The sequence below is a fragment of the Pongo abelii genome, chromosome 14, assembly GCF_028885655.2.
Source record: "Pongo abelii isolate AG06213 chromosome 14, NHGRI_mPonAbe1-v2.0_pri, whole genome shotgun sequence".
In the NCBI taxonomy this organism is placed as follows: domain Eukaryota; kingdom Metazoa; phylum Chordata; class Mammalia; order Primates; family Hominidae; genus Pongo; species Pongo abelii.
Genome location: NC_071999.2, coordinates 44,645,329 through 44,933,686, shown reverse-complemented (window position 1 = coordinate 44,933,686; position 288,358 = coordinate 44,645,329). Strand labels below are relative to the sequence as shown.

General features: G+C 37.2%; 1 protein-coding gene and 1 non-coding gene across 5 annotated transcripts; one reads left to right on the top strand and one right to left on the bottom strand.

The window, feature by feature from the left end:
- Window positions 1–70,076: 70,076 nt before the first annotated feature.
- Window positions 70,077–70,169, top strand: LOC112128640 (small nucleolar RNA SNORD116). Its single transcript, XR_002911130.2, has one exon. It is a non-coding gene; the product is annotated as a small nucleolar RNA SNORD116 (small nucleolar RNA).
- A 75,470-nt stretch (window positions 70,170–145,639) lies between these two features.
- On the bottom strand, window positions 145,640–285,958 carry COG6 (component of oligomeric golgi complex 6). Of its 4 annotated transcripts, none has more exons than XM_009248592.3 (19): window positions 285,712–285,930; window positions 282,056–282,199; window positions 280,681–280,752; window positions 276,388–276,446; window positions 262,518–262,629; window positions 260,477–260,559; window positions 260,052–260,122; window positions 257,843–257,936; window positions 252,835–252,963; window positions 252,667–252,758; window positions 250,647–250,711; window positions 245,636–245,727; window positions 240,742–240,859; window positions 221,000–221,131; window positions 220,540–220,707; window positions 216,982–217,089; window positions 215,875–215,928; window positions 212,884–212,963; window positions 145,640–148,942 (listed from the first exon to the last, which is right to left on the bottom strand). In XM_009248592.3, the coding sequence occupies exons 1-19, from the start codon at window positions 285,862–285,864 to the stop codon at window positions 148,780–148,782; spliced, it is 1,989 nt and encodes a 662-aa protein (XP_009246867.2). In that variant the 5' UTR covers window positions 285,865–285,930; the 3' UTR covers window positions 145,640–148,779. The 4 variants fall into 4 exon arrangements, with proteins under 4 accessions (XP_009246867.2, XP_009246868.2, XP_002824243.3 ...); XM_009248593.3 differs by lacking the exon at window positions 145,640–148,942 and adding an exon at window positions 153,800–157,773 and having other exon boundaries at window positions 285,712–285,921; XM_002824197.4 differs by lacking the exon at window positions 145,640–148,942 and adding an exon at window positions 186,764–188,446 and having other exon boundaries at window positions 285,712–285,958.
- Window positions 285,959–288,358: the final 2,400 nt, after the last annotated feature.

The window sequence follows — 288,358 nt, the reverse complement described above, 5'->3', positions numbered from 1 at the left end:
ATCCAGGAATCCCACTATTGAAATATATCCAAAGGGAAGGAAACCACTATGTTGAAGAGATATCTGCACTCTTATGTTTATTGCAGCACTAGTAGCAATAGCTAAGATGTGGAATCAACTCATGTGTCCATCAACAGATGAGTGGATAAAGAAAATGTGATATATACATGAGGGAATACTACTCAGCCATAACAGAGAATGAAATTCTGCCATTTGTGGCAACATGGATGAGCCTGGAGGACATTATGTTAAATGAAATAAACCATGCACATAATTATAAATACCACATGGTTTCACTCATATGGGGAAGCTAAAAATTTTGGTCTCATAGAAGTAGAGAGTAGAATAGCGGTTACCAGAGGTGGTGACAGTTAGGAGGGTGGGGGAGATGGCCAGAGGATGGTTAATTCATGTTAATATAAATGTGCAGCTAGACAGGAGGAATAAATTCTAATGTTTTATAGCACTTTAGGATGGCTATAATTAATTTATTGTATATTTTTAAATAGCTAGAAGAGATGATTTTGAATATTCTCAACACAAAAAACGATAAATGTTTGAGGTGATGGATATGATAATTATTCTGACTTGATTATTACACAATTGTATATGCATATCAAAATATCACACTGTATTCCATAAATGCATACAATTACTATGTGTCAATTAAAGATAATAATAAGTAATAAAAATGATGAGATACAAACAAATGTAAATAATGGGCTGGCACTCACATTTTATTCCCCTTGTCTAATAATATATTGTGTATCAGATTTTGCTAAGGGAGGATCCAAGGTGTACAGTTAAGCAGGCATACTATAGTACTACAGATTTCCAGACATTTTTTTAGAATCAGTTTAAAAATAGGAACCTTCATCTCAGAAAAATGCAGAGGAGGTTATGCTTAAAGTTCAGGGGTTTATGTTTTCCCATGTGTCTATTTTTGCATTTGTTACCTGTGCTTTCAGTGTCATAACCATAAAATCACTGCCAGGACCAATGTCATGGAGAATTTTCCCTATGCTTTCTTCTGGGAGTTTCATAGCTTTAGGTCTTACATTAAGTGTAATCCATTTTGAGTTGATTTTTGCTTATGGTGTAAGATAAGGGTCCACTATAATTCTTTTGCATGAGGATATCTGGCTTTTCTAATACCATTTGTTGAAGAGACTCTCCTTTCTCCATTGCGTATTTTTGACACCCTTGTCAAAGATCAGTAGTTCATATACATGTGAGTTGATTTCTGGGCTCTTTCCTCTGTTGGATTGGTGTATATGTCTGCCTTTATGCCCATACCACACTACTTTCATTGCCACCATTTGGAATATATTTTAAAATTAGAAAGTGTGATGCTTCCAGCTTTGTTCTTCTTTCAAAGATTGATTTGGTTGTTTGGGGTCCTTTGTCACTCCATATAAAATTTGGGATTATTTTTTCTATTTCTGTGAAAAAAAAAGTCAGAGAGAGTTTGATAGGAATCCACTGAATCTGTAGATCACTTTGGGTAGTATAGACATTTTAATAATATTATATCTTCCAATCCATGGCCATAGATGTCTTTCCATTTATTTGTGTCTAATTTCTTTCATTAATGTTTTGTAGTCTTCAGTGTACAATCATGATTCTACTTACAGGAGGTATCTAAAATAGTCAAACTCACAATCAGGGAGTAGAATGGGTGGTTGCCAGGGGGTAGAGGGGAAGAGAAATAGGAAGCTGCTAATCCATGGACATACAATCTCAATTATGCAAGAAGAATAAGTTCTAGAGATCTTCATTGTTCCTTTGGATAATAAGACATTATTGTACACTTTAAAATTTGTTAAGAGGGTGATCGTATGTTAGGTGTTCTTATCACAATAAAATGAAAGTTTAAAAAATTCTTCAGGGGTTTATGGACTCCCCAAAAGCCATTCATGGCCCTGTAATCATCAGATACACATTTTTTTTATTTTCAAAATAAAGAGTGGGCAACTTTGAATTGTTGCTAACGTAATTCTCAAGCCCATATAAGACTTGAAGAAATTTTTAGTGGCTAGCTACTATCTGCTCCTGGGTACGTTCTGGTCAAGGAGGAGCATGACATTTGCAATGGGGCCTCAAGATTTCCTTGTAGCAGCCATTGCTCAATACCGAGACCTGACTCATTTACTCAGAAAATCCCTACGCCTCAAAGGGTTGCTTCAGAAGATTGTAAAATCAGGACAATGGGCAAAGAAAAGCTGTTCCAAAAAAATAGGGAGGAAGTCCATTAAATAGAAGAGTGTGGCTGTCACCTAATTTACAATTTACAGCTGTTTGTGACAACAAACAGGATGTCAGGTTGTGTCCCTCTCAGAGGGTGTATAAATCAAGGGAAGTGTGCTATTGTTCCACTAAACAACACCAGAGAGGCCAGCTTCCAACACAATTCGCTGGACTAGATGGCTACTATCCATGAGGCCTAGAACTGGCAAGATGATGTTCACCAAGGCCCAGAGGATTTGAATTCTTTATCCAGGGACCAACATCAGGCAGTAATGGATGGTGGTCCTGGATGAGTTGTGACAGTTGACCATTTTTCCCAAACTTTCTCACTCTTTGATATATCCCTTGGCTTAGTTCTATGTGCAATACAATTTGACCTGAGCATTTCCCATGCTTTTAGAATTCAAATTATTTGTCTCCTCTTAATGTTATCATTATTTGATTGGGATTCCTGCAGCTCCATTCTCTGGTATGTGATGGTCTTGAATCCAATTTTATAAGCACTTTTAGTCTAGGAGGTAAGATGACAGTCCCAGATAGCTGATGTTTATTAAGGAAGCCAGGATACCTCAGTGTCACTACTTTTGTGCTGATTTGGAAGAGTATATTTAAAAAGGCAAAAAGGCCTTTTCTAAACCAAGGACATCATCTGATAATAAGTTTAAGAAATGAGTAATTAGCATTAAATGTTTTATGCATCATACCACAAGAGAATAATCCCAGAAAAGGGCAGGCATTATCAGCTTTACACTTGTGCAGAAATCTGGTCTTCTGTGTCTTAGAAGAAAATTGTTTCTAAAAATCATATCAGGCAAATTCAACCTTCATTATTAGTTAGCCAGAGGCAATACATTTGAAATATAAAGTCTCTGTCTTCTAATGACTGTCTGGCAAGTTGTTTGTGCTATGACTTTAGGCAAGTCATTTGACCTCTTAATTGTTCACATTTTCTCATCTGCAAAATGTGTGCATTAGTGCTAGAAATCATGAAAAGAAGCACTTGCAAAGTATTGATGTAAAGTAATGCTGTCTTTATTTTCTAAGACATGATTACTGATCTGAAGTTTGGCACATACTAAGCAACTTCATAAATGCTTATTATACTTATGAGTGAATGAATGGGTGAACAGATTATTCAAATGTGCTTTGCCATATTTTTCATGCAGGCAGCCCTGGAATTTCATATTTTCATATACAAAAAACAGTTTAATTTAAAGAATTTATATACATACACACAATTTATACAATATAAACAATTTACGTGTGTATATATACATATGCGTATATATACACATATGTGTGTGTGTGTGTGTGTGTGTGTGTATGTGTCTAAACAATATATATGTTTATACACACACACCCAGGGGCTTAAACCTCAGGGCACACACACATACAGATATGTATATATATACACACACTCTTACAATACTATGCTATCATCCCAGCCCAATAGCCATTGGATTAATCTTCCCTCTTGACTCCTTCGAATTTCCTTCTACTCTTCTCTTTCATTCCCATTTCTTTCTCCAAGACACCTATTTCTTTTTCCTTAAACTAGCCTTACCTACCAGTCTTCACTAATTTCAGTACAAATCCAAACTACTTCAGGGCTGGTCTAAAATGGCAAGACAGATAACAATGGATGCTCATGTATCCAAAGGGAACAAAGAAAGAATATCAGATTAAAGCAGTGATTTTCCAACTGTCTACCTGTCTTAATAATACCTCAGTTACCAACAACTGAGTCAGTGAAAAAGAGGGGATAACATACATGTTCAAAACATACAGCATTCATGACCTTGGGGATGCTTCTGGAGTAGATGATCACATGGACAATATAAAAAAGTTCTCCTGGCTCCAGGGGACCAGTAATTTGCTACATCATAAAGCTTAGCAATATCCTGTCCATTCACAGTGCAGACTAGTCTATGGCAGTGTGTGGGCTCAGCCTCTGATTTTACATAGGTTATGTAAGGTTTCCTTGAACCTCAAGTTTCCAAATCAAAATAATAGAATTACTGTTATCTTAAAATAATCAAAAATGTATTCTTTTTTAGACTAACTGGTTAATTCGTAACTGCAAGTTCAAATATTCTCTGAGCCTCCTGGATGCAGTTACAGCTTCTAATCATTTTAGCTTAAATTTCAAACTTCTACAAACTTGGAAGAAAGGATAAAAATACTAGGACAACAAAGGCCAAACAGAGGTGGCTTTATTGACAATATAATGTAACTAAGTTTTTAAAGCAACCATCAGACAGTTAAGCTTAAAAGCTACAGAGGCCCAAGCACTTTGCTCTATGACTCCAATTCAAAGTCATGACTCAAATATCTCACAGCTTCATAACCTTACCATTGCAAAAGTTTCAACAGGGTGAGTAGATGATGGAGTCAGGAAGCTTGAAGAAAATCTTCTGTATGATGAAACCAAGGCCTTGAGAAGTCAATTGACCAAGATCAAGTGCTTTGCCAACGAGCAACAGCTCCCAGATCCGGAAAGTGAAGTTTTGATGCTTGGTATTCAGGTAATAGGTACATGGCTTGATAGGTCATTTAATTGTTGTCACCATTAAACAGATTTGATTAGTTCTTTTAATTCTTTGAATTTAAGACCACGGGAGTCCTCTGAGTCCAGCCAACACGAGGGCAAGGAAGGGTTGAGAAGGCACATTCATTCCTTCAGCTTTAAAGGGACTTCATTCCCACAATTATTTCATTTGCAAAAGCAAACCACATGTCTCCATATAGATGCCATATAGGCTGGGAAATCTAGTCTCTATTGAACAATCACTGCCGCCCAGTGACAACTCTACACCAGGGAAGGGGAGCATTAATTTTGAAGAGCATCTAGCCATCTCTGTGGCGTTCCACTCTTTCACATTACCCTGATTCTTTCACAGTTTGAATCATGATCTAAGGATAGGGATAGCTCAAGATCAGGTTGAGGTACAGTCATTCCTGGATCCAGGGGATTAAACAACATCAGCAAGATATTTTTTATCTCTCCCCATTTCCTGGCTTGTTTTTTTCTTTGTTGGCTTCCTTCTTAGGCTGCTCTCCCCAAATGCTGGCCATGATGGCCAAAAGCAGTTTAGATTGCGTCATCTTTAGAGAAAGTAATCTCAGAAGAAAAAGAAAATAATAAAAGCACCTCTCTCTCATGATACCCATAGGAATCTCTGAAAATAAATCTGATTGATCTTACTTGAAACATGTGCTCACCATTGAACAAATTATGTTCAGGAGCAAAGGTGCTCTGTTCAGCCTCCCCTGTGGCTGAAGAGGTAGAGTCACAGGATTGATTGCTCAACAGGTCTTTTGGGAGGAGAAGTTTCTGAAGGGAAAGATGCTGGACATAAAATAAAGGACCAAGTAATGATAGTGAGTAAGAACGGGATGTAAAAGGGCTGCAATTTGTGAATTTGCTTATTATTATTCCTATGATTGTTAGTTCTCCTCTAGTTTTGAACAGCACATATCTGCTCATATATTTCTGATTGTACATTTATAAGAAAAGAAAAACTACTGTTCTCATTTTCTCTCATTATACTGTAAACTTTTCTAGGTGAAAGACCATGTCACTCCTGTTTAACAACTTTGAACAATAAGATGTTTCATAAAAAATAAATGCCGACAAATGTTCTGATAAGAAGACCAGTTAGAATACATGTAAAACTAGATGACACTGTATTTCTTTTCACTTTGGAGGGTGGTGTTGATTTGGTGGGTGGGGGGCAGCTTTTCACATATCTTCCTGTATATGTTCATTCTGTCTGCTATGAAGACTGCAAGTTTCTTAAAGACACTAGGAAGGTCAGAACTATGGACTCTCCACAGGTGCCAGACCTCTGATTCTTTTTTCATATCTGCACCATTTGGATAGTACCTAAACTGAAACATTGATTGAATAATTAATTAGTTAACTTAGTTATTCAAGAAAAATTATCATCACCATTGTTAATATTAAATATTAGCACCTACAATGTGCCATAGGCACTGGGTTAATCCTTGTGGATGCAGCCAGGAACAAGGCATGTCCTGCCTTCCCAGCACTCATAGCTGCTGGGTCAGACCAAATCCCAAACAACAGAGAGTGATGACTCTTAGGAAAGAGGACTCATAGGGGCCTATGGACACATACAACCAGAGACTACACCTGGTATAAGAACACAAGCTCTGCAGTTTCCTAGGGCTGCCATAACAAATTACTACCAGTTTGGTGGCTTAACCAACAGAAATTTATTCTCTCATGGTTCTGGAGGCTTGAAATCAAGGAATTGGTAAGATTCTACTGTCTCCCGAGGCTCTGGGGAGAATCTGGATTCCTTATCTCTTCTAGCCTCTGGTGGTTGCTGGTTTCTTTGGCTGTGACCACATCGCTCCAATCTCTTCCTCTGTCTTCATGTGGCCTTCTCCTCTGTAGGCCTTCTCCTTTATGTACCTCTTATGAGGACATTTATCATTGGATTTAAGGTCCATTTGGATAATCCAGGAGAATTTCTTCATTTAAGATCCTTAGCTTAATTACATTTGCAGAGACCTTTTTTCCCAAATAAGGTAACATTTACAAGTTCCAGAGGTAAAGATGTGGACATATCTTTTTGGGGGGTACCAGTCAGTCCATTGTAGAGGGCTGGCCTTCCAGAAGCTAGTCAACATGAAAGTTGAGACCTAAAATATGAGTAAGCGTCTGGGGAATCAAGTTTGGAGGAGTGTTCCAGACTGAGAACAGCATGTTCAAAGCCTAGAGGCAACAGCATGGTGTAATCAAGGAACTGAAAGAAGTTCCTGTTTGGCCTTAGCTCAGAGCTCTAGAGAAATAAAATAGAGACAAGACTGGAGAGGGGGGCAGGAACCAAATTGTGTGTAAGCCACATAAAGGAGTTTTGTGTTTATCCTTAGGCAATGGGAAGTCATTGAATTTTGTAAGAAGAGGAGAGATATAATCAAATATGCACTTTTGGAAGATCTCTGGCTTGCATATGGAAAATGGATTAAGAGAAATCTAAAGTAGAGGCAGGGGACCAGTGAGGAAGTTACTACCTTAGTTCGGGAGAAAGAATGAAAATGGTCAGGGGAAGAATAGCGAGAAATACCAAGATCCAACGTGTATTTAAGGTAAAGCTGGCAGAATATGCTGATCGATTAGGTGTGGAGAGGAGAGAAAGATGGGGAAGTATCAGGAATGATACTCAACTTTCTGAGTGTCACAGGTTGACTTGTGTCTCCTCCAACAAAATGCATATGTTGAAATCCTAACCCATGGTGCCTCAGAAGTGACCTTATTTAAAGACAGGGTTTTTACAGAGGTAATCAAGTTAAAATGAGGTCATTGTGGTGGGCTGTATTGCAATATGACTGTGTCCTTATAGAAAGGGAAAATCTGGAGACAGACATGCACACAAGGAGAACACCATGTGAAGATGTGGGCAGATGTCAGGGTGATACTCAACATGCCAGGTAGCCCCAAAGATTCTAGCAAACCACCTGAAGCTATGGCAGAGGCACGAAACAGGCCCTCCCTTCCATTCCTCAGAAGGAATCAACCCCACTGAACCCTTCATCTCTGGCTTCTAGTCTCCGGGACTGTGAGACAATACATTTCTATCATTCAAGCCAGTTAGTTTGTGGTACTTAGTTATGGCAGCCCTAGCAAAGTAAGAACCCGGGGACACTGGGTGATGCCATCTGTGGAGTTAGGGAGCACTGGAGAAACAGCCACCTGGGGAGGACTGATGCCATCACTTACCAACTGAGTAATTTTCCAGCTGCACATTTAAAAATTGTTTTTCTTCATCTGAAATTGAGGTAATATATAACTTAAAGCAAAATCAGTTCCCAAATGATCAAGCAGCTAGATCATTTGAACTAAATCAAGGTTATGTTGTTACTTGAATACAAATTAGAGGCAAAGTTTTAAAGAGAAAAACCGTAATGTTTTCGTTACTTTTTACCCCAAAGCAAAGAAGACATTCTTGTCCCCCAGGTCATTATTTGGAGAAGTAGGCTGAAGGAATATTCTGATGTCTGCTCTTCAAGTAGGATACTAATTAGTCTGAATCACTTGAATTTATTTAATCTATGTAGTGCTTCAAAGAAGTGAGATATGTGATTACAATAAAATATCTGTCAATACAAAGCAGCATTTTTATTAAATCTGTTTATACCAAGTAAAAGAACATCAGTGCCTAGCCCAGTACTTGCCATAGAGTAGAAGAAACTCAATAACTATTTGTTGAATGAATAAGTAAATTATATAGTCATCAAACATTAGCATTGGACATGTAAGTGAAAGATTATCTTCACTAGTAGTTTTCAGATAATTTTTAGCTTCAGAACTTCTTGTTCAAAGACATCTTGCATGAGGCTCATTACAAGAAACTGATGAAACAAAACTATGCTGGTTAAAACATTGTTAGAGATTCATTGTACTGAAACTCCACAATCTCCCTCCTCATCAATCTTCTATTGAAGTAGAAATTTTAGGGACCTAATAGAGAACATTTTTGAAAAGTACTGACTAGACTTCCAGCTATACATGGCAGACTGTCTCTTACTTTCGAAATCCCTCCTGAACCCCACTAACAGGATAACAAAGAACTTTGATTTTTTAAAGTTATATTTCACAAGGGCCAAGAGAAAGGTAGAGTGCATGAAAGATTTCAGCAATTTTTTGGAACACAGAAAGTCAGTGAAGGAGCAGAAGGGAAGAAACTACCAGCTAAGTACTGGCAAAAGATGCACCAATTTGCTGGCAGAGCCCTGAAAGGCTCAGGACTGGAGGCCCCTGGTGCCACAGAAGGTGGGAGTGAAGTACAGGGCTGGAAATAGCATTAGTCAAAATCAGTGAACAGAGCCATAGAACTTCCAGAATGTGCTTGTATACCTGCACCCAGGTGACCATAACTCTTCAGGATACCAGAGGAGTTTCCCCAGAAAATGTTAATAAGGCTCTGAGATGGAGACTCAAGGGCTCCAGGTACCGCTACAGAGAAAAAAAGAGAATGAGAAGGAGGTAAATGAAAATCTGTAATCTGAATAATGAAGCCCTTAATCTTTTTCTTTCCCTTCCCTGGTCTCAGAATATCAGCAGACAGCCTGAACACTGAAGCCTTCCAGGTAAGAGATTAAAGAATTTGTCTCTTGAGAAACTGCATAACCCAGAACAAAGACCTCCACTGCATGCTGATATTTCGGAGCCCCTCAAATAAAGAGCAAGATCCATATCCTCTCACCATATCTTAAGGTGAATTTCATTAAAAATTATGCAAGAAAATAATTATACAAGAAAATTTCTCAAACTTAAAAATTCAAGTCTCCAGTTTGAAAAGCCTCTTCAAATGCTTAGCAAAAAAAAAAAACCAAAAAAAAACTTTTTAATTTTTTTGAATAAAGACCCACATCAAGACTCACCAATTAGAAATTTCAGAGCACTAAAGATAAAGAAAAATATCTAAAAGCTTCTAGCAATGTTTTTTAAACATGTACAAATTTAAACAAATACAACCAAGGGATATAGAAGCCAATGGAAAATGCCTTCAAAATTGGGTGAAAAAAAAATGATTTTTAGTTTAAATTCTAATACCAAGCCAAATAATAAGACAAGTATAAAGGTAGAACACAAATGGTCTCAAAAGACTAAGGAGATCTTTTTAAATTTAATAATGAGATTAGCCTTTAAAACAATAGTGTAGGCATCCCGGCTTCCCCTCCGGCCCTGCTTTTCTCCTCAGCTCTGGGCTTGGCCACATCCTTTCTCCTTCCTGGGCTGTGCTGTTTCTTCCCTTCAACACCACAGGCCAAATGGCTGCACAAAACTTGATTGCCCCAGAGGACCCCCACTGGAGGCCAAAAGCCAGCAGGATAATAAAAGTTGGCAAGAAGAAAAGAGGGAGATCTTGAAAAGATACTTTTAATTAGGTGATTCAAAACAGCTAGATCATTTATTGACTCAATTCCAGGGTGTTGTGGTTTCCAGTTATGACTTTCAGATAGGCATGGTTTTACTGTATTTGGTTAGGAAACTTAAAATAATTCAATATCAAACTTCATGAGACAATGATGGTAATTTACAGATTTTAAAAAGAAGGAAAGTAAATGAAAAGCAATGCTTATACAATAGTAAGTTCAGATCTTCCAGAGCAGCTGATGAAAATACCAAGTAACTTGTCATTAGACTATGATTGATGCTTAGGTTGTTTTACACACACAGACACACACACACACACACGCACACAGAGTTTTTAGTAAGACCTTCAAAAAAAGGACATAACTCCTTTGGACAAATGTCTGTTCACAACAAAAGCATAAATTAGGAATCCTATGCAATAATCAGAAGCACTGAGTCTATTTCTCTTCAAATCAAAGTTACCCTCTCCTAGAATATGTAAACCTTGTGCAAAGACAAAACCGTGGTAGAAATGTCAAAATTAAAATTGTATTCCTTCAATGTGAGACTGTGATCCTTGGTAAAATGCAGTTACACCAAGAAATAGGAGTGCATTAAACTGTGAGAGGAGCCATCAAAGGTTTGCTGTGACCAAGTTTGAGAACCTTTGAGAAAGCAGGTTTGTACATAGGGGGAAACATGGGCACAGACCAGGAAATGAGCACAGCAATGAAGCATATCAGAGACAAACGTCTCAAGGTCTCAGGTGTCACAGCTGGCCTCACAGTTATCTGCATGGTGTTTGCTTATTCACTTAAGAGATATTAATTCCACGCTTAAAATATGCCAGGTATTGTTTGAGGTTCTTAGGACATCAGTGAATCAAACAGATAAAGACCTCAGCCTTCATAGGGCTTACTTTTTAGCAGGAAGAGACAGAAAATGAACAATAAACAAAACATAAAATTAAATCCTATGGTATTTTAGAAGGTGATAAATTGCTATAGGAAAAAAGGAAGAAGAAAAGCAGAGCACAGTCTGGAGATTAGGGATACCAGGGCAGTAGGAGCGGTTTCTAATTTTAAATAAGGTGGGTGGTTGGGATTTTCAAATAGGTAATTCAGTTAAGAGTCCGCTGAGTGTGTAATCAGATGCCAAGTTTAAAAACCATAAAGTGCATCTGTGACAACTGCCAGACACTGAAAATTCACATAACACATGGGCTAAGAGGTAGTGAAGGCGTTTATTATCCTCTCTGGATATTTATAGATGTTCAAATAACATCACATTATCTCCTTTATTGTTTCGTGAATGCAAGGGACATGCTGAGTTTCACAATCAAAAGCAAAGGAAAATGTGTCTGTTTGAGCAATGACACACCTTCACCTCCTCTTCATCTGTAGACCTGCATATGCACAAATCACGCTTAGTTTATTGGGTGTTTCCTTCATCAACATACGAGGATGTTTAAATATTTGAATTAAATATTCTTTTTAAAGATGATGATTATTATAAGTGTTGAGAGTGTTGTGATCTGCCTCACACTGAAAGAATAAAGGACCAGAGAAAGCATTGTTTCAGTATGTTCTTCCTTTCTAATAGAAGGTAGGCCCTTAATCACCAGGTTCTGCTCTCTGTCATTAGCATTCAGGGAGTTGAAACGGCATTACTTGGTAATTGAAGCTCATTGAAAATTACAAGGGAGAAATAGTCATGAAAATCACACGTAAGAGCAAGAATTCAAGTCAAGATTATTTTATCCTGGATTGATCAAACTATATCTTGAGATTAGCTTTGTGTTGACTTTAACCTTCAACTCACACATTCATTAATCATGTCTGAACAAAACCTATGTGCTAGGACTGGAAAAGAAGAGAAAGAAGTCATCAAAACGTTAATTATCTGTCCAATGTAATTACTGAATAAATTGAACAACTACTGCTAAAGTAAAACCTTGTTAAGCAAGATTATGTATCCTGAGTACATGCGGCAGATGTTTTAGACACAAGTTTCCTGAGTAACAGATGGCATTTTGCTTTAAATGTCTTGAGTTTGAGGTAGCTTTGAGACACCTGCAGTAAACATTTCTTATTGGGAGGGAGGATTTGCTATGCAACAGTCAATTCCCATCCCATCAGTGGAAATCCCTTTGTATGTTGGGGTCAGCTAGATCCTCTCTCTGCCGGCTTGTAGGGCACAGGCACATGATCCAGGATCAGCCATTTGGATAGTCCAACTGGAGACTCTGAATATTGCATGTGATGCTAGGATGGTGGCCAGGGGGAGTCCGTTCCTGACACCCAAGACACAGTCGTAGTGCTGGAGGCAGCAGTGGTGGCAGCAGAACCCGTGGTTGTGGCAGTAGTGACTGCAGGTGCAGTATGTCCGCAGAGCCTAACTTTCCCTTTATGAGAGTTGTCTGTGATTCTAGCTTTGTAAACTCCTGGGGATGTCCTGTTCCCATCCTTCAATCCATCTCCCCTGTCTCACTCACAATCCTAAAACTGCCAGATATCTTATGACAGATTCACTTTCTGTTAAGCTACCCAGGGTTGTTTCCATCTTCAACCAAAAACCTTGACTGATGATATTGATGTGAAATCTGAATGAGTATCTAACCCCTTCATCTCACGAAAGAGGAGAGGGGCTCTCAGAGAGGTTGTGATTTTCCCTGGGTTACTCAATAACAGGTGTTATCAACACCATGAACACCAGGACTCAAATACCAAAGAGATTATTGAAAATGTATACATAGAACTCGGGAATTAAGATAAAGATAAATTTGTTGCTTAAGCCTTGAGAAAGAATAACATCACCATTTGAGACTGTACAAATGGGACCAAAAGGGAAAGCTGAGAACTGAACCTTAGGAATAATTCACTTTTAAGAACTGAATTTAACAAAAGAGCACGCAAACTAAGGCAAACTAGGAAGAGGTTGGTAAAATATCAAGAAAAGGAATAGGAAGGTAGGGCCATTGAAACCAAAGGATAAGGGAATGATTCAAAGAGAATAATTGATTAGCAGGTGATGACATAGACAGTAAACTAAGAATTGAGAAGAGAATTAATTATGTGATTATGAATTCACGTGTAAGTTAAGATATATTTAAGATAGAAGTCCTTAGAGAGGCACTGAAGCCAAAGCCAGTTTGCAAAGTGTGCAGAGTCAGTTAGGATATGAGGACAGGGAACGTTAACTTTTGTTTTAGAAAGTTTAGTGTAAGAAGAAAAGAAGAAATGAGATTGTGTGTCAAGCAATGCAGGAGTGAGGGAGAGACTTTTGTATAGGATGGCTGATTTAAACACCAAAAAGAAGGAACTAATGAAAAAGGACATAAGCAGTAAGGATAAGGACTGAGACGCTTTCTGTTAAATATTTGGGTTCACACCTGCTTTCTCTTCAGTCAGTTGATGGCTGGCTGAATATTGTTCTTGCTTGGTTTCATGTAGTTCTGGTCATAGCCGGTTGTGTGGTTAATCACATTTTCTATATTTGGCTCAATTGCTGTCTTTTTTTATTTTGTACTACCGCACAATAAGAACTAGATGTTATTCATCTAATAGGCACAGACATATTCATCAACAGCAGGCCTGCACTACCCTCAGAAGGCAATTATCTCAATAAGTCAAGGCAGGAACAGTTAGTTGCCTGGAATATCTAACTGTTCCATGACCACGTATAGAGTTGGAATGGATTTTGAGGGAGTAGCACTATTGGTTTCACACTGCATCTGTTATATAGGAGTCTCCCACGGTGAAAACCTAGCAGCCTCACCTGCCGTTCCCAGATAACATCACTGGAGGAACTGTGGTGTCACTGACTGTCTGGAAGGAAAGATCATTTTGAGAAACTCACAGATCTCAGAAAAGACATTCTTGCTGCTGCCATCTGCTTGAATGGAGATGAAGCCTCCAATTCCAAGTTACTCTATCATAACTGTTGTGGTAGAGGTATTGGGTGATAGTGGGTACAGGTATTGATAAAACTCCTCTCCTATCTACACTCTAGCTGTATCTTGCATAAAACAGACTTTGGAGACTGATGAGGTTGAATTCTCAACCAGTCTCCAGATTATTAGCTCAAAGTATTTGTCTCAAAAAGATTCACCATCTGTTAGCTCTGGGATCTTGGACAAGTTACTTAACCTCTCAGAGGCCCAGTCTCCCCCTCTTTAAAATGATTGTTTAGACTTCTGGGGCTCCTGAGGTGATAAGACATGCAAAGCACCGAGCCAAAGGCCTCAATAAATGGTGGTGCTTTTGTTCACTATCCTTGAACTTTGAGATGTATTTTTTTTCATAATTAACAATTCCAGAACATTTGTGTGCATGGTGGGTAACGGGAAATAGCAGCCGTGCTAGTGAACCTCGGGTTGATTCATAACCTTAGCATTCTTATACTAGAACATGATGTGGGCCTGTTAGTATTAAAATGAAAGTTTTTAATATAAAATAAACATTTGGATATTAGCTCTAATATATTGGTTAAAAAATAAATCAAACTAATGTGAGACTCGTAGGCATTCAAACCATGTTAGGTTATGATTGTTTAGGGTGTGTTATATTTGCACATGACATTTATCTCTTGCTTCTTGTAAGATCTCATAAAGCCTCAATGATCTCCACTATGTATGTATGTGTGTACACACACACACACACACACACACACACACGTATATCACCAAGCATAAACTTGTGGGAGCCATGTCGATGCAAAGACTGCCTTATATCCTCTAGTGAATCTGTCATGCAAATGTAGTATGTTACTGAAATATGCAGAAATATATAATATTTACACATTTGGAAGCTTTAGAAACTTTTATGGGCCAATCTTCTTTTATTTCCATGTGGCAAATAAAGAACACTTTTAGTATAATAGAAAAAGAATCTTGGACTCATCCTTGACTCCTCTCTTTCTTTCACTCTCAACAACCTATCTGCCAGCAAACATTGTGGGCTTCTCCTTCAAACTATATTCAGGATTCAATAATAAATATCTTCTTACTAGGTCTCCTCCATTCACCCTTGTCTCTTTACAGCCTGTTATCCTCGCAGCAGCCAGAGTAATACAGTACAAACTTAAGTCATCTGTCTGTTCAAAAATCTCAAATGACTTCAACTCTGGGTATACACTCAAAAAATGTGAAAGCAGGGACTCAGGCAGGTATTTGTATACTAGTGATCATACCATCATTATGGGCAATAGCCAGAAGATGGAAATAACCTAAGCATCCATGGATGAATGAATAGATAAACAAACTATATATATATATATATATATAAAAATATATATTCCATTGTGTGTATACATATACATATATATACACACACAATGGAATATTATACAGCAATAAAAAGTAATCAAATTCTGATATACACTACAACATGGATGAATCTAGAAGACATTATGCTAAGTGAAATAAGCCAATCACAAAAGTAAAAATATTGTGTGATTCCACTTATATCAGGTACCTGAAATAGGCAGACAGATAGAGGCAGAAAGTAGAATAGTAGTTGCCAGAGTCTGGGGGTAGTGGACAATGGGGAGTTATTGTTTACAGGGTACAGAGTTTTAATTGGAGAAGATAAAAAAGTTCTGGAGATGGATGGTGGTGATGGTTGCCCAACAATGTGAGTTTACTTAATGGCAATGACCTGTACATTTAAAAACAGTTAAAATGGTAAATTTTATGTCATGTCTATGTTACCACATTGTGATGGTTAACAATGAGTGTCAACTTGATTGGATTGAAGGACACAAAGTATTGTATCTGCGTATGTCTTAAGGGTGTTGCCAGAGGGGATTAACATTTGAGTCAGTGGACTGGAAGAGGCAGCCCCACCCTCAATCTGGTGAGCACCACCTAATCAGCTGCCAGAGCATCTAGAGTAAAGCAGGCAGAAGAAGGTGGAAAGAGCACACTTTTCTGAGTCTTCTGGCCTTCATCTTTCTTCCACGTTCCCCTCGAACATCAGACTCCAAGTTCTTCAGCTTTTGGACTCTTGGACTTACACCAGTGGTTTGCCAGGGGCTCTCGGGCCTTCAGCCTCAGACTGAAGCCTGCCCTGTCGGCTTCCCTACTTTTGAGGTTTTGGTACTTGGACTGGCTTCCTTGATCCTCAGCTTACAGATGCCCTATCGTGGGACTTTACCTTGTGATCGTGTGAGTCAATTCTCCTTAATAAACTCCCCTTCATATATACAAATATCCTATTAGTTCTGTCCCGTTAGAGAACCCTGACTAATACACACACACACACACACACACACACACACACACACACACAAATACCTACAAAACTGGAATGGCCACCCATTTCAGATTAAAAGCTCAAATTCTGATATTGACCTAAAGATCCCATGCAATTGGATTCCGTATTATCCTCTGCTCTAAGTTCTTTTGCCCTCACCCTTGTTCACTCCACTCCAGCCCATGGCAACTTCTTTGTAATCCTCAAACACCCAGAGCATGGAGCCTCTGCAGGTGCTGCTGTTCACTCTACCTGGAATGCTGGGGTGCGAGACCCCCATATACTCCAAGGGCTTACATTCCTCCCTGCCCCCACCCTTCATCTCCATGGAATGTGTTAATTCATTACTTGCAGTAGAATTTTAATAGAGTGAATATTAAATTTAGGCATCAAATTTCAAAGCAACAAAAATAGGAGAGAAAATAGAGTTGATTTGTGATTGCTCTGAAATAAATTAACAAAAAGACAAATGGCAAAGTCAAGACATCGGTCTGTTAGTAACAGTTACTACTCAGATGTGTCTTCTCAGGGAGGCTTCCCTGACCACTGTTTCTAATGAAAACACATTCCCCTTTCCCTGTTTTACCTTTCTGTAATATAACTTATTAGCATTTGACAGTCTATATAACATGTATATGTTTACTTGTTTCCACCACTCTAACATAAGTTCCACGAGGATAGAATTTTACTTCTGTTTTGTTCACTTCTGCTTCCTTGATGCTTAGAATAGTGCCTGACACCTAGTAGTCACTCGATAAATATTTGCTGATAAATATCTAATATGTATGAACTAATAACACAAGCCAAAAGGCAAGAAAATACATTCAAAACATCATTTTAAAATCCAAAATGTTAGCCTGGGCAACATAGCGAATTCTCGTTTCTACAAGAAATACAAAAATTAGCTGGGTATGATGGTGCACACCTGTAGTTCCAGCTACTCGGGAGGCTGAGGTGGGAGCATGGCTCGACCCCAGGAGGTGGAGGTTGCAGTGAGCTGAGATTATACCACTGCACTCCAGCCTGGGCGACAAAGTCAGACTCTGTCTCAAATAAATACATAAATAAAATCCAAAGTCTTTATATTAATTAATTGAATATTTCTCAGAAAATCTAATGAGATGAATCATTGATTAGGAATCTAATCATGTAAGATTTAGGTTTTTAGTTTTTCCTGAATAATACTAGGTTCTTATATTTTTGATATCTAATATTTCATGGTTTTTTATTTCCAAAATACCTTGCAATCATTCATATTCAGATTTAATTCAACAAACATTTACCAAGGGCCTTCTATGTACTGGATAATATTTGTCCAATTTGATTTGGCTTCATTATTGTCACAGCTCTGTAATCATCCAGTAAATGTTTTTGGTTTTTAAAAATATGTAACCTTTCAAATTTGAATAGGAGCAAATTTTTATCAGCTGGGATGATAAATTGGAGATTGAGATTGTTTTTTCCCCCATAACCATGATTCCTTCTCTTTATGCCCCTCAATGCCACTCAAAACTAGTGACATTACCAGATCCCGGGCAATCATAGACTTACAAAATCATAGAGATGCGTGCACCAGGAGAATCTATCTCACTCACTGCCTGCTCCAGGCCGGAAGTGATTTTATCCCATTTTACTAAGTAGGAATATATCTTCTTTGGAGGTTATTCTTTCAGAAACACTTACTTCTACCATAATTATATATAAAAATTAATTGTGTTATACGATGATCCTCATTTTATAGATGAAGAAATTAAGGTAGATAATTTAAGTTTCCTACCTTATCAAATCAAGTTTGTGATAGGATTAAAATTCACACAAACCTCAAATGATCAACTTCTGACTGGCTTTCTGAAGCTTATTTTTTTTTTGTTTTTTTTGTTTTTTTTGAGATGGAGTCTCACTCTGTCTCCCAGGCTGGAGTGCAGTGGCGCAATCTTGGCTCACTGCAACCTCCACCTCTCCGGTTCCAGTGATTCTCCCACCTCAGCCTCCTGAGTAGCTGGGATTACAGGCACGTGCCACCATGCCCAGCTAATTGTTTGTATCTTTAGTAGAGACAGGGTTTCACCATGTTTGCCAGTCTGGTCTCGAACTCCTGACCTCAAGTGATCCGCCTGCCTCGGCCTCCCAAAGTGCTGGGATTACAGGCATGAGCCACTGCACCCAGCCTTGAAGCTTATTGATTTTTATTGGCACACAATATCCTTTCTTCGACAAGTAACATCTTCCACAAACCACTGTCTTTGGAGTAAAAGCATACAATTTTTGACTCTATAAATGACTCAATTTTGAAACTCTCTCAAATCAGGTTTTTAACTTATAAATGGCAACATATAATTTTCAGGGATGCAGTTAAAATTCTATTATATCCAACTCCATGGGATGTGTCAATTACTTGTAGTAGAATTTTGGTAGAGTGAATATTAAATTCAGCCATTAAATTCCAAAGCAGCAAAAACGGGAGAGAAAATAGAGCTGATATGTGAGTGCTCTGAAATAAATCGACAGACAAATGACAAAGTCAAGATGTTGATCTGTTAGTAACAGTTACCACTTACTGATGACAAAGATTCTCTCCTTGACCAAAGTTTAGTCAGGCCTCTCCAAGCCCTCTCTGGACTGGACTTCAGCCTCAGCTCCTGTTCTTGCCAAATCTGCAGAGGTCAGTCTTAGCAAGAATCCTGCTAAGTCACTTTAGAGAAAATTTCTTACCCTTGATGTCTGATTACCCTCGATATCTGATCAAGTTCCTCTTCCCCTACTTTTGATATACAAGCCCTTGACCTGCCTTCAGCAAGAATCCTGTTAAGTCAGTGTAGCAAGAATCCCTCCTACCCTTGATGTCTCCCCTTAGTAGTGTTCCATCCACTGAAGCCCTCACTCTGCTCATTGACTACAAAGCCCCAGCTGTCTCTGCTCTATCTGGAATTGAGCTCAGTCTCTCTCCTCTGTTGCAATAGTCTTGACACCTATTGCAAGAGTCCTGAAAAAAGTCTTCCAGTCTTTCTTACCATTTTAACAAGTGTCAGAATAACTTTTTCTTTACCACTGAGCGTCTTTCCATTTATTCTGTCTGTATTCTCTTTCAAGGTCTTGCAATTTATTTATTAACTGATGGGAAATTCACACTTCGGGGTGGTTTGGATGAATAATAAGGGTATTAAACTGGATTGATGCATTGTTTTGAAGTTAGTGATGAGAACAAAGAAGAGAAGGAAAAGATGGTAAGTTTCAGTTTATCACCTGGAAAATTGATTAAAAGCTCCTATTCTGCCGTCTGGTTCCTAGATATCTCTAAACACATTTTTAATAGTTTTGGTAAATTGAGACACTATCTTCAGAGGCTGCTGCTCACGATTTAACGAGATTATAAGTTGAGAGGGACAAATAGTCCTTACCTGGACATTTGAATATTGGAAGTGAGCCAGCTCACTCTCCGGGGAGTGTTTTTCCGCAATTCTGTAGCTAGTATAGGAAAGGATCATGTAAAAGGGAGAGTAACCTGGGCTAAGAACTAATCTCTCCAAACCTTACTGATGGAATCTTATTTTATTTCATAAGATGGAAATGCTTGTTAAGTTTTTGTGTAAGGTTTTTGTGAAGCAATGCAATTCATTTTTGTTATGGTGCATTTTACTTCGTATTTTCATATTTTTGTTTCAATTTCCAATTGAACTGCAAGACCACTTGTACCTATTTTATGATAAATAACTTATGTGGCCTTGCAAACAAATTTTTAAAAACTCACTAACCCACAGAGACACTCATAGTCTTATCCCATCAAAAGCAATTTTGTTGGCTTTTTAACCTAAAAGGCTGCATTCGTGATTCAAAGCCTTAATAGGCTAGCATCACAACCAGAAAGAATAATCACACCAACTGTGAATTAAATCTAAGACAGTGATAAGGAGAAAATGGTCACAGTAATCATGTATTAAGAGATTAAAAATAACTCCCCTAAATAGGCTGCTGAAATTCACATCACAGAATACGATGTTGAGCATTTTAAAGCTCTCACTACCTAGTACTCAACAAACAAAGGCACGGAAACTCAGCTGAATGAGAGGAAAATTCTCTTATCTTGCATGGAATGATAATGAGAAACTTGATCTGTTATGCTGCCAACTCCAAGGTTGCTGTAAGTCAGTTATTTCATGGGGTCTTTCCAATAGTATGTTTACATTTAAGTGCAAATCAAGCTATGTCAAGGTTACAATGTTTAGTTGGAAAGAACATTTCAAACACCAAAGAACTAAATATTTTTAACCACAGGATCAAAAAGAGATGCCTTTTGCTCCTTATTGTGTACAAATCAGGACCTGAAACACTTGGAGCAGGAGAACCTGACAGGGAGAAAAATTCCTTTTAAAGGACAACACTGTTCTCCAGGCCAAGTGTAAAGTTAGAGCATTTCAGAATAGGAAAGAACCCCAGGAGTCATCAGATTCAGGCCTCTCGTGTTCCAAAGGAGGAAACAGCAGCGAGGGAGAATAAGTTGGACTGGAATCCAGGTCTCCTGACTTACTACTGTTTCTTTCTGCCAGAAAGATGCCTTCCTTTGTGTCGGAGGGGACAGGATTCCCTTCCTCAGGTGGAACACAAGGCTAGCCCAATGCCATACCACGTACAAATCGTGTGCAAATGGTGTAGACCACCTCTGTCTATGTGGGGTATCATCCTTGTGTGGCACTACAAATCCCACAGCCCACTAAGGAATAGCAGCTGAATAAAGCCTACTTCTTTATTTCCATCTCTTTATTCTGTCTGTATTCTCTTTCAATGGAATAAAGGCTTTGTAGGCTTTGTTTCTGCATCAATTCATTAATAACTCAAGTACTTACTGTTTCCATATTTAATTGTTTCTCTTTTTAGTGCCATTCCAACTAAAGATTTGAATTCAAAAATTAGTACATACAGGTCAGATATGGTGGCTCCTGCCTGTAATCCGAGCACTTTTAGAGGCTGAGGTGGGCAGATCACTAAGGCCCAGAAGTTCAAGATCTGCCTGGGCAACATTGCGAGACCCCGTCTCTATACAGGGAAAAAAAAAGTATATATAGAGCCCTTCATATTTAAGCAATAACCCTTTTCTTTTACTGTATTAGCTCTTTTCATTCTACTGAAGTTTCCAGAAGGATTGGAAAGTGTCTTCTTACACCAATATTTTCATAACTATGCAATGTATGGGACTCTTCCCTAAGGCTCTGCCTATAGTTAGTCAAGTTTTATAAAGAAAGTCACAAAAACATGGAACCAGTTATTTAGATTTAAGATAACTAAAATATGTATTTCAAATATTATTTGAAACTTTTTTCAACAACACTGCCATTTTCTGTCACCATTTCTCAATACCCAAAGCATTAATTTTTCTCCTCCAATCTAGGCTCAGAAGTAAGCTTCTGGGCAGGTAAACACAATACTTTTTATAAGTGAATTTTAAAATCTTGTAGATATTGACTGATGAAATTCACCCCAGCTCCCCCATTCACTCAGTGTCAAAGGAGATATAAAAAAGAGCTTTCTTCTTCCCGTCCCTCTTTGTCCTTCTTTCCTGTCTTTTCTTGAAAAATAAGTCTCAGTCACCTACTATCAAGTAGGCAGTCGATTAGTGGCTGTGGAACCAAAATAATTCATGGTTTCTGTCCTCTAGAGGGGGAAAACATGTTAATAGATAAACTCTTTTTTTTTTTTTAAGTATTCTTTTAACATTTTTGTTGCTGCGGTGAGGAGGGGAACAAATCACATACCAAAAAAGACATTTGAGTCAAAGGATCCCCATGGAAATACCCTAAGATCCTTAAGTGTTGATATTTTAATCTACAATTTTCCAAATGTAAGAATTCTCTTAAGTCATGCGATCAATTTCTTTTTTTCCTGGAGTTTGAGTATCAGTCCCCATGCATTCTGGAGTCAGGCCATGAATACTGATAGACAAGAATTTCAGGAAACCTAACCAGTGAATGGGTTTTTGTAACAATCCAAAAAGCTGATAATACCAAAGACTCCATCCTGGATTTAATTAAACTCCAAGTGTAGAGACTCTAAAGCCATAAATAAAGCAGAAAAAATACAGAAAAATTACCTAAGAAATCCTCTGAAAGAAGCCATTGCTTAGCTGTGAACTAACTACCTGTCACTCTGCCAAAGCACTGCACTAATTAAATACCCTGCATGAGAAATATCCTAGGGAAAACCAAGCCTAATTCAATTGATCATCTTACTCAATGTATTAGTTTCCTAATGTTGCTGTAACAAATTACCACAAACTTAGCAGCTTAAAACAACACAAAGTTATTCCCTCTGAGTTCAGAAGTTCAGAAGCCTAAAATCAGATTCACTGGGCTGAAGTCAAGTTGTTCTCAGAGCTGGTTCCTTCTGGAGGATCTAGGAGAGAGTCTATTCCTTTACCTTTTCTAGCTTCTGGAGGCAGTGTACTTTCCCTGGTTCCTGATCTATTCCCCAGATCACTCTAAGTTCTGTGATTGCCACATCTCCTACTTCCTCCTTTGACCTTCTTGCCCCACTGTTACAAGGACCACTGTGATTACACCGGGCCCCCTGAACCTTTCCATCTCAAAAGCCTTAGCTTAATTACATCTGCAAAGTCTCTTTTGCCTTATAGGATCGTACGCACAGGTTTTGAGGCTTACAATGTAGATATTTTTGTGGGGCCATTATTCAACCTATCACAGTCAGTCGGAAGTCAACTGGACTGAGGGAAAACTTCTAATTCACTCACCAATGTGGGTTAGAAACAAGGCTGAAATGTGGATGTTTAGATGACCTATTGCTCATCCTTCTGCACTATTTCTTTTCACGTTCAGTGTGGGAGTTTTTGTTACTGGCTAGACAGAGACACAGATTCTGGTTATTTTTTTACCATTGCTTGCTAAGTCATGTTCCCATCTCTAACGTAATTTGCTTTACACTCTAACCCCAACATTGCTTTTGGCACTTGGTCCTGACCAATTCCCTCCCACTCATGGTGTTTGTAATTGACTCCCAGTGATACTGACGTTCAACTTGAGAGATTTCCCCTATTTCCTCCCGTCTCCCGTTTTTAAACTTTCTAGGGTTTTCACAAAATGTTGTGTTTTTGAGCCAAATGCAAATTTAATGGTTGTACATTAGTTCTTTGAAAATTTAATGAATCTGTTTAAGAAGATGACATCTAATTTTGATCTCCATCCAATGATTTCTATAAAATAGAGGACCCTTGGTTTATAATCTATACAAATTTCAGTCAATACAATAATTTTTCAACATTTTAATATATGTTTAGGGGAAGAGAGAAGCAAAATCGTACTCTAAGACACCATAAGGTCATACTATTTCACTCCTACTGTCACTTATATAGAGAGAGAATTGAACAATGTAGTGTCATGTGCTATTTATATTTGTTAGTCTTCTCAGTTAGATTAGTTGTTCTTAATAGAAAAAAAAACCCTTTGCTTCTTTTATATGCTCAATGATAAATAGTATTGAATTGGCCACACAATTAGCAATCAAATTATGTTTGGCTGATTGAATAGTCTTTTCTTATAAGTCACATATGGCTATATGATTTTATTCCTTTCTATGTATATGGAAACATTTCAATTTAAACATTTCAAAATTATATCTTTGAAAACTTGGGTTGTAAAAAAGAAAAATTATAATATGATGATTTACTTTCAGTTAGGATATAAATTCCTATCCATGAGAAATATCCACTGGAAAAAATATATATATAATTTGTACAAGAATATATTAATTGACAAGGTAGGATATGGTTGTACCCTGATTTATTGCTTTGTTTTTGATCTTCAGCTTTCTAGCAATTTTTTTAAATCTAGCAATTTTTAAAATATCTGTGTGCTGCTTTATAATTCCATTATTCTATTCTTTTTAGAGAGAGAAAAACAGAGTGTTGCTCTGTCACCCAGGCTGGAGTGCAGTGGCACAATCATAGCTCACTGCAGCCTCAAACTCCTGGGCTCAAGTGATCCTCCCACCTCAGCCCCCCAGATCACTGGGATTACAGATGTGAGCCACTCACCATATTATTACTTATTCTTAATACCCCACCTTTGATTCTGGTTTATATATCATGATAGTTTCCATATTTACCATTTTTAAAACTTTCATTGTATTTTGTTTTGATTTTTACTTTTTACTAATGTGTAGCACATCTAAGAAAGCATATGGGTCACAGTATCCAGCCCAAAGTATCTTCATAAAGTACCACCCCTCTCATAACCCCACAAGGGTGTGGAAACAACATTGCCAGTGTCCCAGAAGTCCCGGTCCCTCCTCCCCAAGCTAACCTTCCCTCAACTTCTAATACCATAGATAAATTTTGCTTGCTTTGGAACTCATTTTATTGTAAAATTTGCTTGTTTACTTGTGTCCAATTGTAAAAAGGTTCAGATTCTGCTCCCTCCAACCCCCCAAAAAAGAAAAGATTCCAGGGGATTCTGAGGATATATTTTCTTTCTTCTTTTTAATAGAGAAATTTAGTGATGCAGTTAATTATCTCAATAATATTATTTTCATCATTAAATCCATCTTTCTTCTTACTTACTAACGGACCTCCTGTTTCTTTTCTCTCCATTCCTTTTACAAAAGCCTTGGAAGTCCCTCTGATCCTTACGCCTTCACATTCCTTCCGGGGACTGCTGTCCTTTCTTGTCACTTGTAGTTCTCAGGGGTCCTCTGGTCAGAGCCCACCTTCTTTCTCACTCTCAGAGGGAGATGCATTTTATATCTTTCAAGGTGAACTCTCCCTATTTTCCTTTGTGTGTTCTCAGTACAATTGTACTTTTCTTGTCTTAAAAGAAAAAAAAATCCCATATGTATTAATTATAGAGTGTGGTTTAAATTTCTGAAGATTCCTGGGGGCCTTATAAGCATTTAATAATTATCATTTCACTTGTCTGGGTTATTTTATTCTTAAAATTTTGAACCTAGGAATCGTGCCTTATACTGCTTTGGGCTATATGTTCATCAGTTTTTATCACGCCAAATTCAAATGGCCACTGTGTCTTCTTTTCTGTGACTCTCATCCTCATTGACTTCCCTCTCCTGTGTTCAGAGGCAGATTGAAGCTTTGGCTGAGGCTCTATCCTCTGCTTCTAATATCAATGCTTCTCTCTCTGACTAATGAACCATTTGGATGATGGATATACTATGTGCTTGTTTTCCAGAAGATGCTTTGAATAATTCTTTCCAAGGAAATATTTTGAGCGCTCTAAAGAATTTGAAGAATTGAGAACTCTAATTACATCTCACATTCTTGATACACTTGAACTGTAGGGACACAGACTATTACAGACGATAAAGCTCTTGACTGGAAGACAGGAAGCATGTGTTCTTATCTTGGGCAGCCAGCTAACCAGCTATAGGATTTGAGGCAGGCCATCTGTAGGCATTTTTCTTCATCTGCTACAGGGATTGTGCTACAGAGATTTCCATGGATGTGGAGAGGAAAAGTACCTTGTACCTCTAGGGACACAGAAGAACCCATAAGGGTGCATATTTTTATGTTCCAAACTATAAGAAGTGAAATTACTGAAAATTATCTCGGGTTGTAGAGATGCATAGAAGCTTCATTGAAAAAGTGTTGTGTGAGAAAATCAGTTTTAAAATGTTGAAAATACTGAGCAAGAATATCTTTAGGATCTTTGATTTCTGATATTTATGAAGATCGTTAGGTTCCTTTCATTTCTTGAATTTTTGATCCCATCAGTCATTCTCTTTTCCCGTGCCCTGCCCTCCGTGGAGTTTGTTACAAATTTTACAATCCCTACCAAGGGTTTCTAAGCCTTTTACTCCTCCAGATTTCCTAATGAAAATAAATAATTCTTTCTACTCGGTAAGAAATATAATCAAAAACCAAAGGACCAAGTCCTCCGAGCAGGAAGCTCACCCAGCCCAACTCTCCCGTTTGTGTTCCCTGCCGCTCAGCGTTGCCAGAACCGGGATGCTGGAAAGAACAGTGGGTTGAATTTCAGATCTGAATCTTTTTGGTCCTGTGTTTCCCACTGTTGATGGGGTTCAGGACACACTACCCTAAAATAGTTTAAGCTGAAAGAATTTTAGAAAACTGCGGAAGCAGGAAGTTCACTCTGATCTTCCCCCCACCTTTCTCACCTGCAGCAGGTGATAAAACCTAAAAAGCATTTTCTGACTTTCCCCGGATGCAGGGCACGAGACCCTCATTCATGAGGTGCCCTCCCTATACCCAGAGAAAAGGCATAGCCTTATCTCTGAAGACACAGGGTCACAGAGAAGAATCTAAACAAACGAGTCTTGCTAAGTTCCTCCCAGTTATTAGATCCAAGCATATTCTTCCACAACTGTCTACTCTTCATCAAACTTAGCATAAAAATACACAAATTTACTATTTCTTTGTGTCTCTATTTCCTTATGAAGGCTCTCGTGCCACATAAAACTTATACTAAATACATTTGTATGCTTTTCTCTCATTATCAGCCTTTTGTTATAGAGGCCTCAGCCACAAACCTATCTTTGGTGAGAAAATGGTGCTTTTCTTCTCCTATACTAACTATGCAGATGACAGGAGCACTCTTTCACCTCCTGGGGCTCAATCCCTGAATGAGAAATTTCCATTTTTCTTCCTATACTCTTAGAATTGGCCTAGAATCAGCTCTGGGGAGAGCTCCCTTATTGCAAGGAGACCAAAAGACTCTGAGGGTACTCAGTCTGCCAAAAGAGCCTTCCAACTAGAGCTCTGTTTTTCACAAGAGTCTATTTGGGCTGCGGTAAAGGACAGGAGCCCTCAGAGAAAATCCTTCAAGAAAAGCCCCAGCAGAATGGCAGCTCCAGGGACAGGGATTTTAAATCAGTGGAGCCAGCTGCTCCTTCTCCCCATTCCCATCTCAGACCTGCAGAGACACCAAGAGGAAGATGGGTGACAGAAATCCTTATCAGCTGTTTGGTGATGGTGGCACCTAGGAAACAAACTATGGGATATAGAACCAACAGCATAGGGACGACCAGGGTGAGAGGGATGCAGGAGAAGTAAGGACTCCTGCGAAAACATCTGGAGATGATCATAAACTAAACCTTTTTAAATACTATTTTAGAGTAAATTAAATGACACCATATTATTTATCTGTCTTTGCCACTTGGCCTCAGGAGAAGCTGGTCTCGGAATGAAACTCCAAAGAGTGGATCTCAATGGGCAGCCTCCCATTGATTTTTTCCTCTCCTAGGATGATATATTGGAAAAAAAAACACTGTGAGTCTCTGCATCCCAGAATGCAAGGTAGAGCCCCTCTGAAGAGGGACTCTGGTAGCAGTGAAGAGGTGGGGTGAAAGTTGGTTCCAGTGGGTAGAAGACCTTTTCCTGCACCTGAAGACATACATTGTCGTGGGACAAGGGAACAGATCATTACAACTGTAAAGAATTAACTTGCATGAATATTGAGGCACTGGAGTGCAGTGAGCCCAAAAAAGGTTAAGCTTTCTTATGCATGCACACACACACACACACACACACACACGCACACACGAGTGGGGAAAGATACCTGAGAAATGGACACTATTTTCCTAATGACTGCCAAGAGCTGACTGTGGACTCCTTCCATCAAATAGCCAGATAAGCAATGAGGCCCTTCCTAGCTAGGACTTGGAAGCATTTTGGTCAAAGGAATGGAAGGGCTGAGCCTGTTTTGCTGACTCCCACAGGAAGTGGTGGGCCGAGAGCACAGCTACAGGCTTTCCTGTGCAGCGTAAATTGGCCCGATGTGCGCAAAACATTCTTATCTGATAAAGAATGGAAGTGCGAGCGTGTGCTAAAATGTTGGAAATAATATGGGGTCTCTGCTTCACTCTTCCCTCATTTTTCTTTCTCTGTTGTCTCTTCTTCATCTTTGGCAGTCCATACTGGGCTCTGGGTTCTTTTCTAGCTTCTCATATGGTTTTGATTAGGAAAGACAAATATAACAGAGAACAGAGCTGATCTGAGTTCTTCCCTCTTCTTCTGGATGAATATGCTTAATTGTTAATCTTCTTGTATATTTACATCAGAAATACACACACATACACACAGACACACACACACACACACACACACACACACACATACATATTCAACTTAAAAGCATCCCTTTTTAGCCTATCCCTTTTTAAAAGATGCCAAGGAAAAAAAAGGTATTAGTATAAAACCAACTACACTTTGCTAAAAACCATTTCTTTTCTAGGAGGAATAAACTAAACCTGTAATCAGACATTTGATTTCCAGTCCTGGCTCAGCATCTAGCTGTGTGCCTTTAGACAATTTTCTTGAAGCTTCTGGTGTTAATTTTCTCATCTCTAAAGATGACAAATTTGGATTAGGTAAACTCCCAAGTACCTCCCAGGAGGTGTTATGATTATCTTTGTAATGTATATTGGTACCACATTTATGATAAAAGCTAAAATGGGTCTATACACGCATAGGAAAATGAAGGCAAAAATAGCAAAACAAAAGAGGCATTTGTATTTATTTCTCTAATGAAATTTTTTAAATGGCCAAAAAGTAAAGTGTTTTGCAGTTTATTAGCACCATTTTACTAAGCACATAGGCGCAGCAGGAACACAGATTTCAGAGCCATGTACAATATCTGACACTTAGAATGCACATAGTAAATGTCTGCTGGAGGGTGTACTGCTCTAGCTGCAGACAGGGTAGCATAGCCTAGTGACAAGAGCACAGAATTTGTAATAGTAAGACTCAAGTCTCAGCCCACTACTTACAGCTCTGTAATTAAGAACTAGCCTTTCTGAGCCTCAGTTTCCTCAACTGCACAATGGGATGAATACCTGCACTTCAAATCTTGGGGTAAAATCAAATGACAAAATATGTATGAAAATGTTTCAGAAAATGTTGAGTACTTGCAAATGTTCAATTTGTTCTGTCACAGTCCTAAAGATACATGTCTGTTTCCTTAAATTCAGTATTCATTGGGCACCTTTGCACGCTGTGATAAACCAATAATTTTACCCCAAATTATAGCTGACTGATTCAACTTTAAACTGCAGGAAGTATACCTGGCCACTAAGATGAACGAACGAGAGAAATGAACACACCCATATAATTTTTTAAAATTACCCAGTAAATCCATCTCACCAGATGAGTTGAGAAGTATTTGCTTTCCAAATTCTACAGCCTCTAGTAGGATGCTAGAAGCCTTTCCATCCTAAACACGGCCAACTCAAGGCAGAGGCCTGAAGGAGTTTGCCTCTTTTATCATCCTAAAATAGCTTTTGTGTGTGTGGCAAATTTTAAAAACTTTTTATTTGGAAATAATTTGAAACTTATAGACAGCTTGCTTAAAAATAAAATGTATAAACACAATTGAAGTCCTCTACCCTGATTTGCCTAACATTTTACCCATCTGCTTTATCTTTTGCTGTTCCATCTATCTATCTACCTATCATTTATTATCAAATTGCTTTTCTGAGCCATTTGAAGTAAGTTATACATGTCATGATCTTTTACCCTTAAATATTTCAGGGTTTATTTCCTAAGAATAGGGGCATTTTTATACATTACCAGAATACAGTTCTCAACTTCTATAAATTTAGTATTGGTACATCTTAAGATATCTTTTTCAGGAACTATGGCTTCCATGAAAGACAGTGGGATAGCTGGATGTCAGAATTCTGTTTCCGTTCTTGTCCTTGCTCTCCCACTCAAGAGTACTAAACATTGAACATTCAAGCCTTAGAATGTACATCAAGGAAGTTGGCCTCTGCGACCTATAAAGTGACTTCTGGCTTTGAGCATTAATTGGTCTAAGACCAGGCTGCAGTTCTGTCCCTAGGCAAGTTCCCAGTTCCAGGCAACTTGGAGCAATACTTATTGGGTCTGGAGGTTTGGAGAGAGTGGCTAGGAGATTCATATAACCTCACTGTTGGGCCTACATTGCATCATGTGGGCCCTTCTGCAAAGACATTTATGGGCATAGTGAATTCATTTTGTTCACAGTTATCTGCTAAGACATTCCACCCCAGGGCTCAGTGTGCTGTTATCAAAAACACTGTAGTCCTGGCCAGGCAAGGTGGCTCCCACCTGTAATCCCAGTACTTTGGGAGGCTGAGGCTGGTGGATCACCTGAGGTCGGGAGTTTGAGACCAGCCTGACCAACATGGAGAGACCCCCTCTCTACTAAATATAAAAAAATTAGCCGGGTGTGGTGGTGCATGCCTGTAATCCCAGCTACTCGGTAGACTGAGGCAGGAGAATCGCTTAAACCTGGGAGGCAGAGGTTGCAGTGAGCCAAGATCGTGCCATCGCACTGCAGCCTGGGCAACAAGAGTGAAACTCTGCCTCAAACAAAACAAAACAAAACAAAACAACAACAAAAAACCACTGTGGTCCCAAAATATAAGACATTTTTTTCTAATATCAGTGTGTATGCATGCAATCTAGTGGAGAAGGGGGAAGAACATTTGGTAGTAAGTAGCAAAAGATTTCAAGTCATGTATCTTGTGTTTCACTCCAGTTGAGCGTCTCTTACTTTTATTTTACCTTTTATTGAAAATAAGCAAATTGCTGGTAAAGTATCCTAAACTCGCAACGGAAAAATGACTGGTTACAGAGTCACCTGCCAATCTATATTACACAACGTGAAAGTTGGTTTATTATTGGAAAGTGTGGGGGAAGTGTCTTTACCTAAAGGATGTAGGGTCACAACTGTTCTATCTTCTGATGTCTCGAATGTACCAATGCACATCGTCCCCGGCCAGCCTGGCAGTCAGACCTCTCAAAGAGAATGCAGGGAGTGTGAGTGCCCCTGACATGGGGGAGGTGCCCTGTCCGCAATCTGGTAAATAAAATGTTGTGAATGAGGGCAACTGCTTTGGCTTATTAAAATAAAAAAATTAAAAGGGCAGAGGAATTGAGCAAGGAACAAAAACTCCAGCCTACAATGAAAACATCTTTTGAAATTTGTGATATTCATTTTTGTAATTTGGGATCAGTTTTTACCCATTGTTCTCTATTGCTTACCCCCAAAATGACTGTCAATATGATTATTCATCCCCCATGAGTCTGTGTGTCACCAGTACAGTAAGGGGTGTCTCTGCTATTTTTAGACACAAAGATTATCCAAGCAAAAGGGCACATTCCACTTCCATTCTGCTGAGGGCAGGCTACACCCTGGCACAGTTTTACTCCTAACCACACAAAGGCTTGTTTTGAGAGGGGAGTGAGCAGTGGGTTGAGGAAGGTTTCAGAGAATAAGAAGAAAAATATTTCTAGATTTAAACTTGAACAAAGTTAACGCTGATAGCAGAGTTAAATGACCTGCAAAATTCAGAAGTGCAGACAGGGCATTGCAATCCACACCCAGTGTTCCCTGCAGGCAAAGACTATGTCTCCCATGACCCACAAGGGTGAGATTGATTTGGAAAAACCCCAGAGGGCAGAATTGATCTTTGAGGATTAGCCAGTCTTTTGTTTAAGGGTTTAGTCAATATTTTAGTAGGGAAGTGGATGGTATCACAGGCTCTGATTAGCCTGAGTGGCATGTTTCCTTCCTGATCAGGGATACCTGACCTCCAGGTAGACCATACCTGCTAACTGGCTGTCCCCACTCCTGTCGCCACTCCCCAGGTTTTCTTAAAAACCAAAACTACCTCCACCTGGAAAGGCAGGGCTATAAACAGGCCATCAATGCCTTTGCCTGAGACCTACCTGTACCCTCCACCGTCAGAGATGAAAGGCTGAAATGCCACCCACACCCAGTGGCATGAAATTCACAAGTCTGTCATTTGGGCTGCAAGGTAGGACATCTTCTGGCAAATTTAATAAGCAGATTCTCTCAGTGATAGGAAATTATTGCTTAATGCAACTCTATTTCCCGTGGTTAAAGCATTTTGATAGCAGTAGTCACCTGACCTGGTGTGAAGTACAAGTAGAAGTTTTGTTTCCTTTTTTCAATCTTTTCTCTTTTAAACTTCCATTTTTTTTAGGGGGGATAGGGAGGTTAGGCTTTGTCTTTAATAGGCCTGGTTCATATAAAACAACTTGGGTTTGAATTGTGAAGCTGGTATCATATTAAATCTGATTTACAGAGTGGCCAGCACTTGCTTAACATTAAGTGCTCCTCCTGTCATTGGCAGGTCTATGATCCCTATGCATGTGGCTAGTGATGGAGAGAGGCTGTTGCAAAGCTATGAAAGGGCAGAGGATGACCAGGCATGGTGGCTCACGCCTGTAATCCCAGCACTTTGGGAGGCTAAGGTGGGTAGATCATGAGGTCAGGAGTTCAAGACCATCCTGGCCAACATGGTGAAACCCCGTCTCTACTAAAAACACAAAACATTAGCCAGGCGTGGTGGCACGCACCTGTAGTCCCAGCTACTCGGGAGGCTGAGGCAGGAGAATTGCTTGAACCTGGGAGGCGGAGGCTGCAGTGAGCCGAGATCGCGCCACTGCACTCCAGTCCAGCCCGGGCAACAGGGCAACTCTGTCTCAAAGCAAAGAAGAAAGAAAGAAAGAGAGAAAGAGAGAGAGAGAGAGCAAGAGCAAGCAGAGGGCAATAAATGGAATCTAAACCGAAGTGTGCAGTTACTTATTGTAGATAATGCAGGTTAAAAGCCAGTTCACATGCCAGGTACTTCTCAGAAATCGCAAGTCTCTACAGCTGATAGAAACCCAGACTGAACTAATGTCCCTTCACCTCAGGCTGCATCACAAAAATTGAATCCTCATCTGCTCTTCCACTTCCTAGCCTGAAAAGATCACCTATAAAGTGGGAACACCTGGCCCAACAGGTAAACCACCTCCCCAGCTGCTGTGCTAAGGCACAGTAATAGATTTGAGAGTGGTTTTAAAAGTTTAACATGTACAAATTCAGAAGTCTGCAGAAGCACATTTTTGAGTTTCACTACAAAAAGGGTATAACCTCAAAAGATCTCTTTTATTCTAATAGTCCAAGTAAACAAATGCCACAGGCATTTATGTGACTTAGCAGGTCTGCATTTCATCAGTTTGTCAGGAAGCTAAACAATGTACCTATTAAAAACCCATAAAAAAATTGGACACTGTAATTCTGATTTTTATTTATAACTTAATTCCGGTGAGCTGGCACCAACCTTTTAGAGAGGTTTTTTTTTTCTTTTTTCAAAACAGAGTATGACTTTGAGTCAAAACCAAATTGATTCCAGCTTCTCAGTTTATTCATTTCCTTTTGATTTTCTGCATCTTTTAGTGGCCCTGCTGTTGCTGCTCCATTATTATGCTGCTGATTCCCTATACACCCTTTTTTCCCCGAAGAGATTGTAAAAAGTGAAGCGACAACATCCAGCAGTTCAAAGTCAGTACTGGAGTGAGATGGACACAGGACCCACATTTCAGCAAAAGAAGTTAATATATAATCAAAATAACAATACTCTATTACCAGTGGGGAGGGGAGGGGGATAAAGATACCAAAGACTGTTTTATGAAGCCAGTCAGCTTTTATAAAATTTCTCAAATTTATGAAAATTGGCTTTCTCAAATTAGGGACCTTCCTTTTGACTCTCATTGGATGCCAGAGCAAGACACTACATAGGAGAAACAGCCTAGGCTTTGTAATCTCAAACCTGAAATATATGTACTGACTTTACTCCTACATGTATGATTTTGATAAATTACTTCAATACTCTGAACATCAGTTTCTTTATATGTAAGAGGAAGACATTAGTATAATATATGTTTTAGGGTATTGTCCTAAAACGTATAATAGAATTCAAAAGATTCTACATTAAACACCTATTGTAGTGCTTGGCACATAGGACATTCCAAATAAAGATGAGTCAAAATTGTTACTTTGTCAAATGCTTTTTTTTTGCACCAACTGAGATGATTATGTTTTGGGTTTGTTTTCCATCACTCTGTTAATGTGGTATATTTCTTTGATTTTCATTTATCAAACCATCTCTGCATTCTGATAGTAAGTCCCACTTGGTCATGATATATAAACCTTTTAATAACCAAATTTGGGTGCCAGTACTTTGTGGAGAATTTTTGTATCAATATTCATAAGGGATATTTATCTCTAGTGGTTTTTTGTTTGTTGTAGTATCTGCTGGTTTTGCTGTCAGGATAATGCTGGCTTCATAAAATGAGTTGGGAAATGTTCCCTCCTCTGCAATTTTTTGGAAACATTGAGGATTGTTGTTAATTCCTTAAATGTTTGTAATTTACCAGTGAAGCCATCTGGCTTAGGACTTTTCTTTATTGGAAGATTTTTGATTACTCATTTAATCTACTTACTAGCTATAGGTCTATTCATATTTTCTAATTCTTCATAATTTAATTTTGGTAGCTGTGTATTTCTAGAAATTTGTGTATTTTATTTAGGTTAGACAATTTTTTGGCTTACTAATGTTCATAGCATTGTCTTTATTTTTTATTTCCACCACATCAACAGTAATATCTCACTTTGCTTCCTGATTTTTGAGTCACTTTTTTAATTAGTTTATTAGTCAGTCTGGTTACAGGTTTGTCAATTTTGTTAATCTTTTCAAAGAACCAACTTTTAGTTTCACTGGTTTTTCTCTATTGTTTTTCTATTCCCTATTTTGTTTATCTCTCCACTGATCTATTATTTCCTTCATTCTGCAAACTTTAGGTTTAGTTTGTTTTTCTTTTTCTAGTTCCATAAGAGGAACTTAAAGTTATTTTTTTTTTAATCTTTCTTCTTTTTTTAATATAAGCATTTATGGTTAGAAATTTCCCTCTTAATACTGCTTTTGCTGCATCCCATTTCTCTAGTTAATTTCTAATTTCCCTTGTGATTTCTTCTTTGATCCATTGATTGTTTAAGAGTATGTTATTTAATTTCCAAATATTTGTGTATTTTTCTGGTATTCTGTTATTGAGTACTAGCTTTATTCTATTGTAATCAGAAAAGTGCTTTATATAATTTCAGTCTTTGAAATTTATGAAGATTTGTTTTGTGGCCTACTATATTGTCTATTCCGGATAATGTTCCATGTGCAATTGAGAAAAATGTATTCTGCTGTTGTTAGGTGGAGTGTTATCCACATGTCTGTCAGGTGTATTCAGTCTATAATGTTCTTCAAGCCCACCATTTCCTTATTGATCTTCTCTCTTGTTGTTCTATCCATTATTGAAATTGGAGCATTGAAGTCTCTTAGTGTTATCTTAGAGTTGTCTATTTAATCCCTCTAATTTTATCAATGTTTGCCTGAAATATTTTGGATCATTGATGTTTGGTGCATACACGTTTATAATTTTTACATCTTATTCATAAATTGACCCTTTAATCAACACATAGTATCCTTCTTTGCCTTTATAACAGCTTTTTACTTAAAGTCTATTTTGACTGATATTATTACCTCAGTTCTCTTTCGGTGGGTTACTTTTAGCTGGAATATCTTTTCATATCCTTTTACTTTCAATCTAATTCTATCTTTATATCTGAAGTGAATCTCTTGTCAACAGCATATAGTTCTGTTATTTTAAAATTCATTCTGCCAATCTATGCCTTTTTATTGGAGAGTTTAATCCATTAATATCTAACATAATTACTGATAAGAATGGACTTGCTTTTGCATTTTATTGTGTTTTCTACATGTCTTGAAGCTTTTTTGTTCCTTATTTCCTCTATTACTGTGTCTACTGTGTTGAGTTTTTGTAGTGACACCCTTCTCATTTATTTTTGTATATACTTACGTATATTTTCTTTGTTGTTACTATTGAAATTACATATAACATCCTAAAGTTATAACCATATAATTTAAATAGATATGAACTTAACTTCAATCATATTCAAAAAATAAAGCTCCAACCCATCTCATGTTATTAATATTACAATATTAATCTTTATACATTGTATATCCACTAAGAGATTTATGATTATGTATTATGCATTCATCTTATAAACCAGGTAAAAACTAAAGAATGGAGTTAAAACCAAAATTACAACACTAGTGGCATTTATATTTGCTCACATATTTACCTTTAACAGAGATCTTTATATCTTCATCTGACATTGAGTTACTGTCTAGCATCATTTCCTTTTCATTTGAACAACTCCCTTTAGCATTTCTTATAAGACAAGTCTAGTGGTAGTGAGCTCCCTCAGTTTTCATTTGTCCAGGAATATCTTAATTTCTCCCTCATTTTTAAAGGACAGTTTTGCTGGGTTGAGAATTCTCAGTAGACAGTTTTGTGTGTGTTTTGGGCTGGGGGTGTCATTCAGTACATTAAATGTATCATCTCACAGCCTTGTGACCTCCATGGCTTCTGTTGAAAAATTGGGAAATAATCTTATTAAGGGTCCCCTATATGTGATAAGTTGCTTCTCTCTTAATGCTTTTAAGATTGTCTCCAGCTTTGGCTTTCAACAGTTTGACTATAATGTGTCTTGTTGTAAGTCTCTTTTGGTTTATCCTACTTGGAATTCATTGATCTTGGATTTTTAGGTTCGCATATTTTATAAAATTAGGGACGTTTTGGTCATTATTTTAACAAATAAAGTCTTTGCCATTTTCTTTCTCTTTCTGTGACGTCCATAATGCACATATTGATCCTCTTGATGGCATCCCGTAAGTCCTTTAGTCTCTATTCACTTTTCTTCCTTTTTCTTTCTGCTCTTCAGAGTCAATAACTTCAAATAACCTATCTTCAAATTCTCTGATTCTTTTTTGGGCTAGCTCAGGTTTGCTTTTGTGCCCCATTAGTGAATTTTTCATTTCAGTTATTGTATTTTTTAGCTCCAGAATTTCTGTTTGGTTCTGTTTTATAATTCTAATCTCTTTGTTGATATTCTCATTTTTCTATACATCATTTTCAAGATTTTCTTTACTTCTTTTTTCATGTTTTCTCTTGGCATTTTGAGCATATATAAGGGAATTGTTTTAAAGTAAGTCCAATATCCGAGCTTTCTCAGGGATAGTTTTTGTCATTTCATTTTATCCATTTAAATGAGTCATATTTTTCTGTATGGATTTTTTTTGTAAACTTAGTGATTTTTTGTTGTTGAATATTGGGCATTTTATAATAATAATGTGGTCATTCTGGAAATCAGATTATCCCCCTCCCCAGAGTTTGCTGTTTTGATTTTGATTGCTGAAGGCTATAGTAGTCCATTTGTTCTGAGATTTTTTTTTTCAAACATTTTTTGCAAAGGCTATTTCTTGTCATGTGTGCTCACTGAAGCATGTGTTCCTCTAGCTTATGTTCAGCTATGTTTTATAGATTTCCTTGAGTCCCAGGAGCTAAAACAAAATTTTAAAAGTACCAGAGAGACAGGGTGGGGGTGGGGAGGAGAAACCACCTCTCAGTCTTTTCAGACCCAGCTGTATGCTTGGGGAATCCTTTAGCACTCAGGCTTGTTCTGAGCCTAGATATCAGTCTTGGGTGAACATCTAAGTTCTCCTTAGAATTTTTTTAAGCATGTATCTTACCTGGCCATGTACATGGCTTCCTAGATTCCCCCATATAAACAGTTGCTTTTGAATGTCCTCATTTCCCAAAGAGTCTCACCCCAGCTTCTCCTTCAAGCCTTAGTTGGACTATCATATGTCTTCAGCAAGACTCTCTTGACTCAGCCAATCAGTGGGTTTGTAGCCCCCTTGTACCTTTTCTGAACAGTACTCATTGCTTCTCTTGCATGTTTTCTGAGTTATGTAAGACAGAGAAGAGCAAGTCATTTTTTCAGGTATCCCCAGGCAGGTTGGAACAGACACACATAATAATCTGCAAAGGAGGTCTACTCTGTCCTTCTGGTTCAGAGAAAGGAACTGGGAACTGGGTTGCTGCTGCTCAAGACCAAGACTGTTTCCACCAGGGGAAAGGAGTGGGGCAAAGAAGGGTAAAACACCACACAACTTCACTGACATTTAAAAGATGACCTTTTTTGATTGGCTGTTTGCTTGGTTGCTGTAAACTTTTGATTGTTTTCCAAAACTTCTACAAATTTGGTTCACACAGCCTCTGGTTGATTTGGGGTTTGTTTGTTTTAAATACATTTTTGAGAGAACACAAGTTTGGAGCTTCCTAGTCCACAGTTTTGCTAATGTCCCATCATTATTATTTTAAGTGGATTTACCACATACCAAAAACTGTATGGAGCTTAGTATTTCCCCTTTGCCCTGCAGACCCACTCTCACCCTCTATGTCCTACTGTGTCCCTTGTAGGCTGATCTGTACAGGCTGTACCAGTGGGCTCCCTGCTCCAGTGAAAGGAAAGGGCATCTGTGCATTCCCTTCCTGCAGTGTGCACAGATTGGCTATGTTTTCCATCAAATGCCACAGCTTCTCTCCAGTAACATTCTACCTATGGTTACCCTCTCTGAGATCTGGAACTGGCACACTACTCTTCAGATTCAAGAGCAATAAAGAGCTCATGCATCATTATCAGTTTCTGCCATTTTAGCCCAGGGTCCTTCAACATCCCTTGTACATGCCCTTACATCTTCCCACACTGTTTTAAATCGCTCTTTTATTAACATTCATCCCTGAGTAACAGTTTGAGAATGCCAGCTGTTTCCTGCTGGAACTCTGATGGACACACTGCACCATTGGCTGCTATTGCTCTTTCAGAGAAATGCACCTGATTCTGAAGAAATGTGCTTGGATACTAGCAGATTCTGGAGACTACTTTGTGTCAAGAGATAGGAATTCATTTCCCTGAATGAATTTACAGCATTCATCAGGGTTGGTAGTCAGCTTGGGGCTCAGAAAATGTCTCTTATTGAACACATAGCCTTGGTCATATCCTGTAATCTGAAATATGAACCAATTTATGGCTTAAATACTACAGGGCAAGATTACTCTCCCTTCATGGGTGGACAGTGCAGAGCAGCAATTTCTCATCACAGTGGCCTGTCCCAGCAGTGGCCTGTCCTGCCTTCCCCCAAATTGAGAAAGCTAATGCGTCCTGTGTCCAGATGAGCTGTCCATAAGGTAAGATCAAACACTAATTTGTTCTCTCTTGAATTCATCCTTCTCACTATTGACATCCTTTTTTAAGCACAAATGAAGCCACTCCTTTGCCAGAAAGCACCAGTGGCTGACTTTGACAAGACCAGGATGACAAATACTCAACATGTGAGCGGTCACTCCTGCTCTCGCCTTCCATGGCATGCTCACCCCCTAAAGCTGCTTTCAGTCTTGGACACCTTCGCATTCCAGCTCTCCAGATAGCCACTATTTATAGTGTTCTCCACTCAATACAAATGTCTTTTACCACCTTGTTCTTCAAAATACAATGTGCTTCAAATTCAAAAGCATAGCGTTATACAGTGTGGTCCCAAATCATCTAGGCAAGCATCTTAGCACTTCTCTCCTATTCTTTTGTGCCATATCTTTAACACTTTGCACTAGTCATAGCACATATTGGGTATTCTAAATATATGTTAGACCAACATTTATACAATCCTATGAATTAAAGTTCTCTGTATTACACACATGAACATGCAACATTTAAATCTGGAGCTAACCATAGTTTGAGTCAAATATGTTTGATGTATTGCAATAACACCAGATAATATTTGTAAATTCGCTTAGAACTTTTGTTCAACATTTATTTGTACAATTTAAAGAGTAGAAAAGTTCTATTAGGTGAAAGTTCAGAAATATTTTCCTTACAGAGTAAAAGCTACGAATTCAGCTTGATGTGCCTTCAGCTGGTCTTTTCAAGCAAAGGGCCTGATGACATTGGTTTTCTCACAAGTGAGGGGACATAACTTTCACATGTGAGATTGACTGTTGTTTTCACTGTAGCTCAACTATCTGGACTGTAGCTTATTGTGTCTGAGACAAGGCCCAAAGCAAATCACAAATTATTGTCATTCTCCCAATTTTACCTCTCCTTGGAAAAACCAATTGCATCATTTATCTGCTGACTCTTTTTAGGTGTAAGCTTATTAACACTCATTTACTGAATTCGCATTAGAATTTCAAATTTAGTTGCTTTAACAGAAGAGTAAAACAAAACCACTATTTTTTAAAATAGCACTAAAATTTTTAAGTGTGTTTCAAGAAAAGAAATTGAATACCAAATATAGACAACTCCTGCTTATCAATGCCAACAGGGAGCATGGCAAGTTGATAGTCACATGAATTTCTGTCCAGCAATATTTACTGAGACACTGCTGCGTCAGGAGAGGCTGAAGACTGGAGAAGGTTGAAGGTCAAGGGAGGCCACTGGCCATCCTCCCACAGCATGCGGGCTCCTGGGGATAGAAGATGTACACAAATTGTTGTAAATGTCATAACTCAATTATTAATTTTAAACTGAACTCTTTAGATAATATTTTCAAGCACTGTTTATGGAGCACTTATTGTGTGATGAGCAATCATTATTTTGCATGTCTTATGTCATTTAGCTCTTATGATAATTTTATGAAGTAGATTTTATTACTTATTCCACTTTAAAGATGGGGAAACTGAAGTTCAGAAAGTATGGATAATGCAAAATTTAATTCACTAATAAGCCAATGCTCACAAAGAGCCAGAATTTTGGAGCTATATTTTTAGACGGACACACTTTGAAAACATTAAAACTTCAGAGTACAAATCATTCAAACATTTAACTACCAGTTCCTGGATAACTCAAGATATTCCAAATACATAGTAGTTGGTAGCTGACAACCTAAAAGCTAGTTTTGTTCTGAGTAATTTATTTACCAAAATCTTTTTTACACAAATAAACTCACTGGAAAATATTTTCAAAATCATTTCTAAAGCCTCAAAAACAAATTTAGACCTAGAAAAAATAGATTGTAGATTTTGATCTCAGCACAGGATTTATCTTTATAAATAACCCAGGGTGGTATGTGGATGTGTGGCTGAAAGTGATAAGATTATAGAATATCAACTAGAAACACAGTCACAATAGTGGAGTCTGGGGGAATTTGGCATAATTGAAATAGCTTTATTATTGTTGTTGTTTTAACATATTTTGAAAGTGGAAACAGTGGGCTAAGACAGAAAAATACTTTTGCTATGAGAGGCTTTGATTTCTCTGTAACTTCCAAAATAGGAAACAAACTGTGGAATCCAATTACTTCCACTAAGAAATTACAATTGCTAAAATTTGAGGAAACATACCTCTCTTTCAGTGCAGTGTTTCTAGGTACCATAGAATGTGACCCTGAAAGCAGCTTTCACAATTTGAGACTCTGAGTTTAGCTACAGAAGGGTTCCAGGACTTGAGTCTTGTATCTACTCTTATTTGCAGAGAGTCCAGAAATGTGTCAACAAACACAGCTGAACAAAATCTGAATGTCCTTCCAAGAGCTCCCTGCACAAATGTCCTGCACAAATACAAAAAAGCAAAGGGAACTTCTCTAAGAAGATGGCTCAAGAATCCCACAACCACAATTTCCTCAGTCAGGGAAACTGCTCTTTGGTTGGAAGCAGTGGGCCAGAAGGTATTTCAGAATCTTTGGAAAGAAAGAAAATCGAGGAACTTGAGTTGCGTATATAAAGTCTTGGGTTTTTAGTCCAGGGTTCTAGAACATCCAGGCAGTGTTTGTGCTTGTGCTTTGTGTATTAGGGGGAGAAATGAGACAGTCAGAGATTGCTTTAGTTTGGCAGGTGTCATAGCTTGGTGTTTAAGCAAACCCACTTCAGAACTGGGCAATGCAAGTTCAAGTAGTGAAAACTCTTAAATCTAGAAAAAAAGCAATTGTGAATTTTAACCTTGGAACAAGATTTATTTAATAGGATTTACTCAGTTTGTGTACATGTGTGTGTGTGTGTCCCAGAGTACAAAGATAATAGAATACTAACCAGAAACACAAATTCAAAAGTTCAAGTTCTGCCATTTACCAGCTGCATAGCCTTGAAATTTTACTTCATTTTTGTCAGCCTTAGTTTCTTCATCTGTAAATCCAAGATGATGAAAGTACTTACTTCACAGGCTTCTTGTGAGGAGTGAGGTTAGTGTTTAACACTGTGCCTGGCACTTAGTAAGCATTTCATCTCATTAGATATTACCATTATCGGCTGGGCATGGTGGCTCATGCCTGTAATCCCAGCACTTTGAGAGGCCAAGGTGGGTGGATCACCTGAGGTCGGGAGTTCAAAACTAGCCTAGGCAACATGGTGAAACCCTGTCTCTAACTAAAATACAAAAATTAGCCAGGCGTGATAGCTAGCGCATGCTTGTAATCCCAGCTGCTCGTGGCTAAGGCAGGAAAATCGCTGGAACCCAGGAGGGTTGCAGTGAGCCAATATCACACCACTGCACTCCAGCCTAGGCAACAGAGCGAGACTCCATCTGAAAAAAAAAAAAAAAGAAAGAAAGAAAGAAAGAAGAAAAAAAAAGGTATTGCTATTATCAGCACAGAGCTGCTGCGAATATTCATATAAATCTAACTTTTAACCAACCATGATTTGCCAAGTCTTTAAAGAATTAGTCCATCTTTCCCTCCTTCTCCTCCCTAGCTATTTCTTTTCTTTTCTTTTCTTTTTTTTCTTTTGAGATGGAGTTTTGCTCTTGTCACCCAGGCTGGAATGCAATGGCATGATCTTGGCTCACTGCAACCTCTGCCTCCCAGGTTCAAGTGATTTCCCCTGCCTCAGCCTCCCGAGTAGTTGGGATTACAGGCACGTGCCACCACACCTAGCTAATTTTTGTATTTTTAGTACAGACGGGGTTTCACCATGTTGGCCAGGCTGGTCTTGAACTCCTGGCCTCAAGCTATCCACCCACCTCGGCCTCCCAAAATGCTGGGATTATGGGCATGAGCCGCCGCACCCAGCCCCTAGCTATTTTCTAACATTGAAGAGCTCACCTGGGAGGTCAATAAAGTCTCATTTCAGAGAACAAAAATAAGCGTGTCCCCTCTACTAGGTTCCTTCTCGTGCATTCTCAGTAGACCCTCTCCTACAATCCCACTAGACTTCAGGGATGACCCAAACCCAGCTTGTCAGTTGGTACTACAGGTTCCAATCAAAGAAAAATATTGTAAAACCTCCTGGGGCAGTTTCCAGAGGCCAGGCAAATCTCTTTGTGCGATTCCCAGCTTTTGTGGTGAGGGTCAGTGAAGACAGCCATCGGGCATGGCAAAGAGGGGAAGGTGGGGAGAAACTTCTCCAAAAGCAGGGTCAGAGACTGGCTCGATGCTGGGCCTGGAACAATGTAATCCGTTCCCGATGTGAGAGAGGCAGGCTGGGTAAGCAAGAGAAAGTGTAAGGTACCATCTGATCTATGCTTCTGAAGGTTTTCATTCCATTCAGATCAACTTGATAAGACACCCTAATCTACACCAGCATTTTTCAAACAGGGTTTTCAAGAGCTTTCTGAGGACTGCAGAAAGCAGAGCTGTGGAACTTGGCAGGAGCTTTAGCACGACTTCCTGCTGGAGCCAGGTCAGCATCTTCAGCGCCGTTCCCCTGGCGCCTCAGCCCTATACACTATCTGACCTTTCTGCCCTCTCCTTCCTCCACGCCCTTCTGTCATCTTATCTCCACTGCACCTCCTTATTGGAAGAGGATTCTTACCTAGGTTGTTACAGGGGCCTACCCTTTAATCAGGATGTTCACAAGGGGTTTCAAAATCACCCTGATGGAACTGAACTATGCACCAGGGTGGTTCCTCCCTCCCTTCTTTCTTCCTCCCTCTTTCCTTTCTTCCTTCTTTTCTTCCTTTTTTCTCCCTCCTCCCCTTCCTCTTTCCTTCTTTTCCTCCCTCCCTCCTTCCCTCGCTCCATCCCTTCCTTCCCTCCTTGTATATTTACTGACTGTCTGCTATATCCCTGGCACTAAGACTCTGTTAATTACATACACTTAGGCCAGGCTCTTGAATTTGCAGACAACAGCAAATCCTGTTATGTTGCCAACACCTTGAAAGAGAAGAACATTTATAGATGTGTTGAATAAATGCACTCAAACTAATGAGAAAGCTTATAAAATTATTTGGACTCATGTAAGTTTAGACTTAAGGTAGCACAAGAGCAAACAGCAAACCACTGGGAGAGGTGAAATGAGATTGATAGGGTAAAATAGATCAGCAAATCAAATCAAATATATTTGTTAAGTACCTTCCATTCATCCTGACCTGTGCCAGGGACTATGGGAGATGGGAGGAAAGTAGAAAAGATGCTTTGAGAAAGTGTCTTGAGACAGATGTCATTAGGAACCACTGACCTATAACACTATGCGTGGATTCCCCAGGGATTTCCAGACCTGTGGCTATGAAACGGCCACAACCACAGCAGAAGTTTAGCAGTTGCTTAGGAAGATGTAAATTCCCAGCTGTGAGTCACTGTGTCAAGGAGGATTTTTCTGACATCAGTTTCCAAGGGACTCACCCAGACTTTCTTACCCAAGAGGGTACCAGACCATGATGCCACCAGAGTTGCATTTTATTTATTTACTTATTTATTTTATTTTCCAAAGGGCCATTTGAACCAGCAGTGACCTGTGGCCCCTGGAAACTCTAAGCAGTGGTTTGGCATCTTGAGAATCTGTCATGCTTTGTGGAAGGGTCTAGTCCTGTCTGGAAAACAAAACTGGTGGTATTTAATGTGAAAGTGTAATCCTACTTTCTCTCTCCTAATAAATGCTCAAAACTCAAGTATAAAAGCAATGAATTCCCCTTGGATATCTAAATGTAGCACTTAAAATCAATTTGATTTTATCTGAATTCTGTGAACACTGGATTATAGATGCACGGTTGCAGGCTTTGAGTATTTTCAAGTTCTCAATATTTTAATTTTTTCCATACCCACACTGTTTTAGATGTGAGGCCTAATGTCTTCCAGCCCTAGGCTTGCAAATCCATGTTCATCTCTGTGACTGACCCCATAATATTTACTTATAACATTCATGAAAATACCCTGCATGCCAAAAGCTGTTAGCTGCAGGAAGATGATAAAATATAAAAATATTTAATCAGCCAGTGGGAATTCCCTTACATGTTAAATCAAAGGCTCTCTCAGAGGGCCCATGGTGACCTCAGAAGGCCAGAGGGTTCAGCTGCACTGTGCGGCAGCAGGAGGGAATGCCTGCAGAAAACTCACCCTGTTCAGGGCCCCTTCATGTCCTCCAGAAAACACAGCCCTAAGGAGATGCTTGGCTTCACTGCCAAGGGACTCAGGGGCAGGCATGTGCAGGCTCTGTACGGCTTTTCCACTGAGGTTTGTGTAGCTTGTCCCATCTCTCTCAGGGCTATCTCACCATGTAACACCTGCTCTGTTCCTCTTCCTCCCAACTCCCAGGACTCAGTGTTTCTCAAAAAGGAGCACCACAGAGGCTTTCTAAGGAAGAAGTGCTAAAGAAATCATACAGGGAGTGACGGGGAGGGAAAAATATCCCAGGGAAAGGAGTGCTGGATCCAGCCCTGTCTTTGCTGCCACATATGTTGAGCGAGTCATTGCACATCTCTGGAAGTTGGATGGATCTGTGGTTTTCAGCCCTAATGGTTCCAAGAGGTATCCCTAGGTTACAGAGGGGATGATAAGGGGCCGCTGGGTTTTTATACTCCTTCTCCCTCACCCCACTCCTTATGTCAGTCGGCTCTGCAGTAATCAATTTTTTGTTCTGGGTTATGCATAATATTTAACTCGCAAGAAGTGTCTTGCTGTTAAAAAGAAAAGTTTAAAAACTACTGGAACAACGAAAAAGTCCTATTTAGTGTAAACATAATTTGAGGCTCAATAATATCCCAGACTCCAATTTCCTGCTCATTGACAGTCCCTACTAAAAGCTAGTTGAAACTAGTTCTTTACATCCCAGTGCCCACTAAGGAACCATCAGAGCATAAGCTAGGCCTAGCTGGGGGGTGGGGTTGAGTGGCATAGTTCAAGGATGCTACTCTGCTTTTGCAGAAGAGTATAAAATTACAAAGGCTGCAACTTGAGCCAATTGGCAGTATGCTTTTCACCCCTTTTGCATTACTTTCTACTTGAATGGCACCAAAGCAGTGTGCTTGTGTTCCTACTTTCTGGTAACATTTTTAAAAACTAAATCCGGTCTTTGAATTTTGATATAACCATTTCCTTTCCCAGGACTCAGGAAATTCAGCAGCATTGTATTGGGACACATGTGAGTGACAAACACGATGATAACTCAGAACCACTGAGCCTCTCACTGTGGTGCTTTGCTCTTAGGCCAAGTTTGTCCTGAGATGATCCTTCCCAGATGGCTGCTCAGAACTTTATGCAAACCGACTCTTGAAATGTCCACCAAATGAACTCATCCAAACCCCAGTACTGGATGCCACCAGCCCAGCTACATTAATCATACCTTCCTCTTTTGTGCCAAAGTCCTTATTTTAAGCCAGATGATTTAAAATCATTCCATCACCCCCAAATCATTTTGTCATTCAATTTCCATCTATCATGCTAGATGTCCTAAGTTTTGTCCTTGATTCAATTTTGTGTCAACTCAGTAATATTGAATCAAAATTCTATTACTAATTCAAACCAAAAGTGACAAAAACAGAAAGATTTACAGCGTAAAGCATAAGAACTTTTCCATTCGGCTGCTTAATATTACCTATACGCCTAACATCAAAAGATAGTTTTCACTAGCATTTTGTTGTATATTCTTTCATATCTTCTTGATATATACACAATATTTTTAATAGCAATAAGATCACCAATATATGCAGTTTTGCGCTCTGCTGTTTTGACTTTAAACAAGAACCTAAATTTATCCAATGTTAACTAATATTCTTCTACAATATAATTTTCAAAGAATAAAAATTAATTCTACAATATAATTCACTATAAAATTAAAACTTTCAATGACTATGTAAGATGCATAATTTATTTAACTCAGTTCTCTACTGTTGGAATGCTTGCTTTTTCAATTTTTTAATATTAAAAATCCCGAGATGAATATACTTATACCATCATTGTAATTTTTATAGTTGAAATTCCAGTATCAAAACGAATGCTTTTAATAAACATTAAGGAATTTTAATAAATATTGACAAGTTTTCCTGTGGAAAGATGAATACTTCTGCCATCATTTTTGGCTTGTTACTTAGCCAACACTAGGTATTATCATTTTTAACCTTTATATAACTGACAGAAGAGAAATGGTATCTTATTATTGCTTTTAATTTGAACTTCTTTGCATGATATTAAGAATGCATATTGGCCAGGCATGGTGGCTTACGCCTGTAATTCCAGCACTATGGGAGGCCGAGGCAGGTGGATCACCTGAGGTCAGGAGTTTGAGACCAGCCTGGCCAACCTGGTGAAACCCCGTTTCTACTAAAAATACAAAAATTAGCTGGGCGTGGTGGTGGGCACCTGTAATCCCAGCTACTCAGGAGGCTGAGGCAGGAGAATCACTTGAACCTGGGAGGCAGAGTTTGCAGTGAGCCGAGATCATGCCATTGCACTCCAGCCTGGACGACAGAGCGAGACTATGTCTCAAAAAAAAAAAAAAAAGGAATGAATGTGATGTCAAATGTGTATTGGCCATCCATATTTCTTTTCTGAGCAGAGCCTATTCATGTCCTTTGCCATTTTCCTTTTGGTATATTCATCTATCATTGATTTCCAAGAGCTCATTATATATTAAACATCTTAACCTTTTATCTGATATGTATACAACAAATATTTTTTCGAATGTTTTAAACCTAAAATATTGTTTAGGTTATTTATGTTCAAAATGATAAAAACAATTGATCTTTTCCTTAGTTGTATTTGGTTTTAGTGTCATGATTAGAAAATGCTTCCTTATTCCTAGGATCATATAAATATTGCTTTTCCCCCCTTTGTTTCCATTCCACATTGAAATTATTAATTAATTTGGAATTGATATTGTAATAAGGTATGAGATAGGCTTCTGTCCTCTAATCCAAATATACAGTCTATTGGCAAAACTTTTTGGTTCCTCTTTCACACCTCCTGCTGTATCTAGTTTTCTCTGCATAAAGTGACTTTAGTACAGATATTGGTCTGCTCTCTAAAAGTGGGCTCTGCATAAAGTGACTTTAGTACAGATATTGGTCTGCTCTCTAAAAGTGGGCTCAACGGTAATCTGGCAAAACTGTTCAGAAACTCAGGGCAATTAGAAAAGTTGAGCCTTCTTATGCTCTTGCAATTAAAAAGTAAATAATTTTTTATTTATTTGACCCATTGTAACATAATAATAGTTCATAGTGTCTAAACTAAATTTTGATTCACTAAGTCCAAAATGCTGGTTCATGGTTGGTTATTAGGAGACAGCAATCCTTTGTGAGCGCTCTCTTTTTAGGTCTATAAGTCATTTCTTCATAAACTCTGCAGAGCCTCCACTGTCCAGGCACCTCACTGCTACCTGTGAGCCTCCCTGTGGTTCATACCATGTGGCTACAACTTCCTTCCTAACCAACCATGTCAGTTCCATCATTCAAACTGCTATGAAATCCTGCTTTTCACCAGAAAGTGTTAAAAGATTGCTTATCTGAAAGCCCAAGGGCATTTCTGACTTCTTCATGAAGTTCTGTATTATTCACCATTGCCACCTCCACCAAATTTCAATCACCTCCAACATACATGGAACCTAAAGGTTTTATTTAAAAAAAAACTTATTTTTTATAAAAGTTTTGGGTTAACAGAAAAATTAAGAAGATAGTCCAGAGAACTTCCATTAAAACTTTGTTAAGTGAGAATTTCCATAACCCTCTATGTGTTTTACTTTACCATTTTACTAAAGTAGATATCAGTATGGTTTTCACTTGTGTAGACATTTCAGGGTGGCCTTCTTTTACAATATTAGCTCCTAGAAAAGTATAAAATTATCTTTTTATTGTGCCACATTTTTATTAACATACAAACTCTTAATGGTTTTGATGATGATGAGGATGAGGATGAGGATGACAGCTACAATATTTGTGGTCCTGAAAATACTTTTTATGTAATGATATGAAATTGTATTTACTCCTTATTTTGATGTCTTTTTTTCTGTAATTCTATTCTTCCTTTAATATTAAGATACACTTGGCCCATTTATTTTTCTGTAAAATACCGATTTTTTAGATATTGTGTTTAAAAATGATTTCCTGGTGCTGAAACTGCACATATATTATCAATTTCCATAGTGGCATATTTTTCTAAGTAATTCTCTCTTCTTAACATAAGCTGGCATTTCATTTGAAAAACAAATGATTTATGAGTACCCTTTGCGTGGAAACATTCATTTACATGTCCACCACAATGCCTACATATGTTCCCAAGTTTGAAAGGAATTCAGAAACAATCAGCATGTTTGGGTAGCCTAAATTGTTTATTCAAAGAAGCGTAATTTGAAAATTCTGAGATGTATATTGAATTTAATTTTGCACCAGAATGTCTAACTTCCTTTATTTTGTTAGTTTTTTCCCTAGAATCTTTATTTTCCCTTCCAGGTTACATTTTATTATTCTTTTTAATTTTGTTTTTAGAGACAGAGTTTTACTTTGTCACCCAGGCTGGAGTGCCGTAGTGCTATCACAGCTCACTGCAGCCTTGAACTCCTGGGCTTAAGCAATTCTCCCACCTCACCCTCCGGGACTGCAGGTGTATGCCATTTCACCTGGCTAATTTTTTATTTTTATTTTTGTAAAGATAGGGTCTTGCTATGATGCCCATGTTGGTCTCAAACTCCTAGTTTCAAGGGATCCTTCTGCCTCAGTCTGCCAAAGTGCTGGGATTACAGACATGAGCCATCATACCCAGACCCAGGTTACATGTTAAAGAAAAATACATAGAAGCTGTTTCACCACTTCTCTAGCCTCATGGCTTTTTGGATTAGTTAGAAAACGAATGATTTTAATAGTGATGCCAAAATAGCAGAACATGATAAAGAAGTAGCTCTCTTTTACTTTGGTGAATTTTTGTTAGTTATTGTTATTGCAGAAGTATGATTAAAAAAAAAAAAACTCTACTAGCACTACAGCTGAAGCACTTGAGCAGCATAATTCCTTCCTTTCAGAATAAGATGTGACCAAAGGGATCACAAGTCATTCAAGAACCGAGGGAAGCAAGGAAGGAAATAACCTGGATTGAGGAGCATTTGATTTCTCATTAAGATCAAGAGCTTCTCATCGCCCTCATTCTGAAAGGTTGTGAGAACTGGAGGGACACTTCTGACAGGAAATAGTAATTTTGTGCATCCCAAAATGTATTCACTTACTTGGAAATGTGAAGCTATGATGAATCTGTGGCTGGTCATTGGATGAATTGATGTAATGTGGCCAGGTTCCAAAGAACAACAGCACTTGTCATCAAAGCCATATGGCTAGACACTGACTATTATAAGTAAAAGAATCCAGCTTTGCCTGCCAGCAGTAAGTACCATTAAATTAAAGTTCCATGAGCTCAGGGATCAAGTTCATGTCCATGACTGCTTGTTCACTGCCATGTTATTCATTCATCCAATCAATCAATATTCATTAAGTATCTGCTGTGTGCCAGGGACTGTTCTAGGCACTGGACTGTGATAGTGAACATAATAGAAAAAGCCCCTGCTTCATGAAGCATAGATTCTAGTGACATGATAGACAATATACCTGGCAGATAAGTGCTCAGTAAAATACAGAATGGTTTAATTGATTAGATAATGAGCCTTACTCAGACAGAAAATATTTACAAGAAAACTAAACAAGATGGAATAAAAGACCGGGAAAGAGCTTTGAGGGTCACAGAGTCACATGGCAGGTAAAAGAATACATCTGTAAGGGTCATCCATAAAGACAATTATCTAAAGCTGGTTGCAGTTGCTCATGTCTGTTATCCCAGCACTTTGGGCAGCTGAGGCAGGAAGCTCACTTAAGCCTAGGAGTTCAAGACCAGCTTGGGCAAGATAGTAAGACCCCATGTCTACAAAAAATTAAAAATTAAAAAAACTAGCCAGGTGTGCTGGCACACCCCTGTAGACGCAGCTACTTGGAAGGCTGAGGTGGAAATATCGCGCTTGAGCCTGGGAAGTCAAAGCTGCAATGAGTTGTGATCACACCACTGCACTCCAGCTGGGTGACACAGCAAGATTCTGATTCAAAAAAAAAAGGAAAAAAAAGACAATTATCTGAGGTAAGTGGGAAGTATATTGTTACTCTAGGAAGCCAGGAACTCTCTCTCTCTCTCTCTCTCTCTCTCTCTCTTTCTCAGTATATACACATTTTGGTAGGCTGAATAATGCCTCCTCAAAAGATATTTACATCCTAATCCCTAGAACTTCTTAATGTAACCTGGTATGACAAAAGACAAGACTTTGCAGGTATGATTAAGGATTTTGAAATGGAGCAATTTGACTCGGTGGACCCTAAATGCAATCACAAGTTTCCTTATAGGAAGGAGGTGGAGGAAGATGATACCACAGAAGAGGAGAAGGCAATGTGACCACAGATGCAGAGATTGATGTGTTTTCCACAGAGTAGTCAGTGGGAACTTTAAAAATATATAAATCAGATTAAATAACTCCCTGCTTAAACCTTGCAATGGCTTCCCACAGCCCTGTTGTTAAATCATTATTTTCCCATGGTCACAGGCCATCATGATCTACCCCTGTATACCTTGTTGGTCCTTCCCTCACTATATCCAAGCCCTACTGGCTTTCTTTCTGCCACTCCAACAAGCCCAGCTCATTATGACTTCAGAACCCCTGCACTGCTTTCTCTGCCTGCATCAGCCTTCCCTGGCTTTGCATAGATGGCTCCTTCTCATCCTTTATATGTGAGCTCCAAAGTCCTCTTAGAAAACCCTGATGTGACCACTCTACCTAAAGTAGCCCCTCACTCCTTCCACATCGTCTTTTGCCGTGCCACCTTGTTTATTTCCTTCAGAAATTACCTTGGTTGTTTGTTTCCTTTTATTGTTTGTAACCCTACCCCACACTCTTCCTGCTAGAACGTACACTCCTTGAAAGCAGGGGCACCTTCTGTCATGTTCAACACTGTTTCCTTCTTAACTAGAACAAAGGCTTGCTTGTAGGTGCTCAACAAATATTTATTGAATAAGTGAGCAAATAAATGACTCAAGAACACAAGGTTGTTTTAAAAGAAAAACTTATTCTGATGAAGGCTGAAAGAGACGAAAGATTGATTCACTATGTTGGAGTGTCACAGTCAAAAGCTGTCCTTGGTTGGAAGTTGTTTAGCATCTCTTTTCCATTCCACAGAGAGCGTTAGTAAGGAAAACACACTGAAATAAGTGCCCAAAATCTGTACCAGTCTCATGTGTGCTCTTAAATTAACAATGACGATGAAAGAAAAAGAATAAGGAGAAGTAGGAGAAAGAGAAGGACAGGAAGGAAGATAAGGAGGAGGAGGAAAAGAAGGAGGAGGAGGGAGAGGAAGAGTAGGAGGGGAGAAGGAAGAGGAAAATTCATATTTTTTTAGCATTCTTATTCTATAAAATTTCTTTGGAAAAATTCCTATCTTGTCTTTCAGCTGAATGGAGAAAGAGGATGTTCAATACAATGGGCATTCAACTGGGGAAATCAGCAGGTAATCTGTCAATTGTTCAGTGGCAGCTGAGATAAAAAGAACAGGTGAGCAGAACAAAAAATGAGTAGAGAATCTGTGACCTTGACTACTCCAGTTAAACCTGAATAAGTATATTCAGATTTACCTCCCTGAAAACTTCCACACTATTGTTAGTTTTAATGGTTAAACTTCAAGTAACAAAAACGTCCTAACTCAACTGGATTAAACAATAAGGCAAATTTGTATCCTCAGAACAGGAAGTTTAGCTGTAGAGCAGCTCCTGAGTTAGCTATTTCAAAGGCTCCTGATATCACCAGGCACTTGTTCTCTTCCTATCACTCCTCTTGGCTGTCCTCAGCATGGGGCTTGTCCTCAGGCTAGCACTCACTGCATTGCTGGCTGGCTGTAATAGCTCCAGGCATCTCATCCAGAGCCCTCAACGTCCATCAAAAGAAAGTTGTCCATCTTTTTCTGTGCATCTCTTTTTGTCAATGAGGAAGCCTTTCTCAGAATCCTTCTATCAGATTTTTCTTCAATTCTTATTAGACAGAAATGACGTCTCCTATAACAAACGATTAGCATAAGTACCACTTCATTGCTTAAGATTATACAAGATTTACCCTTGAGGCAGGTGATATACTTTGGGTATTCGTCCCCTACAAATCTCATCTTGAAATTTGATCCCCAGTGTTGAATGTGGGGCCTGATGGTAGGTGCTTGTGTCATGGGGGTAGATCCCTCATGAATGGCTTGGTGGCATCCTCATGTTCCCTCTCTTGCCATGTGAAACGTCTACTCCCCTTTGCCTTCCACCGTGATTGGAAGCTTCCTGAGTTACTTACCAAAAGTGGATGATGGCACCATGCTTCTTGTACGGCCTGCAGAACCATGAGCCAAATAAACCTCTTTTCATTATAAATTATGCAACCTCAGGTATTCCTTTATACAACACAAATGGACTAAGATAGTAGGTATGTGATTTCTCTCCTGAAATATGGATATGTGAACAAAATCAGAGTACTTCTTCCAAGAAACAGGTTGGTGAATGAATTTTGAGTTGGCAACTAACAGGGTCTGACACGCATCCTTCCTGTGCTCTTTTTCAATTCTTACCTTTCCTCATTTTTGCCTAACACAGATGAAGCTGATATTCCTGTTCGTTGAATAGGTACTTGATATATGAGTCTAATTCAGAAGAGTAGTAGGGGTTGGACCCATAGATCTTGGAGCTATCTGTATAAAGATGGAATTTAAAGTGAAGAGACTGAATTAGATGACCTGTAAGTGTGAAAGAGAAGTGGTCCAAGGATTGAGCCTTAAGACATTCCAATGTTTAGAGATCAGATGTTTAAATGAAACATCAAAGGAGACTGAGAAAGAGAAACCAAAGAGATAGGAAACTAAGAGTGTGGTATCTTAGAAGTGAAATGAAGAAATAGTTTCCAGGAGGCAAGAGCAGTCAATTATGTCAATTATAGTTTAAATAGTATGACTAAATTTCAACTATTGGATTTAGCAATATTGAGGTCATTAAGTGGAGAGACAAAAACAAAAGCATGACAAGAGTGAGCTTGAGAGAGAATAGACAGAGAGAATTAGGGGACATCAAGTGTAACCAACTGTATTAAAGAGTTTTGCTGTAAACGGTAGGAGAGAAATGGCACAGTATATGGGACAAATAACACCTGACGGGAATCATTCAAAAGGCGGAGTTGGGGAGCTGACTCTTCAGGAAAGACAAGAGAGAATTTCTGGGCAATATCTTTAAGTAGAATCCAGGGAATGGAATTCCATTTTCATGTGCAAATACAGGGGTTGACATTGTTGAGAAGACAGGATAGTACATCCACATTTAAAAGGAAAGAAAGTAGAATGTACAGTCTCATATGCAGTCAGTCACACATAACAGGAGCACTTATGGAACCCTCCTTCTGATTGCTTTAATTTTCTCAATTAAATAGTAAGCAAGTTATTAGGTGAGAGGAAGGATGGAAGGGATAATGAACATTTGAGGAAAGTAACAAAATACAAAATAATTTTCAAGAAATGTAGAAAGTAGAATGGGCTAAGGAAATATATAGTATGGTTAACTCGTTTACTTGGATGTTGCTATATATAGAATTCCAAGCTACAGATAAAGAGTCTAAAATAAGCTCATCTGGGCTTATAATGTACAATGGTAATTAACCTGAGTTTATGAGTTTCCAGAAAAACAAGTTATACTATATCAGAAGTAGTTGGAAAACCCTCTATGTAAGAGAGAGAAACTGCTGCAACCTTCATCCAACGTAGCTTTCCAGCCCCAGCATTTATTTTAGCCTTAGACAATTGAAGATTTATGCTAACCAGATAGGTCATGTTAGCATGATCTATTCCAAACTCACTTCCTAGGGAGCTCTGGGCATTAACATTGTCAGACACATGTCAGACCTCTCTGGTGAAGAGAGAGCTCTGACCACAGCTCTGTATGAATTGGTTACCTGGATGCATATCAGAATGATTAAAACCATGGGCTCCAATGCCACCTACACTAGAATCCTGACTCCCCTTCTTTCACTGTGTGGCTTGAGTTAGCCACCTAACTTCACTGTGCCTCTTTCTTCATCTATAAGTAGGGATAAAAATAAGGTCGTTGTGAGTGTTGTTGAATGAAGTAATCAAGTAAAGCATTCAGAACAGTGCCAGCACACAATAAGCGCTCATAAATATTAACTGCTTTCATGATTGTCAGCATTGTTCAAAACTAAGAGGTACCTGGAATTGGGAACCTGGGAGAATAAATCAAGGACTGACCCTGCCTAGCTATGAAGATCGTGACTGGGGTGGAGGTCACATGGGCTCTGGTTCTTAAAGTCTGAAAGAAATTATTTTGCATGGGGCTTTCGACACAAAGCTGTTAATTTAAAAATAACAATAGCACTGGGTTAATTATACATAAGTATACGTAATAGTTTTATGTAGCTATATTTATACATGTTGATGTTATTTAATCTTCACGTGAGAGAATTTCCCTGGATAGGAACTGGCATAATCTTGCTACTCCAGATGAGAAGCAACATCTCATCCTGGGGAGCTCTGTGTCCCTTGTTCCTTGGTTTCTCCAAGGTGCTAGCTGGACTGGCTAACTTCCCTTACTTGTCACACTGTCTCCAGAAGCTTGCTGGCTGCAGGGACTGCTAAGACTTCCTCTCCACTTCTCATATTCAAGGCATTTTGTCTTTATTGCTTCTAGTCTGCAACTATTTGTCTTTTATCTTTCATGTATCTCTCTCTCTTTTTGCATTTCTGTAGATGTCCAGTGCATTTTGTCTTTTTCTAAGTGGAAAAGACCTCTCCTCTCTGTCTAGGTTCAGTCAGGAAAACACAATTCTCATTTAAACTCTTACTCCTATTTCTGCAACTTCAAGAGTAAAAGGCAATGTGACTGGGGCACCTGGAGCCTCAGTATCTTCTTGCTCTGTATTTAAGGTGCATCAATTTTATCAAAGGTATATGTTCTAAACTATTTTATCCTAAAATAAACAGATATATTATGCTAAATGCTCATAATATTTTGAATATGAAACCCAAGATACCAAGAAATTCCACTTCATAAAGTTAACTATGTCAAACAATGTTCCAGGTATCTGTTCACTAGCTTCTGCCATTAAGCATACCTAGGTGAAAATCTGGGGGAAGGACTTTGTTATATTTAGTACCTGGAGTACTTCCCTGTCCAAAATTATTAAATGGCTACCATTGCCTTAAGATAAGGTGCAAACCTCTTGACACAGCCCGGAGAGCCCTCCATCACCTGGCCTCGTCTACTTCTCTAATCCCATTTCTTCCCGTTTGCCAATCTCCTTTTCACACACTACTCTCCAGCTCTATTGAATTCCTCCTTCCAAGTGCCCTATAAAATTCCTGTGTCCTGGATCATGACTTCCTCACATTTCATGTGGTTAATTTCTTCTGGCCTTTAACTTACTCATCTCCTTCTCAGGAAGTGTGACTAGTTTTGTTCCCCTGCCTAGATGTTCTCCGAGAAACTTGCCCCTTCCTCTGCCATACAACCTCCCATACTTTATTTGGTTTCATATACATTTATCTGTCTTCCACTCAACAGTCTTGTCTTCTGCTTGTTCAATACTGTATCTCTAGCTTACTACTATATCCTTAGCTTCTTACACAATGCTTGATACAGAAAACTAAATACCTGTGTATGGGTGAGCTCCTTTTTGCTGGACTCATTTTCCTTCTTGTCACACTATCTGCTTGCTTTTCTTTCTTATGGAATTTCTCTCAGCATTCACTTCACAAGTCAAATTTTTTTTAGGATCACCTAACTCTAAGAAGAATTCCATCCATTTCAGTTTTCTGAAGGACTCCTCCTTAATTACTGGTTGTATGGTCAGGTGATTACCATCTCTATTAATTCTTTGCATTCTGTCATGACTGTCTCTGGAATTCAACTCTCTCTGCAGTCTCTTAGGAGTCTACAGGTCAAAAGGAACTCTCAGGCCTCTTGTATCAACGCACTGGGAGAGGTTATTCTCTCTGGAGTTGTTCAGATGGGAAGAGGCCACTTGAAAAGTTCTGCTCATAGGAAATAAGGAGCCCTTTTTCATTTTAATTTTTATGAACTTAGCTGTAAGGAATCCTGAGCTAACTTTTCAAAATGTCCTGCCTTCACTCTTCTAAGCTCAGGTTCTGAAGCAAATACTGGCTGATTCAGACCTGGTTGGTTGTTCTCACTCTAATCAAATCCTTTAGGATCCTCATTTTTAAGAGCAGAGACGGTCTAAAGTTAGTTTTGATCTCCCTGAGCAGAGTGTTCCTGGGACACACATACTGACATATGTTAATGGTGGGTCATGGGGAGTAGCAAAGTGTGTATAACAAAGAGGAATTGAACAATGGTAACACTGTAATACAGGTGGTCCATAGACAATTTAGAGTGGTGAAGGAGAGTAGTGAACTTGGATCCAGTCTGGACTGACAATGAATTCAATAAAAAAAATCTGGTGAACGCAAACTTAGAAACAGAATATTCTGGGAAGCGATGAGCCTCAAAGTCAAATGGATAGCAAGCAGTTTATTTTTCCAGAATGGAATGACATAGGTTGAAACAAGACCCCAACCAATTACTTAGGTGTAGGAAAATGGCCCATCTTTTCCAGAGTGTGGGATAGCTAGAATTAGATAGACTATTAAAGAACTAGCAAGTCAGACTGGGATTCAGGGAAGACCTCTCATCCCAGTAATACATTGTAATATGAGCCAGGATGTATTATTCAGAGCCTAGTTAGAACCTTCAGGAAATTGGTTCCACTGATATGAAAATGCTGAAAAAGTGAAAAGCAACCAGTAGGTACTGGGGGTGGGGGTGAGGGTTGATGGGGACAGTAAGAAGCAATTTCCATCCCTTGAGGAACGAAGGGGGAAGGAGAAGTAGCCAGAACTAGGATCTCCTAGAATGGACCCCCAGGAGCTATTCCCAGGGTTTCTGGTCACAAGATTGGACAGATATGGTAGAAAATGGTGTGAATGCATTTGGTAAGTATACCCTAGACATAATAGGAATGGTTAAGCACAGATTAAAAGTAAATCTAGGCTTCACTTGCTCTTGAAATGAGGATCTCAAGAGATTTTGTCAGTATTAGAACCAATGTACAGTCCTGAACCAGTGGAAGATGAAGCACCTTCAGAACCTCATCTTAGAAGAGTTGAGGCAGGGAATATCTTGAAAATTTGGCATTGGATGATGAAGAACATTATATGTTCATCTAAGATACAGGAGATGACAAAAAGGCAGAATATAGAAAAGGGGCTAGGCAAGGTACCTGAAAAATGCTTTTATGTAGGCATTTAGAGCAAACAGAAAAAGAGAGAAAATATGGTCAGAAAGGTAACAATTGGTTCAAAAAACACAGGTTCTAGGAAGGCAAAGGAGAAAAGAATTTAAGCAGTGGGGCAAGGTTAATAAGTTCCCTAGAAAAGTTAGAGGAGAATTGAGAAAATGCCATTGCATTTGGTATCCTTGTTTTGATTGTCAACCTTTGGAAAGAAAGTTTCCATGGAGTAACAAGGACAAAATCTATTGCCCTGGTTTGACAACAGATTATGGTGTAGAAAATGTAAGCAGTTTATGTCGACTTTGCTTCTGAGGAACTAGCTGTGATAGAAAGGAGAGAAGAGGGTAAGAATTTGAAAATAAGCAGTGTCAATGAAAGCCATGAGAAAGATTGATCACATGTGTAATCTGAGGAAAAGGATATATTGGAAATATAGAATAGAAGCATTCAAAAAAAAAAAAAGGAAAGGAAGGAATTAAGTATAGGATAGAAAGATGCCAAGAAACAACAATCCATCAATGGCTCAAACCTAAATTTATTCTCCTAAGAAAACTGTGGAGCTGTGCCTTTGGTGGAGGTAGTTAGGGATCCTTATTAAATATCCCAGCAAATCACTCTCTTTTTACCTGGAAAGAGCAGAAAGTCGACCTACCTTCAAGGGAGATCCCCAGGTGTTATCAAGGAGGGAACCTGTTTCTCCCCACCTGGTAGAAAAATTAAAATACATGCAGAGAGAATAAATATAATCATCTCATTCTTAAGCAACTTTTGTTAGCCGTTTTCTTCTCAAGTCATTCAAATCTAGCAACTGTCCTGACCAGCCCGGTGAAACTACTCTTGCAAAGTCATCAGTGATTTTCATGTTACTAAAGTCAATAGAGGGTTTTCTGTCTTCAGCTCATCAGAAGTATTGGCTTACCATTCTCTCCTACCTTCCAAGACAACACTCTTCTGGTTCTCCTTCTACCTAGAGCTTTCCCTCCCCTCCCTTCCCCTTCCCGCCTCTCTACTACCTGGTCTCATTCTTTGTCTTTTTAATAACTCATCACTTTCTACCCAAATCTTAAATGTTGGAATTCCTTGGTACATTGTCCTAGGCTCCTTGGTACATTGTCCTAGGCTTTATTCTAAGACATGGCTTTGAACACCTTTATAAACCAATAAAGATTATAAATATCTTTAGATGCCATTTATATATAACAACTCCAACCCAGGTCTTTCCTCTGAGTTCCAGCTATAAGACTTACTTAACATCTCCAGCTAGGTGTTCATATTAGCACCCTAACTTCCCATCTCCTCAAAACTGTTTCTCTCCAGCTTTTCCTGTCTCAGTAAAGGGCATCATTATTCACCAGGTTGTTTAAGCCAGACACCTAGACATCATGCTGGATTCTTCCTTAACAACTCCCAGATCCAACTCAACAGCAAATATTCATTTCTCCTCCAAAATGTAGTCAAATAAAAATGTTTGACTTTCATTCTTTTTCTTTCCACTGCCATCACCATCTCACACTGTGACTATCACAATGATGATCTAACTAGTCTAACTATGTCAGGTGGATTTTGGCTTCAACTTATAGGACACTCAATTCAAAAGGTTTAAATAATGAGGATATTTATTATCTTGCATTACAAAATATTCATAGATTGAGCATTCCCTAGGTTTTCAAATTAGTAGCTCAAATATGCCATTAAAGAGTGAATCTCCTTCTCTTTTACTACTTTGTTCCCATGGGGCTTAGGGAATCAAGGGGAACCAATGCAAACCTGAAATTCCTGCTGCTTGCTGTGTCATAAGAAAGTACTTTGTCTCTGACCTGGGATTCTTATGTCTTATGCCAGCCTCCATGAAACTGTGGCAGTCCAACTTGTGAGCTTGCAAGAAGGGCAAGATCTCAGATCCCTTCACAGGTTATGACCCCTAGAGTCCCTGTTACCACACACTTGTAGTTATACTTCTGTTATTCCTTGTGGAATTATTCTCTGATGCTGGCAACTTGCTTGAACTACCTCTGCAACCATGCCCTGTCCACACCTATTAACAGGACTTTCTCCAGGTCCTGAATCTCATGACCAACTTCCAACACCTGCCCAAAATTTTCAGGCAGGCAAAATTCCAGACAAGTCCTGCCCGATCTTCTCTACAATATCATTTTATTAACCAAATTACATCATAACTAAGTTATTAACATATTACTAATGAGGATACCCTGGCATCCAAATATAATCATTAAGTGGTCCAATGTCCACATTTGAAACTTCATTGCTGTGGGTGGTCTTGTTAAAGAAAAACAGAAATCCAGTTACCTTCTCTGACCCACAGTCCTCTGGTTTTGTTAAATATTCATGAATTGTGATTGGACTACAAGATGGATGTAACGCCAGGGCCAGCCTCTGAGGCCACACAGAAAGCTTGGAAAACACAACACAACCATGTTAATTGAATTAAGAGGAGGGAATGTTGCCATCACCACTTTGTCATACATATTCCAGACACAGCACAGAGCTTCCCAGATGTCCAGAACAGATGTCACACAAGCAATGGTGTCATAATCATGTGAAATCATTTGTGTGCAAACTGCTTAACAATTAACAGTAGGGCAGTGATAGCTTCTGTAGTCATTAAAATTACAAGCCTAAATGAAATTGTCATCTTCTTAGAGTTTGCTTCATATCTAACAGCAATACTCATCAAAGAGATGAGCATATTAATAACAATTAGAAAAACGGCACCTCACCCTTACCTTACTTTATAAGTTACAAAGCCCTTTTCACATTAGCTGTTATATGTTATCCTCACAACAACTCTTTGAGACGAGTACCCTTAACTCCATTCTATAACAAAAAAAAGGAGGAGGCTCAACCCTAGAACTTAGCAATTTGACAAAACTCAGCAAAAGCACACTTAAGATCTATGCATTTTAAATATGCACATTTTCCATCAAAATAAAAAATGGTAAGCAAATATTCAACTCTAGTTAATGCTATATATGCTGAAGTATTTAGGGGAAGTATACTAACATCTGCAAATTTACTTTGAAATCCATCAAAAACGTGAGTGGATCAGTGGATGGATAGAGTGATGGATACATGAATAGATATGTGATAAAGAAAATGTTAATGATTAAGTTTAAATGGTGGGATTATGGGTGTTCACTGTAAAAGTCTTTAATCTTTGCTGTTTGTTTGAACATTTTCATAAAATGCTATGGAGAAAACTGGAAGCTTAAAGAAATTAAATGACTGTCTTCATGTTACAACCTGAGGCTGGACTGAGACCCAAATCCAGTTCATCTGATCCTAATTCCCATGCCTAACATGAGCATTTTAGAAAAGTATTATTGTTCAGTGTTTAAGGGAAAGCAGCAGTGCAGGTAAGCACTAAATTCTGGTTAACTAAGAGCTCTGCAAAACCAGGGTGATCTACCATAAAAGGGATGATATGTGAGTAAGGAGAATGCATTTTTTTTTTTTTTTTTTTTTTTTTTTTTTTTTTTTTTTTTTTATTGCAGATATTATAATGTTTTTTTTTTGTTTGTTTTTTTTTTTTTGTTTTGTTTTTTTTTTTGTTTGTTTTTTTTTTTTTTTCTTTTATTATTATTATTATTATACTTTAGGTTTTATGGTACATGTGCACAATGTGCAGGTAAGTTACATATGTATACATGTGCCATGCTGGTGCGCTGCACCCACCAACTCGTCATCTAGCATTAGGTATATCTCCCAGTGCTATCCCTCCCCCCTCCCCCCACCCCACAACAGTCCCCAGAGTGTGATGTTCCCCTTCCTGTGTCCATGTGTTCTCATTGTTTAATTCCCACCTATGAGTGAGAATATGCGGTGTTTGGTTTTTTGTTCTTGCGATAGTTTACTGAGAATGATGATTTCCAATTTCATCCATGTCCCTACAAAGGACGTGAACTCATCATTTTTTATGGCTGCATAGTATTCCATGGTGTATATGTGCCACATTTTCTTAATCCAGTCTATCATTGTTGGACATTTGGGTTGGTTCCAAGTCTTTGCTATTGTGAATAATGCCGCAATAAACATACGTGTGCATGTGTCTTTATAGCAGCATGATTTATAGTCCTTTGGGTATATACCCAGTAATGGGATGGCTGGGTCGAATGGAATTTCTAGTTCTAGATCCCTGAGGAATCGCCACACTGACTTCCACAAGGGTTGAACTAGTTTACAGTCCCACCAACAGTGTAAAAGTGTTCCTATTTCTCCACATCCTCTCCAGCACCTGTTGTTTCCTGACTTTTTAATGATTGCCATTCTAACTGGTGTGAGATGGTATCTCATTGTGGTTTTGATTTGCATTTCTCTGATGGCCAGTGATGGTGAGCATTTTTTCATGTGTTTTTTGGCTGCATAAATGTCTTCTTTTGAGAAGTGTCTGTTCATGTCCTTCGCCCACTTTTTGATGGGGTTGTTTGTTTTTTTCTTGTAAATTTGTTGGAGTTCATTGTAGATTCTGGATATTAGCCCTTTGTCAGATGAGTAGGTTGCGAAAATTTTCTCCCATTTTGTAGGTTGCCTGTTCACTCTGATGGTAGTTTCTTTTGCTGTGCAGAAGCTCTTTAGTTTAATTAGATCCCATTTGTCAATTTTGGCTTTTGTTGCCATTGCTTTTGGTGTTTTAGACATGAAGTCCTTGCCCATGCCTATGTCCTGAATGGTAATGCCTAGGTTTTCTTCTAGGGTTTTTATGGTTTTAGGTCTAACATTTAAGTCTTTAATCCATCTTGAATTGATTTTTGTATAAGGTGTAAGGAAGGGATCCAGTTTCAGCTTTCTACATATGGCTAGCCAGTTTTCCCAGCACCATTTATTAAATAGGGAATCCTTTCCCCATTTCTTGTTTTTGTCAGGTTTGTCAAAGATCAGATACTTGTAGATATGTGGCATTATTTCTGACGGCTCTGTTCTGTTCCATTGATCTATATCTCTGTTTTGGTACCAGTACCATGCTGTTTTGGTTACTGTAGCCTTGTAGTATAGTTTGAAGTCAGGTAGTGTGATGCCTCCAGCTTTGTTCTTTTGGCTTAGGATTGACTTGGCGATGCGGGCTCTTTTTTGGTTCCATATGAACTTTAAAGTAGTTTTTTCCAATTCTGTGAAGAAAGTCATTGGTAGCTTGATGGGGATGGCATTGAATCTGTAAATTACCTTGGGAAGGATGGCCATTTTCATGATATTGATTCTTCCTACCCATGAGCATGGAATGTTCTTCCATTTGTTTGTATCCTCTTTTATTTCCCTGAGCAGTGGTTTGTAGTTCTCCTTGAAGAGGTCTTTCACATCCCTTGTAAGTTGGATTCCTAGGTATTTTATTCTCTTTGAAGCAATTGTGAATGGGAGTTCACTCATGATTTGGCTCTCTGTTTGTCTGTTATTGATGTATAAGAATGCTTGTGATTTTTGCACATTGATTTTGTATCCTGAGACTTTGCTGAAGTTGCTTATCAGCTTAAGGAGATTTTGGGCTGAGACAATGGGGTTTTCTAGATATACTATCATGTCATCGGCAAACAGGGACAATTTGACTTCCTCTTTTCCTAATTGAATACCCTTGATTTCCTTCTCCTGCCTAATTGCCCTGGCCAGAACTTCCAACACTATGTTGAATAGAAGTGGTGAGAGAGGGCATCCCTGTCTTGTGCCAGTTTTCAAAGGGAATGCTTCCAGTTTTTGCCCATTCAGTATGATATTGGCTGTGGGTTTGTCATAAATAGCTCTTATTATTTTGAGATACGTCCCATCAATTCCTAATTTATTGAGAGTTTTTAGCATGAAGGGTTGTTGAATTTTGTCAAAGGCCTTTTCTGCATCTATTGAGATAATCATGTGGTTTTTGTCTTTGGTTCTGTTTATATGCTGGATTACATTTATTGATTTGCGTATATTGAACCAGCCTTGCATCCCAGGGATGAAGCCCACTTGATCATGGTGGATAAGCTTTTTGATGTGCTGCTGGATTCTGTTTGCCAGTATTTTATTGAGGATTTTTGCATCAATGTTCATCAAGGATATTGGTCTAAAATTCTCTTTTTTTGTTGTGTCTCTGCCAGGCTTTGGTATCAGGATGATGCTGGCCTCATAAAATGAGTTAGGGAGGATTCCCTCTTTTTCTATTGATTGGAATAGTTTCAGAAGGAATGGTACCAGCTCCTCCTTGTACCTCTGGTAGAATTCGGCTGTGAATCCATCTGGTCCTGGACTTTTTTTGGTTGGTAAGCTATTGATTATTGCCACAATTTCAGCTCCTGTTATTGGTCTATTCAGAGATTCAACTTCTTCCTGGTTTAGTCTTGGGAGGGTGTATGTGTTGAGGAATTTATCCATTTCTTCTAGATTTTCTAGTTTATTTGCATAGAGGTGTTTGTAATATTCTCTGATGGTAGTTTGTATTTCTGTGGGATCGGTGGTGATATCCCCTTTATCATTTTTTATTGCATCTATTTGATTCTTCTCTCTTTTTTTCTTTATTAATCTTGCTAGCGGTCTATCAATTTTGTTGATCCTTTCAAAAAACCAGCTCCTGGATTCATTTATTTTTTGAAGGGTTTTTTGTGTCTCTATTTCCTTCAGTTCTGCTCTGATTTTAGTTATTTCTTGCCTTCTGCTAGCTTTTGAATGTGTTTGCTCTTGCTTTTCTAGTTCTTTTAATTGTGATGTTAGGGTGTCAATTTTGGATCTTTCCTGCTTTCTCTTGTGGGCATTTAGTGCTATAAATTTCCCTCTACACACTGCTTTGAATGCATCCCAGAGATTCTGGTATGTTGTGTCTTTGTTCTCATTGGTTTCAAAGAACATCTTTATTTCTGCCTTCATTTCGTTATGTACCCAGTAGTCATTCAGGAGCAGGTTGTTCAGTTTCCACGTAGTTGAGCGGTTTTGAGTGAGATTCTTAATCCTGAGTTCTAGCTTGATTGCACTGTGATCTGAGAGACAGTTTGTTACAATTTCTGTTCTTTTACATTTATTGAGGAGAGCTTTACTTCCAAGTATATGGTCAATTTTGGAATAGGTGTGGTGTGGTGCTGAAAAAAATGTGTATTCTGTTGATTTGGGGTGGAGAGTTCTGTAGATGTCTATTAGGTCCGCTTGGTGCAGAGCTGAGTTCAATTCCTGGGTATCCTTGTTGATTTTCTGTCTCGTTGACCTGTCTAATGTTGACAGTGGGGTGTTAAAGTCTCCCATTATTAATGTGTGGGAGTCTAAGTCTCTTTGTAGGTCACTCAGGACTTGCTTTATGAATCTGGGTGCTCCTGTATTGGGTGCATATATATTTAGGATAGTTAGCTCTTCTTGTTGAATTAATCCCTTTACCATTATGTAATGGCCTTCTTTGTCTCTTTTGATCTTTGTTGGTTTAAAGTCTGTTTTATCAGAGACTAGGATTGCAACCCCTGCCTTTTTTTGTTTTCCATTTGCTTGGTAGATCTTCCTCCATCCTTTTATTTTGAGCCTATGTGTGTCTCTGCATGTGAGATGGGTTTCCTGAATACAGCACACTGATGGGTCTTGAGTCTTTATCCAGTTTGCCAGTCTGTGTCTTTTAATTGGAGCATTTAGTCCATTTACATTTAAAGTTAATATTGTTATGTGTGAATTTGATCCTGTCATTATGATGTTAGCTGGATATTTTGCTCGTTAGTTGATGCAGTCTCTTCCTAGTCTCGATGTTCTTTACATTTCGGTATGATTTTGCAGTGGCTGGTACCGGTTGTGCCTTTCCATGTTTAGCGCTTCCTTCAGGAGCTCTTTTAGGGCAGGCCTGGTGGTGACAAAATCTCTCAGCATTTGCTTGTCTGTAAAGTATTTTATTTCTCCTTCACTTATGAAGCTTAGTTTGGCAGGATATGAAATTCTGGGTTGAAAATTCTTTTCTTTAAGAATGTTGAATATTGGCCCCCACTCTCTTCTGGCTTGTAGGGTTTCTGCCGAGAGATCCGCTGTTAGTCTGATGGGCTTCCCTTTGATGGTAACCCGACCTTTCTCTCTGGCTGCCCTTAATATTTTTTCCTTCATTTCAACTTTGGTGAATCTGACAGTTATGTGTCTTGGAGTTGCTCTTCTCGAGGAGTATCTTTGTGGCGTTCTCTGTATTTCCTGAATCTGAATGTTGGCCTGCCTTGCTAGATTGGGGAAGTTCTCCTGGATAATATCCTGCAGAGTGTTTTCCAACTTGGTTCCATTCTCCCCGTCACTTTCAGGTACACCAATCAGACGTAGATTTGGTCTTTTCACATAGTCCCACATTTCTTGGAGGCTTTGCTCGTTTCTTTTTATTCTTTTTTCTCTAAACTTCCCTTCTCGCTTCATTTCATTCATTTCATCTTCCAGGGCTGATACCCTTTCTTCCATTTGATCGCATCGGCTCCTGAGGCTTCTGCATTCTTCACGTAGTTCTCGAGCCTTGGTTTTCAGCTCCATCAGCTCCTTTAAGCACTTCTCTGTATTGGTTATTCTAGTTATACATTCTTCTAAATTTTTTTCAAAGTTTTCAACTTCTTTGCCTTTGGTTTGAATATCCTCCCGTAGCTCGGAGTAATTTGATCGTCTGAAGCCTTCTTCTCTCAGCTCGTCAAAGTCATTCTCCGTCCAGCTTTGTTCCGTTGCTGGTGAGAAACTGCGTTCCTTTGGAGGAGGAGAGGTACTCTGGTTTTTAGAGTTTCCAGTTTTTCTGCTCTGTTTTTTCCCCATCTTTGTGGTTTTATCTACTTTTGGTCTTTGATGATGGTGATGTACAGATGGGTTTTTGGTGTGGATGTCCTTTCTGTTAGTTTTCCTTCTAACAGACAGAACCCTCAGCTGCAGGTCTGTTGGAGTACCTGGCCGGCCGTGTGAGGTGTCAGTCTGCCCCTGCTGGGGGGTGCCTCCCAGTTAGGCTGCTCGGGGGTCAGGGGTCAGGGACCCACTTGAGGAGGCAGTCAGCCCGTTCTCAGATCTCCAGCTGCGTGCTGGGAGAACCACTGCTCTCCTCACAGCTGTCAGACAGGGACATTTAAGTCTGCAGAGGTTACTGCTGTCTTTTTGTTTGTCTGTGTCCTGCCCCCAGAGGTGGAGCCTACAGAGGCAGGCAGGCCTCCTTGAGCTGTGGTGGGCTCCACCCAGTTCAAGCTTCCAGGCTGCTTTGTTTACCTAAGCGAGCCTGGGCAATGGCGGGCGCCCCTCCCCCAGCCTCGCTGCTGACTTGCTGTTTGATCTCAGACTGCTGTGCTAGCAATCAGCGAGACTCCGTGGGCGTAGGACCCTCTGAGCCAGGTGCAGGCTATACTCTCCTGGGGCACCGTTTCCTAAGCCCGTCGGAAAAGCACAGTATTCGGGTGGGAGTGGCCCGATTTTCCAGGTGCCGTCTGTCACCCCTGGAAGGGGAACTCCCTGACCCCTTGCGCTTCCCGAGTGAGGCAATGCCTCGCCCCTGCTTCGGCTGGCGCACGGTGCACTCACCCACTGACCTGCGCCCACTGTCTGGCACTCCCTAGTGAGATGAACACGGTACCTCAGATGGAAATGCAGAAATCACCCGTCTTCTGCGTCGCTCGCGCTGGGAGCTGTAGACCGGAGCTGTTCCTATTCGGCCATCTTGGCTCCTCCCCCAGAAAGACCGAGAATGCATTTTTAAATCCTGTACTGATTCATCTCAGAGAGTTTTGTCCCCTTTATAGTAGTCCCTTTGGGGTGTTTGACGTTTATGGTAATGATGCTGTCTTGCTCAGAGCATTGTTGCCCCTCTTAAGGGAGCACTTTCATAACTTAAAATACCTCATGTATTCTCAGTGATGACAAACCTTTGTCCAAAGGTTTAAAAAGGTTAAAGGTTTAAAGATTAAAACATCCAAATGTCAGCAGAAGCCCAGTCAGGTGAATGAAACTCAAGGTTTACAATGTCATTTCTGTGCAAAGCTAACAAGTAACTACAGGGCATTGGATACTTTTTTGGTTGGTTGGTTGGTTAATTTTGTATTTTAAAATGAGGTAGCCCTCTAAACTAACAAAACTATTTTTCTTGTATGACACAAAAATTATCTCTGAAACCTACTCTGCTCCAGGACAGGTCAATGGCAGAGTCGTTCCTGTGCACTTACCAGCCCTCATGTCAGCCACATGTTTAACAGCTGGCCCCTCCAATAGACTGGACATTTCAAAAGCATGGAGACCCTAGAAGCTGTCTCACCATACCCCCCAACGCAGTGCCTTTGTTTTTATTTATAAACAATTATTAAAGAGTGAGTCAATGAATGAGTAAGTCAACCGATGGACTGAACATGTCGACTGATTTGAAAACTAACCTGACCATATCTTGAGTATATCTGGCCTAATATTTCCACTGCAGTTTAATTTGTTTGGTACGATGTCCCATACATGGAATTCTGTGTAGCAACTGAAAAGTAGCAACTCCATATGCAGAGGTAACAGGTTTTCTGTGGATTTTTTTTTCTGCCTTTTAATTACCATTAATACTTCTTGGCTACCATTCTTGAGTTCTCTAAGTAGACAGTTTCATCTATCATAAAAAGAAATCTTACTTTTCTATATTTGCCTCTTTTATTTTTTCCTTTCTCTACACTTTCTCTATTTCTGGTATATATCCCACTAAGATAAGTAACATGGTAGCCTGGACCCCTCAGTCTTGTCACTTTCAACTTTTCTACTAAATATAATGGTAACTCTTGGGCTAAGTATATAGTGTTTATTGTGGCCATGAATAAATTTGTCTTTAATACACTTTTAGAGTTTTACTGATGAATGGCTTCTGAGTGTTATTGGATTTCTTCTCACTATCTTTTAAGTTAGTGATATGCATTGTTTTATGTTACTGGCTACTGTGAGGAAGTAGCCAAGATCCATACTATGTATTTTGTTGCAATGAAAATAATAATATGTACTCTCCAGATTACTGTGAAGCTGGGAGAAGACTGACAAGCAGATCACCTGAAAGTGCTGGTTACGTGGTAGATGCCGGTAAAAGATTCCCATTGCCTTTCTTGGATTTCGCTCAGCTCTAGAGAACTGTGTCAGCTCCTCCCCATGCGTCTGGGCACATTCTGTCCCCAGGTACTGCCCCTGCTTAGGTATTGTCTTTGCATTTCCATTTCCTGGTTTGGCATATCTCTGGGTCCTGGGATTCCTCATCTTCCTTCATCCCTGGCTCAGAGTTGGCTTCTTTTCAGACTGTGGCTCTGGCTCTGGCTCTGGCTCTGGCCGTGCTGGGACTTAGCTCCTCCTCTACTTACATACAGGCCCTTCCCCAAACCCCACTCCCACACTACCCTCCCGCCCCCAACCATGGATCTCCCTAGAGCTCTCCACCCCCACACCTCTGTGCTGCTGCCACTTGACATCAGACACCAAGAGTGGCTTCTTGCCACACATGCCAACTGGGTTTAAACCCTTGGGTTTAACAATAAAAAAGAGAAAGAAATTGTTTACAACATGAAGTTAGGCCAAAAAATGAATTTTAGAAATTAATTTGAGATTGATGATGGCACCCCCATAAAACCATTCCTTAGGAAATCCGAACAAAATGAGTGAAAACTCACTAGTTGTTCTCATCGAGGCTGGGCCCCAGGATTCTGATCTTGATTCGGGATCAGGGGATCCTGATCTTGATTCAGGATTAGGAAATTCACTTCTGTGGGGGTGCCCTGGTCTGTCCTGGCTTCCAGCTGACTGTGGCCAGCTGCTTCCACAGCAGGAGGAATTTCTTCCGTGGTGCTGGGGGCCCACGACCTGAGGTGGGGGAAGAGATTCCAGCAGACGTGTTCCATACGGACCATCCGTGAGAATGGCTGACTCCCACCTGAATGACTTGCTGCTGCAGCTGGACTGTGAGGCTGACCTCCCCAGCGGTGTGGTGCTGGGGTCGCTGCACCTGCAGAATGCCACAGTGGGAGCCAGCACCAGCTGCCAGGTGGCTGGTAGGGTGACCCAACAGAGAGGGAGGCATCCCTCATGCTTCCCAGGGGTTGTCAATGTGATGGTGACCCCTGAGGTGGAAAAATTCATTAAAAATGAATGATTTCTCAAAACCACTACGGCCAACTCCCAGGTACAAAGCCTAATTGAATGCCACTTTTTAAGAACCAGTTTAGTCCTGAGTTAGAGGTGGTGGAAATCTTCATCCTACTTGCAAATCAGCTGCAGTGCTTTAGCCAACTTCTGCAGTGTTCTACGTTCTATTTTTTTTTTCTTTTTTTTTATTATTATTATTATTATTATACTTTAGGTTTTATGGTACATGTGTGCAATGTGCAGGTAAGTTACATATGTATACATGTGCCATGCTGGTGCGCTGCACCCACCAACTCGTCATCTAGCATTAGGTATATCTCCCAATGCTATCCTTCCCCCCTCCCCCCACCCCACAACAGTCCCCGAAGTGTGATGTTCCCCTTCCTGTGTCCATGTGTTCTCATTGTTCAATTCCCACCTATGAGTGAGAATATGCGGTGTTTGGTTTTTTGTTCTTGCGATAGTTTACTGAGAATGATGATTTCCAATTTCATCCATGTCCCTACAAAGGACATGAACTCATCATTTTTTATGGCTGCATAGTATTCCATGGTGTATATGTGCCACATTTTCTTAATCCAGTCTATCATTGTTGGACATTTGGGTTGGTTCCAAGTCTTTGCTATTGTGAATAATGCGGCAATAAACATACGTGTGCATGTGTCTTTATAGCAGCATGATTTATAGTCCTTTGGGTATATACCCAGTAATGGGATGGCTAGGTCAAATGGAATTTCTAGTTCTAGATCCCTGAGGAATCGCCACACTGACTTCCACAAGGGTTGAACAAGTTTACAGTCCCACCAACAGTGTAAAAGTGTTCCTATTTCTCCACATCCTCTCCAGCACCTGTTGTTTCCTGACTTTTGAATGATTGCCATTCTAACTGGTGTGAGATGGTATCTCATTGTGGTTTTGATTTGCATTTCTCTGATGGCCAGTGATGGTGAGCATTTTTTCATGTGTTTTTTGGCTGCATAAATGTCTTCTTTTGAGAAGTGTCTGTTCATGTCCTTCGCCCACTTTTTGATGGGGTTGTTTGTTTTTTTCTTGTAAATTTGTTGGAGTTCATTGTAGATTCTGGATATTAGCCCTTTGTCAGATGAGTATGTTGCGAAAATTTTCTCCCATTTTGTAGGTTGCCTGTTCGCTCTGATGGTAGTTTCCTTTGCTGTGCAGAAGCTCTTGAGTTTAATTAGATCCCATTTGTCAATTTTGGCTTTTGTTGCCATTGCTTTTGGTGTTTTAGACATGAAGTCCTTGCCCATGCCTATGTCCTGAATGGTAATGCCTAGGTTTTCTTAAACCACATGATTATCTCAATAGATGCAGAAAAGGCCTTTGACAAAATTCAACAACACTTCATGCTAAAAACTCTCAATAAATTAGGAATTGATGGGACGTATCTCAAAATAATAAGAGCTATTTATAACAAACCCACAGCCAATATCATACTGAATGGGCAAAAACTGGAAGCATTCCCTTTGAAAACTGGCACAAGACAGGGATGCCCTCTCTCACCACTTCTATTCAACATAGTGTTGGAAGTTCTGGCCAGGGCAATTAGGCAGGAGAAGGAAATCAAGGGTATTCAATTAGGAAAAGAGGAAGTCAAATTGTCCCTGTTTGCAGATGACATGATAGTATATCTAGAAAACCCCATTGTCTCAGCCCAAAATCTCCTTAAGCTGATAAGCAACTTCAGCAAAGTCTCAGGATACAAAATCAATGTGCAAAAATCACAAGCATTCTTATACATCAATAACAGACAAACAGAGAGCCAAATCATGAGTGAACTCCCATTCACAATTGCTTCAAAGAGAATAAAATACCTAGGAATCCAACTTACAAGGGATGTGAAAGACCTCTTCAAGGAGAACTACAAACCACTGCTCAAGGAAATAAAAGAGGATACAAACAAATGGAAGAACATTCCATGCTCATGGGTAGGAAGAATCAATATCATGAAAATGGCCATCCTTCCCAAGGTAATTTACAGATTCAATGCCATCCCCATCAAGCTACCAATGACTTTCTTCACAGAATTGGAAAAAACTACTTTAAAGTTCATATGGAACCAAAAAAGAGCCCGCATTGCCAAGTCAATCCTAAGCCAAAAGAACAAAGCTGGAGGCATCACACTACCTGACTTCAAACTATACTACAAGGCTACAGTAACCAAAACGGCATGGTACTGGTACCAAAACAGAGATATAGATCAATGGAACAGAACAGAGCCGTCAGAAATAATGCCACATATCTACAACTATCTGATCTTTGACAAACCTGAGAAAAACAAGAAATGGGGAAAGGATTCCCTATTTAATAAATGGTGCTGGGAAAACTGGCTAGCCATATGTAGAAAGCTGAAACTGGATCCCTTCCTTACACCTTATACAAAAATCAATTCAAGATGGATTAAAGACTTAAACGTTAGACCTAAAACCATAAAAACCCTAGAAGAAATCTACGTTCTATTAAAGCTTACACTGAAAATGCTTAGTTAACAAATGCACTTTATCAATACAATACAGATAAGTGTTCACCTACTATTTTTAGGCAACCCACTGTGATTCCTTCATCATTTTAGCTACTGAGCTGTTAGAAGTCTGTATTATAGTAAAAAACAAAACAAAACAAAACAAAAAAACTTATTTTTTTACTCAGGTTTCTGATATAACCATTTTATATCCCTCCTTCCTTTACCTTCTTGGTCTTGTCATTTTATTCTTGCATTATTACGTAAAAACAAACAATGACTTGGGGTCTTCATTGTGTTGCTTTTGTAGATACAATTTTTAAAAAGAAGGAAAAAAAGTAATTTTCCCTGTTTCTTTCCTTATAGAAAGGCTAGCAAGGCCTTAGGGTTTGAGTTCCAAAGTTTACTGTCTTTAGGGGAGTTTGCAATTATTTTTGTATTTCAAGGACTAAAGCTCTAAATAATCCACCCACCCCACTGCCGTGCCACCCCAAAGCTATGTTTGGAAATGCTCAGCACTTTTGCAAAAGGCAAAAAAGTAGATGAGCATCTTGACTGGAGACTTGTGATTTGACCAATAAGGAGAAAAGACAGACTAAATGGTATTGCTTTTCCAAACCCTCAGAACTGGGAGACAAGAGAGGGGACTATGGGTAGTAGACACCTGTAAACACCTGTGGACTCCAGTAACCCCTCCTGCATAGCACCCCAAAGGTGGTAGGTCCTTAGATAAAGGTGACTGTATGCATACCAAGTGCCTTGGTCCTGTCAACTGAAGAATGACCAGGCTCATACATTTGGAAAGGAGAGCTTTATTACTCATAAAGGGTTGCAGCCTGCAAGGTGGCCATTCTAACAGGCTGGGAAAGCATAGCTTCTGGCAGAAGCCAGAAACAGACACCTGGAAGGCAGGGGCAAAGGGAACAAGAACAGAGTGGCTAAAACATGCACATGTGCAATTGAGCTTCACGCCCCTTCATGAGTCACATGTGCAAAAATGGCAGCATTAGCATGATCTAAGGGTGGAGTTTCTGGCCATTTGACATTAAAAAGTGAAGCAGATAACACGATAATCATCACTGTGCCTCCTCCATAGACTAGACAGAACAAATCTGGGGCTGGAGATCACTTATCAGGAAGGAATGCTGGCTGGTTGTTGTGTTGTCAAAACCACAAAGTGGAGGGGCAGCATTAGGCAGTTGGTGGGTATCAGCTTGAGTCTTCCCAAAGGGCTGGTTTCTGCTAAACCCTTAGGGAAGGAAGTCTAAGGGTGATTAGCCAACGAGGGAGTTTAAGGAGGCATGTTCAACCTCCCATACCACCATGGCTGGGAACTCAGCTTCCAAGGTTTCCCTGGGGTCTTCTTGGCCAAGAGGGGGTCTGTTCTGTCTGTAGGGGGACTGAGAATTTTATTTTTATTCTCATCCTGAAAAATAGCAGAGTGTCTACATGGTAGAGCCTTGCATGAAAGAAGAAGCTGCTGTAGGGGTATCTCTGCAATCCTCATTAAACATCAGAGCCCACAAGACAGGTTGGATTATTTCTGAAGCTAATCATAGAGTAACACAGTCCATCAACTGGGAACCAGACTCCTTCCTGTGTTGCTGGAACAGAGTTCTATAAGCTAACAGAGGTAAGGAAAATACACAAATTAATATTTGATTTTGTATGTCTTACAAAATCTTGCTGAAAGACAGATTTTGTTTGCTATTTGGAAAAAGAAAAACTAAGATTTCTTTCATTCAAGTGGTTCAGCAACTCACACTTATATAACTGGATTTATCTTTTATTTTATGCACACTATATGATATTGTAAATTACCATACAATCCTTTTAGGACATACATAAACTGTAAATAAGTAGAAGATAAGCACGTTTGAATGCTTTGCTTGTATCTCCCCAGAATTTCTAAGGCATTCAGTTTATGAGGCTTTGACTTGCAAATATAATGCATAGTTCAACTTTTTGATCTGAGGGACAAAACTTCACTCAGGCAGAGGGATAACAAAGCTTCAGCTTTCCATTTCTATCATTGCCTCTTTACTCAATATTTTCTCACAAAGGGGAGGTCCCAAGATGGCTGAATAAGAACAGCTCCAGTCTACAGCTCCCAGCGTGAGCAACGCAGAAGACAGGTGATTTCTGCATTTCCAACTGAGGTACTGGCTTCATCTCACTGGGGCTTCTCGGACAGTGGGTGCCGCCCACGGAGTGTGAGCCGAAGCAGAGCGGGGCACTGCCTCACCCAGGAAGTGCAAGGGGTCGGGGAATTCCCTTTCCTAGCCAAGGGAAGCCGTGACAGATGGTATCCAGAAAATTGGGACACTCCCACCCTAATACTGCATTTTTCCAATGGTCTCAGCAAACAGCACACCAGGAGATTATATCCCATGCCTGGCTCAGAGGGTCCCATGCCCACAGAGCCTCACTCACTGCTAGCACAGCAGTCTGAGATTGAACTGCAAGGCAGCAGTGAGGCTGGGGGAGGGGGGTCCACAATTGCTGAGTCTTGAGTAGATAAACAAAGTGGCTGGGAAGCTTGAACAGGGTGGAGCCCACCCCAGCTCAAGGAGGCCTGCCTGCCTCTGTAGACTCCACCTCTGGGGACAGGGCATAGCTGAACAAAAGGCAGCAGAAACTTCTGCAGACTTAAACATCCCTGTCTGACAGCTTTGAAGAGAGTAGTGGTGCTCCCAGTACGGAGTTTGAGTTCTGAGAATGGACAGACTGCCTCCTAAAGTGAGTCCCTGACTCCCGAGTAGACTAACTGGGAGACACCTCCCTACTGGATACCTCATACAGCCAGGTGCCCCTCAGAGACAAAGCTTCCAAAGGAAGGATCAGACAGCAACATTTGCCATTCTGCAATATTTGCTGTTCTGCAGACTCGGCTGGTGATACCCAGGCAAACAGGGTCTGGAGTGGACTCCAGCAAACTCCAACAGACCTGCAGCTGAGGGTCCTGACTGTTAGAAGGAAAACTAACAAACAGAAAGGACATCCACACCAAAACCCCCTCTGTACGTCACCATCATCAAAGACCAAAGGTAGATAAAACCACAAAGATGGGGAGAAACCAGAGCAGAAAATCTGAAAATTCTAAAAATCAGAGCGCCTCTTCTCCTCCAAAGGAACGCAGCTCCTCACCAGCAACGGAACAAAGCTGGACGGAGAATGACTTTGATGAGTTGAGAGAAGACGGCTTTACACGATCGGTAATAACAATCTTCTCCGAGCTAAAGGAGGATGTTCAAACCCATTGCAAGGAAGCTAAAAACCTTGAAAAAAGATTAGACCAATGGCTAACTAGAATAAACAGCGTAGAGAAGACCTTAAATGACCTGATGGAGCTGAAAACCATGGCACAAGAACCACGTGATGCATGCACAAGCTTCAGTAGCCAATTCAATCAAGTGGCAGAAAGGGTATCAGTGATTGAAGATCAAATGAATGAAATGAAGCCAGAAGAGAAGTTTAGACAAAAAAGAGTAAAAAGAAATGAACAAAGCCTCCAAGAAATATGGGACTATGTGAAAAGACCAAATCTATGTCTGATTAGTGTACCTGAAAGTGATGGAGAGAATGGAACCACGTTGGAAAACATTCTTCAGGATATTTTCCAGGAGAATTTCCACAACCTAGCAAGGCAGGCCAACATTCAAATTCAGGAAATACAGAGAACGCCCCAAAGATACTCTTTGAGAAGAGCAACTCCAAGACACGTAATTGTCAGATTCACCAAAGTTGAAATGAAGGAAAAACTGTTAAGGGCAACCAGAGAGAAAGGTCTGGTTACCCACAAAAGGAACCCCATCAGACTAACAGCGGATCTCTTGGGAGAAACTCTACAAGCCAGAAGAGAGTGGGAGCCAATATTCAACATTCTTAAAGAAAAGAATTTTCAACCCAGAATTTCATACCCAGCCAAACTAAGCTTCATAAGTGAAGGAGAAATAAAATCCTTTACAGACAAACAAATGCTGAGAGATTTTGTCACCAGCAGGCCTGCCTTACAAGAGCTCCTGAAGGAAGCACTAAACATGGAAAGGAACAACTGGTACCAGCCACTGCAAAAACATGCCAAATTGTAAAGAACATCAATGCTAGGAAGAAACTGCATGAACTAACGAGGAAAATAAACAGCTAACATCATAATGACAGGATCAAATTCACACATAACAATATTAACCTTAAATGTAAATGGGCTAAATGCTCCAATTAAAAGACACAGACTGGCAAATTGAATAAAGAGTCAAGACCCATCAGTGTGCTGTATTCAGGAAACCCATCTCACGTGCAGAGACACACATAGGCTCAAAATAAAGGGATGGAGGGAAGATCTACCAAGCAAATGGAAAACTAAAAAAGGCAACGGTTGCAATCCTAGGCTCTGATAAAACAGACTTTAAAACCAACAAAGATCAAAAGAGACAAAGAAGGCCATTACATAATGCTAAACGGATCAATTCAACAAGAAGAGCTAACTATCCTAAATATATATGCACCCAATACAGCAGCACCCAGATTCATAAAGCAAGCAAGTCCTTAGAGACCTACAAAGAGACTTAGACTCCCACACAATAATAATGGGAGACTTTAACATCCCACTGTCAACATTAGACAGATCAACGAGACAGAAAGTTCACAAGGATATCCAGCTCTGCACCAAGCAGACCTAATAGACATCTACAGAACTCTCCACCCCAAATCAACATAATATACATTCTTCTCAGGACCACATTGCATTTATTCCAAAATTGACCACATAGTTGGAAGTAAAGTACTCCTCAGCAAATGTAAAAGAACAGAAATCACAACAAACTGTCTCTCAGACCACAGTGCAATCAAACTAGAACTCAGGATTAAGAAACTCACTCAAAACCTCTCAACTACATGGAGACTAAACAACCTGCTCATGATTGACTACTGGGTACATAACAAAATGAAGGCAGAAATAAAGATGTTCTTTGAAACCAATGAGAACAAAGACACAAATATACTAGAATCTCTGGGACACATTTAAAGCAGTGTGTAGAGGGAAATTTATAGCACTAAATGCCCACAAGAGAAAGCAGGAAAGATCCAAAATTGACACCCTAACATCACAATTGAAAGAACTAGAGAAGCAAGAACAAATACATTCAAAAACTAGCAGAAGGCAAGAAATAACTAAGATCAGAGCAGAACTGAAGGAGATAGAGACACAAAAAACCCTTCAAAAAATCAATGAATCCAGGAGTTGGTTTTTTGAAAAGATCAGCAAAATTTATAGACTGCTAGCAAGACTAATAAAGAAGAAAAGAGAGAAGAATCAAATAGACACAATAAAAAATGATAATGGGGATATCACCACTGATCCCACAGAAATACAAACTACCATCAGAGAATACTATAAAAACCTCTATGCAAATAAACTAGAAAATCTAGAAGAAATGGATAAATTCCTTGACACATACACCCTCCCAAGACTAAACCAGGAAGAAGTTGAATCCCTGAATAGACCAATAACAGGCTCTGAAATTGAGGCAATCATTAATAGCCTACCAACAAAAAAAAAGTCCGGGACCAGATGGATTCACAGCTGAATTCTACCAGAGGTACAAAGAGGAGCTGGTACCATTCCTTCTGAAAGTATTCCAATCAATAGAAAAAGACGGAATCCTCCCTAACTCATTTTATGAGGCCAGCATCATCCTGATACCAAAGCCTGGCAGAGACACAACAAAAAAACAGAATTATAGACCAATATCCCTGATGAACATCGATGCAAAAATCCTCAATAAAATACTGCCAAACCGAATCCAGCAGCACATCAAAAACTTATCCACCATGATCAAGTTGGCTTCATCCCTGGGATGCAAGGCTAGTTCAACATACACAAATAAATAAATGTAATCCATGATATAAACAGAACCAAAGACAAAAACCACATGGTTATCTTAATAGATGCAGAAAAGGCCTTTGACAAAATTCAACAGCCCTTCATGCTAAAAACTCTCAATAAATTAGGTATTGATGGGACATATCTCAAAATAATAAGAGCTATCTATGACAAACCCACCGCCAATATCATACTGAATGGGCAAAAAACTGGAAGCATTCCCTTCTAAAACTGGCACAAGACAAGGATGTCCTCTGTCACCACTCCTATTTAACATAGTGTTGGAAGTTCTGGCCAGGGCAATCAGGCAGGAGAAAGAAATAAAGGGTATTCAATTAGGAAAAGAGGAAGTCAAATTGTCCCTGTTTTTAGATGACATGACTGTATATTTAGAAAACCCCATTGTCTCAGCCTAAAATCTGCTTAAGCTGATAAGCAACTTCAGCAAATTCTCAGGATACAAAATCAATGTGCAAAAATCACAAGCATTCCTATACACCAATAACAGACCGAGAGCCAAATCATGAGTGAACTCCCATTCACAATTGCTTCAAAGAGAATAAAATACCTAGGAATCCAACTTACAAGGGACATGAAGGACCTCTTCAAGTAGAACTACAAACCACTACTCAACGAAATAAAAGAACACAAACAAATGGAAGAACATTCTATGCTCATGGATAGGAAAAATCAATATTGTGAAAATGGCCTTATTGCCCAAGGTAATTTATAGATTCAATGCCATCCCCATCAAGCTACCAATGACTTTCTTCACAGAATTGGAAAAAAACTACTTGAAAGTTCACATGGAACCAAAAAAGAGTCCACATTGCCAAGACAATCCTAAGCCAGAAGAACAAAGCTGGAGGCATCACACTACCTGACTTCAAACTTTACTACAAGCCTACAGTCACCAAAACATCTTGGTACTGGTACCAAAACAGAGATATAGACCAATGGAACAGAATAGAGCCCTCAGAAATAATACCAACCATCTGATCTTTGACAAACCTGACAAAAACAAGAAATGGGGAAAGAATTCCCTATTTAATAAATGGTGCTGGGAAAACTGGCTAGCCATATGTAGAAAGCTGAAACTGGATTCCTTCCTTACACCTTATACAAAAATTAATTCAAGATGGATTAAAGACTTAAATGGTAGACCTAAAACCATAAAAACCCTAGAAGAAAACCTAGGCAATACCATTCAGGAAATAGGCATGGGCAAGGACTTCATGTCCAAAACACCAAAAGCAATGGCAACAAACGCCAAAATAGGAAAATGGGATCTAATTAAACTAAAGAGCTTCTGCATAGCAAAAGAAACTACCATCAGAGTGAACAGGCAACCTACAGAATGGGAAAAAATTTTTGCAATCTATCCATCTGACAAAGGGCTAATATCCAGAATCTACAAAGAACTTAAACACATTTACAAGAAAAAAAAAACCATCAAAAAGTGGGCAAAGGATATGAACAGACTCTTCTCAAAAGAAGACATTTATGCAGCCAACAGACACATGAAAAAATGCTGATCATCACTGGCCATCAGAGAAATGCAAATCAAATCCACAATGAGATACCATCTCACACCAGTTAAAATGGCAATCATTAAAAAGTCAGGAAACAACAGGTGCTGGAGAGGATGTAGAGAAATAGGAACACTTTTACACTGTTGGTGGAACTGTAAACTAGTTCAACCATTGTGGAAGACGGTGCGGCAAGTCCTCAAGGATCTAGAACTAGAAATACCATTTGACCCAGCGATCCCATTACTGGGTATATACCCAAAGGATTATAAATCCTGCTGCTATAAAGACACATGCACATGTATGTTTATTGCGGCACTATTCACAATAGCAAAGACTCGGAACCAACCCAAATGTCCATCAATGATCGACTGGATTAAGCAAATGTGGCACCTACACAACATGGAATACTATGCAGCCATAAAAAATGATGAGTTCATGTCCTTTGTAGGGACATGGATAAAGATGGAAACCATCATTCTGAGCAAACTATCGCAAGGACAGAAAACCAAACACCGCATGTTCTCACTCATAGGTAGGAAATGAACAATGGGAACACTTGGACACAGGGTGGGGAACATCACACACTGGGGCCTGTTGTGGGGTGGGGAGAGGGGGGAGGGATAGCATTAGGAGATATACCTAATGTAAATGATGAGTTAATGGGTGCAACACACCAACATGGCACATGTATACATATGTAACAAACCTGCACATTGTGCACATGCACCTTAGAACTTAAAGTATAATTTTTAAAAAACTGGGAATATATATATATATATATATATATATATATATATATATATATATATATTCTCATTATCCTAGTGTTTTCCAGAATTCACTCTTCTACTTTTACTTTTATATTTGAGTTAAGACATATGTAATTTCTTATAGTATCAATTTTGCCCAAAAAGAAAACAGAAGGGAAGACTTTATCCTTTTCAAATTTGGTCCTTGTTCTTTCAGTTAATTGATTTGTAAGAAAGTTTTATGATGGGCAATATCTGAAACAGGACAGTTTCCAGAATTTATGGTGGATCAAGACACAGGTAAGTAAGTCAGTTTAATTGTACCAAGTATATCAATAATGTACCCAAAAGATTATTGTGTGTAAAAGTTAGTCTTATCAGACTTCCTGTTAACGCTTTGAAAGAAAAACCAAACGTAGCAAAGAATACCAAGTGATGTCCCCTATGAACTCATCACTATTCGAGATCTAGTCCAGAGCCCTGCAACCCAATCAATCAGAACATGAGGAGCAGACGCTTCCCTCCTGGGGAAACTCATGTTAATTGGACCCTCAGTTACTGATGCATAATAACCAGGATGGCAATGTATTTGTTTACAATGAAAGATGTAGAAAACACCAGACTGAATCCTCTTGTTTGTTCATTTGCTACCCTGTAGACAAATCTACAAGGAAAGCCAAATTATTATCACAAAGAAGTTTGAGGAGATGAAAGTCAAGCAAGGAGAGCAAGTTGGGCAATCTTAACAGCTGCTGCCATCAAGCCAGTCTTGGGAACTCCAGTTGAGACCCCAGGGCTGTGCTGGAAACATTAGCCAGTGTTTATTTAAGTGGCATTCTTTGCTATGCACTCACAGATCCTAATGAGTACATCATACTTCCTAATGTATGACGTGAAAGTGTTATTTCACTTATTTTATTTTACATTATTTTATTGTTTATTTTACATTACAATAAGTATTTCAATTATTTTATATTAGAAAGTAAAACAAATTTTAGTTCTGAGATATGATTGAAAGCATTGTGAATACCTAACAATTTTTTTTTTAATATGCCACAACATATATTAGGGCATCCTGCTGCCACAGGATCCCAGTACCACGATGGGGCCAGAAGTCCTCTCACCTACTAGAGCCCACATGAGACAAAATTAGCATTACAACTTTGATAACTGGCTGGCCATCCGCTGTGTGGCATGTCCTTCTGACCCTGCTCTGGCTTCTGGGAATCTATGCCTTCCAATGTACTCATTGTCAGCTTGGACAAAATTTATTCTAATCTTTGTTTCCCATGGGCACAAAAAGACTTTTTCTTGTCCGGCTTCCCAATGGCCCTGCTTACTGTGGATATCCATTTGACTTCTGTCCCTTCTCTATTCGTTTGACCAGCCATGTTCTTGAGCTATCTTTTACATTCAGGTTTCATCTTCATATCACATGCCCTCTGAATGCCAACACCTTTTTTCTGCTTTGTCCATCTGAAGTTGTAGAATTTTACATAAACCTAATGACAGCAATATTTTTTGTTGAGCATCTTTATGTTTTACTGTTACTAAAGTAGTAAAATTTATAGTTGACCATACAATGAAATTTTTAATTAAATTACTGAAAGAATAGTTTTGGCTTGTTTTAACCTTAGCAATTTCTACTACAATGTTTCACAGGCTTAACACTTACAGTAAATGATAAACATAATAACAGAATATTTATGAAATATGACCTTTTCTGAAAGTGTATGGTTTTACATTTCTTATTTGTTAAAACCTACAGGATATAAGTTTTAATTACAATATAATTATTATATGGTAATTAATAATTACTACATGGGATATAATTACTAGTGAAACATGAGATAAAAGAGGCTGATAATTACTGTCCAAGGGCATACAAATGTAGAACAATATATCTTTAATTACTTTATCAATAATTTTACTATAGAGGCAAAATAAAGGCAGAATCTATATCATCCCCTCTGAAAAATATTAAATGTTAGCCATGTTCATTTGTATGATATACTTAAAATAATTGTTATTAAGTAACCAAATATCCATTAGATTGTTTATATTCTTGAATGAACTATATTTTTCAAAATGATATGTGACCATAATAATATTATCATAAAATGACTAAAAATCCCTTAATTCTTAAGTGAAACTAAGTATACTCTAATCCACCAGCGTTGGTATTTGGAATGGGTCATTTGTCTGATACTTGTTGTGATTCAAAGCTAAGTAAGAATGGAGATTCAAGGGGAATTTGGAAAGAAAATCATTAATTTAATTAGAATGTAGTAGCTTCAACAGCTTCTTTCTGACCCACATCCTAGTTCTTTGGGTATATGAATATCTTAAATAATGCTGCCTTCAGAGTAACTTTCACCTGACAGGCATCTATCTCTGAAAAGTATCATGTTAAATGGGATCCCTGCTTATATAATTTAAACTTTTTAAGAGCAATCCTATTTCTCTATGCCAGTTTTATGGGATAAGAAGAAGGGGAGAGGGCCAGGTGCAGTGACTCACGCCTGTAATCCCAGCACTTTTGGGAGGCCAAGGCGGGTGGATCACTTGAGGTCAGGAGTTTGAGACCATCCTGGCCAACATGGTGAAACCCTGTCTCTACTAAAAATACACAAATTAGCTGGGCGTGGTGGTGCACACCTGTAGTCCCAGCTACTCGGCAGGCTGAGGCAGGAGAATCGTGTGAACCTGGGAGGCAGAAGTTGCAGTGAGCCAAGATCACGCCATTGCACTCCAGCCTGGGCGACAGAGCGAGACTCCGTCTCAAAAAAAAAAAGAAAGAAAGGGAGAAAAGGTATACTTTTATCAGTAGTCACATGTTTACTGCTGGTAACCTGTACTAGTTTCTGTTTTTATTTTGTTCTCCCCCTACACTCCTCCCCAACCATTTTCCCTACAGATCCACACACCACCCTTTTTCATGTGCAATCAACACTGGAAAGTTGGACAGGAAGTGAAAGACACCAACAGGCCCCATGTCCCCTGGCTTCTGGTTGGGTTCTGCCAGGGACAGTAAGGTTCTGGTGGTTATTCCCCCAGCTCCCTCCCTACAGGGTCACCACAGGCAGGCTGCCCTTCAATGCTGTGAGGCAGCGCTCTCTGCAGACCCTCTCTGTCTCCAGGATCATAACTGCTCGCTCCCTTCAAGTGTGTGTGGTAAAAGCTCAGGATGGTGCTAGCTCCGGGGTACCATTGGTAGACTACTTCCTGGCACCTTTGTCTGTACTGTGGTCCCAGTATGTCTGCTCAAATTACCCAGTAGGAGTGTCCCATCCATTTCTTCCTGGGACCCTGCCGCAAAGATTATCTTCATCATCAGACAAACTATCTTCATCGGACCCCTTCCAAAGCAATGAAACGAGGATTCCATTATGAGACTCTGCTGAACCTGTGTGTGCTACAATAGTGAGGTTAACACTTCAGTTTTTAAAGTGTAGGAATTTAGAAAGAAATTCCAATTGCCAAAAGACAATCACTCAACTTCTTCATCCAAACTGTAATTAAACTTTGAAATAATTCTCCTCTTTGACATATATAATCATACCTTTCTAACAGAAAAGTCAGATTAAGTGTTTTAGACCTAATATCCTAACTAGAAGTGAAAAAGTTTCTAAATTAAGACATGAAGGCTTTAAAATAGACAAGAACACCCTGAATTGCCTTTCTCTTATCAATGTTTTGCATTACCACTCCTAATAATAATAATATTAAAAATAATAATAGGTAACAATTATTGAATGCTTAGTATGTGTGAGGACTGTTTCAGGTACTTTTTGCATATTATGTCATTCAATGTCCTCAATAAATCTATGATGTAAGGACTGGTATTACCCTTGTTTTACAAATGAAGAAATAAAGTATGAAAGATTAAATAACTTGCCCATAGTAGTTTTCTTTATGCTGCTGCCTTCATGGGTTTTAGAATATAATAAACAGTTATTTCTGCCCAGAAAAATCACATGTACAAATACTTATCTTTAATTAAAGACCATTTTTATTACCACCTCCACATTGCTAACAGATTTCATCCATAGACCTAGATGATATAATCATTGAGTTTTCTATTTTTTCAACTTGAAAATTTGTTCTGAATCATAAATTTGTAATTCTGAGAACTTTGGCAAAGATGTTTATAATCCTGAACATTTCTTTCAAGAAATGTCCACATGTATTTGCATGTTGGAGCTGTTGCTGGCAAAATAGGAAAATCATTGTGTTTAAGTATCATGTTCCTAAATATCATTTCAAAGTTAAACTAATGAAAAGATTAGTATTATCTTAACTGATGTAAAAAATCATCTTGCTTAAAACTAATTTGGGCAACCAATGTACAAAAAGGCTTGACAGTGGCATCTTGTCAAGTATGTCACAGGAGTACCAAAAAGGAATATATTGAGGGTGTGAATCTTTAAAAAACTGAACTGTGAATACATGTCTCTTTAATACATTTCTGTATTTTAATCTAGTCTGTCATATTGCAGTCAGAGGTCCAAGGAGCATTTCTACTCCTATGTAACTGTAGAAACACAGTAAACCTGCTTTTCAGGCCCATTTCAGGCAAGCTATGAGCCACAGATTGCAACTTGGAAGCCAGATCATGACCAATAGCTCAGCTGCCTGGTGATGAGATTAAAGGTGTACAATCATATTTTATGTTTCTATGTCATGTCTGTCACTGAAACAAAATCTTTCTGCCAAAAAGTTCTTGCTACTAAAAGAAAAAGAGTTAACTCTATATTCTAAGTTACAATTAAGTCTCAAATAGTATAAATAATTGTTTTTTAAATCTCTGCTATGTCATCAAAATATTAAATAAAGGCAACAAATTTGTTTTCAATCCAACATTTTGGTCACAATGTAAGTCTGAAGACACTGTTTTGAACAAATACATTTATCAAGACTATAGATGCAAAGGAATAACTTGTTCAGAAAGAAGAAAGCTAGAGTACCAGAAAGGATCTTAAGGATTATCTACTTTAGAAGGTGAGGTCAATAAAGATGAAATAATTTGAACATTCATTAATGGAGTGATGTTGTTTCTTACATTGATAACTACAATCACTTCTTGTTTTCATTCAGCCTTCAAAATCTTCTGGCTCTTAGGGCATTTCACTAAACTGAGACACTAAAACCCCAGTGCTTAAAAACCCAAACCTACATTAGCATGCATATGTGGCCTTTTCAGTCTCTCTCAATATTTTACCTAATATATATTGGTTACAATTAATATGGAAAGCCTCATTTAAACTAATAAATGATTATCCTTCCCAATTTTCAACACACAAGTTCTCCAATTAATAGTATGTTCTTTGTTCGTCTCTATTTAACAACAATAGTCTCTATTCCATCTTTAGCCTGGAATATAATGAGCTTTTATTCAGAGGTTTCAAGGACATGAACTTATTTATACTAATAATGCCTCTGTGTGAAGAAAATGTTTTATTGCCTCCATATTTCACCAATGATAGCTGTAGAGCCAGTGCTGCTGACTTCTTCGAGGTCATGCCAAGGATCATCAGCCAAATCTAGGGAGCCAGAATTCTCAGTCCCAGTTCTCAATTAATCTATGATTTGGATAATAATATCAAAACCATGTTAGTATTAGATGAATCAGAGTTGCTCAACCCATCACCCGTTCTTTACCACTCATTATTGAAAAACTGTGAACTAGCACTTTATGAGTATTTGGTAAATCTGTTGAATGTACAATTAATTAATCTCTTAGTCACTAATCTCGTTTCTGTGCTTTTGTTCTGTTCCTTAAATACCTTTCACATTTGTATCCAAAATAGATAGATGAACAGTAGGCGTTTAATCCGTTTTTGCAGTGAAAAAAAAAGAATGCTTGATACAACTTAATGAAATGCCACCATAGAAAAAAAGTCTATGAAGCCACAAAGTGAATTCAACAAGTTAGCAGCTACATCTAAAGTAGGAAGAAGAGAGAAAGGAAGCCTGCAGAGTGGCTTTAATTACATACACAAGTTTTGTATTCCATTAAAAAATTGGAGATCAGAAACAATAGAGTAAATCCTCCCAGTTTGATTGATGGGCTCTCTTGATATCTGTTGCATTATTTTCTGAGATTTGAAATATTTCATATTTTAAGATTTTAGTAAAGCAATGTTTCTAAATGTGAGTAATTGGAGGCCAACTTTTAAAGAAAAAAAATCACAAAGCTTCAAAGTATATCTGCAGACCCAGTTTGAGAAAAACTGAAATAAAGCGTTTACTGGAGGAAGAAAATTAAAAACAGAATTTTTTCTTCTCTATGTTTTGCTAATTTTGCCATGTTCTTGGAGTTCAGAAGAACAGAAAGTATGTCCCCATTGAATATCTGTACTTTGAGGGCTTGACTAGTACCTTATTTTCACTTACTCTGTCCTTTCACTTACTTTTTTTAGGTCTTCTAGTCCTTTTGTGAGCTCATTACTAATCTGAATTTGTTCGATGTCTTTAAAAAATTATAAGTATAAACAAGAATAGGTCGGGCATGATGACTCACACCTGTAATCCCAGCACTTTGGGAGGCGGAGTCGGACGGATCACGAGGTCAGGAGATCAAGACCATCCTGGCTAACATGGTGAAACCCTGTCTCCACTAAAAATAAAAAAAAAATAAAAAAAATTAGCCAGGCGTGGTGGCAGGCGCCTGTAGTCCCAGCTACTTGGGAGGCTGAGGCAGGAGAATGGCGTGAACCGGGAGGTGGAGCTTGCAGTGAGCCGAGACCACACCACTGCGCTCCAGCCTGGGCAACAGAGCGAGACTCCGTCTCAAAAAAAAAAAAAAAAACAAGAACAAGAATAGGACATGCAGGAACAATGAACCTAAGGTTTTATTGTGTTTAACATTTTAGTTGTGGTATTTTGGGATTTCTAATATGTACCCAAAAGGAAAAGAAAGAGAAAAACATACAGTGAGTGAGTTATGGTGAATTATATTGAAGGTTGAATGCTTTGATTTAATTGAATGCTGAAAATGGTTTTATAAACAAGTGAACTCAGTGTACTCACAATAACCCTCAAACAATACTCTCACTGGTTAGACCTTAGGTTTAGAATAATTCACATAGCTGTAGTTGGCATCATTCTCAAGATGAGGAAAATAAAGCCTAAGGAGGTTAAGTTCTGTACCTAGGAGGACAGGAAATGGCATGAATGCTACCATTCGTCTTTCTGATCCTGGGGCAGACATCAGTAATCAATCATCAGATTCTTTGACATATGAAATAAACCTAGTTAGTGGCTGGGTGCAGTGGCTCACACCTATAATCCCAGCACTTTGGGAGACTCAGGTGGGCAGATCACTCGAGGTCAGGAGTTCGAGACCAGCCTAGCCAACATGTTGAAACCCTGTCTCTACTAAAAATACAAAAACTAGCTAGGCGTGGTGGCCAGTGCCTGTAATCCCAGCTACTCATGAGCTGAGGCAGGGGAATTGCTTGAACCTGGGAGGTGGAGGGTGCAGTGAGCCGAGATCATGTCACTGCACTCCAGCCTGGGCAACAGAGCAAGACTCCAGCCTGGGTGACAGAGTGAGACTCCATCTCAAAAAAAAAATTAATTGAATTTAATTTAATTTAAAAAAGAAATAAACAAACCTAGTTAGTAAGCCAGTTCTAGACCAAGAACACATAATGGTCAGGAGATAACAAGGAAGCCAGATTACCAGCCCATTACCACTTGCACCCAGCCAGATCTATCACTACTGCTTCTTATTTTGACACCCTTTTCCACATGACTTCATTCTCATAAATGCTCTTCTTCAAGAAAAATAAGCTATTTATCCAGTGGATGACTAAAGCCACTCTCTTTTCCTAGTGACACTTTGCGGTTGATGATGACTGAGAATCCTGTCTTCATACTTGATTCTCCCCATGACCTCACATGGTTGATGCAAACGTCTCTGCTTACTCTCCTGGGGCCTGGTGCTCCAGGCAGGCTCTTGCTTTCTCTGGCTAGCCCCACTGCCTAAAGCCATCTGTCTAAACATGGAATCCCTCAGCCCACATTCCCTCATTGCTCATGTTCTACCCCTCTCATCTGTCTGCGGCTTTGGGCTTGGCAAACAACAGGGAAACTCCTTGTGGCTTTACCTGTATTCTGAATAGCATTTAACCATGGAAAACTAGAAGTTTCATAACAAATGGTGTTTTAATCTTCTTTGGGGAGGCTTCTCTTTCATCACCTGCTCTTAGAGCAACAGGCAAAAAAGACACAGAGAAAGAAATAGGTTATTTTGAAAGGGAGAACTAATGAAATAATAATGACGGATGTGTAAGTTTGTCTTTTAGCTTAAAAAATGCTTTTGAAAAGCACTTGGTATTGCAACATGGTGGATGGGGAGTGGAGATTCATCTTTCTCCAGCCTTCTTGAAGGTTTCTACAGCACAGAGCCAAGAGTTCGCCACCAGTGGGCTAGCTGGGGACACTTTCTGGAATGCTGTAAGCTTTTCTTTACACCTGTCAGCAATAATTTTGAGAAATACATTTTCCCCCATTTTAGTGGATTTAGGCTTAACATACAAAACAGTGGTTTCTAACTAACTCAATTGACTAATTAACCAACTCAAAAGTAGGCACTGAATGGTCAAAAGCCACTGCCATTTCATTCCATTCCACCTGCCCACATGCTAACACTATATAAGCACTGGAAAGTATTAGGAATTTGAGTGAGGAATGCTGGCTGGGGGAGAAAGAAGAAAATATCTTCCGAGAAAACTCCTTCAAAGCAAAACCTGACGACTCCTTCTTCTCCCTCTATTCATCAGTTTATTCATTCAACATACATTTATTACACTCCTTACTTAGGGCAGATAGAGACTTAAGCATAAAAGATAAATAACACTAAAAATTAGGTGTAAACATTCTCATTTCCAGAGCACCTAACATATAGCAGGTAAGTTCATGTCCATTCCATATTCAATCCTGTGATATAGGGAGGTATTATTAATCTATCTTTTTCTAAGCAAGTGATAAAATGGAGATTTGGGGAGGTTATATAGCTTAACCTCAATCTCAAAACTAAACCATGGCCTAGATTGGATTTAAACCCAACCCTGACATTCTACCATATTGCCCCCAACCCTCACAATTAAGTGAAAGAAACAAACATATAAGAATGCACTTCCTAGACCAAAGTCTTGGAGTGTTTCCCCACTGCTTTGTTCATATAGTTTCATAGTTTCAGGTCTTAGGTTTAAGTCTTTAATCTATTTTGATTTGATTTACGAGTATGATGAGAGATAGGGGTTTAGTTTCATTCTTCTGCATATGGATATCCAGTTTTCCCAGCACCATTTATTGAGGACTATCTTTTCAGCATTGTATGTTCTTGGCAACTTTGTTGAAGATGAGTTGGCTGTAAATACCTGTTTTCATATCTGGATTCTCTATTCTGTTCCATTGGTCTGATGTCTGTTTTTATGCCAGTACCATACTATTTTGGTTACTATGGCTTTATAATGAATTTTGAACTCAGGTAGTGTGATGCTTCCAACTTTGTTCTTTTTGCTCAGGAGTGCTTTGGCTGTTTATGCAAATAAATTCCATATAAATTTTTGGATTTTTTCTATTTCTTTGAGGAAAGTCAGTGGTATTTTGATAAAGATTGCATTGAATCTGTAAATTACTTTGGATAGTATTGTCTTAACAATATTAATTTTTCTAGTCCATAAGCATGAACTATATTTCCACTTATTGTGTCCTCTTCAATATTCCTCTCAGAAGGATTGTTTTACAGTTTTTCTTGTCTAGATCTTTCACTTCTTTGATTAGACTGATTCCTAGGTATTTTATATTTTTGTAGCTATAATAAGTGGAATTGCTTTATTGGTTTCTTTTTCAGATTGTTTGCTGTTGGTGTAAACTCCAGGCAATCAAAGCAAAAATAGACAATTAAGATTACATCAAGCCAAAAAACTCCTGCACAACAAAGGAAACAATCAACAAAGTAAAGAGACCACCCACCCAGTGGGAGAAAATATTTACAAACCATCCATTTGGCAAGGGATTAATAATGAGAATATATAAGGAGCTCAAGCAACTGAATGGGAAAAAATCAAATACTGATTTAAAAATGGACAAAAGATTTGAACAGACATTTCTCAAAAGAATACATACAAATGGCCAACAGGTATATGAAAAAATGCTCAACATTACTAATCATCAGAGAAATGCAAACCGAAACCACAATGAGATATCATCTCACCCTGTTAAAATGGCTTATATCAAAAAGACAGACAATAACAGATGCTGACAAGGATATGGAGAAAGAGAACCCTCATACATCGCTGGTTGGAATGTAAATTTGTACAATCACTATGGAGAACAGTTTGGAGGTTCCTCAGAAAACTAAAAATAAAACTACTATATGATCCAGCAATCCCATTACTGGACATATATCCAAAAGAAAGGAAATCACTATATCAAAGAGGTATCTACACTCTCATGTTTATTACAGCGCTATTCACAATAACCAAGGTATGGAATCAACCTAAATACCCATCAACAGATGAATGGATTAAGAAATTGGGGTACATATATACAATGGAATATAATTCAGCCATAAAAATAAATGAAATCCTGTTATTTGCAGCAACATGGATGGAACTGGAGGCCATTATGTTAAGTGAAATAAACCAGGCACAGAAAGACAAATATCATACGTTCACCCTCATATGTGGGAGCTACAAAAAGTGGATCTCATGAAGGTAGAGAGGAGAATGGTGGCTACCAAAGGCCAGGAAGTGAGGGGGGAGGGGAGAAGGCAAGTGGGGGAAAAAGAACATAAATATATTTATTGCTATTGAACTGTACATTTAAACATGGTAAAGAGTAAATTTTATACGCATATTTTACCTCACTAAAATCTATTTTGTAGAGAATGCGTTTCCCTTGAAAGGGATTAATGCTGTCGTGAAGATGTGTCCATGATGCTATAGGAGCACGTGGTGGAGAGCAACATTCTTTTCAGGGACTTCCAACCCTCACTGTTATGAGGGCTAACATGTGAGAGACCCCAACATGGGAAGAGGCAGTGCAAGCATTACTTTTATTCATTTTAAATTTTCAATCAATTTTATAAATATATTTTTAGGAGAAATGCATGTGTGGCATAATTTGTAAGTCCTTACATATATAAAATGTCTTGTTGCTAATAGAAGTTAACTGAAACATATGATTTAGGAAGAAAAGAAGCAAATTAATACAATTTCCATAGAGAACACTGCAGATTCGCTTTTGTTGTGGAGTCTGAAACCACAATTTAGGAGGCTATGTTCCCTAAAAAACATATAGATATTGCTTCATGATCTATTCCTGACCTGTAAAGAATGTATACATGCAGGCCAGGCGCCGTGGCTCACGCCTATAATCCCAGCACTTTGGGAGGCCGAGGCAGGCGGATCATGAGGTCAGGAGATCAAGACCATCCTAACACCGTGAAACCGTCTCTACTAAAAACACAAAAAATTAGTCAGGCGTGGTGGTGGGTGCCTGTAGTCCCAGCTACTCGGAGAGGCTGAGGCAGGAGAATGGCGTGAACCCAGGAGGCAGAGCTTGCAGTGAGCGGAGATCGCGCCACTGCACTCCAGCCTGGGCGACAGAGTGAGACTCCATCTCAAAAAAAAAAAAAAGAAAAAGAAAAAGAATGTATGCATGTAGATAGAAGTCTTCATTATGTGGCAGGTACCACAAATAACGAATATAACTTGCCCTTGTGATGTTATCAAAATTATAGTTCAAAGAAACAACTGAGAGTAATCTAGACAGATAAAATCCAATATATCTAAAGAGAAAACGTCAGATTGGCTTAACTTCCACCTCCACATTAAATACCCTAATATCATGGAATAGCATTTTTAAGCTATTAAAAAGAAGCATTGTTTTCTTATTTTATAAAGGCGCACAATTTCCAAAGCAGCCATACCTGCCCAGGCTATAAGTTTTCAGTCTTGCACAACTTCTGACCAAATACCACCTTGATTCCATGACTTTTGTGAGAAACGTGAAAGGAACGTCAATTTGGGAAACTCACCTGGGCAGGAGAGTAACAGTTACTCAAACAGAAGCCCAGTCTAAGTCATCATCACACTCTCACCTTATGCAGAGGCCCTGGGGGAAGGCAAAAACACTTTCTTTTGAAACTTAAAATATATAGGTGATCAACATTTGGTTGTTTCGTCAGGACAAACATAATTTTTTAAAGCCTTTAAATTGAATAAAAAACTGATTATAGTGATACATTTTGTTGGTAGTGTTGGCTTTAAAATAATTGCATCAACACTATAAGGAAAGGAACTCCACAAATAAATTGGTAAAAAAAATTTTTTACTATTGTAATTGAGTGTTATTGTTATAAAACTCCTAACTCAGTAGGGTCTTCCTGAACACTTTGTTTTCTGTCCAAAATGGGAAGGGAAATAGCCAATGTGCATGTCACTAGGGATGAGGTTTGACCTGTAGGCTGAGCACAGAACTGAATAAAGTGGTGTATTTCTGGGAGAAGGGGAGCAGGATTAACTAGTATCATTGAAAAATGAAAGCACCTAGATCCAAAATTTTGTTTTTCCAGGCTGTCATCGCTAGGCAATGATTCCTTGTTTGTTCCCCATTCCACATTCTCAATTGATACCTTTCGTCGGGCAATATTTATTTTCACTTTAGTATTTGAAAAGTGAAGGAGAGTATGCCTGTCCTGTGGGTGACCTGAACAAGGGCAGCACAGCACCGTCACTGTCAATGGTTAAGCATTCGCCACTGCTGGATGAGTGGCAGAGACGACACTATGTCTCAACTGTGTGGCTTACTCAAAGAGCTATGCCACAGCTAATTGGGTTCACAAAATTTTTTAGTCCGTTGATTCAGCTGCAGTGGTTTAGACACAGTCTCTCCTCACAGCAGGAGCCAGGCTGGAGCGCTTTCTAAATGGCTGAAATGACCAGCAGTAAAGCCTATCATTCAGATCACTCCTTCGGTGCAGACACAACCTGTGAGCACAGGCTGAAATTATGGGTTGAATTGATGCAGTGTTTCTTTTTTCCAACGTGGAAAAACTGAGCAACCTGTGTTTCTTGTTTTGCTATTTTAGGTACAGCAGAATGTTTAACTACTAAGTTAATTTCACAACTTTTTGGACAATTGTATAATAGGAGCATTTATATAAAGACTGTCTTTTTCTTAATAAAAGATTTTCCCCCTGAATGTTGATGAGTGGCTTTCTTACATCTCTCCGGGTAAGTGTCTCATCTCAACTCCATCACCATGTTAGATGTGGTTCTTCTGAACCTTTCTGCTCAAACATCTCCAGAGCCAGGACTCAACTCTGTGTTACCTAACTCAGAACACGCCCTAGCTGAGCCATTTACAAGTCCACCTATCATCTTTGGGCTCTCAGACCTCCATTATTGGTTAAGAAACCCATGAGTGTACATCTGGGGTTTACATTCAGCTAAGTGATCTAAACCCCAGATTTTTAGAGAACAAGCTTCCTCAGCTTCCTCCTTTAGCAGCTTACCTATTCCTTCTTTACCCTTCAACATTCAATAAGCAAGCTCAGATTCTTTTGTTTCTCTCACTGGCTGTGCAAATGAGCCTGACTGAAAACATTTGATCTGCTTAGGGTCCTCCTGCCAATTTGGCCATTCACTCTAGACACCCAACCCCAGCTTAGCCTCAGCATTTCCCACCAATGCAAATCTGTCATTTACCCTCATGTCCACAATCATGAGTAAGGATCGTGCCTGACGTCTGCCTTGAACCTTTGGAAATGCACCCAACATTAATATTACCCTAGACTATGAGCACATAACTAATCAGGAATAGAATATTAGATGAAATTAAAATTGTAAAGAGGAATTCTAATTGCTGCTTTGTTTGTGCCATTATGATCTAACTATCACAGAAAGAAACTATTGTCCTCAAAAAGCTATGTGGGCTGTTTCTTACAATGGCAAATTGTATACTTTTAGTGTTTGTTGGTGATACACTCCAGTATCTTTAATTTGAAAAACAGTGGAAGATGTGTCACATGATAGAATGTGAGTTACCACCAAACAAGTGTTATATGGAATGCACGGCTAAGTCTTCAAAGAAAACAGAAAAGGAACAGACATGTTTTAATCTCTTATTGGGTGCCTTGCATGAGGTTGGGAAGAGGCAAGTAGAGGCTTTCAATTGGCTGGGAAGGCTTCATCCCCAACTTTCAAGACTGAAACCTGGGAATGATCCATCCTTGGCCCCTCCCTGTCCCTCACCCTTTATGTCCAATCCAACATCATCACTTCCGTTGATTTTCACTGCCACCATTCTCATCCATCCATCAATTCCCTCTGGACTACTTCCACAGCCCCCTGGTGGTGTCCACACCTCAATTCCTGTCTTCCTCCCATATGCACTCACCACATGCAGCCAGACCAAGTTTTTAAAGCTTGCGTTAAATCACATCACATGCTGTCCCTTCTGCCAGGTGCCCTGTCTCTATTCTTACTTGCAAAGAACACCTGACTTCTTATTTTTCAGGACTTAGCTTAAATCTCACCACTCTCTCTAAGTACATTCTCCCTATTATTCTCTCTTTGCTTATTCTTTCTTACTTACTTGTTTGCTCCCAGCTTATTTTCTGCCTCCCTCAATAGACTGTAAATCTCCACAAAGCAGAGAGCATGGTTGCTTATTCACCAATGGGTACCCTGAACCTAGCATGTCAATTAGTAAGTACTAGGTACTCAATAAATGTTTGTTGGATGAATGAGGAAGAACAACTTGACTCTGGTGTTAATGTTGAAGAAGCTGGCATTCAGAGGCTAAAGCATGGTAACTCACATTGCTAAATGGGCAAAGGGAAAGATGAAATAATATAAGAGAAAGAGAAGTGGGAAAGTGCTGGGTGTATGAGGGTGTTGGGAGCAGAAGAGTTTGGGTGGATGTACAGAGATGTGGGCAAAGAGCAGTGTGAGGTAGTCTGGGAAAAGTGGGCCAGGTTTGATGGGACCTCATGCTGCCCAGGTGCCCACTCTCTGGTCTGGTACTGCACATCTTACATGGCTGACATCAACTTAGACCTCAGCATGCAAACAAGAGTGAAAAGTCCCAGAGAAAATGCCATAATCAGTTTTGAAAAGCATGAGTCCCCAGGTGCATAATATTACACACGTTGAGACATTTCACCACCGTAGGATGATATTCCATACATTACAAGGGGGTGTTCCTTATACCCCTCACAGGACTGTTCCGTATCAAATAAGGCATTTACAAAGAAAAGCTGAAAGAAACATTGGGAAAGCTCTTAATGTAAGAGTGTACCTACGATCAGGAAACAACATGAAAAGAATAGCTACTGGCAATGGTGGTGGTATATAACCCAGCCATCTACTAGAAGTATGACATTGGAGATGAGAACTAGCTAAGGACTTGAGGTGTCACTGAGCACACATTTAATTCTCTACCTCCACTATTGACAAGGAATTAAGCACCAGAGCAACAGAATACCCAGTCTATTAAAAATTTCCATAATAAATATAGTGTTTATAGGAAATCTGATCTGTGTCACAGGGTCTTCAGTCATTTCAACACATTAATCCTATAGTGAAAAGGCCAGGTGGATGGGGCATGATTCTTGCATTGACTAGTGTTTCAAGTCACAGCCAAGTTTCTACTACTGATTTGATTAAACCTTATCTCACACCCAAAGGACACGGTGCAGATGTTGTTCAGGAAAGTGAGACTGGGGTGATGGTATTGAGTTGAGCTTCTTATGCCCAAAGAAAGCTCTTTACCTAGGAAAAGAAAAGGTAACAATAAACTGCGGAGGAGCAATCTTGGCCTTTATCCCTTTGATATGAAAGGGCAGGTATGGGAGAATAATGTTGGCTTAGTTCCTAAAATATTTAGTAAGCTCCTGAGAAGAATGGCATTGGAATTTTAAGTACAGTATTATATGGATTGCTCACCTGCAGGAAACTGTAGGCATATCCAGCAATATCTAAATTCTTTACCTTTTTCAGCTAGCTGATTAATGGTTCACCATTCCACTCTAGTATGTTCTGACATGGGTGTGCCAAGGTGCCGTACACAATAAGGTTTATGCCCCCAAGATCTGGAGGATCTGATCAGAGAGTTATCTGAAGAGACACTAAAAAGCTGACATCCATTAAGGATTGAACTTCAGAGTTTGAGAAGCTGAGTGCTTGTAGTCTTTTAGGACCAGACTAATGATTTGGTTTAAATGAGGTTGTTAAGGGAAGGGCTTGGAATAGTATGAGGGCAGAGAATGAGATGTTCCTGGGCTGAATCAGCCCCATCTCTGTTCCTGCAGTTTGGATTCACTAACAGGGACTAGAACCAGGAGCTATCGTACTATTCTCCAGACCATTGCTCTCTACAATGTCCAGTTTCCAAGCCCAGTATCCTCTAAGAGAAGCCCATTTTCCTCTGGGGAAAGTGACTTCTCCCTGACCTCTGAGGGCCAGGAAACAGAACTGAGACACTTCTCAGTCATCTGTGACCATTAAGTGAAATAGGATCTCCTCATAGGCTCTTGGTTGCTCACCTCCATCTACAAAACTCCTATTCCCTTAGATATGCACAACTGGCTTAAGGTTAGCTTTCCAAAAGCATGCACTTCTACTGGCTCCTCCAGATATCTTCATAATTTTCCTCCCTGATAGCCCAATAAACTAGCAACAGCTCCCTTCTCAAGAACTCTGGCTACAACATTTTAAAAGCAAATTTTATTAATATAAAGAACACTAATAAGTATTAGATACCCTGAGGATGCACATTATGGTAGATAAAGGACCCATTAATTTCCACAATGAGTATTATCTAGTATCACTTAATTGCCTGGGAGAAGTCTTCATTCCTCTGTCTATATGGCCAGTGATTGCACCTCTATTCCGGAGGCCACAGCTGTAAGAAAATGGTCCCAGTCCTGGGGGTGCCTTCACTACATGATGAGCATTGGACAGGCAGAGGAGAGCATCTCTTCTCTGCTCATGGAGGATTTGGGCAGGGATAGGTTGCTGTAGCAAGACTTATTCCTTCCACCCTGGGAAAACATTAGCAAATGCTACCCAAAATGAGTAACAGGATTATAACCTCACCACATAGATTTTTCTGATGAAGTTTCAAATATTGGCTGTCTTACCTTCAACGTTAAACCTTTCTGTTGCTAAGAGGAATGGGAAAACAAACAGCAACCAGGAAAGCAGCGATTGGTGTATGGGCTGGTTCTTAGTGAATACGCAGGCTTTTTGCATAGGAACCTGTTGCACTGTTTCTTTCCATGACATATAATTTTACCTGCCTGTATATCTTAAATTATCCCAGTCAGGTTTTTTTCTTAATTAACTTTGCAGGATGGGACATAGGCTCTGCTTTTTGGGAACAGCTTCCAAATTAAAATTGTCCAATTAATTAAATTGAGCTAGTGTCAGCCCAGAGATTGTGAGTTTCTTACCTTTATTCATCCAACACCTATTTATGTCAGAGATGCATGATAGACATAGGTTATCTTTTAAGAGACATATGTTTCTACTGCCTCCCAAGTGTCTTCATATAAAACTCCACTCAGGAGAGTTTTTAAGTTACCTTCGCCCTTTGCATCACCATTTAATCTATTCTCCAGTCTCTGTGTCTAGACATTTTGGTTTTCCCACCTACTTGGCAACTTAAAATGAAAGCTCTCGTCACACCAACTCTCAAAGCTATAATCAAAGCCTTTAAACCATCATGTACTATGGCAGAAGGGTTATCAATTTTTAAAGTAAATTTCACTTCCAAAGCAGCACATTGAGCATCTTCAATCTGTGTGGCCCCTCTTCATGTCCACACCTGTCAGCCTTCCCTGCTAGGATCTCCTCCAAACAACAGCCTCCTCTCCTATTAGGGGGAACCTCAAAACAACAGTCTTCTCTGTAGGTTAATTCAGACATGAATTGTCAACCCAATGTATTGTTTTAACTCAGTGTCCCAAGTTTCTCCTATAATTACTCAAATTTTCTTAATCAGAATTCCACCTAAAGAGTATACATGGAGGAATTATCTATTATGATCAGCTTGGTAAGATGGAGCCATGTGCTTCTTGACATTTTATGTAAACAGAAAGTACTACGTGCAAAGCTGTTTGCAGAAAAATGGTGCATAATAGAATATTGTGATTTTCAAACCTAACTGATAATAAGTAACTTGGGAAGTTTTTAAAGATGGAGATCCCTGGTCTCTATCTCATACAATTTTAATCAAATAGGTCTAAGATGGAGTCAGGAGTCTGTATTCTTAGAATCATTACCCCAAATAATTCTGACTACCAGCTGGAGTTGGACTCCAACAATGCAACGTATTATTATATCCCTATAATAATAACTATGGCTTTCTATTTTGTTTGATTTTTAAACATTCTATTTTGAGATAACTGTAGATTAACTTGCAGTTTTGAGAAATAATACAAAGAGATCCCATGCACCCTTTACATAGTTTTCCCTCTATAATAACATCTATGGCTATACTCCATCTTGCAAAACCATACAGTATTACAATCAGGATATTAACATGGACTCAATGCACCCATCTTCTTCAAATTTCTCACATTATATTTATACTAATTTGTGTTTGTGCAACTGTGTGTATTTAGTTTTATGCAATTTTATCTACTTGTAGGTTCATATATGTGCCACCACAATCAAGACACAGAACAGTTTCAACATCACCAGGATTCTTTCTGTCGCCCTTCCATAACCACACCTACCCTCCTTCTCCCCGCACCCTGGCAACTTCTCATCTGTTCCCCATTTCTGGGATTTTTTCATTATAATAATGCTACATCAGCGGAATCCAGCAGGATCACGATAGCTGAATAATGGCCTGTCCATGTCTTAATCCCCAGAACCTGTGAATTCATTATTCTATATGGTAAAAGAGACTCTGTAGATGTGATTAAGTGAAGGACGTTAAGAGGGGGAGAGTATCCTGGGTTATCTTGGTGGATCCAATATAATCACAAATGTCCTGACAAAAAGGAGGCAGGAAGCTCAGAAATATAATAGTAGGAGATGTGGTGATGAAAGCAGAGGCTGGAGGCATACTAGGAAGGGGCCACAAGCCAAGGAATGTAGGCATCCTCTAGAACCTCAGCAGGCAAGGAAATGGATTCTCCCCTAGACCCTCCATAAAGAACCATCCCTACCAACATCTTGACTTTTCAAGACTTCAGAGACTGATTTTGGATTCCCGATTTTCAGAACCATAAGATAATAAATTTGTATTAGTTCAGCCATTAAGTTTGTGGTAATTTGGTACAGCAGCAACAAGAAACAAATTTAGTATGTAATCTTTTGGAATACTGGTTTTTTTTCTCTCCATATAATTCTCTTGAGATTCATCCATGTCGTGTGCATCAATAGTTCATTTCTTTTTATTGTTGAATAGTATTCCAAGGCATTGATTTACCACACTTTGTTTAAATATTCACCTGTCAAAGAACACCTGGGTTGTTTCCATTTTGGGGCTATTATGAATAAAGATGCTATAAACATCCATATATGGGGTTTGGTGTGAGCATAAATTTCCATTTCTCTGGGATAAATGTCAAGGACTGAAATTGCTGGATCACATGATAATTGAATACTTCATTTTATAAGAAACTGCCACAATGTTTTCCAGGGTGACTGTACATTCCCACTAGCAATGTATAAGTGATCCAATCTCACCTCCTTCATTTTGCATTGTCTCTATTTTTTTTAAACATTCTGGTAAGTGTGTAGTAATATCTCATTTGGGTTTTAATTTTCACTTCCCTAGCTAATCATGCTGAGCATCTTTTTATATTTACCTATAAACCCTCTTTAGTGAAATGTCTGTTTATGTCTTTTGCCTATTCTATAATTGGGATATCTGGTTTTGTTGTTGTTGTTGTTGTTGTTGTTGTTGTTTGAGACAGAGTCTCACTCTGTCACCCAGGCTAAAGTGCAGTGTCATGATCATAGCTCACTGCGGTCTCCACTGCCTGGGCTCAAGCAATCCTCCTACCTCAGACTCCCAAGTGGCTGGGACGACAGGCATGCACCAACACACCCAGCTAATTTTTGTACTTTTTGTAGAGACAGGGTTTCACTATGTTGCCCAGCCTGGTCTTGAGCTCCTGGGTTCAAGCTATCTGCCTGCCTCGGCCTCCAAAAGTGCTAGGATTACAGGTGTGAGCCACCATACCCGGCCATGTTTTTTTCACTTTAGAGTTTGGAGAGTATTCTATCTAGTCTAGATACAAGTCATTTGTCAAATATCCAGTTTGCAAATATTTGTTTCCTAGCCTGTAGCTTGTCTTTTTCTCCTGTTAATAAGGTATCTTGCAGAGCAAAAGGTTTTTTTTTATTTTCATGAAGTCTGATTTATCAGTTTTCCTTTTATGGATCATACTTTTGGCATCAAGTCTAAGAACTCTTTGCCTAATTTTAGATTCTGAAGATTTCTCCAAAGTTTTTTTTCTAAAAGTTTTGTAATTTTACATTCTATTTTTAAGTCAGTGTTTCCCTTGAGTTAATTTTTATATAAGGTGTTAGGTTTAGGTTGAGGTCCACTTTTATAACTATAGCTATTCAGTTGCTCCAGCATCATTTGTTGAAAAGCTATCTTTCATCAAATTGCTTTTGCAGGCTGGGCACAGTGGCTCACTCCTATAATCCCAGCACTTTGGGAGGCCAAGGTGGGCAGATCACTTGAAGTCAGGAGTTCGAGCTCAGCCTGGTCAACATGGCAAAACCCCGTCTCCACCAACAATATAAAAATTAACCTGGCATGGTGGCAGGTGCCTGTAGTCCCAGATACTCGGGAGGCTGAGGTAGGAGAATCACTTGAACCTGGGAGGTGGAGGTTGCAGTGAGCCAAGATTCGGCCACTGCCCTCCAGCCTGGGTGACAGAGTGAGAATTCATCTCAAAAAGAAACAAACAAACAAACAAAAAAGTTGCTTTTGCAATTTTCTCAAAAATCATAGGAGGATATTTGTGTGGATATATTTCTGGGTTCTCTATCTGTGCCACTGATATATATGTCCATCCCTATGCCATTATCACACTATTTTAACTACTACAGCTCCATAGTTAGCCTTAATATTGGGTAGAGTGATTCTTCCTCTTTATTCTTCTTTGTCAGGATTATTTTGGCTATTTCAGGGTTTGTATCTTTAAATACAACTTTTAGAATAAGGTTGTGTATGCCTACAAAAAAACACTTTGCTAGAATTCTGATAGGAATTGCATTAAACCTGATGATCAATTTAGGGAGAATTAACATCTTTACTATATTAAATTTCTGATCTATGAACAGAATATGTCTCTCCATTTATTTAGATATTCTTTGATTTCATTTATCAGCATTTTATAACTTTCATCAAAAAGATCCTCTACATGTTTTGTTAATTTTTATCTGAATGTTTCATTTCTGGGGGGCTTTTCTACGTGATCATGTCATCTGTAAATAAGAGCTTCCCTGATTTTTTTTAACCAATAAGAAAATCCTAAAGTTTTCCTAAATAGAGGAGTCTGGACTACAGAGCACTGCCACATCATAGTTGCAGAAGACGAGGGATTGTTCTATAAAAGCAGAAGGAAAGAATTCAAAAGAAGGGTGCTAATCTCCATTCAAATACACACAAAAAAATGTCAGCCCCACAATATTTTTCCTCTGCGTTGCTTTCCTCCATGTTGAGTTTTCTGGTAACTTTTCTCTGTGTTGAGCTGGTAACTACGTCCCAAGATAAAAGGTAGGTTGATTTTTATTTTCGTAATTGAAATTGGCCCCAAAAAGCATGACTTCTGCACTGTCCTCTGTTTTGCAGACAGGGAAGTATGGGCCAACTGTGAAATTCGCTTTGGCTCTGCATGGGATTATGAGTTTTCCATTTTAAGGACATTCAGTACCGTCAGAGGGGTCCCAGGGTATCAAAAGTGATGCTCCTTTGAGTAGGAGACAGATCTAGTCTCTTGAGCTCTAGAAATGGCAGCAGAGAGCCAAGGAGCAAGTGAGTCCCCAGAGTCAGCGGCCATGTCAAAAACAGAAACAGAACTCCTGACATTGAGTCTGCCAATCTAACCACCAGACCGCATTTCCTCCTTTTAATTTTCACTCTGCCCTCCACATAATTATATCAATGCTTCACTGTGTTTATGACACACGGCATGGATTAAAGAGCTGAATGTAAAATTCTATGCCTGAGAAGGCAATTACTTTGAACAATTGTTTCAGTTGGATAGAAAGGTAACTGTAAGCACATTGAATCTATGATCCTACATTAATTAGTAAGACTTCAAGCTGTGTCCTGGAACCCAAGGGCAAAGATACCCCAAGTCCCCAGGAGGGCACTGGAGCCAGGATTCGGAAATCTGTAGGATTCCTGCTCGTTCTTCTCCCAAAGCTCTACTTCAGAACTTCAGATCTCTTTCTCTCTCTCTCTCTCCCCCTCTGGTTACAGTCTTATTTCTATAGTTTCTATGCTTTACAATCGGAATTTTTTTTTTACCTACTTGCCTCAGAAAGTACAAATTGTGTGATCTGATATAACTAGCACCTAAGAGAAATGAAAGACTATTGACGATTATCATAAATCACAGATTTTAAAGCCCTCTCTCGGGATTGCACGACGTAAAATAAATCCTATAACCATTTTTGGTCCTTCCTTTCATTATTTATGAAAAAAAAAATCTACCTGGTTTATTTTCTAGAAATTTTGTAAATATTAAGTGTGTCAACATATGCAAAAAAATGCTGTATAAACCCTAGGACACTACAAAAATAGAAAATACTGCAACCATGCTTGTCTTGGGATTCATGTTATTGGAAATAAAAATAATCCTATATAGGAACTTGTATTTATTTTCACACAAGATAAGACACTTTTGAGGTTATTTGGGGCAAAAAAATTTTTTTATAAGACTCTTTTGAGGTTATAAGACTCCTTTGAGGTTATTTGGGGCAAAAAATATTGTCATCACTTTGTTGGAGGCAAAAATGAGGACCAAATAAAATAACTTACCAAATGTCACATAAACAGTCATGGAATAAGATCTTTTGGCTAGGATGTGATATTAAAGAAACAAGTTTCAAAATCTGAGCCCAGATCGTCTTCCTATTTACACCGAAAAAGGAAGGTGTTTCTTAGTATATAAAATTCCCAGGAAATGACCGCCAAGCCAGCACTTCTGGAAGACGGAAACATGAAGTTCAAGACTAGCTCCCTAAATTTCATTGATGACCATGTCCTGTTTTCTCCTCATAAATGGAAAACACCACTATACCTAAAAATTTGAGCCCTCCCTTTACAGATTCCAAGACCACCTACTGCTCTCCAGCCCCCTGGGAACTATGCATAAGATTCTGCAGCTCCTGGGACGCAAGCAAGTACTCCTAAGTCAACAGATTCTCTTTGGTGCATTCTATGTTCCTCCCAGTTGGCTCAGATATTCCTAAGAGACAGAAAGCAACAATGCCTAAACTTTATGGAGTGAGGAATTTTATTTCTGAGAGGACAAGAAGCCATTAAGTAAGAACATGTTTTTGCCCTTATTCACTTTAAAAAAATTAGCAGAATCATACAACAATTTTGCAAATATTCTCAAGGGGAATCAGAATTCTGCTATTCTAACACACCTAAAAAGTGAGAGTAGCTTCAACTCCATGCTCTGGAAGCACAGCTAAAACTGAAGGATTTTCTGAAGGTTAGCTCCTTCATATTTGTCCTCAGTCATAGTGAGCAGCCCTTGTTTTTTCTTCTCCTTAATGAGTGAAATAGCTCTGAGAAGGTCTGAAACTGGAAAAAGCAAGCCATGTGATGGCAATGTCATCATTAAAAGCATCTGTTGTTATTTGTTTATTAGGTCACATCCTACAGTGAAAATGCTCAAAGAATCAGCCTATGTCCATTTATTATCAACACAGGTATCCCGGATTTATTCTGCTGTATTAGTTTAATGGGAACATTATTGAGAAATACAGGTTTCCAATGAAAAAGGAATAAAAGTCTAGATAAATTACGCAAATAACAATGGCCTTTTCCTATGACGATCATAAGCAATTTGTATGCCATTTGTTTTCCAAGGGCAAGGTTTTTTGTGTGTTAAATTGAAATCTAAAGTAAGGTACATTGATTTACAGGAAATTGTACCTTTACCCACAAATTCATCATTTACAAATACTATTTTGGGGGCTAGATTGAAAGAAGGCTTATTTTTTGAGCCAAGAATGTCATCAACTGTGTCCATATCTGTTTATAAGCAGTTTTTTCCTAATTCAAAGATTGAAGGCTCACAAAAATATTTTTTTAAATCATTTGAAATAAGCAGCACAAAATTTAGTCTTAGGATTCACTTCCAGGGAAAACTGTATTCACTCATATTTCATAGAAAAAGAGTAGGGCAAGTGTGGGAGGGGCACCTGGGGAATAAAGGGTGTAGCCAATTGAAAGGTTAGTGCCATTTTTCTAGGAAATGGCATTGGTTCTTTTTCAAACTAAAAAAGAATGATTGTGTGGCCCCATATCCTTTAATATGAGGATTTTTTTAAATCCCCCAGGGTTTTCCATTTGTCACTCTGAGCTTACAGGCAGTCTTTTTATTGCCCAGCATATTTATTTGCAGATCTTAAAATGTCCATATGTCATGGAAGATATGAGGCTTTGGTGACAGGTACTAAGATGTGTCCAAAAACCACTTTTCCAGGGCCCAGTGCCTGAGTCCTTTATTTAAGGGTGTGCATCCTGTAAGAAGAATTAAACAGTGAGCATTACCGTAGGTTTAGACAGGGTTCCCTCCTCCTCCACCTACCCGGCTTCCTCCACTTTATTTCAGTTTCAGCTGTGATCACATTGCAATCAAGCCAGAATATTTTTCCATTTCTAATGCTTCTAATCCAAGGTCTTATTGCTAGGAAAATTTTCTTTTTCTGGAAAAGGGCTCAAAGAAGAAAAATGTGTTGAGAATACAAAGATGTGGGCGTATTTGCCCATCTGCACAGGATGTGCCTACCTGCTGTGCTCACATAGTAATGTAGAATTATCAGTGGTGAAACGGCAAAGTGGCAGGAAGTGGGGGTAAACCTATTTGACCCTCTGCTGTGTCTTACCTCTTGAGTTTCAAATAAAAATATTCAATAACCAATGTGTGTGTAGTTTAAACACGCCTGATGCTTTCATGGAGGCCATACATTATTCAAATGTGACCAAGAAGCACCACAGTTTTGAAATCCCATGGACGATAATTGTGGCGGGAAAGGCATTTTCTGATATATTACCTGGATGCTGGTGACTTAGGTATCATTTGCTTTTGCCTTGACTACATAATCATTTGCTAAAACGAAAAGAATGAAAGCATCAATCATTGGCCTCAATTCTGAAAGCTTATTTTTCATTCATATTGCCTTGAAAATAAGGTTTGATCTTGGTTGGTTTCCAAATCAGTAATTTATTACGTTTTGCTCCCCCGTGCCATCTCTTGGCATTGAGGAATTAACGTACTATCACAGGCAGAGGAAGGCAGTACTGGTCCCTCTGCTTTGTTTAGAATACGAAGAACACTGGCAACTTTACCATAGAGAGGCAAGAACAAGGAAGGCATCTGCCACCCACCCACTCTGCTTACTTTCCCAAATACAACCATCGTGACATTATACCAGTGGTTTCAAGCAACTGACAGAAAATATTTGCTTTATCCTGCTTTCCACTGGACAAGTTGCATGGTTCTGACCTATGACTCATTTTGTTTTACTTGATCCTCCCCAGAATCTCATCCTATGTATTCGAAGATCAAGTTAAAAATGGCTAATTAAGATTGTGTGTGCAAGAAGCAACCAGATAACCATTTTGGCTTAACTGTCTGTGTGATTTAAACAATCTATTTGCTTAGGAAAGAAAGGGAGAAGTTCTTTTTGTTTGTTTTAGGTTAACTTTCATTTTCTTACTCTAACTGGGTGGGGTTTTTTAAATGCATTTGCATATATTCCATAAATTCCACTTTTTTTGTTCCTTATTTGCGTCCCCTTTCCTTTTCTGTTTGTGTTGCCTTCAGTTACAAACCTACTGCCACCCCTTAACGTCTCAGTGCGTGCCTGATATTGACCTACAGAGATATTTTCAGATGCCTCTCCTTGACCATTCCATGCTCCTGAGGCATATCATGCCCCTTGGACTCTTCTTTCAGTTTCCAGTTTTCTTTCTTTCATTTTCATTTCTTCTTTTGGGGTGGGGTATATAGGTTTGGGATTTTGCATTCTTTCATTTCAAGCCTCATGTACTTTAATTCTCCACTGAACTGGCCTTAACTCTGGCCCAGAACATCCTCACATTTCTCCATTTGCTCCTTCCAAGCCCGCTTTTATACATTATGCCCTGAAGACACCCTAGGAGGTAAATTAGTTTCTATCTCTTTCATTTCACAGATAGGGAATCTGAAAGCAGAAAGGGACTGTAGAGCACCAAGCTAGAGGTGAGCTGTGATTCAAACTCCCAGTCCTCGCTTCTAGCTGTGTCCCAGCGCAGGCAGTCCACTGTTCAGCTGTTCCAAGATCTCCCTTCAGCCTCCACAAATAACAATTGAATAATGCTGTTAATGAGGTCTGACTTGTATTCCTGAAGGGAACATTCTCTTCATATACCAGATTCTTATAATTTCCTCACCTGAAGATTTCCATATTCCAAAGCCCTGGGCACCCACAGCCTCTCCTTCAATGCACATTGTTATTCGGGGACCCCATTTGGCTGAGATAAACCTGTTAATTAATTGGTCTTAGGTGGTTACTATTTCATAATCCCTAGCCTCCTTCTTTCCATCCCAGATCCCCAAGAGTCAAGAAAGAACACGATCACTTCTGTATGATATTTCTTTATTTAATCTTCCTGCCAATCAAACACATAGAATCCATTTCAGGTAATGACAGAGAATTTTAACTGTGGCGATTAGCCACAGCTCATCAACAGCACAAGAACCTGCTGAAATTTCTCTCAGAAATCATTGCACTCAACTGTGATGTGCTGATTGAGATAATGAGCTGCAAGATGAAAATTAAGGAATAAGAGAATGAATATCTTTTTTCTTTTCCTCTCACTAAGAAGAGGACGAAAAGCAAAAGAAAAAAAAGGGAGAGGAAGCTAGGAGCTAAAGTTTATTTTCTAACACATTCCTTACTTAATTTTTCCCACCTAAATCTGATTAAGTCTACCACTTTCCAAGGCTTTTGTAGGTTTCCACCAGTTGTGGCTTTCAGGCTGAAGAATGTCTCTGCAAGAATGTAAGTTGGATTTGTCCTTGGTTATTTGAGTCTTGAAAGCCACGGTGCCAATAGCTTTTCTCTGAATCCCTTTTCCTTTCACCCCTCCTCTTCCAAAGGATGGATTTTAATATTGACTTTTTTTTTTTTTTTTTTTTTTAAGATCCAAGCATGTATTTAATTTCAGATCCGTGAGTTTTCTTTTTTTTTTTTATTTTCTTTTATTATTATTATTATTATTATTATTATTATACTTTAGGTTTTATGGTACATGTGCGCAATGTGCAGGTAAGTTACATATGTATACATGTGCCATGCTGGTGCGCTGCACCCACCAACTCGTCATCTAGCATTAGGTATATCTCCCAATGCTATCCCTCCCCCCTCCCCCCACCCCACAACAGTCCCCAGAGTGTAATGTTCCCCTTCCTGTGTCCATGTGTTCTCATTGTTCAATTCCCACCTATGAGCGAGAATATGCGGTGTTTGGTTTTTTGTTCTTGTGATAGTTTACTGAGAATGATGATTTCCAATTTCATCCATGTCCCTACAAAGGACGTGAACTCATCATTTTTTATGGCTGCATAGTATTCCATGGTGTATATGTGCCACATTTTCTTAATCCAGTCTATCATTGTTGGACATTTGGGTTGGTTCCAAGTCTTTGCTATTGTGAATAATGCCGCAATAAACATACGTGTGCATGTGTCTTTATAGCAGCATGATTTATAGTCCTTTGGGTATATACCCAGTAATGGGATGGCTGGGTCAAATGGAATTTCTAGTTCTAGATCCCTGAGGAATCGCCACACTGACTTCCACAAGGGTTGAACTAGTTTACAGTCCCACCAACAGTGTCAAAGTGTTCCTATTTCTCCACATCCTCTCCAGCACCTGTTGTTTCCTGACTTTTTAATGATTGCCATTCTAACTGGTGTGAGATGGTATCTCATTGTGGTTTTGATTTGCATTTCTCTGATGGCCAGTGATGGTGAGCATTTTTTCATGTGTTTTTTGGCTGCATAAATGTCTTCTTTTGAGAAGTGTCTGTTCATGTCCTTCGCCCACTTTTTGATGGGGTTGTTTGTTTTTTTCTTGTAAATTTGTTGGAGTTCATTGTAGATTCTGGATATTAGCCCTTTGTCAGATGAGTAGGTTGCGAAAATTTTCTCCCATTTTGTAGGTTGCCTGTTCACTCTGATGGTAGTTTCTTTTGCTGTGCAGAAGCTCTTGAGTTTAATTAGATCCCATTTGTCAATTTTGACTTTTGTTGCCATTGCTTTTGGTGTTTTAGACATGAAGTCCTTGCCCATGCCTATGTCCTGAATGGTAATGCCTAGGTTTTCTTCTAGGGTTTTTATGGTTTTAGGTCTAACATTTAAGTCTTTAATCCATCTTGAATTGATTTTTGTATAAGGTGTAAGGAAGGGATCCAGTTTCAGCTTTCTACATATGGCTAGCCAGTTTTCCCAGCACCATTTATTAAATAGGGAATCCTATCCCCATTGCTTGTTTTTGTCAGGTTTGTCAAAAATCAGATACTTGTAGATATGTGGCATTATTTCTGACGGCTCTGTTCTGTTCCATTGATCTATATCTCTGTTTTGGTACCAGTACCATGCTGTTTTGGTTACTGTAGCCTTGTAGTATAGTTTGAAGTCAGGTAGTGTGATGTTAATATTGACTTTTGTTTATCACCAGTGCCTTGTATTGGGTGTCTGAGTTTTAGTCGTTGGCAGGCAGACGCAAACCACAGTGTGCCTTTGCCATTGTTCCCCCTGGAATTCCAGAGGCATCTAGGCCACTTGGCTCTGCTGCCTTCATCAGGGGCAGTCCCTCTCTCCATACAGGGCATCCAGTGGATGGAAGCAAATTCCCACAGCTCTGAATCCCAGCCCGGCCCTCCCCTCCTCCTCCCAGAGCAGGATGGAGATGGCATGGAGAGATAAAGACTGCCCTGGAGGTTTCATTCTCTGAAGTAACAGCCCATTAGGGAGAGCAACATAAGTGCAAATCTTAATCTTTTTACTTTTCCGGTCACACAATTAACTTCAATTATGAGATTATAAGATTGAAAAGGAGGCTTAGGAAGGTGGTGTGTGTGCACAGTGTGTGTGTTGTGCATCGTGTGTGTGTGTTGGTGAGGTGGATGAAATATTTTCTGGTATATATCCCAAAAAAGTTCTTTTGCAATTCCAGCTTGCAAACTTACCTACTCTAACAGTTACCAACACTTACCTACTTTTAATTGACCCCGTGGCTTATTCACTGACTCGGCTTTCATCTTCATAGGCAACTTTATGTATAAGTCTGTGTTAAACTTTTATGGTGTTTATTGCACAGAAATAACTATATCACTCACCCCCAAAATATAAAATGCATGTATATATGCACACATAAATCTACAGTAAATATACATGAGATATATGTATTATCAACAGCTTGACACTAATGAGGTATACATTGGTTAAATTTCACATGAAAGATATTGCTTCCCAAGTGTCATTTAAAATACACATACATGCTCTCAATGTACATATACTTAGATACATACACACATATATATCTGTGTGTATATATACATATACACTGAGTGAGAGACAAACAGTAAAGGAAAACATTAACATTTGTGTGTGCGTTTTCCTTTTTCTCATCGAGTGTTCATTTTCTCCTTTCTTTACAATGGATCTTCTCTTTCCCAGTGAAAGACCCTGATAAACGGACAAGCTGCTTTGTAAGAGAAAAGAACCAGGCTCAGCACCAGGGGTCCTGGGTTCAAATCCCACCACTCTACCTCCAACAGGACATGAGATCTTAGCGCATTTCTCTAACCCTCTCTGCCTCATTTCTATTAACAAAATAGCCTCTATAAAATTGTGTGGGAAGGAAATCATGGTGGCTAGCTCACAGTATTGTAAGACCTCTTGATTGAAATCCACAACAACATCAATTCTAAGATCTTTAACATTTCTCACATTTTAATGTCTCTGAATTTGTATCTCATCTTACGATGGATGATGCATTATATTTAATGGGCATATTTTCTTTCTTAATAGCACATGAAGCAATGATATTTCTTACAACTGATGAGATATACATTTAATAAAACACTATTTGAGTTAAAAATTGTCTTGCCAGTTTATGGTATTATTCAAAAGTCATGTTGTCTTGTTACTAAACAATGAACCAAGAAATCGATCTCCCTGGCCTGTTCTGAACAACCAAAGACATTCACTGAGTTACAAAGTACCCGGCTGAAGCAGAAGATGAATTAGGTAAGAAGGAAAAAATGTCTGTGTTGAAAAACATTACACATAAGAGCCGCTCACTTGGTTTAATGATCTGGTATTATTGTCCTGAAATTCTTTATAATTTTTGCACAAGAGGCCTTGAATGTTTATTTTACACTGGTCTGAAAAAATGATGTAGCACATCCTGAGGAGAAACTTACTTCGTTAAAAAATTAAAGTCTGTTGACTCTTCTTGGGTTCACCTTCTGGCCCCTGGCATGCAAGACTGTGAGTGTCTCAAAAAGAGTCATGAACTTTGTGAGTACTCAAATCAGCATTTTCAAACACGCTTTGTTCTGTTTTCAGCCTTCGTATCCTCAGCCCACATAGGACAGCAGTTACAAACAGACCTTGGAATTCTGAAGGTTAGAAATAGATAACATATTTCAAAACCTTTAGCTTTTAAAATAAAGGCCCTTAAGGAAAGCACATGTACTTTTTTTTTTTTACAATTTGAGGGAGAAACCCCTGAAACTTCAAGGCATCTTTTCATACTTTTATACAACTCGTATTTTACATAACTCATGTTCTATAAAGCAGATCATAAAGTTATTTTTTAAAAGAATATTACTACAATAAAGTTACAATAAGCATCTTTTCTGGTTATATTTTCTATCACCACCTTATATCTCCACTTTCTGTTTTATTGGGGATGAATATGGTGTAAGCAATTTTCTCTGGTAAAACCAAAGTATGCAAGGAAATTAAAACCTCTCCTTTGAAATGTATCACCTAGAGTCAGATTCTATCCAGAAATAAATTGTGAACATGATTCTATAAAACACATACTCTAGACTCAGAATTTCTGAGAGACTTAAGTGAAGAAAGTGAGGATGTTGATGGGATGAAATGAATAGGCTCACTTAAAATGACACATTGAGCTCGTGAAATTTTCTTAAGCAGATTTTGCCCAAGTAGAAGACTAGAAGTCGTCTCTTTTCAAACATGCTTCAAAATCTAACATTTCTAAAGGCTTCACAGTTGTGATTGGCCTGTCTACAAGCTTTAGGAAGTCTTTGCTGCTACCTAAGCCATAAAGATTCAACAAGACGAAGACAACAGTGTTGAAAGGAAAAATAATAGGTGAAATTTAAAAGGGATCACTGCAGAGGACCAAGAACACCCAAACCTAGACACTCGTTTTTCTCCTGGCCTTAGGGAAATATATGCATGGAGGATAACATCCAAAGGACATTCACTGTTACTATTAACTTTGGGGCCCAAACCACAATGTAAGACTGGAATGACCTGTCCTTGAAGGCAGTGAGCGCGGGCACCATGGTGGATGGCAAGGAGGCTGCTGCCGGGGAGGTGCTTGTTTCAGGAATACACAGGCAGCCAACTTCGCAGAGCAGCCTAGCCCCTAAGGTCTTCTTGGAGTTCATCCTGCATCACCTACCCATTGACCACAACCAGCTGCCTGAATGAGCTGCTGTCCCTCTCTGTGGTCTGTGCCCACCACCTCCTCCTGGGCTTCAGTTACAATAAAGGCCTTTCAGACAAAGTGATGGAACTGGCTGGTGGGGTTGAAGTGGAAGGTCTGCCACAGTTTACTACCAGAGGTGATTTAATGAATGAGTAGAGCTAAGGCAGAAGACCAATCACACTGTCTTCATCAGCTACAGGGGCTTAGAAAGGAGGCTGGGATGAATGGGATGCCAACCACAGCAGCTCTCTTAAAAACTTCTGCCACCACCAACAAAGAAAGAGGCAGGTGGAATGAAAAGGAATCTGTCTAAATTGGCTTTTTTTTTTAAGTTCTCATTCTTCCAGTAGCTATCACTGTAAAAATCTGCATGAATATTTATGTATTCATAAATCATGCACTCTAAGATGAGTTCATCAGCATTGTAAAAGCTCTTCTTTTTTTATTTTAGTTTTTAAATATCAAACTTTGTGTTTAAAATGCCCTTTTTTGTTGATGTAATAATAGCAAGTAATGAAATTTATTGTTTGGATTTTTTAGCAGTGGAGGGAAAAAAAGTGTGGGGGAAAAAACTGAAATGACTTAGGCTGGAGTACTCCTTTTGAAGATTTCTGAAAACAGATTCAATAACATCTATCTAATCCCCCAAAACCTGGGCACAGTCTGTATTATATCAAGAGCTTAAATACAGTGTTTTCGATGAATCATATAAACAGCACAAAAGGTTAAGGATTATGTTGTCTGTTAAAGAGGAATTTAAAATCAGAGTTCTTGGGTTCCCATTCTTCGCAATTTCACACTCATTCTTTGGATGCCTCCTCTCTTATTCCTCACTGGGAGTCATCTCATGATGATGTAGATGTACTTGAATACCTGGAGAGAGGGAACTCTCTCCAAACCCACATTTCTTATGGGGGCCATGCTCTATAACTACATATATCTCTAAAATTGTAGATGACTGCTTAAGTAGTCCAAAGTCCAGGGTATATATCTAAGTTCTTGATGTGGTTTGGCTGTGTCCCCACCCAAATCTTACCTTGAATTGTAATAATCCCCACATGTCAAAGGTAAGGCCAGGTGAAGATAATTGAATCATGGGGGCAGTTTCCCCCACACTGTTCTCATGGTTGTGAATAAGTCTCATGAGATCTGATGGTTTTATAAATGGGAGTTCCCCTGCACAAGCTCTCTTGCCTGCTGCCATGCAAGACATGCCTTTGTTCCTCATCTGCCTTCCATCATGATTGCAAGGCCTCCCCAGCCATGTGGAACTGTGAGTCAATTAAACCTCTTTCCTTTATAAATTATCTAATCTCAGATATGTCTTTATTAGCAGCATGAGAACAGACTGTTCTATAATGCATTCTTCTCCAAAACAAATATAAAGAGGACGTGGCCACCTTCTTCTAAAATGTCTAATATTACTACATCACCAGTTCCTTTTTCTCAGTTAGAATTTAGTCTAGCATCATAACTTCTCATATTGCTTTCTCTACTTTCTCTTATATCTGGCAAACCCACCAAAATGCAGTATCACATTTTTGACCCTACAGAGGCAATAGCCACTTCCATTCTTTTTACTTTTTATGTAGGTTCTAGATAATTTGGGGGTCAAAGAGGAAGGAACGTCAAGAGAAAAATAATGGCACAAGAATACAGCAATAATTGGCAAACAGTTCTTTTAAAATGAATTATCTTTATAATGTGGGCACTATTGTTATATAAAAACAATTCAACAGTTTTAAAATGTGTGATAAATATTAGGAACATATAATTGTAAAACTTTATCACTTCCCTTTTAAAGATAAGAGGAAAAACAGTGGTTGGGAGAAGTAATTTAGAAAAATTTGTCTTAGTGAATAAGCGTATCTAACATTTTCTTTCAGTGGTTCTCTGCCAAGAGTGATCTTGCCCTCCACCCCTACACCAGTGGATATTTGGCTATGTCTGGAGATATTTTTGATTTTCACAACTCCAGGGGGTGGGAGGGCATTTCTACTGACGTCAAGTGGGTAGAGGCCAGGGATGCGAAACACCCTCTAATGCACAGGGCCGGCCCTGCTGCAGAGAATGTTTTGGCCCCAAATATCTATAGTATCATAGCTGAGAAACCCTGCTCTATTTTATTAATGGAAGAACAACAAAAAGAGGGTGGACTGAGTTCTTCAGGAAATACTTTCACAATCCCTAAATGGGTCACCTCAACTCCAGGGCACTCATCTGCTCAGGTGTTAGTCTTATGGAGACAGATACCAAGAGTCCAGTGTTCCCAATCAATCCTCTCTTCATCCATTCTTTATATTTTTAACTCCACCAGCTCCAAATCGTTCAGTCTCCTCTAGTAATTGGACCAACTCTGCCCCCTGCCTATGATTTAAACAGCTGGAAGCTTGACTTTCACATGCAGGAATCAGAAGTCTTGAAGCTCGAGGAAGCAAAAAATCTGTGCAGATGCTTAAAAATAGCCTGGCTCAAAGAGTGTCAAGAGGTAGACACTCTAATCATAAACATTAGGCAGCGTGTTCTAAAAACGTTCAGAGTAGAATCTGAAAATCTAGCAGAAAGTCCTTTGTCAGTTTGATTTTACATGAAAATCAGGCTTCGAAGCATTCAAGGTTATACTCCTAATTTGTAGGAACTCTCAGAGAACACTATCTTATGCAGCTAACTTTCAGCTCCCACCCTCATGGTGTTTTGCTTCTTATACCGATTTACTATTATCATACTTCTGTTTCTTTTTTTTTTTTTCTTCAGTATAATGTGGGAAAATGACTTTTGTGGACATTCCTACTGTGAATATTTGCATTTTTGAACATTATCTGAATGGCATCAGGAATTCACACCATCTGAAATCACAGAGCCTTGCAGGTAGCAATCAGAATAATTTTACACAGACAGAAATTTTATGCTGAGCAGAAAACCATGGCAGTCACACTCTGAAACACAAAAGAAAGCAGCCATAGAAGTGCAGTAAAAAGTAAACATTTGCCTAAAACAGTAAAAATTAAAAAGCTTCAGTTGAGAATCATATCATTCTATTGGAGTCATTTGTATTTTTTGCATGCAAATGTATGTTTTAAAATAAATGCATGAATATATGTATACACAGGTATAAATATACATCTACACACATGTGTATGTATTTCTCTAGAAAATTTTTATTTATTAGTTGATATTTATATTCTCATCATAAACAATAATTTTAAAATGTATGTGTAATAGTGGTCATTATAGAAATGAGTGCCAAATGCCTAGTTTGAGGGAGTGTCGAACTGAACAATCAACTCCAGATATGTGCTCACGTCAATCTGAAAAGGAACAAGCCCCTTTTCAGTGTATATTATATTTCCACACTAAAGCCTTCTTCTTTAAGGAACACATTTTTTTCTGTCATCCCAACATCAAAAAAAGATAATAAAAGTAATTGATTCTTAAATTACTGCTAAGTCTTCCATAATCAACATCAATACAAAATGAGGGAACTCTGCCCAAAAGAAAGAGAAAATATGTAAGGTGAAAAGAAAAGAAATAGCTGTTAAGGGAGTAATGTCTAATGGGACCTGATATTAAAGAGAAGGCCACAATGTCATAGAGGATAGTTTTTAATATAGAGTTGAAACTATCTGCATTCTACTTCAGCCCCATTGTTTTGAGGGGGGAAGAGTGGAGTTACTTCTTTAAGCCACAATTTCATCACCTGTAAAACAGGATAAGCAAATATATGCAAAAGTACAATGAAAATGTCAAAGAGCTGCACACATATAATTTAAGATTTAATAGTACAGTTGCTGAAAGGAAATTCTTCCAGCAGTGACACCCACATGTTTAAAGGACGACAGAACATACCTGTGATGAAGAGTGGCCACTTGACTCCATTACTAAAACTATGGTCAGGTCCCCAAGACTTTGTGGCATGGAATGGGTTCCCCTCCTCTTCCCTCATGATTCTGAATCAATCAATCATCAGCTAAGAAAAAAGAAAGCCACCCAAGCCAATGAGTTCTACCATCTGAGCAGCTGCTCCAGCTTGTATAAAGTACCATGCACACTGCCATGAACTGTGGAATGGGAACTGTTGACATTATCTCATCTATGGACAAATAAAATGATGAGGATGGCAATTCACAATATTTCTAATACACTAACAATAGCTAATACTTATTGGCTGTTTGCCAAGTCAATAAATATTATTTATCAAGAATGAGGTGCTGGGCACGGTGGCTCACGCCTGTAATCCAGCATTTTGGGAGGCCGAGAGGTGTGGATCACTTGAGGTCAGGAGTTTGAGACCAGCCTGACCAACATGGTGAAACCCCGTCTCTACTAAAAACATGAAAATTAGCTGGGCATGGTGGCGGGCGCCTGTAATCCCAGCTACTTGGAATGCTGAGGCAGGAGAATCACTTGAACCTGGGAGGCACAGGTTGCAGTGAGCCAAGATCACGCCATTGCACTCCAGCCTGGGCAACAAGAGCAAAATTCCATCTCAAAAAAAAAAAAAAAAAAAAAAGAGGCTAAGTTCTTCACATTGATTTTTGAATTTATAAGAAAATATCCATTCCTTCCATCTTACATATGAAAAACTGACATGACAAAATTAAGTAACTTGCTAAAGGTCATACAGTGCATAAGCTCCAGATTATGCAGTGGCATGTTAATGTTAGATCTAGATTCAGGATAAGAAAGTCAAGAGACAGAAGAACAAAAAAGGAGAGACTTTTGCAGTGACTACTACATTTAAGGTGTTAAAGACTTGTCAGTAAGAGATAGAAAGTATTAAGCATCGGTTTTTCTAACACTGTTGTTAGTTCTTTTTAATCCCCATGTTTTCTTAGATGAGCCAGATTGCAAAGTCTCTGACATTGGGGAACATATCTGATACTTTGAATCTACTATGGGACCAGGCACACAAATAAATGTACCTGTCTGTGAATTAAGCAAGCTTTTTGCAAAGTTAAAATGGGATCTGGTGGTGAATGGGGTGTATTTACAGCTTGAGTCCCACTTACTTTGTGCAGTGGAGGAGTTTTACCCAAGAACATTCAGGGTGTTTTGGCAGCCCCAGGAGAGGCGGGCATGTCTCTTGAGAAAACAAAATTTAATTTTCTTTTTTTCAAGTGGTTCTACACAGATATTAGAGCCTGGGTGAAAAGTTAGTACAAACAACAACAAAGAAACCCTAAGAAAGGAGATGCATCACCCAGGATGCTGCAGGCCTTGATGAGCAGGTTTAAAGCAATGGTGACAATTGGAGCTAAAAATTGACACAAGAATCTGTTGGAAAAGCCCAGGGTTCAAGAGTCACATGATATAAGCTGAGCCTCCCCACAAAGCAGCAGAGAAGAGACCCCTACGACAAACAGAAGTTCCACAAGATGCCCAGATGTGGGGCTGGAACAGGCAGTTGTGCAGTGTGGCTGCTCAGCAAAGCCCTAGGAGGCACAGAAAGCAAACAGCAAGGGGATGGGAAATGTGCAATTGTTGTATAACGTTTTTGGTGACTTGAGCTAGTATTTGCCAACGGGAAAGCATCAGCACATCCAAAAGGATAAGTTTCACACGTGTCTGAATGGCTCAAACTCAAATACTCAGATTGGAATCAGATCCCCAGGATGTTACCTGGACCCTTTCTGCCACAAACACAGACTCATACAAGTAACAGGAATAATTTCTTATTTCTCCCAGTTAAATGATGGTGGAGATAAATTAGGTCAACACTTCTTTCTTACAGCTATAAACCATGTTTTTCAGAGATTCAAAGTGGCGTCATATTAATATTAATATCATCTTGATTTTGATGCTTTATGTTAACCCCTGTGTGGTTGTAGGAACCTCCCCATCTCCTTTAATTATAAATGGGAATCCCTGGGGTTCTCTCATTCTCACTGACATTCCTTTTGGCTCCCCTGTGTGACTCCCCACAGTTACATTTTGTCTCCCATCCGAGCCTCCATTAGGACCATCTATATCCAGGCGTCAGTTCCCTAAAACTGCGTGAAGCTCTCCACCTCCATCTCTGGTACCCACTGTTGCGCCGTTTCCCACTGTGCCTCTAGGGCCACTGCTGTCACCAGTACCACTCATCACTGCCTTGGCCAGGTCCTGCAGGAGCCCTCCAATGCCACTCCACCTGCTGTGTACTGAACCTTTGTGCTCCCCCAAATTCATATATTGAAACCCTAATTCCCAATGTGATATTTTTATATGCAAATGTATATATTTGGAGGTAGGACCTTTGGGAATACATTACATTATGGGAGTGGAGCCCTCATGATGGGATTAGTGCCCTTATAAGAGACATAAGAGAGCTTGCTAGTTTGCTTCCTCTCTCTCTCTCATTCTCTCTCTCTCTCTCTCTCTCACTGCCTTGTGAGGACATACCAAAGAAGAGAGCCCTCACCAGGAACCAAATTGGCTGGCACCTTGATCTTAGACTTCCCAGACTCCAGAATGGTGAGAAACAAAATCTGCCACTTAAGCTACCCAGTCTATGGTATTTCTCTTATAGCAGCTGCAGCTGACTGACACATCATCTTTCCTGCCTCTGTCCTGATGAGTTCAGCTGGCACACTGGGGCCACATTCTCTGCAGTACTCAAAGGCTAAGGCCACCACACAGCCTTGTGGTGTCATTGCTGAAATGGCGAACTGCCTCTCTCCTGAGTGTGAACACAGAAGTCAGGATACAGGCACTTCCCTCTACCCCTGAAGTGTTGTGACATAATTCTTTCCACTTTCACTCACGCGCTCAAGCAAATTCACGGCAGGGTGCTGGGCAGGGGGCTTCTCTGGCAGCCCACCAGACTCATCGGACTCAGACTGGTTTAGAGCGGCGCCTCACGATGGCATAATGAGTTCTGCCCTACAAACATTACCAGATTCCAGCATGAGTTCTGCCCTACAAACATTACCAGGTTACAACCAGCACTTGAAGATTATTGGAAGGATATGAATACATGCCTCCTGAGGCTTCATAGCTATTGTGAAAACGTTCTTTGCCAGTCAAGCTTCATTTCGCAAAATTAGCATTTCCATTTCAACAAAAATGGCATGTCCAATCCAATTTTGAGTGCTCTTACTCAACGACTTGACAAGCCCCAAAGTCATCTGCTACTGGGGTTTGGTGTGGGGGAGGGAGGTGGGAGGTGGGAGTAGCACGGGAGACACACACCCAAGTGTGGTGGAAGGAAAATGCTGTCCACTCTCTCCTGGCACCAGCCAGGACTGGAGAGGCCATGGGTGCTCCCTAGAGGATGTTGTCTGCAACTTCTCTAGGAACAAGAGACATACATGCCCTTCCTCAGTGGTAGCCTTGGGGCAGCAGAGGCGTGCTGTGTAAGAGAGGAAATCAAAGTGCAGGTGATAGAGGACTCAGAGGGCTTCCAGTTGGGAGCCAGAAACTGCTAACCTTAGAACTTTGTTAGGCTCTGTAATTTGGGCCAGAGGGATATGGTGTGGTAAGAAGAATGTGGGCATTGAGGTGACATGGGGATAATTCCCTAACCTCACCGAGAGATAGTAATGCCCCAGATAGTAATGGACAGTCACTCAGAAGGATACGGTGTGACAGTGAACAGCCCTGGTGTTGTGCTTACTGGATGGAAGGCACCCCACCACAGGCTGTGATTCTTTACGTGCCTCTGCCCTTTATGTGCTCAGCCCATTTTAACAGGACCTGTCTTCAAGAACAGCAAATAACAGGGCAGCTGACATATTGGGTCCACTCTCCTTTCCACTAAGGCTTGAAGAGGGAGAAGGAGGAGGGTGTGAATATCCTGGGATAGAGAGAGTGGTGGAGGCAGCAACAAACAGGTGAATCTGCTGAGGGGGCTGCAAGGAAGGGAGAAAAGGCTGAGAATGAGGAGTCGCCTGTTGCTGAGAAAGGCCCTGAGTTTGGAAGTGCATCCACCTAGAGAAAATCCAGCCTGTGTGGACACCATGCCTCTGACTCTGTTTATGTGCTATCTAGTACTTTGGGTCATTTCCTATTCTTCCTCTGCCTTACCATGTAGCCTTTCAGTATTTATCAAAGGATAAATTAGAAAAAAAATAAAGTGCTGTCAACTTCATATTAACCTATTGGTCTCACGGCTATCTGCATTGCTGGAAAGGTTTATTCAGTCAGGAAAGCTGAGTATTGGCCAGTTTTGAAAAGTTATTTATAGATTTTCTTTATCAGTGTTTTCTAAAAACTCCATATTTACATGAAAAAAAAAAACCCCACAACAGCTAGTTTTATTTCTTTTCAAACAAACCATCTGTAACCAAGCAGAAGTAGGGTTTTATTTATTTATTTTTTGAGACAGAGTCTCGCTCTGTCACCCAGACTGAGTGCAGTGGGGCGATTTTGGCTCACTGCAACCTGTGCCTCCCAGGTTCAAGCAATTCTCCTGCCTCAGCCTCCTGAGTAGCTGGGATTACAGGCGTGTACCACCACACCTGGCTAATTTTTTTTTTTTTTTTGCATTTTTAGTAGAGATGGGGTTTCGTCATGTTTGCCAGGCTGGTCTCGAACTCCTGACCTCAAGTAATCCACCCATCTTGGCCTCCCAAAGTGCTGGGATTACAGGCATGAGCCACTGCACCCAGCTAGAAGTAGGATTTTAAATGATAGATTTACCCTGGGGATTTCTCCAGAATGTTTGGACAAAACCCACTGAAGGTGAAGCACATGAGTTAGATATATAAAAACTCTCAGCATCAAGAGAAGGCTCAGGTTCATATTATCTTGCTTATTTGTGGTATTATATAATTTATTGTACATTTTATAAATATGCCAGCCTTGTGAACTGTCTTCATTTCACTACGGAAGCTGCACTGAGTCATTTGCTATCTTGATGCAGGATTTTCTTTTCTGTTTTCATATTTATGAATTTGTCCTCTTGGGAAATATCAAGGTCAGTTTCTGCCATTTGTTGCAAAATGTGGAAGGTTTAACTGAAGGTGATGTTGATTATGCATGCATCCAAATATAGATATGGGTCTTAAATATTTATTTAAAAACTGAAAACACTTGGGAACACAAAGCCACAAAATAAAACAAAACAGAAAACAAAGAAAAGTGAAATGAAATATGAAATATGTTTTCTTAACCCTCAGTGTTACACCTTAGGAGATGGCAGGATCTAGTCTCTGCAATGACTGGTTTTCAGGTGATAAAAACAATCTAAAATGAAAATATGAAGGTGGGCCAGGCACAGTGGCTCACACCTGTATCCCAGCACTTTGGGAGGACAAGGTGGGAGGATCACTTGAGCCCAGGAGTTCGAGACCAGCCTGGGCAACATGGTAAAACCCCATCACTACAAAACACACAAAAATTAGCTGAGCATGGTGGCATGTGCCTGTAGTCTCAGGTACGTGGGAGGCTGAGGCAGGATTACCCGAGCCCAGGTAATCCTGGGATCACACCACTGCACTTCCAGTCTAGGTGATAAAGACTCTGGAAAGAGGGAAGGGAAGGGAAGGGAAAAGGGGAAGGAAAGGAAAGGGGAAGGAAAGGAAAGAGGAAGGAAAGGAAAGAGGAAGGAAGGAAGGAAAGCAAGAAAGGAAAGAAAAGAAAAGATGAAGGTAACACATAATAGTTTACAAATTAAGTTTTTAAACAAATTGGAGTTTTTACTAAGTTGATGTTTTCTCCACCTGGGGATGCACTTTTTTTATTTTTAAAGAAAATAAATAGCATTTCCAACCCCAAAACTATTTTGGAATGAAACACAAAATCAGGGAAGATGTATGACTATGGACAATTTATGAAGTCCCTTTTTATACAGTCAGCTTACATAGCTCTGAAATTCTAACAACTTCCTGGGCACAGCAAGGAACAAAATAGCAAACACAATAGGTAAACATGGAGAGAAAATATCAGTGACTGATACTCACCAATTGTTTTCCTAACTTTACAAACACATGTACAGAAAGACAGTCTTCAAATTAGAAATCAGAGTAAATAAATCTTAAAAGATAGGAATCTTCTGTAGGGGTGGAAGTACACTAACAAAAGCATGATAAAAAGGTGGAAAACATTCACTTGGGTGCTAGAAGTCAATGGAGAAATGCCTTAAGTGTTCTGAGGAAAACTGAACTGCAATTTGACTAAGGGCAAAATAAAGACATTGTGGACAAGCAGGGACTCATTTAATACTCACATGCCCTTTCTTTTTTTTTAATTTTTTATTTCCACAGATTTTTGAGGAACAGGTGGTATTTGGTTACATGAGTAAGTTCTTTAGTGGTGATTTGTGAGATTTTGCTGCACCTGAGCAGTATACAGTGAACCCAGTTAATATTCTTTTATCCCTCACCCTCTTCCAACCCTTTCCTCCTGAGTCCCCAAAGTCCATTGTGTCATTTTTATGCCTTTGCATCCTCATAGCTTAGCTCCCACTTATGAGTGAGAAAATACAATGTTTGGTTTTCCATTGCTGAGTTACTTAGAATAATAGTCTCCAGTCCCATCCAGGTTGCTGTGAATGCCATTAATTCATTCCTTTTTATGGTTGAGTAGTATTCCATGATACACACACACACACACACACACACACACACACACACACACACACCACAGTTTCTTTATCCACTCGGTCATTGATGGGCATTTGGGTTAGTTCCATAAATGCACAAAAGTGCAGTGGCATTTTTGCAATTGCAATTTGTGCTGCTATAAACATGTCACACACCCTTTCATAGAGAGTATTATCCACCAAAACCAGGGAATAAATCAAGCAATAAATTAAGGAAGCTGTGGCTCCAACAATGGAGCTGGGAAGGGAGGGTCCTGGATGGCCACTGGGTTGCTGGAGATGAGTGCATCCAGATTAGAGAGAGAGAAGATGGGCCCCAGGCAGAGATTTCCGGGAAAAAAAGAAAATTAGTGGGTCATCTGACTTTTTAATGTGATTTTTTCTGGTATTAGTTTTTTAATTGTGGTTAAGTGTATAGCATAAAATGTACCATTTTAACTATTTTAAAGTGTACAGTTTAGTGGCATTAAGCACTTTCATATTGTTAGGCAACCATTAATGCCATTGCCAGAACTTTTCCATCTCCTCCAACTGAAACTTTCTGTCTCTTAAAGACTAACTTTTCATTCCACCTCCTCCCAGCCCAGGACAACCACTATTCTACTTTCTGTCTTGATAATTTTGAATACTCTAGGTACCAGTTATCAGAGGTATAATCATATGATATTTGTCTTTTTATGACTGGCTTATTTCACTTAGCATAATGTCCTTGAAGTTCATCCATGTTTCTTTTTTTAGGCTAATATTTCATTGTATGTAGATACCACATTTTGCTTATCCATTCATCCATTGATGGACATTTGGGTTGTTTCCAGCTTTTAGCTATTGTGAATAACGCTGCAATGAACATCGGTGTAGAATTATCTGTTCCAGACCCCAATTTCAATTCTTTTGGGTATACACTAGAAGTAGAATTGCTGGGTCATATGGTAATTCCATGTTTAATTTTTTGAGAAATCAGCATGCTATTATCTACAACAGCTCCACCATTTTACATTCCCACCAGCAATGTACAAGGGTTCCAATTTCTCCACATGCTTGCCAACACTTCTTATTTTCTGTTTTCTTGATAACAACCAACCTAATGGGTGTGAAGTGGTATCTTATTGTACTTTTCATTTGCATTTCCCTAATGATTCATGATATTGAGCATTTTTTTTTTCATATGCTTATTGGCCATTTGTATATCTTATTTGGAGAGATGTCTATCCAGGTCAGGTCCTATGCCCATTTTTCACTTGGGTTGTTTTGTTGTTGTTGAGTTGTATGAATTTCTTACATATACTGGATAATAATCCCTTATCAGATATAAAATTTGCTAATATTTTCTCCCATTCTGTGGGTTACTTTTTCACTCTGTTGATAATGTCCTTTTTTCAGAGGCATGTGAACCAGAGCAACTCCATGATGAATAGGAGCTGGGCAAAATGAGGCTGGGACATACTGGGCTGCATTTCCAGATGGTTAAGGCATTCTAACTAACAGGATGAGATAAAAGGTCAGCACAAGATACAGGTCATAGAGACCTTGCTGATATAACAGGTTGCAGTAAAGGAGCCAGCCAAAACCCACCAAAACAAAGATGGCAATGAGAGTGACCTGTGATTGTCCTCACTATTACACTCCCACCAGAGCCACGACGGTTTACAAATGCCATGGCAACATCAGGAAGTTACTCTATGTGGTCTAGAAAGGGGAGGCATGAATAATCCACCCCCTTGTTTAGCATATAATCAAGAAATAACCATAAAAATGGGCTGCTCTGTCTATGGAGTAGCCATTTTTTAAATTCCTTTACTTTCTTAATAACCTTGTTTTCACTTTACTCTATGGACTCGCCCTGAATTCTTTCTTTTGTGAGATCCAAGAACCTTCTCTTGGGCTCTGGATTAGGACCCTTTTCCTGCGACACCAGTCTTTCACCTCTGCGGTTAAGTTTATTCCAGCATTTTATTCTTTTGATGCTATAATAAATAGAATTGTTTTTAAATTTCCTATTTGGATTATTCATTGTTAGTGCATAAAAATGCAACTTATTTTTGTGTGTTGATTTTGTATCCTACAACTTCGCTGAATGTATAAGTTATAATCATTGTGTGTGTGTGTGTTTGTGTGACATGTGAGATCATATCTTCTGTGAACAGAGCTACATTTACTTCTTCCTTCCAAAGTGAAAATGAATTTTTAATTTCCTTTTATTGCCTAATTGTTCTGGCTAGGACATTCAGGACTATATTGAAAGTGATGAAAGTGGTGAACGCAGGCATGCTTGCCTTGTTCCTGATCTTGGAGGAAAAGCTTTCAGTCTTTCACAATTGAGTATGATGTTAGCTGTGAGTTTTTCACATATAGCCTTTATTATGTTGAGGTAGTTTTCTTCTGTTCTTCACTTCTTGAGTGTTTTTATCATGAAAGAATATTGAATTTTGTCACATGCTTCTTATGCATCGAGAGGATCATATGGTGTTGTTTTTCATTCTATTAATATGGTGTGTTACATTGACTGATTTTCATGTGCTGAATGAAAGGTCACAATTGATAGACCTTTAGCTAGAATGACTAAGAAAAAAGGAGAGAAGTCTCAAATAACTAAAATCAGAAATGAAAGAGGGGACATTATGACTGATTTTACAAAAATAAAAAAAAATTATAAGGAAGTAAAAATTATATGTCAGCAAATTAGATAACCTAGTGAAATGAACAAATTCCTAGAAACACAGAACCTACCAAGACTGAATCATAAAGAAATGAAAAATCTGAATAGACCTAAACTAAAAGGTGATTGCATCAGTAATCAAAAACCTCTAAACAATGAAAACTCAGGAGCAGATGGCTTCACTGGCAAATTCTACCAAACATTTAGAGAATAATTTATACCAGTTCTTCTCAAACTCTTTTAAAAAATTAAAGAGGAGGGTACACTTCCTAATTCATTCTATGAGTCCAGCATTACCATGAAACCACAACCAGACAAAGGCACTACAAGGAAGGAGAACTACAGACCAATATCCCTGATGAATATTCATGCAAAAATTCTCAATAAAATACTAGCAAACTGAATTCAACAGCATATAAAAAGGATTATACACCATGAACAAGTGGGATTTATTCCTGGAATGCAAGGCTGTGCCAACTAGACTGCACTGCTGAGTGCCCAGATTAAACCTTATTTCTGGGTGTGTCTGTAAGGGTGTTTCTGGGTGAGATTAGCATTTGAATCAGTGGACTCAGTAAAGTAGATGGCCTTCCCAGTGTGGGTGGGCCTCATCCAATCCACTGAAGATCTGAATAGAACAAAAGGTGAAGGAAGGATGAATTTGCTCCTTTTTCTTTTTGTCTGCCTGCTTGAGCTGAGACATTGTTACCAGAAAGCAGTCCCAATCCAGACCCCAAGAGAGGGTTCTTGGATCTCGCACAATAAAGAATTCAGGGCGAGTTCGTAAAGTGAAAGCAAGTTTATTAGGAAAGTAAAGGAATGAAAGAATGGCTACTCCATAGACAGAGCAGCCCCAAGGGCTGCTTGTTGCCCATTTTTATGATTATTTCTTGGTTATATGTGAAACAAGGAATGGATTATTTATGCCTCCCCTTTTTAGACCATATAGGGTAACTTCCTGATGCTGCCATGGCATTTGTAAACTGTCATGGCGCTGGTGGAAGTGTAGTAGCCAGGATAACCAGAGGTCACTCCCATCTCCATCTTGGTTTTGGTGGGTTTTGGCCAGCTTCTTTACTGCAGTCTGTTTTATCAGCAAGATCCATCTGACCTGCATCTCATGCTGACCTTTTATGTCATCCTGTGACTAAGAATGCCTTAACTGTCTGGGAATGCAGTCCAGCAGGTCTCAGCCTCATTTTACCCAGCCCCTGCTCAAGATACAGTTGCTCTTGTTTGTACTTTTTCTGACAATGTCAGTCTCCTGCCATTGGTTTAGGATTTACACCATCAGCTCCCCTGATTTTTAGGCCTTTGGACTTGGGCTGGAATTACACTACAAGGTTTCCTGAGTTTCCAACTTGCAGACAGCAGGTCTGCAGTTCTCAGCCTTCATAATCATGGGTGCCAACTTCTGATAATAAATCTCCTTTTATAAATATTTACCTTCTGTCTCTCTCTCTCTCTCTCTCTGTCTCTATCTATCTATCTTATCTGTCTATAATTTCCTTTTCGTTCTGTTTCTCTGGAGATTCCCAACTAATGAAATTTTAATCAAATACAAAAACAGTACTCATAGGCTCTGCCCCGACTTCATGTGACTAATGTCACAAATCATATCTTTATAATACTATGTTATGCTCTTAACATAGATTTATAATTATTTATTATATATTTATCTCTTAAATTCTGTATAAAATAAAAAAATGAGTTATAAACAAAAATTACAATAATACTGTTGTTTTCTATTTATCCATGTATTTACTTTTACTGAAGAATGTCATATTTTTGTATGGCTTCAAGTTTCTGTCTAGTGTTTTTTCATTTCAACTTAAATAACCCATTTTTGGCATTTCTGGTTGGACAAGTCTATGGTAATGAATGCGTTCAGCTTTTGTTTGGGAATATATTAATTCTTCCTTCTTTTTTTTTTTTTTTCTGAGACAGATTCTCTCTGTGTCACCCAGGCTGGAGTGCAGTGGCATGATCTTGGCTCACTGCAACCTCCTCTCCCTGGGTTCAAGTGATTCTTGTGCCTCAGCCTCCCAAGTAGCTGGGACTATGGGTGTGGCCGCCACACCTGGCTAATTTTTTTTGTAATTTTAGTAGAGACGGGGTTTCACCATGTGAGTGCCAGGCTGGTCTCGAACTCCTGACCTCAAGTTATCCACCTGCCTGGGCCTCCCAAAGTGCTGGGATTACAGGTGTGAGCCACCATGCCTGGCCTTCCTTCATTTTTGAAAGACAGTTTTGCCCTACATAAAATCCTTGGTTGATTTTTTTTTTTTCACTCCAGCAGTTTTAATATATAATGTCATTCCTTCTGGCCTTTAAGGTTTCTGCTGAGAAATTGACTGATAATCTTACTGAGGCTTCCTTGTACATGGTGAACATCACTTTTCTCTTGCTGCTTTCAAACTTTTCTGTCGTTTGCTTTTGACAATTTGATTATAGTGTGTCTCATTGTGGGTCTCTTTGGGTTTATCCTACTTAGTGTTCACTGAGCTTCTTGGATAACATAGCCATGCCTTTCTCCTAATTTGGGATGTTTTCAGCCATTATTTCCTCAGATAATCTATCTGCCCCTTTCCCTCTCTTTCTTCTCCTTCTACAATTTTTACAATGCTGTGTTGGTCTGTTTGATGGTGTCTCATAAGTCTCATAGGCTCTGTTCACTTGTCTTCATTCTTTTTGCTCCTCAGACTTGATAATTTCAAAAGATTTGACTTCATGTTTGCTGATTCCTTCTGCTTGTTTGAGTCAGCTGTTGAACCTCTCTAGTGAGTTTTTCAATTCAGTTCTTATATGTTTTATTTCCAGAATTTCCTTATTGTTGTTACTGTTTATAATTTCTGTCTGTGGAGGTTTTTATTTTGTTCCTACATTGTTTTTCTAATTTCCTTTAGCTCTTTGAGCATACTTAAGAAAGTTGTTTTAAAGTAAGTTTGAGATGTGTGTTACTGCAGGGATTGTTTCTGCGGTTGTATTGTGTCCTTTTGAATGGATTATGTTTTTCTGTTTCCTTGCATCCCTTGTGATTTAAATTGGGTATTTAAAAAATAAGCCACCTTCTCCAATCTTGCAAACTGGCGTGGGTGTCCTATTGTAATGTTCTGTCCATACTCTCTTGCCCTCAAGTGCCCATGGATCTGCATTCCTTTTGCAGTTTTCATGTGCACACCCACCACTGCCTTCTACAGCTTCCAGCCTGAGATCCAAAATATGCCAGTGTCCCCTGTCTGAGCTCTGAGTCAGGCAAAGCAAGACTAGACCCTCAGGTGATCCACAGAAAGGTCAGAATATTGCAAACAATTCTATCCTGCTCTTTCCATCCCAAAGGGAAAACCAGGAATTAGGCTGCTTCCTCCAGACTTCACCACGCTGGGAAGGTGAGACAAGGTAAGTAAAAATGCTATGAAATTTTCTACCATGTTGAAGGTAGATTTTTCTTGGTTGAGCTTTTGTTTGGTTGCTGTAGATCTTTGACTTGTTTTCAGAGTTCCTATAAAGTTATCTTTGTCACCCTAGCTGTTTATTTGGTGTTTCTATGAGGGAACAAGGGCCTGAAGCTTCCTCATCCACTAACCTGCTGATGTCACTGTTAATAAAACATTTCGAAAGAAAATTGGTGATGGGTGAATAGCACATGAGAAGGTACAGTTATGTGTGTGGCTTCATTCCGTTTAATTCCTCTGTCAAGAAAGAATCAACTAGAACCCGAAGATAGTCCAGTTAATTCAACTTGTTTAGTGAGAAAAAAATACTGTATTAGTATGTGTATATCTATTTCATTCAATTCAATCTAATTTAACAAGTTTGTTTTAGCCCCTATAATTAGCAAAGGAAATAAAATATTTGGGTAGTTGTATAAAAAAGCAATGTATAGATAAAAGAAAAATAATAAAGAATAAATTTATGAAAAGAACCAAAAGGAACATTTGGAGAAAGTTTATGAAAGGTTACCTAACCCTCATAACAATAGTTCATTTCATAAGTGTTGAAATGGAATACGAATAAACAGAAAAAATATGAGTAAAATTTAGGAGATATTGATGAACTCTAAAAGTTTGAAAAGCAGAGGTAATATAAAACATATACTTACGTTGGGCTCAGTGGCTCATGCCTGTAATCCTAGCACTTTGGGAGGCCAAGGCAGGGTAGGGGAATAACTTGACAGCAGTTCAAGACCAGCCTGGGCAAAATGGTGAAACCCCATCTCCACTAAAAAAATTAAAAAATTAGGGCCAGGCATAGTGGCTCACACCTGTAATCACAGCAGTTTGGGAGGCCAAGGCGGGTGGATTACTTGAGGCCAAGAGTTCAAGACCAGCCTGGCCAACATGGTAAAACCCTCTCTCTACTAAAAATACACAAAATTAGCCCTGCATGGTGGCAGGTGCCTGTAATCCCAGCTACTTGGGAGGCTGAGGCAGGAGAATCACTTGAACCTAGGAAGTGGAGGTTGCAGTAAGCTGAGATTGCACCATTGCCCTCCAGCCTGGGAAACAAGACAAAACTCCATCTCAAAAAAAAAAAAAAATTAAAAAAGTTAGTTGGGCGTGGTGGCACATGCCTGTGTTTCCAGTCTCTAGGTAGGCTGAGGTGGGAGGATGACTTGAGCCTGGGAGGCAGAGGTTGCAGGAAGCTGAGATCACACCACTGCACTCCAGTCTGGGTGACAGAGTGAGACCCTATCTCAGGAAAGAAAACAAAAATCCCACAAACAAACAAAAACCTTACATATTACTTCTTTCTTCTACACTCTTTTCATTATTACTTCTGCTGTTTTCCATGTACCCCCATTTCCAAAAAAAAGATTTCCTAAGTAAAAGTAAAATTACCTGGGATAAGTTATACCCCAAATAAAACATGGCTGTTTACTAAATATAATAAACCACTTAGGAAAACCATTTTGGTAAACCATTGATTTTTGAAATTTAAATATTGGAATCAAGAAGGAAACAAACCTCCAAGAGGCTACATTCAGGTGAGGCTCTCCAGCTTATCTGAGCTCAAACCAAAGTGATAGATTAGCTTAACAACAATCTTTCCAGAAAGTTGTATAGTTTCCCAATTACATTTTATTAGTTTGATTGAAATCTACTCTATTTTTAACTACTTTTCTTCATTTGTTGAATATGTGTTTGTTATGAACTGAATGTTTATATTCTCCTAAATTCATAGGTTGAATTCCCAATGTGATGGTATTTGAAGATGGGACCTTTGGGAGACAATTAGGTTTAGATAATATCATGAGGGTGGGGCTTTCATGATGGAATTAATGCCCTTCTAAGAAGAAATATGAGAGCTTGCTCTCTCTCCAAGGCCACCACCTCACCTGCCATGTAAGGACATGGCAATAAGGTGGCCATCTACAAGTCAGGAACAGAGCCATGCTGGTACCTTCGGCCTAGATTTCTAGCCTCCAGGAATGTGAGAAAGTAAATTTCTGTTGTTTAAGCCACCTAATCCATGGTATTTTGTTATGGCAGCCTGAGCAAATTAAGAAGTATTTACTGAGCACTTTCTATGTGCCCAGTATTGGGGTAAATGCTGAGTGTGAAATAAAAGTAAGACACAGTCATTGATCTTAAGAATCAGAGTATGCCTTGGGCAACTGACATATAAACCAATAATTTAATACCAAATGATCGGTGCTGCAGTAGGCCAAAACATAGAGCCCTGTGTGAGTCCAGAGGAGAAAGCCTTCATATCTGCTATCATCCAGTGGCTCTATTTCATGTTCGAAAATGTCCTTAAGCCTCTTATAATTCCAAAATTCTGAGGTCCTGCATGATGGTGAGTTTTTATGTTGTGTGTTTGGGACTCATCTCCTATCTTTTAATGCAAGATGCATCAGTGCATGAGTTAACGTCTCTGTATTTTCTTCCCAGTTTGGCGTTTGACCAGACTTTGGGATAGTCACACCTCTCCAGCTTTTTGTTTCTCAGTTTTTCCATCTGTAAATTGAGATGTTAATATTTATCATAAACTTCTGTACATGGATAAATTAAACAATAGGATAGTGCTCAAAGTGGGAAGGGTAAAAACAAGCAAGAAGATTTGTGTTCCATTAAGGTGATAAAAATGAGGTAGGGCAATAAATAACAAATAAAATTAATAAGTCTAATTCTCTTAAGCCAGTGCTTGTTAGATTACAATGGGCATACAAAGCACATGCAGCTCTTGTTAAAATGCAGGTTTCGATTCAGAAAATCTAGGATGGTCTCAAGATTCTGTGTTTCTAACAGGCTCCCAGGTAGGCCGATGCTTCTGCCAGGTGGACTGCACTATGAGCAGCAAGATTTTAATGATTTCAGGCCCTACTGTAAGTGCAGGTATAATTTTCACAATTTCTAAATGTTTATTTACTTACCAGAGCCACTAAGGCATCACTTAAGATGGTGGTTCTCAAACTTTTTTATTTCAGAACCCCTTTTACAATCTTAAAAACTACTGTGGAGCACTTATGTCTGTCTGTACTTACCACATTTGAAATTAAAATTGAGAAAATTTTAGAACACAAGAGTATATCACCATATATCCTATTATTTTTCAGACTCATCATGTTATTCCGTATCCTGTAGCCTCAAGAAAACATCACTCTACATTCATGAGAGACTGAGAATGAAAAAGCAAATGGTGTTTATTACTATTATGAAAATTCTTTTGACCTCCCTGATCCCTTGAAAGAAATGGCTGATTAAGACATTTTCCTTCCTTCCTCCCTTCCTCCCATCCTCCCTTCCTCCCTTCCTCCCTTCCTCCCTCCCTCTCTCCCTTCCTGCCTTCCCTTCCTCCCTGCCTCCCTCCCTCCCTCCCTCTCTGCCCCCCCTCTCTCTTTCTTTGTTTTTTGTTTCTTTCTACATAAGATCTCACTCTGTCACCCAGGCTGCAGTGTAGAGGTGCAATAGCAGATCAAATTTTTTTTTTTTTTTTTTTAATGGATAGGATCACTATATTGCTCAGGCTGGTCTCAAACTCCTGGCCTCAAGTGATTCACCTGCCTGGGCCTCCCAAAATGCTGGGTTTACAGGTGTGAGCCACTGCACCTGGCCAAGACATTGTTCTTTCAGTATACATAGCTGTACCACAAACACTACTAAATAAATCAGAAAACAATCTATGGTCATTTAATTAACTTAAAGATGCCTTTCTTGAGAACCTAATATATACAAATCAAGGTATCCAAGTTTTCCCATTAAAAATGTATGATTAAAGCTGTAGTTCTTATCTCTGGGAACTTTTTAAAAAATATCAATCTGATCTCCATCCAAATCGATTAAATTAATATCCCTGGAAATTAATATTGTTTAAAAAACTGAGAGGTGATTCTAATTTGCAGCCAGAATTAAAAACCATCACTAGGTTAAGGAAGCAGGATATAAAGTACAGAGGCCCAAAGTAGAAGAAAGTGTGCACATGGGGTCAACATTGCTTAGGGGTCAGATGGACCAGGTCAGAGTCTCGGTACTATTGTTATCTAGCTGTGTGATCTTACACAATATGCTTATCATCTCTCACTTTCAATTTCTTTAACTATAACTTGGAATAGTAATGGTTCAAACTTATATAGGGTTGTTGTGCGGATTAAATGAGGAAAAGCATGGAAAGCACATGGTAAATATTCATCAAATATTAGCATTATTAATAGAGACATTAAGCACTGCAAAATCTAACCAGACAAACTATGAATTAAACACGTTATGCTGGGATGGAAGGTAGGTTGCAAACATTTGATATGGACCTGGAAGGAAGATAAAATTAATCTGAAGGCAATTGCCACTCTTACTATCACCCCTGGCACAAACTGGCTTAACACAGCTTGGGGTATGATTGAATAGTGTGTTTTTGTTTTTGCTTCTTTAATCCTTGATGGAGAAAAGGAGCCAAAGTAGTAGATTTAGCAGAAAGGATTTTTGGCTACCGTTGATGGGTTCTGAAAGGGTTTATTGATCTCAAACACTAGATCTTTCACGTCCTGAGAAAGGAGCTCCCCTGAAACCATAATAAACCAGCCAGGCTATACTGCATAAACAGTCCCATTTACTGTTAGTATGTAAACATTGCTTTGGCATTAATATAGAAAATATGAATCAGAGGGTCCTATTCATAAATACAATATTTGGATAAGAAGAAAAGCCACCGTAGAGTTAATTTGCCTGTAAAGTCAAAGGGAAAAAAGAGGTGGAAGTAGAAATTCTGCTGTCAGCTTCAAGTAATACTTTGGATACATGGTAATTATCCAGTTAATCTGGTCAGTGTGGAAAAATTCAAGAACTCTTTCAAATTGGCTAGCCACACTGACCAAAGTATTCAAACAAGTGACAAATCTCTACTTTGTATTGGAGAGAGGGGTAATGTTAAAAATATGTAACAAAATGGTAAAATATGAAAAAATGGTACAGTATAGGAACTAACAGTCACAGCAGATAATTGCCCAAGCAGACCCAATGTTAACTGTAAATATATGGTTCATCTATACTTAGGTGTACCCACTGACTGTCAGCTTTAGGGTGGGTGTCATCTCTTGTCTCTTTTTTCTTAGCACTCTTTCATGAAAATTAACTCTTCAAGATATGTTACCTAAATATTTAATGATCCCAGCTGGTTTTATGTACTCATCATTTTAACCACTTAACAACAGCAAACAGTCTTTATTTTTTATTGCAGAGACATCTGAAGAAAAATAAAGAATTTTAATGCTCTGTGTCCTTTCAAAATAGATCATTTAGAATACTGTTAAAATTGTTTTGCTGGGCATGGTGGCTCTCACCTGTAATCCTAGCACTTTGGGAGCCCGAGGTGGGTGGATCATGAGGTCAGGAGTTCAAGACCAGCCTGGCCAAGATGGTGAAACCCCGTCTCTATTAAAAATACAAAAAACTAGCTGGGCACGGTGGCAGGCTCCTGTAATCTCAGCTAGTCGGGAGGCTGAGGCAGGAGAATCACTTGAACTCGGAGGGTGGAGGTTGCAGTGAGCCGAGATTGCACCACTGCACTCCAGCCTGGGCAACAGAGACCCTGTCTCAAATTGTTTTTTATTTATTTTTTATTTTATTTTATTTATTTATTTATTTATTTATTTAAATTTTATATTTTTATTTATTATTATTATTATTATTATACTTTAGGCTCTATGGTACATGTGTGCAACGTGCAGGTAAGTTACATATGTATACATGTGCCATGCTGGTGCGCTGCACCCACTAACTCGTCATCTAGCATTAGCTATATCTCCCAGTACTATCCCTCCCCCCTCCCCCCACCCCACAACAGTCCCCGAAGTGTGATGTTCCCCTTCCTGTGTCCATGTGTTCTCATTGTTCAATTCCCACCTATGAGTGAGAATATGCGGTGTTTGCTTTTTTGTTCTTGCGATAGCTTACTGAGAATGATGATTTCCAATTTCATCCATGTCCCTACAAAGGACATGAACTCATCACTTTTTATGGCTGCATAGTATTCCATGGTGTATATATGCCACATTTTCTTAATCCAGTCTATCGTTGTTGGACATTTGGGTTGGTTCCAAGTCTTTGCTATTGTGAATAATGCCACAATAAACATACGTGTGCATGTGTCTTTATAGCAGCATGATTTATAGTCCTTTGGGTATATACCCAGTAATGGGATGGCTGGGTCAAATGGAATTTCTAGTTCTAGATCCCTGAGGAATCGCCACACTGATTTCCACAATGGTTGAACTAGTTTACAGTCCCACCAACAGTATAAAAGTGTTCCTATTTCTCCACATCCTCTCCAGCACCTGTTGTTTCCTGACTTTTTAATGATTGCCATTCTAACTGGTGTGAGATGGTATCTCATTGTGGTTTTGATTTGCATTTCTCTGATGGCCAGTGATGGTGAGCATTTTTTCATGTGTTTTTTGGCTGCATAAATGTCTTCTTTTGAGAAGTGTCTGTTCATGTCCTTTGCCCACTTTTTGATGGGGTTGTTTGTTTTTTTCTTGTAAATTTGTTGGAGTTCATTGTAGATTCTGGATATTAGCCCTTTGTCAGATGAGTAGGTTGCGAAAATTTTCTCCCATTTTGTAGGTTGCCTGTTCAATCTGCTGGTAGTTTCCTTTGCTGTGCAGAAGCTCTTTAGTTTAATTAGATCCCATTTGTCAATTTTGGCTTTTGTTGCCATTGCTTTTGGTGTTTTAGACATGAAGTCCTTGCCCATGCCTATGTCCTGAATGGTAATGCCTAGGTTTTCTTCTAGGGTTTTTTATGGTTTTAGGTCTAACATTTAAGTCTTTAATCCATCTTGAATTGATTTTTCTATAAGGTGTAAGGAAGGGATCCAGTTTCAGCTTTCTACATATGGCTAGCCAGTTTTCCCAGCACCATTTATTTATTTTTTTTATGCATTTTTTTATTTATTATTTAATGATATGCATTATAACAGATCCCTGTGAAAACACATGTAAAACATATGTGCTGGAGAAATACCTTGATAGTTCAGTAACTAGAAGATCTGAATCCCAAACTTGGGTATTCATTTTCTTCAACACTATGAGTACAAATTCAGTTCTTTAATGTTGTTCTTTCCTTGTGTTCCTATGCCTTTTGTGATTCTTTTTTTTTTCTTTTTATTATTATTATTATACTTTAGGCTCTATGGTACATGTGCGCAACATGCAGGTAAGTTACATATGTATACATGTGCCATGCTGGTGCGCTGCACCCACCAACTCGTCATCTAGCATTAGGTATATCTCCCAATGCTATCCCTCCCCCCTCCCCCCACCCCACAACAGTCCCCGAAGTGTGATGTTCCCCTTCCTGTGTCCATGTGTTCTCATTGTTCAATTCCCACCTATGAGTGAGAATATGCGGTGTTTGCTTTTTTGTTCTTGCGATAGCTTACTGAGAATGATGATTTCCAATTTCATCCATGTCCCTACAAAGGACATGAACTCATCACTTTTTATGGCTGCATAGTATTCCATGGTGTATATATGCCACATTTTCTTAATCCAGTCTATCGTTGTTGGACATTTGGGTTGGTTCCAAGTCTTTGCTATTGTGAATAATGCCACAATAAACATACGTGTGCATGTGTCTTTATAGCAGCATGATTTATAGTCCTTTGGGTATATACCCAGTAATGGGATGGCTGGGTCAAATGGAATTTCTAGTTCTAGATCCCTGAGGAATCGCCACACTGATTTCCACAATGGTTGAACTAGTTTACAGTCCCACCAACAGTATAAAAGTGTTCCTATTTCTCCACATCCTCTCCAGCACCTGTTGTTTCCTGACTTTTTAATGATTGCCATTCTAACTGGTGTGAGATGGTATCTCATTGTGGTTTTGATTTGCATTTCTCTGATGGCCAGTGATGGTGAGCATTTTTTCATGTGTTTTTTGGCTGCATAAAGTGTCTGTTCATGTCCTTCGCCCACTTTTTGATGGGGTTGTTTGTTTTTTTCTTGTAAATTTGTTGGAGTTCATTGTAGATTCTGGATATTAGCCCTTTGTCAGATGAGTAGGTTGCGAAAATTTTCTCCCATTTTGTAGGTTGCCTGTTCACTCTGCTGGTAGTTTCCTTTGCTGTGCAGAAGCTCTTTAGTTTAATTAGATCCCATTTGTCAATTTTGGCTTTTGTTGCCATTGCTTTTGGTGTTTTAGACATGAAGTCCTTGCCCATGCCTATGTCCTGAATGGTAATGCCTAGGTTTTCTTCTAGGGTTTTTATGGTTTTAGGTCTAACATTTAAGTCTTTAATCCATCTTGAATTGATTTTTGTATAAGGTGTAAGGAAGGGATACAGTTTCAGCTTTCTACATATGGCTAGCCAGTTTTCCCAGCACCATTTATTAAATAGGGAATCCTTTCCCCATTTCTTGTTTTTCTCAGGTTTGTCAAAAATCAGATAGTTGTAGATATGTGGCATTATTTCTGACGGCTCTGTTCTGTTCCATTGATCTATATCTCTGTTTTGGTACCAGTACCATGCCGTTTTGGTTACTGTAGCCTTGTAGTATAGTTTGAAGTCAGGTAGTGTGATGCCTCCAGCTTTATTCTTTTGGCTTAGGATTGACTTGGCGATGCGGGCTCTTTTTTGGTTCCATATGAACTTTAAAGTAGTTTTTTCCAATTCTGTGAAGAAAGTCATTGGTAACTTGATGCTGATGGCATTGAATCTGTAAATTACCTTGGGAAGGATGGCCATTTTCATGATATTGATTCTTCCTACCCATGAGCATGGAATGTTCTTCCATTTGTTTGTATCCTCTTTTATTTCCTTGAGCAGTGGTTTGTAGTTCTCCTTGAAGAGGTCCTTCACATCCCTTGTAAGTTGGATTCCTAGGTATTTTATTCTCTTTGAAGCAATTGTGAATGGGAGTTCACTCATGATTTGGCTCTCTGTTTGTCTGTTATTGATGTATAAGAATGCTTGTGATTTTTGTACATTGATTTTGTATCCTGAGACTTTGCTGAAGTTGCTTATCAGCTTAAGGAGATTTTGGGCTGAGACAATGGGGTTTTCTAGATATACTACCATGTCATCTGCAAACAGGGACAATTCGACTTCCTCTTTTCCTAATTGAATACCCTTGATTTCCTTCTCTTGCCTAATTGCCCTGGCCAGAACTTCCAACACTATGTTGAATAGAAGTGGTGAGAGAGGGCATCCCTGTCTTGTGCCAGTTTTCACAGGGAATGCTTCCAATTTTTGCCCATTCAGTATGATATTGGCTGTGGGTTTGTCATAGATAGCTCTTATTATTTTGAGATACGTCCCATCAATACCTAATTTATTGAGAGTTTTTAGCATGAAGGGTTGTTGAATTTTGTCAAAGGCCTTTTCTGCATCTATTGAGATAATCATGTGGTTTTTGTCTTTGGTTCTGTTTATATGCTGGATTACATTTATTGATTTGCATATATTGAACCAGCCTTGCATCCCAGGGATGAAGCCCACTTGATCATGGTGGATAAGCTTTTTGATGTGCTACTGGATTCGGTTTGTCAGTATTATATTGAGGATTTTTGCATCAATGTTCATCAAGGATATTGGTCTAAAATTCTCTTTTTTTGTTGTGTCTCTGCCAGGCTTTGGTATCAGGATGATGCTGGCCTCATAAAATGAGTTAGGGAGGATTCCCTCTTTTTCTATTGATTGGAATAGTTTCAGAAGGAATGGTACCAGCTCCTCCTTGTACCTCTGGTAGAATTGGGCTGTGAACCCATCTGGTCCTGGACTTTTTTTGGTTGGTAAGCTATTGATTATTGCCACAATTTCAGCTCCTGTTATTGGTCTATTCAGAGATTCAACTTCTTCCTGGTTTAGTCTTGGGAGGGTGTATGTGTTGAGGAATTTATCCATTTCTTCTAGATTTTCTAGTTTATTTGCATAGAGGTGTTTGTAATATTCTCTGATGGTAGTTTGTATTTCTGTGGGATCGGTGGTGATATCCCCTTTATCATTTTTTATTGCATCTATTTGATTCTTCTCTCTTTTTTTCTTTATTAATCTTGCTAGTGGTCTATCAATTTTGTTGATCCTTTCAAAAAACCAGCTCCTGGATTCATTTATTTTTTGAAGGGTTTTTTGGGTCTCTTTCCTTCAGTTCTGCTCTGATTTTAGTTATTTCTTGCCTTCTGCTAGCTTTTGAATGTGTTTGCTCTTGCTTTTCTAGTTCTTTTAATTGTGATGTTAGGGTGTCAATTTTGGATCTTTCCTGCTTTCTCTTGTGGGCATTTAGTGCTATAAATTTCCCTCTACACACTGCTTTGAATGCATCCCAGAGATTCTGGTATGTTGTGTCTTGGTTCTCGTTGGTTTCAAAGAACATCTTTATTTCTGCCTTCATTTCGTTATGTACCCAGTAGTCATTCAGGAGCAGGTTGTTCAGTTTCCATGTAGTTGAGCGGTTTTGAGTGAGATTCTTCATCCTGAGTTCTAGCTTGATTGCACTGTGATCTGAGAGATAGTTTGTTATAATTTCTGTTCTTTTACATTTATTGAGGAGAGCTTTACTTCCAACTATGTGGTCAATTTTGGAATAAGTGCGATGTGGTGCTGAGAAGAATGTATATTCTGTTGATTTGGGGTGGAGAGTTCTGTAGATGTCTATTAGGTCTGCTTGCTGCAGAGCTGAGTTCAAGTCCTGGATATCCTTGTTAACCTTCTGTCTCGTTGATCTGTCTAATATTGATGGTGGGGTGTTAAAATCTCTCATTATTATTGTGTGGGAGTCTAAGTCTCTTTGTAGGTCTCTAAGGACTTGCTTTATGAATCTGGGTGCTCCTGTGTTGGGTGCATATATATTTAGGATAGTTAGCTCTTCTTGTTGAATTGGTCCCTTTACCATTATGTAATGGCCTTCTTTGTCTCTTTTGATCTTTGTTGGTTGAAAGTCTGTTTTATCAGAGACTAGGTTTGCAACCTCTGCCTTTTTTTGTTTTCCATTTGCTTGGTAGATCTTCCTCCATCCTTTTATTTTGAGCCTATGTGTGTCTCTGCACGTGAGATGGGTTTCCTGAATACAGCACACTGATGCATCTTGAGTCTTTATCCAATTTGCCAGTCTGTGTCTTTTAATTGGAGCATTTAGTCCATTTACATTTAAAGTTAATATTGTTATGTGTGAATTTTATCCTGTCATTATGATGTTAGCTGGTTATTTTGCTCGTTAGTTGATGCAGTCTCTTCCTAGTCTCGATGGTCTTTACATTTCGGTATGATTTTGCAGTGGCTGGTACTGGTTGTGCCTTTCCATGTTTAGCGCTTCCTTCAGGAGCTCTTTTAGGGCAGGCCTGGTGGTGACAAAATCTCTCAGCATTTGCTTGTCTGTAAAGTATTTTATTTCTCCTTCACTTATGAAGCTTAGTTTGGCAGGATATGAAATTCTGGGTTGAAAATTCTTTTCTTTAAGAATGTTGAATATTGGCCCCCATTCTCTTCTGGCTTGTAGGGTTTCTGCTGAGAGATCCGCTGTTAGTCTGATGGGCTTCCCTTTGATGGTAACCCGATCTTTCTCTCTGGCTGCCCTTAACATTTTTTCCTTCATTTCAACTTTGGTGAATCTGACAATTATGTGTCTTGGAGTTGCTCTTCTCGAGGAGTATCTTTGTGGTGTTCTCTGTATTTCCTGAATCTGAATGTTGGCCTGCTTTGCTAGATTGGGGAAGTTCTCCTGGATAATATCCTGCAGAGTGTTTTCCAACTTGTTTCCATTCTCCCCGTCACTTTCAGGTACACCAATCAGACGTAGATTTGGTCTTTTCACATAGTCCCACATTTCTTGGAGGCTTTGCTCGTTTCTTTTTATTCTTTTTTCTCTAAACTTCCCTTCTCGCTTCATTTCATTCATTTCATCTTCCAGGGCTGATACCCTTTCTTCCATTTGATCGCATCGGCTCCTGAGGCTTCTGCATTCTTCACGTAGTTCTCAAGCCTTGGTTTTCAGCTCCATCAGCTCCTTTAAGCACTTCTCTGTATTGGTTATTCTAGTTATACATTCTTCTAAATTTTTTTCAAAGTTTTCAACTTCTTTGCCTTTGGTTTGAATATCCTCCCGTAGCTTGGAGTAATTTGATCATCTGAAGCCTTCTTCTCTCAGCTCGTCAAAGTCATTCTCCGTCCAGCTTTGTTCCATTGCTGGTGAGGAACTGCATTCCTTTGGAGGAGGAGAGGTACTCTGCTTTTTAGAGTTTCCAGTTTTTCTGCTCTGTTTTTTCCCCATCTTTGTGGTTTTATCTACTTTTGGTCTTTGATGATGGTGATGTACAGATGGGTTTTTGGTGTGGATGTCCTTTCTGTTAGTTTTCCTTCTAACAGACAGGACCCTCAGCTGCAGGTCTGTTGGGGTACCTGGCTGGCCGTGGGAGGTGTCAGTCTGCCCCTGCTGGGAGGTGCCTCCCAGTTAGGCTGCTCGGGGGTCAGGGGTCAGGGACCAACTTGAGGAGGCAGTCTGCCTGTTCTCAGACCTCCAGCTGCATGCTGGGAGAACCACTGCTCTCCTCAAAGCTGTCAGACAGGGACATTTAAGTCTGCAGAGGTTACTGCTGTCTTTTTGTTTGTCTGTGCCCTGCCCCCAGAGGTGGAGCCTACAGAGGCAGGCAGGCCTCCTTGAGCTGTGGTGGGCTCCACCCAGTTCAAGCTTCCAGGCTGCTTTGTTTACCTAAGCGAGCCTGGGCAATGGCGGGCGCCCCTCCCCCAGCCTCGCTGCCGACTTGCTGTTTGATCTCAGACTGCTGTGCTAGCAATCAGTGAGACTCCGTGGGCGTAGGACCCTCTGAGCCAGGTGTGGGCTATACTCTCCTGGGGCACCGTTTCCTAAGCCCGTCAGAAAAGCACAGTATTCGAGTGGGAGTGGCTGGATTTTCCAGGTGCTGTCTGTCACCCCGGAAAGGGAACTCCCTGACCCCTTGCGCTTCCCGAGTGAGGCAATGCCTCGCCCCTGCTTCGGCTGGCGCACGGTGCACTCACCCACTGACCTGCGCCCACTGTCTGGCACTCCCTAGTGAGATGAACACGGTACCTCAGATGGAAATGCAGAAATCACCTGTCTTCTGCGTTGCTCACGCTGGGAGCTGTAGACCGGAGCTGTTCCTATTCGGCCATCTTGGCTCCTCCCCCCTCAAATTGTTTTTTAAAATGGCAGAGTAAAACAGAAGGAAAGGTAATAGAAATGCAAGCTCCATCCATGGCAACACTAGGAATTATATATATAACAATATATAAGAAGAACTGGCAAAATCAGTGGAGATCAAGATACCAAGAAAAAGTGCTCAAGCTGCAGATCTCAGAGAAACAACAGAATACAGTTTTCCAAGGTTTGTCCCTTAAAGGGATAAAACCAACAATCTCTTGTTTGAAACAACATACATAAGTACTCTTGATAGCTTCAGGAAGGCTGGAAGTTATGGTTGAATGAGGAATCACAGAGACAAGCCACCTTTGCAGGAAATGACCCATCAATTAGATTAGAAGGCAAAATACTGAGTTTAGTTAAAGAGATATAATGTTTCAGTAACTCATCACATACACACACAACCCTGAATATTAAGAAGAATATTTGCTAGCTTGAAACATGGCAGTGATCCCTTTTCCCCACAAACCTCTAACAAATAGCTGATCCAGAAATAATTTATGTCCTTCAAAGATACTGCAAAGAGGAACAAGGGATGAAACAGAAATTTTAAATACCACAGAAAGCACTTATGTCAGAAAAAAAAAGTTGCATTTAACAAATGAACATTTTGACCAAGTATATATCACTGTAAATTTTAAATCTTTAAGAAGCAAACACTTCTCTAAATCAAGAGCATAAAGCAGAAATGCAAGAGCTCAGAGAAGTTATAGTAGGACAATAGAAAGAGATGAAACGTGAATTGATAACATAGGAAAAAGTGAAATGTAAAACTATAATAATTCTACAAACAAAGGTCAAACTGAAGCAAGTGAGAAATACAGTAAGGATTACAGAGAATTGAGAAAAGCAAGTAAAAGTATATGAAAATAGAAAATACTGTACCTATAGTTAACAATACTGTGTTATACACTTAAAAATTTGTTAACAGGGTAGATCTCATATTAAGTATTCTTACAACAATAAAGTTTGAAAAGCAAACAAAAATTAAAATAAGGCTTATAAGAGTTATAAGAAAAATATAAATGGCAGAGAGAATAAAAAGGCATAATTGCTATCTGAAGAAGAGGACAATATAATGAAAGTGGCAAATATTTATTAATATAATTGTTTTTAACTTTCAAGAATTGAGTGAAGATTTGATTCTACAAATAAAGGTGACATGCAATGCTGCAGGAAAAATTGATACAGAAGAATCATTGTTAAGATGGTCTAGTAAAGTCACTGAACTTCAAAGATAAAATATCAAATCAATTAGAGTGGAGGAAAAATACTCATGCTGTTCTCAGGCAACTTTAATGCTATATTCACTACTAAAAATGACAGTCTGTAAAACCTACAAAGTTCTCAATGAAAAAAAGTAACCTAAGAATTCTATTCTTATATAGGGTGAACAACTTGCCCTGGTTTACTCAAGACTGTCTCAGTTTTAGCACTGAAAGTTCTACATCCTAGGAGCCCCCTTAATTCCCACGCAAACCTTCATTTCAAGTGTCTGTACAATGCTTATTACAATGTCATGCATTAGGCTACAGTGAAGAGCTCAGTGAATTTCTACCTGTATAAATAATACACATAACATTCTCTGGTTACCTGAAGTAAACCTAGATGTTAATATAAAAGCTAAAAATTAGAAAAATCTCTACCATTGCCAATTTTCTTCCACCTCTGCCACCTTTGAGACAGCAAGACCAATACCCCCTCTTTCTCCTCCTCCTTAGCCTACTCAGTGTGAAGACAATGAAGATGAAAACCTTTATGATGATCCACTTCCACTTAATGAACAGTAAATATATTTTCTCTTCTTATGACTTTCTTAATAACATTTTATTTTCCCTAGCTTACTTTATAGTAGGAGTACAGTATATAATACATATAACATACAAAATATGTGTTAATGATGTTTATGTTATCATAAGGCTACCAGTCGACAGTAGGCTATTAGTAGTTAAGTCTTGGGGGATTCAAGAGTTGTACGTGTTCAATTGCACGGGAGTTGACACCTCTAACCCCTGCGTTGTTCCGGAGTCTACTGAATAATGAAATAGTTGGGGGAAGAAAACTGATTTCTTAAACTACTTTGAAATAAGTCAACACAGTAGGATGGATTGATGGATAAACAGATAGAGATAAATGCTACAAATGATCATAAAGAAAATGTTATTGGTAGAATCTATGAAATCAATAAATCTATGTGTTCCCTGTATAATTTTTTTCAACTTTGTTGTATGTTTAGAATTTTTCATAGCAAAATATTGACAAAAAAATTATCTCAAGAAATTAGAAAGCAAATGACAAAAGGAAATTTTGGTAAGTATGAAAACTGAAATTGATAATGTCAAACCAGAAAAATAATAGAGTTAGTAATTCCAAAAACTACTTGAAAAAATAATGAAGTGGATAAACAATTACCTAATTTAATAAAATAAATAAATATTAAGCAGAAATATGCAACATTTACAAAGATAATAGGAAATGATCATAGACACACAAACTTTGAGTTATTCACAGAAGAGTACCTCAAGTCTGCAAATAAATTTGGGAACTGAGAGATAATGTTTAATTGTTTATGACAATAGAAAATTTCCAAAAAATGACACCAAAACAGATATAAAACCTTATTAACCACATATTTAAAATTTTGGTTGCCTCATTTTATTCAGCAGTTTTGTATATGTTCTATAATGAGAAGGTTTTTTTCAGATATATAATCTACCATATTGTCATAAATAGAAGTTTGCAAAAATCTCTTGTAAAGTTAAACTACAAACACTCTGCAAACATAGCACACAAAAAAGCAAACCCATAGACCATGGTCATTTATTAATATTGATGTAAAATCTCAAATAAAATACCAGTAGACATAATCTGCTAGAAATCAATGCCTAGATCATTCAATATTAGGAAATCTATTACTAAAATACTATGGATCACATATTAGTCAAAAGAGAAGAATCATACTTTCATTTCCATAGATACTTAAGAGCTTCAATACAATATAATAATATCCATTCTAGATTTTTAAAATGTTAAATACCAAAAATAGATTCATCTTAACATGAATCACACATACATGTTTATCTAAATCTATTTAGATATACATATAGAAAGTGGGTGTCTGTCTGTTTGTATGTAAGTATACCAGCTTCTTGCTAATGAGATTATTCTTGAAAGCTTTGTTTTTAAAATCTGGAACAAGAAAGCAAGGCTTTTGTAAGCAATCTTATACTGTTCCTGAGGCAACAGTCCATGCAATTAGACAATAGAAAAACATTTTCTTAATTTAAGGTGGCAACATTATTTTTTTAGGTGATATAATTGTTTACCTGAAAAACTCAAGAGAATCAACTTAAAAATATATCACAAATGATATAAGAATTCAGAAAAAAGACTGAGAAAAAATTCATAGTCATTATATATACGAAGAACAACCAGTTAGATGATATATTAACAAAACGTATCTAGAAATAAGCCTAATATAAAAACGTTAAAATTATAGTTAGGGGCATAAACAAAGACTTCAAAATATGGACATAAAGTCCAATCTTAAACAGGAAGATTCAATATTATAAAGATGTCAGTTCTCCTTAAGTCAATATATTTTAATTTACTCTACTCCCAAAAGAAATACAAACAATATTTTTTAACTACATGAGATGATTCTTAGTTTATGAGAACACAAAATTTATGAAATAGATGAAATAGAAATTTATAAAATAGAAAAGTAATGAGGAAGAACAGTATCTATGAGATTTTAAAACATATTGAAAAGTTACATTAATTAGTTTATAAATCTACAAATATAGACTCATGCTTTGTGAATAGTAGAAAGATCAATGGGAAAAAGACTACAAAAGCCAGAAATAATAATAAGTAGAAAAGCAATAATAGCTTATGTTATTTAGAGCCTCTTGCATACCAGGCTACACAATTTTTACCTTGCATTTTGTTATCAACAATCTCATGATGTTATTACTATTTTTATCCTCACTTAGTGCATGAGGGAATTGAGAAAAACAAATTACATAATTTGTTCAAGTTTGTACCACTCACAAATAAAGGAGATAAGCTTCAAACCCAGATAGCTGGACTGCAGAGCCTACACTCTCAAATATTATGCCTTACTGCCTAAACGCAAGGGAGAATTTAATAAATGAAAAGTGTGTTTCAAATCACTTTCAAAGTGTAGGTTAGTGAATATAACCTACCTGGTTAAAAAATAGCAATGGAACCCTACCTCACATTTATTTAAACAAATTAATACCAGGTGGATAATATATTTAATATTTAAATAAACAAAAATTTAAAATAAAGATCAGGTATGTTATAAATAGTTTTGGTGCCACAAAAGAAATAGCACTCAAATATAAAATTTTCTTTTTTTCTTCTCAGCAAGGCAATTTACTTCTATAGAAGGGTGTGCCCTCACAGATGGAGCAATGGTGAGTACACACCTGGAAAAGGGAGGGGAAGGGGTTCTTATCCCTGATGAACGTGGCCCCTGCTGCTGTGTCATTCATCTATTGGCTAGGGTTAGACCACACAAGCTAAACTAATTCCGACTGGCTAATTTAAAGAGGGTGATGGGGTGAGTGGTTTGGTGGGAAAAATGGCTATGGAATGAGTCAGGGTGGAGAATGAGACAGGGTAGAGCAGGTAATCGGAATAAGTCAGGGTGGAGCAGGTGATCAGAATGAGTCTGGGTGGAGCAGGTAATCAGAATGAGTCAGGGTGGAGCAGGTGATTTGAATGTGTCAGGGTGGAGCATGTGATCACAAAAGGTTGCTTTATGAGGAAGTGAAGTTTAAAAGTAGAAGGCAAAGAATTGAATATACTAACATATTGATTCTTCGAAGAGAAATTTAGAACTCATATCTAACAAGTATATAATTGCTGCATGATTTTTAACAATAAAATCAAAATATCCATTAACTAAGGATTGGATTATAAATTGGAGTAAATTCATACTGTATATTACTGTTCAGTTATTTTAAAAATTGAGGCAGCATTATTTATACAACAGTGAAATGTGATGCAAAACATATCATTGAGCATAAAAAGGAACAGAACATTGTGTGTAGTGTGCTATCATTTGTTTTAGATGTGTGAGTGGTCTGAGTGCAGATGCACAGATGATCTTTAAAGTATGCACGGGAATTGGAAATTAGGCAACAGGGATTACCTCTGGGGAAGAGAAGTTGATGGCTAAGGTCCAGGGTAAAAGGAACTTAATGTTTACTGTATATCCTTTCGTGCCTTTTGAGATTTTTACAGTGTACATGCTATTACCTATTCATAAATAATAAAATTTAAAACCAACAAGTACAAGTGAGGATATTTTAATCATCCCCTGTGTAATGCTATCTCCGCCAGGTGAAGTAAGCAACTTTTGTGAAAACACAAAGAATAGTGAAGTTTAGAAGAAAAGAGTGGTGGAGAAAAAAGTTAATAATGGATTTTTAGGGCTTACTTTTCTTCAGGTCATCTTGTCTTTTAACAATCTATGAACATTAAAGTTATTTAGAAAGTAACACATATTTGAGATAAGAACAACAATAGTGATAAAGCCAACACAATTGGTGTTTACACTTAGATGGCCACCATTTTAGTGCTTTGCATACATTTACTTATTTAAGCCACACAGCAACTCTACATGCTGTGTGTGTGCATATTATTATCCGCATTATTCTGAAGAGTAAATCTGAGTTTCCATTTGGTTCATCCCTCACAGCCTTTCCACCAAATGAAGAGTCACAGAATAGACAGGGGAAGATGACAAAGCCATCTGGCCACATTTCTATAGCCAGTCCCCAAGGCAGAGTTTTCCGAGACATCACCTCCACAACTGGAATGGCTCCAGAAGCACAAGGTCCTGCACTGGTTACAAGATGATGATGGGCCGTGGGGTGGACGCCTGTGAGCAAATGTCAACATTCAAAGACAATGTTGCTGATGGTGCAATTTCCTGCTTTGAATACCTCACATTCCTGCGTATTCACAGGGAGGGCTGAAATAAAGATTCATCCAGGACCATACACTGATTACCATGTGGTGAAGTCCACGTGAAGATGGAAAGGGCAATTAAGCACTCTGCTTACCGTTGATTATTTTATAGTGGTAACTGTTGTCACACAGGAAAAGCTCTAAGCATGGCATTTTGAGAAAATTCCATGCCAAAATATAATTGCTCCACACCTCTGTCCTAAGTGGCTGAAATTCCATAGGAAGGAATCATAGTTGCTTTCTGTCTGCCAACCGCAACTTTTTAAAATGAAAATAAAATGAAATATATACAGTTTTCCCTCACTATCCATGGGTGATTTGTTCCAGGATCCCCACAGATACCAAAATCCACAGATGCCCAAGTCACTGATATAAAATGGTATAGTATTTGTATATAACCTACACACATCTTCCCAAATACTTTAAATAATCTCTAGATTACTTACAATACCTAATACAATGTGCTTAGTTGTTATGCCGTATTTTAAAAAACGTTTTAATGTTGTATTCTTGTTTTTTTCCCAAATATTTTCAACTAGCTGTTGGTTGAATCTGTGAATGCAGAACCTGCACAAATAGAGAACTGATTGTGTGTGTGTGTTGTATGTGTATATATGTATATGTGTGTATGTGCATAAATATATATATAGTTAACACTTAACAAATAAGGTGAATCATATTAAAACAGCAAACACATAGGATTCAGTCATTTATTTGTTCTAAGCCTTACTATGCCTCTTAGTAACTCTATGCAGCCAGGCAAGGTTAGTTAATCTGTTTCTCACCTGTAAAATGGTGAAACTAATTCTCAATTCTTAGGGTTGTAGGGTGAGTTAATACACACACACACCACACACACCACACGCACACACACATCACTTGATACAGAATCCAGTTAAATGCTAAAGCATGCAGTTAAATGTTCCACTAACATCAGTTTCCTCCCACACTTTCCTACCAATTAACCCCATCTTCTTGGCAGGCAGTGCAAGAATACTTTGCTGAAACTAAATTTGACCATCTTGCCTGGAACTGGCTTTTTGTGCAGTAACCACCCACACTCTCTTTTTCACTCCACTCCCCTGACCCTTGACCCAGTCTGCTCATTATAGTTCACAGCATGATGAGCCAATCTCACAATGAAGAGGGACATTTCCTACCTTTGAGAAAAAAAATGGGCAGAGAACCAGCAGACTTGTGGTGCCTTCCATTTCCCATCTGTAAATTTCTCAAAATCCCTTCCAGTAAGCAATCTCTTAGGGCTCATAATGTGATTAATAGTATTAAGTGTCTCAGTTGTCTTGAGCATTTCAGATGCAAATCTTTCTTAATAATGTACAGTTATTGTATTACGGACAGGAGACAGTTTGATCAGGCTTCTTTCTCTTCTCAGGCACGCTAGAATCTGAGGGGGCTTACACGAATCAATCAGTCAATCAACAAGTAAAAGTTTTGCTTCATTTCAGCAATGAATTAATAGGGTTGCTGTGGGTCAAATCCAAGTGTCTCCTCTGGAATCCAGAGACCTCAAGTCAGCAGGGCTAGACAGAATTCACATCACAGAGTGGCTCTTCCTGGGAGCCCTATAAAAAATGATTATCAATTTCATATTTGTCTGAAATGCCACCGTTGTAAAGTTGAATCTTAAAAGTGCAAATATAAGTGAGTACCATTTTCTCTCTGCAAAACTTGTTTCAATATCACTTACCCTACTGGGGTTGTCATTTTCTTGAAATGTGATTTCCAAACTGTCCAGTCCTAACAACTGTGCCTCTACTCTCCACTCCCTGCCCATTGACAACAAACTCTGCAGGATCCCACAGTCACCTAGAACCACATGCCCTTGTCCGGGCATCCACTATTCTCCTTCCACTCACTGTCAGCTGGATTAAAACGGGCCAAGCCAGTGTTCAGCCGCCCTCTTTATCTGCCTCCCCATTCCTTCCTCTGCCTATTCATGCTGCTGCAGAGGTCTGGACCAGCTTCCTGAAATCTCCTGGAGAGGGAAATTTCTCCCTTTAGCCTGGCCTCCCAAGTCTGGTTGTTTTGGGTAACTGATTTCCTCCTCTCTTCTCACTAGGGTTCATATAGCTTCCTTTGCTAGCCTGCTAACCCTTCTCCACCAGTGAGGAGTTTCTTTTAAGCCCTAGGATTTCAGAGTGCTCCTGTGTTTCCTGCTGTTGGAGTGCAGGATTTCCTGAGCCAGGGATGTATACGGTTGAGGCACTGCTGGGCTCTATCCTGACTGTACCTCATAGAGATCATCCTACTCTCTGTACAATACATCACATTTGTATCCCAGGGCATTGAGTTCTGTCCCTACTTTGACATATTATTTCCTTCACTCCTCAAAGCTGAGCAAAGTGGAAAATCCTCCAACCTCCAAGTACTCTTAACCCCTACTCTCTCCATTTTGATTTGGGAGTGGTCCTTCTGCTTCAATTCCTCATCGAAGGATTTAGTTTAAATACAATATAAATAACTAGAAAAGCAAAATGTTGTATGAGGTGTAGTCTTCCAGCTGAGATCTTTTCTGAGTGCCTTATCAAAAATATTAAATAATTCAAAAATAAAAGGATTCATAGAAATACCTGTTAGGGTAAATTCTCTGATCCTTTTTGTTTCTGATGGAGGAGTATAAGTAGACACTGTTAACAATTTAAAGGATGAATTGTGTATATGAGAGAACTCCTGAATAGTAACTAGAAAATGACCATAGACAGAAGTTAATTTTCAATCTGAGAAGAGCTGGTCTGATGGTAGTGGGTGATCAGAATTTATTAACATTAGTGTCACTGAAGTTGGTATAAAACCCCCCACTGCTAAATTTGACTGGCTAGAAAAACTAAATAAATCTGAGAAAGTAATATTTACCAGCGAAGACCCAAAGTAAAATACTTAATTTCTCACGTGGCCAGATAACAAGAAATCCAACCCCTTTAATCCCTGCCTTACTACCTTCAGTTTTCCGACATCCTCACTATATACCCTGATATAGCCCAGGATGCCAAGGAGTTTACTAGAATTTCAAGGAATTCTCAGGTTTCCAGCTTTATTTCTGGAGCAGGGACTCAGACGCACCTCTTTTGATGACCTTCATTGCTGTTTCAAAGCAAGTATCCTTCTTCCAAAAGTAGAGCTAGCTGAATTCCAGGCGTTCAGAAAGGTTCTCTGTTGACTATGCCATAGCCACAAGGCTGAAGCATATTGTGGCTGGTCATGATCAAGGCCAAGGACCTGAATCTGGGCCTTCACTCCAATTCCTGCCTAGTCCCTGGCAGTTCATCAAGTTAGACTTACTCTTCCCTAATACATTGCTCATTTAGGAGTTCCCACAACCAAATGACACTGAGTTGAACATGTTAGCCCTCAGACACATTTTTTTCAGGCTACCAGACTGTCCCCAGGATGCATGCTCATCTCAGCACCCATACTCTAGGAGCTCCTGAACCACCAGCCTTCAGAGTGGGAGCCCAGAGGTTCCTCTCTTTCTATTTTCTTGAAAAATTTATTTGAAGGACTTCACTGTTCTCCCCTGTTCCTGGGCCTTGGTTAAGGATATTATCTTCATCAAAACAGGTTCCTTAACTTTGAATCTAAGAGAACAGGAGCTGGAAATCTCCTTGTAGACATCTGGACAATTGCCACATGAATTATTCACTCCTTTACAGTAAACTAAAAGCTCTGGTTATTACAGTTTCTACAAATTCCAACTTAGCGAACTGTCTACTGTGTTCTAAACTATGAACTCCTTGTGAACTTCAGGTCTTGTTGACTTCTATATCCAATGCTTACTGCCCCGGTGCAGAACAGTGTTCGGCAAATACTAGTTGGATGGATCTGAAGCCCAGAGGCCTCCTGCCTCTTCTAGGTAGTGGTGGTTTCCTCCAAGTCTCTGCTGGAGTTTCCCAACTAATCTGGATTCCACCACTCATTGCTCACAGCTATTCTAGGCCATGCCATTACCCTCATAGGATGTTCTCCTGACAGATCCTGCACCTGAGCTATTCTTTGCAGGTGAGGTCAGGTGTGCTGTACTCTGACAAATAGGTATATTCTAAGTGTTCCATGAATAGAAGCTCTTGGCTCATCAATGAAGGTGATGACAGCTTTTCCAGGCACAGCCTTCTCATTACCCTTTCTTAATGTATTAAATGGGCTGTGTGGAGTGGACCGTGTTATGTGACCAGAAGGAGCCGGCCCTGTGTCAAACTTTGCAGCAACCAGCTTACTTCCCTTCTCACCACACTTTCTCTCCCCAGAATCCATGCTGTTTGGGGCCACTTCCAGCCCAGCTTCCACTTCCTGTAGGCTGGAATGAAAAATGATCTCACTTGCCTTCAGGTTATATGTTTATCAGAAGACCTTCAACAAAAGAGGAATGGAAAATGCCCTCGGTAAACTGAAGTTGGAATTCTATATGAAAATTGTGTTACAGTTGTATTTGAATGGCCACTTAGCTTTCCGAGGAGCTGCCTATAGATAAATGATGTTCAGGTGTGCTGAGATTAAACTGAGACAGATTCTGGGTCATTTGTTGGTTTGGGGTCAGAGTCCAAATCAGTGACTGTATTTTATAATATTGAATATCTCGTCACTTAAGGTTAGTTTGGATTGGTGTGTAGTCTAACAGGCCTCTGGGAAGTACTGTCCTTTGCAATCTCACAAGCACATTAGTAATACTGCCAACTGTACCATCATTTTAAAATAAAAAAGATACAGTGCTTGACTCTAAGAATTTAACGTCAAACAGAAGAGAATAGAACAATTTTAAAATAAGGCATTGTGTTTATTTATGACATTAGGAATGGAAAAAAAGAAAACAAAACAAAACAGAACAAAAATGAACAAACAAATATTAGTCATCTGGTAACTAAAACATCCAGGCTTTTGTGTTGTTGAGCATCATAAGTTTCTAAACAATACCATCCTACTTGCCCAATGGCTGCCACACTCTTGTCAATGACAATATTTATTTCCATTTAAAAAGTAAATATTTCCTAACAAAGGGCATAGGATTGAATGATATAGCTTTGTCTCCACCTGCAGGAATAAAGAGAATGAATTCTTATTTGTTATTTGAAAATATGTAAGACCTCTAAGATCATCATTAAAAATATGAGGTGAAATCAATACTCGAGCTTTACTAATACATTCTTCTATAATGAAGTAATTGGATCAAAACAGGGTCAGTTTACAAAAGACATAATTAATGTGAACCACTATGCTTGTTTAACTTTTTGCTGAACTATAATATATGTATAGAAAAGTTCACAGTCATCAATATACAGCCTGATGAATGATCACAAAATAAACATACTTGTCTAAACATCATCCAGATCAAGGAACAGGACATTCGCAGCACCCTAGAAGCTCCCTCAAGAATCACACTTACTTTTCAAATCAGGATTCAAAGTCCTAGTTTCTAACCTATCCACCAGTCACATCCCATGGCAGGTGAGCCACAGACTCCAGACATGCTGTTCCCCCCGAACACCGTGGTCTAGGTGCTGCCCCTAAGAAGGCCATTGCTAGCCGCTGTTGTGATGGGGGTAGGCAGCCCCTGACTTCCTATGGCTCCTGTCTTCTACTGTGGCTCCAAACACAATCAGTTTGTGCTCATGTTCAAGGCCAGGTGTAGCCCTCATTTTCATTTCATCCTCAGTCTGGATGAAAATGAGGAGAGATGAGGTTTTCTACCCATCAAAACCCATTTCTGGTGCACGTCTTGAAGATCCATGGCACACAGGATTTAGGGAAGACTCTTGTCTGACCTGGACAAGAATGGGGCCACCCACAGGTTACTACAAGCAGCATGTCCAACATTCTACACCTCCACCAAGGAAGAAATTAAACTCTTTTCCTTATTGCCCAAACTACAAATTCTAACTAAAATAGATCTGCATCTGCTTTAGGTTATCTTAAGCTACCTGTTGTCCAGTGTCTTGAAATGATTATTTCATAGTTTTTTCAGATTTTTGGTTGTTTCGGACAGAAGGGTACCTCTAGTCCCTGTTACTCCATATTGGCTGGAAGCAGAAAGCTGAAGAGTTATGCTCTGATGGCCCTCTGGCCTCTTGAAAAGAGCAAGGTTTCTAGAAATATGAAGCATCTGATGATTCCTAGGCTTTTCTGCACAATGGGTAATGTTTTCTCCTTTACCCAGTATGTGTGGTTGCTTGTTCTGTGACCACAAAGTCTGTAGATATTTTCAGATTTAGATTTAAAATCAATGAATGATATCATCTCCCACTGATTCAGCTGGGAAAGAACAAGTTCACATTGTAAGTTAAGAACCCAAGGGAAAAGGGTTTGAGAAGAGAGGAAATTAGAAAGAAAATTATAAAACAACCAAATATAACAGGTTTAATTCTCTTCCCATAAAGTATTAATTAAAATCATTTGTTAGACTATTTCTAATATTTGTTAAAATTATTTGAAAAATATATTTGGATGTTTTTCACTCAAAGAGTTAAGCCAGGCTCCATGGGGGGACTTGGGACTGGTGACCCTGCCAGGTGCTTTTGGTAAAAGGGAGGTAACAATGTGTCTAGTGCATACATATTGTGGGCACACTTCAGCTATTCAAACCCAGACAGAGGAAATGGGGGAATTGGGGTGGGAGAGGGATGGGGCTTAGAAAATGAATAAAAAGAGAAAATGGCCCAAAACTCTTTGCTGTGGCTCTTCATGCAATGAAAGCCTGCATTGTATCAAGCTGTGAGTCAAAATAAGAAGGTTATTCAGCTATCACAGCCTGCATCTAAAATATGAAACAGTTCTATTCCAGCCATTTAGTTTCTCACACTAAAAAAAAAAAAAAAACCCTCCGCATTTGCTCCTACTTTTTTCTGCAGCCCACAGTCATTTCATATTTTCAGGGGAAAAACAAATGTTAACTTTTAAAAACCTCTCTTCTCCAACCTGTCAACTGATTTTGCACGTTCCAGTGAATTGGGATGAATGCTTGGACCTAATTTGATGTTTGCCAAAAAAGAGTCCTCCAGCCCTCTAATAAGCGCCCATGTATTATGTGGGTAGCAGCTCTCACCTCCCCTTCTCTTCTCTAAAACAGCTCCCCTCTGCATCCTTGTCCCAACCCCCAGGCCCTTCACCTCCATTTATTTTCCTTGGATGAGAATCTCACAGTGAATAGGAAACATCTTTAAGAAGGGGAGAGGAGTTGTGAAAGAGATTTAGAGGCCAAATGGGGCTCTTGGAGAAAAAAGAATTCAGAACCGTTGATATAACTCAATGGCATTCACTGTTGCAGAGAGTAATGAACTTTTTACTTAGTTAGCAACAGTTCATCCAATGTCCTAGACTAATTTGAGGCCATTTTCCAAGAAGAAAAGAAAGCTATGCGGTTCACAGCCACGCATCTGTGCACAGTAACAAGAGCCATCGCCTTTCCTCGTGCAGATTTTTGTGCAAGGAAAAGACTAGCTCTTATCTTTGCTTCTCTGCCCGGTTCCTTGTGTGGCATTTTTTCATATGACTAAACACAAGGGGAAATTAAATGGCTCATATTCCATTCTGAAGGGTAAGTTTTGCCTGAAAAATTAAGTGCTATAACTTGAAAATAATATTCTATGTCCAGATGCCCTCAGACCTCCCTAAATAATAGTGTTTATAAAACATCCAAGCATTTATCCCAAAGCCAAGTCTTCTATTAAGTTGGCTGAAAGTGTAATACATTGAGAACTCATGGGGTTTCTTTTCGCATTTCTTCCATATTAATATGGATATTGGGCCAAAAATAGTATTTTTTACTTCTTGTATTAATAAATTAATAAATTACTTCACCCCACACATCGCCTTTGAATAGAAGGGACATTTCTTTCAGGGAAGGGTCAGCTGCCGGAGCATGCATGCCTGAGGGTAACATTTAGATTACTGGTGGTCTTGCCTTCCTTGGTGCCAGCCATCATGTTGCTTTATATATTGAAAAGCAAAGTTCTGAACATTAAAATTTAATTTGGTCAGGTATCAGGAGTTGGGATATTCTGATCCTATCAAACATCTTCTTTTCTCTTTTTGAAAGCAAGCTTGTTGGTGTGATGGCTGTACTTGAGAAAAGTAGGCAAAAAGGTAGATTTTGGTTTCTAGTTTGAACTCAATGCATTTGTAAGTCAAAAATTCAAAACTGTCTTCTCAGTCAATTTCCTGACACATGTTCTTGGAATGTCACTGTGGACTTTGACTGGAGCAGATAGCAATTATTTTCTTTAAGTCCTGCACGGGTTAAAATTCTATTCATTCTTCATCCATCAGCAAGTTTCTTCCAATTTAAGAAATACTGTGACTTGCATAGAGTAGGTACCTAATAAATGTTTCTTAATTTTATTTAATCTAGGATAATATCTCTATGGACTATTTGGTAGCCAGATTCTTGAGCATTCTTGTAATGTTTGTTCATGACAGCTCAATTCTCAGAGGTAAAATTGAGGTGAATGATTCTGAAGTGATTTCTGGCCCTGGGTCCCCTTCCTGTGATGTCAGAGACACAGCTTTCTGAGGTGACTTTAGGACAGAACCCTGGAGAGGTCTTGTTCAATGAAGCCACACTAAGAATCTGAAAGGATCTATTCAAGGGTTCCTGAATTGCTCCTCATGCTTCCAGCTGAGATTTATGCCTCTGATTTCAGCAGGATCCTGGGTGCCATTTGGTCTTTCTCATCTCCATGATGTTGAACCTGAGAAGTCACACAGCCTGGCTGGCACTTTTCCAGACCACTTCCTCTGATGAGAAAAGAAAAACAAGGCTTTGTGACACAGAAGAATGCATGCTGCCTGTCCTGGATCTGCAGCCTAGGCAAAACAGTATCCAGGTTCTGCAAAGCCCAATAGGAGGATGTGGAGATAACACTGTCACTTATAGGAGTGATCGATTTAAGGGACACACATGACTGATGCCAGCATCTTTTGTTCTTGTCTCTGGATTAGCTCTATCACAGGTCAAACAGACTCAGAATAGAATTAGTAATCAGCATCATGGCTAATACTTACTGAAAGCACTTACCATATACCCTGCACTGTTGTAAGCTCTTTACATTGATTTATTTTATTCTTACAACTCTATAAAGCAGATACTAATGTCATTTCTATTTTACTGGTGAAAAAATTGGAGCATAAAGCTTTTAAATAGATTGCTCAAGGTCACACAGTGTGACAGTTTACAGTAGCATGGAAATTTTTTTGACACTCCTCTCTTCAAAAAGTGGAGTATAATTTTCCTTCTCCAACCAGATTTAGAGACTCAATTCTAATAAAAAGCATATGGTGGAAGTGAGGGCATGTGCTTCTTAGGCTAGGAGGTAAGACACTACCCCCTCTACCTGGCATTCTCATGGATTTCTCACTTTCAAGGAAGCCAGGCATCATATGGTGAAGACTCTCAGGCAGCCTGTATGGAGGCCCACAAGGGGAGGACCAAAACCAGACCAACGTGTCAGCCATGTGGATGAGCTACCCTGGCAGTGGCTCCCCTCCTGCCCCAGTCAAGCCTTCAGATGACAACAACCACGATAGCCCCTGAGGCAAAACTGCCCAACTATGCCACTTCTGAATCTCTGACCTAGAGAAACTGTGAAATAATATTGTTTTAAATAACTAAGTTTGAATAATTTGTTCTGTATTCATAGATAACTAATACAGCTTCTAAGTGGCAAAGTCAAGATACCAATCCAGGGGGGTCTGAAGGCAGAGTCTACACTTTACTGCTATATCCTCTCCTGATACTAAGGAGATTATCAATAAGCTCAGATTCTGGCAATACATGTTCAGTAAACGTTTTATCTAAGCTGCAGCAAATTCTGATGTGTTTTTAGACACTTAGAAATCAATAATGCACATGAGCTACATAATCACTTCTTTCATTGGTTGTTATGAATTAATGCTGGTCAAGGCCTTTTGCCCTATGCTGCCTTTTCTAGGCTCTAGGCAGACACTACCTTTCCATTACACATTACTTAGAGAAGCCTGTTACAATTATAATTAGTCAGATTATAGCATCCTTTAGGGTCCTTCCTGTCCTGAGAATACACCATAGTCACCTTACCCAAACTGGATATGTATTAAATCTATCAACCTCAAGTATTAACTATTTTTTATAAACTATTCCTTTTAGGCTGGGAGGAAAATATAAGCAACTCATCACTTAGACAAGATAACTTCTGCACATAGTTATTTCCTATAATGTGTTGATTAGGACTGCTTAACTCTCAGAAGATTGACTCTTTGCTGCCACCTTGCTGATACCATGAATGTTAATGCCCCTGGCACTGGGCTTTGCACAGAGTGGATATTCAGTAAATGGGTAGTTCTTGTTTCTCTGCCACATATGCAGTTGGGAGCACATTAGTCTTCCCAGAAATTGTTAGACTGCTGTCAGTAAGTAACCATTATTTGACATAACCCCACTGGCTGCAGCAAACATACATTCCCTACTACCCTTTTTTCAGTATCAAGGAAATGGAAATATCTACTCAGAGAGTTTGAAGGCACATCATGAGTAATTTCCTAGTCATTTAGAGCCAGACCAGATGGCCTTAAAGATACTCCAACTAAGAAGAGCTAACCTGACTCTGGGATTGCAACACTGGTGATCCCTTACCAGGACAGATGCCAGTCTCTCTGCTGCCCCTCCTGTGTGTTCTTCACACGGCAGCCTTATTTCTGTTCTTAAAATCCAAAGCAAAGTTCAAATTTTCCACCAGGTAATACAAACCTGGCCGGTTTCTGCTCCTGGCCCACCTCATCTTCCAACAATTCTCACATTTTTCAACCTAATAACATTAAACTTTATGTAGTTTCCCAAGCAGCTATCCTCTCCAGCTCCACACCCCCTTCTAACCTAGTTAACTCTTATTCTTACAGGAATCAGGTTATGGGTCAACTCACCTGGGGTATCTCTCTCCCACACCACCTGACCTCTGCCCTCGTTCCTTGCTCTTCACTGCTGGAGTGGACCCCACCCTCTGTGCTCCAGGATTACTCTGAAAATAGCCCCACACACTGAATATGCTGTGTTGACACTATCTGTTTGAATGCTTATCTCCCCTACTACATTATAAGCCCCTGCCAACAGTGGCAGGGTCATATTTAACTTTGCCTTCTCAGTGTCTGGCAAAAAGAAGACACTTAATAAATTAGATAATGTATACAAAGTAGTTAGCCTAACACTTGATGTAGCAAGTATTGTTGTTAATTTGGTGATGGAACCAATTGTTACTTCTCACCTATCTACAAGCCGAAAAGCTGTTTTGGTTTCTTCCTGTAACAACTAAAGAGAGAAAAGCTGAATGAACAACAAAAAAAAAGAAATAGGAAAGACACGTAGAAATCAATTAAGAATCTAAAGACACTAAAAATAAGCAATTAAATAAACAAAATCAAATGAGACTAATGAGAAAACTAAACAAAAGCAAGGGGAATTTGACAAACTTTCCTAGCAGCTAGATAGAACCCACTACGAAAGCAGCTTCGACAGAAGTGGTAAATTCCCTATAATCTGAGTCACTAAAGACCAGACCAGACAAACCGCTTGAAAGAATACAGCAGTAGACACCAGGGTACTGGCTGAATTAGTGGGCTTTTTTCATCTTCAATTTCTCTGATTCATTCATAAAATATTTATAACAGGGCTGCAAAACATTTGTTACATCTTTTCCCATTTGTTCTCCTTCATTTTCCAAAGGAAAAGTGTACAGTATTAATATTTACTTAGTTAACGTTACCAGGCAAGGGGACTGTGCAAGATCAGAAGGGCTAATATGTAACAATAACAATGGAGAAGACAGAGACAGCCATTTTACTGGAAACTTTTTTGACAAAACCTGATTATTCTGATTAGGTCTATATTGGAAATAAAAAACTTAGGGCAGATTGCTTCTGGGTGTTTGTTGATTTATTCTTTGGATAAAATTGGTCAGAATAAACTTTCTTAAAATAACAACCACACATAGCACACAAGTTGTAGTTTCTCTTGCTCCCCTTCTGCCTACTCCTCCTCCCTCCTCTGCCTCTTTTTTTTCACCTCAGAGTTCCTAGAAACAAAGCCAAACACTGGAAGGAAAGTGCTCATACTACTATTCTTTTGTAGTTGTTTTCTTTATCTTTTAAAACATAGTTACGTTTTTCCACCTTTTGTTGATCAGAATTTTGCCTAAAACAAAACTTTCAATCGGGTGCGGTGGCTCACACCTGTAATCCCAGCACTTTGGGAGACCAAGGTGGGCGGATCACCTGAGGTGGGGAGTTCGAGACCAGCCTGACCAACATGGAGAAACCCCGTTTCTACTAAAAATATGAAATTAGCCAGGTGTGGTGGCGCATGCCTGTAATCCCAGCTACTCAGGAGGCTGAGGCAGGAGAATCACTTGAACCCGGGAGGCAGAGGTCACAGTGAGCCGAGATCGCACCATTGTACTCCAGCCTAGGCAACAAGAGCAAAACTCCGTCTCAAAAAAAAAAAAATATTTCAGATGTATCTCTGAAAGATTATTTTAGGATATTTCCGGCTTTTACTGTAGCTGGATTCCAGATGCTTTAATTTGTTTTGGTATTGTATTAAAATGTAAAACTACATGAAAAAGAACTACATTATTAGGGCTTTGTGAGCCACTCAAGCAAGGTCACAGGATGTGAGGGGTGAATGGGAGCAGGGAGCCTCCTGTACAACCCCCCTCAGTTTTAGTGAAACCAAAACCCAGGATGTATAGTAAGGTCAAAGGCTAGTGAAAATCAAAGTCAGGACTGGATCCCAGATGTCCTCATTCTTCATCTAGAACTTTTCCCATTATACCAAGTGGATAGAGTGTGTGGAGAAAACTGAGCTGTTGTATACTTTTTCTTTTTCTCAAATCTAATCCTAGAAACATAACTATAATGAAAGTAAGAACAGCTAACATCCAGTGAATGCTGATTTTGTGCCCTCCACTGTTCTACACTTTTTACCTGTCTTAACTTATTTGAGTCACAACATCATTACCCTCATCTGACCAATGAGGAAACTGAGACAAAATAGGTTATGTTACTTTCCCAGAGTAACTTACCTTAGGTAACAGATGACAAACGAAATGGAACCTCCAGGCCAGGCCTGGCTCCAGAGCAGACACACCCACCCATGATGCCTGACAGCCACCCAGCAAAAGCAGAACTTCTCCAAGGCTGGGAGAGCAATGAGCAATGGAAATGCCCATTCCCCTGCCTGAGTGTTGATATTTCATTGTCATTTTTGTAGCTTTGCATTTTTATAGCCTCTTTTAATGTAACTATTAATAATACATTTGCAATCTCTCATAATTTTCTGAATATAATCACACTAATTTTGCAATGGTGTGAAAATATAAACTTTGAAATTTTTTTCCGGCCAGGCACCATGGCTCACACCTGTAATCCCAGCATTTTGGAAGGCTGAGGTGGGCAGATTATGAGGTCAGGATTTTGAGACCTGCCTGGCCAATATGGTGAAACCCTGTCTCTACTAAAAATACAAAAATCACCTGGGCGTGGTGGCATGCACCTGCAGTCCCAGCTACTCGGGAGGCTGAGGCAGAAGAATCGCTTGAACCCCGGAGGTGGAGGTTGCAGTGAGCCAAGATGGCACCACTGCACTCCAGCCTGGGTGACAGAGCGAGACTCTGTCTCAAAACAAAAAAGAAAAAAGAAATTTTTTTCCATCTTTGTGAACTTCCTAGATGTAAAAATATTTAAAATTCTGCTCCAAACCACTGATAAAAGTAAATTATAAACAAAAAGACTTACAAAAGAACCAGCATAAAAGTCTATAGAAGTGAAAAGAAATTTTTAAATATCCAACACCACCAAAGAGTTTTTGAGCATCAGTTGTACCAAATACTAAATATAGTTCTCAAATTTGTTTTTTAAAACAACGTTTAATAAATATCTTATATTCTTCTGTAAATACCAGAAATAACTGGCCTAACAATTTGGGGAAAAATGATTTTTCACTGGCAAAAAGAAGGCTTCAAAATGTATATTACCTTCATAAAGTTTTAAAATCATATGCAGTTTGGGAAAGAACAATGTGGAAGACTTTGAAAGTCAAGACTAAGGTTTCCTTTGGCAGCTATGAACTTGGAGCTTATTGATGAGCATCCTATAAATAGCATGCTCTCATTTGCCCTTAAACATAGTCAGGGAAGCAGTCAGCCGGTCATTTCCTGCAATTTGACCATCCTGATCTGTGACTGTGGGGTAGTTTCGAAGCCTGTACAATCAGCCCACACCACATACTCCTATGGATTTCTAACCAAATGTCTGCCAACCTTCACGTTCCCTTGTATGATTAATTTCTAGGTTTATTTCAGTCAGTATTTAGACATGATTGGGTAAAAAAAAAAAAAAGCAAAAATGTCAATAGGTTTGTAATTTCCATTTCCATCTGGACCAATTCGAGTACACCATGATAGGTTTTACATGTGCTATCCAAAGCATTTCTTATTCGAAGGAATGCATTGACTTTTAAGCAATAAGTAGCTGATTATGAGGTGGATAGAACTTAAGTCATAAAAAATAATTAACCTGTTTCCTCAAAACTACTAGCTTTAAAAGAATCCTGATTTGAGTCAGGCCGGAACAGAGTTTCTACATTCTGCTGATTATTCTCTCTAAATAGAGTAACTCCTAAGTGATAGTGGCCTAGCTCTTTTACTAAATGGGTGCTGCCAATCTAAAATCATTCACTCTTCAGTTCAGGGCTTTTGTTTTCCTCTTCTAATTGAAGCAGAGGTAAAACATAATCAGCTTCTAATGATTGAGAATTATGGTGTCCCTGCCTGTTTGGTTGTTAGTGGAAAAATGTAAAAATAGCATAAATTATCTTTCTCTTTGTCAGGAGTCTCAGAAATAGACAATCTCCAGTGCTTAAGATCATGTAAAGATCTTTCCCCTCACACTACCATGGAAGTTGATTTGGAAAGTGCCTATTGTGGCTTCCATTTAGGCCTAAGCCTCTTCTAAGAAATAAGTGTTTGTAAATATCCCAAATGACCTGCACCCTTGGAAGTCATCTCCTCCCTCTGGCTGCCTTGAAGACAGATGGGCTATTTTTCCCTTCCTGGCATTAGGATGGAGGGAAGGTGGAGAGGTAAGAGGAGCAGGGGGTGGATAGAAATGGCTTTGATCTTGCTGTGCCACTGGGGCAAGTCCCTCCATCTCTAAGGCCCTTCTGATTCTCAACTAATAAACAGAGAGACCCAGGTCTACCTTGTCAGTTTGATGTTAGGAGGAGACATAAAATATACAAAGCTCCTGGCCCCAAATTGGTGATCCAAAATGGCAAATGTTCCAAAAGAAGATAGTCCCCATAGACAGTGGCAGGAGGGCAGGTCTTCACCAGCTAGCAACTGTTTTGCAACTGGAGCCTCTGGCTGGAACATTTGGAGGCTCTGTAAAAGCCTTCAGTTCCTCAATGGGGGCAAGAAAGCCCAAGGTAATTGGAAGAAGGATGTCTGTTTCCTAAAGAGACCATAAGGAAAATCAAGTACTTGGCTACCTGGATCATCCTTAAGAGGTCAAGAACTGAGTTCTCAGGCCAGCACAGTGAGTCTGAGAAGAGCCCCTAGGCCAGGAAACAGATGATAAGTGATGTGACTCCATGGTGCCAGGGAACTTTAGGAAAGCCTATGTCAGGTTTTCTAACATAGCTCCTCTAACTTTAAAAGACCAATTCAACTGATGTTCAGAGGCTGGTGTCCTATAAAGAACACAAAGATGAGAAAGATCCAGCCCTTGACCCTCAAACAATGGAGAGCTGAAGAAGTAAAGACTACAAGCTCCCTGAGGGCAGGAATCATGTCTGTTTGGCTTAAAATAGAATGCTTAGTGCTGAGCCAAATGCCTGGCACATGATAGGACTCAAGAGATGTTTATTGAATAAAATATGCAAAGAATTATGATGTGAAGCAGTACAATATATTCTGGAGGCTCAGAGGTAGGAGAGGCATCAGTGGGTCAGGAGAGGAAATCAGGAAAAGTTTGACAAACTATTGTAAGAGGTTAAGCAAAACTGGAGCAAGGGAAGACATTTCAGGAAACAATGTGAGCAGAGGTGAAACCCAAGATGTGTTCAGAAAACACATATCTTCCGATACATGCTCTGGGTTCTAATCACACCAAGCTTGCTGTGAGGACCAGCACCAGAACTGGACCAGCAGGACAGGGCCTTGCTGGGGAAGACCTGGAAAGGAGGCCAAGGCCTTTGTACTTAATTTGGGAGGCAGTTTTTGAATGAGACAGTGGTAGTTTTATTTCTACTCTGTGCCAGGCTTCAGCCTTCTCACCCCTACCTTGCACCCTTGGAAGGTATGTATCTTGCTCAGTGCTTTTTCCCCCAGCACCAAGTATAGTGGCAGGAACCTGGCAGGCATTAGAAAAAGGTGTTGAATGGACAAATGAAAAAGTGAGTCAGGCAGGCGGATGAGATGAGAAGGGCCCGTGGCCATTTTTAATAACCATAAGATCATATGTGCTTTTCAGTTACTTTATACGATTAAGCTTTCAAGTTATTACTTTCAGGGATGCTCAAAACAATTTGGTGAGGTGGGTAGACTACATATTTGTATTATCTTCCTCAGGCAAGTAAGAAAAGGCCAGTGGAGTTAAATGTACTTTGCCAAGGCAGCAGCCCAAATGAGAGATGGAACCAAGACTGTCCTCCTGCAGAGGACCGTCCTCCTGTGCCAATGCACTTCCTTGACTCTGACTCCAGGGTCCAGTCACAAAGCTTACTGTGAAGACCAAGTGTCAGGACTGAGGAGCAGGGCCAGGTCTCCCTGGGGAGCCCTGGGCAGCGGGTGAGCCACCAGTTACCCCTCACTATAACTCCATCCAGGTGTCTCTGGGACACACACCTGGCTATTCTTGTCCAGTGTGGAGATGATGGACGAAGAAGTGCTTGGAAATCTTACAGGATGATTTAAACACAGCAAATGCCTTTCAAGTACCTGCGGGAAACAAGCCAGAAAGATGGTTGGATGTTACCTGCTGAGTGATACGCAGAGGACAGGCCCTAAGTTGTTGGGAATTGGTGGCCCTGCCCATCAACCTCGTATGGAATGACCCTAAGCAGTGGCAGGCTTTCTTCCTGCTGATGTGGGAGGGGGTGGCAGTGCTCAGCAGTGCCACACGTGTCTGCATGGACCTGATCTGCAGCTACTTATATGACATGAGGAGCAGCTAATGAGGAGCAGCTAATGCTTGAGCCCCAGAGAATGTAGGATTTTCTTTAATGAAAGTGAACTAAAAAGACAATTAATGTTATCAAGTGAGGTCTTGTAGAAACAAGAAGAGAAGGCAATGAGGCGGTGGAAGTTCTTTTGAAAAAACCTCTTGGCAATAAAGAGTGCGGTAACTACACGCTTCAGCTGTTACTAAACTTTTCAGTAATTAAAACTTGATTGGGAGAAATGAAAGCCCGTGATCTTAGGCCTTTTTCATTTCAAATAAGCCTTTCACAATTAATTCTTGCACCATTCCTCTTTAAGCAAATTTGACAGTGAACTTTGTTCAGTATTCTGACTAACGGCTATAGCCACCTCTGGAGACACAAATGGATTTCTTTCTCTTTTTAATCAAATGGATTAAATTAAATAGCATTGAAAGGAAAAATGAATAAACACGATAAACACATACTATGGAGCATAATACAGGGGGCAGGGTGAGGCAGTGGAAAAAAATATTGGATCCAGTGACAGAAGACCTGGGCTTCAGTCAAGCTTCTGTCATGTAAGACAAATCACTTAATTGTCTCTTACTGTTGCTGCTTTATCTGTAAAAATTGAATGAGAAATAACATGTAACTTTGAGGACCTCAGTGAGGAGGCTAATGAGAGGCCATACATGAATGTGCTTTGTGAAAGCCCTGTGGAAATGTTGGCTGCTCTTAGCATCCCTGTTAGCTGTCTCTAAGGACACCTCTGTCAATGTGAGGGAGTCTTTGTGTGGCATGTGTTGTCTTCTGGAGTGCTAAGGTCAGTGGCATTCCACTGCAGCTCAAAAAGAAAACCCAACTAATATGTGTAAGACAATAGTAGTAGTCGTGGGTGTTAATTAGATAAATTACCAAACTGCCTGCCACTTGTGATATGAACCAGAGAATATTTTTACTTTCCGATATTGATTTCTAATTTTCTTTGCAGGACAGATTTAAATTGTGTGTGGTACTATAAGGTAAAGAGTTCAACAGCATGACTGCTAGAACTGCTAAAACAAGTAGCATGTTAGCTACTTGTTTTAGTTAGTTCAGGCTGCTTAACAAAATACCTTAGACTGGGTAATTTATAAACAGAAATGTATTGCTCATAGCTCTAGGAGCTGGGAAGTCCAAGCAGATTCAGAGTCTGGTGAGGGCTTGTTCTCTGCTTCAAAGATGGGACCTTCCACATGGTGGAAGAGGCAAACAAGCTCTCTCATGCTTATTTTATAAGGGCACAAAACCCCTTCATGAGGGATCCAGCCACATGACCTAATCACCAACCGAAGGCCCCGCTCTCTTAATCCCATTACCTTGGTGGTTAGGTTTCAACATATGAATTTCAGGGGGACAGAAACTTTCAGACTATAGCAGTACTGTATTCACCTATTTCCCTCTACTCTTAACTTCAGTTTTAACATAAAATAATAATTTCTAATAATTGTTGGACACTATTGTGTATCTAGACCTGTACTAGATTACCTGGCTTTGCACAGATTATTTTAGTTCTCACAATAAACCTATACCTTAATGCAATTTATAATGCGTACTTTGCAGATGAGAAAACAGGCTTAGAGAGGGCAAGTAATCTTTCCAAGGTCCCACAGCCAACAGCTGGAGTTCATTTCTAAATGTACTCTTAATATTGCATTGGACACAGAACATGGTGGTAATCTGGAAAACTGCAACTGCCTGGCTGGAGAAAGTATAAGTTGGTTCAACCACTCTGAAAAACAATTTGGCACTCTCTTATAATCTTGAACATTCTCATATTCTGTAACCTAGAAATTTCACTCCAAGGTAGGGAAATTCTCACGCATAACACTAGTATGTGTACGTAGGAATGTTATGGAAGCATTGTTCACAATGCTAAAGAAACGAAAGACTTTAGAAAAGCTCAGACATTCTGTTGACAGGAGGGTGACTAACTTGTCACAGTGGATTATACAGCAATGAAGATAAATGAACTACAACTCCACAGAGGTGCAGAGATGAATCTTAACGTTATGTTAAGTGGGGAAAAAACATTACAGAAGGCTACCTACAGAATAATTTTACCTTAATATGCAAAACTAAAAAATAATGACTAGGGATACATACATACGTGATAAAACCTTAAAAAAATCAAGTGAAAGGTCAGGGCAAAATTCAAGCAAACGTTTCCCTCTGATGGTAGGCGGGGGGTGGGATACATATGCACAGGTAGATGCAAGAGTATTTGAAACATTCCAGTTATTAAGTTGAGTAGTGAAGTCTATAGGTGCCTGCTTTGTGACTAAAATATAATAGCATCATATATTATTTTAAATGAAGCAGATATCACGTAATTACAACTTTCTTATTAAAAGTTACCACTGAGCCTTGACTGCAAAGGTAGTATGAAGATGAGTGTATTAGGAGTCTCTGCTTCTCACTCCTACCCCCAGGAACCTAGAGCCTAGATGACTAAAAAGAAAAAACATCAGATTAAGGGCATGGCTATGATTATCCAGGTTTGTTTTTCTGGCCCCTCCAAGCTAGAGGACTACCTGGGGCTCTGAGCCCTGGATAAACAATCCTGCCGGTACAGCAAAGCAGATGAGAAAGATCTAGGCCACCCACACAGCAATCAAGAGCTCCACTGGGTGGGCCAGGAAATTGCAATTGTCCCGCCCTGTGGCAGTGCTAAGCCACCTGTGGAGTGGCAGTAGGGGCCAGGAGGAGTGGCAGTGTTCCGGGGCTCAGCTGCCCAGCTGGTCCCCAGGGACCAGCAAGTAAGTGCCAGTGAGATATCAACACCAGGGCACTCCAGCTGAGGCAATTTAAAAGAGTGCATAATTGCACATAATAGAGTTGAAATATAATTGCCTTATTAAAATGGGTTACTAAATCTCATTGTGTGTGAGTGTGAAAGAGACAGACATGTGTGTTAAACTGCAAGAAAGAGAAGTTACATAAATGAGTGTGAGCGGGTAAGATCTGAGAATGCCTGGCAGTGCCACCTAGATAGAAGAGACCCTGGTTCCTAATGGACAGCGTGTGGAAACCCCCGGCTTGTGGCCGCTCTTGTGCAATGACAGCTCAGAGTTGGGACCGACTAAATGTAACCACGTCTCATCTTTTGCCAGCAGGTCTCCATTTTTAAAATCAAAGCTCCAGTTTAGGAATGCTTTTCTATCCCTTTGCTGTCTCTAGTTCACCTTGGCATGGCTTCATGTCTAGTTGCCGTCATGGCAGATTCAGAGCTGGAGTTGAGGCTGTTGGCCTGAGCGACAGGAACATGACTGCAGGGGTGAAATACTTCCAAGCAGACGTACAAGTCTTTATCACCCTGTAAGGGAGCCCATACAAGTAACATCTTCTGCGCCTTCCCTGAAAGTTCGTACACAATCAGGCTTTGGTTAGATTTAGTAAATGCTCCCACCACTAACACACACAGAGAGAACGCCCTTCTTTGCTAACATGTGGTACATAAACTACAATGTTTCCTGCCATTGCCACCTCCACTTCCACTCCGAAAATCATCAATGCCCCCAGTAAGAACTCCTGAAGGGGGAAAAATGTCACCTACTCACCTCCTTTAAAATATTTTCAAGAAAAAATCCGTAATTTCTGAAAATAACCTAAAACTCTCATTATCACAAGAACCTCAAGTGGTCATGCTTCACTTTGTTCTCAATTTCCTAACATGAGTACAATCTGGCAATTAGCACAACTTAGTCCGGAAGGAGCAAAATTAATTTTTGTCTCAAAACCCTCACACATTAAAATGTCAAGACTAATGAGTTATTTTCTTTTCTGTTGTAGAAAGCAGATAAACGTTAACAATCTGGTGTCAGTAAGTGTCACTAAGAAGACCCAAAATATGCAGAGTGCTTATTGTAGGCACTCCTTAGGCAAGGAGATGAAGGAAGCAAATAGAGAAGGAAGTGGGTAGAGTTCCATACCCCAGCCCTAACCTGTACACAAAACACTGATCATACCCCATCACCCTTTAAAACAAGAAATGTCAAGTCAACATGAGAGAGCTTAACTTCACTCTAACCAGCTTACGTGACTCATCTCTGCTGGTAAGCACCTGCTTTTAAATGCAGATTTTCACTTATATGCACAGATTTGTTTCTATGCATGATTAAATACTCTGTTGATTCTTCAGATAAGTTCAGAAGTGCAAAAAAGTAGGAGGATAAGCTTTTTAATTATAAGCAATTCAGCCTGGCAAATAGAACTCTCAACCTGTCCAAGTCCTGGACTTCCAAACCTTGCCAAGATCCCCATCTGCTTCTTCTGTGGGAGCTTGGGGAGGGGGTGCTGATTCAAGTTCCCACAGAAAGAATTAGAAAATCTGGGACCAAATGCTTAGTTCTAACAAATAAAGAGCCTCAGTTCTGGATAAAAGTCAAATTGTTAAGATATTCCACTGCTCTGGTTTTGGGATGGGGTTAGGAGGGAGTAGTATGGGATGGGGTAGGATGGGGAAATGACAGAACCAGATTTCAGCTCATCTTGATGAAATTTGGAGTTACAAAGGCTACTCTTGTTCCCCCAGATTTTTTTGGGAATGGGCCAGGGGTGACTGGATGCCCAGAATCCTCTGAGTGGCTCTCCCTACTCCACCTCCATGCCCAGTTTCCTTGAGTGCCAGGATACTCCAGAAGCCTCTGAATGGAAGCCCCTGAAATGTTATGAAACAGAAATTGGCAACCCTTTCCTTTCAAGTTGCCAAGTGGGAGAAGTGTTGGTAGGTGGTGGAGGAACAGGGAAGGTGAATGCAATGTGATAGCTGGGAGTCATGACTCAACATGTAAGATGTCCCCAACTGTGTAGCCACTGCTCAACTGACAGGCAGATGGAGGGCAGATGGGCAAGAAGGGTGGAGACACAGGCAGTATTGGGGAGAGGGTCCAGAAGCCAGAAGTGGCTGGGTGGCAGCTGCTGAGTCTCAGCCAGGCTGGCACAGTTATCAGGAAGCCTGGAGTGCCACCCTCTGGTAAGTGAGCCAAGGGTTGGTTGGTAAATCCTGTAACAGAACCCTCCCTACAGGCACTTGGCATTTGAGCCTTAATAGTTTTGGCACTTGGCCTAATTGCTCAGAATATGTGCTCAGTTAGAGAGTAATTCCTTCATCACACTCAGTAAGTATCTGCACACAGCACAGAAGCTGTGATATTTTTATTCCAGTAATTCCTTTGCCGACCACCAAAATTCTATGAAACCTTAGGCTATTGGATATAAACCAAACTCAGAGTTTTACATTAAGTTAGGCTCCACATTATGAATAATTTTTAAAGCAGGATGTCTAACCCAGTAAGAAAACTGCTTTATTTTGTTCAAGAAACCACCTAGAAGGAAAGTTGCAACATACAGTTAAAAAAGGATTCATATTTTATCTTAAAACACTGAAAGCTGGAAATCAATCTGACATACTTGCTTATACTTGTTAATGTGATTGAGTACCATAACACATTTTGGGATTAAGGTCATTTCAGTGAGTGAAATAAGATTATTTCTAGTATATGAGATATCTAGATCTTTCAGAGATTAAAGTCATATGCTAGTATTCAAAAATCAGCCAGAACCAACAGAATCCAACTCACCCAATCCAGGGTTTGGGAGAGAAGGATAAGTGAACAATATGAATAGGGCTTCAATATGCTGTGAGGATTTGCTTAATTTACCACGGGATCAAAGCAGTTGGAACTGCCAGTAATTCAAATATCCGTGATTGGCTTAATTGGTAAGTCTACAGTTTATTTTTATAAACTGTGGAATAGGAGACAGAAAGAGAGAGATATCAGAGGGCATGGCAGAAGGAAGTCTCTTAGCTATTCTTTTTTAAGGAACAAATTTGACTGCCTTATTTCCTTGCTAAAAACTTTAATAGCAAAAATGCAAATAACAATTTCTAAGTAACACATAGTTCAAAGAAGAAATCATAATAGATAGAATTTATATATCTAGAAATAGCATAAAAACATATAAAGCAAAAACTGACAAAACTAAAAATACAGAAAAATCCACAATCATAGTTAAAGTATTTAACAAGTATCTCTCAGTAGCTGATACACTATGCAGATTAAAAATCAGAAAGGCTATAGATGATTTAAACAAGATTAACAAAATTTATCCTTTTACCATATGCAGAGCACTGCACCCAATACTACAGGAAACATTTCTAAATCTAGAAAGAACAATTTACTAAAACAAATCATATGTTGGACCATAAAGTACGTACGAATAAATATAAAAAGGTTGATACACGGAATATATTTTCTGGTTATAGTGGAATTAAGCTTGAAATCAGTAATATAAAAATAACCAGAAAATATTCATATGTTTGAAAATATATTTCTAAGTAATCTATGAGTCAAACAATAAATCACAATGGAAATTAGCAAATACTTCTGAAGTAAAAGGTAATGAAAATATGACATATAAAAGCTTATGGATATAGCTACACCTGTGCTTAGATGGAAACACAGATGAACACATTAAATATATTTAAATGAATACATTACAACAGAAAAAGGTCTGAAATCAATAATATAAGCTTCCATTTCAAGAAAAGAAAAAGGGGAGAAAATAAAATACCAAGAAAGTAAAAGGAAGGAAAAATATAGAGCAAAAATAAATGAAATAGAAAACAAATATACAATAAAAAAAATCAACGAAGTCAAAAATAGGTTCTTTGAAAGGATAAATAAAATCCATAATTCTTCCAAGACTAACCAAGGAAAAAAAGAAAGAAAACACAAATTACCAATATTAGGTCTACAGACCTTAAAAAAGTAAAATGATAGAACATTATGACAAAAACGTTTAGATGAAATGGACATATACCTTGCAAAATAAAATTTACCAAAACTGACACAAGAAATAGAGCAACCAAAGAGTTTTACATTTATTTAGAAAATGGGATTTTTAATTAAAAACCTTCCCACAAAGGCATCTCCAGGTTTAGTTGGCTCTACTTGAAACTCTTCTAAACATTTAAGAAAGAAGTAATAACAATCTTACATTCTTCCAGATAACAGAAAGAGAGAATATGTACCAATTTGTTTTATGAGGCCAGTATTATCCTGTTATCAAAACCTGACAAAGACCTTTAAATAAAGGAAAATTACAGGGCAATCTTTCTCATGAACAAAGATGCAAAAATCCTAAATGAAGTGTTATCATATAAAATAAAAAGATATATAAAAAGTATAGTACATTATGACCACTGGGTTTATTTCAGAAATGCAAGGCTGATGTTTGAAATTCTCCATATTAAGTAAATAAAAGGGGGGAGGCACAGATATCAATTCTCCCCAAATTGATACATAGAGTCAAAGTAATCCCAACCATATTCCCAGCAGTTGTTGAAGAAATATAAGTGGATTCTCTATTATTTTTCTGTATTGATCTCTAAATAGACACAGAAAAAAAACTGATAAAATTCAATACTTATTTGTTATTTAAAATAATCATGACATACCAGGAACAGAAAGGAACTTTCTTAATTTGATAAAGCTTATTTACAAAATACCTATCTAACAAACAATTGAAAGCTTCCTCTCCTTCCCCACATTTTGGGAAAAGACAAGGGTGACCACAATTACCATTTCTATTCAACTTCGTAACATTGTAAATGGTTAAACATTATGTAGTACCACACAGCAAGAAACGGATAAAAAGGTAGAAAGAAAACTGTCACTAATTATAGATTGTGTGCTTGTCAATTTAGAAAATACAAAATAATACACAAATAACGTTTACAATTAATAAGTAAATTTAGCAAGGTCACTACTAAATATACAAAAACATACAAAACTAAATCCAGTGATTTATACAGAAAGGGAAAATAATATGATCAACTTAGGCTTATTTTGGGAATGCAAGAGTGATTTAATGCCAGGAAAATTATAAATATAATTTATCACGTTAACAAATAAAGGAGAAAAGCCAAATGATCATCTCAATAGATTCCGAAAGTCATTTAATAAGATTCAACGTCCATTCATAATTAATAACAGCATGTAAGAATACAAAATAACTTCCTCTCTGATAAAGATTATCTGCTGAAAACTTACAGCAAGTATAATTCTTTATGGTGAGATACTGAAATCTGAATTAAGAAAAGTAACCATTATCATTGCTATTAGTTAACATTCTGCTGGAGGTTCTAGCCAGCATAAAAGAAAACAAAAATAAAGGGTACATAGGCTTCAAAGAAAAAAAAAGCAAAATTCTTATTTTGTCTCAAATAGATCTATATAGAGAAAACTCAAAGAAAAATCACTGAAAATAATATTACGAAGGTGCCTGGATCTATTATAATCAACATATAAAATCAATTCCACTTATTTTTTAATTGTACATATTTATGGGGTACAGTGTGATATTTTGATACATGTATCCATGTGTAATGATCTAACAGGGTAATCAGCATATCCATCACCTCAAATGTTTATCATTTCTGTAAGAGACATTCAAAATCTTCTCTTCTAGCTATTTGAAAATATACAATAGATTGTTGTTAATTATAGTCACCCTACAGTGCTATAGAACACTAGAACTTATTTCTACTATTTAGCTGTACTTTTGTATCCATTAACCAACCTCTGACTATCCCCACTCCCATCTCCTTACATGTCCCTGCCTCTAGTATCAATTATTCTACTTTCTACTTCTATGAGATCAATGTTTTTATCTTCCACCTGAGTGAGAACATGCAGTATTTTTATTTCTGTGCCTGGCTTATTTCACTAAACATACAATGTCCTCCAAGCTTATCCGTGTTGGCACAAATGAGATAATTTTGTTATTTTTTATGGCTAAATAGTATTCCACTGTGTATATATGCCACATTTTCTTTATCTACTCATCTGTTAAAGGACACAAGTTGACTCCTTATCTTGGCTATTGTGACTAGTGCTACAATAAACATGGGAGTAAAAATAAAATATCTCTTCAACATATCCATAATTTCCTTTAGATATATACCAAGTATTGAGATTGCTGGATCATATGGTAGTTCTATTTTTAGTTTTTAGAGGAATCTCTATACTGTTTTCCATAGTGGCTGGACTAATTTACAACAGCATATGCATTCTCATTTCTGTGCATTCTTGTCAACATTTGTTATTTTTTCTCTTTTTGATAATAGCCAAAATGAGATAATATCTCATTGTGGTATTGGTTTGCATTTCCCTGATGATTAGTGGTGTTCAGCATTTTTTTTTTCATATACCTGTTGGCCACTTGTGTCTGGTTTTCAGAGATGTTTATTTGGCTCTTTTGCCCATTTTTAAAATTGGATATTTTTGTTGTTGCTGCTCAGTTGTTTGAGGTCCTTGTATGTTCTTAATATTAATCCTTTGTCAGATGAATAGTTTGCAAATATCTTCTGAAGGTTGTCTCTTCACTCTATAGCTTATTTCTTTTACTGTGCTGAATCTTTTTAGTTTGATATAATCCTATTTGTCCATTTTTGCTTTTGTTGCCTATGCTTTTGAGGTTTTCTCCATAAAATCTTCACCCAGGCCAGGGTACTGAAGTGTTGCCCATGTTTTCTTCTAGTAGTTTCATACTTTCAGGTCTTACATTTAAGTCTTTTATCCATTAGGGGTCTAGTTTCACTTTCTGCATATGAATATCAGTTTGCAACTGCTGTACATAGAAGTCAATTCCATTTCTATATACAGCAACAAATAAGTTTAAGTGTAACTTAAGAATAGATATCATTTACACTCTTAACAAGAACTGTAAGTTTCTAAGGACTAAACACCAAAGTTTTCTTAGATATATATGAAGAAAATTACAGTGTTTTTGAAGGACATTAAAACTACCCTAATAAGGAAATTTTGACATGCTGTGATTTGGATTAATCTTATAAAGATATCAATTCTCCTCAAATTGATACATAGAGTTGAAGTAATTCCAACCATATTCCCAATAGCTGTTGAAGAAATATAAGTGGATTCTCTATTATACTGACAAATTTACATTGCTATTTGTGGAACGGCAGAAAGCCAAGAATGGCTAAGGCACTCTAGATGAAGAAAAGAAAATGAAGCACTGTGCCATATATTCAGACTTTCTATAAAGTTATAATAATGACATTCGTTGTTGGTGCAGGAATGAATAAACCTATAAAAAGAGTGCAGTAAAAATACATAATTTATTCACATATGGGAATTTGATGTATGACAGAGATGGTACTAGCCTTCCCCCACCATTATCACACACAGAAAGAAGGAAGCAATACTAATTCTGCACCATTCCCCAAAGACCTGAGGTTACAAAGAGCAACACCAGAGCTAATGATTTACCACTTGCAGAGAGTCTTTTGGTAAATCATAGTAGTGTGTTTGCACATTTTTTGGTTAATGCAAATTCTATTATGGTTTGTTATTATATGATTCATTATATTAACCTATTAATACTCAGCTCAGTGGGGAAATTATTTTCTTTTTTGTAAGATTTAGAATAAAGGCAGGGTACATTGAGATGTTCTTTCTGTTTTTGTGGTTTGTTTTCTTTTTTAGCAGCACCTTTTTGGCTTTATAATGCTTGGCTTGCTTATATCTTTGTCTGTAAAAGAATCTAATAGTTTAAAGCAAGAAAAATTCCTAGTCTGCAATTAAATATGTATGGTAACTATGTGGAATACTAATCAAATCTTTGGTGTCCTTTCTAAGGTAAATTCATTTTTCTACCTCAGTTCAATCTTCATTATCATTTTACATTCCACTGGAGGCCCAGCTAGCACGACAGTGGCCAGCTCTTGCCTGAATCCCGAAAATTAGACTTATATAAATGATACCCCCAGAAAGACTCAGGGCAATCTCAAAACAGGAGACCCAACTTTTGATGCTGGCTTGCATTCTTGCTTCTTGTCATTTTGCTTTTAGTAGGCTAAAGCTAATACTTCTCCAGTCGAATTTCAGATGTTGACATTGATGGAAACAAAGAACATATTTAAGTAAATTAATTTCCTGGTAGTAAAGTTATAAACTTTGAAATCCTAGACTGGCTTAAACTTTCACTGTTAAATTCACAATAATGTAACACTTTGCCAAAAGATGCTATATACCCTCAAAGCAAGCAAGTATAACATATTAATACTTGTGGCCTTATCAACAATTTCCCCAATTCAGCTAATTTTTGTAAGCTTAGTACCATTTATTTTTACTTATTAAATTGTCAGTGCTAAGAAAGTTTTACTTTTTAACATTCACTGGCATTAAGGGTAGTTAGATTTGATAGACTAATATGCTGTTATTAATCTAATTATTAATGTTACATTCATTTCTCAGCTAGTTTATAGAAATTTCATATTTGGACCTGCAAAAATACATAATTATATTATCTATCTTCCAAAGCACATTCTCTCAGAGGTGAAGTAAGTATGCAATTTCAAGATGATAGGTAATTGTGCTTAATATAATTATAGCCCCAAAGTAACCATATGTAGGCCTATCTATTTATAATATTATTCTAAACCGCATATTTAACTAAATTAGGAAAGATTAACTGACCTGCAAGTATTCAATATTATTATATGACTCTGCATTTTACTTATATATTTATTTTAAAGTCCATAGTGTATTAAAAAACTGGTAAATATTCCAAGACTGGACAATTATATATCAGTACTATCTCCAGGTTCAAGGAAAATATTCCTCAATTTTTGGTTTTCAAAAGAGGCCATCAGATCACAAAACCACAAAAGATCACAATTAAGACATGAGAACAGGCCTGTTTTAATTCCATTATATTTGCAATTTACTTTAAGAAAAAATTCATATAACATAAAATTTACCATTTTAAAAAGAGCACAATCCAGTGGCTTTTAGTATATTCAATGCTGTGCAATCATCATCACTGTGTAATTCCAGGACATTTCTATCACTCCAAAAAGTACCTGTTAGCTGTCTCTTCCTTATCAGTTCCTCTCCCTATCCCCTGGAAACTGCTAATCTACTTATATGTCTCTGTGGATTTGCCTATTCTGGAGATTTTATTAAAATGGAATCAAATTATATATAGCCTTTTGTGCTTGGCTTCTAATTAGAATAATGTTTCCAAGATTCATCCATGTCGTAGCATGTTTCAGTAGTCCATTCCTTTTTATAAATGAATAATATTTCATTGTATGGATATATCACATTTTGTTTATCCATTCATTAGCTGATGGATATTTCAGTTGTTTCTAATTTTCAGTTATTATAAATGCTGCCATGAATATTCATGTAAAAGTCTTGGTAGACATAAATTTTCAATTATCTTGGGTAAAAGCCTAGGCATAGAATTGCTAGGTCATATCATAACTCTTTTGAGGAACTTTTTGTTAAACTGTTTTCCACATCAGCTGTACCACTTTATATCCCCACCAGCAACATATGGGAGTTCCAATTTCTCCACATCATACCAGCTTCTAAAATTACTAACATTATAGCCACCTTAGTATGTGCAAAGTAGAATCTCATTGTGATTCTGACTTGCATTTCCCTAATGACTAATGATGTTGATCATTTTTTCATGTTAGGGTTAAGGTTAGCTATCTGTGTATCTTCTTTACCTATTCAAATACTTGGCACACTTTAAAATTTAGTTGTCTTTTGTTTTGTTTTTCAAGGAAGAACTTGATGCCCCAAAATTATTATTATTATTATTTTGTAGAGATGTTTCTCAGGCTGCTCTTGAATTCCTGGCCTCCAGCAATCTTCTCACCTAGTGCTGGGATCACAGGCATGAGCCACCGCGTCCAGCTCGTCTTTTTTTTTTTTTTTTTTTTTTTGAGAAGGCGTCTCGCTCTGTTGCCAGGCCGAAGTGCAGTGGCACAATCTCGACTCAACGAAACCTCCACCTCCTGGGTTCAAGTGATTCTCCTGCCTCAGCCTCCCGAGTAGCTGGGACTACAGGCGCCCGCCACCACGCCCGGCTAATTTTTGTATTTTTAGTAGAGACGGGGTTTCACCATGTTGGACAGGATGGTCTCAATCCCTTGACCTCATGATCCACCTGCCTCGGCCTCCCAAAGTGCTGGGATTACAGGCGTGAGCCACTGTGCCAGCCCTCGGTTGTCTTTTTATTGTTGAATTGCAAGAGTTTATTTTGGATACACAGCCGATCCTTGAGCAATACGGGTTTGAACTGTGTGAGTCCACTTATACATGGATGTGAAACCACCAGTGAATTCACCAGGGGAGCAATTCACTGGGCTTTGTTCTTGTTGGGAGTTTTTTGATTACTGACTCCATCTTGTTGCCATAGGTCTATTCAGATTTTATATTTCTTCTTGAGTTGATTTTCGTACTTTGTGTTTTTCGTTTGTCCACTTCCACTTGTTTACATATAATTATTAATAGAATTCTGTTATCCTTATTTCTGTAAGTTCAGTAATGTCCCATTTCATACTTTAGTAATTTGAGTCTTTTTTTTTTTTATTGTTCAGTCAGCTAAAGATTAGTCAATGTTTCTATCCTTTCAAAGAATTAACTTTTGGTTTTCTTAATCTTCTATGTCATTTTTCTAGTCTCTATTTTCTTTGTCTCTGTTATAATCTTTATTATTTCCTTTTTTCTTGCATTAGGTTTAGTTTGCTCTTCTTTTAGTTTCTTAAGGTTATTGGTTAGGTTAATTTATTTCTTTCTCTTTAAGGTAGGCTATAAATTTCTCTCAGAACTATTTTTGCTGCATTTCATAAGATTTGGTATGGTGTTTCATTACAAACTTTCATCTCAGAGTATTTTCTAGTTTCCTTTGTGATTTCTTCCTTGGTCCACTGGGTTAAGAGCATCTTGTTTAATTTCCACGTTAGTATATTTAAAAAATTTCCTTTTGTTGTTAATTTACAATGTCATTGTGGTTGAAAACATACTTTGTATAATTTCAATCTTTTAAAATTTATTGAGACTTGTATTGTGGCCTAACATATGGTCTATCTTGGAGAGTGTTCCCTGTGTATTTGAGAGGAATGTGTATTCTGTTGTTGTTGGGTGGATTGTTCCACTGATGTCTGTTGGATCTAGCTGATTTAGAATAGTTACTGAGTGTTCGATTTCTTTGTTATTCTTTAAGTCTTTTGTTGATTTTTTTGTCTAGCGTCCTTTCATTTCAGCTCCAAGTACTCCATTGAGCAATCACTTAGGGCAGCTTGGCCAACAATGAATTCTCAGTTTTTGTTCATCTGGGAATGTCTTAATTTTGCCTATGTTTTCACAGTTTTGCCAGATACAGACATGTTCCCCTGCCACTGCCGCCCCCCGCCCCGCCTAGAGCTCTTCGAATATACCAGCTAATGCCTTTTGGTTTCCACAGTTTCTGATGAGAAATTAGGTATTAATCTTATGGAGGATCACTTGTACATGATGAATTACCTCTCTCTTGGTGTTTTCAAGATTCCCTCTTAGCCTTTGGCTTGTAACAGTTTGATTGTGATGTGTCCCAGTGTACATATTTTTAGTTCATCCAACTTGGAGCTCAGTGAACTTCTTGGATGTGTAATGTTGTACACCAAATTTCTAGTATCCTGACAATATTTCTTCAAATATTCTTTCAGACTCTTTCTCTTTCTCTCTGAGACTATTGTCTGTATATTGCTGATGGTGCTCCACAGGTCTCTGAGGCTATTTTCTTTCATTCATTTTTTTTTCTTCCTTTTCCTCAAACTGGAACATCTCAATTGACCCACCTTCAAGTTTTCTGAGTTTTTTCTTCTGCCTGCTCAAAATTGCTTTTATCCCCTATAATGTATTGTTTATTTTGTGTACTAATTCTCATGTCCAAATAAGTTTTTCATAATTTTTATAAAGTGTAACTTTAAATTGTAACTTTAAAAATTATAAATTTATTAAAAACTTCCTTTTTATAATTGTATCTCTTTATTATATTCTGTATTTGGTGAGACACTCTTCTCATACTTTAGTTCTTCAGACTTGGTTTCCTTAAATCCTTGAGCATATTTAAAACAGTTAAAATCTTTGTCTAATAAGTTCAGTATCTGGGCTATCTGTTGGAAATCAGACTAGATTCTCTTGCCCCACCCTGTTTGTTGTTGCTGCCTTTTATAGCTGTGATTATATTTTAGTGACTTTCATGAACTAATTCTGTAAAATCTATATTCTTTGTCATGTGTGACCACTTATGTGTCTGATTCATTAGCTTAATTGTCAACTAATGATTAGATGAAGAGTTCCTTGAATGCCTAAAACCAAAAAATTGCTCACTCTTTGCTGAAGGACTCTGTGTGTCTGTTGGGACATGTCTTGGACACTCAGCTAGGCAGCTTCTAACTTTGCCTCTGCCTTCATTCCCTGCTTGTTCAGATCCTCAAGGTCAGGCAGAGGTGAGAGATTAGGGTCTCTCTGTTCGTTCGTGAACATGCACACAGTCCTAAACGTGCACAGAGCCTTCTAGATTCCCAGAAATATGTAAGAGTTTTTCAAAGTCTTTATGAACATCTCATTCCCAACCTTTCTTCCAAAGCTTTCTGGTTAGTTTATTGGTTGCTCCAACTGTTACCCATTGCTTCATGTAGCAATGACAGGTAAATGTTTTAAATAAATTCCCCACCCCCACCCCAGTAGAGGGTGAGTTCCATAATAGGCAAGATAAATGCCGTTTTTTTTTAATTATTATTATACTTTAAGTTTTAGGGTGCATGTGCACAATGTGCAGGTTAGTTACATATGTATATATGTGCCATGCTGGTGTGCTGCACCCATTAACTCGTCATTTAGCATTAGGTATATCTCCTAATGCTATCCCTCCCCACTCCCCCCACCCCACAACAGTCGCCAGAGTGTGATGTTCCCCTTCCTGTGTCCATGTGTTCTCATTGTTCAATTCCCATCTATGAGTGAGAACATGCGGTGTTTGGTTTTTTGTCCTTGCGATAGTTTACTGAGAATGATGATTTCCAATTTCATCCATGTCCCTACAAAGGACAGGAACTCTTCACTTTTTATGGCTGCATAGTATTCCATGGTATATATGTGCCACATTTTCTTAATCCAGTCTATCATTGTTGCACATTTGGGTTGGTTCCAAGTCTTTGCTATTGTGAATAGTGCCACAATAAACATACGTGTGCATGTGTCTTTACAGAAGCATGATTTATAGTCCTTTGGGTATATACCCAGTAATGGGATGGCTGGGTCAAACGGTATTTCTAGTTCTAGATCCCTGAGGAATCACCACACTGACTTCCACAATGGTTGAACTAGTTTACAGTTCCACCAACAGAGTAAAAGTGTTCCTATTTCTCCACATCCTCTCCAGCACCTGTTGTTTCTTGACTTTTTAATGATTGCCATTCTAACTGGTGTGAGATGGTATCTCATTGTGGTTTTGATTTGCATTTCTCTGATGGCCAGTGACGATGAGCATTTTTTCATGTGTCTTTTGGCTGCATAAATGTCTTCTTTTGAGAAGAGTCTGTTCATATCCTTTGCCCACTTTTTGATGGGGTTGTTCTTTTCTTGTAAATTTGAGTTCATTGTAGATTCTGGATATTAGACCTTTGTCAGATGAATAGGTTGCAAACATTTTCTCCCATTTTGTAGGTTGCCTGTTCACTCTGATGGTAGTTTCCTTTGCTGTGCAGAAACTCTTTAGTTTAATTAGATCCCATTTGTCAATTCTGGCTTTTGTTGCCATTGCTTTTGGTGTTTTAGACATGAAGTCCTTGCCCATGCCTATGTCCTGAATGGTAATGCCTAGGTTTTCTTCTAGGGTTTTTATGGTTTTAGGTTTAAAGTTTAAGTCTTTAATCCATCTTGAATTAATTTTTGTATAAGGTGTAAGGAAGGGATCCAGTTTCAGCTTTCTACATATGGCTAGCCAGTTTTCCCAGCACCATTTATTAAATAGGGAATCCTTTCCCCATTGCTTGTTTTTCTCAGGTTTGTCAAAGATCAGATAGTTTAGATATGCGGCGTTATTTCTGAGGGCTCTGTTCTGTTCCATCGATCTATATCTCTGTTTTGGTACCAGTACCATGCTGTTTTGGTTACTGTAGCCTTGTAGTATAGTTTGAAGTCAGGTAGCGTGATGCCTCCAGCTTTGTTCTTTTGGCTTAGGATTGACTTGGCGATGCGGGCTCTTTTTTGGTTCCATATGAACTTTAAAGTAGTTTTTTCCAATTCTGTGAAGAAAGTCATTGGCAGCTTGATGGGGATGGCATTGAATCTATAAATTACCTTGGGCAGTATGGCCATTTTGACGATATTGATTCTTCCTACCCATGAGCATGGAATGTTCTTCCATTTGTTTGTATCCTCTTTTATTTCATTGAGCAGTGGTTTGTAGTTCTCCTTGAAGAGGTCCTTCACGTCCCTTGTAAGTTGGATTCCTAAGTATTTTATTCTCTTTGAAGCAATTGTGAATGGGAGTTCACTCATGATTTGGCTCTCTGTTTGTCTGTTATTGGTGTATAAGAATGCTTGTGATTTTTGTACATTGATTTTGTATCCTGAGACTTCGCTGAAGTTGCTTATCAGCTTAAGGAGATTTTGGGCTGCGACAATGGAGTTTTCTAGATATACAATCATGTTGTCTGCAAACAGGGACAATTTGACTTCCTCTTTTCCTCATTGAATACCCTTTATTTCCTTCTCCTGCCTAATTGCCCTGGCCAGAACTTCCAACACTATGTGGAATAGGAGTGGTGAGAGAGGGCATCCCTGTCTTGTGCCGGTTTTCAAAGGGAATGCTTCCAGTTTTTGCCCATTCAGTATGATACTGGCTGTGGGTTTGTCACATGGGTTTTCCTGGGAGCTATCAGACAGATCAAATAAGGACAATCTGCAAATAAGGTCCATTCTGCTCTTTCTCATACCATGAATGTGGCATGTTCTTTTTAAGACTACTGCTGAACTAGGGAGCAAGGTATGGAACTGGCATAAGTTAAAGCACCAAAATGCTTGCTGTTATTACTAACATTTGGCTTTTTTTTTTCTTTTTTTAAGTAACTCAGGTTACTGTGATTTTTTGATTAGTTTCTAGAGTCCTGAAAAAGTTGACTTTGATCATTTTTTGAGGCCAGTTTTATTGCTACCTTTATGAAGGGACAAAATTTTAAAATTCCTTAATCCACCGTTTTTGCTCTCACCACACTATTACATAATTTTACATCTTAACCAAATAGTTAATATAACCCAATCATTATGATAATCTCAGACTGAAGAATGTACAGTTGTGGTTTGAAACTTTGTTTTCTGTGCTCTCAACCTCTTATACCAAGGACATCTGGCTGAATTATAAAGGATGTTATTAGTTCATTTTTAATTCTTGCCAACATGCACAAGCACTCTACCAAATTTCATGATGTTTATTTACAATACATGTAACTGTCTCTGTGCAAGACAGGGAATTCCTCAATGGGAAACACATAATTTGGTTATATTTTAAACGCTTATCACAAAGCCTACTACCTAGTATGTACTTAAGAAATGCGTTTAATAATAAGACTAATGAAAAAAAATAGCTCCCATATATTGAGTTCTAACTTTAGCCCAGGCCCTATGCCAAGCAAATTTCTAAACTATTTTTTAAAATTGTAAAATATATGAACAAAAGTTTATGTAACATATATGAAAAATTTTAAAGAATATTTAACAATACTAACAACCTAGCATAAGAATAAAACATTATCAGTAACTTCAACACATCCTGTGTTTCCCTCTCCATAATCTTAAATTGTATTAATCATTTCCTATATTTTCCTTATACCTTTACCACATGTATATCTATGTATATTTTTTATACTTTATTAAACATTCTATAAAATGAGTATTATATTATTCTGATTTCTTTCTCAACACTATGTACTTGAAAACCATTCATTTTCTCACTGCTGTACTCCGTCATATGGATATATCTAAAGACATTTAAGCTAACATTATTCTGGATAGAATAGGTTGAAGTAACAAATCCCTAAAGGAAGGATTAAAAACAAAAGTATCCAGGATCAAGCCCTAGAGTATGCCAACTTTTAGAAATCATATAGAGGCAAAAGAGCCAGGGAAGAAGGTCAAAAGGGGGTTGGGCTAATGAAATGGGAGGAAAATTAGGAGAAAGTGGTGCTATGGAAGACTGGAAAGGATAGAATTTCAAACAGAAATGTGTAGAATGACACTGAGAGTTCAACAAATAGAGATACAGAAGAATCTGCTAGATCTGACAACATATAGCACTGATGAAAAGCTAATCAGGTTAGTTTCAGTGTAGTAGTGAGAGAATGAAACTATATTGGGATACTTTAAAGACAGAATGAGAAATAAGGAAGTAGATGACAGCATGTCTAAAACAGGAAAGGAAGCAGAGCAATGGAGGTGTTAGGATCTGAGTAGAGAGTTTTTAAAAATATTATGAACATTACAACATTATTTATGACATTGAGAATAATCCTACAGAGAGGCCAGTTGTTGCTGAAGCAAAAGGAAGGGATAACCCAAAGAGAGAAGGATCTAATAAGAAGATGAGAGATGCGAGCCAGAGCATAATGGAGGGAATATCCTGTCACAGAAAGAGAGATAACATCTCAAGTGCAAAACGAGGAAGGAGAGGAGATGGGTGTGATGTTTGAGAATAGGAAAATGAGGAAGATTAATCTAATAGTTTCTATTCTTGGTGAATTATGAAGGATATTAACTGACAATGTGGGTGAAAAAGTCCTCTGGAAACATGGAAAGTTAAGAGTAGAATTACAAAGCAATACTGAATGTCTGTCTTAGTTCATTTAGACTGCTATACCAAAATACCATAAACTAGGTGGCTTATAAAAACAACAGACATTTATTTCTCCCAGTTCTGGAGGCTGTGAAGCCCCAAATCAAGGCACCAAAAGATTTGGTGTCTAGTGAGGGCCCGCTTCTTCATTGATGGCTGTCTTCTCACTGTAACGTTACATGGTAGAAGGGACAGGGATCTCTTGAGCCTCTTGAATAAGGGTACTAATTCCATTAATGAGGACTTCATCCTGACAACCTAATCACCTCTCAAAGGACCCACCTCCTAATACCATCCCCTGAGGGGTGAGGATTTCAACATGAATTTGGGGAAACATAAACATTCCAACTACAGCAGTGCCCATTTGAACACTGTAATCATGAATTTCGAGTAAAGTCAATTAGTCCATTTGTGTCACCTTTTTCCTCAGGTAATATCCACCTGCTCAAATGAAGGCACAGAGAAAGAAATGGAAAAGTTCAACCACATAAGGGTTTTGCCATTCAAACACCTTTCCTCTCTGAAAGAAGGGCAGACATGGCTTTTTCAGGTTATACTTATGCCAAATGAAAATAGTTCAAAATGCAAACTATGGAGTAATAGCAAATTTAGGTGTTATATTAATGGATTATTACTTACAATGTTTTATTTTGCCTTAGCTCTCAAGATCATATATACCACATTTTGCCTGTGAGTATTTTACTGATTACCTCAGTTTTGCCCTATGTTGTATTTCCTTTTCCATTAGTGCATTTTCTAAAAACACATCAATAGGATATATATCTACAGGACAGCTGCAATAATTGCTGCTCTAGAAATATTTTAATATTTTATTTGAAAAAATCAGGTAAAAAGCACAATAAATTTTCCCTATAAGACAAAGGAATTCACTCATAGCAAGGTATCAATCTTCTTTCACTGTAGAAATAAATTATATAAAATTTAAGCTCTTGATTTATACTTTATTTTCTGTCTTTTATATATAACACATACTAATCGAAGGGAAAAAACTAAAAATACAGATTTATACCCAAATGGATAATGATTATATAATCATTCTTACTCCAAAAAGAATTGTATTAGGTATAAACATTATAAACTTCAGATAAATAGGTCATATTCTATAAATACTAATTTGTTATATACAACACATAATCTTCTACAAATACTAGTTTTATGTTATTACTTTTCAAAATATTTCAAACTAGTTATTTTTTCCTTGTGCTTCAATTTTCTCATTTGTAATTTAGGGACTTACCCATTTTTATAGATTTACTAGAAATTAAGTTTTTTTTGCTGACAAGAATGTCAAATCAGGCACACTGGGATTTATTCCTTTAAAAATACAGTCATTTTGAATCTTCCTAATAGGTAATGGTCTAAAGTCAGAGTCCAGTTACAACATGGAGATAAGACACACTGCCAATTGGCAACTCCTCCTCTGGCAGTTTCTTTCTCCACTGTTTGAGCAGATCATTGTTTCTTTGGTTTGAACACCAGATAAAATGTGTAGTTGGTTGGATTTAGGACCCATATTGTATGACAAATACCCATCTTTAAACACCAGACTTAGACACAGCTCAGGCTATCTACATGCTTGGAGCTCATTGGAAAGGCTGAGCTCTACCTTGAGTTCCATCGAAGGCTCCCACAGAGTGGAATCCACCCTGTTTAAATCACTTTTCTCTCTCCTTTTTTTCTAATTATTGCTGAGTGTATATTTAAAATTGCATAAAAATGTACACAGTCAAATATATACAGTATGATAAAGTAGAACAGAAAGGAGATTCACTGCCATATACAACAGGAGCATAATTCACTGTTATTTTTCTCTCTTTTAACAACTCTTTAAGGGCAGCTATTTTGGGGACAGAGACATAGGCTAGGTTCAGAAAAGCTACTAAGTATGCCTACTTATATTAATAAGAAAGCAAATGAATCTTTAGGTAAGGAGACATTTATTAGGTCATATCCTTTTACTAATTCTTAAATTTAGACAAATTTTTTATATGCTGTTAATTTAGAACTAGTCTTGCAAAAAAAATTCTTCAAACCTTTCATACTACTTTATGCTTCCTGAATACAGTGAAAACTGCAGAGCTGGAGAGATGGCTAGCAAAAAAATAGATCATCTCATTTAGAGTAGATACACAGCAATACTAGCTCAGGTCAACATGTTACTCACTTCCCTGTTACTGAGACCAAAAAAAAAAAAAATTATCGGGACTTACAATCTTATGATACAAAGAAAATTGTAACTATCAAATTATAAAGTAAAAATTCAAAGAATAAAAAATAACCTTCAGTGTTTTAGGGAGGTCATATTTTGCTAACACAATGAAATAAGATAATCAGGAAAGAAGCGTCTGCACTTGCTGCGGCGATCGGTGAAGAATGTTCTCTGGATCTTTGTATTCATTGATTGGATTCATCACAGCTGCATACACTTCACCATAGGCTCTGCAGACTAATTCTGTAGATTGTTTTACGATCTGCTCTCTATTGATAAGCAAACAAAATGTAAACACATCATTTGAAAAAAATATATTTACTAAGAATTGTAAGACAGTTTGACACTTCATTCAATACATTTCATTTTCATTATCATCACACATACACTATTTAAGAATCACTATATGGCTACACAGTTAATCCTGATTTTGGGATAAAATATAATTTTGTATTTATTATTTATTAAATCTTTCTCCATTACTATATAGGTTGCAGAGGGCATGGACTGTGTTTTGTTCCTGATATATATTGGACTGCTATATATTTGTGCCTGATATACAGGACTGCTAAATAAGAAACAAAAACTGTGACCCAATGTCAATGTATTTATTTTGCAAAAGTGGTAACGCATTAAAGAAAGATGCTTACAATTGTTCCAATTTATCAACACTTTTATCTCTCAGAAAACTTAAAGTAAACTGCTCTTTCACCTTATAGCTTTTACACTAACAACCACATCCCCTAGCTTTCTCTTCATCTCTCTATATCACCCCAAGCTAAAATGTGACACTTGCTTGCAGCAAATCACAGCTTTCTCACAAATATACATTTCTACAAAAACCCATAAAGAATGAGTCCTGCAAATGTTTACAAAATTATCCAGCTAGAAAAAACAGTATTGGTTCATTAAATGTGCAACAACTCTCTGCATAGTTCCATGACATTAACTTCCTGTCATCCCCAGCTACTCATACTATTCATGTATCACCATGAGAAGATGGTACCAATGGTACTCATGGTTCTCATGGTACTCATGGTACTAGCCATGAGAATACTGGTACTAATTTTCTAATTTTTACAAAAACTAAAAAAAAAATGTGTGTTTAAAGGTTTGCTTTGCTTCCAAACCTCCTTTTCTTGTAGTTTCCTACTTCTGTTAATGGCATAACAATGTTGTATCACTTCAGCTCAGGTTCTAAAATGACCTCTTGCCTGGAGTACACACAATCTCCTATCTATTCTTCCCTCTTTCAGTCTCTTCAATATTCAATCCATCCTAGGCACTATTGTTAGATTAATCTTGCTGAGGCATACTTTCTATCACATCTCTCTCTTACCTGGGGCTTTCAAAGAGCTTCAATGGCCTCTTTTGGTTTCAGAGAAGCCCAAATTCCTTCTACCATTCAAAAATTATCTAAAACTTTCCCTATCACTACTCTAATTCCAGTGCAACCCTTGACTGTTCTCTGGGCTCTGGTTTGCTGATCTCAGTTCCTTTGCTCCTACTTCATTTTCCTAGAATGCCTCTTTTCACCACTTTTAAATGCTGTTAATGTTCAGCAAAAATGTTCTCTCTTATCCATGAAGTCTTGTCTGATCTTTAGAGCTAGAAATAATTACTTCCTTTGTGGAATGTCCATGGCACTTCTTCTTTTCCTTTCATATAGCTTTTACCACTCCTAACTTACAATAAAGCTTCTACATTTTCTTGATGTTCAGATCCCAACAGCTTTGTATGAGGAAGGGGTTAGTTCTGCATCAAATGGACATGACTGCAATATAACCCAATTTCCAAAATGTACTTTAAAAATTGTTTAGAATTACAGAAATACATGTTGTTCATGTCTTATCTGCCCTACAAAATTTCAACTAACTTGACACTGTTTATGTTCACATGTCCCTTAAAACCCAGTATATTTTGAATATGATGGATGCTCAATAAATACATGTTCACTGAATGCTTGATGGAGAAAAATAACTTTTTCCTTATTTACAGAGTCCTGTTCTGGGCTCTTGAGCCACCAGTTTTCCATAAATGCTGAATCAGTGGTTATTTCAGGAAAACTGTTTCTTCACATAGTCAAGAGTACATGATTGTGACTAGCTAGATTAACGTAATAGTTATAGCAGTAATAGTAATATTGTGTTAAGTTGTCACACAGGTCAATGTCATGAAGTCACCATCAACAGAACACATTTTTTGTTTTTCTAGGAATTATGTTCTTTTTTGATAATAATGGATAGAATAATACATTTTTAAGACTATCTGTGGAAATATATGCATCTGTGGTCTAGAAAAGAAAACAGTTGGACGGAATAAGGAAAGAAGTCCACTTAAGATCTTGGAACATCTGTACACTGTTCTAATGGGGTCCAAACTCTTGGTGAGTTGGAGTAACTTGACATTTTCCAAAAATTGCTAAAGCTTCCAAAATGACAGTGAGTAGAAGAAAGACATGCTGAGTAAATTTTCTGAGCAGAGTAGACTGGTGCTACTGGTTGTACTACCTTTCTATTGAAAGGAAAGGGATGATGGTAGAAACTGGTTTAGAAAACTGCTTAACTAAATGAGGCTTGGAGATTTTTTTTTTTCTTTTTTCTTTTTTTTTTTTTTTTTTTGAGACAGTCTCACTTTGTCACCCAGGCTGGAGTGTGGTGGCATGATCTTGGCTCACTGCAACGTCTGCCTCCCTGGTTCAAGTGATTCTCCTGCCTCAGCCTCCCAAGTAGCTGGGATTACAGGCATGCACCACCATGCCTGCCTGATTTTTGTATTTTTAGTAGAGACGAGGTTTCATCATGTTGACCAGGCTGGTCTCAAAATCCTGACCTCAGGTGATCTGCCCACTTCGGCCTCCCAAAGTGCTGGGATTACAGGCATGAGCCACTGTGCCCAGCCTGGAGATATTTTTTGATCTATTGATTAGTGATCTTTCCTGTAATTAAATTTGCTTGACAATGAATGTAACAAAATAATGCAAAAATTATTTTTCATTAAAAACTACTAGAAACTAGTATTTTAAAACTTTGTTAGATATAACATACATTTGATATCCACTTTTGCAACAAGTCAGATACTGGATTTTAGAAAGTGTTCTTAGTTCTTTTCTAAGCACAATAACAGATTTCTGAGAAGTGTGTAAAGCATTCATTACTTATGCCTCATACTCAAGTCTATACTCAATCTCAATACAGCATATATTTGATTGTATATAAGGAGTACACAAAAATAAGGCTATTCCTTCTCATAAAAAGTATAAAATAAGAATAATGTACAATTATAAATATTGAATATGATATTTAAAAGTTCAGAGTAACTTGTAAATGTAGTATTGTTGAAACTTCTGAAGTAGTGAAATTTAAATTTCATTTTCAAGTAACAGTGATAAAAAATTTAAAATTTACTGAAATTTAGTTGTAACTTGACACATTTGTTTCTAAGCTATATAAATTAGCTCACGAATGTCTGTAACTAACAATACAGCTGAAAATCCATTGTAAATCTGCAATAGATAAAATAAAGCAGTACCATATAAACACAGATAATTAAATAAAATCAAGCCCATTAAAACTAAACAAGTGTTTAAAATTCATTTTAAATTTTGGTGTTAGATGGTATAGTATGTCTTCAATCTGTTCCTCAGCTTAAAAAGCCACTGAGATATGGAAGGGGTTAAAAAAAGAATATGCATATGGTGGAGAAGATGAAGAAAGCAAAGCCGGTGGATAAAAAGAAATCTTCATGCATTACATGAAGGAAGGAGGAAGGAAAAAAAGCAAAGAATAAGGAACTGCTCCTCCTGGCCTGCTAACTGCCTGCTAAAGCCAACAGGATAGAAATAAAAAGAAAAGGGAGATTCTCTAAAGTGAGTCTGAGTCAAACTCAAATTATAAAGACCATGAACTATGGCTGACAGTGTGATTCCACATTTCTGAACAAATATGAGCTCATTTATCCCTACCAAAGCAACAGGTTCCTACACTCACTTTTATTAAGTATTTTCTAATCAGTTCTATACGGTACAGTAGAGATAAAATGGTATAGAGGAGTAAATTACTGTTAGAAGGCTTACATTCTAGTTGAAGCTCTGCCACTTATTATTGCGTTGAACAAGTAATTTAGCCTCTCCAAGACTGCTTTCTCCACTATAAACCAAATATTGAACTAGTTAATCTTTATAAGGTACTTTGAGCTTTTAAGCTATATTATTCCATTGAGAGTTAAGAGTATTTTAATGAGTTATTGTTTTAAAAAAACTACCTACATGAATAAATACATCACACATACATACATATACATTATTTTAGGGAACTAAGTTTCCCAAAATGTGATTTATAAAAGCATATCAGCTATCTGTATATAAATGAATGTTTCTATAGTGCTAAAACCACTATATTCTCTTGCCAGTTTAATATATTTTTATTTACAGTAATAATTACTATGTAAATTCATCCTTTATCTTAAAAAGCATATTAAGTATCTGTCTATCAATCAACTGATCTATCTATCTATATTGTCTGCCAGCCTGCCTGGTCTTAGCCCAAATTATTCACTAATTACTAATAGCACATATGAAATACACAGTCTCAAACAATAATGAATCATTATAGTAACAAATAATCAATGTCCAAAATGTAAAAGTTTCAAGGATTCTATGACTAAATCCAAAATGACCAACAAATCATCTCAGTTCAGTCATATGCTTCTGAAAGTTGGGAATGTCTTTATCAACTAAACACCCTATGTACAGGCAGTGAAAACAGTGAATTTTGTTGTTGTTGTTGTTGTTAGCAGTGCATGCTGAACACTGGTTCTAGCATGGGCATGCACTTGATTTTACTTACTATTTTGATCAATCACAGCCTAGCCCATAGCTGACAGGGAGTACTTTCAGTACTGTTTCTGTCCTCTTGCTTTTCACAACACCAAAATATATGCAAAAAGACCAGTTGAAAGGGGGAAGTAACGTTTTTTTTTTTTTTTTTAATTATACTTTAAGTTCTAGGGTACATGTGCACAACATGCAGGTTTGTTACATAGGTATACACGTGCCATGTTGGTTTGCTGCACCCCATTTACTCATCATTTACATTAGGTATCTCCTAATGCTATCCCTCCCCTACCCCCCACCCCATGACAGGCCCCGGGGTGTGATGTTCCCTGCCCTGTGTTCAAGTGTTCTCATTGTTCAGTTCCCACGTATGAGTGAGAACATGTGGTGTTTGGTTTTCTGTCCTTGGGATAGTGTGCTTAGAATGATGGTTTCCAGCTGTATCCATGTCCCTACAAAGGACATGAACTCATCCTTTTTTTATGGCTGCATAGTATTCTATGGTGTATATGTGCCACATTTTCTTAATCCAGTCGATCATTGATGGACATTTGGATTGGTTCCAAGTCTTTGCTATTGTGAATAGTGCCTCAATAAACATACGTGTGCATGTGTCTTTATAGTAGCATGATTTATAATCCTTTGGGTATATACCCAGTAATGGGATCACTGGGTCAAAAAACTAGTTCTAGATCCTTGAGGACTTGCCACACTGTCTTCCACAATGGTTGAACTAGTTTACACTCCCACCAACAGTGTAAAAGTGTTCCTATTTCTCCACACGCTCTCCAGCATCCGTTGTTTCCTGACTTTTTAATGATCACTATTCTAACTGGCGTGAGATGGTATCTCATTGTGGTTTTGATTTGCATTTCTCTGATGACCAGTGAGTGATGAGCATTTTTTCATGTGTCTGTTGGCTGCATAACTGTCTTCTTTTGAGAAGTGTCTGTTCATATCCTTTGCCCACTTTTTGATGTTTTTTTTTTTTCTTGTAAATTTGTTTAAGTTCTTTGTAGATTCTGGATATTAGCCCTTTGTCAGATGAGTAGATTGCAAAAATTTTTTCCCATTCTCTAGGTTGCCTGTTCACTCTAATGGTAGTTTCTTTTGCTGTGCAGAAGCTCTTTAGTTTAATTAGATCCCATTTTCCTACTTCGGCTTTTGTTGCCATTTCTTTTGGTGTTTTTGTCATAAAGTCCTTGCCCATGCCTATGCCCTGAATGGTATTGCCTAGGTTTTCTTCTAGGGTTTTTATGGTTTTAGGTCTAACATTTAAGTCTTTAACCCATCTTGAATTAATTTTTATATAAGGTGTAAGGAAGGGATCCAGTTTCAGCTTTCTACATTTGGCTAGCCAGTTGTCCCAGTACCATTTATTAAATAGGGAATCCTTACCCCTTGTCAGGTTTGTCAAAGATCAGATGGTTGTAGATGTGTGGTGTTATTTCTGAGGGCTCTGTTCTGTTCCATTGGTCTATATCTCTGTTTTGGTACCAGTACCATGATGTTTTGGTTACTGTAGCCTTGTAGTATAGTTTGAAGTCAGGTAGCGTGATGCCTCCAGCTTTGTTCTTTTGGCTTAGGATTGTCTTGGCAATGTGGGCTCTTTTATGGTTTCATATGAACTTTAAAGTAGTTTTTTCCAATTCTGTGAAGAAAGTCATTGGTACCTTGATGTGGATGGCATTGAATCTCCAAATTATCTTGGGCAGTATGGCCATTTTCACAATATTGATTCTTCCTATCTATGAGCATGAAATGTTCTTCCATTTGTTTGTGTCCTCTTTTATTTTGTTGAGCAGTGGTTTGTAGTTCTCCTTGAAGAGGTCCTTCACGTCCCTTGTAAAGTTGGATTCCTAGGTATTTTATTCTCTTTGAAGCAATTGTGAATGGGAGTTCACTCATGATTTGGCTTTCTGTTTGTCTGTTATTGGTGTATAGGAATGCTTGTGATTTTTGCACATTGATTTTGTATCCTGACACTCTGCTGAAGTTGCTTGTCAGTGTAAGGAGATTTTGGGCTGAGACACTGGGGTTTTCTAAATATACAATCATGTCATCTGCAAACAGGGACGATTTGACTTCCTCTTTTCCTAATTGAATATCCTTTATTTTTTTCTCTTGCCTGATCGCCCTGGCCAGAACTTCCAACACTATGTTGAATAGGAGTGGTGAGAGAGGGCATCCCTGTCTTGTGCCAGTTTTCAAAGGGAATGCTTCCAGTTTTTGCCTGTTCAGTATGATACTGGCTGTGGGTTTGTCATAAATAGCTCTTATTATTTTAAGATACGTTCCATCAATACCTAGTTTATTGAGAGTTTTTAGCATGAAGAGCTGTGGAATTTTGTTGAAGGCCCTTTCTGCATCTATTGAGATAATCATGTGGTTTTTGTCATTGGTTCTGTTTATGTGATAGGTTATGTTTATTGATTTGTGTAGGTTGAACCAGCCTTGCATCCCAGGGATGAAGCCAACTTGATCTGGGTGGGTAAGCTTTTTGATGTGCTGCTGGATTCAGTTTGCCAGTATTTGATTGAGGATTTTCCCATCGATGTTCATCAGGGATATTGGTCTAAAATTCTCTTTTTTTGTTGTGTCTCTGCCCGGCTTTGGTATCAGGATGATGCTGGCCTCATAAAATGAGTTAGGGAGGATTCCCTCTTTTTCTATTGATTGGAATAGTTTCAGAAAGGATGGTACCAGCTCCTCTTTGTACCTCTGGTAGAATTCAGCTGTGAATCCATCTGGTCCTGGACTTTTTTTGGTTGGTAGGCTATTAATTATTGCCTCAATTTCAGAGCCTGTTATTGGTCTATTCAGAGATTCAACTTCTTCTTGGTTTAGTCTTGGGAGGGTGTATGTGTCGAGGAATTTATCCATTTCTTCTAGGTTTTCTAGATTATTTGCATAGAGGTGTTCATAGTATTCTTTGATGGGTTCTCTGATGTATTTCTGTGGGATCAGTGGTGATATTCCCTTTATCATTTTTTATTGCACCTATTTGATTCTTCTCTCTTTTCTTCATTAGTCTTGCTGGCTAGCAAGACTAGCCAAATCTATCAATTTTGTTGATCTTTTCAAAAAACCAGCTCCTGGATTCATTGATTTTTTGAAGGGTTTTTTGTGTCTCTATCTCCTTCAGTTCTGCTCTGATCTTAGTTATTTCTTGCCTTCTTCTAGCTTTTCAATTTGTTTGCTCTTGCTTCTCTAGTTCTTTTAATTGTGATGTTAGGGTGTTGATTTCAGATCTTTCCTGTTTCTCTTTTGGACATTAAGTGCTATAAATTTCCCTCACACACTGCTTTAAATGTGTCCCAGAGATTCTGGTATGTTGTGTCTTTGTTCTCATTAGTTTCAGAGAACATCTTTATTTCTGCCTTCATTTCGTTATGTACCCACTAGTTATTCAGGAGCAGGTTGTTCAGTTTCCATGTAGTTGTGCAGTTTTGAGTGAGTTTCTTAATCCTGAGTTCTAGTTTGATTGCACTGTGGTCTGAGAGACAGTTTATTGTGATTTCTGTTCTTTTATATTTGCTGAGGAGTGCTTTACTTCCAACTATGTGGTCAATTTTGGAATAAGTGTGATGTGGTGCTGAGAAGAATCTATATTATGTTGATTTGGGGTGGAGAGTTCTGTAGATGTCTATTAGGTCTGCTTGCTGCAGAGCTGAGTTCACGTCCTGGATATCCTTGTGAACTTTCTGTCTCGTTGATCTGTCTAATGTTGACAGTGGGATGTTAAAGTCTCCCATTATTATTGTGTGGGAGTCTAAGTCTCTGTGGTCTCTAATGACTTGCTTTATGAATCTGGGTGCTCCTGTATTGGCTGCATGTATATTTAGGATAGTTAGCTCTTCTTGTTGAATTGATCCCTTTAGCATTATGTAATGGCCTTGTCTCTTTTGATCTTTGTTGGTTGAAAGTCTGTTTTATCAGAGACTAGGATTGCAACCCCTGCCTTTTTTTTGTTTTCCATTTGCTTGGTAGATTTTCCTCCATCCCTTTATTTTGAGCCTACGTGTGTCTCTCCATGTGAGATGGGTCTCCTGAATACAGCACACTGATGGGTCTCGTCTCTTTATCCAATTTGCCAGTCTGTGTCTTTTAATTGGGGCATTTAGCCCATTTACATTTAAGGTTAATATTGTTATGTGTGAATCTGATCCTGTCATTATGATGTTAGCTGGTTATTTTGCCCGTTAGTTGATGCAGTTTCTTCCCAGCATCAATGGTCTTTACAATTTGGCATGTTTTTGCAGTGGCTGGTACCAGTTGTTCCTTTCCATGTTTAGTGCTTCCTTCAGGAGCTCTTATAAGGCAGGCCTGGTAGTAACAAAATCTCTCAGCATTTGCTTGTCTGTAAAGGATTTTATTTCTCCTTCACTTATGAAGCTTAGTTTGGCTGGATATGAAATTCTGGGTTGAAAATTCTTTTCTTTAAGAATGTTAAATATTGGCCCCACTCTCTTCTGGCTTGTAGAGTTTCTGCTGAGAGATATGCTGTTAGTCTGATGGGCTTCCCTTTGTGGGTAACCCGACCTTTCTCTCTGGCTGCTCTTAACATTTTTTCCTTCATTTCAACCTTGGTGAATCTGACAATTATATGTCTTGGGTTGCTTTTCTCGAGGAGTATCTTGGTGGTGTTCTTTGCATTTCCTGAATTTGAATGTTGGCCTGCCTTGCTAGATTGGGGAAGTTCTCCTGGATAACATCCTGAAGAGTGTTTTCCAGCTTGGTTCCATTCTCCCTGTCACTTTCAAGTACACTAATCAAACGTAGATTTGGTCTTTTCACATAGTCCCGTATTTCCTGGAGGCTTTGTTTGTTTCTTTTTACTCTTTTTTTCTCTAAACTTCTCTTCTTGCTTTATTTCATTAATTTGATCTTCAATCACTGATACCCTTTCTTCCACTTGATCAAATCGACTATTGAAGCTTGTGGATGCATCACATAGTTCTCGTGCCATGGTTTTCAGCTCCATCAGGTCATTTAAGGTCTTCTCTACACTATTTATTCTGGTTAGCCATTCATCTTTTTTCAAGGTTTTTAGCTTCCTTGCAATGGGTTCGAACATCCTCCTTTAGCTCAGAGAAGTTTGTTATTATGTACTTTCTGAAGCCTACTTCTGTCAGCTTGTCAAAGTCATTCTCTATCCAGCTTTGTTCCGTTGCTGGCAAGGAGCTGTGATCCTCTGGAGGAGAAGAGCCTCCTAGATATATAACTAAATGGAGATATTATTCTCATTTTAAAATATGTTCAAAGAAATTCACTGTATTCTAAATAATTATTTAAAACTGAACTGAGATAAGAAATGAACTGCTTACTTCTAAAAATCAGTGAGCTTGTCATTAATCTGTACTTTAGGATTTTGGTTGCCATAACAACATGATACAACTTTCATCATTACCATAAACCCAGAATTTCCAGAAATAGATTATTTCAACATCAGGTTCTGTGATCACTAAAATTGAGTTTTATTTTAGCACCACAGTTAAGAGTGCAATCAAATGTGCCACAGGAGAAAAAAAGGCGTTAAGCCTAAAAGCCCGAGAAGAAAAGATGATAATATCCTTATGAATAACAGATTAGTTAAAATTTTGATTTTTCTTCATCACCATATAAATATAAGAAATGTCACAATGGGTCAAGACAATTTTTCATTGTCTTTCATTCTAGGTCAGCTATGTGTCTATAATGAAATTAAAGCATATTTTTTATGAGGCCAAGCTACATATTTCAGATAAGTGTCATCTATCCTCATATATGCCAGATGTCTATGAGCATTCTTTAAAAATAATAAAATAATCTCAACACAGAAAGAGCTAATAAAATACAGTATAGTCTAGTGTTGAAGAGAATAGGGTCTAGAATCAGAAATGTTGGATTCAAATCATGGCTCTACTTCTTACAAATTTTTTAACCTTGATTCAATTACTTAACCTTTCTAAACAATATCCTCTTTTAAATTCATCGAAAGAATTGAACTAAGTAATCTATTAAAGGATCACTCTGAGTGTTCAGCTTAGGCTGCAGGGCTTGGGTGGATAGTGGTGGAGAGGGCAAGAGTGAAAATGGAAAAGTTCAGAGGTTACTGTGATAAACCAGGCACAGATGATGCCACCTTGGGCCAGAGTGCTAATTGTGGAGATGTTCAGAAGTATGAGTCCTCTCTCATATACTTCTTAGATAAATATTTAATGAAACGATTCCATGAGAATTTTGATTAAAGTTGGAGTTATTTACAGATTAACCTGTTACACTAGCAAATTTTTCAGTCTATGAACAGAGTATGCCTATTTAGTCAGATCTTTTAGAATTTTCAATAAATTTTTATAAGTTTCATTATATAATTTTCCATGTATATTATCAAATTTATTCCCAGGAAACAATCCTGTGACTATTATAATAGAGTCTTTCACTTTTCGTTGTTATAATTAGATATTGTTGGTATACAGAAAAGGTATTAATTTTTGTATGTTAATTTTGAATCTGGCCAAGTAACAACTCTATTTTAGTTCTATTAGTTTGTTAATTGTTTGCCTTTTTTGTTTTTGGTACAGACATTTAAAATTAATAAGTTTTATTAATTCTTTTCAATATTTATGACTCATTTCATTACAATGTCTAGAAGCTCCAAGGTAAACAGATGTGACAGTAAGTATGCATATCTTGTTTTGAACTTTAATGAAAAGGTTTCTAATGTTTCATCATTAAGTATTATGTTTGCTGTAGATTTTCAATATTCCAACATAGTGTCATGGTACTCTTCTCTAACTGGTTTATGTAGTAAATTCAAGTAAGATTTTTCTTTGTATGCTTTGGCTATGGTGTTTCCTCTCTTGATGCAATGGAATGTTTGATTTTTTTAAATGATTTTTTATATCTTGCAGGCTTTTTACCTAAGACCTACTTAAGCATGACTTTTATCAATATAAAACATTCCCCTTTGACTTCTTATTGACTTACACCCTGAATTCAATTTTGCCTGTTAATATTGCAACTCCTTCTTTCTTTGTATGCCACTTTGTTGTAAATGGTCTCTTGTTAAGGGCATATAGGTGAACTGCTTTTTTTTTTTTTTTTTTTTAAATCTAAACTGACACTCTTGTATGTTAAAATAGGGTAACTTAAGTTATCCACATTCATTGTAAAAACTGATTTAGCTTGGAATTTATAAAGAAAAACTTGCTATGACTTTTCTAGTTCTTGCTATGAACTTTCTAGAACTAGAAACATCTAGTTTGAGTTCTTACGTTCATCTACTTAGGATTTCTTATTTCCTTTTTTGCTCATTCTTACATTAGTTTCATGAATGTTTTATCTGTACTTAAAAACAATGTGTATTTTCTATAGTTTGTGTGTAGTATTTTAAGTATTTCTATTAGGTAAAGATTGGTAGTACTTTTCAACTATGAAGCATCATGTTAATTTCCTATTTTTTTGTATCAATTACTGAGAGGAGTATGTAGAAATATCTAACTGTATTTCTTGATATAGCTATTCATCATCAATTCTGTAAGCTTATATTTCATGTTATTTGCAGCTCTGCTATTAAATGCACAGATATACTACTATATTTTCTTCATGTATTAATCCTATTGTATTAGAAAATGTCACTCTTTATCTCTGGTCTTATTATCTGTCTGTGGTCAAATTTTTCTTATAGTAATATAGCTACTCCAGCTTTATGATTAGTGCTTGCATGGTATATCTTTTGTCATCCTTTTAAACTATCTCCACCTTTATATTTAAAATGGACATTTTTATAGATAGCAGATAGTTGTACCATGCTTTTTCATCCAGTCTAACAATTCTGTCTTTTAGTTCGAATGTGTAGTACTTTCACATTTAGTACAGTTACTTATTAGGCTGCAATTAAGTCTATCTTCCTGCTACTTGTTTCATACTTGTCTCATTTGTTCTTTTACCCTCCTTTTTCACCTTCTTTTGATACAATTACTTTTTAAAAATTCTATTTGTTCTTATCTATTGGTATGCTAAATAACTTTGTTTCAACGGTTGTGGGAAGGTTTACAATCTACCTCCAATCAATATTATATATTTCATGGATAACTTAATATCCTTATAATATTACAACACCAAACTTCCACTTCCCTCCCACTGCATCTTTTGCACTTTTGTTGTCATATGTTTTATGTGTTTAAAATTCCACAATTAGGAGAAAGATGAGCAAATAGAAGCCTCCAGCGATCGTCCCCCAAGCAAGAACGCCAAATTGAACAACTATCTACACAAAAAATTACCTTCCTAAGAACCAAAAATCAGGTGAGCAATCATAGTACTTGGTTTTAACATCATATTAAGGAAAGAGGCACTAAAGAGGATAAGAAAGATAGTCTTGAATTGCCTACACCATCCTTCCCCTAGTCCCTGGCACTGGCAGCATGGCGTGGAGAGAGAATTTATGTGCTTGTGGAAGGGAGAAAAAAGAGTGATTGTGGAATCACTTAGCACTGGAATTTAGTGCTGCCCTGTCACAGCAGAAAGCAATACCAGGCAGAACTCAGCCAGCATCCACAGAAGGAGCATTTAGACCAGCACTAGTCAGAAGGGAAGCCTCCATCCCAGCGGTCAGAACCAGAGTTCTGGCAAGCCCCACCACCATGGGATAAGGTGCTCTGGGATCTGAAATAAACTGAAGGGCAAGTTTTGGGCCATAAGGGCTCTAATTCCTGGGCAAGCTTCTGTGCTGTGCTGGGCTTAGAGCCAGTGGACTTGGGGTGCACGTAACCTAGTGAGACACCAGCTAGGGCAGCCAAGGGAGTACTTGCATCACTCTTCCCGCAACCCCAGGTGATGCAGCTCGTAGCTCCGGGTAAGACTCCTTCCTTCTGCTTGAGAGAGAAGCGTGGGAAGGACTTTGTTTTGTATCTTGGATGTCAACTCAGCCACCTCAGAACAGAACACCACATATAACAGATTCCTAAGGTTCCTGACTCCAGGCCCTGCATCCCAGACAGCTTCTCTGGACCCACTCGGAGACAAGGGAAACTCACTGCACTGAAGGGAAGGACACAAGCCTCACCGATTCATCACTTGCGGACTGCAGAGCCCTTGGACCTTGAGGGAACATAGGCAGTAGTCATGCAGTGATCCCTGTGGGCCTTGGGCAAGACCCAGTGCTATGCTTGCTTTGGATCTCACCCAACGCAGTACCAGTGGTGGTGCCACAAAGAGGCATGTATCACCACTCCCCCAGCTCCAAGGCAGCTCAGTACAGAGAGGGAGACTCTATTTGCTTGGGGGGAAAGTAAGGGAATAGAACAAGAGTCTACACCTGGTAATCCAGGAAGTTGTGGGTGGCAAGCCACCCAGGCGCCGAGGCAAGAGACAGAGGACACAAGCTGTTCCAGTATAATAAAATATAAAACAAGAATAGTTATACCAGATATAGATCTTAGATATGATTATATATGAACATCATTAATCATTAGTTTGTAGCAATTACTTTTTATTCCAATATTATAATAATCCTCGCTCTATAATCATAGCCTAGGAAAAACCAGGCCATACAGAGATAGGAGCTGAGGGGACATAGTGAGGTGTGACCAGAAGACAAGAGTGCGAGCCTTCTGTTATGCCCGGACAGGGCCGCCAGAGGGCTCCTTGGTCTAGCGGCGACGCCAGCGTCTGGGAAGACGCCCGTTGCCAGGCGGACTGTGGTCCAGTGGCAGCGTAAGTGTCAAGGGAAAACACCCGCTACTTAGCAGACCGGGAAAGGGGGGGGTCTCCCTTTCCCCGGGGGAGTTTAGAGAAGACTCTGCTCCTCCACCTCTTGTGGAGGGCCTGACATCAGTCAGGCTCGCCCGCAGTTACCCAGAGGCCTAACCGTCTCCCTGTGATGCTGTGCTCCAGTGGTCACACTCCTAGTCCGCCTTCATGTTCCATCCTGTATGCCTGGCTCTGCCTTCTAGATAGCAGTAGTAAATTAGTGAAAGTACTAACAGTCCCTGATATGCAGAAATAATGGCATAAGCTGTCTTTCTCTGTCTCCTCTCCCTCTCTGTCTTGGCTGCCAGGCAGGGAAGGGCCCCCTGTCCAGTGGACACATGACCCACGTGATCTTACCTATCATTGGAGGTGACTCACATTCTTTACCCTGCCCCTTCTGCCTTGTATCCAATAAATAACAGCGCAGCCAGACATTCGGGGCCACTACCGGTCTCAGCGCATTGGTGGTAGTGGTCCCCCGGGCCCAGCTGCCTTTTCTCTTATCTCTTTGTCTTGTGTCTTTATTTCTACACTCTCTCGTCGCCGCACACAGGGAGAGACCCACCGACCCTGTGGGGCTGGTCCCTACAGGAAGTTCTCCTGGATCTGACCCAAGACCACCAATGTAGTACCCTCATTAAGTCTGCAAGAGCCACAGGGATTGAGGTGTTCCCTAATGTAGATATGGCTGCAGTGACCAAAGACTTAATTCACAAGTCCCCTTGAATACTTGGAAAGCCTTCATAAGAAGGACAGGTACAAGGCCGAGACTATGAAGACTATAACACCCACCTCTTCAATGCCCAGACACTGATGAACATCTACAAGCATCAAGACCATTCAGGAAAACATGACTTCCCCAAACAAATTAAACAAGGCACCAGTGACCAACCCCAGAGTGACAGACATGTGACCTTTCAGACAGAGAAATCAAAATAGTTGTGCCGAGGAAGTGTAAAGAAATTCAAGATAACACAAAGAAGAAATTCAGAATCTTGTTTTTTGTTTTTTTGAAATGGAGTTTTGCTCTTGTTGCCCAAGCTGGAGTGCAATGGCACGATCTCGGCTCACCGTAACCTCTACCTCCCAGGTTCAAGCGATTCTCCTGCCTCAGTCTCCCGAGTAGCTGGGATTACAGGCATGCACCACCACGCCTGGCTAATTTTGTATTTTTAGTAGAGACTGGGTTTCTCCATGTTGGTTAGGCTGGTCTTGAACTCCTGACCTCAGGTGATCCAACTGTCTCGGCCTCCCAAAGTGCTGGGATTACAGGCATGAGCCACTGCACCTGGCCAAAATTCAGAATCTTATCAGATAACTTTAACAAAGAGCTTGAAATAATCAAAAAGAATCAAGCAGAAAGTCCAAAGATGAAAAATACAAGTGACATGCTAAAGAATGCATCAGAGTCTCTTAGCTGCAGAATTAATCAAACAGAAGAAAGAACTACTGAGCTTGAAGACAGGATATTTGAAAATACACAGTAAGAAAAGACAAAAGAAAAAGGAATAAAAAAAATGAAGCACACATACAAGATCTAGAAAATAGCCTCCAAGGAGCAAATCCAAGAGTTGCTGGCCTTAAAGAGGAGGCAGAGAGAGATTGGTGTAGAAAGTTTATTTGACGGGATAACAGAGAACTTCCCGAACCTAGAGAAAGATATCAATATTCAAGTACAAGAAGGTTACAGACCACCAAGCAGATGTAATCCAAATAAGGCTACCTCAAGACCTTTAATAATCAAACTCCCAAAGGCCAAAGAAAAAGAACGTAAAAGCAGCAAGAGAAAAGAAACAACCTACAAAGGAGCTCCAATGCTTCTGGCAGCAGACTTTTCAATGGAAACCTTACAGGCCAGGAAAGAGTGGCATAACACATTTAAAGTGCTGAAGGAAAAAAACCTTTTATCCTAGAAAACCATATCCAGTGAAAAGATCTTATAAACATGAAGGACAAATAAAGGCTATCCCAGACCAAAAAAAAAAAGGACTTCATCAACACCACATCTGTCCTACAAGAAATGCTAAAGAGAGTTCTTCAATCTGAAAGAAAAGGACATTAATGAGCAATAAGAAATCATCTGAAGGAACTAAACACACTGGTAATACTAGGTACACAGAAAAACACTGAATATTGTAAACTGTAACCATGGTGTGTAAACTACTCATATCTTGAGTAGACAGGATAAAAAGATGAACCTAGCAAAAATAACTACAGTAACATTTCAAGTGACAGACAGTATAATAAGATATAAGTATTAAAAACGAATATTAGAAAGCAGGGTGATGAAGTTGAAGGGTAAAGAGTTTTTATTAGTTTTCTCTTGGCTTGTTTGTTTACACAATCAATGTTAAGTTGTTGTCAGTTTAAAATAATGCAGTATAAGATATTATTTCGAAGTTTCATGGTAACCTCAAGTCAAAAAACATACAACAGATATACAAAAAATAAAAAGAAATTAAAACATACCACCAGAGAAAATCACCTTCACTAAAAAAGAGACAGGAAGGAAGGAAAGAAGGAAGTGAAAATCACAGAACAACAAGAAAGCAAATTTTTAAATGGCAGAGTAAGTCCTTATCAGTAATAACACAATGTAAATGGACTATGGTCTCCAATCAAAAGTCAGAGTGGTTGAATGGATTAAAAAACAAGACCCAAAGATCTGTTGCCTACAAAAAAATACTTCATCTACAAAAGCAGACATAGACTGAAAAAAAGAGAGATAGAAAAAGATACTCCATGCCAGTAGAAACAAACAAAAAAATAGGAGTAGCTATACTTATTTATATCAGAAAAAATAGATTTGAAGGCAAACATAAAAAGAGACAAACAAGTTCAGTATATAATGATAAAGGGGTAAATTCAGCAAGAGGATATAACAATTGTAAATATATATGCACCCAACATTGGAGCACCCAGATATACAAAGCAAGCATTATTAGAGATAATGAGAGAGACAGACCCCAAAACAATAATAGCTGGAGGCTTCAACCCTCTACTTTCAGCACTGGACAGACCTCCAGAGAGAAAATTAAAAAAGAAATATTGGACTTAAACTGCACTACAGACCAAATGCACTTAATCAATACTTGTAGAGTATTTCATCCAGTGGCTGCAGAATAAACGTTTTTTCTTCAGCACATAGATCATTCTCAAGGACAGACCATATGTTAGGACACAATAAAAGTCCATAAAATTTTTTTTAAAACAAAATTATATCAAGTATGTTCTCTGACCACAATGGAATAAAACTAAAAATCAATAACAATAATAATTTTGGAAACTATACAAACACATGGAAATTTAACAATATGTTCCTGAATAACCAGTGGGCCAATGAAGAAATTAAGAAGGAAATTAAAAAATTTATTGAAACAACTGAAAATGGAAACAACATACCAAAACCAATGGGATACAGCAAAAGCAGTACTAAAAGGAAAGTTTGTAGCTGTAAGTGCCTACAAAAAAAGTAGAAAAGCTTCAAATAAATAACCTAATGATACATTTTAAAGAACTAGAAAAGCAAGAAGAAACCAAACCCAAAATTAGTAGAAGAAAATAAAGATCAGAGCAGAAATATATGAAATTGAAACAAAAGTACAAAAGAGTGATGAAACAAAAGGTGATTTTTTGAAAAGATAGACAAAATTGACAAACCTTTAGCCAGACTAAGAGAAGAACCAGAAGATCCAAATAAATAAAATCAGAGATGAAAAAGGAGACATCACAGCCAATACCCCAGAAATTCAAAGGCTCATTACAGGCTACTATGAGCAACTATAAGCTTAGAAGAAATGAATAAATTCCTAGACACATGCAATCTGCCAAGACTGAACCATGAAGAAATTCAAAACCTGAAGAGACCAATAACAAGTAATGAGATCAAAGCCATAATAAAAAGTCTCTCAGTAAACAAAAAGCCAGGAACTGATGGCTTCACTTCTGAACTTTACCAAATAGTTAAGGAAGAACTAACGCTAATTCTACTCAAACTATTCCAAGAAATAGAGGAGAAGGGAATATTTCCACATTCATTCTATGAGGCCAGTATTTAACCCTGATATCAAAACCAAAGAGAGATTAAGGAAAAAAAAAAAAAAGTACAACAAAAATACAGGCCAGTATCCCTGATGAGCATTGATGTAAAAATTCTCAAAATAATAGAGAAAAGCATAGAAAATGATTTTAAAGAATTCTTCCTTTTTGGCCAGGCACAGTGGCTCACATCTGTAATCCTAGCACTTTGGGAGGACGAGGTGGGCGGATCACAAGGTCAGGAGTTTGAGATCAGCCTCAGCCGGGCCAACATGGTGAAACCCCGTCTCTACCAAAAATACAAAAATTAGCCGGGCACATTGGCAGGTGTCCATATTCCCACCTACTCAGGAGGCTGAGGCAGAAGAGTTGCTTGAACCCAGGACGCAGAGGTTGCAGTGAGCCAAGATCGTGCCACTCCACTCCAGCCTGGGTGACACAGCAAGACTCCGTCTCAAAAAAAAAAAAAAAGAATTCTTCCTTTTTGTACCCATTTCTTCCAGTGCATTTTGCTGGGGATAAACCTTGTCTACTTTCGTTTATTTCAAAACATTTATTTCACTTTCAGTTTGAAAGACACTTTTTTTTTTGATCGATCATTTAAAGTTGACGTTTTTACACTTAGCTTTTTAAAGGTGATGATATTCTACTGTGTTCTGGTCTGCGCTGTTTCTAACAAGAAGTCAGTAATGCCATTGTTCCATGCAAATGTCTTTAAAAATTTTTCTCTTTATCACTGGTTTTCAATAATTCGATTATGGTATGCTTTGGTATTTAATTTCTTGGATCTGAGGGTTCCTATTTGCCATAACATTTAGAAAAAATTCCCCTTTTATTCAAATTTTTCTGCTTCAATTACACTATGATATCTAATTATACGGGTTAGACTGCTTAGTATTATCTCACAATTCTCTAAGACTCCATCTATTTTCCAGTCTTTTAATTTTTTTTCTATCTGTGCTTCAGTTTCTATTGTCCTCCCTTCAAGTTAACTGATCTTTCCCTCGAGTGTTCAACTGGCCTATAAGCCAATCCAGTGAATTTTTCATTTTATATACTGCATCTCTGAGTTCTAAAATTCTAATTTTGTAAAATCCCCTATTCTCTCAGGGTCATGTTTTCCTTTAAATTCTTGAACATATTTTTAACAGCTTTTTAAAACACCTTATCTGCTAATTCTGTAAACTTTACCATTTGTAAGTATGTTTCTACTGACTGATTTTTTTCTCTAGGTTTGGCTCATATTTTCCTGCTTCCTCACTGCAATAGCATTTTATCACATGCTTAGCATTATAGATGTTACACTGTTGATTGCCTGTAACTGTCATCTTTAAGTATGTTATGTTTTGTTCCAGAAGGCAGTTAATTTAATTACAGATCAAGTTGATAATTTAGAGGCTTGATTTTAAGCTTAATTAGTATGAATCTAAAGTAGCTCTGATAGATAATTTTAAGGGTTAACTTGACTGGATAAGGGATACCTAGTTAGTTGATTAAGCATAATTTCTGGGTGTGTCTGTGAGGGTGTTTCCACAGGAGATTGGCCTGTAAGTTGGAAGACTGAGTGAAGAAGATTCACCATCAATGGGGCAGGCTCCATCCAATCAGCTGAAGGCCTGAATGGAACAAAAAGGCAGAGGAACAGCAAATTGCTCTTTTTCTCTCCTGCAGCTAAGATACTCTTTCTTTTCTTTCCCTTGACATAAGAATTCCAGGTTCTCCAGCCTTTGGAGATTAACCCTGCTTTTAAGGTTTGGACTTTCTGAGGTCTCTAAAGCATTCAGTTCACAGCTGTCCAGTAGTTCTCTTCCTGGTAGTATTTTTTTTTAATTTTACCCCAAACTTGCTTTATTTTTGTCTGTATGGATATTCCTGATAGTACAGGTGAATAAAAGAAGGTAGTTAAAAGAAAAAAAAATATTCAATTTCTCTCAAAAAAATTACTCCATTATAGGTACACGCTTTATTTCTAACATATTATTTCTATAATGGAGGAAAAACCTTGAATAAAAGAGTTATTAAAACTTACCCATTTTCCCATATGCTCACTTTAGGAAGCATCTGCATTCTCTTTATTTCTTAAGTTATTATGGAAGTAACTGTGACTCAATAAGCAAAGATTAATTGAGAACATTTTATATATGCACAACTGTGGTTTCTGTAGTCCAAACTCTAGTTTTGTATTGCTATAAGGTGAATATTGGAGATTTTGCATTGAAAATAGAACAAGAAGCTTCAAATTCACTCCAAAGGGAAGAATTCTTTAAAACCATTTTCTTTATTCTTTTCCCTATTTCCTATACCACCTTGTTTCCTAGCTACTTAAATGTATTCAATAGCTTATTCCAAGGCTGACGTGCTAAATCAAAATCTCCTTTGAAAGTCAATCAAACTAGGACAAGACAAGAAAAAGGGAGACACGGGTTATAGGTGTCCCAAAGGTATTGCAACTATGAAGATAAACAAAGTTCAGGAGAAGAGAATAGGAAAAAACCAAAAACAAGATAGTAGGCGCGCAATTTAAAAATTTGCTTTAGGCCGGGAGTGCTATCAAGCCTGTAACCCCAGCACTTTGGGAGGTCAAGGCAGGCAGATAATTTGAGGTCACGAGTTCGAGACCAGCCTGGCCAACATGGTGAGGCCCCATCTCTACTAAAAATACAAAAATCATCCAGGCGTGGTGGCATGCACCTGTAGTCCCAACTACTCAGGAAGCTAAGGCAGGAGAATCACTTGAACCCAGGAGATGGAGGTTGTAGTGAGCCGAGATCACGCCACTGCACTCCAACCTGGGTGACAGTGCCAGACTGTCTCAAAAAAATAAAAATAAGAAAATCTCCTTTAATGTTAAATCTTTTTTTTTTTTTTTTTTTTTGAGATGGAGTCTTGCTCTGTCGCCCAGGCTGGAGTGCAGTGGTGCAATCTCGGCTTACTGCAACCTCCGCCTCCCAGGTTCAAGCGATTCTCCTGCCTCAGCCTCCTAAGTAGCTGGGACTACAGGCATGCACCACCACAGCAAGCTAATTTTTGTATTTTTAGTAGAGACAGGGTTTCACCATATTGGCCAGGCTGGTCTTGAACTCCTGACCTCATGATCTGCCTGCCTTGACCTCCCAAAGTGCTGGGATTACAGGCATTCAGTGAACCACCACGCCCGGCCTGATGTTAAATCTTAAATGTGTAAAATGCCCTATATTTTCAAAGCAATCCTGATTTGAAAATAAGTAGCTAAATTTATACCATAATTTCTGTTCGTCTAAACAAATATTGAAAATTATGTTGCAGATCACATTTAATTTTCTAATACTTTGCAAATAATATTTAAAAATATTTCTGAATGAAAACAGAGGTAAATAGGTAATAAGAAATTTCAAATTCTTGTTTGTAGTATTAATACTTATATAAATAATATGCATATCTTAATTTTAAATGTCATTATAAATAGTAAGAATTCATAATAGGATGTTAGGCACATATCATAAAATAATTTAAAAAACTAAATTAAAAATTCACATTTAAAAAAAGTACCAAAACTTGTTCATTTGTCTGATAATAAAATAACAAAGTTTACATTGTTGCCGTTAGACAACAGGACAATAAAAGTAAATGAGAAACTAAAATATTCTCTTCAATAATGGAAGACAAACATTTAATTTCAAAAATGATTTAAGCTTAGGAAATCTGACAAGTTTCTGAGGCAAAGGACTCAAATAGATCCATATAAAATACTCAATCCCACTGCTGGTTCAACAGTTGTTTTAAACTATTACCAAGACTAAGAAAGAAAAATAAAATTTTAGAAGAGCCTAAGAATGTATAATTTTGAAATTTTGTGGAATGTTGCCAAACTGCTCTTTGAAAAGATTGTACTAATTTATACTCTCATTCAAAAAAGTGTGAAAATGCCCATTTTCTCAGACCTGTTCCATTAGTATGTAATAAATGTTTTATTGTCAGCAGTCTGATAGATAAAAGTTCTCGTTGTTTCAGTTTGCATTTTTTGATAATTACTATTTCCTCATATATTTACTTGCCATTACCATTACTTCTGTGAGTTGTTCAAATATTCAGTGCCTGTTTTTCTACAATTTGTATGAATTTATAGGATCTTACTATATATTAAGGATAATATATTAAGAATAATTTATCTGTTACATATTTTGCAAATATTTTTCCATATTATTGTTTATATTTTAACTTAGTTTATATTATCTTTTTCTGTAAAAACCTTAAAATGTTACAGAGCCAAAGCTGTCCATCTGTTTCCTTTACAGCAGCAGTTCCCAGTGTTTTTGGCAGCAGGGACTGGTTTTGTGGAAGACAATTTTTCCGTGGACAAGAAGTTGGGGGATGGTTTTGGGATGAAACTGTTCCATCTCATAAGAAGCACACAACCTAGATCCTTCCAGGCGCAGTTCACAGTAGGGTTCGTGCTCCCAACAGGCCACAGACCGGGGTCCCTGGCCTGGAGCTGGGGACCCCTGCTTCACAGCATCTGAGCTACATGTCATCTTTTAAAGTACATTAAAATCTGTCTTCAATCATTATATTATGAAAAGAATAACAGTATATTTCACACGTAGTGACATGGCTAACAACATTCAAATATTACGTACTGAGACGCGGTTAAGTTAAAAATAATTACAGGTATTCAGTTGAAAATTTAATAATTTAAGAAGCACATTGGCCGGGCACAGTGGCTCACACCTGTAATCCCAGCACTTTGGGAGGCCGAGGCGAGTGGATCAAGAAGTCAGGAGTTCAAGAACAGCCTGGCCAATATGGTAACACCCCATCTCTACCAAAAATACAAAAATTAGCCAGGTGTGGAGGTGAGCGCCTGTACTGCCAGTTACTCGGGAGGCTGAGGCAGGAGAATCGCTTGAACCCGCGAGGCAGAGATTGCACTGAGCCAAGATCACTGCACTCTAGCCTGGGCGACAGAGCAAGACTTCGTCTCAAAAAAAAAAAAAAAAAAAAAAAGAAGCACATACAAACAACTTGAGTCATAGCATAACAGTTTCTTTGGTAATCTCTTAAGTCTTTAGAATTCTGGTTATGTAAATAGTATAATATCTTTTAGAATAATACAATATAAAGGTCACAAAAAAACATTAAATTCATTTACTCTGGTCACTCACCTAAAATGGAACTTTCCTAACTCTGTGTCTGAGAAAAAAATAATGGTCCATCGATTTCCAGCCAATTCTAATTGATACCAAATTCTGCATGGTGAGTTAAAAACCTGCTTCTTTGCTCTATTTTCTGCTGTAGTTCTATGCTCAAGAACAGAAAATAAGTATATCACCTCTATAACATTACATTCTTTTAGATATCTGAAATGTTTTCTTCAATAGTTCTTTCCTTACTGTACATTTCAATGTAAATATTTGTTCACATGTTTAACTGACCTATTAGGTTATAAGCTCCACGAAAATAGTGCAAATGTCTTTTAAGCCTTAACTCCTAGCGCCTGTTATGTAGAAAACACTTACTGCACTGCTGTTTGAATAGAAAGAAAAAAAAATGTGTAGATAATGTTGCCTAATTTCTTACCTATAGACAATTTTGCCAATATTTTTCTTAAAATCAAGAAAGATCATATAATCTCTGTTTCTTCTAATTGTTATATTCTAATATTTTAATGTATGATTAGGTGTCCTGAATACATTCCTGATAATGATATTGAGTAATTTTATATCTACAGAAAACTACCTTAGATTCAAAATAGTCTATAAATCAGTTCATCTGCATTGCATAATGAATATATTATTGATTTTCCATAACATATTCAACATTATTCTGACATGTTTGTTAACATAAGGGAATTTGGTATTACAGCTATATAGCTTCAATTATATTCAAAGTAATTTTAACAATCATGTACTAATTAGAGATTTTGGAGTGACATATAATGGAATAAGTACAGACATGTTCAGATCTCATCCTTTGGCATGCCAAGGCAGAATAAAGGTTGAGAACTATAGATTTTCAATGGTAAATCATCTATTCTTGAAAATAATTTTTTTTCCAAAAAATGTACTTGATATTTAAAAATATGTGACTCTTTACCAACTACTTGGGACCAAAAATACTTACTTCACTGTGGCACTTAGAAGAAAGTTCAGCTGTGGTATCAATAGGTTGTCTGGGGCTGACAGATAACGATCAAACTGAACCTAAATGAAACAGAGAAATACAAAATATAAAGTACATATATGTGCTAACAAACATCTCAAATATAAATATCTCTTTTAAGAATTAAATACTTGAGAAAAATTCCATACTCTAAATAACTAGATTGTTGTGTTCAAATTGTGTATTTCCTAAACATTCTAACTAAAACTCCCTAAAACTGTCAAATCTGTAATATAGTCAATATTAGCAATACTTACTTTTAAAATCCTGAATCCAAACCATTCATTTTAGTCTTCCTCACAAAGCTTTTAAGTAATAATATTAACAAGAAGTAAAGTCATCAGGTTTCAGGTCTACCTGTTTCTTGATTTTACTATATTTGTTCATTTGTTCATTAATGCATTAATGCATTCATTAGTTCAACTAACACCTACCATTGAAAAGGTACTACATTAAGTAATGGAAGTATAAAAATGAGCAAAAAAAGGATAGTCCCTAGCTTCACAGAGCTTATGGCCTAGCAAGAGAGGTGTTAAACAGATAATAATATAAATAAATATACAATTACAAACTTTGTTAAATGCTATTAAGGAATAAAACAAGGTACTATAAAGCATAAATCAAGGACCTAGTCTGTGGATTTGGCAAAAGCATCTCTCAGGAAAGGACATTTGAAGTGAAACCTTAAAGATGAATATACATTAAGTAAGTGGATTGATGGGTGGGGAGGTTCAGGGAGAGGAGACAGCATGAAGACTTGAGGTGGGAAGGAAAACAGATAAGTAGAGATCATGTAGGACTGGTATGCTTATTTAAGGATTTTAATTATTTTAAAAGCATTAGTAAACCATTGAATTTAAGTAAGGGAGAAATCTGATTTAAGTTTTAAGAAGCTAAATCTGGCCATAGGAACACAGAATGGAAGATTGCAATAATAGATACAAAGACACCAATTAGGTACTTTAGGTACCTACTGTAGCATTTTTAGACTATAGGGGCAATCGAGGTGAAAGAAGTAAAGATATTTGAGGACCATCAGGACTTGGTTACTGACAGAATGAAGGGATGGACTCCCAGATTTTGGATATGTATAAATTAATTCACCATATTATCCTAACACATAACTGTACTCTTCATTCATTTATTTGTGTAGTAGCTGCATCCCTTACTAGATCATATCTGTTTTCATCCCAATTCTTAGTATGATGCCTAGAAAATAGCAGAAACTCAGTTAATAAGTATTTAAATGATAAATGGATAGAAGGTCTTACAATTTTCTGAGTTAATAATGCCTGGAAGAGGACTTAGGTTTAGGGTGGAACGCTCAGAGTTAGTTTTGGACATGCTGAATTGAAGTGCCTTAGAAACCCCTAAATAGAGATAACAAATGGTTGTATATAATCACGTATTAAATACAAAACTCAAGCAAGATTTGTTTCTTTAGAGACATCGTATATTCATATTCACCTTAATTGTTTTGAAAATTAACACCAGGAACATGAAGAATTTTTAATGGCATTTCAAATATGAGTTGTATTACAGACTGGATATGTGTCAAGAGAGAAGGAGAAACAGAGGAAGGGAACACACATTTGGTACTAACTAATGTTACAGATCTAAGTGTGAGCATAGATCTTCATTTTTGGGGGGTAAATATCTTGAAGTGGAATTGTACTGGATAGTATGGTGAGTGTATATATAACTTTCTAAAAAACTTATATCTTTTAATGAATCTAAAATTCATTTTCATCTATTTTTATTTAAACTTTTTAATATCGAATTTTCTTTGCATTTCTAATTTTTGCTAAGTTTTTGTTTTATATATCGAAGTTATAACTGTTGCTTCTATATAGTGTCTTTCATAACGACATAAGGTTTCTTATTTGTCGCATTTAGTCTTTTTAAATTCTACTTTATCTAATAATCATATAGATAGCTCTACCTTCTTTTTTGCATTTGTTAGGTATCTTATGGGCCTATCATTTTGTTTTCAGTTAAATTGAGTTCTGGAAGATAATATAGGAAAGCCTTGGCATCAAAAATTGTTGGAAAATTTAAAAACCTTCCTAGAGGACTATCTATGAAAGTCAGGCCATTGTGGTAGTGAGTATATGTGAGTATTTTAAATACTTAGGATCACTAGCTTAGTACAAACCCACAAGCTCTGTAGGCCAACTTCCTGGATTGAATGGGGTTGTCATGAGGATTAAAGAGTTAATACATGGAAAGCACTTGCTATGCTAATGTTAATGGCTGTTGTTGTTCCATATTATTATTACCAGTAGTACTAATTACTAGTAGTACTATCACAAAACTTCCAAAAGGGATCATTCCTATGAGGGATAGAGCTATATGACTTAAATATCATACAATGAATGGCTATGCATATGAATACTATGCATATGAGGAAAGTATATATATTTAAGACACAGAAACACACTACAAAAAGTAGTAATCATGCAAAAAGGAAGGTAGAAGATCTTCACCTGAAAAGAAGGTAATGAAGTGGAAATTCAGTGAGTCTCAAACTAAAGAGTAACATACTGTTTTAAGAGTGGAATCTAATTTCAATTTTTCATGTCAGGAACTTTAAACGAAGGATCAAGGTAGTAACAAGTTTATAATGATATACAGCCTAATTTCTTCATATCTGTCATTCCTGTTTCTCACTTAAATTAGGAATAAAACTCTAAAAATAAAGAGTAAACAGTAATCGTAAACAGTAATGATGAGACTATCAGAGCATAGTGGAACACTACTATGAATTTAAGACTTGGCCAGAACTGCTCAATTAAAGTAATAAAGGCTCAGTCATTATTATTGGACCCAACGTTAATACAGCATATCAAGAGATTAAAAAGTGTCACCCAGAATGAAATTATCACACGGCAAAAAATGAAGACTATCGATCCATAAGGAAATCTAAATTAAAATGTTTTATTATACACTTACCATTGCAGCCTTCAGTGTCACAGAATCTAGGTTGGGCATATTAGCTAAAGAGCCCTATTTAAAAAAAAAAAAAAGCAGATCTAAGATGTAAAAAAGGAGATATACACTTCATTTCACTTACTGAATATAGTCCATTAGTGCACTGCCCAAATTTGGAAAATCGTTTAGCTTATGTCCAAAGAACTCAAGTGTAATTTCTTCAACCTCAATAAGATCAGGGACTATGATTTGTTGGAGGGAGCAAGAGGTGCTCAAGTTTATTAACAATAGAAATATCATGATACTTCAAGTTTACTCATACCCAAGAAAATGAAGGCAATGAAGCACTGGAAGATGCCAGTGACACATGGAGGCTTGAACAGTTTCACTTTGAAAGTACAGAAAGGCAGTAAAATTGGTTCCTACTGGTAGAAATTTGCTTACCACTTCAGCAAAGAAAAAATTGAAAAGTTGTGTTTCAAGAGCTTCATTTAACAGTTTCTGGGCCATAATATAGTCTTCATGTTAATGCCGTTTGAATGAGTTCTTTGCTTTCTTAAGAAAGATGGCTTACATGGTTTTCTAAGGTTCCCACCACTCCTTTATTTCTACTAGGGTTCTATAATTTAACAAGATCATATGCTGGCCCCAGAAGTGACTACCTTCTCAAAGTAATGGGCAACAATTTGCTAAATTAAAAAGAAGATGACTGCTATTTATACAGTAATCTATGCATTCAATTAACTAATAGTGATATACGAATCTGAAAAATTTACCAGTATGAATATTCTTTAGACATTTTATAAGACTAATTTTTGTATATTTTCATTACTTTTAACAAAAACTATTTTTAATAAAAAGGATTGTTAATACTGTGGGGCACTCTACCATATTTTAGGAAGTCATCTAAGAACTATGCATGTATTATGTCTTAAGAACAACCCTATGACACAGATACTATTATTATCCCCAATCCACAGGTAAGGAAACAGATACAGAAAAATAAGTCACTTTCCCAGGAAAACGTAGCTAATATGTGGTAGAGCCAAGAATCCAGAGGGCAGCTCTAGAAGCGATACTCTAAACTGGCATGTTCTTAGAATTAGGAAGGAACATCTATGCACTTACCTGTTCAGGTTTATGTTGCTGTACAGTGTTATAGATGTAACTCAAGCCTACCCTAGTTAAAACATAAGAGGCTTGCTCATTTATAAGTGTGTCCAAATGTGCTTCGATCTAAAATAAAACACAAAGAAAACATTTTAAAAGAAGAATGACACTGATGAGAGTAGATGCAGTGCCTTGCATTGGCACTGATGATGAGGCACAGGGATCACCTCTGTAACAAAGCCTCTTTCTTCCCCCAAACAGTAAGTCTTTCTATGAAAGAGGGAAAAAGTCTTACTTTAAAAATTATAAACAAGGAGGATTCCAGGACTATCCTCCAGTCACAAAATTTAGGTAGCTTCTCAGCTCTTTTAAAAGCTGGTGATAAAGAAAACACAAACAAAAAACACTAGTAAACAACAACAGTATAAAATAAAATATTTAGGAAGAATTCCGAGATGAGGGCCTGATGTTCCTGACCTCCTGTCCTCCTCATGCTCCCAACTTTCTAGACTGACTTAACAAATCAAATATACATCTGGAGAAGCCTAGAGGAAATCCCTGAGGATAAGGCAGGTCTGTGACAAGTAGGGAAGAGCTGAGGGCCCAGTAGAAACTTGACTAAAGATTTCAGGTTCAGGAACTGCCTAGGAAGATGCGGCTAACAGATGTGAGTAGTATGGGCTCCCCAGCTTTGTGCTATTTTGGGGGATTCCAACTAATGCTAATGGAGATAAAAACCACAGAAGAGAACTACCTTGATGGGTTGAAACATTCCCTGGTGAGAAAAAGCTTGTTCTTTTTTTTTTTTTTTTTTGTGCCAGTACAATCCTGAGTCTAGAGGTCTTCCTTCTATTCCTCACCAGAATGTTCCCCCAGATTTTACCAGTTTGCTTGCTAATGACACAGTACACTGTCAACTATGGTATCTGTTACCATCTAAATGAATGCCATTTTCTAAGCAACTCCAATAGCTCTGCTCTTCCCCCTAAAAATCTTAGAACTGATTTAAAAGAGGTGAGGAAGCTAAAAGAAAGCCCTTGTGAATAATCAGAACAAGTATGGTTTCTTTCGTGAGGCAACACTACTGAAAGACATAAAGTACTTTCTTTTTTTTTTTTAAATAAATGCCCAAGGAAGTACAATTAGAGCCCTTACTTGCTGGATTTACTAGAAACCAAAGAAAAACAAAGTGTGCAAAGGTAAACAGTTAATGAAGGTGAAAAAGAGTTACTGCTAAGCATCAAATCAACGATCTGAAAGAAAAATGGAAGGAAAGTAATACAGAAGAAATATCAAACAAATAGATTAAAGTAAAGAGATTTAAAAAGAAATTAGAGGGCAGATCCGTGAGATAAAACCAACCAAGGACAGGGGCTTCAAAATATAAAAAGTAACACATAGAAAAGTGATGATTAAAGAAATAGAACTCTTTACTAAGCAAAAGAAAGGTTTGAATCTTTACATTGAAATGGTTCTCCAAAGTCCAAGATGCAAATAATTTTTAAAAAGAGACATACCAAAAATATCCTGGGAAAACATATAAACTCAAAGGAAAATCCCTGTAAGTTTCCAGATGAAGGGACTAGATTACTAAAAACAAGAGAATCTGACTAGCCTGGACTTCTTGCTTGAAACACTGGAAGAAGCTATATAAGAGTGGGGAAAAAATAATAGGTTATTGGTAGTAAAGGTCCTAAAATCAAGAATCCTTTACCCAACAAGGTAAATTGTTACTCTGGAGAAATGTGATAAACCACACCTTCACATATCCACACCCTTGTATTGTCCTCTATCACACTGAATCCAGGCTGTTCTATGCGGCCAGTCTTGGCTGACAGCACACTGACAAGCATAATGCAAGAATAGGCCAATAAGCACTTCCACACTGTGATTTGTCCACTTGGAATACCCACTCAAGGGGACTGCCAGTGGGGTCTGAAAGAGCACTGGGAAAATTGCTACTGGAGTCTGGAGAAAGGGGAACCTGAATTATCTGCTGACAGAACAATTACTGAAAATGCTGCCAGGACTAATAAAGATCTGGCTCAAAAGATTTCTGGAGAATGTTGAAACACATGTAAAAGTCCAGCTGACACATCCAATGGTGGCAAAAATAAGCAAGGACACAGATAACTTGAATAAACTAATAAGCTCAATTTAGCACATAGACCAAGAAGAATTTTTACCATGCATAAAATAGCTACGGAACACATAAGAAACATAGATAATTGGTGATAAAGCAAATTGATAAACACCTGACATATCTTAATATCTTAAGATTTAGATAAATGGCAGGGATTTGGGCTTGAATTAGTGACAAATACAGAAAAAAGTGACATTTCTTAAATAAAAATGTTATTAATTCCACAGAAAATGAAAAAGTTATCCAAGAAACGTAAATTAACCATTCTTCATTACATGGCTCAGTCACCAATAATGTTTACATAGTAATAATAATTTAACAAAACATTGATCTAACCAAAATTCATAATATAGCTACATTGGGAGGATGGGAAAACTCTAAGTATGACCATATTCTTATCCAGGGGGGTTGGGGGAGTGGCAGTAGATAACTAAATTTTCATTGTTCACTTCATTTCACAATGTATTAGATTATATCTAATTTAATACATTAGATATAAAACTAAAAAAAATCTATAAGTAGCAATACACGTAAGTGTTTAGAATTACAAATATAAATACCAAAAGAAGCAACTATAAAAACTGAAAGAAATTGTGCTTTTGAGGGAGAAATGAGAAAGAGATGTTGGGGGTGGAGAGGATGGTACACTGGTGGCTTTTCATAAGAAGTTCTGTAGAATTATTTGACTTTAAACCACAAATATGGAAAATTCTGATATATTTATTTAAAAGAAAAAATTAAAAATTAGAAAATATAAATTTTGATATATCGAAACTCATTCCTATACCCACTGTCAAACTGTTGATATATGTGTGATAGCACAGAACATTCAGAGTTGTTTTTTTAAAAAACAGTATATTTACCAATAATCACTGCTTAAAATTGGAATCCAACTATCTACTAAATTTTACAACTGGCTTTGTTTTAGTCATCATATACACTCTTAAGTGATAACCATTTGCTTTATAGGACTCAAGAACTCAAGTGATTGGTATAGCAATTTGTAATGTTTTGCCTAACACTGGTTTACACATAGATAAAAATATATCTGTCCTCTGTAACACATTTTGCATTATTAACTATGCAGCTTGAAAAATATAGCATATTATTCACAGTTCAGAAACTAAAATCCACATACAGAATAACTGTTCAAATTAATCAGAAAAGCTTCAATCTACTATCACATATTATGGTATGAATCAAATATTTTAAACATTACACATTCTGGTTCTCTAAAGCTGAAAACTGAAATACTGAATTTGTGTGTGTGTGTGTGTGTGCGTTGTGTATGTGCATGTGTGTCCTTTCATCAGATGATATGAAGGGATCTATAGGAATTAGGTCATTAAAATTAGTTAAGCCAATAACTTAAAGCTATCACATAGAGAAAAGGATTCAATCATAGTAAATAGTCATTTTATAGAAAAATTTACCTGAAACTGGAGCATTTCCAGACGTCTGTCAGTGAATTCAAATAGAGCTAATGTTGTCTTCATCATATACAGTGAATTGACCATGAAAGTGGCCATGTCAGCTGTGCCTAAATTGCTGGCTGATACAGTACACATCTGTAGGAGAGGATCCAAGACACATGATAAAACCTACAAATGAAAAATAAAATGAATTCTTTATTTCTCAATCACTGATATGGTCTTGGGTTAATGATACTTAATGCCAAACTAATTGGAAGGAAGCCAATTTATAGAAGCACGTAGGAAAAGATTAAACATAAATCAATGCTTTTTAAGTTATGATAACTGGTTTAATATTTGATGGAAAATCAACAGTAAGAAAGGGACTGTCGAAGTATATGAATTACAAAATTCCAGAATTGAAACAGAGTGTACAATAGAAGAGCAAAAAACAATCATTAAAAATGAATTTATAACATACCTGCACAAAATCAGCTTGACGAGCATCTAATGGTACAACTGAAGAATCGTGAGATGCTAAAACTTCACGCAGCAACATGAGTGTCTGATTTAGTGCAGAACTTGGTCCAAGATCAGGTGGTGGGAGTTCAATCTAAAACAAGAGATGATTTACCCACTCCTTATATTTTTTCCACTAAATTTTAATGTATAAATGTAAGTTCATAGTAAAAAAAATGTAAAAGTTATAAAGCACAGACTCACACATTAGAAACCTATAATTTATCAATAGCTTACTTTGAACTATATTAACAGCACACAAAGTGAGAGAAAAGTTCTTTGTCAGATTATCTCAGAATATGTCACCTTGTACTCTAAAATTCAAAAAATTAATTTGAAATGTTAGTGTTCAATTGAATTGTAGAATTACATTTTAATACGGATTTAAAATGGCCTACTGTTTTATTTTTTAGCCCAAATCATAAGAAAAAAGCAGTCCATAGACCAGCACTATCCCAACTATAATATAATTGAGAAATGTCACCTACTCTCAGGCCCAAATCTCAGAGATTTTAGTTCAATATGTATAGGTTAGGGGTTCAGGAATTGACAGTTCAACAAGCACCCTAGGAGTCTCTCAAGAAGGTAATCCATGGGTCCCACATTTTGAAAATCACTTCACAGAAACAGTATAACATTACCATTAATATCTTGGGCTCTAGAGTTAAACACATGAAGTTCAAATCTTGGATCTATCACTTACTAGTTGTGTAATCTTCAGCAAGTTACTTAACTTTTCAGAGCTTCAGAGGGACTCTGTAAATATTAAATGAGATTGTTGCATGGCTGAGTAACATGCCTTGCACTTACTAAGTAGAAGGTATGCCAAGTTCACTATCCTTATTTGGTGGCACCATGATACATAAAAAGAAGTGCCTATGAATTTCTTTAAAAATATTTTCAGAATACTTACAATGTTAATAAAGTAATATTTTGCAAATTTTTAAAAAATAGCACTTAGAAGACAATGTAAGAGACTACATCCTAGTGGCAGGTAGGCAGAAAGGTGTAAGAATTTTCAAATATCGGCATTTATTATAAGATTGTTTCATGTAGAAAGTTAATACCTAAGTGACATCACCAGGAATAGCAAAGTAAGTATGTCCAAAAATACTCTCTCCTTCATAAAAACAAGAACAAAAAAACATAAAACATGCAAACAAACAAGAAAATACAGTCCATGCACAGTATGCACAGAAAAACACCTCAATAGAAACATTCTCTGAAGTCCAGATGTTAGATTTACTAGACAAAGACTTTAAACAAGCTATTTTAGATATGTTCAAAGACTGAAGAAAATCACGTCTGAAGAACTAAAGTATGAAAACAATGTCTCACCAAATAGAGAATATCAATAAAGAGAGAGGAATAATAAAATATAACCAAAGAGAAATTCTGGAGTCAAAAAGTACATAACTGAAATGAAAAATTAACTATAGGGTTTTTGTTTTTGTTTTTTGTTTTTTGACAGGGTCTTTCTCTGTCACTCAGGATAAAGTGCAGTGGTGCAATCACAGCTCACTGCATGCTCGAGTGATCATCCCACCTCAGTCTCCCAAGTATTAACAGCTAGGACTACAGGCACATGCCAACAAGCCTGGCTAATTTTCTTTTTTGTAGAGATGGTAGTCTTGCTATGTTGCCCAGGCTGGTCTCAAACTCCTGGGCTCAAGTGATCCTCCTGCCTTAGCCTCCCAAAATGCTATGATTACAGGTGTGAACTGCTGTGCTTGGCCTTACAGCAGATTTAAGCAGGTGGAATAAATACTCAGTGAACTTAAAGATAGGAACTTAAAGATTATCGAGTCTGACAAACAGAAAGAAAAAGAATTTGAAAAAATGAACAGAACATCAGAGATAAGACACCATTTAACAATGTAAGTATAAAGGGGAATCCCAGAAGGAAAGAACAAAGAAAAAAAGGCAGTGAAGAAACAATGACAGAAAGCTTACCAATTTTGATTTTAAAAAATATTAATCAACATCCAAGAAGCTAACTGACCCCCAAGAAGGATAAACTCAAGAGACCTACAGCAACACATGTCATAATCAAACTGTCAAAAGACAGATAATCCTGAAAGCAACTAAAAAGAAATAACTCACTATGAACAAGGATTTTTGACAAGATCAATAGCTGATTTCTTACCAGAAAACATGCAGGCCAGAAGCCTGCATATTGGATGACATATTCACAGGCTGAAATAAACTCTCAACCAAGTATTTCAAATTCAGCAAAACTATTCTTCAAGAATAAAGGAGAAATTAAGACACTCCATAAAGGCAAAAATTCTTCACTAGCATACCTGCCCTACAAGACATACTAAGGAAAACTGGACACTAGAAAGTAACTTGATCCACATAAAGAAACAGAGCACTGGTCAAGGCTCCAACAAAGATAACTATAAAAGACAGTTTTAATGTATTTTTGTTCATAACTCTAATTTAAAAGAAAACTGCATGAGGCAACAATTATAAGTCTATGTTGATGGGCATACAATGTAATAAGATTTAACTGTATTAATAACGGCATAAAGGAAGAGGAGAATGGAGCTATATAGGAGCAAAATTTCTGTATACTATTCAAAGTATGTTGTTATAAATTAAGATGCTAATTGTATCCCAGGGCACCACTCAGGAAATATAACTAACCCTATACCCACATACATATATGTTTAAATAAGGGAATTAAATTAGTAGACTAGAAAATATCTACTCAATGTAAAAGAAGTAACAGGGACACAGAGAAAAAAAATCATTTAAGACATACAGAAAACAAAAGGAAAAATTGCAGACATAAATTCTACTCTACCCTCAATTAAATTAAGTGTAAATGGATTAAACATGACAATCAAAAAGCACAGACTAGCAGATTAATTTGGAAAACCACACCATGTACCAACTATATGCCAACTTCAACAGACACACTTTTAAGACAAAAATAAATTAGATGTACAAGGATATATACAAGGATATAAAAAGATATACCTTGCAAACAATAACTGAAAGAAAGCTAGATTAAATTAGCTACACTAATATCAGACAAAACAGACTTTAAAACAAAAATTATTACTAGAAATAAAGGATATCTGATAATGATAAAAGGGTCAATCCATCAAGAAAATAAAATAATTATAAATATATATGCACCCAACAAAAAACCCCAAAACACATAAAGCCAAAACTTACAAAATTGAAGGAAAATATTTCTTGGGTGAAGAGATACATATTTCAAGTTCCACAGTTTCTTCAGTTTTGTCTCCTTTTCTTTCATTAAATTCAAATAAATGTGAACTTAAAAAAAAACCTCCAGAATATGATCTTATCTTCACAAAAGTATTCTATTTATCACTCCTACTTAAAATGATATCTAGACTGTTGTTAAACTGATTATAATAAAGTTAACTAATGTTATTTCGAAGAAGAGGGTTTTTTAAAAATTTTCATCTTTGTGCTCTTCTCCATAGTTTAAATTATGTATAAATATATGCATATCAGTTTTACAAAATTAATAGAGTGATCTCTCTCTGCCCCCTAAAAGAAACTACCAACTACCAAGCAGTTAATAACAGTTAATTCAGGGTGACAGGATGTAGAGGAGTGTTATTTTCTTCTTTGTGTTTCCATTTGTTTTTAAAATAAATATACATTTAATAGAAATCAACATACTCATAATTCCAAAAATCTAAATATAAAGCTATTCCATATATGTGCATGCATATACATAAGAAATATAAACTGAACAGAAGATACTCAAAAATTTTTTCAGTGGAATCTTTAGCTTAGAACAAATCAGAAAGACCTGCTAGCATTCTAATAGCTATAATATAGAAATAGACAGCTATAGAAACCAGAGCAAACACATTATGTGTCAGTTCCCAATACCTTTCATAAACAGAAAAAAAAAATCTAACAAATCCTCCAGGGAAGCTAGATGAGGAGTACAGCTCTAGTAGAACTATAAACCTTGTATGATTAAGAACCTAAATGTTTAATGTGTAATTTTCTCTTCTAAGTTATAAACTATAATATATAGTATGTGTGTGTGTGTGTACATATATACATATACATATAGAAATAGAGAGACAGTGAGTATATAGTGTCTTTTGGAAGCAATAAATATTAAAAAATTTTTTTTTTAATTTTAATAGCTTTTGGTGTACAAGTGGTTTCTGGTTACATGGATGATTGTACTGTGGCGAAGTCTGAGATTTTAGTGCACCCATCATCCAAGTAGTGTATATCGTGCCCAATATGTAATTTTTTATCCTTCACTCATCCTCTCCCCCTTCTGAGTCTCCATAGTACATTATATCACTCTGTGTGCCTTTGTGTACCCATAGCTTAGCTCCCACTTATAAGTAAGAACATACAGTTTTTGGTTTCCTATTCCTGAGTTGCTTCACTTAGAATAATGGCCTCCTGCTCCATTCAAGTTGTTGCAACTTCTTTATCGACTGATTGGTTGATGGGCACTTAGGCTGGTTCCATATCTTTACAACTGCAACCGTGCTGCAATAAACATACGTGTGCAAGTGTCTTTTTTGATATAATGACTTCTATTCTTTTGGGTAGATACCCAGTAGCGGGATTGCTGGATTGAATGGTAGATCTTTTAGTTCTTTAAGAAATCTTCCTACTGTTTTCCATAGAGGTTGTACTAATTTACATTCCCACCAGCAGTATGTAAGCATTCCCTTTCACCATATCCACACCAATATGGTTTTTTTTTTTTCCACTTTTTAAAAATGGCCATTCTTACAGGAGTAAGGTGGTGTCTCACTGTGGTTTTAATTTGTATTTCCTTGATTAGTGATGTTGAGCATTTTTTCATATGTTTGTTAGTCATCTGTATATCTTCTTTTGAGAAATGGCTGTTCATCTCATTTGCCCACTTTTTGATGGGATTATTTGGTTTTTTCTTGCTGATTTGTTTGTGTTCCTTGTATTCTGGATATCAGTCCTTTTTCGGATACGTAGTTTGTAAATATTTTCTCTGTGGGCTGTGTGTTTCCTCTGATCGTTATTTCTTTGGCTATACAGAAGCATTTTAGTTTAATTAGGTCCCATTTATTTATTTTTATTTTTGTTGCACTTGGAAGCAATAAATCTTAAACAAAAAAACTTTCAAAAATTAACACAAGAGATTTTTAATTGCCAAACAAAACAGAAGACCAATGATGTAAAATTTACACACTGATAGGAGAAAGTTGAAAGGAAATTTTTTTCTCCCTTGAAATAAGGTCTTTAAGGAGTTTAAATTTAAGGCTAAAGTCACACTTTGCCATAGTTAGAGTTGATGGTAAATCATTGCAAGTGAATGCTACTTGAACTCAAGTCATTCAACAAACTGCCATTCTATGAGGTGCTTTTACACACATCCATTAGATCGGCAACAAGGTAAGAACCACACTTCTAAAGCTAAGTGAAAATTATGGCAGTTTTTCAGATAAACAAACTTTGTGACTATAAAATCCTGTAGCAGAATAACAGAAAGAAAATCTGAGGAGGAGAAACACCTCACTTTTGTCATTTTAGTTTCATTTTGTAAAATTCACTTCTAATGGTTAAACTTTGTAAGAGACAAGTCTATATTTCTTTTTTTTTTTTTTGAGACGGAGTCTCACTGTGTTGCCTAGGCTGGAGTGCAGTGGCATGATCTCGGCTCACTGCAAGCTCCACCTCCCGGGTTCATGCCATTCTCCTGCCTCGGCCTCCCGAGTAGCTGGGACTACAGGCGCCTGCCACCATGCCCGGTTAATTTTTTTGTATTTTTAGTAGAGACGGGGTTTCACCTTGTTAGCCAGGATGGTCTTGATCTCCTGACCTCGTGATCCGCCCGCCTTGGCCTCCCAAAGTGCTGGGATTACAGGCGTGAGCCACCGCACCCGGCCAAGTCTATACTTCCTTTGAAGTCCCTCCAATGCATTCTTGCACTTACTTTATACTAACCATAGTTTCCCTTAGGGAAGAGACCCTCTTTACTATGTCTTTCATATCTCCATATAAGGCTGTGGAGGCCAAACACTAGAATTAAGTGGGCCTTGTTATTTAGAGAGCCTAAAACAAGTAGTAGCAACCATTAGAAAAAAACAATGTATGAACTTCATGTAAAACAATAATCATAATACAGAAATTCCTATAAGCTTTAAGCTGTGTAGAAAATCCAAGTTTATTCACACTCCACTTCCTTGGAAACCTGTCAGCACCAGTAAGTGAGTGGCAGATGCATCCTCAGAGTGATGTGACTGGGAGAAAGAGGTGTTAATATTATCACTGCTACTTATGCCAGGACTTGAGCTATTCATAGAAATCTTACATACTGACAGAAAGTTGAAGAAAATGTGAACTTTTGCCTTACAAATAAAGATTTCCCTCTTTCTTATTCTGAATATTTGACTTTTCCCTCTATTTTTGTCATGATCTTAAACTCTCAAAAATCTTAACTAGAGTTGTAACCTGACGTTGGCCACATGACACTTTGCTGAGTATCTACAGCAGGCATGCAAGTACTTGCTCAGGCAGGTAAGCTTTGTTGCAAACATGGCCACATTACTTCCAAATACCTATATCATGGATATGTACCACTAACCTAAGCACGTTCATGTGAATGAATGGATACAAAATAACTGGTTATATTCAAAGCATACTCCCTTAGGGACAATAAGCAAATATCTTTGCTTGTTTTTAAATCCAAAGTACAAGGCTACTAAAATGACATGTGAGAATGTCTACTTCAAATAGATCAGACTCCTTATTTCAGGCACATATCTTCTTAACTGCTCTATCTTTCACAACGTTTTAAGCATAATGGATATCAATAAAAACTGTTGACTATGGTCACTTACATTCAATTTATGTTCCTGCAGCATAGTTACAACATAAAACATATACATATACCATTATATATTTAATCAATTGTTTTGAAATACCAAGGGACTAAACAGTAAGTCATTTCTTAATAAGCCTCTGGACAATAGACATGTTCCAACAGTACTGTGACGGAATGTTTTGTCATTATAAATGCTATTTAATAGGGAAAACGAACCAAAATAATTCATGTAAAACTGGCTTCTGCATGGAAGAATGGGATCCATAAGTACAGTATTAAAGATGTTTCCAAAAAAAAGAATTAACATTTTATTAAGCCCCAATAATATGTTAAATGAAAAATGCAAGATACACATCAGGGCTGGGCATGGTGGCTCACACCTGTAGTCTCAGCACTTTGGGAGGCCGAGGCGGGCTGATCACCTGAGGTCAGCAGTTCAAGACAAACCTGGCCAATATGGCAAAACCCCGTCTCTACTAAAAATACAAAAATTAGCTGGGCACGGTGGCGCATACCTGTAATCACAGCCACTCGGGAGGCTGAGGCTGGAGAATCACTTGAACCCAGGAGGTGGAGGTTGTAGTGAGGTGAGATTGCACCACTGCACTCCAGCCTGGGCCACAGAGTGAGACTCCAGCTCAAAAACAAAAACAAAGACAAAATTGTATGCACATCATGTGTACAGGTGTGTGTACACTCATATTTTTAAAAGACTGAAATATTAAAAATGCTGAATGTTACCTATAGTCATGTTTAAACTTTCTTTATATTGCTATCTTCAAAATGAGTATTTTGTAATGTGAAAAAATAATCTAAAAACTGTACCATGTACTTTACATGTGATCTTCATTTAATCCTAATGAACCTAACGTATATATTATTCCCTTTTTGCAGAAGATGAGCAAGACTGATGAGAAGGAGGAGGAAGGAATAATATCAAATTTTATATATGAGGAAACTAAAGGAGGGACAGATTAAATAACCTGCCAAAGGTCCCACTGTTCTTAGAAGGGGCAGAGCTTAGACTCTCACCCAAGCATTGACTCCAAAGGTCACGCTTATAACCACTACACCAAAGTGTTAATTTTGATTTTCACAGGTGATATTTTTACTTGAATTCTATAAAGTTAATTTTTTCAGAGAGGATGCTGTAGATCTTAGATTCTTCTGTAGGGAATCTATGATAAGGTGCTATTAACAACTGTTTCTTAAGATCATGACCACATTGAAGTCTATGAGCACTAATGGCCCCAGTATCTTACAACCTATTTGAGGCCTTCTTCAAGTTTACATAAAGCATCCTTTCTTCCTAAATGTTTTGCTACATTGAAATTTTGCTAGCTAATTTTATATCCTTGTGACTCATACGCTTTAAACTTTTCAAACCGATGATTCTTACATGTTACAGGTGGAGGAGGAAGGCAGACATCTTTAAGAATATCATTGAGTTTACCATTTGTTTTTCAAAAAAAAAAGATAAACATGGAAAATTACAGAAACAATTATAGATTAATAGAAGCCCACTCATGGGCTCCAATGTAATCTTAAAGAAAAGTGTAAAATTAGATATACTGTTTAATAAGTTAAGATTTTTTAAAAGACAGAAATTAGCATTACATGGTAAGGTTAAAATTTTTCTTTCATCAAAAACAAAAGCTAATGTCAAAAAAAAAAAAAAAAAAGAAAAGAAAGAACCAGCTAATATCTTCACTGCCCTATTTAAAAAAGAAAAATCTTCTAAAGAACTTAGAGTTTGTATGAAATACAAAAGGGAGTGGGAACAATAGTTATCACTTTTTGTTTTACAAACATTAAGTGGAGGTATTTAAGCATTAATACTATCCAGTTAATCAGATCAACAACCGAAAAGTATTCATTGATTTTTTTCTTTTCTTCATTTCCCTCATTTAATTTACTGAATTATCTCTATACCATTAAAAATATATTCCAAATGCAAATGCTCCAAACCATCCTATGCTACTGCTCTATAGTAGGCCACTTTTGCCAGGTTTACTCTAAGAGTCTCCTGAGTGGTCTCCTTTCTTCCAAATTTGCTCATCCATACCCACTTTCCATTCTCCATACAGCAGTCCCAATGATATTTTTAAAATGCTTTCAAAAATGAAGATGTGAGACCAAATCTTCAATGGCTTACTCTTGCACTCAAAAACAAACTGCCTTAAAGGTATGTGGAAACAGAATCAACAATCAAAATCAACTCTATACTAGAAATACATATGTGGAAAATAAAATTTAAAAAGAAAAATAAGTTTCAAAAGCATCAAAAAAACCATTCAATATCTGGGAATAAATCTAACAAAAGATGTACAAGGCCTGAACACTATAAAAGGTTAGTGAGATAAACTAAAGACCTAAGTAAATGGAGAGATATACGATATTCATAAATTGGAAATCTTGGTATCATTAAGATATTAATTTCTCCTCAACTGATCTATAGATTTAATCAAAGCCTCAGAAAGCTTTTTTATTTTAAAAATGCACAAGTTGATTCTAAATAAAATAAAATCAATGGAATAAATAATCTAAAATAAATCAATGGAATACACAATTACCAAACAAATCCACATACATGGTCATGTGATTTATGGCCATTTCCACTTCACTGCAGTGGGAATGGATGGCCTTTACAATAAATGGTGCTGGATCAAGTGTATATCCATATGAAAATATGCACAATAGCAAAGATATGGAATCAACCTAAGTGCCCCTCAACAGATGACTGGATAAAGAAAATGTGGTGTGTGTGTACATATAACACATATATGTTATATTTGTGGACACACACATATATATGTTACATATCACATATACACACACACCACACATATACACACACATATATACACACATACACTCACACCATGGAATACTATTCAGCCATGAAAAAGAATGAAATCATTTCTCTTGCAACAACATGAGTGGAACTTCAGGCCATAATCTGAGGTTAATAAACAAAGTCAAATATTGCATGTTCTTATAAGTGGGAGCTAAATAATGTGTACCCATGGACACAGAGTAGAATAATAGACACTGGAGACTCAGATAGGTTGGGAGGGTGGGAGGGGAATGGGGGATGAGAAATTACCTACTGGGTGCAATATACAGTACTCAGGTGATGGTTACACTAAAAGCCCAGACTTCACCACTACATAATATATAAATGTAACATGACTGCATTAGTATCTCATAAATTTATAAAAATTAAAAATAAATAAAAGGAAAATGTTAAAAGGAACTATTATGTATGGAACATCCACCAGGAAGTAGGCACAGGCTTAGCAATTAGGCAGACCTGGGTGTATATTCACCCTTAGTGACTATGTGACCTAGGGCAGGTTAATCTACATTGACTGTGCCATAATTCTTTGTTTTACATTTAGTAAAAACTCAATTACATAGTGACAACTTATTGAAAGTCATAATGATTGGAAAAGTTAGAATTTGAGTACAGCTCTATCAGACTCCAAAGCCCAGGATTTCTCCTTGAGCTATATATTGCCTTTCTAATGTGGAGTCCCATCAATTGCTCACCCGAGATAAGTATCCCCAACAAACTCAGACTGAATCTTTAATTTAAGAAAGGCTATACCTGTATCACAGCACAAAAACCACCTGCAACTACACCACTGGTACTAAGACAACCAATTATTAAATATCAACTTAACTGAAAAAAAACATAAAAGTCTCAGGTAACCTAAGAAATACATATGCAGCTAAGGACAAAGATGACTGAGAAGATTAGCTTCTAAGGCTCTTCTAGTTTTTCAATCTATCAAACATCTGTTGAAGACCTACTATGAGAACATGGTATTAGGTATCCAGTTATATTTTACCAGACATTACGACATGGATCAAGGCCAAAGGCAAGAAAAATTGAAAGCAAGGAAAATAAAGTAATTTAAACAACACGCACACACAAATAAAACTTGACCCCTACCTTCATACCATACTCAAAAATTTGAGATGGATTGAAGGCCTAAATGTGGAAGCTAAAATAATCAAGCTTCTTAGAGAAAAATACAGAAGAATGTCCTCATGACCCTGAGATAGCCAAAGATTTCTTAAACAGGACACAGAAGGAACTAATCATGAAATAAAAGCTTGTTATACAAGACTGAATTAAAAATTGAGAATTTCTGTTGATCTAATACACGACTAAGAGAGTGAAAAGACAGTTCAAAAAGTGATAGAAAGTATCTGTGATGCTTATTATTCCATAAAGGACTTGTATCCAAACACATGTTTGAAAACTCTTACAAGTCAATAAGAAAAAGGTAACAACCCAGTAAGGACTCTCTGCAACAGTCTTTAAAAGACAACTTCAAAAGAAAGTACATCCAGCAGCCAATAAACATGAAAAATTGTTCATCACCATTAATCTTGAGAAAAATGCAAACTACAAGCAAATGAAATACCACCACACACTTTCTACAATGGCTAAAATTAAAAAGACTAACAACATCACGTACTGGAGAGAATGTGGAACAACTGAAACTCCCACATTTCTGGTGAAGTGATCTAGGACAATTACTTTGGAAAAATACTTAGCAATATCTAGTAAAGCTAATCAATCTTATAATCCAGATATTCCATTTCTGGGCATACATACAAGAGAAATAAAAACTTAGGTCCACCAACACATGTATAAGACTATTAATAATAGCTTTATTTACAATATCCAAGAACTAGAAACATCCCAAATGTTCCTCAGTAACAGAATGAGTAAATTGTGGTGAATATATTTAACGAAATTACTATACAACAATTAAAAAATGAACTACTGAACATGCAAAATATATGAATCTTACAGATATGCTAAGTCAGGGCCAAAAATTATACACTGTATGAATCTATTTACATGAAGTTAATAGCAGGGAAAACAAGAGACAGTAGTCAGACAGCAGTTTACACTGGGGTTAGATATTGACTGGGAAGGGGAAAGAGGATGCCTTCTGAGGTGCCAGAAATGTTTTATATCTTATCTGGGTGATAATTAATGAGCATATGCAAATACAAACATTCAACTAACTATATACTTTAGACTTGGGTACTATATCTGCAGTTAAAAATAAAGCTCGGCTGGGTGCAGTGGCTCATGCCTATAATCCCAGCACTTTGGAAGGCTGAGGTGGGCGGATCACAAGGTCAAGAGATGGAGACCATCCTGGCCAACATGGTGAAACCCCGTCTCTACTAAAAATACAAAAATTAGCTGGGTGTGGTGGTGCATGCCTGTAGTCCCAGCTACTCAGGAGGCTGAGGGAGGAGAATCGCTTGAACCTGGGAGGCAGAGGTTGCAGTGAGCAAAGATTGTGCATTACACTCCAGCCTGGTGACAGAGTGAGACTCTGTCTCAAAAAAAAAAAAAAAGTGAGCTCATTTGTTCTTCTTCTTCTTTATATTATTGTACATACTAAACATCAAGTCTTATTATTATGAAATACTTATTTCAAAATTTGAATATTTTCTAAGTGACAAAGTTGAAGTATACAGAAAAATTTCACAATTAAAAGCATTTAAAGGCCGGGCATGGTGGCTCATGCCTATAATACCAGCACTTTGGGAGGCTGAGGTGGGTGGATTGCTTGAGACCAGGAAATCAAGGCCAGTCTGGCCAACATGGTGAAACCCTGTCTCTACTAAAAATACAAAAATTAGTTGGACATGGTGGTGGAGGTCTGTAACCCCAGCTACTCAGGAGGCTGAGGCAGGAGAATCGCTTGAACCCAGGAGGAGGAGGTTGCAGTGAGCCGAGATCACACCACTGAACTCCAGCCTGGACGAAAGAGACAGACTCCGACTCAATCAATTAATCAATCAATAAATTTTTTAAAAAAAGCATTTAAGCTACTGAAAACTTCATATTCCATATATTAGAACCTCTCTTTTTTTAAATGTGTAGAGCTATACACAAAAGTCCTCATTCTTCTTGTGACTATTTACTTTTTATCCCTTCTGTAGTTTAGGTGCTCTGACTTTTACTAGAGAAAAATAAAAAGGTTGCACCATAAAAATTCCAAAAGCTGTTCCTACAACTTCAGCCCATTACCAACTTTAGTGTTATTCTTTCAGCTATCTTCCATTTAAGGTCCTATAATTTTCTGTTGTGTAGCTTCTTAGAAGGCCCTTCGCCCATTTGCTTTCAAAAAATAAAGATTTGCCAACCAAACACTAAGTCCTCATATTTTTAAACTAATTTCCTCATTCTCTCTCTATACATATTTAAAATATATATATATAAAGGAGTATATATATATAAAAGAAGTGTGTGTGTGTATATATATATATAAAAATATATACATTCTTTTTGCTCTAAGTGCATACATTCTAGTAATTGACAATATGTGGAATTTAAGTTTTTAAGTCAATAAAATTGTCCAAGATAAAATTAAAGACTACAAACTAACATGTTTGAAATAATTTCAAATTATAACTTATTTTACACACTTTTATTTTTTTAAATATTAAAGCATTTCAGATAAAAAAAAATTTGGTTTGTTTGTTTTTCCTGGCAGAATCATCTGTAAGGAATAATGTAAAACTCAAACTATTCAACCAGAACAGCACCTCTCAAACTATAATGAGCACATGAACCTCCTGGGAATCTTATTAAAATGCATAATTTGATTCAGTAGGTCTGGAGCAGGACCTGAGATATTTGCATGTCTAGTAAGCTCCCATATGATGCCCAAGCTGCTAATCCACATACTATGCTATGAGTAGTAAAAAGAGATTCAAAGCAGTAACCATATCCTAGAATTTAAATGACAATTTATTTAAAGAATCATTTGGGGTTTGTTTTTTTTCCTCCAGAGGACTGGGCAAATCAATCCTGACTACTATTAATTTGATATGGGTTTCATTTAAGACAGGCTATATCCTTGCAATTAGAACTGTACTATTACTATAGTGAGAAATAATTTTAGAAAATGTCAGTTTAGCCTAAATTGATACAACATTGTGTCTTTTGCAGTATAGATACATATTCTCTTTAAACTTCACTAGATTTGCAGTTATGAATATTTCAGGAGAGCTTGATAAGAAAGGACGTATGCCTACTTGAATACTCAAGTGCTTCAAACTGCTTTGTTAGGGAAAAGGTACATCTTTCAATAAAATTATGTCCTTGAATTTTCTTTTTTTCATGCTGGATAAAGAATTAGCTCCCAAGTATGTCTTTTTAAAAGCACAAAAGCAATCATATTTTTAAAAATTCCTCTCTGGCTATACCTTTATTTTAAAAGCTATTCTTTCTAACAATTATACTATGCACTTAAAATTCTATTAACAAAAATTTCCACTTGGGTGCTTTGCTAATGAAGAACATTCTACAATAAATATTGTTTTCTTCATAAAGCTACAGTGTTTTTAGAGGAAGCGAAATCATTTACAAGAAGCAGAATAAGTAAAAGATACAACTAATATAAAATTATGGAACATTAAAATTTGATGAAAGGAAGATATTCTTGCAAAAAACCTGAAATGGCTGTAGATACAAGCAACATATGAGTTGTAAAGAGAATCATAATACAGTCGCAATCTAATGTAAAAATAACTCTAAATATGGCCCAGTTAACATCTGAGAAAAACATCCAGGGTTCAACTAGTAATAATGACAACAAAAACAACAACAATAATGATCAGAGCCCATTCACTGCTATAAACTCACATAAGCTGCAATATTGATTGGTAATTAATAAATTCAGATTACAATTACTTTCTTCCCTCATTTTCATCCTATTCTGTTCAAAGTTTTAATTGGAAGATGTCATCCTTCAGTTGCCTTTTACTATGCATTACAGATGACCCTTAAACAACACATGTTGAAACCACAAAGGTCCACATTTACATAGATTGTCTTCTCCCTCTGCTACTCTCTGAGACAGCAAGACCAATCTCTCTTCTTCCTCCTCCTCAGCCTACTCAATGTGAAGACAATGAGGATAAAGACCTTTATGATGATTCACTTCCACTTAATGAATAGTAGATATATTTTCTCTCCCTTATGATTTTCTTAATAACATTTTCCTTTCACTAGCTTACTTTATTGTAAGAATACAGTATATAACACATACAACAAAAAATGTGTTGACTGCTTATGTTATTAGCAAGGCTTCCAGTCAATAGTAAGCTAATTGGCAGTTACATTTTGAGAGTCAAAAGTCACACGCAGATTTTTTCAACTTCACAGGGGTCAGCATCGTAACTCCCATGTTGCTCAGGAGTCAACTGTATGTTTTCCTGTTTTGCTGCAACTTTCATTTTAACTTTTACATGACTAATAAAATATATAGAAATTTACTATTAGGGGAATAAAATAAAATAAATGGATAACCACTTGGGAAAGAATAAGATACTAACTTTTCAGTCTGAACAATAATAAACTTCAGTAGATTAAAAATTTGTTGCAAAAGTGAAACCAGGGCCAGGGCCAGGTGTGGTGGCTCACACCTGCAATTCCTGCACTTTGGGAGGCTGAGGCAGGAGGATCACCTGAGGCCAGTAGTTTGAGACAAGCCTGGGCAACATAGTGAGACCATGTCTCTACAGAAAAAAAAAAAAAAAAAAAAATTTAAATTAGCTAGGCATGATGGCATGCACCTATAGTCCAAGCTACTTGGAAGCCTGAGGCAGAAGGATGGCTTGAGCCCAGGAGTTCAAGGCTGCAGTGAGCTACGATCCTGGGCAACAACAGTAAGACCCTGTTGCTTAAAAAAATAAATAAAGTGAAAACATAGAAACACCTAAGAAAATACATCTAAATAAATGTATTAAACAATCTATCATTTCCCCACTAATAGATGCTAACTTTATTATATATTAAATTCTAAATGTTTTTTCTTGTGGGAATACTTTCAAGCATGGAATGCTCCCAAGGGAAAACAACTATAAAAAAAGTTCTATTGAACTATAAAAAAATTAAAAGTTGATGTGTCAGAAAATACTACAGGCAAATTTTAAAGGCAAATGATAATGTGGAGAAAATGTCTGTTATATATGATGGAGTTAATATTCTTAATGCATAAAGAATATCAGAAACGAACAAGACAACCCAATAGGAAAATGGCAAAGGACTTGAACAAGCAATTCACAAACAGCCAAAAACATATCTTAAAATGTTAATTCTCACTAGAATCACAGAAATCCAAATGAGAAAAACAACAAAATGTCACTTTTGCTCGTCATGTTGGTAAAGATTTTTTTTTAATGTCCATTATCCAGTTTTAGCAAGAGTTGGCACTTTTTCAGTAGGAGGTAGTATGGTAGATTTGAGGAAATGGGTGAAAATAAGTAAGGTAAATGTGAGTGGCTGCCAAAGGACAATCAGTATTTGCTGGACCTCCTGGAGGGGTTTCCTGATGTTGGAGACAATTTTTAGTGACTCCTGTCTGTATGACGTAATTTTCTTTAGCAGAGCTCAGGAAAAACTGAAAAACTGAATTAATTCAAGGTGGTTTTGCAAAGTGAATGTGGTAAAATGGCAAGGGTGCAAGAGATTTAAAGCTAATGGCAAGATAGTGATGGAATATAGGCCAGCAGAAAATGAACTGAACCATTCATGTTACCAGTATTTATTGAGCACCTCATGAGCTGGTATATAAGAAAATTAATTACATTTGTATATTGATCTTTTCACCGACTTCACTAGAATTCATTTTCTGGTTGTACAGCTTTTTAGTTGATTCTCCTAGGTCTTCAAAATAGACTATCATAACATCCATAAATAATCTAATGTCTCCTCCTTTAAAATATTTACAATTCATTTCTTTATCTGGTCTTTCTACCGTGGTTATTATTTAAAAGTACTGGCAAGCATTCTTGTTCTTCACTTAAATAGAAGAATCACTAGTGTGTCAATATTAATTATGATATTGGCTGTTAGTTTTATTTCTCTTTATATGGTTAAGGAAGTATTCATCAATGACTTATTTATTAAGATTTTCCCCAAAATAATCAAATATGAGAATATAAAATTTATTTTATATACTCATTTAGTATATTTCTTAACACTGAAATATTCTTATATTCATGTAATAAACCATTCTTGGTTTTAATATATAAATGCTGAATTTTGAAGTTTTAAAACTTAAAAAGTGACTGATCTATGGTTTTCACTACTGACTATCTTTAAAAGGTTTTATGTCGGTGTTATACTACCTAAAACAAACTGGGAAGCTTTCTATATTTTTTCATGTTCTGGAGAATTATCTGTTCCTCCTAAGTATGAATGAAGTTCTCTATATAATCTGAACTAGGCCTGGCAACACGTTCTTTAATAACTTTTCTTCCTTCCTTAGGTATATTCACACTTTCCACTTCCTTTTGACTCACATTTTACCAATTTATGTCACCTTAAAAAGCATTCATCTTATTCTGATTTTCAGATGATTAGTACAAAACTGCACATGGTACTCTCTAAGTTTTAATTATCATCTGTGGCTTGTCTCTAATTTCTAAAAACTTTTAATTTTCTTTTTTTCTTGATTAGACTTGTTATAAGTTTGCCAATTTTATCTTTTCAACAAATAATCAATTCTGCTTTTGTTTTCTAATTTGTCACAGAAATTTAATTCCATCCTTTCCATATATCTTTATTTTATTGCTCTGTTTCAAATTTCTTAATACAAATGCCTAATGCATCTATTTTCAGTCTTGAGGCCCATATGTTTTCTAATTGGTAAAGCTTTGGGTAATATGCTTACCCATGAACTTTTCTACGTACTACAATCTGGCTCCTATCTCCACCACAGGACTAAAATTGCCCATTTAGGTCACCTATCACATATATATTGCCAAAGATAACAAGCCTCCTACTAGAACTCTTTAAAAGCATCTGTCATTATTAACCATGCCCTCCTTCTAGAAACTGTCTTCTCTTGGCTTTTCTGATAAAACCTTATCCTAATTTTTGTCCTGCCTCTCTGGCCATCCTCTCTCAGCATCATACTGTTGACTTTTTTCCTTCTCTTAAACGTCAGCGTTTCCCAAGACTGTGTCCTGGTAGCTCTACTCTTACAAAAAAAATTATTCCTAGTGACTTCATCCAAACCCATGAATTCAACTATCTCTTATATGTAAAACTCTCTAAATCCAAATGTATCACTCCCTTTTAGATTAGACCAATTCCAGAGGGATCTCTCATAGGCACCTCAAACTCATCTTATCTAACTTAGACGATACCATCTTTATCTCCCAAATTGTACCCTCTTTCTGCATTCTAGATATTTGTGATTAGCCTAGGAATTATTCTAGATGAATCCCTCTCAATAACCCACATTCAGTCATCAAGTTTTGAAGATTTTACCTTTACCCTTCATGAATCTGTCCCCTCTTGCCTATTCCCAGTCTTTCCCTTAAATCATGTATGAATAAAAACAGTTTCAATACTCCTTTAATTTTCCTATTTCCAATCTAGCCTCCCCACTTATATATATAAAACACATCACTTTACAAGTGATATTTTTTAATAAATGAAAAATTTGTTTATAGGTAACTCATACTCATGTTCTAGCATATTCTATTTGTTTCTTCTATTTAAGATGACCTCTATGCACTCCTTTCCTCAACTATCTAAAGCCTACCTGTCCTTCAAAGTTCAACTCTATTACATTTCTCTGTGGAAAGCTTCCTCTCTGTAAAGGAGTACAGATAGTTTGCTAAATATACTCCTCCTCTGGTGCTACCATATACGTATTGTAGGCACGTGTCTTTCATAAATTATAGGATTCTATAATAACCAGACTTATTTGGTCATTTTCCACTAAAGGAGAAGCAACCTTAATGAGGCCAACAGATGCTGAGTGTTCATCCTTGTACTCTCAACAGCTAGCACATATTTGTTCATGTTTAATGTTTGTGTATCATGTATAAATTATTTTAGAAGAGTTCTGTCTAAATAAGAACTCATAATAACAAATATAACCAGAAATGATTGTTAGTAAACTGTTGATGCAAACAGAAATACACAAGGCAAGAAAAATAAAGGTAGATATTCCAGCTCCACAAATTCATGTTGCTTTTCCAAATGAATCTGAATCATGCATGTGGGTCAGGAAGTAGACTCCTATTAAGGCTTAGGAAAGTGAAGACTGAACTTAGGAAAGTGAAGATGGACCTGGTATTCTGGACTAAATTGCTACTGTCTATTTTATACCATATTACAAAACTTGGGGCTAATATAGCTAGCCTATTAGATAGAGTAGTACAATTAAAAAGCCAGTATGGTGATTGTGACACATCCTTGAAAAACTCATGTTCTCAATAATGAAACAAAAATAAAGAAGGATTTGATCATTGTAAATCTATTTCTTAAGGTCCTGCCAAAATACCCTGCTCAATTTAAGATATTAGATCTTACAGGACTCTTTGAGGATTCTGTTGTTTGTTTTTTTGTGGGATGTTTTTCCTTGTTTGTTTTCATAAATAATTATGTAACTCAGAGGAGCATACATTTCATAAGGACAAAACTGTAACATCAGGGGTAAAAATATAAGCTATTTGGAAAAAAATATTTTGTAAGAGTTCTGGTTTTCCAATCTGTATGTCATCTTAGCCCCCAGCTAAATACAATAAGTTTGCTTTAATTATACAACTTCTGTGACAGAAAAAAATGGTAGTAAAATTGGAGCCTGAGACGCTATCTCCAATTATAACTCAATGTTATACTGTTTCAGGAACAAAGACTATAAACTTAGGTCCAGTAAGCCATCTCAAAATGAAAGTTGTTGGTGACAGGAAGAACTCAAAAGAACACAGAATGTAATGGGAAAAGTTTTCAATCAATACAAAAATCATTAAAACATCTTTAATGTGAAACATTCACACAATTTAATAATTACATTTTTCAAACATACCTTGTCCATTAATTTACTTGCATGAAGACTCAAGCTATTGAAGAATATTTTTTTGCTTAGCAAATGCATTTCTTCAACGGTAGTCAATAATGTAGTTGCACTATTTCCAACAATACCACTAAAAGCAAAGAATATTTCAGGTTGCAAAACAGAAACTGAAACAAAACAGTTCCTTAACTGAGTAGAATGCTTTAAAAAGATCTAGATTTGAATAAAAGTTTTTATGTAAAATATAACCTGTGAATTAAAAATACTCTAATTTCATATTTTAAAAATCAGGATTTTTGTTTTTCTTTTGAGTTAGGTGATGAAAAAATAAAAACAAACTACTATGTTTTCAATATTTCACAATCTCTTTTAGCAAAACTGTGGGTCAGAACAGATATTTGTAATATATAAAACCCTATCTCTATTTTTCCTCTATTAGAGTAAATATATGTCTCAATTATCTAAGACAGTTAATTTTAAGAAGAGCACTGAATCAACAGCTCTATTGATAAAATATTTAAATTGTATAAATACTGAGTTATTCTTTTAATTAAAACTGTTATACTATATCAATAACACACCTATAAATTAGAGTTTCTCAATTTTTATACAGCTGCCTACAGAGCAGTATATTTAGACTAACTGAAAAGTCTGATAATATTTTGAAATAACTAATTACATTAGTACATTCCATAATCCTCAATTTGCTATTGTATAAGGCTATTTCTTAGACCCATTCAAGGAGGTTTCCCATTTTTGCCAAGATCTAAGACAAGTATGTACATAAAACAATTCTCATTTTTTTCCTCCTAATTCACACACTAAAAGTGATTTTAACAACCTTCTAGGGAAAAAGTTTCTTGTGGTTATGAAAATATGCTGTAATCCAGTAGGGAATTATAATTTCTAAAGGCCTAACAACATCTTCCATGCCTAAAAAATTTTAGATTGTTAAAGATGAATATAATGGCATTAAATACTACTAAACAGTAAGCTAAAACACAGCAAATTTACTGATAAATCATATACCACATATGACATATTATAAAAGCAAATACTAATATTTGCAAATGTAATATTTCAGTACAATTCTGAAACCAAAATAAATTAGGTAAATTCTTACATAGTTCATGAAAACAATGCAAATTATTAGTAAAGTGCATATATATATAGCAAATAGCAAAATACTAGCAAATTACTAAACCAGCAGCCATAATACTTATATTTTAAAGAAACAATAAGTATTTCAGTTAAAAATATTGTAAGCCAAATACTAAAATAAACTGGATGGAATTCCCACACATGCCTGCACATGCAATAAAAACAAGTATTTCTCTGAATAAAAGTGTACATCAAGCAACAGACGAAGCAAATTAAATGAAAACAAATAGAAACAATTTAATGAAAAATTTGGAGAGAACGCAACATACATTTACATTCATTTTTTTTTAATTTGGAGTTATCAGCTGTACTTTGCAGTTATTCAGATCTAGAATTTACTAACTTTTATTGAACACTCATTATGTTCCAGTAACTGGTACAGGTAATTGTAGATGTTTCTTCTGACATTTCATTTCATATTTCTATCCAACATGCTTATACTCCTATCACTTGATTTTTCAGTTTTAGGTATTATCTACAAATTCCTTGATGTAGAAGATGAGAGTTAAACTCTCTTATACAATTCTCCTCCTCCACCACAACATACCCAAACTTCACCTTCCCCAGGCTTCCTAATATAGCCATGGGCACAGAGTTCTGGTAAATAACTATTCAATGTTTACATCATTACACTCATGTAAATACTATTCAGAGCTGACCAAAGAATCAGGGGTACCCAAAACAAGCCAATGAACAGGCTATTGAAGAAGATAAATCCCAGCGTGACAGCCAAGCAGCTTTCAGTAGGCCTAAAGGGCAACACATCTAGACTGGAGGGGAATGAGGGCTCCAAGAAGGGTATCAGACAGGGGCAGGAGAGAGGCGGATTAGGCGGATTACTTGTTGGACTATATGGTGAGACAATGCAATGTTGAGTTCTCTTAAATAGCTTGGATCCAAAGTAGTGATAAGGGCATAGGAAAGTAAACAAGTACAAAAGCCAAGTGTTTATTAATTCCAGGGAGAAAAGTTTTACAGGAAAGGATATATAATCCAAGCATGCTCGAGTCCCTGTTTCCTGGATTTTATATCTTCCTTTTGTTGGGAGTTTTAATGTATGAGAGGTAAATTTTTTGAGATCTTGCATGCTTCCTGTTTCTTCCCCAACTTCACCGCTATTCCTTCCCAGTTTTCTTTGTGGTTTCTCCTCTTCTTGACCTCAAAATATTGGAGCTTTCCAGGACTCAGTCCTTAGCAACCATTCTTTATCTATACTCATTTCTTAAGTCATCTTACCTACTCCCATGGCACCACATGTTATCTATTTTCTGAAAACAAAGACATTTTTAGCTTCAGCCCTGATTTCTCTCTGTATTATTTGCTCACTCAAAATCTCCTGTATGTTCACAGATACATCAAATCTGATAAGGCCAAAACTGAACAGAACTCTTCATTACCCACCACTCCCATCCACCAGCTCCTTTCCAGCATTCCCCATCTCAGCAAACAATACCATTCACCCAGCTGTTCAAACCAAAAGCCAAGAATTCATCCTTGACTCCTCAAACCTCACTCTATCTAGTATGTATACATGTCCTATTGGCTGTGACATAAATTATCTCCAAAATCAGCTACTGTTTACCATTTCTAAGACCATCACCCTAGTCTAAACTCATCATCATCTCTTCTCAGGACTACAGACTGCTTTCTAAATATCTTCCTTATTTCCCTTTTGTCTCACTACACTACATGATTCACAGAGTATCCAGAGTAACCTTATAACACAAATCTGCTCAGGTCACTCAAAACCCTCACATTTTCCCCAATCTTATCCACTCAGTATAAAATCGAAATATCCACTATCGCCTTCAAAATCCTGTGTGAGCTGGCCTCTCTCTACCTTTCTGATTTCATCTCCCCCTACTCCTTCCAATTCACTACACTCCAATTCCTGGTCTTCTTTCTAGTCCTCCAAAATGCAAGCTTTTCCTAGCTTCAGTACCAGAGTGCATTTTTGTCCTGGACACTCTTCTCCATGATCTTTTCATGCCCAACTCCTTCATATTATTCACATATGTATTCAAATATCACCTCTATCAAATGGCCTCAAAAATAGTCACACACACCTATATCTCCTCATATATGATCACTGCCTATACTTTCTACTTCCTTTTTCCTACTTTATCTTCAGTACCCTTATCACTACCTAGAATTATTATTTTATACCTGCTTGTCTCCACTACTAGAATGTAAGTTTAAGCTCTGTTTTGTTAATTACTGTTTCCTTACCACCTAGAAGAATGACAAGTATACAGTCAACTTTTTAATTGACTAAATGAGGAAATGTGTGAACAAGTAGAAAAAGTACATGCAAAAAATCAATAAAAAAAGATTTTAATTGTCATCTTCAATATCATCTTCAAAGATAGAAAAATTGTAATTCTTAGAGCCTTAAAAAACCTATTATCATCTTCAGAATATGAATTATTTTATTTCTAGCATTTTCTACATTAGAAACTAAGATATCAATATCTTTAAATAATAAATTTCATGTAGTCCCATCATGGACATTATTAAACAATTTTAAAAATTATTTTACCAGCATCTTTTTATAACACAGCATTTGCTATGTCTAGCTTTCAGCTGCCCTTGTGTTTTCTAAGTATTTATCATTCTCTTATTATAGGATGCTATAATATTACAACTGAAACTAATTCATTGCTTTTGAATTATGGGAATGATGACAACAAGTTTATATCTAAAATATTAAGGGACTAATCCAAATCCTATCTCTGATCAGTTTTGTAGACTACAACTTGTTAGTTTTGTTTGAAAATCTACTAGTAAGATGTGAAATCCATTTCTTAGCTGTTAAGTTCTGGGTGGCTACTCTCTGTCACTAAGGGGTAGGTGATAATCTTACCACAGTTTTTTGGTACTCTGTAAACTAGTGCTACCTGAACCTTTCCTGGTAATGTTAGTTATATTCTTCTTAGATTTTTAACAGTTGGCCTACTATTCCTGATACTGGCATACTGTATAACAAATAACTTTTAAATAATTATTTAATGGAAAAATATAAAAATATCAAAAATATGGCTTGGAAAGACATTGTTTTAACATAACTACACATATAACAGTCTTACAGTGACAGTTATAATAAAACTCAAGGGTACACCACCAAAACACATAAGTAAAGCAAAAATGAATGCATATTTTGGAGTCAAAGATCACATTTTATATAAGACAAGTGGTTCCTAATCAGATAAAGTTGCTGTTATGTAGAGAAGATAAAGCTATGGTTCTATTTCATCACTTACAGTAAACTAAATGCTAAAGAATTTAGGTTATTTACATCCAGAATAGAACGTTTCATTCACTATGCCCTATTGTGAGTATATGGTAGGTTATTTACATCCAGAATAGAACATTTCATTCACTATGCTCTATTGTGAGTGTATGGTATAGTTGCTTTAGTTGCCTTGGATGTCTTTTACTAATGCAGGAAGACTCAATAAAGACTTACATTATAGACTTACATTGTTATATAAGGGGTGTGTGTGTGTGTGTGTGTGTGTGTGTAGTTAAGCTTGGAGAAAAAAGCAGAAAGGAAATAACAGACCTTAAGGCATAGCATGTATAATATGCATATAATGATTTACATGGTGTGGAAGTCCTACTAGTTATGCTTAGTCTATACTTAGTGTATAATTACCATATACAATATAAAAAAAACTTATACTGTGCTCTAACTGAAAGAAATATCACATTGGATTTAGCAAGCACATTTTGCCATTCTACTTACCTGATTGTATGGTGATAAAATTTGAGGAGATTCGAAATTTTATATAATAAAACTGCCCCAGGTTCAGCAACTATTACTTGCTCAATTCGAACCTATTAAAATACGTGAGAGGAAAGTTAACATTTCTTAAAAACTTTTTTTCATTAATAACATATGGTATGAATAGCATAACAAAGATAAAATTTTATTACTGCAGAGATCACAAAATGCCTCCTAAATAATTTCTGAGTAGTAAGTCACAGAAGATGGTAAAGTAACAAACATTTTAACAGAGATATACTCTATAAAAAAACTGACCCATTATTTGCAGAATTTGGTTCAAGGCAGTTGTTACCAGAAATATTAATACATTGAGATCATTTGAGATTTATCACCAGTATAGAATGGAATTTGGTTCAATACTAAATTGCAAAGGCAACTGCTACACCCCTAAAACAGATTATCAATGAAAACATACTGCTTTATTGCCAAATATTCAAGAAAAAAATAAAATAAATTCCAGTCTATAAATTATCATATCAAGTTTGTCTATTAATCAAAGAACAGAAAACTAGGCAAATCTTGAATTAGCACCAACATATTTGCCAAATTATAAGACTACCAGGGAAAAATCAGATCTAGTTCAAGATTAACTTGATCTGCCTCAAGATTCAGCAAATATGAATCTTTTCTAATTAAATTCCATCCCTCACTGATCCTTCTTTTATATTCTCTCATTAATGAATACAATCTAAACTACACTAATAAATGCTTACTGAAATATTGTATGTGTCCTTAAGCTACTGCTTACATTCTATCTTCCTGCTTTCCTAACTAGTTTCTAAATACAAATACAGTATAGACATTATGTCTTCTGCCTATTTTACATCTCTGTAGCATCTGGTAGAACAGTATACACACAACAGATGTTTAATAAGTGCTTTTAAAAATTGAACTTTCTCTGTATTTAGATTTTGGCATATGTCATAAAACAAATGTGATTTGCTAAAATGAGATTTTATATCTGCATACAAAAACCTCTTAGATTACAGAAATCAATTTACCTTTACATTAATATGTTTATGAACTTGACTGATCTGTTGGTATAGGTGATAGACTATCTAATTACCACAATACCATGGATCATGAATGGCATTTGAACTTAAAAAATATTATTTTTCCATAATTTATTTTTAAATCAAGGCCTTAACAGTGACTTAAATTATACGTTACATCAATAAAAGTGATATTTTCTTAATTTTAATATAATTATTACAGCAAAATATGAAAAATGTTAATTGTAGGCAAACAGCTCTTTACTAGCAGATTTTAAACACCATCTCAGCTATCTGGCCACCTGCCTTCCAGAATTTTGAGGCACCAAGAAAATATTCTTAGTTCTGACTCCCTTAAGAAAGAGAGAAAAGAGGGGAGAGAGGGAGAGAGAGAGAGAGGGAGAGGGGGAGAGGGAGAGGGAGAGGGGGAGAGAGAGAGAGAGAGAGAGAGAGAGAGAGAGAGAGAGAGAGAGAGAGAGAGAAAGCAAAGAGGGAAGGGAGGGAGGGAGGAAGAAAAAACAAAAACAATTTCCAACTCTCTCCATGAATATAAAGGTTTTGAGGGAAAGTGGCAATAAAGAATACAACAGGTACAATACAAAATACAACAGAGAAAGGCTGGAAAATCAGGAGACTGACAAATAATACACCAAGAATGCTTTGTTTGCCACACAGAAATAAACATTCTGTCTTATGAGAGCTATATAAGAGGGTAACCATTTTCAGCAAAACCCAACAGTCACATGAGAAACAACAAAAGACAAGAGAAACAAAAAGTAAAAAGTAAAAAAAGGTCAAAGAGACTTAAAGAAGTGGTGGTAGCAGCAACTGGCTGGAAATTATCACTGTGACGACAGTGGAGGGAAAAATCATTAGCAGAGCTGGAAAGCAGCAACGGGAATAACGGCTCAGATATAAAGTATGTTGGAATAGACCCTGGCACATCATAAGCACTCAATAAATCCTAACTGCATTACGAGAAGCAGCATCGACCATAAAGGCAGATATTAAAAGTAGCAAAATGAGCTTCAGGCACCCTGACAGCAGAGAAGGTAGGGAAGGGCTAAAAGACAGAACAGTGGCTCTCCTCTCCAAGGCCAGAGAGAGAGCTAGAGCAAAAGCGAGAGCAAGAGAAAGAGAGTGGGTTTGTGTTCATGAAGGGGACATGGGAAGAAGGGAGGACTAAAAAAGATGATGACGAACCTACTTTACCTTAATATCACAGACAGCTGCTCAGGGTAGACATCTGTTCCTATGTATACCTCAGTCTGAGGGCCCAATGACTATATTGTGTACAATATTCAGCTTTATTTTCCATGTCATTGATCTTTTACATATACCTGCTTTCATAGAATCCACCATAATCTAAGGTCTGTAGCATACACTACACTAAGGTTTTTATTAAAAGAGAAAATTCAAATGATAGCTGGTAATCTCTCAGCAATCTAAAACATTCACATAAAAGAAGGATTTTATACCCATGGGCTTGAAAAAAATTAATATATTAGTCCTGATCTTTCTAGCTACAATTTTGGAATAAAGACATGTACAAAGTAATAGGGTTGATGCTGATGAGCCACGGTACCTCCTACACAACATACGCAATCTTAAACTTAGAGCACCGATTCTTTAAACTGGCAATAGGTTTACAGATCTTAATGCATACATTTACAAATATTTAATCTACTACCTATGATGTTTCACTTTACTAAGATAAAGAAAAGATTAAACAAGGTAGAATAAATCAAATATATAGTTTCTCAAAGATTATCTCCCATTACCACTACCTTTTCTTTACGTTTCTAAAAATCAAAATCTCTTATTCTAAAAAAAATTCATTTCTACGAAGAAGAATGATGGACAGAAAAGTAGCCATAACATCCAATATCATATGTCATTAGAAAAAGTTTAGTTGCTTATCAATTAGGAAGAAGAAATTTTGTATGAGTGGGATTACAAAAGCAGATTGATCACTAGAAAAATTCAGAATTATAATTGCAAAAGAAAATGTTAAAGTCGAAATTTTTTTCCTCAACTAACAACTATCTCACTGAAAACATAAGATACCCAAATAAGGTCATACAGAAAAGAAATTCTTAAAATAGTGTAACACTATCAGTATATAAGGAACGGAAGGTATGAGAGTTGCTGGATTATATATCACTATCAAGCTAATTTGATATGTAACTATTGTGAACACCTGCTAAATATTCTCTGGATGCAATACATATTATCATCATATGGAAAGATTTGAAGTTTCTGCCATTTCAGAAAATGAATTTTTCTTCATTTTACAACAAAAAGATACTTGTCTGCTTACTAGTGTCTTCTTTACTTTTGGCATCTTACATTTAAATTTGCCAGCAGATCACAATAATGTCCTACAATTGTCATAAAGATCTTTCTGGGTATGTACATTAAAGGAAGATGAAATGAGAACTTCTAAGTACATTTTAAAACAAAGGCAGACTTCAGTATATAATGTCTTTATACAAGTGGCTGGTATTAGTTTAAACATTTTTAATATAATAATTCTTACTCAAACCAGGACAGGAAACTGAAAAGTCCATTATAACCCTCAGATTCTAAAATTATAATAGTTACAAAATTACTTTTTAAAAAGAAAAGGAAAAGCATACACCTACTATGTACCCACAAAAATTATAAATTAAAAACTTTTTTAAAAAAGAAAGAAAAGTTGTAAAAAGAAACATAATTACATAAGCAAGGAAGTGGGGAAGGTAAGGCAGGTAAAGTAAAATTTACTTATCAAAGTGACTAGGAGTTTAATTTAACTATATGAAGTTATAAAAAGGTATAAAAGCATAGCAAAATAAATTTCATTTTATTCCTCCTCTTCTTCTACCTTTCCAGTAACTGCCAGTATACAAAACAAACAACATTTACATAAGTTATATATGTCTACATCAAACTATGACAAGTAAATATTTCATTTGGGAGAAATAAGTAAAATAATTTCAAGATACTTTGCCATTTATTTACTGAATATACAGTTAGGTCCTATGAGATCAAGTTAGAGTAACAGTTAAATTTGTCAATACAATCAATTGTCACAAAGTGTGTCATCTGAGATTTCCTTGCCTGAAACATATACCAAAAAAACAAAAACCTTAGAAATAAAATAAAATTAATTTTAAAGTTCATTTCTTGAAAAATTAATTATTAAACTTCTGGATTTCAATTTCTATGTACGAAATTGAAGTCAATCAAGGAAGCTGGTTTACAAGGAAAAGTAAACCAACAATTGCCAAGTATTCTCTAAATATTAGTAAAGGAAAATAAAGGTATATACCATCTGCTAAATACTTAGTGTCATAAACTATGTACTTCATCTACACAGTCATCCTCACAACAACCCTGGATGATAGGTATTTTAATATACAGGTTCCACGGGGGCACGATTCAGGTGCAGAAGAGTTAAGAGGATGGAATAAGTAAACACAATTAAGTGGCAATATGGGAATTCTCACTCAAATTTGATTCCAAATTCTGTTCCTTGTACTATAAACAGTATTGATGATAATACCAATACATATTATTTTATCCTTGGATTAATCATTATTTATTGCTATGACAAGCAAAAACTCTTCTATGCTTGAAGCAATCAAGTAAACAAAATATTCTTAGTAAATCTCTCTGTTAAGAGTTCATAGATTCGCTGTTTAAAAAAATTTAATAGATTTTTTTCTCAATTGAATAACAAAAATTAGTACAGGAAATATAATCTGTAAAAAAATAGGTCAATATATGCAAACTACAAATATTTCCAATTTTCTTTCTCAGAGAGAAAACTGGCAATTATTATTTTAAAATGTTTCTTATTGGTCTACATTAGTGTGCTAATTCGAAAAAATTATAGATTGTATTTGAGCTGGTATCAGTTTCTTAAGTTCCTACAAATAAGGTAATAATTTAACCAGGTACCATATAGCATATGTAAAAACAAAATATTTTACCTTTAGAGGCCTGCACACACCTTCAGTGATATGGCCAACAACTTCTTGAATATTTTCTTCAACACCTAAAATTAATTACTACATAATTAATATTTGTTTCCATATTATACCTTGCTACATATAAGTTCAAAAAACTAACAAATAATATATAATACATATAATTAATGGCACTAATGACTTTTAAAATAACCATAACAATATTTTAGTAAGTTTGATATCTCTTGGGACATTACTAATTGTGTTAACATATTATGAATTGTGATAATATCTAACGTGTGTCTAGAAAGCCTTGTTAATTCATTTGACTTTGAGTTAATAAAATGAATATTTCTTTGTGAAAAAGATTAAAGTTATAAGACGGAGGAAAAAAAGAGTGTGAAAGGTATTAATTGAATGAAGTGATGCCAAGATGTATTAGCATTTGTTTTACAAACATCTTGTTCCAGGCAGTGCTGCTTAGCACATACACTGAGGGTATAAAATGAAAAATATACCTTGAAATCTTATAGAAAAACTGGTATTTTCGAAACACCAACTATTTATCAAGCTCTGTAGTGGGTATTTGACATTTACTGCTTGTAACCACCTTCATTTTTACAGATGGAAAAACTGAGGCCCAGAAGATTGAAGTCATTCCTGTAGAATAACCTACTTCAACTAACTACAATCTATTTTCTTCCTTAATACTGCCTTACATATACTTTTCTAAAACATCTTTAAGGAAACACACTTATTTAAACTGGGTAAGGAGAATAATAACAGAAAGAACCTAACAATGCACACTTTGTGCCAATCTAACATATACGCTAAGTCTAATCTTGATACTGAAGAGTTAGAAGCTATGAGGTTAGTATTACCACCAATTTGTAACACTGACTCATCTTGCAGATAATGTGAACCACAGAGATGTGTGACTGAGCTATGTAAAATGGTCAAGTGATACCAAGCCACAGTGTCTCTCTTAACTTCCTACCAAAAATAGAACATTTTAAAATCATACACTAAACCCTCAAACTCTAAAACAGGCCTCTTTAGGTAATCACAACTAAGAAGATTTGGAATTCTGTAAACAAGACATCAGCAACTCTCAACTACAGTTATTTTTCTTCCTTGACATCAAGACAAAAATTTTAAGTACATTTAGTACATATGGTGATGTAGTTTGGCTGTTTGTCCCCTCTAAATTCAAGTTGAAATGTAATCCCCAATGTCGGAGTTGGGGTCTGTGGGAGATGTTTGGGTTATGGGAGTGCATCTCTCATGAACGGCTTGGTGCTGTCTTCACAATAGTCGGTGTTGCTTAAAAGTGTGTGACATCTCCCCATCTCTCTGTCTTGCTTCCTCAATCACCATGTGACATGCTGGCTCTTCCCCTTTCACCTCCCACCATGACTCTATGCTTCCTGAGGCCTTAACCAGAAGCAGATGTTGGCATCACGCTTCCTCTACTGCCTGCAGAACCATGAGTCAAATTAAACCTCTTTATAGATACCAGTCTTCAGGTATTCCTTTATAGCAATGCAGAAACATACTAACATATATGATAATTGTCTTAAAATTTTAAAACAGTGCCATGAGAATGAAAAAAGAGGCTGGGTAGCAGAAATGAAAGAATTAGTAGCTTAAAGACCTTAAACAAGTCACTCGGCCTGTTTACACACAGATAAAATTAAGATAATATCACCATGTACCTTTAAAGTGTCATGCAGAGGATTTGAGAAAATGTATGCTAAATATTCCAGAAATTTCTTAAAAGTGCCACAGAGGAGTCTAGGTTTGATATGAAAGGTCATTAGGATTCACTATAAAACTGAACAGTTGAGTGACAGGACAAAGGTGATGGAAGAGAAAGTCTATTAGCAGAATGAGGGAGAATCTAGAGAAGAGAAAGAGTAATCAGGATGCTTATTGTACCATCAAGGTGTTTATCTAAGTGAAGAAGATGGCAACAAGAATAGAAACAGAGATGCTTGTGTTATTTTCTATATTTAGGCATTAGCAATAGAATTGGTGGACCCACCTTGTGTAGTTACATGCTTTAAGAGAGCTTCAAGGTGTTCCTTTTCAGAAGCAGTAGCTTGATGGAGCCAAGCCAACATATCTCCTACATACCTAATGAAAACCAAATGTTAATAAAGATTTTTTTTGAAAAAACATCAACTCCTCTTCTGCTGTCTGATTACTATACCTCAAAGGGTCATGAGAATGCATTTCAATTGGTCTAGGTGTACCTCCGGGGCCCCCTCTTGTGAGCGCATCAATAAATCCACGAACAACTGTACTTCTTCTGGCTGTTCCAAATTCATCTAAGGTATATCTAGAAGAAACAAGTTGTATAAAAAATGGTTGGGGTTGTTTCTAGTGGCTATATCAGACTATTCATGCAATTTCTGAGAGAAGCAAGTACTTAAAAAGCACTTAAAGCTCCTTTAGACATTCGGTCAAGCAACATTGCTTTCAAACAAGAAAAAAATATTTAAGAGATAACTTCAGCACATTGAAAATTCAATCAAAAAGTAAAAACTTTTACCCCTCCTAAGAAACAATGCTGGGATTTGGGACTAAAGCAGAGGCAGCAGTAATAAGGGATAAAGCAATGGACTTAGTAAAAGTAGGAAAATCAAGCCAAGGTGGGAAGACTTAACTTTTTAGGTTTCAGTATATTCAGTATACTAGGTTTCGGTATTATTTCAGTATATATATTTGCAGTCTAAAACATGATGCTCTACTGTTTTACATAAAGCCATAAGAGTTCTCAAAAACTGATTATAATTAGAACTCTGCAATCCAAGGCTGGGTGCGGGGGTTCACACCTGCAATCCTAGCACTTTGGGAGGCCGAGGAAGGTGGTCACTGGAGCCCAGGAGTTTGAGACCAGCCTGGGCAAAATAATAAGACCCTTTCTCATTATTAAAAAAAAAAAAAAATAGCCAGGCATGGTGGTGCATGCCTATAGTCCCAGCTAATCGGGAGGCTGAGGTAGGGGGATCACCTGAGCCTGCGAGGTTCAGGCTGCAGTTAGCAGTGACTGCTCCACTATACTCTAGCCTGAGCCACACAGCAAGACCCTGTCCCAGAAAAAACAAAAGAATTCTGCAATCCTAAAATTGAGATTTTTCTCTTCTACATTAAAAAAGTCTTCTTTACACATACTATCACAATTTATCACCAAAATTTGCTCCAAAAATTGCTATCCATTTTTAAAAGCTTATTTTGACTCCAATATTAGACATAATAGATGTTCCTTAAATTTACTGACCAATCACATATACAAGCAAATACCTTTTTAAAAAACATGTATTAAGATGTCACCTATTATAATTGAAAAGGCATGGAAAGGCTTTCTAAGGTGAAGGAACTGGTAGGGAAGGAAAGCTTTTAACTGGGGAATAGGACAATTTGGGATTCAATTCATAAAAATGGCCTGGAGCTCTCTGGAGTGCCCATTTCTTTGACTCGACTCAGCCTTGTTTCCCATTATCACCACCATTCCTGACATCCAGCCCTCAATTGAAAGTTCTTTCCATTTTAAAAGTATAAAGAAAAACAAAATATATGTTAGCAGTCTTGATGTCAGCAGATTCTAGACTAACTTTTAAATCTCTAAACAGTATTCTACCATACTAAATTTTAAGAATTATGTCAATAACCTATATATAAACAAAAATTACCAAAACTTCCTAAGATACCCAAAATAATTAATATCTTAGGCTACATAGCTTTCTTTCATATGCTGTTAATTGGATGAAAAATCCACATTTTGGTAAACATGTGAAAGATGGTTTATTTCCAAATCAAAGAGAAAGTCTGTAGAACTGGCAAATAGCTATAAATATTTAGGAATATGAACCTTTTTTGAGGACTGTTTACTATTAACTAGACTATGGTTCTTTGTGGGTTTGTTTTCCACTAAAAAGAAATGGTTTTGAGATTCTAGTACAGAAAAGGGAAAGTGCAATATCCAGCTAAGTTTTGCTAAATTGCATAATTGCCTTGCATTTACTTTCTATTTTTTAAACAAATTAGAACCAAAATGCTCATTGCTATTTTTTCCCTCATACTCTTAAATTATTAATCCATTTAGTGTGAAGAATGCCTTCTTTTAAATGATCACCTGATTCTTTGAAATAATGAACTTATGACTGCTTATCACAGCACAAAATTCACAAACGTTTAACTTTTTAAGTATATAAAGCTAATCCTCATTCCCAAGACCCTACTAACTATAGTAAAAATAAACAGTATAATTTGTTCTAGGACTGTCCACTGGGACCACAGTTGTAACAGAATCCAGTGAATCTACTGGTATTTTAAATAGGGGGTAAATTACCAAGCCTGGCAAACATTGGAATTTCATCTGTTCAATACTATATCAATAAACATTAATATTAATGTCAATCCTCCTATAGAACAAATATAATTTAAAGCAAAAACAGCATAAGCCACGTGAACCTTCAATATCTTTAGACATGAAACATCCTTCCCAGAGACAGAAGAAAAAGTCTTTGACCAAAATCAGACATTCTTCCAACAATAATCAAAATTCAAAATGGAGCTTTTTCAGAGTGAATGTTCAAATTATGTAAATATTCTCAAATACTTCTAGTTAAAATTAAAAGTCTCATTTTAAAAATTGTGTTTGGCTACAGTTAAAGAAATTTTGGTCAAAAAGCAAATTAAAAGAAGAAAAATTTTTATCAAAAAGCAAATTAAAATATAATAGTATAGATGTGCCTCTTTGAAATACAACAAATACATAAAGAAGTAAGAAAAATCAGCATTGTATGTATTACTACTTTTTAAAATAGCTTATATTCTAAAGGCTTGCCAAAGAAAAGAAATTATCAAATTTTTTCACTTCCATTTATAATTATACATGATTTATTATTAAAAGTCAATAATGCATTAGCATTCCAGTTATATACTACATAAGAAACACTGAGTATGGCAACTCTCCCCAGGGATTTCAATAATTGACATTTTTCTTGCATATAATACTTACACTATTTGAGACACAATAATGGACAGTGAAGCTTTTATACATTACTTATTAAGTTCATATAGTGCCATCTGGTGGTTAACACGATACATTATTAAGTTTTCCCTAAATGTAAGGAAACGACCACTTTGAAAATAATTACTTAATGAAAGGCCAATTTTCTCTTAGCATTCATCTTGTTCTAATCATCTGGTCTTAAAAACTTACTTTCCCACTCAACTTCTAAATGTCTCTTAAAATCTTCCAAATTGCCATTACTGTCCCCTGCTTCTTAGCATATGCCCTTCACAGATAAACCTTTGCCTCTCTATTGTATACAGTTCCATTCTTTATCTTTCAAGCTTTTTCCCAGATTGCCATGTAGCCCTCAAATACATCTCTCCTTAGTTGACAGTCTTCTAGTCATCTCCTCTCAAAATAAAAATAATGTCTAAAATTTAGTGATGTACCAAGCATTACACTAAGTGCCTTAAGTGAACAATCTAACGTGATCTTCACATCAACCCTGTAAAATAGGCACTATTATTATCCTCATTTTACAGCTAAGGAAACTGCAGCTTATAAAGGTACAAGGACTTCTCAAAGAAATTTGACTCAAGAGCCCACCTTGCTCCTTTCCAAGTTTTGATAAAGAACTATAACTTAGTGAAAATTTATTTGCATGGCGGAAGTCAGCTGTTGTTTTCAGGTGTGCAAAACACACAAAGGCTTTTTTTTTTTTTTATAAAAGATTAACCTTGTGAATAAATATTAATCTGTAGACAATGCAACAGTTGTTAAAATCAAACACCAAATGTTTTAAATGCTAAAAGACTCATAATCAATGCCAATACGTTAAAGTGAAAAAGTTGGGAAACAAATTTTAAAGCAGGAATAAACTGCTAAGCTGCTGAGCAATGGTAAACATTAACTTATCTTATGTATATGCACAACATTCAGGGCTATTATGATCCAGCTGTTGCTCCTAATTCAATAGCCAGTGCAAGCTTTCACAATTAATTTCCCAAAGGTGCATGATCTCTCAATGTATATCTTTGCATTACTGTTCCCTCAACCTGCAAACTGTTCTTCCTTTGCTTCTAGGAAAATGCCTATTCAGCCTTCAGAATTCACTTTATACCTAATTCCTTACGAAACTTTCACTGATGCTCATCTCTTTCCCCTACACCAGAATACTTGAGCCACACAGCATCTGGCACATGACTTCTAGACTAGCAATTAGTGTATTCAATTAAAATGCATTTGTTTATCTCTGGTTCCATAAAATAAAGCAGTTTGAGGGCAGTGCTTTACTGACATTGTGTTTCTAGAATTTAAAATGGTGCTTAACACATAGTGCTCAGTAAGTTAACACTGGGGTGTTATTATTTTACACAGCTGTTCAGCATTTGTGTTCTGTGACCTTATGATAGGATAAGCAGTGTTCCAATCAGAAAGTAATGGGGAGGTCCTCTAAAAATAGTATAAGCAGCATCTGAAAGGGATGATTCAAAGCAGGATGCGCTACCTTGGTAAGAGTTTCCTCGTTTCCTGTTTTCAGAATTATTAATATCTTCAACACCTACATCTACCTAAAGCTTATGCTCATACTACTCTAGGCATTAAAGAAAGTATTTACTTTTTATTTTATAAAAATTAAGAGAATAAAATTAAAATATAAAATAATAAAAAACATATCAACAAATATAAAATGCATTAAATTCTTTTCCAAAACATTACCACATAGCTCTTGTTTGGCATCAATTACAGGATCAAAGACCTGGGCCCTCTCCTCCTAAATCCTATTAACAGAACCTTGATATTAAATATTCTTCTTTTCATCTCTGCATAACCATATTTCTCAGTCCTGATATGACTTCAGTCTCTGTAGGGAAGTATTCATACAGGAGTTTTAGTTACTTACAATTCTAAGGGAGTTAATGAGATGACAGGGGAAAAGTCACTGAACCTCTATATAAGTAAGAGGTAGTCTAGATACAGAGACAGTTTGGTTTCTCTTTCCATATTTTATTCTATAGTATGTAAAATTCAAATAAGCTGATACCCTATGAAACAAATTCAAGTTAAGGTGAACAATACTGTTGTAAATTATTATAAATATTACTCAAACTATTATATACGCTTTTGATAATACTAAAATTTAAAGTAAATTATCAAAAGAAAAGTAGGCTTTCATTTTTAAGAAAAAGTCACCAACTTATATAAGACAGGTCTGTCCTGCAGGGCTTCCATTGCCTGTGTCAATACTGGAGATACATCACATGATTCTTGTGTCAATGTTCTGCATTCACCTGAAAAATAATTAACATTATAACTTTTGTTAAATTCAGCTTAGATGTTTATTATGTCTGTTGCATTCCAGGAGTCTAAATTCTATGGCAAACACCCCATTAAAAAAATCCTCAGAAAAACCTAGAGAATACACCAGTCAAAAATGAATTTATGCTGTCAACCAAACTAAAAAGTTAAGCTTAAGTAGTTATATAACTTTAAATGACCACATATGCTATCAGGTATGCCCCAAAGCTGTATTTCATTATTATAAAACACTAGAGTACTGAAGAAACCAACCAGTGCACAAGTATTTCCTAATAACTGCCATACACATGACAGTATTAGGGAGGCAGGAAGGAGTACTAAAAAGATATGATCAGTTCCTTCGCTGGGAAGCAATCTTTAAACAGTTTGCTAAAATTGTTAATGTGATTAACTAATATATAGTGTTACAATCATAATTTCAAAAGAGTTTGAATTTTAAACTCTCAAAAATTCTACACCAACTTTTCTTTATTATTCTAATTTTATCTATAAAATGCTCACAAGTGCCTAGTACATTCAAAGAACTTAGAACTTCTCAGAAATTCCCAACCTTTGGTACACAAGGACTTCACACTAGCAGTATACTTTCTAGCATGCACTGACTGAAAACAAAATATTCATAGAGAATCGAAGACATCTTAAAATGACTTCATAGTCTCCACAAGACTGAGCCCACAGTTGGGAACCACTATGTAAGATGTTGTGGGAGCACAAAGAAATTTGAGTCAATGTCCATGCCTTTGAGGAAGTAGAAAACTAGTGAGATAAGACATACATGAAAAAAATACAATGAGATGCAATGAGAGAAAGGCAGACAACACTCCAGATGGAAGCAAACAATGTAAAGAAGGAGAGAGGTAGAAAAACAAACAGGTTTTAGAGATAAAGACTTAACCAACCAGACCAGAGAATTCCAATTGCACAGCATAGTACAGGACTAGCTGGTTAACCAAATTTAATTCCAACCCCTTCCAACAGTCGATTGGTAACACCTATTAAAATATGTGCTCCTGTTCCATGCTTGCTTGTTTTAAATATCTTCTCTGGTTTTAACAGGCTATTTTGCAAAATATCCACTGAAACATTTTCAAACAAAACTAAAGCAAATAAAGCATTCCTGGTAGGCAAAATAATGGCCCTCCAAAGATGTCCACATCCTAATCCCTGGAATCTGTGAATATGTTACCTTATATGGCAAAAGGGATTTTGTAAATGAAATTAAGGTAGTAGACCTTAAAATGGAGAGATTTTCTCAGATTACCCAAGTGGGTCCAAGGTAATTACACAGGCCTCATAATGGAAGTGGCTGGCAGAAAAGTTAGAAATATGAGATGGAAGATGAGGCAGAGGAGAATCAACATGAGAAAATGACCTGACACTGCTGGCTTGGAAGATGGAGGAAGGGGCCGCAAGCCAAAGAATGCAGGCACCCTCTAGAAACTGGGAAAAACCCTCAGTGACAGCCAGCAAGGAAACAAAGACCTCAGTCCTGCAAACACAAGGAACTGAATTCTGCCAACTAACTGAATGAGCAAGGAAATAGATTATCCCTTAGAGCCTACAGAAACAAATACAGGTCTACCTTAGCATAGTGAGAACCACGTCTGATTTCTGACCTACAGAGGTGTAAGGCAACAAATATGTGTTGTTTTAAGCCACTCAGTTTGTAATAATTTGTTACAGCAACAGCAGAAAATCAGTTTACCACTTACAACTTTACAGTTACGTAAACAACAAGAGATACCTCATCTGCTTTAAGATAATCTAGGGCAGAAACTGTCTTCACTGTTTTATTCTCATACTTAATCAAGCATATGGCTTGGCTGATAGCCGGTGCTCATGATACAAACACAAAAACAGTGTGCTCAAATGTGAAGTTTGTTTTTCTTTTTTAAAATATTTTTGATTACTAAATCAAAATGCATCAAAGACCAAGTAAAAATTTAAAAATCAAATATAAATACTATTTTTATTTTAAAAAAAGTTTGATTACTAAAATCAAAATATATCAAATAAAGACCAAGTAAAATTTTAAAAAACAACTACAAATGTTCATGAATCTAGACAACATAAAAGAAATCACTTACTTTGAGCCCATCGGTAAAGTCTTTCATAAGCCGTTTCTTGAAGTAAGGCCATCTGTTCCATAATTTCTAAACTAAAAAAAATTAATGATTATAATTTAAATTTTAGTCAACAGATACATCTAAGCACCTAATTATTTTGTTAGCATATTACATATTACAGCATATTAGCTTTTTATCATTTTATGGGATGATTTTTCAATAATTTTCTACAATTAAATAAATGTCACATTTTAACCATCACTTATTTATCAACTGCTGTTTTAGCCTAAACTTGTCAGGATATAACTTCACCATTCTCTAAAGATAAATAAAGATTAAACTTCTATTTCACAAAATGCTATATAGTTTCACAAACAATCTAGAATATCTTTAAAATTTTGGAAACATAAGCAGCAATGCAATTAGTTCAGTGAGCAGTTACTCACCCTGCCGTTTGTTGATTTGTACGCAAGAGAACTTTGACATCATTATGAATCTGTTTTACTCTTCCCAGTGCCTTGAAAAAATCCTTTAAAATTAAGAATGTGACTTTATGTCTATGCTTCAGGCAAAATTACATTATTTAAAACTGAAAGGTCACTACCAAGGGCAAACAAACTCTTTCATCTATTTTAATGAAGCCTTCCTATACTGATTTCAACTTTCTCTAAGTTTTCATAGACGGTGTAACTGGTATTTATTCACATTTTAGGACATATTAATATATTAATTCAGTTCCTACTATGTGCCAAATAGTGTTGACAGTTGCCAGGAATACAAAATTTATAAAGACAAAAATCCCTGTCCTCAAGAAGTGTACTTAGTCTAGTGAGAAATGCAAAACTAAAAATTACATTAAAAAAACATACTGTGTATTACACATGTTATTACTTAAGCCTGGCATTCTTATTGCTGAAGATGATGTTTTATGTATCTGTTGTATACTCATTCTTGCTTCCTCGTCCAAGAGTAGAATGCAAACTTAAATATATAGGAGGTGACAGATGCCAAACTGTTGATTGATATTTAAATGTACTGGAGGCTTAGGTTTCAGAGTGCCACAAATAGTGCTCCACCCATGAAAAATAATGGATGTGTTATTTTTCTTTGATGAATAAAACTTAAAATAATAATAATAATAATAACCTTCATTTTCTAATTTCTACCAACGGGAGAAAAAATGATATGTCAAATATTTCAAATGCGCAAAGTTCCTCAAAACACGAGGGCAGTACATACTAATACATAACATCTCTATTAATTCTCTCACCTATTTACTTCTCTACACCCAAATGACTGGTTCCATTTTAGCCAAGCCAGTAAAAGTGATACCTACTCAGAAACACTCAGTGAGAACCCTTCCCCACCTCAAGAACCCTTCTTGCCCTCTGATCCCACAATGATGACGATATGCTTAAGTTTACAGTTCTTCCCAGCTAGAAGACCAAAAGATTCCTTTCTGGAAAAACTGAATGTCTTCAAGAAAAAAAAAGAAATGAAACTTTTTCTTGTTATTTAACATTTTGAGAGGTTTTATAATTCTGTCAGCCAGTTTGGAAAGAATGGAATAGCTTAAAAAATTAATTAGATGAAAAAATAAGTGACTTCTAACCCAAGGAAAGACACAAAGTTATAAAAGAACATGCAATCACTGTAATGTCACTGTAATGAAAATGAAAAATGTGTGGGTAGGTACCATGGCTCAGACCTGTAGTCCCAGCACTTTGGGAGGCCGAGGTAGACAGATTGCTTGAGCTCAGGAGTTTTAAGACCAGGCTGGGCAAAACAGTGAGATCCTATCTCTACTAAAAATCAAAATTAAAAAATCAGCCAGGAGTGGTGGTGTATGCCTGGATACCCTAGCTACCTGGGAGGCTGAGATGGGAGGATCACTTGAGCCTGGGAGGTTGAGGCTGCAGTGAGCTGTGTTCGTGCTACTGCACTCCAGCCTGGGTGACAGAACGAGACCCTGTCTCAAAAAAAAAAAAGAGAAAATAGAAAATGTGGTCTAACTGTACTAGGATGTATGAAGGAGATAAAGAGAACATATGTGTGTACTATCTGTGTTGGGGGAGGAGATAGAGTGGGTAGAAGGCTAAATCCTCACATTTCACAATAGAGAATCAATAGAGAATAGTTAACACAGATAATCAAAGCATATTCTTTTTAACTATAGATCTAGAATATAGAATTTACAAAAGAAGCAATTAATAACACTGAAAATGGTTGACAAAAGACCTAGAGGTGAGGAAGAGTAAAATAGGTGACATAGATTTTCTTTTTATAACTTTATTGACTCTGACGTTTTAAAAAGTACATGTATTACTTTGAAAAATATAATTAAAATACACATCTTAAATTTCCAAACATAAAAATATTCTCAGATGAAACTTTTTTTAATGGGAAAATAAAGCTTCAAAAAAGCAATTTCTCTCTAATACCTGTAACTACTAAACTTTAAATGATTATAACAGAAAGCCAGGATACCTCAGTAATGGGTCCTTCTCTTGTACCTCGGAGAAGACTCATTTCATCAGAAGTCAGCTGGAACTTGGATAAGAAGGCATCTGCAACTTGTGCTCTTATCTCTAATTTTTGGCTGTAATTTTCAAAACAAGGAATAAAAATCAAGCATCTTATGTAGTTGCATAGCTTTAAAACAAATTCTATCTCAGACATAATAAATTTTTAAAACAAAGGTATGAAAAGTTCTCAACATTTTCAAAAGTCTTGTTTCTGCCTCAAATATGAGAATTTTATCAGACATGTAGGTGATAAAATTAGCTAATATTGTTCTATTTCAGATACTTGCACACAATAAATGGAGTTGATCATTACGCAAAAGAAAAAATAAGTCCATGCATGGTCCCTGCATTACAAATTTGCAGCCACTTACAAGTACTTAAATAGTTCACCTTGCAGTTTGCTAGATGCTTTTGTAAGAGAGAAATATGTACCTGTTTTCAATCAATTTCTTTTCAGTCACTAAAACAATTCCTAAGCCTTTTAAGTTTTCACATGACGTACATATCAAAAGTCAAATTTATTAGTTTATTTTATGTTAGAGAAGAATTCCTTTATTAATTCTCCATAAATTGCTAGTCACTTATCTGCTTTGGTCTTCCCCACTTTTTCTACAAAATATAGTAATAAAAACAACCTTTTAAATCATATTATATGAATGCAACCTATCTAAACTAGCTGACGGAAAAAGGCACACTCAATGACCTACAGGACTGAGTAGAATCAATACCCACAGGCAAGTTAGGAACACAAACTGCTTGAACAGAAACTCAACATTCCTGGTTTCTGTATCTCAGAACTGAAAATATATAAATAAAGTTATAAAAGTATTTCACTAGCAATATTCAGAGAATAGTAATATTCCACAATTAAAATTCAAATAAGAATGAACAAAGATAAACATAAACACTATTTGTATAGATGGTACAATGCATCTGCCATCTCTGTTTTATTTGCACCTTTGGGATGGAGGTTTTAAATTCAAAGTTGAATGCTAATGCTCCTACTGAATAAAGAAATTTACAAGCAAAAATCCTCCAGGTGGCAGCAAAGATCTGTTTATTTCAAATGATAAATCACCTAATTGAGTATACACAGATTTAAATGTCATGTTCTTAATCATCTTATTATTGATATCTAAAAGTTATCTTAATATTTATCTTATTTTTGCTTTGTTGCCTGTGCTTTTGAGGTCTTATTCAAAAAATCCTTGCCCAGTCCAATTTCATGAAACAATTCTCCTATTTTTTTTTTTCTGGTAGTTATATAACTTGGGGTTGTATAGTTTGCTCTTTAATCTATTTAGAGTTTATTTTTATATATGGTGAGAGATAAGGGTCTAGTTTCATTCTTCTGTATGTAGCTACCTAGTTTTTCCAATACCACTTACTGAAGACACTGTCTTTTCTCCAATGTGTGTTCTTGGTGCCTTTGTTGAAAATCAGTTGGCTGAAAATGCATGAATTTATTTCTGGGTTCTCTAGTCTGTTCCATTGGTCTATGTGTTTCTACACCAGAACCATGCTGTTCTGTAGTATATTTTGAAGTCAGGTAGTATATAATGCCTCCAGCTTTCTTCTTTTTGCTTTGCTATCCAGGTTCTTTTGCATTTCCATATGAATTTTAAGATTTTTTTTCTATTTCTGTGAAGAATGTCACTAATATTTTAATAGGGATTACAAAGAATCTGTAGATTCCTTTGGGTACTATGGACATTTTAACAACATTAATTCTTCTAATCTATGAACACAGGATTATCTGCTCATTTATCTGTGTCCTTTTCAATTTCTTTCATCACTCTTATAATTTTCATGGTAGAGATCTTTCACCCTCTAAATTTATTCCCAGGTATTTTATCATTTTTGTAGTTATTATAAATGGAATTGCTTTCTTCATTTCTTTTTCAGATAATTTGCTGTTGGTGTATGAAAACACTGACTTTTGTATGTCGATATTGTTTCCTGCAACTTAACTAAATTCATTTAATATTTATACACTTGTACAAATTTTCGGTGGAGTCTTTAGGATTTTAAATATATGAAACAACCTACAGAATGGGAAGTACTTGCAAACTATGCATCTGGCAAGAAGCTAATATCCAGAATATATAAGAAACTCAACTCAATAACAACAACAACAAAAATCTGATTTAAAAATGGGCAAAAGACCTAAATAAACATTTCTCAAGACATACAATTGACAATGGTTATATGAAAAAAAATCTCAACATCACTAATCACCAGGGAAATGCAAATCAAAACCACAATATCACCTCTCCCCAATTAGAATGGCTATTACCAGAAAGACAAAAAACAACAAATGCTGGCAAAAATGCAGAGAAAAAATAAATCTTATACACTGTTGGTGGGAATATAAATTAGTACGGTCATTATGGAAAACAGTGTGGGGGTTCCTCAAAAAACTAAAACCTATCATATGATCCAGCAATACCATTATTGGGTATATATGCAAGGGAATAATATCAGTATGTCGAAGAAACATCTCCACTCCCATGTTTATAGCAGTGCTATTCACAATAGCCAAGATATGAAATCAACCTAAATGCCCATGTACAGAAAAATGGATAAAGAATGTGTGGGTGTGTGTGTATACACATACAATTGAATACTATTCTTCCATAAAACAGAATGAAATCCTGTCTGTCATCTGTGGCAACATGGATGAATCTGGAGGACATCACGTTAAGTGAAGTAAGCCAGGCACAGAAAGACAAACATCACTCGATCTTACTCATATCATATGTGGAACCTAAAAAGGTTGACTTCATAGAAGTAGAGAGTACAATCATAGTTATCAGAGGTTGGGGAAGATAGTGAGGAGAAGGGGACAGGAAGAGATTGGTCAACGAGTACAAAGTTACAGTTAGGAAGAGTAAGTTCTACTGTTCTATTACAAACTAGGGTGACTACAGCAAATAACAATGCAGTGGTATTTCAAGATAGTGAATAGTTTGAATATTGTCACCACAAAGAAATGATAAATGTTTAAAGTGATAGATATGGTAATTACCTTGAAAGATTACATTGTACCCCATAAATATATATAATCATTATATGTCAATTATAAATTAAAAATGAATTTTTAAAAGCTTAAAGAGTTACCTTAACAGGTTTTGTTTTATACTTTTAAAAGTTCCAGTCATTATCATTAAGAATTTAAAGTAATTATAAAATTTCATCAAATTCCTTGAGACTATGCAAATTAGCCATGTGAAATAAAATGTTTTTGGGAGCTTTTTTGGATCTATCTTTAGAATCAATTTATTAGGCAAAAAGGAAAATTTGTCTCTTTAGTTTATAGTTTCATTTTGTTGTAACCAAAACAAGTGTTACCCACCTTGATCACACCCCTTAATCATTACAATTCATTCCAAATAATGTGGATCTAAAAATCAATCATGAGATAAAGACTGAAACACAGGCTCTATATATAGCTACAAAAGAGATGGTGCAAAAATATTTTTATAATGGGCACGATACTAACACAAGAGTTTAATATATCAAGATGGCAACTTTAAAAGTAGTGACAATAAATTCTAATATATTTTTTATTATCATATTACTCTAGTTTTACCACATGTATTCTTTCCAGGTAAATTTTCACAACCATTCTGACAGGAAGTTATTGTTAGATGGTCCAGTGATTTGGTTTGGGAATATTCACTCATTCAAATAACATTATTGGAGACTTACAATGTATAAGGCCTACGCCAGAGACCAGTGTGACAAAAGGCACTTATGACACAGATGTTGTCCTTACTTTACAACAACATATGGAACTTTTAGAGGGCTTTTAATGTCTAAGTAAAAAGTATAGGAGATAAATATTAAAATAAAACATATAAATTATAACTTCCAGAGTATTTAAGATTATGTTTGTGCAATCACTGTATATTATATAAATAAGTTAAATAATAATATGTGAAATATATACTATGGAAAAATACGTAATAGATAAAACTGAGGTAGATCTATATGTACTAACATAAAATGATCCATAAGGCATTTTATAGGTATAAAAAGTTGCGAGAAAGTATGTATAGGAATCCCCACTTATTTTTAAGAAGTAATTACAATAGTCCCCCCTTATCCTCGGCGGATATAGTCCAAGGATGCCTGAAACTGCTGACGGTACCAAACTCAACAGGTACTGTTTTTCAATCTGATAACTGAGACAGCTACTAAGTGACGACTGAGTGGTGGTGTATATAGCATCACACACTAGAAAAAGGGATGATTCATGTCCCACCAAAGTGGAAGCCAACCGCTTGAGATTTCATCATGCTACTCAAAATGGTACATAATTTAAAGCTTACAAATTGCTTACTTCTGAAATTTTCCATTTATTACTTTCAGACTGCAGTTGACCATGAGTAATGGAAACCACACAAAGCAAAATCATAGACAAGGTTGGGAATTATTGTATATAAACACATGTACATCAACTTTCAGTATGTCCAGTTATATATTGCCTAAGTATTTAAAATAAACAGACTACTTAATTTTCATGATTCCTTCAAATCAGCCCAGAACATGATTTATGAATCTTGTGGTACTTTTATTTTTCTTGAAAACTTACCTCTGTCATATCTTAATTCTACCTCTAGGTTCACCTACACCAAATAATTTCAAAATAATTTTTTAAATGGACATAAGATATAAACCAAAACAAAAAAAGAAATATAAATGGCAAAACAAAATGAGAAACATGTCGATTCATCACTATTCGACGATATGTAAATTAAAATGGAGGTGATACCGGGGCCTGTTGTGGGGTAGGGGGAGGGGGGAGGGAGAGCATTTGGAGATATACCTAATGTAAATGACGAGTTAATGGGTGCAGCACATCAACATGGCACATGTATACATATGTAACGAACCTGCATGTTGTGCACATGTACCCTAGAACTTAAAGTATAATAAAAAAAAAAGAAAAAGAAAAAGAAAAAATAAAATGGTGTGATATTTTTCATCCATATTGGCAAAGTTTTTAAAGATGATATCTAATGCTGATAAGGGTTTAATAAAATAGACAGGATGGAAGTAGAAATTGTTATAGCCTTTTTCGAGAAAAATTTAGGCATTATATTTCAGGACATTTCCAAAAATGATCCTCCTGAAATAAAAAATCATAGGAAAATGAACATAAAATATTAAGAGAAAAAGTAAAATATTAACAATACACACACATACTCACTCTGGAAGGAAATATACCAAAACATTAATTGTGGTTCTATCGGAGTGGTAGAGTTATATTTGATTTTAGTTTTCCTTAAATTATATACAATAGATTTATATTAACATTATGTCAAAAAAATTTAACAAAGAAAAGGCAGTTTTTTACACTTAAAAGATTCCTTTTACCTAATTCATATGATGGAAAGATAAGTGAAATAACCTGTTTGACAGGATCTTAAAGAATCTGGTTATCAATTACAATCCTTAAGAAAAAGTATTTCTACAATATTTTTCTTGGTTCTAAAATACAAAAAAAGAAACTTTTCACTTTAAGTTTTTATAAAGTATCAAACTGAAAGTTAAACATTTTTGAAAGACTGGTTAAAACTCAATAGAGATAAAATCCTGTAATGAGGTTGTTTTCTTGTCAGCATTTCCAGTATCACGCCATGATTTTAAAACCTGATAAATTTCTAAATTTTTATCTTAGTATTTTAAACAAATAGATAAAATAACTTCAATACAAAAATATATTGAAAAATAAAGCACATACAAATGACAAAAAGAGATAAAACTGAGCTACATCAAAATTTAAAATGTGCTATAAATGACATCACAAAAGTGAAGATAACCCACACAATGGGAGAAAATGGTTGCAAATAATGTATCTGCTAACAAACATATATCCAGAACATATAAAGAACTTTTACAACCAATAAATAAAAACACAAATAACCTAAATAAAAAATGGGTAAAGGACGTAAACAGACATTTCTCCAAAGAAAATATGCAAATACCAATAAGCAATAAAAAGATGCTTGACATCATTAGTTATTAGGAAAATGCAAATCTAAACCACAATGAGTAGTACTTCACACCCAGTAGCATGGCTATCATCAAAATGACAGACTGAAAACAAAGATGTACAGAAATTTGAATCCTCATATGCTGCTTTTGGAAATGTAAAACTGTGCAGCCTCTTTGGAAAACAGTGTGGCAGTTCCTCAAACACTTAAAGAGTTATCATATATGATTCAGCAATTCTACCCCTAAATATATACCTAAGAGGAATAAAACATATGCCCACACAAAAACTTGTAAACAAATATTTACAGCCAGCATTATTCGCAATAGTCAAATAGTAGAAATAACCCAAATGTCTATCAACTAGTGAGCAGGTGAACAAAATGTGGTGTTGCTATACAATGGAATACTATTCAGCCATAAAAAAGGTTAAAGTAACATGGATGAATCTTAAAAGTATTTATGCTATGTGGAAAAAGCTAGTCAAAAAGGGCCACGTATTGTATGATCTTCTTTGCATGAAAGATTCAGAACAGGCAAATCTAGAGAGGCAGAAAGTAGATTAATGGTTCACTAAGGCTGGATGACTACTAATGGTCACGAGTTTTCTTTCTGGGATGGTGAAAATGTTGTAACTCAGATTATAATGATGATTGCACAACTCTGAATATACTAAAACCAATAAACTATATACTTTAATTTTATGATATGTGAATTATATCTCAACAAAGATGTTTTTACAATAAACAAAAAAGGTTCTACCTTTTGAATTACAATTACATGTATTATTATAACTGTACAAAATACAGCTTAAAAGGCATCTAATACATTCTTCTAGCTTGACACTTTCCACTTCTTAATAACATTTAGTTAAGTATATATGCACAATTGCTATTACTCTTATAAAGAGTCTCAAATATTAACAGGCAATGTCAGCAGTAACTATTTAAAATGTTAAAGTAACCATGTAGATATATTCAGTTGATAAGTTTTCAGTGTAGAAAGGAGTGGGTACAAAGAGCATTAATACACTGCCTTTGCTATCCAGTTAAAATAGTCAAAGACCATAACGTCCAGCAACTGTTTAGAAATTATAGGGCAGAAAATAAGTGCTAGAAGAATAATGTGTTGTGGGAGTACAAAGAAGGAACTAATTAATTTTTTTTTCTGGTGACTAAGTAAAGGTTCCTGGCTGAACATGGAAAATATATAATAAAACTGTAAAGTACAAAGGTGAAATAAATTTCCTATAAGCTGAAGTATTTTTTAAAGTAAGCAAGACTTTCTTTGAAACATATATATGTACATATATATATACATTCTCAAGGAACATGTACATACATGTGTGACACACACATACACACACGATAGCCTAAAATTCTTAAGTTTTGTAAAATATTTTGAAATATATGATGGGCATAAACAACAGGGAACCTTAAAGGACAAATGAGTCTTCAACAATTAATTTTGGGAAATGGAATTCCAGGTAGAATGAATAAGAATGTAGAAAAAGTCTACCTGGTTGATAAATGTAGTTAAATCAGGAAATAAACAGCAATAGCCACTTTAAATGAAGCGTGCCCACAAAAAAAAAGGAAGAAAAAAAAAAAGCTCTTTTGTATTGGTGGGGAAAAAATGTTAAGAAAAAAAGCTCTTTTTTATTTGTGGGGAAAATTTGATCAGACAAAATTTTCATTTAAAAAAATCCATACCATCTCCAAACCCAACTTTTAAAATACTTAAACCAAAGATTATTTCCAAATTTTTCCTCATACTATTTCCCTTAGAGCATGATCATCATAATCACAAGAAATGGATAAGCCATACTGTGCCTTACCCCCAAATTTTCATTTCCAGTCCAATATGTGTGACTGAAATAAAGTTGTTATAGCTTATCTGAGTCAGGCCCCTGCATGTCACTGGCAATATTTTCTTTTGGATAGTTGCTACTATGTACAAATGAGACAGGAAGAAAGAAGAAAGGAGATGTGATACTCCCTTGCTTTCCCCTAATCTTTTATTAGGTAATGAAAGAAAATATGCCACATACGCTTCTGTAATATATTTTTACATGCAATATAAAACCATTTATGCAAGATAAAGTTTTATATTTTTATGCTACCAATTTCAAAACCTGAGTTAAAGTAGTTTACAATGCAATTAAAATAAATTAAAACTATTAAAAACTAAAATAGTAAGAAATAAAGAGAAAGGCTGAGAAAGTAAATAATACATCTGAGGAAAGCTATTGCAATTAAGCACAAAATAGCTCTAAGCTTCCTAGATGCCAGAGCAAAAATAGAAATAAGATGCATGACATAGATTTCTTTGTCCAATAAAAGGGGAGGAGTAGGGAGGGGCAACAGTCTTTAATGTATGTCACGCAGTGTGTTCAGCAACTTACATGAATCATTTAGTTATCTCAAAAACCCCATGACATAGATATTTTTCCCTTCCTTCTTTCAGACATAGAAACTTAGGTGAAGGGAGGTTAAGAAATAACTGTACAAAATCAAAAATCTAATAATCTCTTAACCAAGGTTTTGATTAAAATTCAGGTTTTTGTCTTAAATCCCATATTCTTTCCATTTTAACATACTGAACTTAAAAAAATACACACACATAAACATTCTCCAGAGATTATTTTTCTGAGTCCAGAGAGAAATCTGGCTGGTGGGGCTTTACAAGAGATAATAAAAATATAATAGTGATTTCAGTAGTATTAAAAAAATACAAAGGTATGTTCATGTACATATAGTCTTTCCTGATTATCAGTGAAGCCCATCATCTGACTACCAATGAACTATTAAGGGGAAATGCTAACCTGCAGTCCTGTGAAGAAAATTCTACATTAAGCTTTATCTATTAGAGCATCTCAGCTGTCCTGATGACTGACTTCCTTCTCACTCAGTTGGAAAAATATTCCTATCATTTATACATTTGTCTGAATAAGGGTATCATATTATTCAAATAATCCCACATTATTTCTATTTCTAAATCTAACTGCTTGTTTAACGAAGTTTCTTGTTAAAAAGATATTTTAAAATGAAAAAACAACTCCCTGCCAGCCCCCAGAGACCTGTTATCATAATTTCTGCCTTGCAATTTTCCTAAGATATATTCACACAAATGTTCACTTGGCAGATCATATCTACAGCTCTTGGGATACCAGAATGTCATGAATTTTCACTTCCCAAAAGCATATCAGGCCAAAACACTTCCATAGGCTTACTAAAATATTAAACATAAACCTTGCTTAAATAGTTTTGAGAACACATGAACAGAAGCACAATGTTCTAATATCGTCTCCTATATACATTATTTAGAGCCCCATATTATAAGCTCCAATACAATGCTTATTTTTCAGTTTTCACTTTATGTTCCTTTCCTAACATTATAGTTGCTTTCCATATTCATTTACTCAAAAATTATTTATTGAATCTGTAAAATACCAGGCACTGCAAATACAAAAAGGAGAATAAGAAATTGTCATTGTTCTCAAGGAGCTCACGGTTTAGGAGAAAAAGAGACAATCAAATCAACAATTAATTGCAAACAACTGTAATACATATTACACTAAAAATTAAAACAAAAAGATTTAACTGAGAACAGGAAAAGTTTAAATAGGCTTTACATACAGGATTACTGATCTGTTATCCTCTTAGTTTCAGTCACAATTTTCAATTAAAGTAATACTTGTTTTTGTGTTCAGCATTAACTTAGAGAAAAATTAACGTCAAGGTCTCTAACGGGAATGTGTTTTTCTAGGAAACTTCTTTCAAAAGAACTGTTATAATATGCAATCTAATTTTATGGTGAAGGCACAGGCTTAATTCTGATAAAGAAATTTAACACTGCCTTTCCTCACAGAGCTGGCTGCTTTGCAGAGTCAACCATCTCTCACATCAGCTTAGTCTGCAACTTTTCTCACCACTGTCCACCAACCAACAGGACACTATTTGTGGTGATGGAACTGTACTATATCGTGACTATGGTGGAGCATTCAGGAATCTACAAATGATAAAATGTATAAAAACAAATACACCAATGAGTAAAACTGCAAAATCTGAATAAGACAGGTAGATAGTACCAAGGTCATTATCCTAGTTGTGGTACCATACTATAGTTCTGTAAAATGTTACCTTTGGCAGAAACCAGGTAAAGGCTACCTTGGATCTCTGTATTGTTTCTTTTCTTTTCTTTTCTTTTTTTTTTTTTTTGAGACGGAGTCTCGCACTGTCGCCCAGGCTGGAGTGCAGTGGCACGATCTCGGCTCACTGCAACCTCTGCCTCCAGGGTTCATGCCATTCTCCTGCCTCAGCCTCCCGAGTAGCTGGGACTACAGGTGCCCGCCACCACGCCCGGCTAATTTTTTGTATTTTTAGTAGAGATGGGGTTTCACCACATTAGCCAGGATGGTCTTGATCTCCTGACCTCATGAACCACCCGCCTCGGCCTCCCAAAGTTCTGGGATTATAGGCGTGAGCCACCGCGCCTGGCCTTGTTTCTTACAACTGCATGTGAATCTATAATTATTTCAAAATATAAAGTTTAACATTTAAAAAGTTAAAATGTTTTTTCAAAGTTTACCAGTTAGGAGATGAGAGAATTAAGGTAGGGGAGAGGGACATTCCACAAAAAATTAAAAATATGAGTAATACTTTGTCTAAGGCCAGGTCTTTCAAATTATAGTCTCTGGACCACTGCATAAAAATACCTGGGATATTGTTAAAAGAGCCGAATCCTGAGCCCAAATCAAGATTTACTGAGTCATTAATCAAAAAAACAGTTGTTTACTTTTTTCAGTCAGATTCTCTGAGGATGGTGGCCAAAACTTGCCATTTTATCAAGCTCCTTGTGGTTCTTATGTTTACTGTGATAAGGTGTGGATACATGAATCGTAATGTAAAAGACCAGAAAGGAAAACTGAAATAAAAGATATGGCTCCAATGACACCTAACAGCAGACTAAATATTTCCAGTGATTTAAAAAAAAAAAAGCTTTGAAGAACTAATTGTTCAAATTGTAAGGGATAGAAAATTCTTGCTTATCGTAAGTCAAAATTTGCCTAAATTTCTCCTTTAAAACTCAGTTCCAAACTCAGCAGCAATACATAATAAAATTTAGCCTTTTTTAAAACAGGAGAGATCATCAAATATTTGAAGACAGCCATCATGTCCCTCTTAGTCCTATACTTCTAAATAAACAATTCTGTTTTTTTCAACTCTACATCATTTTTGAGACCCTCTATCATCCTATTCACCTCTTGCCCAGCCCCACTTTTTCTTAAAAGCTTGATTCTGTTGATACCTTACACTTAACATTCCATACTTTGTGTCATTCACAATTTTCCAAGTAAGTTGTCTATATATACACTAAAGTCTGATTAAATGTTAAACACAAAAGGATTGGATTGAAGGTGCTCTGAAAAGTACTAGAAACTGACTTATAGGTCAACATCAAGTAATTAGCCACCAATGTGGGGGGTATGACCGTTTATCCAGCTATAAAATACAGAATGACAATATCAACAAGATAAAAGGGAATTTGAGGCCAGACTTCCTAAACTTAATTTCTACCCAGGCAATTTGCAATTCTATAAATCTGAGGACAACATCAACTTGCTCTCATTTTGGCTTGCAAAAATCACAAAACGGGTAAAAGTGGATTTTAGTGAAAGAGAAGGTAGTTCGTAAACAAAAAGGGGATTAAATGCATGAAATTATGATTAAGCTTTTATAAAGCTTTGATACTTAGTTTTTTTTAAGATTTTTCTCTGGCATGAGGAATAAAATCAAGAGACTATTTTATTTGGTATTCTACCTTTCAACTAGTCTTAAAATTGTGCAATATTTTTATATTTTCCTGCTGTCAAACTCTTTTTTTCAAACAAAATCTTACATGGAATCCTAATATATTAAACAAGTAAAAGTGAAATTGCTCTCACTAAAATTAGGGTGAGAGAATCTGACTTCCAAAATTCCATTATCCTTCTACATCTTGCACAGAAACCCTGAGGTTCAATGAACTGCGGTTTGAAAGCCACACGTCTAAGATAAGGTACATGTTCAATATCCAATAACGTACTTCCTATATGTGTAAAGAAAATGTTTTCTTTGTTTTGAGCTATTAAAGATAGTATTTTTTAGATGATATTGGTACATATATTTTATTTTGCTAATTTTGTCACACTTTCTCCATGTTTTTATAAGACAGAAAAGTAAGTTACATTGGTTACCATTTTAACTGCAATGGATCATTCCAGTTGATCTCTGAGTCCTTTGTAGCCCTAAGACCCATGATATACTTTTACACAAGTAACTTTACACCTCTGCACTCTTTATAATTTCCCATTCATCAGTCTTAGTCTGAAGAGAATTGTGTTAAGAAGGATTAAGGGCTCAAGATAAAAGAATGTCAAGATCAGTGGATGTAAAACTAAGGGGTTGGGGGTCATTTGTACTTGCCGTTTTTGGTCTAGGGCAGTGTTTTTCAAACTCTTGACTATGACCCATAATATTAAACCATTTAAAACCATTACAGAAACTGAAAGAAAGGCTTCACAAAATAATATTCACTCAAACTATTTTTACTTATTTATTTTTTAGAGACAGGGTCTCCTTCTGTCACCCAGGCACTATCATAGCTCACTGCAACCTTGAATTCCTGGGCTCAAATGATCTTCCCACCTCAACCTCCAGAATAGCTGGGACTTCAGGTGTGTACCACCATGCCCAGCTACCCAAACTATTTTTTATTTTATTTTATTCTATTTTTTAAGGCTAGCTATGATCGACTTAAATAGTAGTAATGATTGATAAATCATAATTTACAACTCATTGATCTTGACCTGAACTATAAAAAAATAGTAGTTGGATCAGGAGTCACAGACTTTTTCTGTAAAAATCTTGATAGTACATATTTTAGGCTTTGTAGGCCACATATGGTCTCTGTTGTAACCACACGACTCTACTGCAGTAGGGTAAAAGCAGCCATAGACAGTATGTAAACACAACAATAGCTGTGTTCCAATAAAGCTGCATTTACAAAAGCAGGTGGTGAGCTGGATTTGGCCTGTGGCCATAGTTTGATGACCTGTGGTCTATACTATAGTATACTGACCTACCCCAAAATCAGCAGTTAAAGCGGTAATATCTCCATATTACTGATGAAATACCTAGAATACTAAAAGGTTTAAGTGATGTACCCAACTACTGAGCAGGAGACAAGTATACTGCATCATAATATAATGCTTCTCCCCCTCTATACTACTCCACACGAGAGATGCATTGTTAATGAGTTTTAGCATAATTGCTATGAGTTTTAGCAATACTGAACACAACACATTACACAAATCCATATTGTACTCACCTTTATTCACTCACTCACTCATTCAATCAACCAATAGTATACCTATTGTATAAACTACAAGGAGAATTTATACAATTAACTCTTAATTATACCAGAGAGGATATATCATAGCTTAAAAATAAAAGACAATGATTGTGAAAAAAAAATTAATAAAACTATTAAAAATCTGAAAGCATTTACATTTTAAAAAGCAATCATTTCTGAACTCCACAGCAAACAATAACGATACATCATCACCTCTCTTCCAAAGAAGGAATAATCTCTCAACCTCAATATCAAGTTTAATGCTCCTAAACTACTGTCTTTATGCTTAAGTTACAATTGGGTAATATAATAGTTTAGGACCTTATGAACCATGTTTTTTATTATTCTGCTTTAATTTTGATTTGGAGTTATATATAATTTTCTTTGACTCCAATCTCCAAATTATTGAAAAGGTGGTTGTATGAACAAAAACTTACCTTTCAGATTGAAGCTTAGTGGTTTTTACTATTAAATCTTGAGTCTGTTCCTTTGCTGCCTAAAATTATAAACATATCTAATATAAGTAAATTCCAATTTTATTATATTTCAGAAAACAAATACTACTGCTTACTAAAATTTAGACAAAACAAATGAGATCACTCTATGGAACTCAAAAGCACAATAAAATGAAATACGTAGATGTTTCAAGGCTCATCCACTGCAGGAACACACTCAATTCTTAATATACACATAATGCTAAGGCTTACAAGAAAGAAAAAGGTATCCAGATACTGACTAAGAACTTAATAGTTCATGATGCTTTTCAGTGCAACAGAAGCACTGGAAGAACAAGTTAAGAATGAAGAACACGACTTCAGGTATGGACACGTTGAACTGAGATACCATGCGACCTTTACATGGGGTTGTTAACTAAGTCACTGAAATGCTAGTGTGGAGCTCAATAGAAATGTGTAAGATGGAGGTAAAAGTTTGAAAGTTGTAATATACAAACTACCTGCCATATAAGTTTTTGGTGAGGATCAGAGCTAGCCCCATCTAAAGGACACAAGGCTGTTCCTAACCAACTTTCATTCTAAGCAATTCTCCCTTCCCTAAGCCAGAGTTGAAAGGATCAAGAGTGAAAAGTCAATTAAAAAAGCATTTTATCCAAGATTAGAAAACATTCATGAAGTGGCTTTAAACAAAAGACAATGAGATTCTCTCTCAAATATCTGAACTAGGGAATATTTACAAAAATAAGGCAATAAACAATAAGAAGAGAAGCAAGTAGTCATGAGCCACGTAGAGAAATAGGGTCTGTGCCTTGAAGAAATATTAAATGAGCCAGAAAGATGCATAAATTAAGTCATTAGTAGAGAAAAACACATAAAATAGAAGGTGAGTCAGTCTGTTAAAGAGAAAATACCAGAGCAAACACCTGAAGACACTGGGTCATTTTCATGTTGGAATACCACAATAAAGAGTTAAGCTTCTGCTGCTTTCTTTCTTTCTAGAGCTTTCTTTCTAGGTTTCTTTCTAGAGCTGCCTTAGACCTAGACACCTCCAGTTCTGGGTTCTTAGAGGCCTAATCCTCTACAAACTCAAGACTGTGAGGGAAATTCTCTGTCTTACTGCTTTCTAGGTATCCTGTCAATAACAGAGCCTGATTGCCACCTCAAATGAAGCTATTTTGAGTTTATGTTCCCAAGAAATAGATTTTTTAAGAAAACGATTTGAACCTAGATAATTCTGCATATCCCTTTTTTTTTTTTTTTTTTTTTTTTTTTTTAAAGAGACACGGTCTCACTCTGTCACCCAGCCTGGAGTATGGTGGTGCAATCTTGAGTCACTGCAGCCTTGATCTCCTGGGCCCAAGCAATCCTCCCACCTAAGCCTCTAGAATAGCTGGGACTATAGGCATATGCCACCACGCCTGGCTAACTTATTAAAGGTTTTTGGTAGAGATGGGGTCTTACTATGTTGCCCAGGCTGGTCACAAAGGATCCTTCTGTCTCAGCCTTCCAAAATGCTGAGATTACAGGTGTAAGCCACCATGCCCAGCCATTTCACTGACTTTTAAGGAATGGAGCTCAACATGATAGCTCCCAAGGTACTCTTTTGGAATTATTAGACTGCCAATAAGTTCTTCAAATGCTCATACTTCTTAAACACTAAAGTTCCATTTCCACCCTTGTACAGTCTTGCCTTATGCAATTTTTAAAATATAGTATCCCCTCAAGTCAAAGATATATTTACATTTTAATATTTCTGAAAAAAAGAATGCTTCACAAAATCAACATCAAAAAACATTTACTAGCTTTTTAATCTAGTCATTACTGAGGGTGCACCTTACAATCAACACCGTTTATTAATCAATGAAATATGATACTTTAGCACAATGTTATATAATAAGAATTTGCAAATATTTTTTGCATATTTCCTGATTTTTTCATTTATAAACTATGGCAAGAATTCCAAAGTAATATTTAATAATATTAATGAAGATTAACCTCAATCTCCATTTATCTTAAATGTTAAAGATGACTATTTCTGAATTAATAATAAACATATGCATCTAAATGTAATTTATCCAAGAAAAACCACAAAGGTGGTTTAACATTATATGTTAACATTAACATATATAAAACAACTGATTACATTTTTAAATGTTTTCTAATAATTTCTAAAAGGTGACATAGTCAAAGCATTTCAGAAAATATTAAATAATTAAATGAATCATTGTAACAACATTCTATAAGAAAAAGGGAGAGTGAGGATACTCTAAGAAATACTTTTCTTTATGAATAACTTAAAAATATTAAAGTTGATATTATGAATGTATACTATTAGAATTCCAATAGTGCTATACCAAATAAATTAGCTTTAAGCAATATTTTAAGGAATAAACAAAACTTTCAAAATCATGGACCTCCTACTATTAGAAATGATATGTGGATCAAAAACAAATGTAAACAATAGGCAGTATCAAATATTTTTAAATATTCAATCAAAAAGCTATGAGGGAATCTTTTATATGTGATAAAAATGTTCTGTATCTTGATTATAGTTGTTGTTTCATAGGCATATAAAACTGTCAAGCCTATCAGTTTGAACACTTTGAATGGATGCAGTTTATTACCATTCATAAATTATTCCTCAATAAAGTTGATCTGAATAAAGAAAGAAAATAGGCCCATGCCACTGTAGAAGAAAAAATAGGATGTGAGGTGGGTGCGAAAAAAATATAAAGGACTGGCCGGGCACAGTGGCTCATGTCTGTAATCCCAGCACTTCGGAAGGCCGAGGTAGGCGGATCACTTGAGGTCAGGAGTTCGAGACCACCCTGGACAACATGGCGAAAACCTGTCTCTACTAAAAACACAAAAATTAGCCAGGCATGGTGTCAGGCGCCTGTAATCCCAGCTACTTGGGAGGATGAGGCAGAATTGCTTGAACTCAGAAGGTGGAAGCTGCTGTGAGCCGAGATCATGCCACTGAGGATAGAGCGAGACTTGTCTCAAAAAAAAAAATACAGAAGACAAAACAAAGAGACACTTTGGTTGTAATTTAAAATATTTATAAATTGTTTGAAAAATAGCACAAATAAAAATACTATGATCTTTTTATATTTAAAACTCTATATGATGAAAAGTATAAAAACATAATTAAGGATACAAATTAAAAAATAAGAGATACTACCACTAAAAATCAGAAACTGAGTAGTCTAATATAACAAAGCATAATGTTATTTAAAAAACACAAAAGTACAATATAGAAAACCTTATAAAGCATAATTTGAGAAAAGGCATTATGTCATGGAAGCTAAAAGAGAAGAAAAGAAAATAAAGTTAAAGAAAAAGAAGGGTGAAACAAAATCAACCACTGAGGAATAAAGTAAATATATGCCAAAAATGTGAAATGGCCATTAATAATTAGTTTATATTATATAATTATTTAAATAGTCAAATTAACAAATATCTAAATATTGGACTAAGAGACAATAAACATGCCAATAATATCTGATAGATTAGTAAGAATATCAAAATTTAGACAAGACCAGAAAAGATAAAATTTCAGAGAAACAAGAAATTAACTAGTTCTGCAAACTGACGATGCAAGTAGCCTGTGATTAATCTGTAGAATATGCATTAATGATTCTTCCTAGAATCACTGTTGATGTCAATCGTTCCAAGAGACACTTAGAGATATAAGCTCACTGTTAAAATGTGAAGGTGGTAGACATAATCATGATTGGCCCTTAGGAGGAAACTATTCTATGTACTATTCCAAAATTAGATGAATGAGGGTAATTAAGTCAAATGCTGATCCTGCTGCCAAATTATAAGTTTAGGATTGCTTTCATTAAAAGACCTAAAAGTATACATATTTTCCCAGAATTTTTTTAAGGTTATGCATAAATCAGAATTAAGCTGGGTCTTTATCAGGCACAGCTTTAGTGTGAAATTATTCCTAAGGCTTCTTACTAAAAAAAATCATTACTCCTAGATTTCTAGAATATTATGGAATTGAAAGGTTTATCAAAATTCTACGTAGTTAGCTCTGTACTGGCTAGACCAAAATATAAATGCTCTAAAGTTAATTGAACAATATTAATAAATCATTATCCAAAGAAACACAAAGATAGCTACAATTTTTAAAAATAAGGATTATATTTATACCCAAATTTCCTACAGGGCATTATGGATTAGATATCTACACATTTTGTCAACCTAATAATTTTTGAAAGTTTATAGCAGGAACTATGCCAAAATCTAGCCATTATATAATACCTGTAGGCGACTTGTCATATCTTGACAACAGTTGCTCATTGCTTGAACATCTTCGCTTATGCTTTCAAGTTCCTGAAAAGGAGAAAAGTAACATAAAACATCATATATACAGTAAGAAGAAGATTCTCTTCTCTTAGCTAAATCCTTATTTTAGTTACATAATTTTTTATTTTTTTGGTCAAGGCATGACAAGAGATCCTATATTTAAAATTGGAAATGATTAAAAAGAATAACATCTCGTGTTAGAAAAAATGTAAAGAAAATAGTCCATTCCTTTTAGAGAATATGACCGCAGGAAAATGGCAAACGCTTTATAAAACTGAATATCCCTTTATTGCTAGTGTTACTCAATTGCAGTTATTCTTATTGATGTTCAAATAGTCCTATGTTTGGCCAGTAGAAGAATCCTCTTCACATTAGCTCCAGAGTCCTTTTGACATGTATCCAATAGTCTCAGATAGCATCTTTGCTTTCTGATACTGGTAAGATTGTTCCTTTTAGTAGGAAATGATGTTTAAAAGAGCCAGGCATGGTGGCACACACCTGTAGTCCCAGTTACTTGGGAGACTGAGGTCAGAGAATTGCGTGAGCCCAGGAGTTCGATGCTGTAGTGTACTATGATCACACCTGGGAACAGCCACTACACTCCAGCCTAGGCAACATAGCAAGATTCCATCCCTAATGTAATTTTTTTTAAAAAATCCTTTCCAAATTATTAGTCTTCAGTCAATAAAAACCTACCAAGGTGTTAAAAACAACCTATTTTTATTGAACTCTCATTGAAACCATGTGCAACACTTCCATAACTCACATAGAAATATATTAATATTACAATGTATTAAAAGTTAATAAAATATTACATAATAAAGATATAATAACATAAATAAAATTTATTTTCACTCTATGGTGAGTAGACTACACTCTCAAGTATGATGAATCATTATTAATACACTGAAGTTACTGATCTTAATCTGAAATTTTCATATTTTGGGATATAGTAAAAGTAACTCAGTTCTAATTAATCTCCAGTAGAGAAGTTGTTATCCAAGAGAGGTTTATGCAATGAGGGGATATTTCTATTGGAAAGCCATTCAGGGAAATGTTAATTTTTTTGTTAAAAAAGCTAAAATTCCTAAAATAATCTTCTAGAACAATGTTAACTTTCTAAGAATTAATATTTGTGGAAGTCACAGATTCATAAATCACATTAATACAAATAAAGACCCAGATGCAGCAAGAGAAATTAGCTAAGCTTTCTATCTGGGCATAGTATACAAATAGCAAATATATCAACCTAATTCAAAAAAATACTTAGCACAGAGCCAGGCATAAGAGTAAGTTCTCAATATATGCTAAATGAAAAGAGTTTACATACCTCCTTCACTTCCTTGAAAATGCTTACAAATTCTTCATTGATGGCTAAACTTTTACGTTCAATATCTCCACGTAAATTTCTTCGAGTCCGCAGACTATTTTCAACAAAAAAGGTTGAAAGTGCCTTGAGAGCTTCTAACATCTCCTATATAATTGGTAACAGAAGACAGTTACTGGAACTAATTTTTAAATGGTTTCCTAATCTCAAGACAAAATGTAATGAAATCATTTTCAAATGATTTGTTTTCATTAAACAATCCAAAAAATATTGAATGACCTTCAAATTACTGAAGCATGCTTATTTCCAGAACACAATAAGGGTATATACTTACTTGTGTATAGTGTTATATATATAAGATTATTCATTGCAGAATTGTTTGGAATTGCAAAGACTAGAAACAATATAAATGTCCATCTAAAAGGGATTGGTTAAATAAATTATGATATACCCATTTACAAAAAAAAAAATCTTTACGCACTTACGTAGTATAAGCTTTGAGATATGTTAAGTGAAACATCAAGGCGTAGAAACAGTTATAATACCAACAGTTAAAAACTTAAAAGGAATATATACATGCATACTTACTTGTGTATACCTAGTTGACACATATATAATGTACACATTAACTATCTCTGGAACCATCTATTTAAGAATAAGTACTGGAATCCTCCAGGCTAGAAACTGAATAACTGGAAGTAGAACTTGGAGAAATTTAAAGGGGAAGGCCTCTCTGAGGTGACTTTGAACTGAGGCCTCAGTGGTAGGTAATAGCCAGTCATGGGGACAAAGCCTTCCACACACAGAGCAAACAATGAGTACAAAGACCCTAAAGCAGTAGAAGGAAGGCCACTATGACTGAAGTTATGAGAAATTATTACGATTTTAGGCAGGGGAGTAATGTAAGACGATTTATATTTATAAAACTTTATTCCAACTTTGTAAGGAAAATGAATGGTAGAGGGGTACAAGAAAGGAGGTAGGTCAGAGAAAAAACTAAAATAATCCAAGTATGGTTTGATAGTGGCTTAGACCAAGATGGCAGTAGTACAAACGAAAAAGAGATATTCCAAAACATGGTACGGTGGCTTACACCTGTAATCCCAGCAGTTTGGGAGGTCAAGTTGGGAGGAAAGTCTGATGCCAGTTCAAGACCAGCCTGGGTAACATAGTGAGACCCCTATCTCTACAAAAAAATCAAAAAATTAGCCAGGTATGGTGGCACGTGCCTGTAGACCCAGCTACCTGGGAGGCTGTGGCAGGAGGATCGCTTGAGCCAGCAAGATCAAGGCTACAGTAAGGCCGTGTTCTCTCCATTGGACTCCAGCCTGGGCGACAGAGTAAGACTTGGTCTCAAAAAAAAAAAAAAAAAAAAAAAAAAGATATTCCAAAAATATTTTTCAAAGTAGAACCTACAGGATGTTTGTGGATTTGACAGGAGACGTAAAAAAAAAAAAAAAAAAAAAGTGACAAGAATCCAAAATTATTCATATGCTTCTTGCTTGACTGGGTAAATGGTGATGTTCTTTAGTGAGAGTGGAACCAGTTTAGAGGAAAAATCAAGAGTTCCGCCCATGTTAAGTTCTATGACGTCAATCAGTATCCAATTGGAGGTATAGTATAGACAACTAATTCTACAAATCTGGAGCTCAGTAGATGTCAGAAACAGAGTTATAAATTTGAGAGTAATCATGCTTTTTCTACTTAAAACCATGAAAGTACAAGATTTTTCTTACAGAGAGAATATGAATGGAAGAGAGAGCAGAGAACCAAGCCCAGGACATCCCCATAGTACCCTAAATTCTGCAGATATACATTTCTACACCTCCACTACTGTATATTCTAGTAGGCTTACCTTTTCATGTTTCTGTTTGTTATTTTGAAATATTGGCTGGATTGACAAAAATAGTAAAGCTATTTATATAAATTCAATTTAATATTTCAGAGGAAGCAAAAATATGTTTACAACTATAAATACTTACCGTACAGAAAAAAAAAAAAACCATAAAGTGAAGCAGTTTCTTTTGACTACAGCCTTGAAATGTCCTAAGGTCTGGTTCAAAGAAGTAATCAGTAATGTTGAATGAACGAAATCACAGACTCGGATGCAAATTACAGTTCCACCAGTTACTAGTTATATGACAACCTAGCTGCACTCTCTCCATGCTTTATTTCCCTCATGGTAAAAAGAAGTTCATTTGGGGGCGCAGTGGCTCACGCCTTGTAACCCCAGCACTTTGGGAGGCCGAGGCAGGCAGATCACCTGAGGTCAGGAGTTCAAGACCAGCCTGACCAACATGGAGAAACCCTGTCTCTACTAAAAATACAAAATTAGCCAGGCGTGGTGGCACATGCCTGTAATCCAAGCTACTCGGGAGGCTGAGGCAGGAGAATCGCTTGAACCCGGGAGGCAGAGGTTGCGGTGAGCCGTGACTGCGCCATTGCACTCTAGCCTGGGCAACAAGAGCAAAACTGTGTCTCAAAAAAAAAAAAAAAAAAAGGCCATGTTATCTATATTAGAGCAAGTAGCAGTCTTAAATGATATAATATCAATATGAGACACATTAAACACTTCATAAATTTTATGATAAAATTAATATTTGTTAAGAAACAGTAAGTGCCAGGCTCTTTGCAAAGGACTTTACCTGGAGTCTCTCACTGAGTCCTCAAATAACAACCATGAGAAAGTTACTAGCAGTATTCCTAATTCCTAAACAGAAGCTGAGATTAGTGAAGGGACTTACTCGAATCATAATGCACACATTTAGTGGTTCTATCTAATAAGTGGTAGCCCACAGAGCCCTAATTTCTTATTCATTACATTGCAATGTTACTTTTTTACATATCGGAATCAAATTGTTATCGACAGCTTATTTTCAGTTACCTACATATTCACCTATAAAACTCTCTAACTTTGACATATGTTCTTCTTTATGTTACACTGTCATGACCAATTTACCTAGCGACTCACAGAGACAGAAGAGATGGCTGGGTATGTGAGGAGCTGTAAAGTCCAACTTAAGTTTCAGGAAGTACTTGGGAGAGCATGCGGTCAGTTTATCTTCTAAAGAAATACAGCCTGAGCCCACAAATCATAGCGCTTGGCTCATAACAAAAACTAGGAGATATGAGCTCATTTCAGCCACGGGCAAAGGTAGTTCTTTCGCACTGCAAATTATTGCAATTGTTGTCACTTGTCGGTGGAAACGCACCCTTATCCCTACCACTGCTCTCTTGGTCTCCCGACGCCCATTCGCGCTGCCTTATCTTGGAATCTGCTCTTCTGCATCTGTTTCCTATCCAGTCCTGTGCTCTCCTCTTCTCTCCCAGCTCACACAGCCAAACGCCTCCGGGGGTGTTTGGAGGACACTTCTCGAGGCGCCACAGTTCACCAATCCCATCCAGAGAGCCTTGAAGGCACCTTTTCAGGTGGAGAGAACACCCAGGAAACCCCTTCGCTTTTCCGGAGGTTGCTGGGGCTCCCCCTTCTCACCCCCCGACCCGGCGCCCGCAGAGCAGCGAAGCCTGCAGGGGGGGTCACTCGCGGTCCCTCTGCTGCCGGGACGAGGGAGACCGCAGTGGGTCCCTGACAGACGCCGCCCCTGGCCCGGCTCAGCCCCGCGGGAACCTCTGTCTCCGGCCCCGCCAGCCCCGGTTACCTTGTCGTTGTCCAGTCGCGTCTCCAGGATCTTATGCAGCTTGCGCGACAGCGGGTTGCTGGTCGTCGCCGAGGTCCCGCCTACCCCATTGTTGAGGCCGTTGGCAGCCCCGGTCGCAGACACTGCGACCACTTCCCCGCTGCCCTCGGCCATAGCGCTGCGCGTTCCGCCCCCTGCTGCCACCTCAGCCAGGCAGGGACGGCGGCGGCAGCGCCAGTATTGCGCATGTGCAGATCGACCGCGCATGCGTATCGGCCCCGGAAGTCTCCGCCGGGCAACCCTGCTTGGGCTTCCAGAAGCGTGAGGGGTGGAGAAGATGTGGGGGGCGGGACAAGACCCTCAGGTAGGAGGAGAAAATTTATAGGATTAGAGAGGACTTTGAAATTATGAATCTGCGACCTTCTGAGCTAATTAGATGACAATCAAATGTAATATGTAAAATACACCAAGACTTGTGCCTGGCATATACATTCAATATAAGTTAACTGAAAGTTTAAATTAAATTTGCCTTATCGGAATTTATTTTTTTGAAAATTATTTATTGAAGGCATAGTATGTGCCAGGTACTCTGGTAGGCATTGGAGAATCTACATTGTGTGTCTGAAACAGACAAAGCTGTTAACAGATGTTATTAGGTTGTGATGAGTGCTCAGGGCTTGAAGTAGCACAGTGAAAGAAAATGAAGGAAAAGGCCCACGTCACTCAGGAAGGTTTGGAGAGGAGTTGACGCTTACACTGAGATTTGAAGGAGAATCAGAATGTGAGGAGAAATCATTCCCAGGCAGAAGAAAGTGTGTAAGTGTACAGGCCTCAAAACAAGATGAACTTGGCCCTAACACAAATGGACCAGAGCCCATGTAGCTGTAAAGTAATGGATAAGAAAGTAACAAGTTGAGAAAACTTCCCAGGAAACTCTGGAAAACAAACATCATTGGCTTTTTTTCTTTCTTTTCTCAGTTTTTAAAATTTGGATCAAAATAAAATCGCTGGGCTTCTATGAGTTATTTGTCAGAAACACTATTTGGCTCTTGTCGTAAATTTTCCTTGTTTCATATATGTCTATGTACATAGTTATATTGTATATCAGACTTAAGGGAAAATTACCTATTACACAGGTCACATAAAGAAAACACTGACAAAAACCACTCATCTCTACTCTAATGAAGAAGAGAAGGCTCAACTATCCAAAAGAAAAAAATATACAAAAAGCAACAATATCTAGGTATGAATTCAACAAAAAATACAGAGAACCTAGATGAAGAAACTTTAAAGTGCTACTGGGAGAACATAAAACTTAAAAAAATGAAAAAATATTGTTCTCTTCAACAGGAAGACTCAATATTGTAAGATGTCTTTTCTCTTTCACAGATAAATTTAAGTTCAGTGTAACCAAAATTAAAATATCAGAAGTTTACCTAAGGTGTACATATCCAAATGAATTTGTATATATACAAAGCAATAATATAATGTAGAGTTTGCAAATATGTACAATTAAAAGGAATGACAATGATAACATGCCAAGTCAGGAGCGGTCATGAAATACCACATATTGTATGACTTCTTTATGTGAAATCTCTCAAATAGGTAAATCAATAGAGATAGAAAGTAGATGAGTGGTTCTGGGAAGAGGAGTGTTGGGAAGAGGGAATGGGGAGTATCAGTTCATGGTACAGGTTAGTTTTTGGGGATGAAAATACTCTAAAGCTAAATTGTGGTGATGGTTGCACAATTCTGTAAATATACTAAAAACCGCCGAACTGTACACTTTAAATGAATGAATTGGATGGCATGCAAGTTTCATCTCAAAGCTGTTTTTTAGGCCAGGTGTGGTGGCTCACACCTGTATTCCCAGCACTTTGGGAGGCTTAGGCAGGGGGATCGCTTGAGTTCAGGAGTTAAAGACCAGCCTAGGCAACATAGCGAGACCCTGTCTCTACAAAAAAAAAAAAAAAAAAAAAAAAAACGAAAACTAGTCGAGTGTGGTGGCATGCCTGTGGTCCCAGCTACTTGGAAGGTTGAGGTGGGAGTATCACTTGAGCTCAAGCTTGCGGTGAGTCATAATCATGCCACTGCCCTCTACTCTAGCCTGGGTGACAGAGCAAGCCCTATCTTAAAATTGAAAGAAAAAAAATAAAGCTGTTTATTTTAAAAAGTAAATTGGAGGTAAATAGACAAAATGTTTAAGTAATAAAAAATACAAATTTATATTGGTTTTTAAAAACTTTATTGAGATATAATTTACAGGCCATAAACTTCACCTGTTGAAAGTATAAAATATGACAGCTTTTAGTTCATTTACAGAGTTGGCAAATATCACCATCATCTGATTTTAAGACATTTTCATTACTTTAAGAAGAAAACTGTACCCACTAGCACTCCCTATTTTCCCCTCTCTACCACCCTAGGAAACCACAAATCTGCTCTCTGTCTCTATAGATATGCCAGTTTGGACATTTCATATAAACAGAATTGTACAATATGTAACATTTCATGCCTGACTTCTTTCACTTAGCATAATTTTTCAAGGTTCATCTATTTTGTAGCTTGTATCAGTGTTTCATTCCCTATTATTGCCAAATAATAATCCATTATATGGATCTCCCATATTTTATTCATTCGTTTGTCAGATGGCTATTTAGGTAGTTTC

Coding starts and splice junctions, on each gene's coding strand:
- COG6 (XM_002824197.4), bottom strand. CDS start 285,957: ATGCGCGGTCGATCTGCACATGCGCAATACTGGCGCTGCCGCCGCCGT. Junction 257,937..260,051: donor ACTTTACCGATGGGCTCAAA/GTAAGTGATTTC, acceptor ATTATTTTTCAG/GTGAATGCAGAACATTGACA. Junction 245,728..250,646: donor GTGTGTGCAGGCCTCTAAAG/GTAAAATATTTT, acceptor GTATTTTAATAG/GTTCGAATTGAGCAAGTAAT.